The 288,358-nt window shown below is 37.2% G+C and overlaps 3 protein-coding genes and 1 long non-coding RNA gene across 5 annotated transcripts; 2 read left to right on the top strand and 2 right to left on the bottom strand.

Moving 5' to 3' along the window:
* Positions 1-14,252: 14,252 nt before the first annotated feature.
* Positions 14,253-37,189, bottom strand: LOC149816689 (uncharacterized). The gene is made up of 3 exons (XR_016427723.1): positions 37,072-37,189; positions 16,357-16,509; positions 14,253-15,192 (listed from the first exon to the last, which is right to left on the bottom strand). It is a non-coding gene; the product is annotated as an uncharacterized LOC149816689 (long non-coding RNA).
* Positions 37,190-57,004: 19,815 nt separating this feature from the next.
* On the top strand, positions 57,005-58,245 carry LOC149816688 (uncharacterized). The gene is made up of 2 exons (XM_089986784.1): positions 57,005-57,233; positions 58,056-58,245. The coding sequence occupies exons 1-2, from the start codon at positions 57,012-57,014 to the stop codon at positions 58,140-58,142; spliced, it is 309 nt and encodes a 102-aa protein (XP_089842910.1). The 5' UTR covers positions 57,005-57,011; the 3' UTR covers positions 58,143-58,245.
* Positions 58,246-79,499: 21,254 nt separating this feature from the next.
* Positions 79,500-218,078, top strand: LOC149816687 (uncharacterized). Of its 2 annotated transcripts, XM_089988139.1 has the most exons (25): positions 79,500-79,665; positions 79,948-80,711; positions 80,834-80,958; positions 81,053-81,147; positions 81,435-81,668; positions 87,196-87,286; positions 88,814-88,865; positions 101,554-101,619; positions 103,567-103,721; positions 108,781-108,851; positions 109,078-109,272; positions 109,421-109,459; positions 125,811-125,918; positions 126,917-127,006; positions 127,168-127,243; positions 150,233-150,329; positions 150,410-150,479; positions 150,556-150,732; positions 150,922-151,044; positions 158,315-158,398; positions 158,557-158,741; positions 158,834-158,972; positions 159,048-159,107; positions 203,175-203,246; positions 217,516-218,078. In XM_089988139.1, exons 2-25 carry the CDS (start codon positions 80,044-80,046, stop codon positions 217,633-217,635), a joined length of 3,192 nt encoding a protein of 1,063 aa, XP_089844265.1. In that variant the 5' UTR covers positions 79,500-79,665; positions 79,948-80,043; the 3' UTR covers positions 217,636-218,078. The 2 variants fall into 2 exon arrangements, with proteins under 2 accessions (XP_089844265.1, XP_089844266.1); XM_089988140.1 differs by lacking the exon at positions 101,554-101,619.
* A 12,527-nt stretch (positions 218,079-230,605) lies between these two features.
* On the bottom strand, positions 230,606-244,788 carry LOC149816686 (ABC transporter F family member 2-like). Its single transcript, XM_089988138.1, has 9 exons — positions 243,673-244,788; positions 242,022-242,363; positions 238,088-238,228; positions 237,817-237,996; positions 235,474-235,629; positions 231,913-232,014; positions 231,674-231,802; positions 230,894-230,998; positions 230,606-230,822 (listed from the first exon to the last, which is right to left on the bottom strand). Exons 1-9 carry the CDS (start codon positions 244,570-244,572, stop codon positions 230,727-230,729), a joined length of 2,151 nt encoding a protein of 716 aa, XP_089844264.1. The 5' UTR covers positions 244,573-244,788; the 3' UTR covers positions 230,606-230,726.
* Positions 244,789-288,358: the final 43,570 nt, after the last annotated feature.

Here is a 288,358-nt window from a genome sequence, read left to right as displayed (position 1 = left end):
TAAAAAAATATAGAATAAAAAATTAATGCAGAAATAAAGTAAATCTACATTACTACTTGTGAAATTAGAAAGAAATCGAAAGAAGAAGAAGAGAGGAGGGGAGCAATACTTATAGAAATTTTTAAAAAAATGGAAAAACTAATTGAAAGAAGGGAAGAGAGCTCACCTTGGCTGAGCTTCCTCCTTACACATTTCAGCCACCACCAGGAAATTGCAGTAAAGATGAGAAGGAAAGGAGAGAGAGAGGGGTGGATAGAAAGAAAGAGAATTACTTTCAAGAGTGTTCTCAATTTCTTTTTTGTTGTCTTCTAATAGACCCCCCTAAGGAGAATATTTATAGTTGAACTTAGGGGTAATTTGGGTATGCCCCAAAGTTCAAAGTTAGTTAAAATGGGGCTGAGGTGGCACAAAAGGGGGAGGGGGGGGGACCCCATGTGGGTTATTTTCAAAATTGGGTATTGGCTAAAATGGGTATTTTAAGAAAAATTGGACATGTGGCACCACTTTGCAAGTGGGTGCCCATGTAGGTTTTTAAAAGCAAAGGGGTTTAAAAAACAAGCTTTAAAATCATTGATTTTTTAGTTTAAAAAGAGGATTTTAAAAGGGGTTTTATTTAAATTTTGAAAAATACCGAGTGGTGCCCCCCTTAAAAACATATCTTTTCTTCTTCTTCTTCTTCTTCTTCTTCTTCTTTTTAAAGACTGAAGTGAAAAGTTTTGAAAATAAAAGATAAAAGCAAAGGGGAATTTAAAAATAATGGATCTCATTTGGATATGAGATCCATTTTTATTTTTTCCGAAATTCAAATTGAATTGAAACTGGATCCAGATTGAATTTTGAAAGATTTTGCCAAAAACATTGAATTTGGTTTAGAAATTCAAAGATTTTTTTGAAATAAAGATTGGATTTTGAATTTAAAATTTAAGAATTAATTTAGGATAAAATTTGAATTTTGAATTTGAATCTGGATCCATTTTGATATTTCAAAATCTAAATTAAATTATAAATTGAATCCAGGGTATTTTTCAAAAGATTTTTTTTATAAAATGATGGATTTGATTTTGAAATTCAAGATTTGATTTTGAAACTAGGATAAAAAATGAATTTTGAAAAAGATTTGGATCTCAATTGAGGAAAATTGGTCTAAAATGGCAATCGAACCCTGTATATGAATTTCTGAAAATCAAAATGAAAAACCCAAATTCATGATGAAAATTGGGATCTGGATTTGGTTAGGCTGAGTATGGAATTGAATTGAAAAACAAGAATGAAATTGGATCTCAGATATCATATGATGAAATGGATTCAAGGTCGAATTCAAAAATTATCAAAATTGATCCAATTGTTTTTCTGAATGACTGAGAAGGTGGGTCCTAGGGGCAAAAAAGGGGAAAATTTTAAAGCTTTGAAATTTTGGGGGTGTTTACATAATGTAAGTAGGAAACCCAACCTTCTCTATTTAAAAGAGGGTTGAGTCTTCTTCTTTTTTCTATACACCAGGTTGATGCTGATGAAAGACCTCAAGAAATGATGGTAGACCATCAGAGAGGTACGATTCATGGTTGTGCCAATCATACATTGGAAAGATTTTCAAAGAGTATTCTACGAGGCATATTTTTTCATGTATGCCTGCAAGAAGAAGATGCACAAGTTTCTGGATTTAAAGCAGGTTAGCAGAACAATGGTGGATTACACCACCCAATTTAGAAATTTGAAGTGTTATTTACCGAATACCTATCCTATGGAGCATGCTCAAGCCATGAAGTACACTCATAGGTTGAAGGATAGACTCAGAGGTCGAGTGCTTACCAAGGGTCCTCAAACCCTTATTGAGGTCATCGAGGTCACCACCACTCTCGAGGATGACTAGGAACTAACCAGGAGAGCCTAAAATCGTTCTGAGAAGTCAAGACTAAGGAAGGACGACAAAGGATCCTCCTTCTAGGGTAAGAGAAAGGCACTTCATCATAAGAGGCACCATACACAGTTCGAGGGGTACTGACAGAGTGAACTCGCTGCTAAGATGTACCCGAACTATAGAGGAAGTCACCTTATGCGTTCTTTCCCTTGTCACACTTGGGGATGTCTCCACTGTGGGGAGATGGGGCATTACATCAGGGATTGCCTGAAGATGAGGGCACAACCCCAACAATGACCCTAGTAGTCATACCAGTAGTGACCCCAACAACAATACCTATTGCAACCTCAACAATAGTATATGTTTCCGCCTCAACAACAACTGCCCAGCAAAACCAACATCAGAGGCAAAATGTCGATGAGTTTATGTGGGCACTGGAGTGGAAGTGTGCTCAATCAATAGAGTCATCGAAGTTATAATTTTTATTGTCGAGCACTTTCCATGTGTGTTGTTTGATTCAGGTGCTTTCCAATCCTTTATGTTGACAAGTTTTGTGAAACTCCTCAATATGCCGACAAGAAAGTTAGATATGAGTCTTGAGGTGGTCAGTCTTTTAAGAGTGGGCACGAATTGTGTGGAATGCATTCACAGTACATATGTGTCTATTGAAGGACAAAATTTACCAGTTGATCTCATCCTACTGGAGATGAGGTGTTATGATGTTATACTAAGGATGGATTGGTTGCACAGACACTTTGCTAGTTTGAAGTGCCTTGGAAGAAGGGTTATGTTAGAGTGACCCAACCACCCAGTGATAGAGTTCAGTGCAGTGAATCATTCCAACTGTGAAAAGATGATACATTCAGTAGGGATGCTAGGTTTTCCTTGCAAGTATAGTAGCCTTAAAAGGTGTGATACCCACGATAGAAGGTTTGGAAGTAGTTCAGGAGTTCGAATATGTATTCTTCGAAGACTTATTAGGTCCACCACTTATGCGAGAAATTGAGTTCTCCATCGTCTTGGTGCTCAAGACAACTCCAGTCTCAAAACTGCCTTATCACGTGCCTCCAACAGAATTGGTTGAGCTAAAGAAGCAATTGAAGGAGTTGATGGATAAAGGTTTCATTAGACTCAGTATGTCACCATCGGGTGCACCGGTCCTGTTCATGAAGAAGCTGGATGATTTGATGTGGTTGTGTGTGATTACCGCATGTTGAACCAAGTTACGATAAAGAACAAGTATTAGTTGCCCAAGATTGAGGACTTGTTTGATTACCTAAGGTCAGCCAATGTGTTCTCAAATATTGATTTGAGATCAGGATATCATCAGTTGTGAATCAAGACTGGTGATGTTCAGAAGATAACCTTCAGGACCAGATATGGCCATTACGGGTTATTGGTGATGTCATTGAGACTCACGAATGCGCCAGCAACTTTCATGGATCTAATGAACTATATTTTTTGAAGTTTTTTTCACCAGTTTGTCACAGTATTTATCGATGACACATTGGTATATTCAGAAAGTGAACAATACAGGATTCATCTCTGAATCATGCTTGAGACACTGAGACAAACCTGATTGAATGTCAAGTTCTCCAAGTGAGAGTTTTGGATGAATTGTGTCATGTTTTGGGTACACATCATTTTTGGTAATGGCATGGAAGTGGATCTGACTAAGCTAGAGGCGGTGTTATCATGGGAACAACCAAAGACTGCTCCAGAGATTCATAGTTTTTTAGGATTAGTCAAGTATTATCATCGGTTTATCCAAGATTTTACAAGGATTGTGACTCTAATTACTAAACTGTTGAAAGAGGGGAACAAGTTTATGTGACATCTGGTGTGTTTTTGCTTTGAAATATATTTTTGAAATAAAAATTTCAATAAAATACAAGTGTAAAACTTAAACCAAATTTCAATAACTGGTTCACACAAAAAGTAGTGAAGTCTGGGTCGAATCCATAGGGAACGAGCTAAGACCATGTGTTCCAAACAATTCGCTCTTCTTTATTGTTGTAAAATAAAAAAAAATATGAAAACAATCGAGCACCAAGCCTATTACAATTGTTCAAGCAAAAATAAAAATTATTACAACCCGGATTATAGTTGGCCTAAAGCCCTATTTAACTAAATAAAATAAATAAAAAGGAAAGCAAGGAAAATCAACAACTTGATGGTGACTTTGGCACAGTGATGTGCATGAGATGGCTGCCTTCACCTGCAAAACATAGAAAACACACAAAGAAACTTGCTTGTGCAAAAGTTAGAATAGACTTAACCTAACCTAGATCATAAACCGTGAATGCAGCAAGATGCCATAAATGCATACTTAAACACCCCTAAAAACAAACCTAGATGTAGTCTAAGATTGTCAGGTACGGCTATGCATACAGTCTAGTCCAACATGATGACTAAACCACACCACCAGCTCGGCTCCGGCCTAGCCGGCTGCACTAAGTTTGTAACTAGACTAAATCTGTTTTTTTGACAAAAAAACAAAATATAATCTGATGTAGTAGACTTGCTCAGGCCTCAAATATGCAGTTGGGCCCACTTTGAAGCTGCACACAAGTGAAACGATAGATACGTCCTTCACTAGATTCCTGCTCTAGCTGAGTGGGTTGGTGGACTCCACCGGCTAAGTGGATGCAAAAACTAAACCTAACCTAGTTAGAAGCTTGGTCAAAGTGAACCAAGGTTAGGGCAAACTCTAAACAACCTAAAAATAACTTAAAACAAAAAAAAATTAAAATAAAATAACAAAAATGGCCCTTGTTCTGCTGACACCCTAGACCACACACCGAACCAAGTTGGGCCTATTCTGTCCTGCGACAGAACCAGAAAAATTGGCCTGTTCAAAATTCTACCACCACCTACTTCGAGCAACAGCGGTTGTAAAATTTAATCTGGAGGTTCCTGAGTTTGTTAATGATCCACAACCCCAAATTTGGCTCAAAATGACCAAAAATTGAACATAAAATTATGTTAACGATGTCGGTCAGTTAGATTCTTGTCAGAATTCGAGTGATGTATTTGTGATGTTTAAAACTTTGTGTTTTGATATCGGAAAAATTCTCGAAAAATCAGGACACAAAGTAGACACACAGAGCTTCAATATAAAAAAAATGGGCTGCACAAGATAGGTTCTGACAAATCCTGCCCGCACCAATTGCTAAGGATGCTCCTCAACTTCTGATTTTTTAGAAAATCACCCCGTCGGTAAAATCATGCCAAATTTTAACCCGAGCTTACTGGACGTGTGCTCTACAACATACCCAAAATTCAGGTCAATCTGAGATCATAAATTGCCTAAATTTGGCCGTTTTCGACCGGATATGCTTATTGCAGGTCCAAAAACCCAGTTTGGGTGTTTGGGTGATTCCGATCTAATCCAAAATGATTTCCTTCAAAAAAAAACTGCAGAATGTTGAGGACGGTCTCATCAGATGAAAAATAATTTTTAGATCAATAGAAGGTTGTCAAATCTTTGCCAAAAGAGAGAAAGGGATACAAGGTGTCAATTCTACCTCAGTGGTGGATTCCCTGTTGCAATATTGGAGGATGTATGTTGGCCAACACCTTTGTCTTCACCTCGGATACAAAAGAAGGTTGAAGAAGAGGGCAGAAAGAGGTAAAAAATACAAGGATCTTCGAATGGTGTTGGAACTCAACTTGGAGGAGAGGAGGTGGGAGCGGGGGGGGCTAGAACTTGAAAAATCATGAAGGCTAGAGGAAGAATGAGGACTTCCTTCTTGTCTTAGAGTCTTTATCCAGGAGGGGCGACATTTGTGGATCTGGTCCATCAGTTGCCTCTTGTGTACTCAAATGTGAAATAAGTGAAAGAAAAAAAAACTGCAAGTTTGAATTCTTGCCCTCTTTCCTTTTTTTTAAGCATTTAAATGAGAGGGGCAGTTTTGAAATTATCACCCTCCTCCGTTCCTTCTTTGAGCATCAGATGAATAGAGATTCATAGTTTTTTAGGATTAGTCAAGTATTATCGTCGGTTTATCGAGGATTTTACAAGGAATGTGACTCTAATTACTAAACTGTTGAAAGAGGGGAACAAGTTTATGTGAAATCTGGTGTGTTTTTGCTTTGAAATATATTTTTGAAAAAAAAAAATCAATAAAATACAAGTGTAAAACTTAAACCAAATTTCAATAACTGGTTCACACAAAAAGTGGTGAAGTCTGGGTCGAATCCACAGGGAACGAGCTAAGACCATGTGTTCCAAACAATTTGCTTTCCTTTATTGTTGTAAAATAAAAAAAAATATGAAAACAATCGAGAACCAAGCCTATTACAATTGTTCAAGCAAAAATAAAAATTATTACAACCCGGATTATAGTTGGCCTAAAGCCCTATTTAACCTAATAAAATAAATAAAAAGGAAAGCAAGGAAAATCAACAACTTGATGGTGTCTTTGGCACAGTGATGTGCATGAGATGGCTGCCTTCACCTGCAAAACATAGAAAACACACAAAGAAACTTGCTTGCGCAAAAGTTAGAATAGACTTAACCTAACCTAGATCTTAAATAGTGAATGCAGCAAGACGCTATAAACGCAGACTTAAACACCCCTAAAAACAAATGTAGATGTAGTCTAAGATTGTCAGGTACGGCTATGCATACAGTCTAGTCCAACATGATGACTAAACCACTCCAGCAGCTCGGCTCCGGCCTAGCCGGCTGCACTAAGTTTGTAACTAGACTAAATTTGGTTTTTTGACAAAAAACAAAATATAATCTGATGTAGTAGATGTGCTTAGGCCTCAAATATGCAGTTGGGCCCACTGTGAAGTTGCACACAAGTGAAACGATAGATACGCCCTTCACTAGATTCCTGCTCTAGTTGAGTCGGTTGGTGGACTCCACCGGCTAAGTGAATGCAAAAACTAAACCTAACCTAGTTAGAAGTTTGATCAAAGTGAACCAAGGTTAGGGCAAACTCTAAACAACCTAAAAATAACTTAAAACAAAAAAAAATAACAAAAATGGCCCTGGGTCTGACGACACCTGAGACCACACACCGAACCTAGTTGGTTCTATTCTGTCCTGCGACAGAACTAGAAAAATTGGCCTGTTCAAAATTCTGCCACCACCTACTTTGAACAGTGGTGGTCATAAAATTTAATCTGGAGGTTCCTGAGTTTGTCAATGATCCACAACCCCAAATTTGGCTCAAAATGACCAAAAATTGAACATAAAATTATGTCGGTCAGTTAGATTCCTGTCAGAATTCGAGTGATATATTTGTGATGTTTAAAACTTTGTGTTTTGATATCGGAAAAAATCTTGAAAATTCAAGACACAAAGTAGACACACAGAGCTTCAATATAAAAAAAATGGGCTGCACAAGATCGGTTCTGACAAATCTTGCTTGTGCCAGTTGTTAAGGATGCCCCTCAACTTTCAATTTTTTTAGAAAATCACCTCATGGGTAAAATCATGCCAAATTTTAACTCGGGCTTACTGGACGTGTGCTCTACAACATATCCAAAATTCTGGTCAATCTGAGATCAGGGATTGCCTAAACTTGGTCATTTCCGGCCGGATATGCTTGTTGCAGGTCCAAAAATCCAGTTTGGGTGTTTGAGTGATTCCGACCTAATCCAGAATGATTTCCTTCAAAAAAAAGCTGCAGAATGTTGAGGACAGTCTCATCAAATGAAAAATCATTTTTAGATCTACAGAAGGTTGTCAAATCTTTGCCAAAAGAGATACAAGGTGTCAATTCTACGTCTGTGGTGGATTCCGTGCTGCAATATTGGAGGGTGTATGTCGGCCAACCCTTCGTCTTCACCTCGGATACTGGAGAAGTTTGAAGAAGAGGGCAGAACGAAGTAAAAAATACAAGGATCTTCGAATGGTGTTGGAACTCAACTTGGAGGAGAGGAGGCTACAACTTGAAAAATCATGAAGGCTAGAGGAAGAACGAGGGCTTCCTTCTTGTCTTAGAGTCTTTATCCAGGAGGGGCGACATTGGTGGATCTGGTCCATCAGTTGCCTCTTGTGTACTCAAATGTGAAATAAGTGATAGGGAAAAAAAAAAGAGGCAAGTTTGAATTCTTGCTCTCTTTCCTTTTTTTAAGCATTTAAATGAGAGGGGCAATTTTGAAATTATCACCCTCCTCCTTTCCTTCTTTGAGCATGAGATGAACAGAGATTCGTAGTTTTTTAGGATTAGTCAAGTATTATCGTCGGTTTATCTAGGATTTTGCAAGAATTGTGACTCTAATTACTAAACTCTTGAAAGAGGGGGCCAAGTTTATGTGAAATCTGGTGTGTTTTTGCTTTGAAATATATTTTTGAAATAAAAATTTAAATAAAACACAAGTGTAAAACGTAAACCAAATTTCAATAACCTGTTCACACAAAAAAGTGGTGAAGTTTAGGTTGAATCCATAAGGAACGAGCTAAGATCACGTGTTCCAAACAATTCACTCTTCTTTATTGTTGTAAAATAAAAAAAAATATGAAAACAATCAAGCACCAAGCCTATTACAATTGTTCAAGCAAAAATAAAAATTATTACAACCCGGATTATAGTTGGCCTAAAGCTTTATTTAACTAAATAAAATAAATAAAAAGGAAAGCAAGGAAAATCAACAACTTGATGGTGTCTTTGGCACAGTGATGTGCATGAGATGGCTGCCTTCACCTGCAAAACATAGAAAACACACAAAGAAACTTGCTTGCACAAAAGTTAAAATAGACTTAACCTAACCTAGATCTTAAACAATGAATGCAGCAAGATGCTATAAATGCATACTTAAACACCCCTAAAAACAAACCTAGATGTAGTCTAAGATTGTCAGGTACGGCTATGCATACAGTCTAGTCCAACATGATGACTAAACCACACCACTAGCTGGGCTCCGGCCTAGCCGGCTGCACTAAGTTTGTAACTAGACTAAATCTGGTTTTTTGACAAAAAACAAAATATAATCTGATGTAGTAGACGTGCTCAGGCCTCAAATATGCAGTTGGGCCCACTTTGAAGCTGCACACAAGTGAAACGATAGATACGCCCTTCACTAAATTCCTGCTCTAGCTGAGTGGGTTGGTGGACTCTATCGGCTAAGTGGATGCAAAAACTAAACCTAACCTAGTTAGAAGCTTGGTCAAAGTGAACCAAGATTAGGGCAAACTCTAAACAACCTAAAAATAACTTAAAACAAAAAAAAATTAAAATAAAATAACAAAAATGGCCCTTGGTCTGCTGACACCCGAGACCACACACCGAACCTAGTTGGGCCTATTCTGTCCTGCGACAAAACCAGAAAAACTGGCTTGTTCAAAATTCTACCACCACCTACTTCGAGCTACAGCGGTCATAAAATTTAATCTGGAGGTTCCTGAGTTTGTTAATGATCCACAACCCCAAATTTGGCTCAAAATGACAAAAAATTGAACATAAAATTATGTTAACGATGTCGGTCAGTTAGATTCCTGTCAGAATTTGAGTGATGTATTTGTGATGTTTAAAACTTTGTGTTTTGATATCGGAAAAAATCTCGAAAAATCAGGACACAAAGTAGACACACAGAGCTTCAATATAAAAAAAATGGGCTGCACAAGATAGTTTCTGACAAATCTTGCCCGTGCCAGTTGCAAAGGATGCTCCTCAACTTCTGATTTTTTAGAAAATCACCCCATGGGTAAAATCATGCCAAATTTTAACCCGGGCTTACTGAACGTGTGCTCTACAACATATCCAAAATTCAGGTCAATCTGAGATCAGGAATTGCCTAAACTTGGCCGTTTTCGATCGGATATGCTTATTGCAGGTTCAAAAACCCAGTTTGGGTGTTTGGGTGATTCTGATCTAATCCAGAATGATTTCCTTCAAAAAAAAGCTGCAGGATGTTGAGGACAGTCTCATCAGATGAAAAATAATTTTTAATTCTGCAAAAGGTTGTCAAATTTTTGGCAAAAGAGAGAAAGGGATACAAGGTGTCAATTCTACCTCAATGGTGGATTCCTTGCTGCAATATTGGAGTGTGTATGCCGGCCACCACCTTCGTCTTCACCTCGAATACATGAGAAGGTTCAAGAAAAGGGCAGAAAGTGGTAAAAAATGCAAGGATCTTCGAATGGTGTTGGAACTCAACTTGGGGGGGGGGGGGGGGGGGGGGGGGGGGGGCTACAACTTGAAAAATCATGAAGGCTAGAGGAAGAATGAGGGCTTCCTTCTTGTCTTAGAGTCTTTATCCAGGAGGGGCGACATTGGTGGATCTGGTCCATCAGTTGCCTCTTGTGTACTCAAATGTGAAATAAGTGAGGAAAAAATAAAGAGGCAAGTTTGAATTCTTGCTCACTTTCCTCTTTTTTTTAAGCATTTAAATGAGAGGGGAAATTTTGAAATTATCACCCTCTTCCTTTCCGTCTTTGAGCATGAGATGAACAGGGAAAGGGTAGCCTTGCAAATTTCTGCCCCCCCCGTCCTCATTTCCTTTTTATATGATATTTCATAAATGGCAAGTGGTGCTTGCCTCCAAGCCATATGCAAAGAGGTAAATTCAAAAATTTGCATTTATTGGGTAGGTGCTAGATATGAATTCCATATTTAGTTCAAAATGTTTTTTGGATCCGATCCATAATGATATGGATCTTGGGTTGTGGGTTGGATCAATTGGATCCCTTGATGGGATCCAAATCCAAAAATATGCTCCAAACCCGAAATTACCTTACTGATCTCAATTCTCTGTTATGCAAATTCTAGTATTAAGCATGGGCAATTATGTCAGAAAATTATAAAAAATACATGTATTTAAATGTTAATATGTAGCCCTTATCGTGCTCCATCAAAATCCACAGTGCGAGAAGGGCTTTTAGAAATTGAAGAATAAGTTGACCACAATGCCAGTATTGGCATTGTCGTGTGGATCCAAAGGCTTCATCATTTACAGTGATGCCTCAGTTATTGGGTTAGGTTGTGTGATGATGTAGCATGAAAAAGTGATCGCTTATGCCTACATACTGTTGAGAATCCATAAATGAAACTATCTCACCCACAACCTCGAGTTAGTGGTTGTAGTGTTCATTCTAAAGATCTAGAACTATTACCTCTATGGTGAGAAGTTTGAGGTCTTCTCTGATCATAAGAGCCTCAAGTATGTATTTTTTCCAAAGAAGTTGAATCTAAGACAAAGAAGGTGGTGGGAGTTTCTAAAGGATTATGATTTCTCCTTTATGTACTACCCAGAAAAGGTGAATGTAATCGGAGATGCCTTGAGCAAAAATGTTATGGCAACCTGTTTGATCATCTAGAGTTGGAAACTAGCGGAGGAACTCATAGCCTGACAACCATTTGTGGAAGAGTCAAGATTAATCCAATATTCAATCTTAGGTGCACGACCAGAGTTGTTTGATAGAATTGCCCAGTTGCAAAAGTCAAACCTGGAGTTTGAGAAGTTTAGGGTGGCCCCACAAAAATTTGAGTCTCAATACGTCTGTGATGAGGAATAAACCATTAAGTTTATGAGAAGGTTGTGGATCTCAAATAATCAGGTCATGCGAGAGGAGCTACTTGGAGAGGCACATAGATCTAAGTACTATGTTCTTCAAGTATAAAGATATTCAAGGATTGTGATCATCGCAAAAATTTTCCTCTCTTGTGGTTTCTCTCTCTTCCTTCTCTTTTCCTTTTTTTGACCTCTATTTTCCTCCTTTTTGAAGGGAGAAAAGTAAAAGAAAGAATAGAGAAAAAGAAAGAAAGAAAGAGAGAAGAGGAACTCTTTTGCGATGTTTCACTTGACCTTAATTTGAAAATATTTAGAAATTTAACTCACCTCCGTTTTAAAAATTTGCGGGAAAAATGGAGAGACGGGATTCGCTCGTCGGTACGATGTTCGACCATTCCTGGCGCATTTACCAGGGGTAATCAAACCAAGGATCGAATTTATGCCTTTTGCTTTGCCTAAATATCATCTAAGAATTTATTCTAAAGATCTAAATTCACAAAGAATCATGCTTGTGCAATGCAAGGATGTATGCTCTTTTGAAAGGTGTTTTGAAAAATCCCCAAATGCTTGATAATGGAGTGAAGAAATGGTTTTGAATGGTAGAATCTAACTTAGAACTTTGAGATAGATCAGAGAAGTTCTAAGTCTTTGAAGTGATCAGAGTTGGAAGAATAAATCTTGATTTTGGGAAAGAGAATGATTTGCAGATGATAACAAGAGGAAATGAGGCTTCAAAGTCAGAAATGGACTTTTGAAGTTGAACTTGGATTTTGAAATGAATACTTGAAATGGAATTGAACTTAAAGTTTGAACTTGGAATGGATCTGAGAAATCCAAATGGTATAGAAATGAATTTAAGAAATTCAGATATGATCTATAAGTGGATTTAGATTTGAAATCTGGAAATGAAATGGAATTGGTTTTGAAAGTTGGAATTGAAAATAGAACTTGATTTGAAATCTGGATTTTAAGATGGAATTCGAATCCAAAGTCTATATCTTTGAATCTGAAATCTGAATTGGATCCGAAATTTGAAATGGATTTTGGATCTGAGATCCAAGATGGAATTGAATTCTGGATCCTAAAATGGGTTTGGATCTGAAGTCTGAGATCCAAAGGTGGAACTGGGTTTTGGATCCTAACATGGATTTGGACCTGAAGTCTGAGATCTAATAGTAGAATGGGTTCTGGATCCTAAATGGATTTTGGATTTGGAGTCTGAGATCCAAGATGAAATCGGATTCTGGATCCCTAGATGGATTTGGATCTGAAGTTTGAGATCCAAGATAGAGTTGAATTCTGGATCCTAAAATGGAGTGGATCTGAAGTCTGAGATCCAAAGTGGAAATTAGATTCTGGATCCTAAGATGGACTTGGATCTGAAGTCTGAGATCCAAAAGTGGAATTTGATTATGAACTTGGAGCTTGAATTTGGAATTTAGAAAATGAATCAAGAATTTCAAAGTTAAATTGAACTTTGAATTTTGATTTTCGAATATAAAACAAATTTGGAATTTCAAAGTCAAATTTGAACTTTGAAATCTGATTTTGAATATAAAAATGAATTTGGAATTTCAAAGTCAAATTGAACTTTGAAATTTGATTTGAATTGAAGTTTTTGAACATAAAATGAATTTTAAATCTCAAAGTTAAATTGAACTTTGAGATTGGAAATGAAATTAAATTGAAAATGAAAAGATGAATTGGATTTACAAGAATTGGAGATTGATTGAAGAAGATATTTACATCACTTTTGAAAGAGGAATTTTGAAAACATGATGTAATTCTATCCTAAATGATAAATGAATTTAAAGAATTTAAAATTGGATTTTGAAAAGCATATCTCATTCTTTAAATGAATTAAAATAAGATTGAAAATATAATACATCCTTGACTATGGTCATTGAATGTATTATATAATAATCTATATTTAGATTCAAGAGAAATATAAAATACATTTGGTGCTTTTATAGAATTTAAAATGAAATTAACTCTCAATATACCCTGACTATGGCCATTGGTATATATTTTGAGTTAATTTTAAGTCCAATTCTGATAAAAGAAGAAAATATTTAAGGAAATATGATGAATTTTGAAAACGGATCTAGTGTGGATCCAGTGTTACTTCATAAAAGATAAAAATCCTAAGTTTTGTTCACATCTTGACTATAGCCATTGATGTAAATCATCAACTTAGGGTTAATTACCTCTTATGAAGTGGTGCACGTGCCATTCGTGTTTCATCATTGTGAGAATTTGAGAAATAAAGGCAAAATGCATGAAAACAAGCAATTCATGATATTTACAATGCTCATTCATTCTATCTAGAGAAGGAAATGTAAATTCTCATTAAAGCCTAACTTATTACATTGTATAAAATTGAAAATGCGGGTCCCCAATAAATGATATTTTCACATATTTCCTGCAAAACACCTCATTAGTATGAAAATGGAGAAAAAATTGCACACGTCACATGAATATCAATGGTAAAGATCCTCACATACCAAGGTTTTTAATATCCAAAGTGTGGAAAAGATGAAAATGATATATATCTATGTACATATATACATGCATACATATATATATATATATATATATGAACATATATATATATATGAACATATATATACGTACATATATATGTGTATATATATATATATGTGTGTGTGTGAAGGGACCGTGTAGATGGCTGAGATTAATGGCATATGTGAATGGAGGTGGATACAGCCAATGAAAGTATCATGTGATGCAGGGTGTGATGGGTAACAATAAAGACTCAGTCGACTAGATAAATTCTCATAGTGGACCTAAGTAACTGTTTTGGTTGTGTCACATCAATACGACCAATACAGAAAATTGCAGGAAGATACAAACCAGAGACAAGCATACACTTCACAGAATTTCCAAACCTTAGGTTTTTCCCCAGGGCTACATCGCACAGATTCTCCATGTTATCTCTCATTTCATATCCCTTTATACATTAGTCATGTTAGAAACTTGATAAAGATAGTTGCGTCTCTATATCTATATAACCTCAGAAAACATCCACATTACTTTGAGGTAAGAGAGGTTTTCCCTTTCCCAGTTAAGAGATAAAAAAAAACAAATCCCATGTTTTCATGGATGTCAAAAGCAAAAGAACATAGCCAAAATTCCAAGTCAAACTTGTGATAGCCATCTGTTAGCATACATTCAGAATTGACCTACAACTGTTTTATTTTCCAGAACCAGGACCAAGATAGTCAATTAATCAATGCCACGTAGATATATAGACATGATATAAATATTCTTATGAACCATCCTATAGGAGCAATGTAACAAAATTTATAAAGATCATTTTTCCTTCAACACAATATGCCAGCAGATGTCTAGCTTAGCCATGAGTATCTATTGTGTAAAGAAGATCCATGTTCCCAGCATATCCGTGTATAGCTATATATCTAAATCCCAAATGGATATCTACAATTACATGTGTGCCAGCAGTGTTTCAAACTGTCTCAACAATAAGTTCTACACTTCCTATTGCTGGAATTGAAAGTGGTAAAATTTTCTAATAGCTGTAGTACCACTCAAGTAAAAGTAAATAGATCCCTTTTTGTCAATTTTCAGAAAAAAATGAAACTAATAGAACAGTACAGATTTAATAAAACAAAAACACATTTTGTGAAAGGAAGAGGATGTCAAAAAGGGGTTCTTTTACCTGCAGTCCTGGCTGGATAGACATCTGATCGTCGAGCATGTCCCCCTCTATCCTTGGGGTTCGGTAGCACTATTGATGCACAGTGAGAGTCTGGTGAAGACCTTCACTATCAGTCACGAACTCTTCAGATTCGGTTCTTCTCAGAGAGAAAAAAAAAGAGAGAGACCTGTCATAAAACAGATGAATCAAATATTTTAGGCAAATCTTCAAAACATAATGATCTCAAATCTCCTAAATGAGTCGCCTAAATAAAACTCTTAGACTTCACCATCGGCAGGCTGAAATGTGGCATCTTCTTTAACCTTGTGTCGCAAGGAATGGAATTAAAACTGTTTAGAAGGCTCTTTTTTCAAAGATATGCATAAGAAGGCTAAACAGGTCAGAATTCTGATTGAGGACTCTTGCTTTATATACCTGGACCCATAACACTGATTATCCGAAAAGTCAAAACCCTAAATTTCAGAGGATGCAGTCCTCATATTTCATAGGAATCAAATGAATGAAATCTTAAAAGTGTACCTTTAACCACCATAGGATAAGGCAATGACTAAGCTAATCAAGTCCTTCATACATATATAGAATGTTGTAAGTAACAGAGACATTACTGTTTTTGAGAAATATTAACTGGAACAGTTGTAACACCTTCGGACTAAAAGATTATGTGAAATATAGGATAAAAAAAAAGATCATGTTAAAAGATATGAACAGGAGGCAAATTATGCTATGGATCTTCACATATTTGATCTGGTCAAGATGGCATCGATTACAGTTATGCTATTTGGGGGATATACACGTCTGTTTGTTACAGACAACAAAGCCAATTCCAATAAGCTGGTTCTGACCATGGTTTTTCTTGATAAATCCACCCTGGATCTATCAGTTTATTGGCAACATCTGACTGAGCCTTTATCTCGAGACATGTCTTTACAGTTCTATCAGACCCTTTGTTATATCTGATAGACCCAGCAATCCAAAACAAGTTGGGATGGCTGGGAGGCTATGTAAAATTGATACTGAAATATGAATGCATCGGGGAAACAAAAACCTGGCTAATTATAGAAATAAATCCAAATGCAAAGAGATACAAATGAAAAGGGCATGTAACATGATATCACAGGACCATATGAATGACAAAGCACCAGCAGAACGCAGGGATTGGCCTACATGAAATGAGATATTTCGTTCTTCTACTGCTATTTTAGTTGATTCAGGAATTCTAACCCAAACAGCCTGGGTTGTTACACTTTGACCATTCATTCCAATGCGAAAGCAAAAAAAATGGACACTCCAATAGGCTAGTATTATGCTAACATTTAAAACCAGAACATACCTTAGTACTTGCACCACGGCTTCTTACAGGAAAATATATTATGCTAAAGAATGACTGCCACTTTCGCTGTCTAGTTGGTGAGAATCCAACTGTTGATGAGGGCCTTGAGAAGCTAGCCACTGGAAAACAGCTACTGGGGTTTGGTCTCTGTAACTGAAATAATCCAAAAGGTTATTTTTGGTAACAATGAGATATGCATGTAACTCCTGTAATTGCGAGACCATTCTTGTCGAAGATGATGCTATCAAGAACAAGCAACTAATGAAGGATGTGAATCAGCCTCTTTTGACAATTCAGTATATGAACCACTAATAATGTATTCTTATCACAAAAAAGGAAATGCGTAAGCAGTGAAACTATGATACTAAACTCAAATGATATCGCCGAATCAAATCAGCGTGGCTGGACTTTTAGACTATTGTCACGTTCAGACCAAAAGGAGATTCGATGGCCGAGGTTCAAGTGCTTATCATTCTGGCATTTTGCAGGGGATCTGATACCAATTAGATAGGGGCCTTCTTTTCCGTCACTAATCAGGAACCCAAGGTTATAGGCACGAGCATTGGCAAGTCAAACAGGATCTATGTGCAACAGTTGACAAAAATCTTATATTTTGCTCAAATTATTAGAAAAGCACGTTGAGGCCAAGTCTTCTGATAGCTATTGAAGCATTCAGGAAGATCTTCCTAGATACTCTCCACACAATCATGATGTGTTTTAAGATGTACGACCCCCTTACACTCGGGTTGTTAGAAGTATGGTTAGATGACGAGTGTATCTTTATCTTGATCATGCGACATGCAGAACATCAAATAAAACGAAATAAAAACTTGCAATATACAGGAAGATAATGGATTACAACTTGATTGCAGGAAAGATGAACGAATATGACGAAGTTAGAACAAATAACAAAGTTGTGCAGATGCAATAAAGAACGATAAATAATATCAAAGCAAGTATTCTCGGTATATGGGATAGAACGAAATTCTAAAATCCAAAAAAAAAAATCAACAGAAGGCCGAAACTGAAATAGAATATGGTAAAAAAAAAACAACATCAGAAAATGAAATCAAACGTAGATTAGAGGGTAATATAAACAGCAAAACGAACACAAAGAAAGAAAAAAGCAAAACAATAAATAAATAAATAAAAAAGAAAATGTATCGGAATGAGATCATTCCTTTAATGTGGCAACGAACAGATCGATATTGTCACACACAGATCGACTCTACCCTTATGCTCAAAGAAGAATAAAACGACAAAAATTTGTGAAAGAAAACCGATGGAAAGAAAGGGGGTAATGAGAGAAAACTCTTACCGTAATTCTTTTGTTGGAATCATCGACTTTAATTGTTGAGGTGAGCTTTTGTAGCCTGGATTTTGTACTGCAATCGGAGCGGTCGATCTTTCTCTTCGTGAAAGAGGGGTGCGGTGGTGAAGCGCGGTTCAAGGTTGCAGAGATGTTTCTCCCGTGTATTGCTGCCGGGATTTTGAGATGGAGACGGCGCTCAGCTGTAGGGCTTCCTGTAGCTCTGCTGCCGGGATGATCAGCCAAAGTGGGGAAAAACCAAAAACCAAAAAAAAAGAAGAAGAAGAGGAGAAGGGGAAGAAAGAAGCAGAGGAAGAAGGAAAGGTCGGGTGGAGGGGTGAAGCGCGCTCCCTTTAGGGTTCCCTCGAGTGCCCTTTTAACAAGGAGGAAGAAGGTTCCCGAATGGAGGTCGAGCGGTTAGGGATCGAAGGCTGGGATGGCAGAGCCATTGATCGAAGGGCTATGGAGAGGAGCTCGTGCATGGGGGGTGGAAGCTTCGTGAAGGAGGAACGCACTTGGGGGCGTGCGATGTTGTTGGTAGCCATGGAAGCTTCCGAAGGGCGGAGGTTTAGCGATGGATGGCTCAGGTGAAACCTCTGGAGGATGGTCTGCGGCTGATGGAGAGGGTTTCGGTGAAAAGAGAAGGTTTTCGTAACCCTAAAAACCGATTTTCATTAAGAAGGTCTTTTATAAAAATTTCCAAAAAGCCGGTCCCTTTTTAAAGATTTTTGCAAAAACTGTTTTTGGTTAAAAGAATTTTTTTTCAAGAAGAGTTTTTTCAAAAGCCCGAATTTTGTTTCTTTTCTATATATATATATATATATATATATATATATATATTTGTTGTTTTCTTCACTTTATATATATATATATATATAAATTTTTTATTTTTTTATTTTTGATATTTTTGAAAACAAAACTCTAAAACTAAGAAATTTAAACTAATTTTACAAAATTTCAAATTATTTATAGAAGAAATGGTTTTTTCTGAAAAATCAATGTTATTTTGAGAAAATTCCTTTAGAAAATGGGTTTGGACTCAAGTTTTGAGAAAATGTTCGAGTTTTGAAACTCGAATCAAGAAATACAATTTGATGGATCCAAACGGATACCAAACGAACTGTCTGAGCTTTTCAAAAAGTTATTTTGGAAATTTCGAGAATTTGATTTTAAATATTGGACAACGAAGCTCAGATTTGGATCTTTTATCTGGATCTGAATCCGGATCCGAAATTGAGTCAAATCTATAAAATGAATTTAATTTCAATAAATCTCGAGAAATAAAATGAAATTTAGATTTTAAAACTGACTCAATTACCCAGAAAATGAAAATAAAGGGCAAAAGGAAAATATTTACAAACTTTTGAAAAATTTAGGGTGTTTACAGATGCCCCTTTTTGCTACTAAGCCGGTAAGAAGCCGGGCTTAGTGGCAAAGATAACACTCCAAATTTTGAAAATGCCCCAGACAGCAGATCTGAACTAGGTGTGGAAGAATTATGGCTTTTCAGGTTTAAAGCCTTGTCCTAAATGGCTCTGCGGAAGACAAAATCCTCGGCAATGATATGACCAAATAATAGAAATGAGGAAATCGTGATGGGACTTTAGGCGAAGATCCCGAAGTAGTGAAGGATTTTGATCAAGTCTCATGAGCGAGGCGAGATCAATCTTTATGGAATGAGTCAGGCTTAGCCCTTAACATGGATGGGACGAATATGTATCAAGATAATTTGGATGGGGAAAGGAATATAAACAGACCTCGATGGGACATTCTTGAGAGAAATGCCTCGTGAGATGAAATTCAAGCACGATCCTTTCCTGGATGGATGTATAGAGAGTATGGATTCCCTTGTGGGGAAAACCATGATGGGACGGGAGGATTACCTCGTCGAAACGAGGTTCAGGTTTCACCCAAACCTGAATGAAAGGTACCTCGTGGAACGAGGTTCAGACTTAACCCTTATTCTGAAAGGGACGCCCATACAGAATCCTCGGATGAAGAAACCATAATGGGACCTTCAGAATTTGGATGAACAAATCCAGAAGGGGTTTGCGAGAAGAGAAAAACAAGGGATTCCCTAAAGCTTGAAAAGAGGATGATCTGAGGCGTCTCATTGCTGAGACTAAATCAGCTTTCTAAAACAGACGACCTCTCGCAGAAGGTTTTTGGGTTATACCTCGAGGAGTGAGGTAACAGGTTTAATCCTTAGCCTGAATGGATATAGAATCCTCGAAGAGCGGGGAAACTGCGATGGGACCTCTAGACTTTGCACAACAAGTCCGAGAGGGTTTTGCAAAAGGATGAAAAAAATGGGGGTCCCTAAAGCTTGAAAAGGGGTTGTTCTTGGGCGCCTCATTGCTGAGACAGAAAATAGCTTTTGACAATAACAGACCTTTTGCAAAAAGTTCCGGTTTTACCCTTATTCTGAGCGGGAACTGTCTATGGTGGGACAGTGGGGAACACAGAGAAGTGTGTGAATCTGAGAGCGCTCAGATCAGACGGAAGGAAAGGACTTCTCAGTCCTAAGGAGGGACGACGTCAGGATACGTCAAAACGAATATCAAGTTCTTGCTTCATGTTGGGATAATGAGAAAATATTGCCAATAAGATACCAAAAATTGTAGTTGATTCAAAATGATTGAATTTGTGCATATGTGTGAGAATGTCACCTCTTTCTACCTAGAGTATTAACTCCAATTGGGCTAACTTTGCAGAATCAAGAATCAAATTCAAATTTGTTGCTGTTGAGTTTCTTCAAGGAAGATATCAATTTCTTTGATATGAAAAGAAAGGAAACATTCTTAGCTTCATAAAAGCAAATTGAGTGAAAAGATATTGATAAAGAATTTCACATAGATAAAGATGATTCCTGGCAACTTCAGGCAGTTTGATATCCTGGGCATTTCCCATGATGATCTTTTTGCACTCTTTTGAGTCATGGAGATTTCTTGGGCTTTTACATCATCCTTCACTTTGGAGATGTTCTGACTTTTTCTCTCTTTTTCACGGAAGGGTACGTCACAAACTTCTTCATCTTGGAGATGTTCTGATACTTCTTTTATCTCAGGGATTTAGGCTTGATGACATCGGTTCCAAAAGGTCTTTTAGATGATAGCAGAAATCAAATATCTTTTAGGGTTTGTCGGTAGGTTCATCGCATCCGCCTTCATTTCGATGGTGGTCTGAACTTTCCCTGGATGGATCTGTCACAAACTCCGTCATCTTGGAGATGTTCCAAATCTTCTTTGGCCCTGGAGATCTAGCTCGCATAATTCGCCTTCATCTTGACGACAATTGAGAGATCCCTTTTGCAGATATTTGATTGCAGCTTTAAAGGACTGGGGACATATGGATTGGGTAGGTTCTTTTTACTGCCCAGGATATTTCCACTGTCTTACTGCCAAAAGAATGATCTTTAAGAATGCGCCATAGCTATGATCAATATCGATTCACTTATGGGTTTTCAACATCATTGAATTTTTCCTTTGCTGGTCATATCACAGATTTTTTTTCATCCTCTTGGTTGACCAACAGAAAAAGCCTGAATTCAATTCTTATTTCCCAAAAGTCTTGCTCTTTTGGAAATAATACTAGAGGTAGTTTGAGATAATTCTTTTGTCCGATAAAAGCTTTGAGATCAACAATGACTTTTGATAGCAAATTAGCAAAATATTCTATAAATTCTTGATGAAATAATTTGCTTGATATCGAATTGATGCGTCCATGACAAAATTCTCGTCTCTTTTTCCCAAAAAAGAGAGACTCAGGCTTAAGCCCTTACCTGAATGGGAAGTTGGAAATACTCATCTCTTCCCTAAAAGAGGAGGTGTTTGCAAAACGGAACTTTCGAAGAGAAATTAAGTTTTCGTTAAAACTCCCTATCTCTAGGCTTCTCTTATGGAAAGGCGGCCGAAAAACAAAGTTGAGAAAGTATCACAGAGGAAACGAGTCCATCACACTCTCCCTAGAAGAGGGTCCTCCGTGAAGGGGTTCGCCTAAGATGAGAAAAATGGGGGCTACAAAAAGAAACGACCTTCTGTCGAAACTCTTCCTAGAAAAAGGGTTCTTTTGTGTAAAGTTGGTTGTTGTTTTGCAAACTGTTTGCGAAGAAAATGAGTCCCTTCAAACTCTCCCTGGAAAAGAGTTTTTGCGAACGAAAGATGGTTGCATGCGAAAGGAACGAGCTCCCTCGAACTCTCCCTGAAGAGGGTCCTTCGCAAGAGAAAAATGACTGATTTTTTTTATAAAATGATGACCCGAAGGTCGAAATTGAGAATTTAGAACTTGAGTAATGATGATTGGTTAGTGCAAAGACTGAACCTGGAAAGCCAACTGATCAGTCAGCCAGACACTAGCACGAGTGCTAGATGTACCAGCACGAGCACTGGACTTCAAAAAAAAATGCCCCAGTACGAGTGCTGGGTTTCGAAAATGCATAACAGTGCAAGCACTGTGTTTTCGAAAGTGCACACCAGTACGAGTGCTGGTTTTCAAAAAATGCACACCAGTACGAACACTGGGTTATCAAAAAATGCACACTAGCACGAGCGTTGGGTTTTCGAAATGCACACCAGCACGAACACTGGGTTTTCGAAGGTGCATACTAGTACGAGCACCCGTTTTTCGAAGGTGCATACCAGTACGAGCACCGGGTTTTTAAAAAATGCATACCAGTACGAGCACTGGTTTTCGAATGGAGAGTTAAAAACGAGACCGACATTCGAAGATACTTGAGAATTTGAACGAGAATGATTGTCGGTGTTTCAGGATTATCCCTTATCCTGAAGGGGAAGTTCAGGTTTGTCCCTTAACCTGAAAGGGAAATGTAAGAAAGACTTTGGTCAAATATTGGATCAAAAGAGAAATTTGAGTCGGAACTCGAGAAAATAAGAATGTACAAAAAAAGAGGAAATCCGAGTCGGAACCCGGTTTTTCAAAATGAGAGAACGAATGAGAATCGAGTTTTTGAGAACTCGAATTCTCGACGTAACAGTTGGTCCAATGCGAACATTGGAACAAAAGTAAGTTCGAATCGGAACTCGTGACTCCGGAAATATGAATATATATAAAAGGTGAAAACACGAGTCGGAACTCGATTTTTCAAAATAAAAGAACGAATGAGAATTGAGTTTTTGAAAACTCGAATTCTCGACGTAACAATTGATCCAATGCAAACATCGGGACCAAAAGGAAGTCCGAATCGGAACTCGTTACTCCAGAAATATGAATATACATATGAAAGGAGAAAACGCGAGTCGGAACCTGGTTTTTTAAAATAAAAGAACGAATGAGAATCGAGTTTTTTAGAACTCGAATTCTCGACGTAACAATTGGTCCAATGCGAACACCGGGACCAAAAGGAAGTCTGAATCGGAACTCGTGACTCCGGAAATATGAATATATATATGAAAGGAGAAAACGCGAGTCGGAACCCAGTTTTTCAAAATAAAAGAATGAATGAGAATCGAGTTTTTGAGAACTCGAATTTTCGACGTAACAATTGGTCCAATGCGAACATCGGGACCAAAAGAAAGTCTGAATCGGAACTCGTGACTCCGGAAATATGAATATATATATATGAAAGGAGAAAATGCGAGTCGGAACCCGGTTTTTCAAAATAAAAGAATGAATGAGAATCGAGTTTTTGAGAACTCGAATTCTCGACGTAACAATTGGTCCAATGCGAACATCGGGACCAAAAGGAAGTCCGAATCGGAACTCGTGACTCTAGAAATATGAATATATATATATATATATAAAGAGAGAACGCGAGTCGGAACCCGATTTTTCAAAATAAAGGTATGAATGAGAATCGAGTTTTTTAGAACTCGAATTCTCGACGTAACAATTGGTCCAATGCGAACATCGGGACCAAAAGGAAGTCCGAATCGGAACTCGTGACTCCAAAAATATGAACATATATAAGACCCGAGTCGGAACCTGGATCTTTTAAAAGAAAAAAAAATAATAAAAAAGAAAGCAAAAAGCCTGAGTCGCAACTCAGATGGGAAGGAAATAACTCTTATCCAAAGGTCGGCTTTTTAGAAGGATTGACAAAATGCATGAATAGATGCCGATGATGAAGAAGATGGGAGATTCATTCGAGATCCTTGACCCAAGGTGGCCTAAGATTTGAATCTATTTATGACAGCTTTAGGATTTTCCCTTATCCTGAAGGAGTATAGAATAAAATTTGATGTGAATTGAGGAATTTATGAAAAATAATTCAGTTTTATCCCTTAACCTGAGAGGGAAAAGAATAAAATTTATAAACATGGGGAAGAATTTAAAGAAATTTATTGAAAATTTACTTTGAAAAGAATTCTCATGGGTAGCATCGGTGCTCCTATGAGGGGTATCAGGATTATCCCTTGTCCTGAACGGGAAAAAGAATAGAATTTAAGAAAAATTAATGAAGAGAAATTGATATAAATCTAGAAAATCAATAAAGATTGATAAAACTTGTATTTACAAAAGAATCCTCATAGGTAGCATTATTGCTCCTACGAGGGGTTTCAGGATTATCCCTTATCCTGAATGGCAGCACCTCGGACAACGAGGGTCAGGTTTATCTCTTAACTTGAGAGGGTACAAAAAGAAATTTAGAAATACCTCACGGGAAAGAGGCATTAGGTTTATCCCTTAACCTGAAAGGGTTTTATGAAAGAATAGAATTTTGGGGGAAAATAAAGAGAAACTGATAGATATTTATAAAATCGAGAAAAATTGAAAAAATGTCTTTACAAAAGAATCCTCATAGGTAGCATTATTGCTCCTACGAGGGGTTTCAGGATTATCCCTTATCCTGAAGGGGAACACCTCAGACAACGAGGGTCAGGTTTATCCCTTAACCTGAGCGGGGACAAAAAGAAATTTAGAAATACCTCACGGGAAAGAGGCCTCAGGTTTATCCCTTAACCTGAAAGGGTTTTATGAAAGAATAGAATTTAATAAAATAAAATTGATGAAAAACTGATAAAACTTGACAAAAATTGATGAAAATAATAAATTGATGAATCTTTGATTTAATTGGAAAATGAAATGAATGCAACTATTAAGGATAACAAGATTAACTGAAAAATTGAGAAGATTTTTTGAAAAAGAGTTTGTCTGATCCTGCCTGCACATGGGATCTTTAAAGCAAAATGTTTATTTAAGTGAAAAAAATCATTTTTGGGAAGAAAATCCACCGCAAGAAGATCAGTGCGAGGACTAATCCTTCAAACCAAACATGAGAGATCATCATGAGGGTCGATTTTTTGAAGACAATATTTTGAAAACCTATTTTTGAAGAAGAAGATCAACAATAGATCTGATTTCTGAAAAAATGACAGTTTAAAACTGATAATAAGATTAACACAAGGGTTAATTTTTGAATATAATGTTTAAAAACCAATCTTGGAAGATAAGACCAACACAAGGTTTGGCCTTTGAATATAATGATTTTGAAGACAATTTATTGGAAGATAAGACCAACACAAGGGTTGATCTTTGAATATAATGTTAAAAAAAAAACAATCTTGGAAGATAAGACCAACACAAGGTTTGACCTTTGAATATAATGATTTTAAAGACTAATTTTTGGAAGATAAGACCAACACAAGGGTTGATCTTTGAATATAATGTTTTGAAATCAATTTTTAGAAAATAGGACCAACACAAGGTTTGATCTTTGAATATAATGTTTAAAAACCAATCTTTGGAAAACAAGACCAACACGAGGGTTGATAATGGTTTAAAACCTATTTTTTCGAAAACACAAGGGTTGATTTTGGTTTAAAACCTATTTTTTGGAAAATTTAATCAACACAAGGGTTGTTTTTTGAAGAAGGTTGGACCAAAGAATATCTGAACTCTTTGGTTATGAAGACTTTCAAAATTTTATTTTTTTCGAAAAACCCTCATAGGTAATATCATTTCTCTCATGAATGATATCAGGATTGTCCCGTATTTTGAAAAAAACAGGAATTTAAATGCCCCAGTATAGCAAAAGAAGGAAGTATTCGAATATCAAAGATATAAAGAAAACTTGACATTTCATTGATAAGCAAAGGTTTGATGACAAAAACTGAATATTTACAAGAACTTTAAAAGGAAAAAGATCCATAGAAGGCTGAGTTGACTTGCCCCTACAAGATGACTAACAAAAGGAAAATGTCGGTGCTGAAAAACTTGGGCATCCTCAATTCTTCGAGTGATCCGGGAGAGTTTTGGTCAGAGCCGCAGGTTGCTCCTCTCCTTCTTCTGGTACCAAAATTTTTTTGTCGATGTAATCCTGTATTATGTTTTTGAGGATGAAGCAGCGCTCTGTCTCATGTCCTCTTGCTCGATGGAATTTGCAAAAACACTCTGTCCATTTACCCATGGTGACAGAAGAGTCGACGATTCTTGGTAGTTCGATCATATTTTTCTCAAGCAGATATTCGAGAACTTCCTCGATTGGCTGACCTAGAGGGGTGAACTTGCGGTCATAACCCCAACCATCATGCTTTATTTTCTTTGGCTTGCTTGGCTTCTGTTGGGTGTTGACCCCTTTCTCGGAGCCGAACTGACCCTGCTCAGCTGAGACCGCCGGATGCTCTTCTTTTTCATTTTTGGCCAAGAGATTTTTGTCAACGCAATGTTGAACAATATTTTTGAGGACGAAACAATGATCAGTGTCATGCCCCACCGCCCGATGGAACTTGCAGACCTGGTCCTTGAACCTTCCTATGATATGAGGGAGGGCTTATGACTTTTGGGAGCCTGATTAATCTCTTGGTTAGCATATATTCAAGAACTTTGTCGAGCGGCTCATCTAAAGGAGTGAAGTCTCGATCTCTGCTCCAATCTTTACGCTTTGGCTTTTCCTTGCCCTTGTGCTGAGTGGATGGAAGTGGTTTGTCCTGGGTCATGCCGAACTTTCCCTTCTGATCTCTAGATTCCTCCGAATTGCTGCTTTGATTGCCCTGAGTGCCTTTGTTGTTGCCCCTGATGGCCTTAGCGCTTCTTGCACTGCTATCACTTTGTTTGCTCATTGGGGAAGTGATAGGTGCTTTTTCAGCGGTGGGAGCTTTTTCGAAACTGGCTTCCGCTTGTTTAGACAATATCTAAACCATCATCTTTTTTAACAATCGATATATGGTGGGATTGATCTCATTCTTGTTGTCTTGACCTCCTTCTCTAGCAAACCTCTGAGAGTCCATTTCTCAATTTCTGCTTCTAACTTGGTGCTAGAGTGATGCGGTCTTTGATCTCTGTCAGAACCACCCGATAATACTGAATGCTCTCTGTATGGACAGAATAGGGCCCTTTTAGAAAGATTTCGGAGGAAACTTTGATAAAGGAAGGAATCAAATTGACAAAGAGATATCCCACTACTAGGGATTGAGTCTGCACGAGAGACATGACAATCGTATCATCTTCTCGTGAGAAAAAATAAACAATTTAGAATATGATTAAAAGGACATCTCTTGGTGAAAGAGATTTTTGTTAAAAAGGTGAGAAATATATTTGGAAGATCTGTAGAGGAAAATTTTTGGAATAATAGATGGTAAATTTTGGAAAATTTGCAAGCAGGATCAGAAAAGATTTAAAGAAATCAGAAAAAAGAGAGGAAAATACACCTGGGTTTTTGAAAATAGAGGGAAACTTTGAATAGTACACCCAGGGTTTTGAAGAAGGTTTGATATATACAGGAGAATACAAGGAAATATTACACAATCATAGCTACTCAAACAAGGATGCACACACAGCACTCCCTAAAGGCTGACTCTAAATGCAATATTTGAGATAACTTGTAGGACCTTAATCCTAACTCTATGGTTCAGATCATCTGATTCCAATCAAGGTATGCCGATATACTCAAGCCGAAGCTCGAAGTACGTGGCATAGAAGTAATTCTCCGGTTCTAGGGTAAGGGCTTCCCAACATTCTTGAGCACCTACCGATATACCTCAGACTATGGCCCTTAGGTACGTGGTAGGGGGCGCGAACCCAAATAAGTGGTCCAGTTGTGAGGCTCTCTCCCGAACTATGGTTCAGTGAGACAGCCCAGCAACGTGAAGACCGGGACAATATTAGGTAGGGAGGTTTTTCAAAATATGCTCAACATGCAAGAAATCAGAAGGCTCTAATGCAAGTCCTAAAGAGATAGATTTAAAATGAAAAGAAGCATACACTTGCATACATTGTTTTACATTCAATCCCTAGAATTGAGGAGAGTTGTATTTTAGACCTAAGTCTAATGTGAGCATGGAATAATCTCCTCAGTAGTATCCTACCAAACCATACTTAAATCCTATATGCAATGATGTCAGCTTAGGATAGAGTCTTAGGCTCCTAAGGCTTGCATGGAAATGAAGCTGACATTTGAAGAATAAAGACTTAGATAATATCAAAGCAAAATGAAAAGGCATTAAAATTCGACCGGACGAAGACGAGTCTCATCTCGGTCGCCAAAACTATGATCATCGCAAAAAATTTCCTCTCTTGTGGTTTCTCTCTCTTCCTTCTCTTTTCCTTTTTTTGACCTCTATTTTCCTCCTTTTTGAAGGGAGAAAAGTAAAAGTAAGAAAAGAGAAACAAAAAAAAAGAAAGAGAGAAGAGGAACTCTTTTACGGGGTTTCACTTGACCTTAATTTGAAAATATTTACAAATTTAACTTGCCTCCGTTTTGAAAATTTGCAGGAAAAATGGAGAGATGGGATTCGCTCGTCGGTACGAGGTTCGACCGTTCCTGGCGCCTTTAACAGAGGTAATCTGTAAACACCCCAAATTTTCACTCAACTCCCCGACATCTTCACCAAACATCATCATTCAACCTTTGAAATCGTCGGAGGGCAAAATGGTCATTTTCTGAGCCCGAACTTTGCAAAAGTCTAAATTTCATCTGCAACTCTCAAAATTTCTTTATTTTTATCTCAGATGTTCAAAATTTTACTCCTGACAGGAGACCGGAATCTCCAATTCTTGGTTCAAGATTCTATTGCATAAGACATGACATTGCATGAGCATTTCATATCACTGCACTGCACAGCATGTCATTTCGAGGTCCAAAACTCTTGATTTCAAAATTTTCAATCCAGATACGAGTTTCAACTCTTTTCAAAATTGTTTTCAAAACCCTGGGTCTTCAAAATTATCAATTCTTCCCATTTTACCCCCAGGACTCTGAATTTCAAAATATTTCCTTAGGAAAACAATCTGGCTAATTTTCAATAAAGTTCAACTCAGATTTTGCCTTTTGTCAGCTATTTCAACTATCATTCTTTTACAAAATCGCCCTACAGGGGCCAACTCTTTCCAAAAATTCCTGTTTTACCAATTAGTCCAAATTTTATGAAAATTCCAAAAAGAAGTTGTTTTATCCTTATTTCAATAAAAAGGCAATGTAGGACCCACACTGAGGTGGTGTCACACAGGCTTTTCTTTTGAAAAAATTTGAATTTTGAAAAACCCAAAAATATAGGAGCCTTGTCCCCTGGATTGGCGCCACTTGTCTTTTCTCTCTCCTCCCATTTCCATGCCAAGTGTCAGTGTGGGGCTACCTTAAGAAGCCGCCACATGTCATCCCATTTATCTGACATGTGTCAATATCCACCATACCTATCATGCGCCATGTGTCATTCCAAAGATCACCAGAAGATGCCAAGTGTCATAGGTTGTCCTGTCTAGAAAAAATGGAGGCTTGTCTCCTCTGAGGTGGCGCCACTTGAAGTGTGTCTCCTGCAGAGGACACGTGTCAACCTCTCCCTCCTTCAGAAAAAGTAGCCTGACACATGTCTCTCCCTACTTTTCTCAGAAAAGTAGGAGACACGTGTCACTCCTAGCTTCCTCCAGAAAAGGTAGACTTGTCTCCTCTAAGGTGGCGCCATTTGGAGTGTGTCTCCTACAGAGGACACATGTCATTCTCTGCTCTTCTCAGAAAAAGTAAATGCCACGTGTCACTTCCTACTTTCTTCAGAGAAAACTGGAATTCAAATATTCAAACCTCTCCAGAAGTGGCGCAAATCCTTCTCTCCCCTCTGCCACGTGTCATTCTCTGCTTCTTTCAGAAAAAGCAGGTGACACATGTCTCCTTCTTCCTCCTTCAGAAAAAGTAGAGGACACATGTCACTCTTGGCTTCCATCAGAAAAGCAACCATTCAAAAATTTTAGGACAAGAGCTAGGTGGCGAAAATCCTGGAGTTCTACCTTTTTCTACTTGGCCAAGATGGCGCCACATGTTTCTTGCCTTTCCTAACTGCCACATGGCATCGTAGGAGCCATTCTGAGGAAATGCCACATGTTAGCCTCTTCTTTCCTGCAGAAAAGTAGAATTTGAATTCCTCTGAGGTGGCACAGCCTGCTTCCTCCACTCCTGTCCTTCTGACACATGTCAAGAGCCTCCAGAGATGGCGTCACATGTTATGCTCCTACTGTTTCCAGCTTTACACCTCAATTCACCTTTTGAGGTGGCGCCAATCCAGAGTCCCACTTGGCTTCAAATTTTATTTTTATTTTATTTTTAATAAAAGTAGCACACCATGAGGTGGCGCCACCTGTGGGCTCCCTGCAAAAGCCAAATTCGAATTTCAAACCCCCAGATCGCACCCCCTGAGATGGCGTCACATGGAGGGCTCTGATTGAGCCTGTTTGAAATTCAAATTTTTCAGAAAATCTATAAAAACAAGGCTCCACGCCCAGCATGAGGAGACCATCTTTGAGAACTTTTTTTTGGACTTGGAAATTCGACCTAGCCTTCTTGAGAATCCGATTTTTGCACTTTGGAATTCACGCCCCCTTTGGGTCAGTGAAGAAGGCACAGTGGGTCGATTTTGGTGAATCATCCGAAGCTCGAATCGAAGGACGAACGAAGCCCATGATAGCCGCCCCTTTCAAGAGCTTCAACGCTGCCTAACGAAGCAAGGTGCACCTCTTTTCCTCTTGATTTGATTTCATAATTCGATTCGAGAGTCGTTTGAAGAAAGAGCTCATCCGAGAGATGGATCGAGCTATTCTCATAAAACGACACATATAAAAATACATGATTATGATTCCTTGATGGTTTTTAGCATTCATGCATTTAGCTAGATTTAATTTGCATTTTATTTCGTTAATTTAGCATGTTTCATGAATTAATTAGGATTAATTTAGCATTTATTTCAATTCTGCTCATTTTCAGTAGTTCTCTGTTTTTGTCTGTCAGTCCACACGTCATTTCATGCATTTATTTTTTATTAAAAATCCCAAAAAAATCATGGAATGCGCCCTTAGGTGTCCCTAGAATTGTGCCAAAAATTCAGAAGCATTTGAATTTGTTTACTGCAGTAAACATTCAAAATGACAAGTCGGGTGTTGTTACCTGGGATGCGTTTTAAAAAGTATTTTCGGACTTATAAAATAGAGATCTCCATCATGGGAGATTCAATTTTCAATCCGAAAGATGTTATGAACTCGGGAGAATGTCTAGTTTTTAACCTAATTTTCTCAGATTTTTCTGATTTTTTTTTATGTCTTACAAAAATCCGAGAGTTCGGGACACGTGTTAGAGCCTGATTTGGGCCTCTGAGACTTTGGATCGACTTAGGTTGATGGGTTCTATTTGTGTGTTGCTCCAAATCCAAAACTGTAAAAAGTGAAAGTTATGTCTGAGGTGTCCTATGTTTGCATCTAAAAGCCTGTGATTTTTAGAACAGTGTTGATACCTGCTTCGGATTTTTCTTGTCAGTCCTCTGTTTTGTCACATTTGTTTATTCTGTCAATTTAGGATTAAAATTTTATATTTTTATCCATGTTTATGTTGATCAAATGCCAAAGTCATGAACATAAAAGTTGTCCATGTAGGTGTCGTGAGTAGCTCTGATTAATATCATAAATTTCCATGGATGTTTTCTATTTTTTTAGCATTTTACATCAGATTAGGGTGATTTTTACCCTTGTCAGAACTAAATCCCTGTTACTGAACTCACCATGGCTCACATCCCGAAGCTATAAAAACCAAAAATGTTAATTTTGGGTCCTTTAACAGTCTGCAAAAATATCAGAAGTTTTCATGGTGTAAATCTTGCATTATCATGTTAAGCATTGCATTTGGTTTGGATCCATAGGCAAAGTCCACCATTTTTAGGACTTTCTTTAAATTTTAGCATTTAAATCATATCATTTCGTGAATTTTAGCATTCTAGGTTGTTTATCAGAGTAGGAAGATGCTTCATACCGAATTTGGTGTAATTTGGAATCCATTTGAGGTTCGGTTTAGCCATATCATCAAAACAGGGCACCGCGGAACCCGGATCCAAGAAAAAAAAACAAGGGAAATTCGTTATCTTGGATAAATTGCAAAATGTCAAATTCTGATTTTACAGTCCTAATGTGTTTAGAAGCATGTCATTATGCCTCATACTGCATTTCATCATCATTTGATTCAATTTGAATTTCAAAAACTCAATTTTACAAAAATTTACTTCAAAAACCCTGATTTTAAAGGTATAACTTTAATTTTAGGGGTATTTTGGTCATTTTAACTCCAATTCTGAATTTCAAACTATTTTCTACTAAGTTTCTTGCATTTACATCATTTCAAATATCAAGTAAGCATGAGATTAGGGTTTATATCCAATTAAATCCAATAATTTCATAATATTATTGGAAAATCTTGGAAAAACCCACATATTTGAGCTAACCTTATTTCAAGTTTGGCAGGGACATTCAAAAGAAGGGGCTGAAGTCTGCAATTTCCATTTATTTCATTTATTTATTGATGTAATAATGTAAATTTTAAAATAAGAGATTTAATTTTCTGCTTAGACTAGGATGCATATCATATAGTTTGAATTCATGCAATATCCTGCTTATAGGATTCATGCATTTTTATTTCAAAAGCACTATGGATGTACACAAATGGCACGTGCACCAACTCTTAGGGAGTTGATGAACTCGGTGGAATCCATATTTACGGCCCTAGTCGGAATATGGACGAGACCCAGATCCATCATCTTTCTACCAGTCACATTGAGCCTACACTCTTAGGCTATCTTAAAATGCACATCATATTTCTAATATTTTCAAAGTATTGTGCATTAAATCAATTAAACTCTGAACATATTCATGGCCACAGTCAGAATATGTGAAGGATTTATTTTGACTTAATGCACATTTTCCAACAAATTTCTCAGAAAATCTTTTCAAAGTGCATTCATTCACTCATATCATTTGCATCATGAAATCATTGGTTTTCCCATGATTTTCTTAAGAAAACTTCATTCTCAAGAAACCGATTTCTCAAGAAACTCTTAGGAATTTCCAAAATCGGTTTTTCCAAGTCAAGTTTTTCCACAGTTTTCCCAGGAAAAAGTTATTTTCTTAAGACTTTCAAAAAGAGTTTTCCAATCTTTCTCCAAGATCAAAATCAATTTCCAAGGATTCCAAGGGTAAAATTCCCAGGATTTCAATTTCCCAAGTTTTGAATTTCCTTCTCCAATGAGTTTTCCTATAAATTTTCCATCATTTTCCTAAGAAAACTCTCAAAGTCAAAGTTTTCCTGAGAAATGTTTCCCCTTTTCAAATGTTCACCTTTTCTCAAGAATCACTTCTATTTCTCCAGGATTTTCAATCATTCATGATTTTCACAAGTCTTTATGAACTTTCTCATGATTTCAAAAACCCTTTTTCATCTGAGTTTCCTGAGAAATTGACCTTTTTTTTCTGAGAAATGTTTCTCAACTCCAAATGTTTTCCAAGCATACATCATGTTTTTCCTACTCCCATTTTCCAAAATCTCATAGCACATGCCTGAATTCTCTTTGCATTTAAGATAGAACATAATTTCGATGATTTAACTAAGTCAAGCACAATTTTGGTCCTTAGTTCGATTACCCCTGTTAAAGGCGGCATGAACGGTCGAACCTCGTACCGACAGGTCGAGCCCCATCCCATGGATTTTCCCGCAATTTTCAAAACGGAGGTGAGTATTTCAAAACAATTTCCAAAATCCGGTCAAGTTTGGATCGCGAAAGCGTTTCTCTCTTTCTCTTCCGCAAGGAAGGGAAGACGGGGAAAAATTTCGCGACGACAACAGTAATAGAACCAAGGATCGAATTTATGCCTTTTGCTTTGCCTAAATATCATCTAAGAATTTATCCTAAAGATCTAAATGCACAAAGAATCATGCTTGTGCAATGCAAGGATGTATGCTCTTTTGAAAGGTGTTTTGAAAAATCCCCAAATGCTTGATAATGGAGTGAAGAAATGGTTTTGAATGGTAGAATCTAACTTAGAACTTTGAGATAGATCAGAGAAGTTCTAAGTCTTTGAAGTGATCAGAGTTGGAAGAATAAATCTTGATTTTGGGAAAGAGAATGATTTGCAGATGATAACAAGAGGAAATGAGGCTTCAAAGTCAGAAATGGACTTTTGAAGTTGAACTTGGATTTTGAAATGAATACTTGAAATGGAATTGAACTTGAAGTTTGAACTTGGAATGGATCTGAGAAATCCAAATGGTATAGAAATGAATTTAAGAAATTCAGATATGATCTATAAGTGGATTTAGATTTGAAATCTGGAAATGAAATGGAATTGGTTTTGAAAGTTGGAGTTGAAAATAGAACTTGATTTGAAATCTGGATTTTAAGATGGAATTCGAATCCAAAGTTTGTATCTTTGAATCTAAAATCTGAATTGGATCTGAAATTTGAAATGGATTTTGGATCTGAGATCCAAGATGGAATTGAATTCTGGATCCTAAAATGGGTTTGGATCTGAAGTCTGAGATCCAAAGGTGGAACTGGGTTCTGGATCCTAACACGGATTTGGACCTGAAGTCTGAGATCCAATAGTAGAATGGGTTCTGGATCCTAAATAGATTTTGGATCTGGAGTCTGAGATCCAAGATGAAATCGGATTCTGGATCCCTAAATGGATTTGGATCTGAAGTTTGAGATCCAAGATAGAGTTGAATTCTGCATCCTAAAATGGAGTGGATCTGAAGTCTGAGATCCAAAGTGGAAATTAGATTCTGGATCCTAAGATGGACTTGGATCTGAAGTCTGAGATCCAAAAGTGGAATTTGATTCTGAACTTGGAGCTTGAATTTGGAATTTAGAAAATGAATCAAGAATTTCAAAGTTAAATTGAACTTTGAATTTTGATTTTCGAATATAAAACAAATTTGGAATTTCAAAGTCAAATTTGAACTTTGAAATCTGATTTTGAATATAAAAATGAATTTGGAATTTCAAAGTCAAATTGAACTTTGAAATTTGATTTGAATTGAAGTTTTTGAACATAAAATGAATTTGAAATCTCAAAGTTAAATTGAACTTTGAGATTGGAAATGAAATTAAATTGAAAATGAAAAGATGAATTGGATTTACAAGAATTGGAGATTGATCGAAGAAGATATTTACATCACTTGGAGTTTTGAAAGAGGAATTTTGAAAACATGATGTAATTCTATCCTAAATGATAAATGAATTTAAAGAATTTAAAATTGGATTTTGAAAAGCACATCTCATTCTTTAAATGAATTAAAATAAGATTGAAAATATAATACATCCTTGACTATGGTCATTGAATGTATTATATAATAATCTATATTTAGATTCAAGAGAAAAATAAAATACATTTGTTGCTTTTATAGAATTTAAAATGAAATTAACTCTCAATATACCCTGACTATGGCCATTGGTATATATTTTGAGTTAATTTTAAGTCCAATTCTGATAAAAGAAGAAAATATTTAAGGAAATATGATGAATTTTGAAAACGGATCTAGTGTGGATCCAGTGTTACTTCATAAAAGATAAAAATCCTAAGTTTTGTTCACATCCTGACTATGGCCATTGATGTAAATCATCAACTTAGGGTTAATTACCTCTTATGAAGTGGTGCACGTGCCATTCGTGTTTCATCATTGTGAAAAATTGAGAAATAAAGGCAAAATGCTTGAAAACACGCAATTCATGATATTTACAATGCTCATTCATTCTATCTAGAAAAGGAAATGTAAATTCTCATTAAAGCCTAACTTATTACAATGTATAAAATTGAAAATGCGGGTCCCCAATAAATGATATTTTCACATATTTCCTGCAAAACACCTGATTAGTATGAAAATGGAGAAAAAATTGCACACGTCACATGAATATCAATGGTAAAGATCCTCACATACCAAGGTTTTTAAGATCCAAAGTGTGGAAAAGATGAAAATGATATATATCTACGTACATATATACATGTGTGTATATATATATATATATATATATATATATATATATATATATATATATATATATATATATGTATATATATATATATATGTATATATATATATACATACAGGTATATATATATATATGAACATATATATACGTACATATATATGTATATATATATATATATATGTGTGTGTGTGTGAAGGGACCGTGTAGATGGCTGAGATTAATGGCATATGTGAATGGAGGTGGATACAGCCAATGAAAGTATCATGTGATGCAGGGTGTGATGGGTAACAATAAAGACTCAGTCGACTAGATGAATTCTCATAGTGGACCTAAGTAACTGTTTTGGTTGTGTCACATCAATACGACCAATACAGAAAATTGTAGGAAGATACAAACCAGAGACAAGCATACACTTCACAAAATTTCCAAAGCTTAGGTTTTTCCCCAGGGCTACATCGCACAGATTCTCCATGTTATCTCTCATTTCATATCCCTTTATACATTAGTCATGTTAGAAACTTGATAAAGATAGTTGCGTCTCTGTATCTATATAACCTCAGAAAACATCCACATTACTTTGAGGTAAGAGAGGTTTTCCCTTTCCCAGTTAAGAGATAAAAAAAAAATCCCATGTTTTCATGGATGTCAAAAGCAAAAGAACATAGCCAAAATTCCAAGTCAAACTTGTGATAGTCATCTATTAGCATACATTCAGAATTGACCTACAACTGTTTTATTTTCCAGAACCAGGACCAAGATAGTCATCTAATCAATGCCACATAGATATATAGACATGATATAAATATTCTTATGAACCATCCTATAGGAGCAATGTAACAAAATTTATAAAGATCATTTTTCCTTCAACACAATATGCCAGCAGATGTCTAGCTTAGCCATGAGTATCTATTGTGTAAAGAAGATCCATGTTCCCAGCATATCCGTGTATAGCTATATATCTGAATCCCAAATGGATATCTACAATTACATGTGTGCCAGCAGTGTTTCAAACTGTCTCAACAATAAGTTCTACACTTCCTATTGCTGGAATTGAAAGTGGTAAAATTTTCTAATAGTTGTAGTACCACTCAAGTAAAAGTAAATAGATCCCTTTTTGTCAATTTTCAGAAAAAAAATTGAAACTAATAGAACAGTACAGATTTAATAAAACAAAAACACATTTTGTGAAAGGAAGAGGTTATCAAAAAGGGGTTCTTCTACCTGCAGTCCTGGCTGGATAGACATCTGATCGTCGAGCATGTCCCCCTCTATCCTTGGGGTTCGGTAGCACTATTGACGCACAGTGAGTCTGGTGAAGACTATCAGTCACGAACTCTTCAGATTCGGTTCTTCTCAGAGAAAAAAAAAAGAGAGAGACCTGTCATAAAACAGATGAATCAAATATTTTAGGCAAATCTTCAAAACATAATGATCTCAAATCTCCTAAATGAGCCACCTAAATAAAACTCTTAGACTTCACCATCGGCAGGCTGAAATGTGGCATCTTCTTTAACCTTGTGTCGCAAGGAATGGAATTAAAACTGTTTAGAAGGCTCTTTTTTCAAAGATATGCATAAGAAGGCTAAACAGGTCAGAATTCTGATTGAGGACTCTTGCTTTATATACCAGGACCCATAACACTGATTATCCGAAAAGTCAAAACCCTAAATTTCAGAGGATGCAGTCCTCATATTTCATAGGAATCAAATGAATGAAATCTTAAAAGTGTACCTTTAACCACCATAGGATAAGGCAATGACTAAGCTAATCAAGTCCTTCAAACATATATAGAATGTTGTAAGTAACAGAGACATTACTGATTTTGAGAAATATTAACTGGAACAGTTGTAACACCTTCGGACTAAAAGATTATGTGAAATATAGGATAAAAAAAAGATCATGTTAAAAGATATGAACAGGAGGCAAATTATGCTATGGATCTTCACATATTTGATCTGGTCAAGATGGCAATGATTACAGTTATGCTATTTGGGGGATATACACGTCTGTTTGTTACAGACAACAAAGCCAATTCCAATAAGCTTGTTCTGACCATGGTTTTTCTTGATAAATCCACCCTGGATCTATCAGTTTATTGGCAACATCTGACTGAGCCTTTATCTCGAGACATGTCTTTACAGTTCTATCAGACCCTTTGTTATATCTGATAGACCCAGCAATCCAAAACAAGTTGGGTTGGCTGGGAGGCTATGTAAAATTGATATTGAAATATGAATGCATCGGGGGAACAAAAACCTGGCTAATTATAGAAATAAATCCAAATGCAAAGAGATACAAATGAAAAGGGCATGTAACATGATATCACAGGACCATATGAATGACAAAGCACCAGCAGAACGCAGGGATTGGCCTACATGAAATGAGATATTTCGTGCTTCTACTGCTATTTTAGTTGATTCAGGAATTCTAACCCAAACAGCCTGGGTTGTTACACTCCGACCGTTCATTCCAATGCGAAAGCAAAAAAAATGGACACTCCAATAGGCTAGTATTATGCTAACATTTAAAACCAGAACATACCTCAGTACTTGCACCAAGGCTTCTTACAGGAAAATATATTATGCTAAGGAATGACTGCCACTTTCGTTGTCTAGTTGGTGAGAATCCAACTGTTGATGAGGGCCTTGAGAAGCTAGCCACTGGAAAACAGCTACTGGGGTTTGGTCTCTGTAACTGAAATAATCCAACAGGTTATTTTTGGTAACAATGAGATATGCATGTAACTCCTGTAATTGCGAGACCATTCTTGTCAAAGACGATGCTATCAAGAACAAGCAACTAATGAAGGATCTGAATCAGCCTCTTTTGACAATTCAGTATATGAACCACTAATAATATATTCTTATCACAAAAAGGAAATGCGTAAGCAGTGAAACTATGATACTAAACTCAAATGATATCGCCGAATCAAATCAGCGTGGCTGGACTTTTAGACTATTGTCACGTTCAAACCAAAAGGAGATTTGATGGCCGAGGTTCAAGTGCTTATCATTCTGGCATTTTGCAGGGGATCTGATGCCAATTAGATAGGGGCCTTCTTTCCCGTCACTAATCAGGAACCCAAGGTTATAGGCATGAGCATTGGCAAGTCAAACAGGATCTCTGTGCAACAGTTGACAGAAATCTTATATTTTGCTCAAATTATTAGAAAAGCACGTTGAGGCCAAGTCTTCTGATAGCTATTGAAGCATTCAGGAAGATCTTCCTAGATACTCTCCACACAATCACAATGTGTTTTAAGATGTACGACTCCCTTACACTCGGGTTGTTAGAAGTATGGTTAGATGACGAGTGTATCTTTATCTTGATCATGCGACATGCAGAACATAAAATAAAACGAAATAAAAACTTGCAATATACACGAAGATGATGGATTACAACTTGATTGCAAGAAAGATGAACGAATATGACGAAGTTAAAACAAAGAACAAAGATGTGCAGATGCAATAAAGAATGATAAATAATATCAAAGCAAGTATTCTCGGTATATGGGATAGAACGAAATTCTAAAATCCAAAAAAAAAAAATCAACAGAAGGCCGAAAGTGAAATAGAATATGGTAAAAAAAAAAAAAACATCAGAAAATGAAATCAAACGTAGATTAGAGGGTAATATAAACAACAAAACGAACACAAGGAAAGAAAAAAGGAAAACAATAACTAAAATAAAAAAAAAAAGAAAATGTATCATAATGAGATCATTCCTTTAATGTGGCAACGAACAGATCGATACTGTCACACATAGATCGACTCTACCCTTATGCTCAAAGAAGAATAAAACGACAAAAAATTGTGAAAGAAAACCGATGGAAAGAAAGGGGGTAATGAGAGAAAACTCTTACCGTAATTCCTTTGTTGGAATCATCGACTTTAATTGATGAGGTGAGCTTTTGTAGCCGGGATTTTGTACTGCAATCGGAGCGGTCGATCTTTCTCTTCGTGAAAGAGGGGTGCGGTGGTGAAGCGCGGTTCAAGGTTGCAGAGATGTTTCTCCCGTGTATTGCTGCAGGGATTTTGAGATGGAGACGGCGCTCGGTTGTAGGGCTTCCTGTAGCTCTGCTGCCGGGATGATCAGCCAAAGTGGGGAAAAACCAAAAAACAAAAAAGAAGAAGAAGAAGAGGAGAAGGGGAGGAAAGAAGCAGAGGAAGAAGGAAAGGTCGGGTGGAGGGGTGAAGCGCGCTCCCTTTAGGGTTCCCTCAAGTGCCCTTTTAAGAAGGAGGAAGAAGGTTCCCGAATGGAGGCCGAGCGGTTAGGGATCGAAGGCTGGGATGGCAGAGCCATTGATCAAAGGGCTATGGAGAGGAGCTCGCGCATGGGGGGGTGGAAGCTTCGTGAAGGAGGAACGCACATGGAGGCGTGCGATGCTGTTGGTAGCCATGGAAGATTTCGGAGGGCGGAGGTTTAGCAATGGATGGCTCAGGTGAAACCTCTGGAGGGTGGTCTGTGGCCGATGGAGAGGGTTTCGGTGAAAAGAGAAGGTTTTCGTAACCCTAAAAACCAATTTTTGTTAACAAGGTCTTTTATAAAAATTTCCAAAAAGTCGATCCCTTTTTAAAGATTTTTGCAAAAACTGTTTTTGGTTAAAAGAATTTTTTTTCAAGACGAGTTTTTTCAAAAGCCCGAATTTTGTTTCTTTTCTATATATATATATATATATATATATATATATATATATATATATATATATATATATATATATATATATATATATATTATTTTTTTGTTCTTTTCTTCACTTTATATATATATATATATATATATATATATATTTTGATATTTTTGTAAACAAACTCTAAAACTAAGAAATTTAAACTAATTTTACAAAATTTCAAAATATTTATAGAAGAAAGGGTTTTTTCTGAAAAATCAATGTTATTTTGGAAAAATTTCTTCAGAAAATGGGTTTGGACCCAAGTTTTGAGAAAATGTTCGAGTTTTGAAACTCGAATCAAGAAATACAATTTAATGGATCCAAACAGATACCGAACGAACTGTCTGAGCTTTTCAAAAAGTTATTTTAGAAATTTCGAGAATTTGATTTTAAATATTGGACAACGAAGCTCAGATTTGGATCTTTTATCTGGATCCGGATCCAAAATTGAGTTAAATCTGTAAAATGAATTTAATTTCAATAAATCTTGAGAAATAAAATGAAATTTAGATTTTAAAACTGACTCAATTACCCAGAAAATGAAAATAAAGGGCAAAAGGGAAATATTTACAAACTTTTGAAAAAATTGGGGTGTTTACAAGGATCTACAATATACTTTTTGATAGAATGAAATATAGTGTGATGTCGCTAAATTCTTGTCCATAGGTGTCACCTATTAGAAGGTGACGATAGAACACCAGAACCCTAGTGGTTTGTTACGGACTCTAGAGATTCTAGTGTAGAAGTGAGACGACATCACCATGGACTTTAATATCAGGTTGCCTCAAAACCACAAACAACATGATTCTATATGGGTTGTTGTAGACCATCTTAGTAAGTATGCAGACTTCTTGCCTATCATATTTAATCAAACTCTGAAAAGCATAACAGATTTGTACGCCAAAGAGATAGTTCAACTTCATGGAGTGCCACTGTAATAACCACAAATTTTATGCAGCATAAAGAAATTATATATATATATATATATATATATATATATATATATATATATATATATATATATTTATTTATTTATTTAACGTGAATTGGGCCTGGGATTCGTTACCGGATCCAAAAGAAAAATATGTGCATACTAGAGTATTTTAGTAATACTATATAAATAAATAACTAATAATCAATTTTTTAAAATCCACTGTTGGACCCAAGTGGATCCAACCCCTGGATCCACTGCTATTCACGCGACCCGGATCCAAACCGCGATCGGATCCAGCATCGCGGGTCGAACCCGGACACCACCCACTCCCTGTAAAATTTTAATACAGTGAGGGATAAAAAGGGGGGGGGCAACCCGATAGGGGTTTCTCGATAAACATAACAAGGGGAAAAACCCCTCCCCCGATATATCGAGAGTTAGGGTTCGGTGGAACCCTAACGCGTCAAGAGATGGGGAGGTGGGGGAGCACACCGCAGTCGCCAGGACGATAGGATTTCCTCCCTTTTTGGGAGGCCACCCTCCTACAAAGGGGGACCCCCGAACCCCTCTTTCTCCCTCTCTCACTATCCCATTTTCTCTCTATATATATCTCTCTAACCCTCGGATCACCCTCCGAGCTTTGGCCTGCTGTTCGCAGCCTTGTCAGGAGACGCCAACCGACCTCCTCTCGTGGCTGCCGCAACACCTTCACTGGAAAATGGTAGGAGTTCAGTACTTTTATTGTTCGGTATTGAGTGCATCCGGGTATGTGGGTCGGTCAAGAAAGAAACCTTCTTATAGCATAGATTGGGGGGGTTACAATAGATACTACCATGATTAGGGATTTTCGTGTTTTACCCTATTCGAGGAGAGGATGGGGATTTATGACCACGGGGAGACCCTTTTAACCGATTGGGTGTTTGCTTGAAGATTCATTCTTCATTCTCGGATTAGTTATTTTGTCTAAAATTTAGATGGGAAATCTATGTCCCTTCCAATCGAAAACCCTAGTTTGAATTGGGTTTTTCTTGACCTTGGTATTGAAAGCCCTAACTAAGAGTCTGTGTTTCTCTTTCAATCTTTTCAAGTCTGATATTGTTTGAATCATCACTATAATTGGTTGGATACTTAAATGATGAATATCGTATGCCTTCAATTAATCGTCTCTTTATGTTTATCATTCCTGTCTTATTACCGTGTGTACCTGATATGTTTATGAGTTGTTGACCTTATGAATTGAACCTGTGGGAGAACTTAACAGGTAGTTGCTTTTGTTTTTTAGTCCAGTCGAGTTATCTTGATCACACCATCGGTTCTGAAGGAATGTCTAGTTGTTGTTTTTTTGGTTCTGCATAACACCACATGTTGTTTGATACTTAATAATCCTGTAAAATGCAGTAGAATGGCTGAAACCATTGTTTGATGTATAGGTTGTATGATGGCTGAACTGAAAAATAGGGGTGTTTAGTTCATGCGGTTGAATGAATTTTGGTTCTTTCTTTTATTTTCTATGTAACACACCGTATTGTACATCACTTAGTTAATCTGTGGGATATAGTAGAATGGTTGAGTGATTCATGTTGAATTTTTAGAATTTTAGTATGCTAGCTGAATAATACCTAGTTGTCACTTCTCTGGTACATTGAATTTCTTGTGTTGTATAACTGAAATAGGTAGAATAGGTTACAGTCTCTATTATTTTCGGCATGTATTGTGATACACATCAAAAGGTTATGTTTTTGGTATATTGGCTACAGACACTGCATATGTTAGTTTCGACAATTGTAAATATTTCAAGATCTTTAGCAGATGCCTACTTCCCCTTTAACATTTTGTAAACAGTATGCATAAAAATTTTAAGTTCCTATTAATGAACTATCAATAGTGGGTTTGTGAATGTGCCAATTATCATTTTAGTAAATTTTATCACCATTGATCCTTATAAAGGGCCGAGCTAAGTTAATGATGATTCAAGTCAAAGAAAGTTGTAACCACTCTTTTAGTTTAAGAAAAACCATGGTAGTGATAGATGAATAAGAGTAATTTTCCCTTATGTGTAATTGTCATGGTTTAAGGCTGGCATGTGAATCACCAAGCCTGGTACTTAAAGGTTTCACCTTGGCACTCAAGTTAAAAAGGTTAATACCCACATAAATTTTAACATTCGTGCTTGACTGTTTTAAAGGCACTTGAGCACTTCGGGTGGGTTATGCAATCAATATGACAAAGGATTGGGACGGTTTTATACCCTGGGTAAATTGATTAAGGTTGGGAATTCTACTGTTGTGGTAGTAGAAGGAAGTTGGGGAAATGCTTTGTACTTCGGGAAATAAATTAAATGAAAAGACCAACCCACTCAGATTCGGGCTTACCTTGGAGAGGGTAGGTGGTACAAAGCTCTGGGGGACGTGTTTATTTGTTCGAGCTAAAATGACTCATTGGTCCCCAGTCCTCGGAGTTGGGGGACCCGGACTACCAATATGTCCTAGGTGGTAGCTTTTTGTTCTTCTGCAAAAGTTAGGGATGCATCTTGTTTTGGTTTTGGCCTTTGGGAGTTTCTCTTGGTCACTGGCCGCTCCCTTGGGATTTCAGTCACAGTTAGAATGTTCGGGTTAATGAAACAACTTTGAATAATATACCCCCGAACGTTCTCTTATGTGATAGTTGCCTCGGTCCGTGTGTACCCGCGGGATAAGAAAAGATAAACATCAATTAGAACATTTTAGGTATCACAGTGAGTGGTGTTCTGGGGAGACGTGTTTATATTTTTTTTTTCAGCATGTTCTGGGTTTGTGTCATAAAATATGTAGATATCAGATAATCAAATTCATATTGTGATTGCTACATGAATGCTATGCACGATTGTTATTATCGTTGCAGAATATGCTCTAATTGCTTAATGCCTTACTTGCTTAATTGTTGTCTTTGCATAAAATGCTTTAATTGCTTAATCATAATTGCTGCATAATTTGTTTGTCTGCCTAGTCATGTGTCTATATGTCTGTTACTGCTGCTACATAATCTTAATTGTACGATTCTTAATAGGTTGAAAATTCACACACGACAACCACGTCACGTACTAGATTCATGATATACCTGCATTAAGAGTACAATTTTTTCTACTTAGACGTGGTAGTCTAATTCCTATAATTTTTACCATTTTCAAGCACATAGTAGTTCTATGAGCGACGCGGGATGAGGCATTGACCAAGACTTGATCTACTTGTTCTCTGGCGGTCCTACTTTCTTTCAGATTGAAATTTTTGTCTTGAGACGCATAATGTGATAAACTCTGATGTTGGATTCTATTATTATTGAAATAAAAATAAATGGTGTGGTTTGCTTTTACCTTCCTGTATCGTTCTGAAATGCTTAACTCTGGAATTATTAGTTGTTTCCGCTTTATAAAAAAAAATCCTCAAAAATCTGGGTTAAAATTTCGGGGCGTTACAGCCACTGTCCATCATATTTGATCATGATCTGCAGTTTACGTTGTTGTTTTTGCAATAATTGCAGAAAAATTTAAAAACAAAACTACATATTAGCATTGTATTCTACCCACAGACTGATGGACAATCAGAAATGACCATCTAAACATTGGAAGATATGTTAAATGTGTGTGCTTTAGATTGGTCAGGTGTATCGGATCTGATGAGATTTTGAAAACAACATTTTTTTTAACCAAGAATTGCGCAACAAATGATAATTTTAAAATCAGTTCTTGCACTTGTTGCAGAGTAGCAAGTCGGATTTCTCCTCAGGGAACAGAACCTAGGCAACACAATTCACAAAAGAACTTACTTTATAAATAACTAGAAAAGAAAAGAATAATTACACTATTCTTTAATTACAATGTTAACTAAAACAAAACGGACAAAAATAATAAAAATTCTAAACTAAGTTGGGGCCCTCTAACAAAATCCAGAGAGATTTATGATCATATTCTTTTGCATCCACCTCAGCCCACCCTCCTCCTTATTTGTGGCTCAATTAGGGACATGTAAAATAAAAATAAACAAAAACTACCACCCTATTCTAAACAATAAGCATGAAATATCAAATAAAGAATTAATCTAACTAATTGAAAGAACTAAGTTAAAAGATCAGTCAAGAAAATTTGCTTAACTAAACAATCAAGAAAACTAATTAACTGAAAATCAAGAATCAAGAATTAAACTAACAAGAACCTAACTAAAAAACAAGCCTAACTAATTAAAAAGTACTAACTTGTACAGATTCAAATGTAACTAATAACAGGTCTGAAACAATAACTAATCTAAATAACAATCTGAAAATAAAGAACTATACTAAATTATCTAATCTAAATAATTATCAATAAAAATTGAATGAAACAAGAATCAACTATTATCATTTAATAAACTAATTTAATTCTAACTGCAAGCTTGAAATCAAGAACTAACTAAGATTAACGTAAATCAATTAGACTAAACTAACTAATAAAATAAACTAAACTAATCGGTAGCTAATCATGATTGACAAAAAATATTAACTATTCTATTTAAACAAAAAGGATAATCACATAAAGGAATAATTCGGCTAAATTTAAACTAATCTATCAAAATCTGAATTAAACAATTAAATCTAAATCTAAATTAACATGAATTAACTAACTTTAAAACTAACTAATTAATTAGAAACAGAAAATAACTATAGAAAATATGATTAATCGAAAAATCAATGTTAACTATTCTAAAAACCGATAATTGCAATGAAAAGACAAACTCAGCTAATTTATTCTAAATGTACTAATTTATCTAATTTACTTTCTAATCACATTCGATACAATTAGTGTTAATCTAACTACTGTAGAAACAAGAATTGATGTGAATGAAAACTAACTAAGCACAAATCACAACTATCTAATTCGACTGAAATTAAATCTCTACATTAAACTAGATAATTAACAAATAAATGATTAAACATCTGACTAATTGCTAAAATTAAATTATGGAATTAACAATAACAGCTAGCTAACTAATAAAAACAAAAATCTAATCTATTCTAATCCACTGAATAATAAAACAACTAATTGACTATTTAATCTATCGATTTATCTAACTATTAACATAATGACTATTTAACGATAATGAAAATAAAACAAACTAATTTAATATGCTAGAAATAACAAGAAACCTGAATTAACAATGATTAATTAATCCACTGAACCAAAAAACATAAATAAAGATGAGATCTGTACTACGATATAAGAAAAAGAATTGAAAAGAAAATAAAAACCCTAATTGGCTAAGTATTAAAACTATTTAATTAATTTAATCTAAATAAAAATACCTAAAACATATCAAACTAATCTAAATCTATGCCTAAACTAAATGGAAAATCATGTAAATAATAAAAAGAACTAATCTATATTCAATGATTATGATAAAAACAGAACAAGATGCCTCAAAATCATGCAAAATGATAAAATCTAATTTAAACTATTTTAATTTTATAAAAGACATAAATCTGAAATAAAAGAAAATCAGATCTAATCTAAAACTAACCTAAAGCTAATCTAATCAATGTAAATATAAAAAAAACTAATTTACGGATCAGTACAGACAGTTTTTACAATTCCAAACTTACTCGACGAGCCTTTTAGGTTAAGTTTTTCGACTCGAATGACTCAAGACTCGATCGAAACTCCGACAAGAAAATAATCATACCTTTAAAACAGACTCTAGATGACAAATAACACATAATATAAAAAACCCAAAACTAAACTCAAAAGAAAAATGGCCAAGAATCGATTTTTTATTTCTTTTTCTAAAAAAAAGTAAAAATAAAAACTGAAAAGTAGAAAGGATGAGAAAGGCGCACCTCAAGGGCTACCCGATGAGTTTGGGGGTAGAAAAGAGCAGACTTTTTCCTCAGATCTCATGCCATGAACATCTTTAGGTTGCTAGAATTGTGTTTTTGGCTAGAGCACGCCCAAAACTTAAGTTAACGAAAGAGGAAGATCGGTGGAGGAAGAAAAAAGATCGGTCAGTTGCAGAGGAGCTTTTCCGGTCGCCGATCGTGAAGGTAGATGCATGGTGGTTCGCATCAAATTCGAAGTTGAGGGTTTAAACCGTGGGTATCTTGTGATCATCGCAAAATTTTTCCTCTCATATATTCTCTCTCTTCCTTCTCTTTTCCTTTCCAGCCTCTATTTCCTCCTTTTTGAATGGAGAAAATAAAAGACAGAAAAGTAGAGAGAATGAGAAAGAGAGAGGAACTCTTTTGCGAAGGTCTCACTTGACCTTAATTTGAAAATATTTAGAAAAATTACTCGCCTCCGTTTTGAAAATATTTGTGAGAAAATTGGGAGACGGGATTCGCTCATCGATACGAGGTTCAACCGTTCCTGGCGCCTTTACCAGGGGTAATTGAACCAAGCATCAAATTTATGCCTTTTTGTTTTGCCTAAATATTATATAAGAATTTATTCTAAGTCTAAATACACAAAGAGTCATGATTGTGCAATGCAAGGATGTATGCTTTTTTGAAAAGAATGATTTTGGAAATATGAGATTCTCCAAGTAAAAAAAAAATGAGATGATGAAATAAAGAAATAACTTCTGAATAGTTGGATCTAACTTAGAACTTGAGATAGATCAGGAAAAGATATTTTGAAGTTCTAAGCTTTTGAAATAATAAGAGTTATGAGAATGATTTTGAAGATGAGAGAAAAGAAATGAAGTTTCAAAGTCAAAAATGGACTTCGAATTTGAATTTTGAACCTGGATTTAGGAGAGGAGATGAAATTTGGAGTGGAATTGAATTCTAGATTTAAAGTTTGAAATCAGGATGGAATTTTGATTTGAGAAATCCAAATGGAATTTAAAAATAGAAATGGATTTAGATGGGATCTGAAAAATAAAATTGGATTTGAAATCTGGAAATCAAGATAGATTTGGATTTGAAATCTAGAATTGGGAATGGAATTGGATTTGAAATCTGAGATCCAGGATGGAATTTGAATCCAAAGTCTGAAAATGGAATTGGATCTGAAGTCTGGGATTCAAAATGGAATTTGAATCTCAAATCTAAGATCCAAGATGAATTTGGATCCGAAATTTGAAATGGAATTTGGATCTGAAGTCTGAGATCCAAGATGGAATTGAATTCTCGATCCTAAATGGAATTTGAATTTGAAGTCTGAGATCCAAAATGAAGTTGGATTCGAAATCTGGAATCCTTAAAGGGAGTTGGATCTGAAGTCTGAGATCCAAAGTGGAGGTTGCATTTTGGAAATCTGGATCTAAGTTGGGATTGGATCCTAATTTTGAATTTGGATTTTGAAAGTCCAAAATGGGACTTCTGAAGATGGGTTTGGGTTTTTGAAGACCCAGATTGAATTTAAAACTTTAGAAAATAATCGAATTTTGAGATTCAGAATCAATCTCAGAACTTTGATTTTGAGTTTGAGAATCAAGACTTAATGATGAAGCTTGAGTTTTGAAATCAGAAGATGAATCAAAAATTTCAAAGTTAAATTGAACTTTGAAATTGGACTTTGAGATGTTGATCTCAATTTTGAAATTGGTTTTGAATTTGGAAATTGAATTTTGAATATAGAAATAAATTTGAGATTCCAAAGTCAAATTGGACTTTGGATTTAAATTTAGAATCTGAAGATGGTATTTAAATTTATAGGAGTTGAAAGTTGATTTGAGAAGTGAAGAAGATTTTGAAGGAAATCACTTGGGTTTTGAAAAAGAATTTTTGAAAACATGATGTAGTTCTATCCTAAATGATGAATGAAGTTAAAGAATTTTAAAATTGGGTTTGAAAAGCATATTTCATTCTTTAAGTGAATTAAAATAAGATTGAAGATATAATACATCCCTGACTATGGTCATTGAATGTATTATATAATAATTATATTTAAATTCAGGTGAAGAATAAAATATATTTTGGTGTTTTTATAGAGTTTAAAACGAAACTAACTCTCAATATATCCTAACTATGGCCATTGATATATATTTTGAGTTAATCTTAATTTAAACCCTGATAAAAGAAGAAAATATTTTAAGAATATGATGATTTTTGAAGAGGGACCCAGTGTGGATCCAGTGTTATTCCATAAAAGATGAAAATCATAAGTCTTGTTCACACCCTGACTATGGCCATTGATGCAAATCATCAACTTAGGATTTAATCACCTCCCATTAGAATGGTGCACGTGCCATTCGTGTGCCCATTTGTGATTTCTTGAGAAATAAAAGAAAATAATGAAACAGAGGGTACACTACAAGAAAATTGTTAATTAGCGACGGAAATTAGCGACGGATTTTTCCCGTCGCTACTTAGCGACAGATTAGTTAGAGATAGAATCTGTCGCTAATTTGCGACAGATTAGCGAGGAAACGACTTTTATCGCTAATCTGTCGCTACTTAGCGACGGATTAGCGACTGCATGTTTTTGTCGCTACTTTTGATTACAAGAACACCATTTTAGCGACGGATTTAGAGAGGGAACTCTGTCGTCGCTACTCCGTCGCTAATTAGCGATGGAGTAGCGACAGAATATATTCTGTCGCTTTTTTGGTATTTGGGTTTCGCGACGGCTTCGCGACGGAATTTTTCCGTCGCTAAATGTCGCGTAAATCCCTAATCCCATCCCTCTTTCTCTTTTCCCTGTTTCGCTGTACTGCACCCTCCCGCCGCCCGTCGGCCCTCGCCACCGTCCGGCCACCGCCGCTCGCCAGCCGCCGCTCCCCGTCCACCGCTCGCCAGCCGGCGCTCGCCAGCTGCCGCTCCCCGTCAACCTCCCGCCACCGTCCGGCGAAGCGCAGGTTCTTCTTCTTCTTCTTCTTCTTCTTCTTCTAAACGCAGGGGGTACGCCCCTTCCCTGCCGGAAACGGAGGGGGTTTAACCCCCTGTCGTGCTTTCCGGCAGGGGGGGTCGACCCCCTGCGTTTCCGGCAAGGGGGGTCGACCCCCTGTCGGAAACGCATGGGGGGTCGACCCCCCTGCCGTAAAGGCACGGCAGGGGGTCAACCCCCCATGCCGGAACTGCCTTTCCGGCAGGGGGTTTAACCCCCTTCCCTGTTTTGAAAAGAATTTTTGTCGGCTGGGCCGGCTATGGCCCTGTCATAGGCTCGCCTAGCACCCAGCCGACTGGGTGCTGGGCCTGGCGCACCTGCCAGCATGCTGGCAGTCAGCCGAGTGCTACTCGGCTGGCTGCCAGCCAGCCAACAGCCACCAACGTGAATAAAAAGATTTTTTTTTTTGAAATAAAGGGATCATACCCAGCCGATCACTCGGCTGGGCCAACAACGAGGGTTCACGGCTTGACTTCGGCTGGTCTGTCAGCCGACACCCATACCACATCGATCGTGCCATGGATTTCTTTTTGAAAAAAAAAATGAAAAACAAGGAAAAATATCAATATAACATAGTGGATTCGTAGATCCACTGATTCGCCATGGATTTCCATCAAAACATGCATGGAAATCCTACCTCTACCCGATTTCTCAAACGTTTCACATAAGAAAATGCCCGTACCTTGAGAGAAATACCCGATTTTTTTAGTTAGTGTTTCATCTTGTTTCATGATTAGTTAGTTTGTTACTTAATTTGTTTTGTTTTTGTGCAGATTTTTCAACGGAACCAACTCGTGCTCGGCCACCTGTGGTAAGTAAATGACAAAAACAATGCAAATCGGGTAAATACCCGTGGTGAGTAAGTGATGCAAACGTATCACATGTTATTTAATTTATTGAATGCAGCACTTTATTGTTCACACACTCACTTAGTTGTTGATATCTAGGACTGCTTTGTTGGAGTTCGGAGATCATGCTAAGCATGATTTTAATGTAGAAATATGGAAGTGTTCTTATTTTTTGAGTACGGAGTCCATGCTAAGCATGGTAGTAGTTAGTGAGATATTGAAGTGTGTTTGCTGCAGGTACATGTTTGCCATTTATTTGATATGAATGATTATGATGTATTGCAATGTTTGATGTAATTGTATCCATGCTTGCATGTAGTTACTTTCAATTTGATTTTGACTTCCATGTGAAATTTTATAATAAAAGCATGCTTCAAATGATTGTATCATGTCATTAATAGTTTGCACATGAAAATATTAAGTTATCAATGCATGCATCAAAATTCTTGTTATTGTTTGACATAGTATATTGCATGATAAATTTGATATTTTCTTCATCGTCGCATTCTGATTGTTTTTTTCTTAATTCGTTAGGATACTATTCGTAACATCATACGACAGAATGACTGCAAACCGTGAATGGATGTACCGTAGGATAGTGGACAATGAGTTATCGCATGAATATATGGATGGTGTCGATAGTTTTATTGAATTTGCAACGGCGAGTGTCAGTACGGTAGATCCCACAGGTCGGATTAGGTGTCCCTGCAAGATTTGTAAGAATAATCGATTTGTAGAACCTCATGGCGTTAGACATCACCTATACAGGAAGGGTTTTGTGAGTGATTATCAGAACTGGGCGTTTCATGGAGAAGAATTTAGAAAGGATTTTGATGCACGGGTGAATGTGGTGCACGATAATCCATATACGAATTTGATATTTGATGCTGCAGGAACAGAACTGGGTTCTGCTATGAGTTCTAGTGATGTAAGAACTGTCGTAGATGAAGAATCACCAAACGATGCAGCTAGTAGATTTTATGATTTACTTAAAGATGCTGATGAGCCACTTTGGAACGGTTGTGAGAGTCACACTATCTTGTCTGCAGTTCTTCAACTAATGAATTTGAAGTCCGAGTATAATTTGAGTCAATCATGTTTTGACCGTTTGTGCATGATTGTGAAGAGTATGTTGCCTAAAGATGAGAAATTGCCACAAAATTTCTATCGTGCGAAAGTTATGGTCAACGCTCTAGGTATGGGTTACAAAAAGATTGATGCTTGTCCAAATCACTGCATGTTGTATTTCAAGGAGCAGGAAAACGACATATCATGCCCGTCATGTGGGCATCCTCGGTTCAAGCCAAAGACAAGAGGCAATGGTAGCACGAGATCAAAGGAAGTTTCATACAAGTCGCTCCGCTACTTTCCTATCACTCCTAGATTGCAGCGATTGTATATGTCTTCAAAGACAGCTAAACACATGAGATGGCATGCAAATAAAGTTCGACACGATGAAAACAAGATCACGCATCCTGTTGACGCTGAAGCTTGGAAGCACTTTGATCGTACTCATCAGAACTTCGCAATGGAAGTGCGAAATGTTAGACTCGGTCTATGTACAGATGGATTTAATCCATTTGGGGGTAGATCAACTCCATACTCATGCTGGCCAGTATTTGTAACTCCATACAACCTTCCACCAAGCTTGTGTATGAAACGTCCAAATCTTTTCTTGTCTCTGTTGATCCCTGGTCCGACCTCACCTGGCCAAAATCTTGATGTATATCTAAGGCCATTGATTGATGAATTAAAAGTACTGTGGGATGACGGTGTTACCACGTATGATGCCCACAAAAAACAAAATTTCAACATGAAGGCCGCTGTTCTATGGACAATCAGTGACTTCCCTGCATATGGTATGTTATCTGGTTGGAGCACACATGGGAGGTTGGCTTGTCCGTACTGCATGGAGGATTCAAAAGCTTTTAGATTGAGGCATGGAAGGAAGCCTTGCTGGTTTGATTGCCATCGTCGATTTCTACCCAGCGATCATCTGTTCCGACGTCAAAAGAATGCATTTACAGCAGGCACAACTGAAATGGAAGGTCCATCCTCAAGATTGTCTGGCATAGAGATTTTAAGAAGATTGCGATACTTTCCAAATGTATTAACAGATGCCCGCAGTCCTACACCCTTCTGTGGATTTGGGAAGGAACACAATTGGACGAAAAAATCTATTTTTTGGGAACTACCGTATTAGCCGACCCTATTGATACGACATAATTTGGATGTGATGCATGTAGAGAAAAATGTGTTTGATAATGTGTTCAATACAGTAATGAATATTAAAGGAAAAACGAAGGATAATCCGAAGGCCCGTATGGATTTAAAATTAATATGTAAAAGACCAGAATTGGAACTCAAAGAGTATAATGGCAAAGTACTGAAACCAAAGGCGAAGTACGTGCTCGGACCTGATCAAATAAAACATGTATGTCAATGGTTGAGACAACTGAGATTTCCAGATGGATATGTCTCTAACATTGCTCGGGCTGTGAAGATTGACGATGGACAGTTATATGGGTTGAAGAGCCATGATTGTCATATCTTTACGCAACGATTGATACCCCTAGCATTCCATGATATGTTAGACAAACCTATATGGGGGGTATTGTCTGAGTTGAGCGGATTTTTCAGAACATTGTGCGCATCGGAGGTCATTGTATCAGATGTAAAGAATCTCGAGGACTCTGTCATCACCACTGTTTGTCTGTTAGAAAAGATATTTACGCCAGCATTTTTCGATGTTATGGAACATTTGATCATACATCTGCCATATGAACTAAGGGTTGGTGGCCCTGTGCAATATCGATGGATGTACCCATTTGAAAGGTATATGTTTTTTTATATTTGTCTCTTTAATGACAGATATTTAAAATTTGAAATGTATATTCTTGTCAGATGCATGTTCGACCTAAAAAAAAAGGTTCGTAATAAAGCAAGAGTAGAAGGCTCTATTTGTGAGGCGTACACTTTAGAAGAGATTTCAAATTTCTCATCTATGTACTTCGAACCTCATATTTCAACACGTTACACATGCCCGCCCCGTAACGATGATGGAGAACAAGTAACTGTAGCTGACAAGCTGTCGATATTTCAACGACTTGGGCATGCATTTGGTAGTTGCCGATCAAGGCTATTGACAGATCGAGAGCAAGATGCAGCACACATCTATATTCTTTTTAATTGTTCAGCGATCGACCCATACATCGAGTAAGTATATGTATATGCAACTCAATTATAAATCCTTTTATGTTCTATATGTGGATACATGGCTCGGTAATATAAGTATTTGTGGTTTGCAGACGATTTGATCTGGAGTTGCAAAGCAAAGTTTCACATCTCACTAATGCAGAAGTACAAAAAGAACGTGAAACTAAGTTTGTGGAGTGGTTGAAACAGTTGGTAAAGAAGCTAACATAAATTTTGTACTTATAAACAACACTAAGTTACTTAATTGATCGTGATCACAATAATTGTTTATGTCTGTGCGTAGTTTCGCCATGGTGATGTTAAAGATCAAGGAATATGTGATTTAGAAAATGGTCCGACCAAAGTTGTGCAATGCTACAACGGGTATATCGTAAATGGTTATCGATTCCATACAAAAGACTACGGTATAAACAAATCAACGATAAATAGTGGCGTGTGTGTCAAGGGTAGCAGCTACGGTGAAAATGAACATGATTACTACGGTGTTATAGAGGAAATAATGGAGTTGACTTACTTAGGCATGAATAACAGGGTTACGGTATTCAAGTGTCATTGGTTTGATCCAACTGCAACAAGACTCGACAAAGCTTCAGGCATTGTGGAGGTGAATCATAAATCCAGGTTTGGAACATATGAACCATTCATATTAGCCTCGCAAGCTCAACAAGTTTATTATACTTCATATCCGAGTATAAAAAAGTCAGATAGAAATGAATGGTGGGCAGTTTGCAAGGTGAAATCCAAACTATACCCCGAGTATGATCAGTTACAAGAAGATGAGTTAGCTGAAGACAGTGATTACTATCAATCAGATGATGTCTGTGACTTCGCTTATGGTCACGATGTTGCGCATGATATGCATGTCATATCTCCATTGGCTGATGAAACATTCATAGAGGAATGTGATCCAAATGATGTACCAAGTGGATGGGCAAACAATGAAGAAGAAGAAGAAGAAGAAGAAGAAGAAGAAGAAAGTCAAACTAGTGACGAGGAAGAATTCTCAAGCTAGTGAAAAAAATCTTATAATACAAACCTCTTTTTAAATGCATTGTAATACTTGATGTGAGTTGTATTGCAATACTTGGTGTGAATGATTAAAAATTTTATTTCAATGTATTGTAATACTTGATACGAATGATTCGAATGCATTGTAATTTATCTGAATATATTATAATTTATGCAATTAACGAATGATTTGAATTAGTGCAATACTTGATGTCAATGATTTGAATTATTTGAATGCATTGCAATGCTTGATGTGAATGACTTGAATGCATTGTAATACTTGATGTGAATTATTTGAATGTATTGTATGACATATGTTATTTGTTAGAATATGGTTCGTGGAGGTTATAGTGGTCGCTCATCCAGTAGTAGCCAGGCTCAACCTTCATCTTCACGGGCTCCTGTGATAGGTATATCATATAACTAATTAGATGCTTGATTAGTTCAAATGCACATTCTGAGAACTTGGTGTGTATTTTTTTACAGATGATGTTGCGCCTGTATACGACCCACCTACACCAGTTGATCGCACAAGTCAACAGCCAACACAGGAAACAGGGTCTTCACAGGCTGGCACAAGAAGACTCATTCGAATAGTGTATATCGATAATCGACCGTAAGTATTTTGTTTTCAATTATTGCATATCTTTTAAATATTTTATATTGATATTTACTGTGTAACAATTCATGTGCAGCACGAGGTTTGAGCCACAAGAAGTAATACGGGAGATTAGGAATTCACTTCTTCAACATCTACCAGGACCAGTTGCTCAATAGAAAGAGTACCCAAAGGAGGTATTAGACAGATTGTGGTCCTCATTCATGGTATACAGTTGTTCCTCATAGTTAATGTGTTTCATATTTAATTTATTTAAGCAATGTCTACTAACTTTCTGAAAATATTTGTAGGCTTCGAATCGCTTTGCAACTACGGTGGAAGAAAATGATGCAAGGAAGGTGTGGCAGAAGGTGGCTGCCAATCGATTTGCAGACATGCTGCACACTATGAAGACTGCAGCAAAAAAAGCATCTGGCGTAGTAGATGATCCATTACTGTGGAAGGGCCATGGTCCTATTACTATCAGGAGAGATTACTGGGATGAAATGTGCGATATGTGGGCGGGAGATGCATTTAAAAATCGCTCTGCGAAGGCTTCACAAAATCGATCGAAGATGCCCGAAGCCCATCTACACACAGGTGGATCTAAGACATTTGGGAGCCACCTAAAGAAAATGGTAACTCATCAATATATAATATTAATTTTATAAGTATAGTTGCAAATTTGTGTACTAAATCTTTTGTCATTTAACTTCGCAGGAAGCAGAAAAAGGAGGCAGTGTACCATATAAGGATGTGTTTGTAGAAACACATAAACGGAAGACCACGGGAGTCTTCGTATCAGAGAAGGCGAGAACGACAACGGTATGTATTAATTCTATTAATAATCATTGCAATATATATGCAAGTCATCATAATGTTATCATTAATTATTAATGAATACTTTAAACATTATTTTGTAGGAGGCATATGAGCAACAAATGGTAGAGCGATATGGTGAAGACGCTACTCAGCATCCATCATTTGATCCTACAGCATGGGTGACTGCAGCAGGTGAACCCAAAAAAGGTCGCGTGTTCGGGTTTGGGAGTAATATGAACACTTCACCAGTTATTGGTTCTTCCAGTTACGGCTCACCAACTTCTTGCGCCGACATAAGCTCCAAGCAGCCGACTATTCTTTCCGGTGATGATGTACGCGAGATCATTAATGAATCACTGAATAACTACTTCCAATACACTGTCGCCCCCTTTCTCCGAAATGAGATCAAGGCCGCTGTTCAGGATAGGGGATCTTCGATTCCAGGTCCCTCTCAGGTATAATCACATATATAGTTTTTTTGACTATCTTAAAGCACATCTGAGCATGGTAGAATCACATATAGAGTTTTTCTAGATGCCTTAGAACACATATGAACATGCTATAATCACATATTCAATTTTTTTACTGCCTTAGCACACATATGAGCATGATAGAATCACATATATATATATTTAACTTTTTGTCTGTCTTAGAGCACATATGAGCATGATAGAATCACATATAAAGTTTTTTTGATTGCATTAGAACACATAAGCATGCTATAATCACATATTCAGTTTTTTTACTGCCTAAGAACACATATGAGCATATTATAATCACATATTCTGTTTTTTGACTGCCTTAGCACACATATGAACATGCTATAATAACATATAGAGTTTTTTAACTGCCTTAGAACACATATGAACATGTTATATATCATTTATGATAGAATCACATATAAAATTTTTGGCTTTGCCTGCCTTAGAGCACATATGAGCATGCTATATTCACATATTCAATTTTTTTACTGCCTTAGCACACATACGAGCATGATCGAATCACATATATAGTTTTTTGCTTGCCTTAAAGCACATCTGAGCATGGTAGAATCACATATAGAGTTTTTTTATATGCCTTAGAACACATATGAACATGCTATAATCACATATTCAATTTTTTGACTGCCTTAGCACACATATGAGCATGATAGAATCACATATAGAGTTTTTTTATTGCCTTAGATCACACATGAGCACATGATAGAATCACATATAGTGTGTAATTTATTTCATTATATTTTGTTTATCAATACTGACTGTTCTTTTCTTGTGTAGGCTGCTAGCGATAATCAGGGTAGTGGAGCTGAAGGGACAGATAAAGACAATGAACAAGAAGACGCACAAAATCTTGGCGATGATTAGAGGACTGTGTTGAAGAAGTTCTATTTTTTTTATTTTTCCTAATTGTAATTGTTGAATTGTAAATAATTAAACTTCTTAGTTTTAAGGTGGAACGATTAATTATTATAGATACTTGTTATATGAATTTTTTTGTGTGGTTTGTTTTTTATTTACAGGAAATATAAATTGTACAGGAAATATAAATTGTACAGTTCTCCGTAATTAATTTTTAAATAAATTTTTTTTGATTTTTTTTCGTTTTTGCGACGGATTAGCGACGGATGATTCCGTCGCTATTCATATTAATCTAGCGACGGCTTAGCGACGGAATTAAATCCGTCGCCACGCCGTGGTCGCCGTTTAGTACCGGCGGATTGGCGACGGAATATAGCGCTCGTTATTCCGTCGCAATTAGCGACGGACTTGGCGACGGAATAATTCCGTCGCCAGTTAGCGTCGAAATATTCGCGACGTAAGCATACTGTCGCCGCGTTGTCGCTAATCCGTCGCTAACATGGTTAGCGACGGATTAGCGACGAAAGGTGGTCGTCGCTAATCTACTGCTCTGTTGTAGTGGTATTTACATGCTCATTCATTCTATCTAAGACTGTAAATGTAGAGTTTCTCATTTATAATCTAGCTATTATACTGTTTAATGGAACTGGAATTACACTAATCTCAAAAGAAAGATAATACTCTTTATACATTTTCCGCAAAAATCGAATTTTAACACCAGTAGAATACGCATATGGAAAAGAAATTCACATTGTATACAAAATGATGGAATATCAACATGCTTATCTAATGCTAGAATGAAATTTTTAGTATACTAAAGATGCATATATGTATACATACATATATATATATATATATATATATATATATATATATATATATATATATATATATATATATATATATATATATATATTTACTTGTTTATATGCATATACATGTGGATTAAATGCTCAAGAATCAACAAGGAAGTGAGTGGTAAAATGAAGACATTGCTAAAAAGGGCCTAATGCTATATAGACATTTGAAAATAAGCAATCATTTACTGAGGTGCCACCTAATCAAATAAATACTCATGGAAAATGAGATATAACCCAATAGTAAAGCACAAGTATTGAGAAACAGTGAATTTGTACAATAAAGATATATGCATGCTATACAGAAAGTGTTCTGATATATAAACAAAGAAAATAGACACCCTGCTGAAAACGTGCATTATAACATACCAAAGCAAAATGAGACTTGAAGCCATGATGATGCTGGGAGACACCAAAGAAAATATGGGAAATGACATAGCTAAGTTTAGAGATGTATCTTGACGATACAGAAAATCATAACAGCCCATAGGGCTATTGTGTTGTAAGTGTATAGTGATGGAACAGTTGGTAGTGAGGATGATACAGCATGGTGGATACAATAATACATAAGTATAAGATACGAAATGAAAGTGCGAAGTGAAGATGTAAGAAAAAATGGCAGGGTTGTGCGTCTGCAAAAGTTCCAAAAACTGAACAGAATATATGTATAAAGGGATTCCTTGAGCTAGCATGTATGCAGGACATACTGAGACATAAAATCTGAAACAATCATTGAGCTGGGATGTCTCCCATTCAAAATGTTAGCATTATTAAGACTCACCTGATGCGTTGAACCTCAATTGGTGCTCCTTGGAGAAACCCGATACACACAGCAGAGGATTTGACCTCCCTGATCTTCTCTTTCCGCTGTCAAAAGGCTTGAATAAACTGTTATGGAGTTGTTGAATCCATCTAGCTTATAATCAGCAGAGGTGGAGACGATGCTGGGATGTGATGGCTGGAGCTATATTGTGGTGGTATGGCAAGGGGTGGATGTTATACAATAGCTGGTAGATATGACCGTGAGAAAATGGAAAGTAGCTGTTAATCCTGCCCTTTTAGGATCAAAGAACGCAGTTGTATCATCTGGTCTGAGGTACCATCTCTTCATTTTCCCATTTTTGATATCCTGACTGGTCCATATGCCAAAAAAAAGACAGATCAAATAGCAGAGATCACAACTAACATGGAAAAACAGAAAATAAATAATTTTATCCATTTTCCTTTCAATTTTACTCCTCTTGGAAGGTGGATCAATAAAGTTCTGAATAACCTTGGTGTCATGTCTAGTGAAGATAACAACACCATAGATGTAGTCAGTGTTACGGAGCTTTGAATCCCTAAGAAGAATTGCTGGGGTGAAAGAGGGTTCTGCTCATCCCCATAATGCATGCTCCCCACAAAAGAGTAGAGGTGTGCATTTGGGTCTTCACACTTGATCACTGCCCTAAACTACTGGAAGCTAGATTCACTATGCAATTTAGAAGTTACTTCTAGTGCCTGATTCAACTTCAAATTTGTCTTGCCATCAAGATTCATCGTCTCTATATTGCATCATCATAACTGGATGAAAGCAACAGGAGATCAGCTGGAAAGAAATTGTCCTTCTCCACCTTCACAACATCTCCAACCTTCGATTATTTTTTTTATCCAGCATACTCAAAACTTCCATTTCCTTGGTGCACTTTTACCTTCCGATTGTTGAATTCAACATCCAGTTTGAATCTCCTCCGATCTTCCACAGCTTCCTTAAGCATGGTGACCCCAATAACAAAAAAACAACAAAAAAAAACAGAGGCAACAGAGCATTGACAGCACTATAAGGTGCCAATGGAGTGATCGCCAAGCAGCCAGCGTTATTTACAAAGTCTGCAAACTTCTGAATATGTGATTTTAACATTTTGAGCACTTTTTTTAAAATGAATGGACAGGCCAGCAGATATCGGCTTCTCATCTATATTTCTACAGATTTCAAATGTTTTTACTTTTTAATCAAAACCACTGACTGTTGAAACATAAGCACAACATGGCACTTTATTCAATATTCAACACTCACAGACCTGATAAATTCTAAAAGGCAGAGATTAAGCAAAAGCTCAAATAAAAGGTGATGGAACTAACAACAAAAAAAAAATGGACTTACATAGATAAATCCCCACATATCTCTTATAAATTGGGTGAGTCTTATGCAAACCTAAATAGTAAAACTTTTGATGAGAAGGTGGATAACCACACGATGGTATTTACACCTCTATTCCCAAATCTAAAACTACTTCTTTGAATGATATCTGAATCATTCTTATAGGTTTATTTTCCATCTACGTTTTACCTGGGCTGAACATCTTGAGACCCACTAGAACCAAAAAAATGAAATCCCCAAACTGATCCCCAGTATTAGCCAGGGTATTGCTTATATTTTTGTTTTTGGGGATGATATCCATACTATTATGCCCTATCTGAAGCCAAACACAGGGAGTGAAGTGCATTAGCAGACGTAATGAATCAATAAGCTGAAGAAAATACAACATAAAGGAACACGCAGGAAACGTATGATGGATATTTAATGAATGGAATAAAAATTAAACAAGGATAGATAACGCGGCATATTATAACTAAGAGGTCATCAAAACAAGACACCAGGTGAATAATTAGAGTAAAAACAAGGAGAATACATCTTCAAATTACAGAATGGTAGAAATGCAGTATTAGGTAATGTCAATTGCTAAAACGAGCCAGCAGTTTCAATTTACCCCTCTCAAAAGGATAAAGAATATAACAGAGGATTAAGACACGAACAAATAAAGTAAAAAAAAAAAAGTGAAAATAAGGAATCAAACCTTACGAGAGAAAGATTCAAAATACAAACAGAAGATCAATACTAAGAAAAGAAATCAAGCTACAAACAGAGGAAGAGAAAGAAAAACAAAAAGGAAGTCAAAACTAATAACGACGATAATAAAAAGAATTCATAGAGGAACCACAAAAGGAGGAGAAAAGAAAAGAAAAAAAAAAAGGAAGAAGAAGAAATAAAGAAAAATGTAGGAATATATTTATCCTGTTGATGTCGCAATATACAGGTCGATCTTGCTATATGCAGATCGACCCTGTAAATCATGCATCTAATGAGTAAAAAAAAATGGAAATGAAAGGAATATAACAAATTGAAAAGAAAGCTTGGAATGGCGATTTTTTTTTAGAGAATCTGATGAGAAATGGTGGAATTCTTACCTTGAATTAATGGAGAAGAAGGACCCAGGGAATGAATCTTCTATATGTGTTGCTGGAGGATGATTCTGTGGTCTGGTTGTAGTTGATCATTCCGCAGGAGGAAGGTGGGGAGGTGAAAAGCGGTGGATTGCTGTGGGGTTTTCTAGAAGTGGGATAATGGTGGGGTGAAGACGGTTGAGGAGGAAGAGATCCATGTGTGCTCCTTTAAAGAGGGAGAAGGAAAGATCTGGAATGGGGGTCGTTGGAGATGAGCAGAGGAAGAAGGAAATAGGCGATGTTGTTGGCGATGGAGGGCGATGGAGAGAGTTCTCCCAGAGGGAGAGAGAGAGCTAGAAGAAAAGGGGAGATGGGTTTTGGGAAAGTTCGAGAAGGAGGGGAAGAAAACTATTCGCAGGATTTTCTTTTTTTTGAAATTCCAAAACCAGGCTCTTTCTTTTAACGTTTTTCTAAAAAGGGGGTTTAAGCTAATCCATAAATTTTTTTTTATTAAAACTTATTTAAGTTTGAGAGAATTTCCAAAGATATGAGAAAATACGAAAAAAAAACTGAGGATTTTCAAAGGATGGAATCCAGACGGGGTTTTAAAGTATTTTTACAAAATATTTTGTTTTGAAATTATAAGGTTTTTCTGAAATGAGGTTTCTGGGAAATATCGGGTTATTTTTGAAAATTTAGGATTCCAGAGTGGTTCTGGACCCGTTTTGGATCAGAAATTTGGATCAGGAACAAAAATTGAGTTTGGCTTCCAGCGTATTTGAGAAATGAATGGAATTTTGGTTAAAATTGACCCAATTACTCAGAAGACGGAGGTCAGGGGCAAAGAAGGAATGTTTGATTTTTTTTGGAAAATTTGGGGTGTTCACATATCTACAATAAATACACAAAACAAACAACGAAAAGAAGAAAAGAAACGATGGAAAACAGTGTGGTACAGGTAGAACTCGCAGGAAGGAAGAAGAGAGGAACTCAGCCAAGAGGCGAAGAATAAGAAGAACAAGGGGAAAGAGGGATGGAGGCTGGCATGAAACCCTAGGTAAAGACAATTTCCTCTATGATGGACGTCCCTTATTTATAAAAATATTATTATACAAATTCCAAAAATAAGCCTATTTAAAAATATTTATAAAATAGTACCTAAAACATTCTAAATTTCCTAAAAACAACCTGCGCCAATTCTGGGAGGTCTTTTTGAATATTTTCCACGTTGGATCTATGGAGCTAGATTTAATTGGAATATGGATCAGCTCTGAAGGTCCATTTGTATAATTTTGGATTGGATTTGGATCCAATTCGCATCGGTACGAATCTGATTTCTTAGAAAATGCTCTAATTTTCTCGTTTTAAAACAGATTCTGATGAACTTCAAATCAAAGCTACTTTGCACCTAAAACAATATAAACACGGGTGTTTAAGGTATAAAAGTTTATATAATTGAATGATTTTATGATAATATGATATGCATGTCATGCATTACCAGGATCAACACGTGACATTGACAAAATTCGCCTACAACTACAACTACCTTGCCAATATTAGGATAACACCTTTTAAGGCATTTTATGGTAGGTCTTGTCGATCACCGACTTATTGGAATGACATTGGGGATAGATCATTGGAATCATCGATCATTGTCCAATATTATTAAGATCAAGCACATAATAGAAAGAAGAGCTACACAAACTGAAGACACAAAGAGCTTGAATTTGAGGTAAGAGACCATGTGTTTGTGAAGGTATCGTCGACCCAAAGTATTTTCAGGTTTAGCAAAAAGAGAAAGCTTAGCTCTAGATATATTGCTATCTTTAAAGTTCTTGAGTGGGTAGGAGCAACAATGTATCTAGTAGCTCTATCATTGAATATGCACGGTTTTACAATGTATTTCGCATATTGATGCTCATAAAGTATATAAGAGATTCCTCTCATGTTATTCAACATGAGGATGTGGAGGTGTACGAGGACTTGACCATGGAGGAGGGACTATTGGAAATAGTGGATCGTAACCAGAAGGTATTGAGAAATAAAGCAGTCTTGCTAGTCAACGTTCAAAGGTAGCACTACGGCATCGAGGAGTATACCTGAGAACCATGAGTCGAGATGCAAAAATGATATTCTTAGCTTTTCGATATATTTTATAGTTAAATTTTGAGGATATTTTTTTAAGGGGGTAGAGATATAATAATTATAAATTTTTAATGTGAATAATCGAGAATATTTACGTAAATTTGGATCTGGGGATGACCCATACTTGAGAAATCTGGTCTAAATTAGAGGAGCAGTACTTACTCCAGAAAATAGATCTCAACAGGACTCAGATCGACCCAAACCCTAAAAACCTTATTTACCGATAAGCAGGTCAGATATGTAAGTGAGTTTGGATCTAAATCCAAAAGACTCAATCTCAAAATGGTATTTAGAAATAAAGACAAGAAGAAATGTGTATATTGGAAAGTGAAAAAAAAAGAAAAAAAAAAGAAAAAGATAAAGGGCAAATTGGGGTTTTCTCATGGAGGAGACCCCTCAACCCCTTGAGATCTTCCATGTGGCAGCCCTCCCCTTTTTTTCTTCTCTCTATCTTCTCTTTAAGTCAGCACCCCCTTGAGTTTCTTATTAGAAATGAACCCTCTCTCCCTTCTCTCTTTATACTCTCACTCTCATCTCTTCCACTCTCTCTCACCTCTCTCATTTTCCCTCTTTCACGAGACCCCCTTTCTCTCTCTCTCTCTCTCTTTCATTTTTCATACTCAGGTAACCCTCTTTCTGTCTCATTTTCCGCTCTTATGGTAATTCTTTCATATCTCCCAACACTATTGCCACCCTCTCCTCCTCTTGCTATTTTTTACGGCTGAGCAACCATTGCATGCTGCCATCATACCCGATTGCAACTGCCTCACCCCAACCCTCGTTGCAGCACCGCTGTCATGCACCACTACCCTTGTTGTCGCATCTCACTTATTGCAGCCCCCTTCCGCTGTCGAACCTCCTATGTTGTGTGCATACTGAGGATAGTGGAAGCTATATATACAGCAAGAAGTTCAAAATTTTTTTGCAGGACATGACTATAGTGGTACAATTCTCCATACCCATGTCAAGGTTCCAATTATATAAGGTTACGTAGACGAAAATAGGGCAAGCCCTGCCCTAATTTCAACAAGAATTTAGAACCCAATAAGGAGTTTTTTGTGTACGTAAGTGGCGTTATAAAGTCAACTTGAGCATGCTAGGTGTTTAATTAGGTTCATTGAATTTTAAGCATGATTTGTGATGTGTTTGTGTATTCTTTAAATTTTTTATAATTTTAACAAAACTGGTTTATTTGTTGTTTTTAATCTTTCAAAATCATAAAATGTTTTTTTTTACAAAAACCAAGTTCCAAAGGGACAAAGTCTGTTTCGTTGGAATCCGACTTGTCAAGAACGATTTACAAATGAGTCTTTGGCGAAAGTAGTGTTCTTGGGACACGAACAAGTCAAGACTCCTTAAACAAACCTGTTATGAATTTTAAAAGCATGCTTAGGCAATAAATTTGTGAAAAGCATGATCGAATGGTGTATTTTTACGGTTATGGGATGTGCATGAATGTTTATGATTATGATGTATGTCCACATGTGTGAATGAATGTTTTGTTATGCATGAATGTGATATGGCTTATGCCATAATATGTATGTATGCAATTGTGAAATATAAATTTCTAGTGGATGGTTATATTCATGATATATGCATGCAATTATGACATATAGATGAATGAGTGAATGTCGACATTCACAATATGCATGTGCAATGGTGGTGCACAAATGAATGGATGAATGGCGATAATTATATTGTGTGTATGCAATTGTGGCATATGAATGAATGAATGTGGATATGTGATGCATGTTTGCAGTTGGTGGAAGACATAAATGAATGAAAACCATTTAATGCAAATGCATTAATGATGAATGAAGATTGTTTGATCTATGTATGCAAGTCTGACATATACCTAAACGGTCATGATTATGCTATTGAGCAAACCTATAGTCCTGAAAATGTCGAGGGGCTTATATGAAAATGAACATAATGAATAGATGCGTGCATTAATCTTTAATTGCATAGGGCAAGTTACATGCATTACAAGGTAACTGTTTAGGACATGTCGTTCAGAGATGTGAGTGAATGTTGCCCATGTGAATGCATGTTTGAATGCGTTGATACTTTCCATATGAATACCTATTATGATGCATGGATACAACCCATATGACATTGAATTTCAAATGCATTCATTAGAATTTAACTGCTTAAGGCAGGTTGCATGCATTGGAAGGTACATGTTAGGACATTTCATGCAGATATGTGTGATGGATACTTTCGATGTGAATTTGATGGGTATTGACCCAAATGGTTGCTTCATATTTGAGATTCTGCTTTTTATGTTTTATCTTGCAAGTGTGACAAGTGTGCTTGATGCATGAGATGTATGAATGAATATCATGATATTTATGGGTATTGACCCAAGTGCAACTTATGATGATATGATGCCTACATGTGCATTTACTTTGTGAAATGACATGCATTGAGAAAAAATTCTTGAAAGCTAAGAAAAGTTGTACTAAATTATTATACTATAGAAAATGGGGTAATATTGACTTGTCTATTGAGGTCGAGCAAGTGGGTCAAATGTGAACATGTGATGCACCAACCTTGTGAGAATTAACGAACTGTAAAACCCATAATTTTTAAGGATTATTAATAAATAAAGATCTCATTTTTTATCTCTAAATTAGAAATGTGTTTCGAGCGTTTGAATTTTATTTATTGATATATTACATGTTCATTTGTTTACTCAATCCAATCAGGGCATAATTTGCATTTATAGAACTATTTTGGATTATAAATTGTTACGACAATGAAGCCGTACATGATATTTCAAGTACAAGGTTTTGATGATGAGCAAGTGAAATCAACTGCATTTCAGCTAAGGCAATGAAGACATTGAAGAATTCAATGAAGAATCTTTGAAGACTAGTGTGCAAATGTTAAATTTATTAAAAGTATTAGATTCTTGTAAGAGCCTTACTTAGAGTGCATATTTAGGTTGCATTTTACCTAAAAAGTCTTTAGAAAAACTTTTCTAAAAGAACCCCTCATGAAAATCTTTTTATAAAACTCTTTTCTTAAATTTTCATGTTTATTAGTCGACTAATCCTTTCGCGCAATATTTTTTAAAAAGTCATTTTTGTCAAATTAGTCGACCAAAAGTTTTATCAGTCGACTGGACAGAATGTCTGTTTTCTGGAAAATTAGCAGCAGTCGACTAATGCTTTTATCAGTCGACTGGACAGAACATGTGTTTTCTGAAAATTTAGCAGCAGTCGACTAATGCTTTTATCAGTCAACCGGATAGAATGTATGCTTTTCAGAAGATTTTAGCAGCAGTCGACTAAAAGGTTTTTCAGTCTACTGATGATATTATCAGTCGACTAATTTTATCACTAGTCGACTAAGTTTCAAAAGTTCAGAATTTCAAACAGCTCGATTAACAGATCAGTCGACCAACGATAACTGTCAGTCTACTAATAACTAACTATTAGTCGACTAACTACTATTCCAGTCGACTAATTTTATCGTTTTTCCTGAAACTTCAAAAAAGGCGTGTCTTTTCATTTTTCAAACATTTTGATCGTTTAAAATTGACTGTTTTGACACCCTTTTATACCCTCAACGTATGGAAACTTTCAATTATAAATATGAGTGCATTCTACACTCAAAAATATCAAATTCAATTAAATTACTTATTGCTTTTCACTCCTATTCGTTCAAGAATTTATTTTCTCACTCACTTGACATTTTCACTTCAGTTTTTCACTCAAATTCTTTTGAGAAATAGTGAATTCGTGAGTAGAGTATTTCAACAACCTCAAAAGCTAATTGCATCTCATTTGCATTCAAAAGAAAGGCTCATAGGTTGTATTGTAAGTTGTTACTTGTTTCAATTTTCTGTAAAAGGAAGGACTCCTTGGCTTAAAGGAGTTGTTTGCTTTCAGTAGGTGTGTTACTGAAAGTGGGACCGGATTTGGTCTGTATGATCTTGTAGTTACACAAGGTAGATAATGGAAATCTCAAGCGGGTTTTGCTTGGGGATTTGATGTAGGTCGGGAAAGACCGAACCAGGATAAATTTTGTGCTCTTTGTGTGTTTGCTTTTCAAATTGCAAAATCTTTAATATTCTGCAGACAATTTTTAAAAGCATTATTCACCCCCCCTCTAGTGCTCGTTGCCTCGATCCTACTGCACTTTCATTTGGTATCAGAGCAGGTTTGCTATTATTTTGATTTGATCATCATCTAGCATGACAACTACAATATCTCAGCACAAAGAAGAAAGCTCCTTTGTTCGTCCTCCTCTCTTCGACAAAACAAACTATGGATACTGGAAAGTGAGAATGACAATATTCTTGCAATCCATGGATCTCGATATTTGGAGAGTTGTTTCAGAAAAATACCAAACTCCATCAACTGATTTCAGCCAATGGACCGATGAAGAAAAGAAAACTGCTTCACTTAATGCCAAGGCAATGAATGCATTATATTGTGTCGTTGACAAGGTAGAGTTCAATCGCATCTCTCAATGCTCTACAACAAATGAAATCTGGCATACTCTTCTCGTGACTCATAAAGGTACGTCAAAGGTAAACAAATTCAAATTTGCTTCTTTGGTTCATAAATTTGAATTGTTTAAAATGAAGCAAAATGAATCTATATCGGACATGGTAACAAGAATGACTGATATAACTAACACTCTGAAATCCCTTGAAAAAGAATATTCACAAGTGAATTTAGTCAGAAAGATCTTAAGGTGTTTAACTCCTGAATGGGAGAGAAAAATCACTGTTATTGAAGACACAATTGATTTAAACACTCTCACTCTTGAAGATTTGGTTGGTAACCTAATGGCATATGAAGTCCAACTTCAAGACAGACAAGAAGAAGAATCCAAGAAGAAATCTCTTGCTTTTAAGGCTACTTTTGACTCAAAAAATTTAGAAGAAAATGAAGATGAAGATATTGCCCTCATTACAAGGCAATTCAGAAGATTCATCAAAAAGGGAAGATTTCAAAGAAAGGTAAAGAAAGCAGATTCTTTCAATCTCATTGAAGTCAAGTGTTTTAATTGCAAAAATGCTGGACATATCAAGAAAGATTGTCCTCTTCTCAAAATCAAGCCCAAGGACCAGTTCAAAAAGAAAAAGGCATTTCAAGCATGTTGGGATGATAGTGACTCTTCTTTCGATGAATAATCAAATGAAGAAGTTGCCAACATGTGTTTTGTAGCACAAGAAGATTCGGTAAGTCAATTTGACTATGATGAGTTATTAAAAGCATTTAATGATTTATATGCTAAATTTAAAAGTCTAAGTTCTAAAAACAAAGAGTTAAAAACTGGAAATTTAACTCTTGATTCTCAAAACAAAGTGTTACTTCAAGAGATAGAAGATCTCAAGAAGGAAAACTCTTGTCAAGCTTTTGAGATAAAGGAAATTGGAATTAGAACCAATCTCTTACAAAAAGAAATATCTAGTCTAAAAGAAAAATCAAATGATCTTCTTTCTATAGTGACCAAATTCACAAGTGGTCAAGAGAATCTAGAAAGACTTCTTGGTTCTCAAAGATGCTTGGTAAATAAAACCGAATTGGGATATAGCTTCTTTGATACTCAAAATAGACCAAACTATGTGGTGAAGAATCAAATACATTATTCTCAACCATTTGTTCATAGAACTAAACTTTCTAGTTCTAATAGAAATGCATATAATCATAAAACTTATAATGCTTATAAGCCTAGACATGATTATTCTAGAAATGTTAAATCTTTTTATAGAAAGAATATTTATTATCAAAGGAAACCAAAATCCAAATGGATTCCTAAGACTAACTCTCATGGACCCGAAAATAGAAAGGGGTCAAATGCTTTGTCTTCTAATTTTGATGTAGGTACACAAAATAAGGATCAAATGGATATTGGACAACGGTTGTTCCAAACATATGACTGGAAGGCCGGAGTCATTTTCCACCCTCTAAAATAAGGATGGAGGAACCGTCACCTTTGGTGACAATAACAAGGGAAAAGTAATAGGTATTGGTAATATTGGTAATCCAAAATTTTCCTTGATAGAAAATGTTCTTTTAGTAGATGGTTTAATGCATAATTTATTATCTATTAGTCAATTATGTGATAAAGGTTTTCAAGTTACTTTTGAAAATGATTTATGCTTAATTTTTTATTTCCAATCTAAAAAGATCAATTGTAAAGGTAAAAGAAGGAACAATGTGTATGAACTATATCTAGATGAGTTACCCACTTTTAATGAATAATGTCTTATTGTTTCAAATGAAATTCAATGGTTATGGCACAAGAGACTTGGACATGTTAACTTTAAAATTATTTCCAAGTTATCCAAGAATGATCTTGTAAGAGGCCTACCTAGAATACCATATAAGAAAGATCACTTATGTGATGCTTGCCAAAGGGGTAAACAAATCAAGAGTTCTTTTAAAGCAAAAGATATAGTTTCAACAAAATATCCTCTTAAACTTTTACATTTAGATCTATTTGGACCATCTAGAATTCAAAGTTTGAATGGTAGCAAGTATGCTTTTGTTATAGTAGATGATTATTCTCGGTTTACATGGGTGATTTTTCTAAAAAGCAAAAATGATGCTTTTTCTGAATTTTCCAAACTTTGTAGAAGAATTATAAATGAAAAATCTACATCTATAATTAAAATTCGTAGTGATCATGGTGGTGAATTTGAAAATAAATCTTTTCTAAAGTATTGTGATTTACATGGTATATCTCACAACTTTGTTTTTTTTAGAGCGGCTCCACAAAATGGAGTTGTTGAAAGAAAGAATAGAACTTTGCAAGAATGTGCTAGAACCATGCTTCAAGATAAAAATTTACCAAATTACTTTTGGGCTGAAGCAATAAATACAACATGTTATGTCTTAAACCGTGTTCTTATTCGACCAATCTTACATAAAACATGTTTTGAATTGTATTATGATCGTATACCAAAGATCTCATATTTCAAAATTTTTTGTAGTAAATGTTTCTTGTTAAATACCAAAGATAATCTTGATAAATTTGATTCAAAATCAGATGAATCAATATTTCTTGGATATTCTTCTAGAAGTAAAGCTTATCGTATTTTCAATAAAAGAACATCTTGCATTGAAAAATCTTTACATGTTGCATTTGATGAGAATTATGAGCAGGTTATACCTCTAAGCGAAGGAGAAGAAGTAATACTTCAAGAAGAACCCTTGATAGAGAATACTTCTCAAGAAAATGTTCCTCTTCAACCTATTTGGAAAGAAGTTCATAATCATCCACATGAACAAGTTATTGGAGAAATAAAAAGTGGTGTTCAAACTAGAAGGCTATTAGAAAAATATATTGCAAATGTTGCTTTCATATCTAAAATAGAACCAAAGAATATCAATGAGGCTTGTGATGATGAATTTTGACTTTTGACCATGTCTGAAAAACTTAACCAATTTACTAGGAATGATGTTTGAGATCTAGTTGATAGACCAAAGGATCATCCTGTAATTGGAACAAGATGGGTCTTCCGAAATAAGCTGGACGAAAATGGCGAAGTCATTCGAAAAAAATCAAGGCTAGTAGCACAAGACTATAATCAAGAAGAAGGCATAGATTTTGATGAAACCTATGCACCAGTGGCTCGATTGGAGTCAATTCGAATGATGCTTGCTTTTGCTAGTTACATGAACTTCAAGTTATATCAAATTAATGTTAAGAGTGCATTCTTAAATGGACACATCAATGAAGAAGTTTATGTAGAGCAACCTTCAGGCTTTGAAAATGAGAAATATCCAGAAAAAGTCTACAAATTAAAAAAAGCTTTGTATGGACTTAAACAAGCACCAAGAGCGTGGTATGAAAGACTACGAAATTTTCTAGAACAATCTGGTTTTTCCATTGATTGGGTAGACTCAACTTTATTTATTAAAAATCTTAATTTAGATATTCTTATTGTGCAAATTTATGTTGATGACATAATATTTGGTTCTACTAATGATTCTCTTTGTAAAGAATATGCTAAAACTATGCAGGAAGAGTTTGAAATGAGCTTGATGGGCGAATTAAACTACTTCCTTGGACTTCAAATAAAGCAAACTGAAGAAAGAATCTTCATCAATCAGGCTAAGTATACAAAAGAACTTCTCAAGAGATTTGGGATGGACTCATCGAAATCAAGAAGGAATCCTATGAGTACAACTACTTCTCTTGATAAAGATGAAAATGGTAAAAGTGTAGATACTAAGCTCTACAGAGGTATGATCGGATCTCTATTATACTTAACTGCTAGTCGACCTGATATTATGTTAAGTGTTTGTATGTGTGCAAGATTTCAAGCTAATCCAAAAGAATCTCATTTAACTGCAGTAAAACAAATTCTTTGTTATTTGAAAGATACTTCAGATTTCAGTTTGTTTTACCATAAATCATCTTCCTTTGATTTAGTTTCATAAAGTGATGCAGATTTTGCAGAAAGTAAATTTGATCGCAAGAGTACTAGTGGAACTTGTCATTTCTTAGGAAATTCCTTAGTCTCTTGGTTTAGTAAAAAGCAAAATTCAGTGTCACTCTCAACAACTAAAGCAGAATATATATCAGCTAGTTTAGCGTGTTCACAAGTACTATGGATGAAACAAACCTTAAAAGATTTTTGTTTGAATTACTCCACAACAACTATTTATTGTGATAACACTAGTGCTATAAATCTTTCTAAAAATCCTATTCAGCACTCAAGAACTAAGCATATTGAAGTTAGACATCATTTCTTAAGAGATCATGTATTAAAAGGAGATATTTCGTTAAATTTTATTTCCACTAAAGAACAACATGCCGATATCTTCACTAAACCTCTTAAAAATGAAGATTTTATAAGAATTAGGAGAGAACTAGGTATTTGCTCATTTTTTGATTTATAAAAATGCTGATTTTTTAACAAAATCTCAAAATCGCACTATATTAGTCGACGAATAAAATTTTAGTCAACTGATGCCTTAAAAAATTAGAATGAATCGCACTATATTAGTCGACCGATATATTTCTAGTCGACTGATGTTTTAAAATTTTTAGAATGAGTCGCATATTCTTAGTCGACCGATCAAGTTTTAGTCGACTATTTTATTTATTTTTTTTAACTGAAGGGACCCGATACCCCTTGGATTTTTTAACACCTATTTTTTTAAGGGTATCATTTCATTTTATTTTCACACCTTTTCGTTTTTCTTAAAAAACAAAACCCTTTGAAAAAACGAAACCCTCTCTCTCTCTCTCTTTCCTCTCTCTCTTCCGAAAAAACCCTCGGAGTGTTGTTCAATCCTATCCTTGTCGGGATTTTCTTGTCGTGACCGGGAAACGCCAGAATCCTCTTGCAGTAACTGGCGCATCTTCAAAACACGCCGGAACCCTCTTGCTGTGACGATGTATCTTCAGCCATTGACGAAATCCCCTTGTGGCCGCCTTCTCACCCGCCGTCAGCCATCGTATCCTCCTTTATTTATGTTTCACAACGCCGGACAACATCTTCCTTCTGCCGGACGTCGTTTGGAAGCCGACATTCTTTTTGGTAAATCTGTTTTTTAACCATGCCTCGTTTGAAGTCTCCATTTGCAAAAGGTTTAGGTTCTCCTCCTCCTGCACCTTCTTCGAGACATGGATTTTCTCTCATATTACTCCGAAATCCTCTTTTATATGATACTTTTGGATCGATTTCTGCACTACCTATTCTACCAAACCGAAATGTACTATTTCAATTGTTTTCTTGTTACAAAATAAGAGAATTATTTCTAGGAATTTCACATCTTTTTGATGCCTGTGCAGATACCCTTCATTATCCTTTTCTGATTCACTTGTTTTATATGAATTTACATTTTGATCATAAAACTGGAGTTCTGTCCTTTCTTATTCGTGATGTTGAAATCGAGTTTGATTCTAAACTACTTGGATAAATCCTAGAAATTCCATCTTCATACACTCTTTTCAATACTGTTGAACTGAATGATGAGAGAATTTTTGAACAAATTCTTCTTTCAGGTGCACCTCACTGCCCTCATTTCAAAAATACTAATCTTCAAACTCGTGCACGCATTGCTGGACGAATCCTTACCCACAATGTTCCACCTAAAATTGTTTCTTTTGATTACTATTCCACAGATCTATCTATTACTCTTTATGTTTTATTTGGAAATATTTCTGTAAATTGGGACAATGTGTATTTTACAAATTTGTGAAAACAAAAACCATTTATTCCTTATGGATGTCTTCTAACTCGTATTTTTAGACATTTCAAAGTTCCTTTAACAAATAAAAATATATTGAGCAAAAAGAGTTCTTTGATCAAACAATTTTTAAAAGAATGAAAATTAAATATCTGCCTCCTTTAAATGTTGATCAAACTGAACCATCTGATCCTACTGAACCATCAATTTCTGAACCTTCACTATCTTCTGCAACACCTTCATCTCATGTAAAAAGAAAGAAATTTTCTACAAGTCAAGACAATGATGAAGTTTTGCAGCAACTGGAAGCCTTGGAGCTGCATCAACGTACTTTTCGTGAAGATGTGACTCAATAACTTTCTTCGATTCAGAAAAATGTGACTGCAATTAAGGATTTGCTCAACCAACTTTTTTGATCTTTATGTTTTGTCTTTACTAAACTTTGATACTTTATGGGTTATAATATTTTAAACTTGTATCTCCATTTTGCTTATGCTATTTCTGCCCTTATTCTTTTTTATTATGACAAATGGGAAGAAAAAGTTAAAAGATAGCATTATATTGAAATTACATTGAAATTGCAGAAGATCTTGCATGAGAAATGTGAAATTAAGAGAAAAGAAAGCATGAAAATGCAAACCAATCAATATGTGATATATGTGCTTTAAATGTGCTAATGGAAATGCAAACCAATTAATATGTGATATATGTGCTTTAAATGTGCTAATGGAAATGCAAACCAATTAATATGTGATATATGTGCTTTAAATGTGCTAACTTTTAATGTTTTGCAGCATATTGATAGGGAGAGTAAAATCTCCATCTATGCATCTAAATGCTTCATCTTTGATTAAGTTTGTCATTATAAAAAATGGGGAGATTGTTACGACAATGAAGCCGTACATGATACTTCAAGTACATGGTTTTGATGATGAGCAAGTGAAATCAACTGCATTTCAGCTAAGGCAATGAAGACATTGAAGAATTCGATGAAGAATCTTTGAAGACTAGTGTGCAAATGTTAAATTTATTAAAAGTCTTAGATTCTTGTAAGAGCCTTACTTAGAGTGCATATTTAGGTTGCATTTTACCTAAAAAGTCTTTAGAAAAACTTTTCTAAAAGAACCCCTCATGAAAATCTTTTTATAAAACTCTTTTCTTAAATTTTCATGTTTATTAGTCGACTAATAGACTTACCAGTCGACTAATCCTTTCGCGCAATATTTTTTAAAAAGTCATTTTTGTCAAATTAGTCGACCGAAGGTTTTATCAGTCGACTGGACAAAATGTCTATTTTTAGGAAAATTAGCAGCAGTCGACTAATGGTTTTATTAGTCGATTGGACAGAACATGTGTTTTCTAAAAATTTAGCTGCAGTCGACTAATGCTTTTATCAGTCGACCGGACAGAATGTATGTTTTTAGAAGATTTTAGCAGCAGTCGACTAAAAGATTTTTCAGTCTACTGATGATATTATCAGTCGACTCATTTTATCTCTAGTCGACTAAGTTTCAAAAGTTCAGATTTTCAAACAGCTCGATTAACAGATCAGTCGACCAACGATAACTGTCAGTCTACTAATAACTAACTATTAGTCGACTAACTATTGTTCCAGTCGACTAATTTTGTCATTTTTCCTAAAACTTCAAAAAAGGCATGTCTTTTCATTTTTCAAACGTTTTGATTGTTCAAAATGGATTGTTTTGACACCCTTTCATACCCTCATCGTATGAAAACTTTCAATTATAAATATGAGTGCATTCTACACTCAAAAATATCAAATCCAATTGAATTACTTTTTGCTTTTCACTCATATTCATTCAAGAATTTATTTTCTCACTCACTTGATATTTTCACTTCAGTTTTTCACTTAAATTCTTTTGAGAGATAGTGAATTCGTGAGTAGAGTATTTCAACAACCTCAAAAGCCAATTACATCTCATTTGCATTCAAAAGAAAGGCTCATAGGTTGTATTGTAAGTTGTTACTTGTTTCAATTTTCTGTAAAAGGAAGGACTCCTTGGTTTAAAGGAGTTGCTTGTTTTAGTAGGTGTGTTACTGAAAGTGGGACCAGATTTGGTCTGTATGATCTTGTAGTTACACAAGGTTGATAGTGGAAATCTCAAGCGGGTTTTGCTTGGGGACTGGATGTAGGTCGGGAAAGACCGAACCAGGATAAATTTTGTGTTCTTTGTGTGTTTGTTTTTCAATTTGCAAAATTCGTTAATATTCCGCAGACAATTTTTAAAAGCACTATTCACCCCCCCTCTAGTGCTCATTGCCTCGATCCTACTGCACTTTCATAAATCACTATTTATATATATATATATATATATATATTTAAATATATTTTTGATGGAGTTTATAAATTATTGGAGTGTATTTGTGTGTTATGTAGTTCTTGGTAATGTAGGTAAAGTATAATGAGTAGCTGGAGCAAATTGCCGATCGAGTTGCATCCTCGAGGGTCCACTCTTACCTTGCGATCTTGGTATTCATGATATTTTCATTTTAAGTATTTGATAATGTAGAGACTGAACTGATGTTTTTATACTCTGATTTTAAATGAAATAAAATAAAACTCTTCATATTTCAGTATTATATTGTACGTGGTTTGAAATATGTATATCCTATATATTTTGATTTAATTGTTATCTTTAGTGTAACTTTTCTTAAAGTCTTAACCATTTTTTAAAATCGTTTCCGCATTATAAGATCTGATTTACTTATACTTATCCAAAAAAAAAACTGGCCTCAAAATTATAAAACTTGAACAATAATTAAGGCTAAAATTTTGAGAGCATTACACTAACATAGACGAAATACAACCTCGTTAAGGTCAAACGTGAACCCTTTCCCTACCATGGTGGTTTAAGGAGACTTTGTACTCCGATACACGTGGTGAAGGTAGAGTTACATTTGTAAGGCGTTAGTAGTGCACTACAATCATCCAATTTGAGGGACAAAGTGATGACATATCCAAGAATCAGGTATTTGTCACTTGTTCTTCGGAAGTTAAAATACGAAAAACACAACTTGTGTGAATAAACACCTCTTAAAATATCCGAGAACCCATAGTGTGCAGAGAGTGGTGCCCTCGACAAACATGATGAACTAAATGTGTGATGTTTGCATGTATTTTCGTAATACAAAATAAATTTATTGGAAAGAATGAAAAAATATTAATGCATAAGGTAAGTCATGAAATATGCATAATGGTATGCTTTGAACTACATGTATGCATAATTGTATGCTCAAGTTACATATATGCATAATTGTATGCTTAAGTTACATGTATGCATAATTGTATGTGATATCTATATCTATCTATCTATCTCTCTCTCTCTCTCTATACATATATATATATATATATATATATATATATATATATATATATATATATATATATATATATATAAGTGTATGTATAAATTACATATGAGCAAAATTGTAGGTTTGAATGACATTATGTATAACTGTATGCTTGAACTAACTGATAGCATGATTGTATGTTTGAAAGATATATGTGCATAATGATATGCTTAAGTTACATGTGTGTATAATTGTATATGTAGATTACATGTATGCATAGTTGTATGTTTACATTAAATGTGCACATAAATGTATGCATGATTTATTTGTAAGATATATGTATGATTGTATGCAAATTATAAAATGCATATTTGTATGCTTAGATCATCATAAGATAATGTAAGGTTATCCAAGATAAATCATAACCTATCGTTCTGTTTTACTTACATGGGTTACATATTATGCATTTTAGAGGCATATTAAGCATCCACGAAATTGTGCTTAGACATGATGTGACTTATGCTCCATATTTTATGTTTTTCAGATCTACGTGCATAGGTGGGCGGATGTCGCAACATACGAAGACTTTAGGGTTTTGGAACAGACTGGACTGGTTATGTTATTATCATTTTGATTGTAAACTCTAAAATTTTAATTATGAATCTATTTTGATATGTTGAATTATAAATGGTTTGAATGGTTTGATTCTAAATTTGTCACATGCCCAAATTTTGGAGTAATTTCAAAAATATTTGATAAGGCTTTCATTGTGTTTTAAAGGGCAAAAAAAATCTTCCTAGTTTTTTTGATTTGAAGTTTGGAGCGTGATAGAAACCTACTTCTATTGCTTTGTTAGTGAAAAACTTAAGTTCTAGACCGACTAGTTACCTTGGACAGAATCGTCCTATAATACATCCTTCCATTCCTCTAACCAAATGACCCTCGATAGCATGAACCATAACCAACTTGTTCTTGCTAAGACCTGAATATTTCAGTCACTTTAAAAATCTGTAACTCCTGATTCCCCCAGGTCCTTTGAACCTGAAAATTGGAAAGCGCCTACCTTAAGGTGTCACAAACCAACTGACAAATGTTCAATTTTTTTTTGCTGCACCATTAGGGATAACCAAAATTTCCCCCAAACCCTCTTTGAACCCAATTATCCTGTCTACTTCAGCTAACTAACTTTAGTCTTAACCCTTCTCTCATGTCTAAACTCTCGACCCACACTCACATCGCAAGCTTGAGGCGTGTAACAATTTTACAGTGCCTCATCCTACTCGCATACGAAATTCCTGCTATGAGATGTGAGTTAGACGTTAATTAGGAATTAGACCCACTCTTCAAAAAATTGGATCCAGTGTTTAGGTCAAGCTGGACCCGACCCATGCATGCTCTCAGCGTTTGTAGGGAATCAGCAATCCTTATCGACCAATCTTGGATCAAATTTGCTTCTTGAGTACTGAAGACCAATTCAGTGAGGACTAGATCCACAAGTAATTATAATTTTTCGGCTAGAGATGAGTCGTACATGTGGCCAAATTTTTCGGATCCAAGTCCATTAGTTATCCGTCGGATCCGTCACTAGGACCTTCATGTACACCCATTGATCGCTAGATGGGCGGTCAGTAGTTCACTACCACGCTGCTGTATACAAGAGCAACAACGCTGACCACCACGTTCGAGAGAGGAGAGAGACGGAGACTTACTTTGTTAAGGGCACATCTCCTCCCCTCCACAACCTTGAGAAGGCAGAGCGGACGGCTTGAGCAGAGGGCTGCAAGCAAACGGTTGAGGAGGCTACCGGTGCACAAGCTTCCATCTTAGCTTCAATACCCCAAATAGGTCGCCCTTCTAAATCCTAACAACCATCTTCTTTTCCTTCTTCCTCCTTCCCTTTTTATGCTCGTTGTTTCACTCCTCTTGCTTTTTGTTGTTTTACTTACTATTTTTATTTTCAGACGTAAGCTTCTTTCAATCTCTCAGTCTCATCGTTTATAAGATTTTGTGTTCTTAGTTTTTGTTTTTCTTCTAACAAATCTATGGAGGTTGCGTTTCTCCCCGAATTTCGTCTTTTTTTTCATTGTTTAAATACCGAGATTTATTGATTGTTTTCTTGAATATCAGGTTTTTTCGGATTTTATGGTACGATGAATTGATGGGTATTGGATCAGTTATGCATTATGAGTCCCTGTTAGGAGTTTGAAGGCAAAACCGTCGACAATGTACGCTAGGAGATTGAAGTGCCAATGTGGGGCTGGCAATTCGTTTCTTCGTCGCATCGATGATTCTTTTAGGTTTCATGAATGTGGGTTTAGAAAGTTGGGTCGATCCCAAAATCGCGACTTTTCTCATTCTCGATCTATTTCCGGTTTTGGGGACTTGAGGGATTTGGTTAGGCTTCGTGGTTACGAGTTTGGAAAATTCTATCAACGAAAATACCGTGAAATTTTGCGGTTCGGACTCCGTGGAACTGTTTGTTTGAGAGATTTTGATGGCGGGTTTTCTCGGACACGGTCGTTGCAATCAGTTAACGGTAGTAGGTGTGTCGGGGTTAGGCCGTACAGCTCGGAAGGTGATGGAAGGAACGCCAGTGAAGGCAAGCAGGTTCCTGTGAAGAAGGTGGACGACCAGGTGGATGAGAGTAGCTCGGTAGGGAAATCGTGTGCCGAGAAGAATAAGGCGGGTGCGATCCATTGGGATGAGCACGCCCGCCTGTCTGAGCAGGATCAGCAGGAGTGGCTTAAGAATGAGAGGCTGTCATTCGAGAGCAAGAAGAGAGAGTCGCTGTTTCTGTCAAGGCGTGAGAGGTTTAAGAACGAATTCTTGCGGAGATTGACCCCTTGGGAGAAGATCTCAGTTTCATGGGATAACTTCCCGTATTATATTCAGTACGAATTGGTTCCTCTGTACCCTTCCTCTTCTTTTTTTTTTCCCTTCTTATTGAAACATAAATAGAATCTCATCTATGGTGGTCTAATCACTAATGGTTTTTTTATGTTTGTTCACACAGCGAACCTACAAAAAACATTTTGATTGAATGCGCTTCAACTCATTTGAAACATCAGAAATTTGCTGCCCATTATGGATCTCGGTTGAGCTCCTCAAGTGGTAGAATATTGCTTGAAAGTGCACCAGGTATATGAAACTGTTGATCTTCATCTCTCCCCCTTTTTTTGTGTAGTTGGTCACATTTGCTGACTGCAAGCAACTATATAATTATTCTTTGCAGGAACTGAGCTCTACCGTGAGCGCATAGTGCGGGCACTTGCTCACGGTTTACAGGTCCCATTGCTAGTTCTGGATAGCAGCCTCCTTTCTCCCAAAGTAAGTCAGATAGCAGCCTTTTGGTTCTCTGAAAATATATGTTGATGTTTTCATCTAATATATATGCTTTCTACTTGCTTTCCTCTCAGTTGCCTAATTGTTTGTGATGAAGATTCTCATGCCACCAAGTTTACATTCCTCGGTTTATCAGTGAAAACTGTATTTTTCTTCTTTCAATTTCTGGCTTCAGTCTGGTTGATGTGGTTGAATTTTAGAGGTGGTATCTTGGATCTTTGAGTATAAAGTCTACCATGAATAATGAGTGGCCCCCTTTCCTTATTGTTCAGGATATTGGCAGAGAATGTGCCTCAGATGTTGATACAGATGATGAAAATGAAGAAACAGGAGAGGAAACTTCAGAATCTGAGGTTGATGATGAGAATGATGTCACTAACGAAGATGAGTGGGCCAGCAGCAGCGAAGTGAAATCAGAGGGCAGTGATGAAGATGAGATTTCCATTCAGGCATCTGCAGAAGTCCTCAAGAAGCTTGTGCCATACGGTATTGAAGAGTTTGAGAAGGTAACTTCCTTGTGTTGTGAATTTTTTCTAAACAGGAATTCTCTGATTTATTTAATAACTGAAGTGTAACCTTCTCCATTAACGTTACTTTCAGAAGAAAGGAACTGCTGATCTGATCAACTTTTTATATGCCATCTGACTTCTTAGATAATTGTTTGATGATTTTGTTGGACTTTTGGAATAACGTCAACAAGGTTGATTCTTATGAAGTTTTTTTTTTGTCTTTTAATTAACTAGCAGCAAACTCAATACAAACATTAGATAGAATATGCAGATAGGTACATCATTGTATAAATGAGTTGTTGGCTTACAAGGTGACATCTAAATTTATACAAGCGACCATGAGCTATGCATTCACAAAAACAACATTTTAATAATTCTTTAAAACCCTTTTCCAATTCAACTGGTTTGTGGTAATGTCAGGTTGGGTCTCTTCCTCTCTTCATTAATAAGTTTAACCCAAAAGCCCCAAAAAAGGATTGATAGAAGAAGAAAAAGAGTACGAAAAGGAAGTGAAAAACTTTTGAAATAGTGTAGTATAGGCTTCTTGCCTCAAGGTTTTGAGGTTTAGGGCCCTCCAACTTTAAAAACAAAGATCCTTACGACGAAACACTTTGTAGGAGAGGATGACTGTAATTTTTTCACAAAATCCATGTAAAGGATTCCGTTTTTAGGTATACTTGCATGAAAAAGGGAGCCTAAAGACAAATGAGGGTAGATTTGTCAAAAAACATCTATGGCTTGGTTGTGGGCAAATCCCCAATTTTCTAAAGTAATTTGATCTAAAACATAGAGGAAATGTGTTTTTTCTTGTTTGTATGTAATAATGGAGTCAAAATAACTCTTTTAAGACAACCTCCCCCCATCCAAAAAAAAAAACAAAGAAAAAGAAAAGCAGTGGCAAGACAAACCACTTCTCCCACAGCCTATAACTTAAATTCCCTTTGTTAGTTGACTCATACGATATGGCATATTCAGTACAGTCTGATAGCTTTAAATTCCTTGCAAGAGTAGATTTGTATAATGCAACATGTATCCTACAATATATAGTTTAATATAGGCCTGTATCATACGATACTATACGATACAAGTATTTAATCTTAATCTGCCAGTCCGCTGATACAAAATAGCATATAGTGTCCTTCCATGGACTGACATACCTTATTGTATGATATGATATGATACAAATTTTGCAACATTGATTGTCACAGGCATAGATGATATTATGAAAGAGTCATAATGTTTTTTATATTTCATTTCAATAATGATTTCTCAAAGGAAAAATGTTGTGATATGACCAGAATGTTGTAAACTTTGGAACATTAAAATGTATCTTGATATTCATGAAACTTTTTATTTGTATTGTGTTATACAATTTAAACCAATGTTCTAAGACCCAGTTACTCGAGATTTGACTCGACAAGCATGTTTTGTGACTCAGTCGGGTCTTGGTGACCTGGAGCGAATTCAAAAAAATTGCCTTAGTTCGGATTGTTCTTTGCAACTTGGGAACATGAAGTTGGAATCACTAGTGATTGCAGATCAACATGCCGGAGAAGCAGGAGGCATGAGCAACAAGCAAATGGAGATTATGATCCAATTTCAGAAGAGCACTAAGTTGCATGCAGATCTTCCCTTGTTCAGGCCCTGCCTTTGCATGACTAGGCTGGGTGGTCGAGGCTGGGGATTTCTTTTGGCTCTTGGAGTCAAGTTTGAAAGTTTCCACTTGATTGGCCTAATCCTAGGATGACGATTAGGCTCAATACTGTGCACCATTATATGAGTGTCCATACATATGTATTATGTAAATGTAACATTGTACATAAATATGCATATATATAAAATGATTTGACTAAATCATAGTGTGTGCATGTGTGTGTATAAACTTTATAATATATGTGTACATAATTTTTTTTATGTAAATGTTTTATTATATCACTTTTCAACAAGCACTCTATATAACACACATACATCGATACATGACCTTGGCTGAGTCTAAGTTGACTCAGTTGAGTCATGGCCTAGTCATATGAAAACTTGGCAAACTTGGAAGAGTCCACTTATGACTTGGCCAAGTCTCGTGCAAATACGGGTCATTCACATGGTTTACATAGTGAATGGTCAAGTTGATTGAGTCACATAGCCAACTCGACGATTTTTCCTACTATGATTTAAAGTTTAAACCATAGTCACAGATATAAGCAATATTTTGAAAATATAGTGATAATATCAATGTAAATTCATAAAATGATATAAAAGGCAACATATCATGATATTTTGAAAATATTAAAAATTTATATATATCACGATAATCTTTGTTGCGTTTTATGTTTTTTTGCTTCTTTTCTATATCTTAACTACATTTTTCTTCTTTCTTTTATATTTTTGGGAAATTTTCAAAACACGCTTAATGTTTTGGCAATGATGAAAAACACACCTATGCTTTGAATATTGTTAAACATGCTCCTAACAATTTTTATGGTTAATTTAAAAGTTTCATGGTTTCTTGCCATCAAGATTGCCGTTAAATGGTACATGTTAATTACCATTTTACCCTTAAACAACAAATCTCTCCCATGCATGTGGTTTCATTTATCGGAGCAACATAACAATGGCATTAGTGGTGGCAATCCAACTAGCATCTTCACACTTTCAATTTTTTTTTGAAGGGATCTTCACCCTTTGCCTTGGGAGCTAGTGGAACAATGTAGCTTGCTTGATTCAAATATCATATTTTCATCTATTTCTGCGCTATGGTAAACAATTCAACCATCATTATCACCATCACCCCTTGATATTCAAGCAAGCTTGGGCTCTTGAAGAAGGGAGGTCAAGAATTTCTATCTTTAGGGAGAATCCTATTCGTAAAAGACGTTTGAAGATGCATAATGGTAGGTCTCTAAGTGAAGATGATTTTGACTTCTACCGCATTGAGAGAGAGAGAGAGGTTGGTTAGGCGGGAAAGAATGAGTGGTGAGCAAAAGAGAATGGGTAGTGGAGGAAAGAAAGTGTCTTGAGGGTAATTCAGTAAATTAAACCCATTTACTCGACTTGGTTTTTATCATAACACAAGTTAAATTGATAGAAATTTGTGTTTAATTAACTGATCCTAACTTTAGGTGCATTTTTGGCAATATCTAAAACTTAGGCGTGTTTTTGATTTTTGCCAAAACTTTTGGTTTGTTTTTAAAAAAATTCCTTTATTTTTTACTTGTACCTTTTGTTTTATGTGTATTTTATTATTTAAACATGTCATTTTTTTACTTATGATATTTCTATATTTTAAAAAATTTTTAAGCTCTGAGTTTTTCCCAAAATTTATCAACTAAACCTATATTATCGTGAGAAATTGCCTTGCTGAGATTTAGCAGAGACCGATATTTGTGACTATGATTTAAACATGATCTTTTGCCAATTCGATTTTTTTCTACATCAATAACTTTTCACCGTTTTTGTAGATGCAGAAAAACCTTAAGAAACTCCACTTTTAAAATAAAATTTAGTTTTATTTATTTTTAAACCATGAGATAAGATTTGCTTGAATGGTGAGAGATATTGTTGAGACTGATATTCGAAGCACAGTGGGACATACAAGTTCAACTGCCTATTTGCAACATAAAAAAACAATCTGTCCAGTCAGTGGTGTGATGTTTCTGTAAATTTGTCTATGAAGAGACAATACGCATATAAGCATAAATACTTTATAAAAGAAGTGTACGAAAACACTCTCACAACACTTGAACAAAATACGCAAAAAGCGTAAAAGTAGCAAACATGCAATAATGCATGTATTTGATAAAAAGAACAAATGCTTGAGACTCTCAAGCTTGAGGATTACAAAGGGGGAACACCCCTATTTATACAAGTGCCAAAAGGTGCAAAGGGGGGGCTCCCAAAGGAGTCGTTGGGGAGCCCCCAACGGTCACAGACCGTTGGGGCCCCCCAACGACTCTATTGGGGGACCCCCAATGCACTTTAAATAAAATAAAAAAATAAAAGTTAAAAAAAAATTACAAAAAAACAAATAAGAAAATTACAACATATTCCAAATGGAATATGCGCAAGATAGGGAATTACAAGAATACCCTTTTCGGGTAAGAAAAAAATAAAAAAGGTATATAAATATATATATTTATATATATAGAGATATATGTACATATAATATATTATATGTATATGTATCTCTATGTATATAAATCTATATATTTATATTTACAATAATGATTTTAGGAGATACATTTTAACAGTTTCTTAGTCATCCTTATCAGGATTCTGCATTTTTTTTTTTTTTACCATTTTATGTAATAAGTTTGAAAAACAATGGAATCCTTCTATACTAATTATAGTCACCTATATCGTTTAAGGTAATTTTTCGGTGGAGGTTTTTCTTGGCGAGATTTTCAAAAGTTGCTAAATCTCAGGAGTTTAAAAAATTGAAAAAATATAAATAATAACAAAAAAGATAAGAGAATAATAATTTTTGCATTAATTTTCTTCCAAAAATATAAAGAAACAAGTTTTAAAAGGTTTAAAATATAAAACAAAAAAAAAATCTAAACTTTAACATATAAAAAGACAAAATTTTCCCAAAATTACTGTGATATTATCATGATATTATTGCGATAATATCACGATATTTTGACTTATGGTGATACTGTGAAAATATCGCGATATATTGCCGATAATAACAGCTGACATTAAATCGCTGATATTATCACGATATTTTCAAAATATCGGTGATATAGGTGACACTGATACTAATAGTAGTATTTCATCTTCCACCTTGTTACCACACCAAAAGAAGTTAGTCATATTTTCACTAATTCTTGGAACTCTTTATTAATTCCACTGCATGTTATGCTTTTAATATAGCTATGGAGTTTTACATTATCCAAGAAATAGTTTGAAATTTAATGAGCTTTTGTGATAATATCATTGCTGAATATCCTTTTTTTTTGCTATTTCTGGTAAAGCATCACTAGGGATGTAAAAGGGTTGGAATCGGTTTGGACCTAGGCATTACTGAATCAAACTTAATTGGACCTTGCCTAATCTGATTCAGAACCAAATGATAAAAGGTAATACCAATCCAGATACTGTTAAGTAATCAGATGTGTTTTATATGTACTCAGGTGGGTTTATCCATTGGATTCGGTCCAGATTCGGATGCACAGCTACAAACCCAATCCAAATCTTATTATTGATTTGATGTTACCTGCTTTACCAAATCAGACTAATCGTCTCTGGGTTTGGTCAAATGTTCAACCCAAAGCCGACCCTTTGACATCCCTAAGCACCATAGTATAGTTTGTTGGCCTCCTAAATGTCAGTTTCTGAAAATATATTTGGTGGTTCAATTTTCATTACTTATTACGCAGTTGGTGTTATTGCTCATCATAAAAAATTGTTGCTATTTGAAGAAAGTTATAATGTGGGCTTTAGTTGCTCCCAGTTTGTTCTATTGACTATTGACATTTGTTCTGCTATTCAGTTAACTGGAATGACTGCTGTTTTTTGAATGTTACAGAGGGTTTCAGGAGTTGAAGCTGCAAGCACATCCAATTCAGAAAAATCAGATGTTGAATCAACACAACAATCAAAGAGACCTTTTAAAAAGGGTGCAATTCTTTTGCCTTGAATTTTTGGTTCTTAAAATTTAAAACAGTGAACTGTTTTATGAAGTTTCAGTTATAGACCTTGTTGCAGATGATATAAATAGATTAATTGTTACCTGAATTCCTTGGGAGATGGAATTGTGACTGAAACATCACTGACATAATCATCTTCTCATTGAAAGATCTTGGAAATGCATGATTGTGCCGACTGTTTTTTTTTTTGAGTAAAAGATTGTGCTGACTGTTATGCTCATTTATTTTGTGTGAAATGTTGAAGGATCATGGAAGCAAGATATGCTTTATGTGTGGCTCAAGCATAGGGATGGCAGTAGACCGGGGCGGAGGACAAGGTCTCCACCCCCTCCCTGCACGGGTTTTGATTTTACCCTTCATCCCTGCCTCCATCCTCATTTCATGTCCTCCATCCCTGGTCCAAACAGGGCGAGGCGGGGCGGGTCCCCATTTCTCCCCGGTCCATTGCCATCCCTAAAGCTATGTCACATGGGTGCGGGTGCGGCACTTTCAAAAACCTTGGGTGCGGGGGTGCGGCAAAAAATAAATAACTAAATAAATATATATATATATATAAATATATATATATAAATATATATATATATATATATATATATATATATATATATATATATATATAGAAGGGGGGTCCGGGGGTTCCCCCCGGCGCGGGTTGCTGGTCTAGGGGGGCCGCTCCTGGCGGGGGGTTATAGGGGGGCAGCGCACCCCCCCCCCCCCCCCCCCCCCCAATATTTTTTTTTTAAATTCCGCAGCCCATTTCATAGGGCAAAATTTTAAAAAAAGTCCAAAAATGGACCAAAATGACCCTGGGTGCATTGACCACAGCCAGGGTCGGGTTGACCGCACTGGGTGCCGCACCCACGTCGCGTCGACGCAGGTGCGGCACCTGTCTGGCCGAATCCCTGTGACATAGCCCTAAAGCTATTTTAGTTATTTTACTAACGGGGATCGGGGGCGGGGCAGGTCCGGGGAAAGCGTAAGTCCATCCCCTCCTCCATCTTCGTATGGGTTTTGATTTTAACCTTCATCCCCATTTCATATCCTCCATCCCCGGTCCAAACCGGGCGAGGCAGGGCCCCGTATTCCCCTGGTCCACTGCCATCCCTATTCAAGCAGCGTGACAACTGCTTTTGGGTTTTGCAAATATATTATTTTCATATTATGACAATAAGTAAAAATATTAAATTGTTAAAAACAAAGGCAATCACAATAATATTGTAATGATTTGCAATATATCATTATATACCTGACTATATGTGTGTTTTTGAAAATCTCGTGATATTATCAGGATTTGCATGGCTTCTTAAAGTTCCTTGAACTTGATTGAAGTATGATAGTTACAAGATTTTTTTTTCTTTCATTTCATTTCCTTTTTCTTGAATCTTTTACATCCTTTCCAGTTAATGACTGTTAAAGGCTTTTTAGGCTCAGGAGCTTTTGTCAAATGGTTCCTCTTCTTCCTTTCTAATATACACCCTTTTGCCATTTTCTTTTCAGGAGACCGTGTTAAGTATGTCGGGGCATCCGTGCACGTTGATGTTGACAACAGGTACTTTTTTATTCTAAAATAGTTATATGGGTTCTATGTTGGCCATATCTATGCATGAAAAACTCGGTCATTACCTTTTTGCTGTATTCCTCCTTTCAATATGCAAACTGCAAAATCATGATGCTAGGTTGAATCAATCAAGGCCACCTAAACATTAACTGCTCCACTAAGGTGACATAACGTTTTAGTCTCAAACATCACTACTTATGGTTGAAATTTACTGAAAAGAATGAATCTTTGCTGTCCTTGCAACGGTATACCTATCAGATAAATAACTTGTTTTCCTGCACGGAATCGAGACAAAACAAACAAATGAGTACATATACTCTGCATTTAGACATCTAATACACAATCAAAGATTATTGGTCTTCTTGGTTTGACAAACCTTAGTAATATTGATATTGTAATGCTGTTGACAGGCTTATATGGGTTGACTCTGTTTTTTTCTTCTTCCAGGTCCTTATATTCTTGTTAGAATATGTGCTAAGCTAGTGATATATTTGGATGAATTGCTGCCCTCAATTTCTTCTCATTAGAGTAGATCCAGGCATGATTCCCATCTTTCATGCCAACGTCAATTTGTTTCACCCCTTGAACTGCATGCGACTAATGTTCTATTCTTCATTTTAAAGAAGGAAAGAATCATGATAATTGTGATTTTGAAAATCTGGTTTTCATAGAGAGATGCCTATGATTCTTAATGGAGTAGTTTCTTTCTCAGAAATATGAGTCAGTAGATGAACCATTATGGAAAAAATGAATGATGTGAACTGGTGTTGTTGTAAAATGTTCACAAACATAATTTGTAGAACAATAGAGCCAGGCTCAACTAAAAGTGTGAATGCTACTGTTGCATGAAATTACACTTGATCTGTGGCATTGCTAATTGATCCCCAAAATGTCAATACTTCATGTTCTTGAACTATTGGGAACCAAACAACTTGAGCAGCGTATGAGATGGGGCTCAAATTTGTGGGTAACAAATCATAGCTTATCTAATCTCTGTCAGGTTGGATGCAGCCTGAATTCTAAGCGTTGTCCTTACTGTTGTGGTGATATATACATCATATCTAGCCTATATTTGCTGTGTTTCTTGTCTTTGTGTAACTTTTTGAATTGTAGTGGGCGTTAGTGTGATATGGAGAAGAAAGAAACCATCCCAATTGATTTCGGTGAAGTTGGATGGAATTAATTATTTCTATTAAGCTGAGTTGTGGGGACAGTAATCAAGGGGTTTGGATGTGAAGGATTTCTAGATGGTACCAAAAGAAGCTAAAGAAGGGTGATGCAAACTATGATATGAATCTTGAAGAATGTGAGAGAGATAATGCAAAGGTTAAATCATGGCTCTTGTGTTTATGGAACAAAGCATAATTGGTTGCATACTGAAGTTTGAAGAAGCTAAGGATGTTTGAGGCTATTTGAAGCAAGTCTTTGAACAACTAAATTGGGGCTAATGACCTCATCTTAGTGAGCATTTCAGGGCCTTGACACAAACAGTTGGATGAACTGATGCACTCAGGGGGGTGATTCTGAAGGATTCTATAATAATATGAGCCTCATTCCTTCTATTTAAAAAGGTTTGGTCACATGAAGAAGTCATGCCTTGTGTTTGAGAAACAAAAGTACGGGGCTTTCATAGATTCTTTTGTTGAAGAGATTCGAAAGCCTAAGGATATTTTGTCACTTGTGATCAATGTGCATTGTATTCCTTATGTAGGAAGCTCTTTAGACCCTATGCCAACTGCTGAGTCTAATACTTTTGAGCAGATTCAACACCTTCTTGCTCAAATTGATGTTTCAGCTTCTTCCTCTCCTTCATCTATCTCTTTTGATACAACTTTTATTGTACTTCAAATATTTTCTTAGGATGGTTAATAAACTCAGTTGCATCATGTCATATGATTGCACCAGAGTCTATTCTAACTAGGGCTGGTAAATGAGCCGGACGAACCGAATAGGGCATGTTCGGGCTCGACTTGTTTACCAGTGGATTGAGCTCGTGGCTCGGCTCGTGTTTGTGTTTATCCGAGCCCGAGCTCGGGTCATCCCTGAATGAGATGAGCCAAACACGAGCTGGCTCGTGTAAAAATATTCTGTGTTATTTATACGTGGAATATATATAGATATATTTACTTATATTTATGTATCACACTTCAAATATATAATTTTTTTTATATATTATACTTTCATATATATATATTTCATCCATTCAACTCTTTTTATACATATTTTATGCATTCTTCTTTTTACATATTATATTTTAAATAAAATATATATGATTTATCTGTACGAGCTCTCCCAAGCTGGCTCACCAACTACACAAACTGATCAGGAACGAGTTCGTGACGAGCCAAACCAACCTGCTTGGTTTGTTTACCAGCCCTAATTCTAACCAACTGTCATCCTTGTAGTGACTTTTTCCACTGTAGATGGGTTCTTCCTGCAAGTTTCAAAGGTTGGATCTGTCACTCCCACATATTTTCTTGGGAACAACTTGAATATCTCTCCAGTTGTTCATGTCCCTTCTTTAGCTATGAACCATATTCTGTTGGCTAAATTACTATACATAATTGTAATTGAATCTTTTCTCCTGTGGATTGTGTTGTATAGGATCATCTTTTAGGAAGGAGGATAGGTTTGGTCATGAAGAGGAGACTTGTATTACTTGGACTCATTAGATCTGAGTACTTTAGAAGAAGTTTGTAGGTGGTTTAAGAGCAACTGTTTTGGATGAGTCTATGTTATGGAATCAACGACTTGATCGTATTTCTACTTTCAGACCATAGTAGCTTGTGTCTTTTGATAGTTTAGGGGAGTTTAAAGTTTCTGTATTACACCATGTGAAAGAGTGTAAGAGTTGCAGACTAGCAGAGAGTCATGCCTTACCTCTTGGAGAGGGATAGAGTCTGATAGATCATAGATCCTTTGATCTTGCTCGCTAGTTTTGTCTAAAGGGGGTTAACTTTTATTGATGATTATACAAGATTCACTTACAACTACTTTATGAAGGACAAAAGTGAGCTGTTTGAGATTGTTAAGGAGTTTTGTACTATGATTGAGACTTAATTTTTTGCGAAGGTGAGAACTCTTCACTTAGATTCAGGGGGAGAATATATTACTTGTATTTTACAGTTTCTTGCAAGAAAAAAAATTGTTCATAAAAAATTATGTCCACATTCACCTGAGTAGATTGAAGATGTAGAGAGGAAGAATAGACATATTTTGAAAACTGCCAAAACTCTCTTATTTTCTAGTGGTGTTTCTGAGATCTTCTAGGTTGATGTGTGTATGGAATTTATCAAATTAATCTTATGCCATCTATAGTTCTTAAAGGTATCTCTCGCTATCAAAAGTTGTATGGTGTCCTGCCCTATTATACAACAACAACAACTACGCCTTCATCCCAAAACAATTGGGGTCGGCGAGATGAACCAAAAAAGAAAATCATTCTGGGTCCTCCACATGAATCCTTCTCCTCCAATCATTTCTATCCAATGCCATGTCCTCGGTGAGGTTCAAAGCATTCATATCCTTTCCTATCATCTCCATCCAAGTCTTCTTAGGCCTACCCCGACCTCTTTTAACTAATATATTTTGCCATTTCTCCATCCTTCTAACTGGAGCATCATTAGGCCTTCGCCGAATATGCCCAAACCACCGTAAACGATCTTCTTTCATCTTATTTTCAATGGATGCAACGCCTACCTTCTTACGTATCTCCTCGTTTCGAATCTTATCTTTTATTGTATTTCCACACATCCATCAAAAGTTGTATGGTGTCCTGCCCTATTATAAATTGTTGAAAATATTTTGTTGCACTTGTTTTGTTATGTGAGCGCTCTAGAGATAAACTTTAACCTCGGTCTGTGAATTGTTGTTTGTTGGGTTTTCTTGATGGGCAGAAGGGTTGTAAATGTTATGATCCGGTTGGAAAAAAGATTTGGATCTCTAGACATGTAGTCTTTTATGAGCATATACCATAAACAAATTTTAAAAGGTTGGTTTTTCATTTTTGGTTCCATATCCAATAGAGGAAAGTGTTGATAGGAAAATTAATATTCAGCTTGTTTCGAACCCTTGTTAATAGGTTTGGCCAAACCTATGATAGGAGACAGGAGGGTTCTTTAGCATACCATTCATAGATCAGATTGAGTAGGAAGAGGTAAAAACTCAAGAGGCCAATTCTGATTCCCTTCCAGTTGATTTTGGGCATGTAGTTCAAGATCCTAAACCTTCGTCTGCTCCTCAGGTACGTCATAGTTCTCGAATTTCAGTTCCTCCTATTTGTTTTGTTTTTTATGATTTTTTTTTCTCCCAAGCGTCATGCATTTTTGACTTTAATTCATTCCTATGGTGAGGACAGTTCTTATGTAGGAAAAGCTTCTAAAGACGACTGACAACAAGCAATAGCTAAAGAGTTAAATGCACTGTAGAGAATGCATGCGTGTTGTGAATCTTTCACCTAAAACAAATGTAGTTGAGTGTCAATGGGTCTGCAAGATAAATACTAAGGCAGATGGGTTGATTGAAAGATACAAGGCAAAACTGGTAGCAAATGGCTATGGTTAGCAGTTTGAGATTGGCTTTGCTGAGACATTTACTCCTATTGCGCATATAGGGATATAACCGGGTCGGATTCTGGTTGGGTTTTATCAGGTTACAACTGAGGTTATTTAGATAAGGTGGCTATTAGGGGAGCTAAGAGTGCTTATGTGTGGAAGAACCTTGTATTTTGACAGCATGAGTGCTATCCATATTGCAAAGAATCTAAAATTTCATAAAAGGACAAAACATATTAAGATAGATTGTCGCATTACTAGGAGAGCATATGAAGATGAGATCATTTATCTGGAGCACATAAGCTCTAAAGATCAAATTGCAAATGTGTTCACTAAGAGTCTTGCTCTTTTGGAGTTATTTCTTTTCAAACTTGGGATGATTCTTCTTGTATCATCACAAGTTTGAGGGGAAGTGTTGAGGAATGTAATGTACTGTATTATATCTGTGTGTTCTACCTGTCTATGTATATTTTATTATTTACAGGGGTATTCTTGTACTTTTTAGCTTTTTGCTGTAAAGTCAAAGTTAGGTGTCTATTTTAGTCCTTTTTCAGATTGTTTGTTGGTACGGAGGGTCATCCACTTATATTGTTGTAACCTCTTCTTTTCATCTTCTTCTTTGCGCCCTCTCTTGTTCTTGCTTTGATATGAACCTCCACTAATACTGTTAGTACACATCCAGTATAGATTCAGGCCTGATGTTGAGCTGGATTCATGAGTCCTACCTTGGGTTATGATATTAATTGTTTTGGATATTTAGCTGGAGTCCCATTTGAATTTGGATTTTGGTTTTGGGTTCAATGTTGGGGATTTGGTATAGATAAAAATCCATTATGTTAATTAGGATTAAATAGTTTCATAATGGGTTTAGGTTTGGATGAGTCATGGCCATTATGGAGACAAGGGTTCAGAGTTTTTAATTTGGGTTTAGGTCTATAATTACTTCGTAATGATGTATTAGATCCATGCATGAGATTTCTATTGTGATTGGGAATTTCTAGAGTTTAGGAGTCCTTCTCCTTGAAGCAAAGGTGGGTGCATGTGACATATGGGGGTGCATATTCCCTTCTCTTCTCTCTGTCTCTCTCCTTCCACCATCTTCCTCTTCCCCCCTCTTTCACATCTTCTCCCCTCTACTTTAGCAACTCATACACACACTCTTCTTCCCAAATTATCTCTCTTTTTCTTTCTCTCTCTCTCCAGCTTGCTAGCCACCAAGATGCCCTTAGCTTACGTAGCACCTAGCTAGTTGGCTAGAGTCGTAGGCATGCTATGGCACCTAAGGCTTGGCAAAACCGACTTTTGAGGTGTTGTAGTCTTGTAGACGACTTTAAAGCTGGTCGGATATATTTAGTATGTAAACCACTCTCGGTTGGGTTTGGCATGAACAATTAAAATTGACTAAAAACACCCGATGCAGCTTGTGATCAGTTGGTTCCCCTTGTGGTATGATGATCTCAATATTGGTTAGATTGTAACAAATACCAAGCCAAGAAAGTCTGACCAAAGCCAGTTTATATTGGCCCAAATGAAAAACCTCACACTGTAGGACAAGATGAATCAAGATAACCAACGTAGATTTGTCCTTAAAATTCACCTGTCATATTGAAGCCAGATCTCCATAAAGTTTGGAGCAGCTACCATCTCCAAGCTGCATACCATTTCTTTCTTTTTCTTTAATGCCGTCATCTAGGATCAACAATCTCAAATCAGCTCATAACTTATATTCTGCTAAAACAAAACTAAAAGTTGCTGAAACAAGACATAACCACTGAAGCTGTCACACGGACTCTTCTAACAGGGTACCTCACCCGTGTCGCACCCGCACCCAGGCGGGTGCGACGCTTGGACACAGCTTCCTTTGTGTTAGGTGAAGTCAACCACACTGAAGTCCATTTCTATCTAAAAGTAGATACAGTTAACCCTAATCAAGTCCATTTTTATCTATATTATATATATAAATACATACACAAATACACAGTATTAACTTAAAACTGTTAATATATATATATATATATATATATATATATATATATATCCTCCCCACACCCAAGTTTTTTTAAAGTGCCGCATCGCCGTATCCGCACCCGCACCCGCACCCACACCCACACCCACACCTATGTGACATAGCACTGAAGAGATGCTGCATAGCCTCCTCATCCTTGTAACTAAAGGCACCATCGATTTGCAAGGTGGAACACCACCCGCTTCATGTTGTCTAACGTAAAGGCTCCATCCATTTAAACTTGCCACCAAAAAGCTGTGGCACTTGGAGATGGACCTGGTCTCCAAATCATGTTAGACAAAAAGCAAACCATCCCACAAGGCAAAGGAGAAAGATAACATGATTTTTATGGTGAAGAATTCATAAACAGTCAATGACTTTTTTCAAACATCCTCACCGGCCAAGGGCTTGATTACAGTTCCCCCATGTAATCACTATATAAGTTCCAACAGAAGGAACTTGTCGGCAACTCCTTTACGAGGGCAGACCATTTTCTCCTCTCTTACTTCATGCATGTCTTTTGCATATCACCTCTCATCCTCTCGAATCAAACTAGTTTTCAACCATTGAAGCTTTTTGAAATCTTGCCAATTTGAAGATGGCAAGGTAAGAATCTTTGAGGAATTGACTCTCAGCCAAGGAACATGTTAGAAAGAGATTGTGCCTGACCTGGGTTGCACCTTAGATTTGTCAATAAATGATTCAACATTTCTTGACCTCTTGGGCTGTTTAATTCTCCTTTTTTTATTTAACAAGTTACAAAAGTACTTCTAGGGTTAGTGTCATCACAAAATGCAATTTATCCTTATACCAATGACTGACCTTGTGTAGAAACCCCAATTTTTACTATAGGAGCCTTGGAAGTAGGATTTCTGGATCACTCTCCTTAAGCATGGTGTTCCAAGTCCTGAGTAGGACATTTTTAATCTAGGTGTGACTTTGACCACCAAACCAATGCTTTCAAGGTTTTCACCAAAAGGGAGAATTAAACTACAAGATGTTAGCTTTCCAATGCAACAAAGATCACTTGAACCAAACATGGAGATAAAACGACAAAACAGATTGTTGTCAAGAAACCAACTTTTCAATAAAAGTCCTGTTTTGTCGTTAATGTTTCTCATTTGTCGTTAATGGTTCTTGATTTGTCATGAAAGATTTTCGCTTTGTCATTAACAATTTATTGCCTTTTTGACTCATAACCGCACATGGGAAGCTGATTTGCACAAACAACGTTTCAAAACCTGTAGGGGATAAATTGTAACAACTTAGCATCCCTTTACCCCAGAATTAGTCAATCACATGCCTCTATTACATCAATATGGCCAAATTGTTTAAAAAAAAAATTCTAACCTCAATTATTTTTGAGTGAAACGGTGAAAAGATTTCATACAAATAGTTTTTGGCAATCATGGCAGGCCTTGAGATAAATTGAGGCTTCCATATTCTTAAAGCTTTGCGTTTACTCGTAAGCTTAAATATATGTTCTGATCAAGGTTGCCAAACTAGGAAGTGAATGAAAACTAAAATAAAAATGATTATTCTTAATTTCATGCTTTTTTAATGTAAGAATTAGATGTTTGCTATGTCCCACAGACTCTCCTAGGGGGTCGACGCACCCGCGTCGACACGCCCCGACACGGGTGCGGCTTCGGACATGGGGCGGACACGGTCAACGAAGAGTTGGACTCGGACAACACACCGGAGCTGAGTCCGTCCACGTTTTGGACTCGGTCAACATTGACCGAGTCAATATTTGTCCATTTTCAGGGTGAAAAACTAAAAAAAGCGATTATATATATATATATATAAAGAGACAATGCTGTGTGCACAGTCACACACTGTGCACTTTAAATATATATATATATATATATATATATATATATATATATATATATATATATATATATATACACTATGTCACATGGGTGTGGGTGCGACGCGATTTTAAAAATTTTGGACACGGGAACTCAGCTATATATATATATATTTAAAAAAAGTGCACAGTCTGTGACAATGCACAACACAGTCTCTTTATATATATATATTTAAAAAAATATAAAAAATCATTTTTTTAGTTTTTTCACCCTAAAAATGGATGAATATAGACTCGGTCAATGTTGACCGAGTCCAAAACGAGGACGGACTCTGGCCTCGATTCGTTGACCGAGTCCAGACCGTGTCCTAAGCCGCACCCGTGTCTGCACCTGTGTCAGGGCGTGTCGACTCGGGTACGGTGCCTCCCTAGCCGAGTCCGTGTGACTTAGTATATATATATATATATATATATATATATATATATATATATATATATATATATATATATATATATATATATATATATATATATATATATATATAGCCGAGTCCCCGTGTCCAAAATTTTTGAAATTGCGCCGCACCCGCACCCATGTGACATAGGATGTTTGTCAAAATATAAAAATGATAATTACCAATTTAGAGAAAGCACATGAGAAGTGAGTGTGAAACGTGAGAGGAAGCACATAAAAACATAAAGAAGCACAAGAGTACATATAAGAAGCATGAAAGAATATATGAGAACCATAGGAGTAGCGTGAGAGATTAAAGATTTCCATCAAGTTTCAGAAGCAGGGAATTTCACATTTCCGAAGCAAGTTTCCAGGAAGCATGCTTCCCATAAGATCTTGTTATGTTAGTTTATTAAAAACTAGATTAACAATAATTTGGATCTGTAGTATTTGCGTTGTGGTTAATTTGCAATTTTGCACCTGGTTGTCTTTGGGAGGCCATATCTTGACTTTCCTACATCTTTTTTTTTGTGTGATTTTTGTTTTGCTCAAAGCTCACACATTAAACCTCATCCTTTGTTTTAAGTGCAAGATCTGAAAGCACCTTATAGACCTCTGAGGTGAAATGGAAGAGACAAGTTCTTTTTTCTTTTCTCAGAAAGGTTCAAGGTAGTCTGGATTTCAAGGGCCATAACTCATCATCCCAACATCAGATTTCTGTGAAATGTTGCTTTTAGAAAGTTGGGGTCCTTTGCTTCATTCAGTTGATTTGACCTAGAACCCACAATATTATCTAGATATAAAGTTATGGATTGTCAACAAACTAAGTCTAAAGCATAACTGCAAATTCACTAATATATAGTCAATAGTAGGCGCTTTTGATGTCGAGTGCGTGCTACACCTTGGTTGGTCGAGTTAAGTTTGAAACATAGATGAACCACACCTTAGAGTATCCAATACTAGTACGGGTACGACACTGTTTAGGGGCTTGATATTAGTATCCCTGTTGCATAGCATGCATATGCGTGTTTATCATGAATTATTTCTGTAACCATAAACGCGGTTTGACCCTTGCATGCATCTCATAAATAACATTCTCTACAAAATTATGGAAAATTTTGAGTTTGCTTATATTTTGAACAGATTGGCTGTGAAGTTATTATACATGGCATCTAAAAGCTCTTACACTCATTTACACTGTGTGTGTGTGTCTGTGTGAATTGTGGCCTGTTAATTTTTTACTACCTTAAAAATGAGTTTAGTGAGGTAGTAGGGATGATTAATCCTATTAATATGGTAAACAATTGTGCTGAACACATCTATATGGTTAGGTCTGACATTTTGTGGCAAGATTGATACAAACAAGAGTGTGTACCGGTGGTATGATATCATGGTTGAGAACCACGATAAGGTTCCTCTCATATATATATATATATATGTGTGTGTGTGTGTGTGTGTGTGTGTGTGTGTGTATTTACATCTTTCCTAGTCCTCTGCATTGGGTTCATCTATCCAAGCATTGTTTCACCTTTGTTGGCGTATCTAGAACTAATCTTGAGTGGCTTCAGTCCACTCATCTTGAGCATTCTCACCAATAATGACCCAGCCATCGGCCTATGCATTATGAGGATGCCATTATTATTCAACTTACTTTCTGTCCAGCCATTGTGGCCATTGTCATTGGGCTCCAGCCAATCATCAGTCCATCTGTTCTGCGTACGTTAGGCATTCACCCGACCATCAGTCTAATTGTTTTGGCCATCTTGGCGATTTGTCAGTCCAACATTTTTAACATCTGGGGTATCCTATGCCTTACGGGTTTTATCATCATTACCCAAATTTCTTTGACATTTGCCTTTTGGTTTTCTGGCCTCGACAGATTTTTACCCTGTGGAGCGCGAAGATGAGGGTGAACACCCCATGCTGTTTGAGTCCTAATCTGTTTCCTCTACTCAGTGCTGCTCCATTATGGAGCCCTCAATTGTTTCCAGGTCTTATCTTCATTTTCATGATGTACCACCATGAAACAAGCATTCTCACATATTCCCTTCTTCTTTTTTCACTGGATTCCTTTCCTTCATACTGGATATTAATTTTCCCTTTAAGATCCAATGTATTAAATACTTTTTCCTCCTTGCTCTCCATGGGAGAGATGCTCCCCAGGTTCTTAGATCTAAATCTCACTAGTTTCCCAGGTTCTTAGATCTAAATCTCACTAGTTTTTTTGGATCCATTAGGCACCCCAGATTAGGATTGGTTGGTGGACTCTTCAGCATTCCTTGGATCTGGTTAAAAAGTTTGAGCCTAGTTTCTTATGAGTGGGGTTTTCCAGCTCATCGACTTGAAAGCTCTTCTTGCATGCCACAAATACACACAAAATTTCACCTTGGAGACGATCCAGATTTCTAAAAAAACAAGGTTTTCCTAGATCAATTCAAGTAGCTCCATACTCCTTGTGAGGTTTCTTCCATGTTCTATTGTGCTAAGGTTCCCTTCCAAGTCAACTACCCATATATCCAAGATAATACTCCTGGTACTTATGAGTGGATCCAGCGCCACAATAGCATTGTCAGTACACCCACGGTAATGCATCTGAATATCAAAAAGTTGGAAATGGAATTGGTTTTTGAAAATTCTCACAAGAAAAAAGTAGGCTTCGAACACAATCCTAAAGAATAAGAGATTTAAAACAAAGGGGAACACTCACTATGCAATCAAGGTTTTCACACGAAATGAGGCCTATGCTTATTGAGGTTAATATTTTTTCTAAGCTCTTGTTCACTTGCAATTCTCAAACATGTGTTCCCAAGCTCCAAAAATGCCCTAAACTAAAATCTTAAGCTGCGCAAGAAAACAATGCAAAATATAATATAATGTGCATTTTTGAATGAGCACTCATGCGTGTGCATGTGTGTATGCGTATATACCTACATGCCTATCTTTTTAAATTTTTTTGTCATACCCTTTATACTTGTGTAGTACCCCATGCCCACACCCTTACCTGTGCGACATAAGATGCAGGACATGCATGTCAAGGTTGTTGCCTGTACATGGACAAGGAACAAACATATGGAGTTAGGATGTGGAAGTCTATGAATGTTCAAGAAGATCCTTAGGAGTGGTCCATATAGATGCTAAGAGGGATTCTAGTTATGTTATTCTATGTAGGCCTTTGGCATCACATGGAATAGCTCTTAAATGCTTATCCTTGACTTTTGATGAGATAATCTACATTTGTGTTATGCATTTTCTAGTGGCATAATAGGATCAATATGTTGCTAACTGAAGGCTGGTATATGAAAAGATATCTAAGCTTCAGTTTCTTCCTTGTGCGAACTCTGCCATGCTGTCCAGCCATGTTCTCATCTGCTACTGATGTGCCTCTCAACTGCATGGTGCCTGTGTCTGTTTCTTCTACTGAGACCTGGTTTCACAGTCTTACTGATAAGATTTGATTTGGTTCAGTAACAGATGGATCACTGGGGAATGGAATAGTCCCTTGATCTTCTTTCGATTTATTCTGGTGAAAATCTAATCATTTCGGAGATGAAATATACTTTTCGCCTTCTTGAAACTTGCAAAATAATCTTTTTGAGAGGCATATGTAGGCTTCATAATTTTTTAGCATTGTTTCATTGTTAGTAGCATGCTATTCTCTGTTGAAAATCTTGCAAAAAGATTCAGGAGGGGAAGAATGCAATTTTTTTCACCAACATATATGTCAACATAGACTGTGATCAAGTTCTGAAAATTTTCCAATATATCTATTCAAATTTCAAACCTCCTATCTCAACCGGCATTCTGAGCTACTTGTTTATCAATACCTAATGGTTGGTACATATATTGCGTCACAGGATTATTCTGGGGAAAATACCAACATGTCATGGCCCAACTAATGCTTTTACGTTTATCAGTGGAAGGTGGGTTGGTAAGTCTGCCTTAAGTTTTGATACATCTGGATCTCGTTCAAACGAGACTCTTGAGGGTATGCTGTTTGAACGTAATTGAGTTGTATTTTCTTCTAATGTACCCATTTTCTTATATATGCTTTCTTGATAAGTATCAATCCTTGGGTTGTATATTTGTAAGCACGTCAATATATAACAGTCCTAATGTGCATATCCTTGAGATGAATTCCTTCAAACCTGAATGTGGGATAGTATCTAGTTAACATTATTGCAAAGCAGCTGACTTCTTGTTGTATTATATGTGGGAAAAGTTGGCGTACTTGTTTTATTTCATGCATAAAATTTTCGAAATTGAATTAGGCTCTCCATCCACTCAGTATAAAATTAAGCTTCATGAGAAGTATTGATCTGGACATATGGGCGACATTTTTTGAGGAGTTGAAATACATTATTTTTATGTGCTTTCTGTTTTAGGTCTTAGCTTACTTTTGCTGGGATATCTACATCGACTAGAAGCTCTCAGATAAATGTGCATGCACTGGAGATGTATTTCGACTGGGCCTTGTTATTTGTGTCTCTGTTTCCAAATTCATTGTCCTAGAAAGATTGTACATGGTTTACTAAGATTGTGGTGTATGAATGGTGATTTGTTGACTTGTGTCTTCGGTGACTATCCTACACAACCTTTTTATCCAGTAACCAGTACTAGAAGCTTCTGTTTGGCAAGCCAGCATGGATTTGCTCCAGGTCCCCAAGTGTTCGTCAAAGCTACAAAATCTACTTGCCAAGTTGAGCCAATTCAGTGTGTAGGGCTGTCAAACTTGTCAGGTCTTACCTGACTTGCCCCAATCTTATCTTGATTTTAATCAGACATAGACCCACACAAGTAGATCTGGTAGGTTTCTTATCAGATTTATCCTCAAGTGTCTGTGTGTCAGTTGGAGCTGGACCTGCTTTATGTGTTTCTGAACCAGACTTAAATCTGACTTGAAAGTATTCATGGTCTGCTCACATCTAAATTTTTTGAAACGAGAGGCTTCTGGCCCACAGTTTGTCCAATGCTGAGCTGTTCCCACTTAGGCAAGCTTGGGACCTGAACCTGGTAAGATGCCTTTAAGCTAGATCTTTGTCCAGACACAACTAGGTGCTAAGTTCCACTTCCACTCTGTCTCAAGAGTTGGTCAGGTTACTGTCACTAGCAATCTACTTGTTGAAGTTTGTGAAAGTCCACTCGATTCTGAGCCCCTCCTTAAACTTCATCCTTCTTCTTGTAACTCATCCCTCTTAGGAAGATTTATTTTTCCCATGTTAAAGTTTTCAACTGTGTACTGCTTAGGCATTCCAAGGCAGCAAACTTGGCATATGGTTTGTCATACCTTTGTATCTTTATCTTGTACTCGTACATTTATCTAAGAGTGTGCACATTCACACATGCATATAGATTTATTTATCTGCATTCTTAAGTTTATTAATTTTGCCTTTCTCTATGATTTTCATGCTGATACTTTCTGTTTTGCTAGTTAGAAAGATGCTTAGGCTTGATATATGGGGGTGACTGTTTCTTTGTGGTGCCATTTGATATGGACTGTCTACAAACAAGTGTGCGTTGTGTAGAATTTTTTTGAGAACAGTGCATGGTACTGAAATTGATCTAAAAATCATCTGCTCATCAGTTTATGTTGTTACAAATTCGGAGGTTGTTATGTGGGGACTCTTTAATAGCTGTTTTACTTGTCTCCTTATTGACAGTTTCTATTCAACAGCCACGTGAAATAATCATATTATTTCAATTGAATTCTAGTTCTTTCAATGTTTTGCATTTCCTTCTATCAAAAAAACATTTTGCATTTCCGTGGGATACAACATTTTTGTTCTTGTATGCTTAAATTTCCGCATCCTAGTCCATTTTCTGTGCTTGTATGCACCTTTTTAGATATAAAAGAATTGGTGGTGTCGCAGGCCATTATCCAGTGGTCAGCGTGGTGAAGTTTATGAGGTAAATGGAGATCAAGTTGCTGTTATCTTGGACGATAGCAGCAAGAAAACCAAGGAAGAACAAGATGCTGAGAAAGGCAATGTGAAAGCTGCAAAACCATCTGTCTATTGGATTGACAGTATGTTATAACTGTTTCTTCCTCTGTTAATCTAGTTTGTTTTGTTTATTCCTTTGTATCTTTTTTTTCTTCTTTCTTTCAGTCTCATGTTCTCTAGAAAGCTGTTTGTGCACAGAAACAAAGAGGTTGCTCCTGTCTTATCCCAATTGCAGAAGCAGTTGGCAACTTTGAATTTCATTGTATTGTGCCAACACTGTAGTCGTAGCACAAAGAAAGAAAGAAAACTTTCATTTGTTTTCTGGTATAATTGGTTGATATGTAAAGAAACAAATACATGCAACATGGGCAACAGTGAAAATTTTATGGAGTCATTTGTAGATTTTAAAATTTGGTGCATGGTGTTTGTCCATTCCAAATATGCCTGCTATGTTGAACTTGCCTAGGTTACAAACAACCTTTAGTTTCCTACATATACATACATACAAGTTTATTTGCAGTTTGCATGTGGATCCGTACAATGTTGGTACGCCATCCTTGTTCTCTTTCCTGAAAATCAAATTATGTTATTATTACATTGAAAACAGGAATATCAAATTGAAGAGCACAAAAAAGGAAAATAACAAAAATGGGAAACGAAAGTCTGCTTGTTTAGGTTGATAAAATTGTTTAATGAAAGAACACATCAGTTGTAATGATATCACATGTTAATTTTGAAATAATAGAGTTAATTGTGTCATCTGCTAGCAATTGACTTCTATACAGTCTTTTCTCATTGAAAAATTACTGGATATCTATGTCACAGGGATTCGGCTAGCAGGGTGCCGTACCCGCGTCGACGCGACGCGACGCTGGTGCCGCACCGGGTGCGGTCAACGCACCCAGGGTCATTTTCGTCCAATTTTTCGGACTTAAATTTTTTTTTGCCAAGATTTTTTTTTAATATATGTCACAGGGATTCTCCAACTAGGTGCCGCACCCGCACCCGATGCGGTCAACCTGATCCTGGGTGCAGTCAACGCACCCGGGTTTTTTGGAAGTGCCGCATCCCTGCACCCGCACCCACACGCATGTGACATAGCTGGATATGTGTCTTGACCAGTTGAATGAAATTACTGGATATGTGTTGACTGGTTGAATTATATGAATAATTTGTTAGACATGCCACTTTAGCAGGTTACCGTTGACACCATACCAGGGGATGAACCAAGGTTGCTGGACGAGAAAGCAGAAGCGGGAAACGATACACGAAGCGAAAGCGAGCAGCGATGCATTTTAAAATGTATAGGAAGTGGGAAACAAGGAATAAAAAAAAAGCAATATATGAATTGAATGAGAATTGAAATGGAACACAAATAAAAACTAAAATAAAATTGACTATTCTTAAATTTCATGATTTTTTAGTGTAAGAATTAAATTTTTAACAAAATCTATTAATGATGACTGCCAATTTAGAGAAAGCACATGGAAGTGAGTGAGAAGCGTGGGAGGAAACACATAAAAACATGAAAAGTAGATTGAAAGAACATATAAGAACAAATGAAGTGTGTGGAAAGCATAGGAGAAGTGTGGGGGATTCAAGATTCACATAAAGTTTCAGAAGCGACGAGTATTGCGCTTCCGAAGCGAGTATCCGGGAAGCGGGCTTCCTACCTATCTAAGAAGCTTCCGGTAACTCTGGGCTGAACTATAACTACTCTAGTTTAATGGAATATCCAATGCAAAATGTTCAATGGGCAAGGAAAAATGTAATGCTCTAGGGATTGCAACATATAGCTAATTTCATAATTTGAATACCAAGTCTCAAGGTTTTTCTGTGGTCTGTCATTACTAAGAATGTACTGTAAGAGATAAGAAAAGATTCTGTAGAAGTGAATGTGCATGAGATGGAAGAGAACATAGCAAACTTATGGGACGACGGTGGCTCCATCAAGGTACTTCTTGCATAGTGACAGTGAAGCATAATATGCTTTCTGTAAAGCTGTCCACATGCTTCTCATTGTTAGTGCAACTGCACAAAATGGGATTGTAGACATTAGAGAATGACATCTGCATCAGCAGCAGTCAAGGCCATGGTACCATGTTCTGCTTTAGTGATGGAAAGATAAATATATTCTTGTTTCTCTTATGCCATCAACATAAGAGGAATCCTGGACATGTGATGAACCCCTGATTTGGACTACTATTAGTAATCAGCTAAAAAAGATATTATAGAGGAGAACTCATGTATGTTCCGGATGTATGATTGCCAAGGGGATAACACTAACTGAGAGATTTAATGAGAATGTAACTGGAGTATTGTGACACAGGAACAACCATATCTTACAATTCGAAGAACTAGGGCATAACTATTGGAGCATGATTAAATTGGATCAGCTGTCATGCAGTGTCAGATTGAGCTATGCTGATGTTTCTAGGTGCATTAGTGAGCTATTTATCTGTTGTCAGTTCACCTAGAATGGAGTTATACTTTACATTAAGCTGCTGGATACTGTTAATGTCTATTGTTAAGATGTAAGATTGCAAAATAAAATTGGATGTTGCCTATGAAAAGTTTCAGATTTCCCAGATGGTGAATCTCAAACATCGGATGAAGCTACTTTGTAGTCATAGAAATAGCAAAGATATCATCAATTTTGTTGAGCATTTCATCGATAAAACTATATTTTCAATACCATCAGAGGAAGAACAAAATATGATTGATTCATTGCAGTTGGTATACATAACTGTAAAGCGTTGTTAAGCTAAATCTATAAAAAAGGCCTAACTACTATAGTTGAGATCAGAAAGAGACTTTGAGAGGATGAATTTGAAGACGAAAGTGTGATCATGGAAACAGGACTTCATCGTGACTCCACTAGCATAGAAGCAAAGGAAGCAGCTTAGGCCATTGTCGAAGGAGGGAAGATTTTTATGCCATTGTCATATAAGCTGGACAGAAACTTGATGTAGACATGTTCAATGTACATTTGTAGACCACATGAACTTCTTGTTTACATAAAGATTTGTCATTCACTTGCATATTTACTTTGCAATGTTTTTTTCTTTTTCTCTTGTTTCAAATTGATGAATGCTTATTTTGAGATAGGTGAGAGAGCATTTGACTGTATGTGTGGCTTATCAATGTCATCCCACATTACAGCCTTTTGTGTTATCATATAGGTTGTATTTAAAACAGTTTTATGTTGATCTATCTTGCTTGTTTTGACTATGTGGTAAACCTTGGATGCCGGTTAGTATTCTACAGAATATTGATAGCAGTAATTATGCTGCAACTGTCATTCACCTCATTGTTCTTATTTCCTGTTGATCTTCACTAAGTTTATTCTTTACTTTTGATTTTAAATGTTTACATAATTTAAATGTAACAGTTACATGTTACTGTTCTTGATACCTAAAGACTTATTCATTGTTGATTAGTTCCTTTTTGTTGCTTTCAATAAACATGATTTTAATTAACATCTTTTTCGTTATGTCAACACATTATTGCAAGGATCACTGTGTAATGTGGACAGAATGCCATTCAATGATTTTTTTAGCCTCATTCACTTCTTACATTATTTTGCATTTTTACAAATTTTCTATGTTTTCCCTGTTTTATGGTACTTATTTTTGTTTTGAAAGGAAGGATAAAGTGATGTGCAGTCAAAGAACACAAAAGACAAAAAGCAATAAAAAAGAGAATATATCATTTACGCTCCCATTAGAGATCCTAAGTGAGGGGAGCCTGTTGAACCAGATGTCCAAATCAACCATTTCTCCCCAACAAACAGCAAGAGTGATTGTTGGATTATGAGATGAATGAGGATTGTACCCCATTTCTTATCTTGAAGAAGTCCTTTTCATTTCTTCTATTTAGAATGCAATAATAAAGGGAGAACACCGCTTCCAAAGCAGCTTCCATTTTCCCCCTCTTTCAAATCCTTGGTGTAAGTGCTGTCTTGATATGTGCCTTTCTTCTAATAACCAATCTGGCAGCTGAGAGCAGCTTTTTGAAGGAGCAAGACCGACATGAGTGCCAGGAGTGCTCTTTGTGGAGCTGATGTAAAGGCCACTTGCTCTGAGGAAAACCCTCTCTCTTTCAAGTTAACTTGAATAGGGACTTGATCCATAGAAGTCAACCACATAAAGAGAAACGGTTTATTAATAGGACCTGGGCTCCATATCGGCTTCTTAGGGAAAAGAAGTTCAGGGGTCTGAACCAAGAGAAATTGGAGGATCTGAATAGGAAGTTTCCAGAGATTTTGGCACCTGCAAATCAGTTTGTCTGCCTCCCCAGAAGTTGTCTTCCTTTCAAAGTCAGATTTCTTCTCAGAATAATGTGCCAAACACCAGCTCTTATTCAGCTATCTGCAGCAGAAGTATTTTTTTAACTGCCAGGCTAAAAATACAGGGAGATCTCAAGTCAAGAGAATTTTGACCTGCCCATATTTCTTTCCAGAACTGAATCTGCCTACGATAGCCAGCTTGATCTCTGTCCTTTCTTTGATATCATCAAAGGCAGCGTTCCAGCATTTCCATATGCCTGAAGTGGATGTCTATCTCTGACATCCCTGTTTTTAGGAAGGCCTGCTAAACTGTATTTACCTCATAATTATGAATATTTTAAGTTATCTCTTTGTTTTTTAGTGGTTGAAAGCCATTTGTTGGACATGTCCTCTGCTGGTAGTTTTCCGTGTGCAGGAAGACATCCTTTTTTTTTATTGTAGGATTGCCCATCACCTATGTCACAGGGACTCTTCAACTAGGTGCCGCACCCGCGTCGCACCCGCACCCGCACCCACACCCGATGCTGTCAACCTGACCCTGGGTGCAGTTAACACACCCAGGGTCATTTATGTCCAACTTTGGGATCTATCTATCTATCTATCTCTCTCTCTCTCTCTATATATATATATATATATAATTTTTTATATTTTTGCCGCACCCCCGCACCCGCACCTGCACCCATGTGACACAGCCCATCACCTATTCCTTGGTTCATACCATTGATGCTTACTTTTGCAGGCCTTTTATATTTTTTTGAACATAAATGCAATATTCTGCAAATCTTATGTGATATTGTGCTGTACCTTAGTTGATCGAGGTACAAGGTCATTCATGTGTGCATTTATTTTTCCAGTTCAATACATTGAGCATGATCTTGATACTCAGGCAGAAGATTGGTACATTGCCATTGAAGCACTTTGTGAGGTATTCTCCCACTTAATTTAAAATGCAGTATTCTAATAATTTCTTGTACATTAATACAAAATTAAGGATACTCCACTAGTAGAGTTCTAGATCTTTGCTTGCATGTACTGTTTGTTATTGATGATTTTCATTTCTGTTACATGAATGTTGGGTACTTCTTTTTCACTTTTTTTTTCTCATTTGAAGTGACTTTGGATCATGGTGAGTTCACTTCTTTTTTTGGCAGCTGTTGCCATCATTGCAGCCAGTTATTGTGTACTTTCCAGACTCTCACCAGTGGTTGTCAAGGTCAGTACCCAAGTCAAATCGGAAAGATTTTCTACAAAAGGTAGAGGAAACGTTTGATAGCCTTTCAGGATCCATTATTTTGATATGTGGCCAGAATAAAGTGGAGAATGGTCCAAAGGGGAAAGGAAAACTGGTGAGTTTGTTACTTTCCAGTTTGTGTAGATGAGAACAAATTCAGTTGAAATTTAATGCAAAAGTTTAATTGTAAAAATTCATTGTTAAATAGATGCACACTATTCTTTTTTTCCCTGAATTAACCATATTTTTCTCATATCAAACAGACAATGGTATTGCCTCATTTCGGTCGCATTGGAAGGCTGGTAAGCATCTAAGCTTCCTATATATAGAACATTAAGGATGAAATTATGCCAACTCATACATGTGGTGGGCATGATGTCAAATGGAGAAATTTTAGACAGTTCAGACTCTCTGCTGCTTAATTTCTATGACCTTGGGAGTCTGAAGCAGTTCTATTTTCCTTTACGAAAAATCTTTCACATGATATAAATGACATGTCTTCAACATTGTTATTTACGTGACAAATGATGATCATTTATTGTTGTCATTTAACATCAAAATGTGGTACAGAGCATTTGTATTTGTCTATGGGTCTTAGAATACTAACAAATAGTTATAGGTACAACAAATTTTCTGTCGGTGTTAAAGTTGGAATAGTGACAAATCATTGCAGGTTTGCACAACCAATTGTAATTGATACATCAGTGGGCAATATTAGTTTCCTATATTGTTAGGGGTCATTTGTTTCACACCCACTTTCATGTGAAAGTTCCCTTTCACATGAAAGTAGCACTCTTTCCCGCCAGGGTTGAAACAAACACCAGGTGGGAAAGAGTGATTTGGGCCCACCTGTTTTCTCCCGCAACATCGGGTTTCAACTGAAACATGCATTGCACCTCCCCCAATCGGGAACCATTTTCCACACAAGAGGGAGCTTTTGGGCGATTTTGGTTTCTGATGATTGCCGATCCCTTACTATTCTACTTTCAAGCAAGGAAGTCCTTTCATCTTTGCAAAGTCAGCTTCATGTGTTCATTTTCATGCTAAGCTCAAGTATCCACAAAATGTTGATACAAATACACTGGATCGATTCTCAATTTGGCTTTGGCACATAAAGGATGCATCATGCATCAAATCTTCAATACTGCTGCATCTTGTTCACACTCAAGTAAAAATCTACTTTTAACATCAAGATGAAGGCTAAATATGAATTTCTTGGGCATGTTACTTATTACTTTATCATGGTTATAGCTCTTAGGAATTGCCTTGTAGTGATGTTATGTCTATGGGACATTTGTCATGTCCATTTTGATCATGTACATTTATGTAATCTTGTCATGTGCTATGTGTAATGCACACAGGCATATTCATGTTACTCCCTTAATTTCCTTTTGTTAGATAATAGCTTGAAGCCATGTTGGGCTTTCAAGGCCAATGTGGTGAGCTGATTTCTCTGTTGCATTCTCTTGCCAACTTGCGGTAATGGTGTAATTTTCTATTATAATAATAAAGCAAGCCACTCCAATTAAAGTCTTTCCTTTTGATAAGATAGAACAGAATCAACCAAAATGCAGAATATGAGTAGTACTATTGTTCGTCTTTAGTGTACAGTCGGTAATGCCATGGAAACTCCTTACCTCTGTCAGCTACTTGGGGGTTGGCCATTCCCGGCAGACTTTGTCTTCTCAGGATCTATCTTGACTCCTCCCTAGACAATGATGTGACCCCAGGCTACAAGCTCCCTCATCCCAAATAGGCTCTTCTTCGTATCGATGCTGGTGCTCGCACAGAGCAGAAGCTAAACGATAAAGTGGTTTCCTATCCTAAAGTTCTATAGAAAAGAAAAGGATCCAATGAGTTTATAACATGAAGCAAGTCAACTTGACCTTGCAGAACTAGCTTAATTAACTTGGTTTGCTGCCCAAACATTGTGGCCCAACTTGAGCGTGAATCAGATATCGACCAGAACTTGCCCTGGGAAACAGCCTCCGAACTGGTAAGTTTGTCACTACCAAGCTGAAGGAGATGGCAAGTTGGTGAATGATAAAAGAACCAAAAGATCTATGAGAATTGGGAGATTGGGCTTCTATGGTAGTAATAGCCAAATGACTCATTTGTTTTTATTGGATATTGCATAGCCAAATAAAACCATGCATAGGGAAGTTAACGAAATTGCTCCCTTCACCATTTAGTCTATAGAAGGAAAGCACATGATCGTGTGTAAATATAAAAGGATAAAAATCTGTATATCTTACTGTATTCTTGGTTACTCATTCTTGAATCTCTCTCCCATAGGGAAGTCAATATACTGTCCCCTTCTTTTCTAATTTAAAGTTTGATAGAAGGAAAGGGCATGGTATATCATTGGTTTTATTCTCAAGTCTCCCTTTTCCTTTTCCTTTTTTCCCGATGGTTTCATTCTTGAGTCTCTCTCTCTTGTTTTGTCTGATTTTGATCTTAGTATTCTTTTCCTTCTTCAGGACCTAAACTTCACTCTTGAATGTCTATGTTATCGGGACACAACAAAACAGGCCACATACCCGTGTTGACAAGACCCGACATGTGTACGGGTACCAGGTGCGGCACGGGTACATGGGCCTGTAGGTTGGGTCGGGTCCAACTAAGTCCCAAGACTCCCAACCCAAAACCCACACTTTCACTTTATATTTTGTTTCTTCCCCGTCAAACCTCCCCCTTCCCACCCTCGGCAGCAGGGGAGAGAGAGAGAGAGAGAGAGAGAGAGAGAGAGAGAGAGAGAGAGAGAGAGGTTACGAGATACCCCTTTCCCTTTATATAAAATTTCTCTATTCCCCCTCATTCTTTTCGAAAATTAAACAGACCTTTTTTTAAAATTTTCATTCCCCCTACCTTTTTTTTCGAAAATTACACATACAGACCTTTTTAAATTTTTTTTTAATATGGACCTTGTGATCATCGCAAAATTTTTCCTCTCTCCTTTGGTTTCTCTCTCTTCCTTCTCTTTTCCTTTTCTAACCTCTTATTTTCCTCCTTTTTGAAGGGAGAAGAATAAAAGAAAGAAAAGAAAGAGAGAAGAGAAAAGAAGGAAAGAAAGAGAGAAGAGGAACACTTTTGCGTGGTCTCACTTGACTTTGATTTGAAAATATTTAGAAATCTAACTCGCCTCCGTTTTGAAAATATTGCGGGAAAAATGGAGAGACGGGATTCGCTCGTCTGTACGAGGTTCGACCGTTCCTGGCGCCTTTACCAGGGGTAATCGAACCAAGGATCGAATCTATGCCTTTTGCTTTGCCTAAATGTAATCTAAGAATTTATCCTAAAAGATCTAAATGCACAAAGAATCATGCTTGTGCAATGCAATAATGTATGCTCTTTTTGAAAGATATTTTGAAAATCTCCAAGTTATTTTGAGATGAACTTGATAAGGGACTGAAGAAAATGTTTTGAAATCTGAATTAGAACTTGAGATAGATCAGAGAAGTTCTAAGTCTTTGAAGTAAATCAGAGTTTAGAAGAATAAATCTTGATTTTGAGAAGAGAATGATTTGAAGCTTTGAAATAAAAGGAAATGAAGTTTCAAAGTCAGAAATGGACTTTGAATTTAATCATGGAGTTATGAAAAGAAGGTGAAAATTTGAAGTGATATTTAATTCGAATCTTAGAATGGATTTGAGAAAATCAAGTGGTATTTAAGGATGAAAATGGATTTAAGAGATTCAGATTAGATCCAAAAATGGAATTGAAATCTGGAATTGGAATTGGAATCGGATTCCGGATCCTAAACAGAATGGGATCCGAGATTTTAGAATCCAAGATGGACTTGGGTTCTGGATCCTAAAATGGAGTGGATCTGAAGTCTGAGATCCAAATGTAGAGTTGGACTTTGAATCCTAAGATGGATTTGGATTTGAAGTCTGAGATCCAAGGTGAAATTGGTTCTGGATCCTATAAGAAAATTGGATCTGAAGTCTGAGATCCAAACAATGGAATTGGGTCCTGGATCCTAGAATGGAATTTGGATCTGAAGTCTAAGATCCAAAGTGAAATTGGAGTTTGGATCCGAAAGAGGAATTGGATCTGAAGTTTGAGATCCAATATGAGATTGGTTCTGGATCCTATAAGAAAATTGGATCTGAAGTCTGAGATCCAAAAGTGGAATTGGGTCCTGGATCCTAAAATGGATTTGGAGTTTAAATTCAGAAGATGAATCAAGAATTTCCAAGTGTTAAATTGAACTTGAAAAATGATTTTTAGAATTTGAATATACAAACGAATTTCAAAGTCAAATTAGACCTTGAATTTTTGAAGTTTGAGTTTGGAATTTAGAAGATGAATCAAGAGTCTCAAAGTTAAAATTGAACTTTGAGTTAGAGTTTTGAATATAAGATAAATTTGGAATTTTAAAGTTAAATTGAACTTTGAAATCTGATTTGAATTTGAATGTAAAAATGACTTCGAAATCTCAAAGTTAAATTGAACTTTGGGATTGAAAATGAAAGTGAATTTGAAAATGAAAGGATGAATCAGATTTTATAAGAATTAATGTAGATTGAGGAAGATATTCACATCACTTGGAGTTTTGAAAAAGGATTTTTTTTAAAAACATGATGCAGTTCTATCCTAAATGATGAATGAATTTAAAGAATTTGAAATTGGATTTTGAAAAGCTATTTCATTCTTTGGATGAATTAAAATAAGATTGAAGATATAATACATCCTTGACTATGGTCATTGAATGTAATATATAATAATCTATATTTAAATTCAGGTGAAGAATGAAACACATTTGGTGCTTTTATAGAATTTAAAATGAAATGAACTCTCAATATACCCTGACTATGGCCATTAGTATATATTTTGAGTTAATTTTAAGTTAAATTCTGATAAAAGAAAATTATTTAAAAATATGATGGATTTTGAAAAACTGATCCAGTGTGGATCCAGTGTTATTTCGTAAAAGATAAAAATACTAAGTTTTGTCCACACCCTGACTATGGCCATTGATATGGATCATCAACTTAGGATTTATTTACCTCTTACGAAATGGTGCACGTGCCATTCGTGTTTCACCAATGTGAGATTTTTGAAAAATAAAGGAGGAAAGCATGAAAACAAACAATTTATGGCATTTACAATGCTCATCCATTCTATCTAAGACAGGAAATGTAAATTTTCATTAAGCTCTAACTATTACAACACACCAAAATTGAATTTATAACTCCTAATGATGATATGTTCCACATATTTCCTGCAAAAAGGGCAGAGTTAGCCAAATACAACAAACAACTATAAAAAGATATTACAAACACCAAATGATAAAATATTCATGCATATGCCTTATGTTAAAGAAATATAATATATCATGCTGATGAGAGATCATATATCTGAGTACCTAAGGGATACTTTAAACTAAGAAGGAAAATGGATGCTAAAATGCATGCCTAATATCCTAATTTAATGAGAAAATAGATATGAGAAGATCTATACATGAACGTATATACACGCTAAAACTAAAGAAACCTAATTTGAGAAGGCATAGACAATGATATCATGTGAAATATTGGACCAAGATTACACCTTTTGCAGCAAATCAAATACTGATTTTGAATTAGCATACCAACTGCTTCCTGTTTTATCCAGAAACTAACATACAAACCGATGAATCCCAGTTTTATAGCAAAACTCCACTAACCTCATAGCTAGATGTGGATGAAGTGGTAATTCAGGTAAAAATGTAGAGGTGAACTGAGAGGCTATGCAGTTTGATATAGGAAGTCATAGCAGAAGTCGGGCTCTGTTACCACAGCAATGCTTATCACCGTTATAAGCACTATGAAGATGCAGTGCACTGTAAGGTGTTTAGGTGATGAAGTGAGGGGTGCAATATGCAGAGAAGCGACCAAGGTAAATGCATGGATGTAAGGTGATAAAAAATGAAGCACAATGTATAGTGTCATGGTGACTGGTGTTGGTGATGTACTGTGAAAGATGAAGGTGCTGGAATGGTATGTATCTTATTGCTGTGCAGCATGACAGTAATATAAAGAAAGAGAGAATCGTATGAGCATCAGATGATAGTAGGAAATGTCATAGATGACAGCAGGGGTACTACGGTGAGTCCACAAAAATAACTAATGGAAGACATATCGATTGTTTGGGCACATTTACTAGATGACTGATGTTAAGGTTATGATGAACCATGGTGAGTATCTGGCAGTATGCAACCAGAAAGGGTATGAATAATAACTAAAAGTGTAAGGTTTTAAACTGTAAGAAGAAAAGGACACATGCAGAGCACACATGAATCTTACTGCTGGGACTTAAGGGAGCAAATGTACAGGTGGTAAAAAAAATGGTATATATAGTTCTAACAAGTAACTATGTCAATGTTGGATGGATAAGGTGGAAGTGTAGCTGGGATCATCATGGAGATGGCTGTAGTGTAATGAAGGATGGGGTTATAACAGCAACAAGTGAAGATAGGGTTTTAGCATGAACTGCACATCAGTAAGGAAGGTTTATGAAAGATAAGAAGGTTGTGGCAACAGGTAAGTAGGGACGTTGATGAAAAGGATACATGGAGTGATGATGTCAATCGTGTATCCAAGGAATAAACATAAAGATTTAAATGGTATTGAGTCAACCTATGTCACAGGGATTCGGCTAGGAGGGTGCCGCACCCGCGTCGACGCGACTCGACGCGGGTGCGGGTGCGGGTGCCGCACCGGGTGCGGTCAACTCGATCCTGGGTGCGTTGACCGCACCCAGGATCATTAATGTCCATTTTTAAAAAAAAAAAAATTGCCCAAATGGGCTTCGAATTTTTTTTTAAAAAACTTTATGCTAGTCTGTCAGCTGCCTAGCATAAAGTAAGTTTTTCAGTTTTCACGCACAGCTGCTGACAGCAGCTGTCAGCACAGCTGCTGACAGCAGCTGTCAGCTGTGCTGTCAGCTGTGCTGTCAGCACAGCTGCAGCAGCTGTCTGTCAGCACAGCTGCAGCAGCTGTCTGTCAGCTGCTGTCAGCAGCTGCCTGTCAGCTGCTGACAGCAGCTGCCTGACAGCAGCTGCCTGACAGCTGCAAAGTTTAAAAAAAAACCCCGCCTATTCCCCAACCCCCTTTTTAAAAAAAAACCCCGCCTATTCCCCAACCCCCTTTATATATATATATATATATATATATATATATATATATATATATATATATATTACTTATTACATTTTTGCCCCTGCCGCACCCCCGCACCCGGGTTTTTTGGAAGTGCCGAATCCCCGCACCCGCACCCGCACCCGCACCCGCGCCCGCACCCGCACCCATGTGACATAGGAGTCAACAGATGACACTATCTAAATAATTTAACAATATGATGAACCCAAAAAATGAGATGGAAGATTGAGACAGAAAATGAACCGATTCCTGTCATGACCATGATGTAGACATTTACAAGGTGGCTGAAAACAGTGGATTTTAGGGGAATGGCTGGGACTGATGTTATGAAGTGGATTGAAGGGGAAGCTAGCCGCGAAGGGTGACCATAGTGGGCAGCACTTGGGTGGTTGAAAAGGTAAATTACAGCAGCTGTAAGCTTACTGTAAAACTCATAATTGAGAGAGGGCTGAAGTGGTGGTGTTGTAGTGCAGTGATAAGACGTGAGTGTGCAATGAAGGAGAATACATGCAATGGGAGGATATATGGAAGAGGTTGTAATAATATGTAATGTAAGGATGGAGCATAAGGTGTTGTGCTATTAAGGGCTGGGAGATGATTGGTCACAAAGTGGTCTTAATATGCTGATAGTGATGACAAGCAGTGAGGAGTGGGAATAAGACACAGTGGGCTGCCAACTGTGGTCTGCTTGAGGATTCATGAGATCAAGTGCCTCACCCTGTTTTGTCACTCACAGGCTGGAAATATCAAAGCTTACCATGATTGCTTCAATTAGTTGCAGTTTGACATAGCCTGTCCAGTTTTATTTTATTTTATTTTTATCAAACTTAACTCCATGTCTCGTGAGGTGGCCCAGCCAAATCCATATACTTACAAAAATCCGACCTTTGCCTTGTTGGGGAGGTCATGAGGATAGATAGACGGAGCACCTTGTGGTCAGCCAAGCTCAGCACATATGTTCATGCAAGGGTTGTCAGGAGCATTTACGCATCTCTTAAGGCTGCAGAACTGTAATTTGATGCCCTTCTCATCTGCAATGTCTTAAACACGTTCTTTGAAAACTCTCTGAGCTTCGAGTTGAAACCTCTTAGATGGGAGACAGTGGTTTGCTCATTACAGAGCTTTTCCTCTTCTTCAATGTAGCCTTTAATGATCCAGCACCACCAGATTGTAAGACTTCAATTGAAGAGGGGAAAAAGCAAAGCTTCCTGTGTATAATGGATATACTGGAGAGTGGTTGTGCCATGGTGGAAGCTTAGTGTAGGTTGTGGTGGGTAAATGATATAGGCATCATGGTTGTGAGTAAATGAAAGTGCAGAACATGGATGAAGTGAATGCGATGGAGTTTGAGCTAGGGATGAAGACAATAAACTGGGTATATACCGGGGATAAATGCCATGACAAGTCCTAATAGCAAGTTTTTACATAAATATGAAAACGAAATACACAGTTTAGACTGGAAAGAGAAAAGAAAAAAAAAAACGTACCTGTAGATGGAGGTGTAGAAACCAAATGTCCTAAGGTGTCATGTGTGACACTATGAGGGACGGATTCCTGTGAATTAGAGTTTACTAGCAGACAGTTTCTTTCCAGGAATTGACAATACCTCTGCAGAACATAAGTATTGGAATGTCACTCCTGCACCAATATCTTCCAAGACTCCCTCATAGATCATCACCAAGGTAAACCCTGCACTGAACTTAGTTCACCAGAACCACTATTCGGAAATGGATTCACTAAATGTTATTTTCAGGCAAGAGGTTTTGGAAGATATTGTATACCCAAATTGGATGCTAAGATGTCTTTTATACAAACTTGATGGCCTTGGATCCATTGGGACGCCCAATTACACTTGGGTGTGAGGTATGAACAGAGAGGAATGTAGCCCAATATGAAGGACAAAGGGTTGATGTCGTGAATCAAACTGTGGTACCGATGTGCAATACAAAGAAGGAGAAAAGGAAAGAAAAAATGCATACAGAGGATCGAAATGAGAACTGATGGTATTGTAGTTGCAGGATAAACAACGATCTAACAAACTGAAATAGAAACTTGAAATGCTATGAATTGAAAAAATTAGGAAATCAACGAGAGATTACCAGTAGGAATCAAGACTAATAGGAACAAAAATCAGAAGGCAAACAAAAGTCAAAACAGAAGTAAGAAAAATAACTAAGAAGCAAAATATGATTTGAAACAGAAAGCAAAAGCATAGATCAAAATAAGAATGGAACAAAAGCCTAAATGAATTTAAAATAGAGCATCAAGCAGAGATTGAAAATAAACTACAACAGGAAAGAAACAACTCAAAGAAAAGAAAATGAATGTAAATAGGAAATTAAGACGTGAATTAAAATCAGAATGGGCAGAAAATTGGAAAGTAAAATTGGCTACAGACTAAATCGTAAATGAAACAAAAAATGTAAAAGAAAGATATCGAAAAATATGTTGGAATCGAATGATTCCATCGATGTTGCATGGAGGTGGGTGGATATTGCAGGAGCAATTCAACACCACCACTAATGCGTGAAGGAGACTGAAAACAGATAAAAAGTAAAAAAAAATAAAATAAATAATAAAAAAAAAACAGAAGAAAGAAAGAGAAATTACAGAAGGAAGAAATAGCACTTGTAGTTTGCAGGGGTTCTAGGGAAGAAGCGCTGTGAGGGAGGAGTTGAAGGCAACTACCGAGGAATAAGTAGAAATTTGATGGTGTTGTAGAAGACGGACTGATGTTGGCTGAGCCAGGAGGGATGAAGACGGATGACAATGGCAGGAGACGAGTCCGTGAAGGAAAAGAAGGTGGAGGGATAGAAGACCACCCTTTTCTTCCCTTGCGTGAACTCCTCTTAAAGATGAAGAAGAGCCTTCGAGAGGGGATTTGTTGGAGATGGAGGGAGGAAAATCCAGGAGATGGTTGGAGATCGATGGTGGAAAATAGAGGGAGGAGTGCGCGGGAGATGATCCGTTGTGGATTTTCCCTTTTTCCAAAAAGAGGTTTCCTTTTTAGGAAATTTTTAAAAAAATGGTTAAGAAATGAGGTTTTTGGCAAAAAGGTTTCAAAAAAGCTTAAAATCCTTCATTTTTCTTTGTAGTCTTTCCGAATTTTTTGGTTTTTTTTGTGTTTTATTTTTAATTTTTTTGTATTTTTGGAGTAGAAATCTAAGATTTTACGAGAAAACTAAGACTAAACATTAATTTTTTTGTATTTTTGTGAGAAATATTTACAAAAGTATTTTTCTGAGAATTTCCGACCATTTCGGGGAAATTTCTTCAGAAGAGTGGGTTTGGACCCAGGTTTTGAGAAAATGTTCGAGTTTTGACACTCGAATCGAGGAATACAATGCAACGGATCAAAACAGATGTCGGAGGAACTGTCCAAGCTTATTTAAAAACTATTTTTGGTATTTTCTGTAATTTTAATTTAAAATTTGGACAACGAGGCTCAGATTTGGATGTGGACAATGGATCCAGATCCAAAATCAATTTAAACATATGAAATGAATTTAATTTCAATAAAACTAGAGAAATGGACTGGAATTTAGATTTGAAATGACCCATTTGCTCAGAAAATGATATTAGGGGCAAAAAGGGAATATTTAAAAGATTTTGAAAAATTTGGGGTGTTCACAGACCTTAATATGGATCCACATATGATCCAAACCCAAACTCTTTTTTTTCTCTCTCTCTCTCTCTCTATATATATATATATATATATATATATATAACTGTGTCCCCGTGCCCTCATTTTTTTAAATTGCCATGTTGTACCCTCCGTACCTGCACCCGTACCCGTACCCAGGTGACATAGCTCTTGATCTTTTATCCTTTCTTTCTTCTAGAACTGTGGATTTGTTTTCGTGAATTTATATTTTTCTATAGTTTTTTTCCATAATATTCTTCTTTGTATGTCCATGTTTGTTAACTATCTAATTACTTGTTTCGGAAAAGAAGTTACACTAATCTTTTGTCCCCAGACCCCCTTTGACAAAGAAAACAAAGAAACCTTTTTCTTTCATTTTAAATCCATTAATTCATCTGGATTATATCCTCCATTCTCATTTCTACTTCATAGCTAATCCATTAACCTCATCATAAACCATGTTTTGTCATGGCCGTTGTAAACATTCTCCATGTTTTAACCTTGAAATATCAAGCGGTTACTTTTATACATTTGCTAATGATATGAACCTAGATGGGGTGGGTATAGTTTTGGTGGAATCCTTATTAGATGAAGATGAAATCACGGGCAGTTGATTTAGAAGTGCTGAATGTATGATGTCACTAGGACATCTAGGATCAGATTTTAATTTCATATCACATCTGTGCTTCCTTATGGTATTCGAGTATTCCAGATAACTGACAGCCCTAAAATATTGATTTTGCTTCATACATGATAAATTAAGCTTCAGCAGCCTGCTGTTGCAATAAATCCAGAATCTCAACATAAAATAGTAAGCACAGAGCTCCTGCAGATAAATAGGCCATTTTTGAGTGTCTCTACAGCGACCTAGAGAATGAGATGTTTTGGGAATTAATAATTTTCATGAGGCTATCTTTATATTTGAATCCACATGTTTAGGTTGCAGTTCAACATGCATTCTTCTCAGTATCCAAAAGTTTTTTTTTTTAATATTATTAGCATGTATCACTGAGTTCATTCGGATGCTCTTCATTCCATTGAGGGTTATCCTATAAAGGGCCTAGTGCCTTTGTAGGGGAGAACAGATGGAGGCATAATGGAGATCGGATGTTGGAACATTAGCAAGTTTTACAGAAAGGAATGCCAGCATTGCTTAGCAGCTAGATGAAAGAACAAAGCTTCAATATAGCTGGAACATTTGAATTTAAACTAGATTCCATGACTGCAGCGACAATTATTAAAGACAGATATGCTTCAGTCCTCAGTAAATATGGGACCTTGGTAAATACAATGATCCGCAAGGAAAAAGAAAATGGACATCTAAATGGGGCTGCGGTCAGATGAGCGAAGGCTTTGAAGACAACAAGCAGATTCAAGTTTTCATGGCAGGAGGCAACCAAGAGTTACTTGAATCTTATCTGGCATTGAAGCAAATTTACTTTCAGGCAGGCTCTGTAAACTGCAAGCAGTATTCTGGTTTTGTGGAACCATAAATGGGAAAGAAGATATCTCTTTGCAGGAGATTCCTCTTCTGACCATAAATGGAAAGGAAGATGCCACTTTGTAATAGATCCTCTATATCTATCACCTTTTGTAAAAGCCTCCTAGATAACACTTTTGTACTTACTACCATATATGGTCCCATAACTAGTTCATGCAAAATATCATTCTGAGCAGAGTGGGTTTATGTTAGACGGCTATAGAAGCATCCTTAGTGTATTGCTAAAGGTTTCAACTTAACCCTCTTTTTGGAAGAAAAACAAAAGCTTTTGTCTTTTACCAGGAGTATGCGACTGTTGCAAGAGTTCCTTGATGGGTGGAGCCTCATAGGTATTCAGATTTGAGTTAACAACAATAACGGCATACATTGCCTAAAGTAGTCAATTAATTGTATCCCACTCCCAGGAGATTGTGGAGTGATGTTATGACTTGGCTGGTAGGATATGCGAGCTTTAGGATCTTTCCTGACCGCAGGGAACCATTTCGGATTAGGGTAATGGCTGGAAGATGCCCATAAAATTTAAATTTAAAATATGGTAGGCAAAGGCTTTAGAAATTTGGAGCTTAGTCTCTAAAGTGGAATTCCCAGGTGGAAGGCAAAGGGGTGGCATTCTGAATCTTTAGAAAAGTTGCAACATGGAGGAGTGTCATATTGAAATTATGAGGTAGAGGCAGGAGTCAATGTAGAGGGGTTGAATCTTGGGGAAAGGAGCTCTTGGATTGACAAAAGTCTTAGAATTAGGGTGTGGAGCTGTAGTATGAAGGCAACCTGCTAAGGATCAAAGAACAGATTGAGTTTATTTGTGAATGGAAGAACTCAAATAGAAGTAGAAGTCCTGTGTCTTTTGGTCAAGAAAGTGGAGACTAGAACATTAATTTTTTTTTGACTCAACGTCTAATGGAAGGATGAATAAAGTAGCTGTGTGAGAATTGGAGACAGTTTGGTAGATGAGAGTGATATGTTAAGGGAGATAATACAGTTTTTCAAAGCTAAGTTCACCACAAACTATAATATGACTAGGAGGCAGATTGTGTCTCAAAGATTAGGAGGCAGATTGACTGACCACTTACTAAAATCAACTATGAGATGGCACATAACTGGAACTAGACTTTGTGAGGAAGAAAAATAGGCAACATTGTGGTTGTTGGCCAAGGGAAAAACCTAAATTTGGATGGATTTTCACCTTTTTTCTTTTAAATGGCTTTGGAATGATTACCAAAAGGATATCCTAGCTTTCGTGAAAGAATGTCATGAAGAGGGGAACCTGCTCAAGATTCTCAATAAAACATCCGTAATCTTTAAGAACAATGACTTGGACGCAGAGGACATTTACCGTTTCCCCTCCATCTCGTTATTGTGCACTTTATACAAGCTGATGGTCAAGAGTTTGCCTGTAATGCTCAAGACAGTTATGGAGAAAGTTTATCTTGCTGATTAAATGTTCTTTTGTTGCAAGGAGAATCATGGAATTCAGATTGCTATTAACGAGGATATTCATGCTGTTAGAAACTTCCATAAGTTGGCTTTCCTCTTAAAGGTGGATTTGGCTAAGGCTTTTGATCTTGTTAAGTGGGATCATCTCTATACAAACTCATAACATTAGGGCAAGCACCATGAGAGAGAGGAGAAAATGAGGAAAGAACACAATAAGCTTCATTAAAAGAAGAATAGAGGCTACAACACTTCAGGGAGTTGACCTCCCTAGCCCACACTGTAAGACCAAAAGCTTTGAATTTCCACCTATGGCTATTTTACAAAAATACAACAAAACTCCACCAAAAACCCACACTGATATGATCCGAATCTCAAAAATACTCAAAACAAGGCACTATTTAACGCTATACAAAAAAATCAAAGAAAATTCACATTAAATCCAAATTGTATCTTATCAACGTGATTCTTGATTCATACAACTCCTAAAATCACCCTCTAGCAGTCTCTTACATCATCTAAATATATCCTCTTCAGCTGTGCTGACATCAGCAAGAAGGCATACAAACTGATACATAGCAGCATTGAATGAAGCAACTCCCCTTCTCTGAACTACTCATCTATGCCCTAATTTTGGTTTGAATATGACACCACATCTCAACTTGTGCACTAGAAAGGATGCATGCTAAAAATCAAAGTGCCCTCCATATAGCTAAAAATCCTGAGTTTCATGAAAGAACCAATCATATCGAGATAGACTGCCATTTAGTACTCTACGAGTATCTTGAGGGCATCATTTCAATGCCTTATATTCATTCTGTTAATCAGATTACCAATGTGTTTACCAAGACAACCTACAGTTCAATTTTGCAGTTGCATCTCCAAACTCATGATGATTCCAATTGCTTCATCATGAGTTTTGGGGGAGTGATATTATAGATTGGTTGTGTCTAGGAATACATTTGGTATTTTATTATTTGCTTTGTATCATAATGTAAATATGTAGTATGTTTTCAACATTCTTTTTGTTTAGTTAAGGGTATTTCAGTTTTTTTTTGTTTTGTCTCCCTAATGAAGAGGGTAGACTTGTTGTATTCATATGCTACTCAATAAGAAGTCATGAGTTTTGGCCCTCCACTCTGTTGTGCCCTATGTGTATGCTTCTCACATCGATCATCTGAAGAGCAAGAAGTTCAACATGAATACTATATGGAACACGATGGATACATAATCATACAGTGGAATTGCTAAGCCACGCAATGTGACATTTAAATCTATACAATTCATCGTTTATAAATAAAACCACAAAAGTCTTACATCATTATTCCTCTCAAACCCATTCCCAAGTTGATCGGTTTGTAGTATTTCTACAATGGATCACTTGGATGACATTCTTTACCCTCCATCGCCTTCTTAGGACACAATTTTGAGGTTCAAGAGCACAAATATAGGTGATTTAGGGTGGAAATGGATAAAAATAGGCTCAATAACACACATAGGGCTCGATTTTGAGTTATATAGGCATACAAAGGGACAAAAATGAAGAGATATCTGACAAAAACATCCGAAGGAGCTTGCCCTCAACTTTGTACTTTTAAAGTCCTCCAACTTCAATCTCACAAAACTCAAACTCCTAAGGCTCGATTTTGAGGTTTAAAGGCAAAAAATGGTGGTTTAGAATGCAAACAGGTAGATTTGGGCTCAAGAGCACCCATGGGGCTTGGATATGACAAAAATCCCAATTTTTGGTCTTGATTTGATCTCAAAAGGCAATGAGTTTAATTGGAAACAAGATTTAGACTTAGAGAGGAAAAAGGCCAAAAAATGGGGTCAAAATGACCCTTGGGGCCTTAAAGAGGGCTCTCATAAGTGGTTGATCGCCACTTTTCCGGCCTTGAAAAGTAAAAAAAAGGCATGGACTTGTACATTACGGGGTGTATCATATGATATAGTATGATGCACATCCTGTATCGTATGATCTGATCTGATACAGGTTGATAATCTTTTATCTACTGATACAGAAGATGTATTATATCGATTCATGCCCGATATGTGATACAACTTATCATAACATACAATATGACATGATACTGGCAATATTGCAAGAGAGTAGAGCTGAATTATCATTCCTGATGCTTTAGCAAGTCATTATCTCTCTTCTCTCTTGTATTTGGTTTTGCTTTTGTTCTAAGGTCCTGTTGAGTGGACATAACCTTATGATCTGCTGCATCTGCCCATGAAGATTTGTGTTGGCTCTGTTTTCCATGACTTCGTGGTATGAGTATTATAAGCAATTTGTCTACAAGTTTTAACTTGTTTCCGTTTAGTTGAATTTTTTCTTGTTGATATTATATTTCCTTTTATCGGATTTTCGACTGGTTTTCCTTCTTAGGGGGTGTTTGCTGGATCCTTAAAATGCATTTTGGATAGAACAGTTGTAGAACGTTCCATGTTTTACAAGTTAGTTTTTGCCACATCACGTGTGAGTTGATGAGCTTGGTGGTAAAGTGTGGGTGGGCAGGAAATTACAAGTTATCTATTTTCTATCCAAGATTCATTCATGTTCTATCCAAATGGTGTAACTAAATAGCCTCTAGTTTCACATGGTTGTGTCAAAATGTATAGTGTTTTTCCTATCATCTTAATTTGATCATTTGTGTCTAATCCATTTATTTGTTTTCGCTACTCTTTTCTTCCCCTCTTGTTCTCTGGTGACATAATTATCCTATAGTTCTGTCATGCAAAATAACCCTTCTTCTAGCTCCACACTCATGCTGCCTATTTAGACACCATTTTTCATTTGGGAAGAAAACTTTTCTCTTCAATTTGTGTGGTGCTTAAAGCAACTAGAGTGCCACTAATTTTACCTGATCTACAGACATATTAGCCTTTTGCTGTTACTTAAGCTGATTGTATCTAATTCACATTGACAGCCTGTGCCATTGAAGCGTCTTACAGAGGGACTAAGAGAAACAAAGGCAGCAAAAGATGGAGATGTGAACAGAATTTTTACAAATATTTTGACAATTCTTCCTCCAAAGGTATGGTTTAAATTTGCTGAAATTTTGTTCTGAGTGGAGCTATTTTTTAGTTTCGTTATTGGTAGACTTCCCTCCTCCAAAGGTATGGTTTAAGTTGGTGATATTTTGTTCTCAATGGAGCTAATTTTTAGTTTCCTTGTTTGTAGAATTGTCCATGTTAAATATGACCATTTTTTTGTGTGCATATTTTGTTCTCACTAGGTTGGGGTACCTTTTCATTTGTAGTTAAAGTTTTCATCTTTCAACCCCTTGGTTAAGCATTCCAAACAGTTTTTCTGCCTAGTCATTGTGTTTTTTGCCTTCTAGTAGCCCATGTTGCTTTGGCAAAAAAATTCTTTCCAAGTTATTGCTTGAACTTGATTCAATATAAATTAGTGTAATTGAAAGTGGGAGTAACTCCCTCATTAGCCTACATGGTTGTACTTGTTTAATGTTGCAAAAATTAACATTATACTATTCATATCATTATAAATGTAGATGTCATAACAATACTAGCATCATTATTAGTGTCTCCCAATAACACATCATTCTATTCATATTACTTTATTATTAGTAGAGCATATCATGCTATTGTATTGTCTTTTAAGGTTTCTTACTCAATTTGTGATATGAGACTCACATACTCCTATATCTTGGTTGTTTGATCTTGATGGGCTTAAATACTATTACTTGATTTGCCATGAACCATGATTTCATAATCTAATCCTTTGTTTGTTGTAGCAATTACTACTTAATGTTTGTAATCCTTTCTCAGTAAATGTATGTGAGAACCATGATTTCATAATCTAATCCTTTGTTTGTTGTAGCAATTACTACTTAATGTTTGCAATCCTTTCTCAGTAAATATATGTGATAGTAGTGTTTGTGTTGAAAAATAGATTCTTTAATGAGAAAGAGAGATGTTAATGATGAAGGCAGCTTGGGATTGATTTCGGATTGGATTCACTTACCAAGTTTGACTGGCTCCGTCATCGCTGATTGTTTTTTATACTTTGTAGGAGGAGGAGCTGCACAGAATATTTAACAAACAAGTTGAAGTAGACAGAAAAAATTCTATATCAAGGAGCAACTTTCGTGAACTACATAAAGTAAGAGACCGATGGCAAATGTTTTTATCATATTTCATACAAAACATTTCAAATCATTCATTATTTTATTCTTTTATTGTTCTAAGTTTTAAGTGAATCATTCTTCTTTAAATGCCTTTCTTGATCTCATGGGTAGTTTTCTCATGGTTTTGATATTTCAGGTGCTAGAGGAGCATGACCTATCTTGCCCGGAACTTTTGCATGTGAAAACTGATGGTGTGACACTTACAAAGCAAAGTAAGGGACAACAATGCCTTTAAATATTCCTTAAATTTTCTTCAAGCATCGGTCTTCATTACGTAAGAAGGTAGGTGTTGCACCCATTGAAAATAAGGTGCGAGAGAATCGTTTACGGTGGTTTGGACATATTCGGCGAAGGCCTAATGATGCTCCAGTTAGAAGGTTGGAGAAATGGGAAAATATATTAGTTAAAAGAGGTCGGGGTAGGCCTAGGAAGACTTGGATGGAGATGATAGGAAAGGATATGAATGCTTTGAACCTCACCGAGGACATGGCGTTGGATAGAAATGATTGGAGGAAAAGGATTCATGTGGAAGACCCAAAATGAATTTCTTTTTTGGTTCATATCGCTGACCCCAATTGTTTTGGGATGAAGGCGTAGTTGTTGTTGTTGTTTTGTTTTATCGGTCTTCATTATGTAAAGGATTTGAGTTGAATCTTGTACTGCTTGATGATTGACATGGTTTAATATTGAAATTTCTGTTTGTTTAAGTGATTGCACATTGTCTTGAATGGTATGCTAAGTATACTTCCATATAAGGCTTCCCTGATGGTCTCTAACTGTACATTTGAAAGGACACTTGCTATGACTTTTATGTGGTCTTGTAAATATGTGCTATTTGTGAGAGATAATCATATTTTCATTATGTAGTTTTTCCATAGATCTGTACATTTTTGTATTATTGTGATTGGATGTAATTTACCATTTGTTTCAAGGATACTATTGTGAAATACCCTACAAGCAGCTATGAGAAGGTATTATAATGAAGTTAGACATCCCAAAAAAATTCAGTTTTTTGGGATTTTCCTCATCTCTCTCTCTCTCTCCCACCTTCTCCTCTTCTCATCTCCTCTTATTTACTTCGATATTCTTGTGATTTCGCTGCATCTACAACATCAACAACTAAAACAGATTGAACATGTTCTCGTGTGGTATGAGAACCGAATGTTCTTTAGGACCAGATGCCATCAAACCCTTTTCTCTTTTGTCTCAAATCCTATCTATTCTCTCATCTCCTTCCTTTCTTGTTTTCTCTCCTTTCTTCTTTTCTTTACCTTCCTGCATCTCTCTCTCTCTCTCTTCAAATTACACTCTTATTTTCCCAAAACTTTCCAAGATTTTCTTCTTTCTACTTAATTTTTCATTTGTTACTTCTCCTCTACAATTTTTTTCTGTTCTCTCTTTCTAAACTTGTTTCCTTTTTTTTCTTATCCTATTGGTCAGATCTGATTATTCTTGCAAAGAAAATCATTATTTTGCTGGTGTTGATAGGTGTTGTCATCTGTACAATCTGTTAACATCAACATTGTTGTTTGACCTGATGTCTCAGAAATCTCTAGTTCTAAAACCTTTCAGATTATTCCTTTTAAAAAAAAGACAAAAATTTGTTTTAGAAAAAAAATGAAGAGGGTTGCAGCCGACTCTTTTAATTTCTGTTCATTATTGAAATCTCTACTTTTCTTAATAATCCCTGCTTCTCATGGCATTCATCATTCCATCCTTCTTATCTCACCTTGTTATCAAACGATAAATTCCACTAATTTCATCACTTGGAATGATTGACTCTCTCCTTTCATTCATAGCTTGGTTTTGATGGACCACTTAAAGGGTTCTATCCTAACTTCACCTATGATGTGAAGCGGATGAGAAGGGTACAAAGGTGCAGTCTTACGCCCCAATTCAACGATTTTTGATTTGGTCAAGGATGACCAAACATTGGTAGTCTCGATCCTTTCTTCCAAAGTACTTGTTCAAGTTCCTGATGGTTGGTGCTTATAAATTGTGAAGTCTTTTCCACAAGTGTCTCACACAAGTAAGGACTCCTAGAATACTCTGGAAGGATGAGTTTAGGAGCTTTTCACATCGGAGCATGTCTAAAGGCAAAACCCAATTGATTTCGTTCAAAAACTAAATCAAATGCTGATTGTTTGAAAAACTATCTTGGGGATTCTTTGATATTGGAAGTATTTAGAGATTAGGGTCTTAAATTTCAATAAAACACAGTATATTTAAATAATTGACAGACTCTAGATTTGTGGATGGTTTTAGAAAAACAAAAGAATGGGCTCTGTCATGCACCTAGAGTTCACGAGTTTATTTCTAGGGTGTCATAAGGAAGTGCTTGCTCTTATTTTTTTACCCCTTTAAGCTCTATCAAACTAGTGTTTGGTTCAATAAGAACCAGAAATGATTCTACCTTTGATGTATGTGCAATTCAATATGGATTGCTATATCCCACAGGTATTTGCCTATGCTCCTTCATAATATTTAAAAAGTATAAGAAAGAAAGTCTTTTGAAACTATTTAAGGCAGCAATTAGGTAAGTGAGGAAGAAAAAGTCTTTCAGAGGTCTATTATGGTTGTGCTCTGGTCATTTTTGAGCTTCTTTCCTTGACTTCTATTGTTCTTTATTTAAAAGTTTTCAAATTTTCTTCTCGTTTTTCCCAAAACCCAATTATATCTCAACGAGCAACAAGCATGACTCCACGAGTGAAGAAGTCATGAGGGAATGAGGTCATAGGATCTAATATTCCAAGACTCAATTACTTGGAAAAAACCTAAAATGATCATGCTCTCTCGCTCTTTTTTTTCCCTGATCATAGCGTAAGTTTTGCAAAATCATAATTTGCAAAGGAGTCATGGAAGCAAAAATTGTTTTGAAAAACAAAGGTCGGTCACATTTTGATTGCAACATGGAGCTGGTGTTGTTGAATTGGAAAGATGAGGAATTTGTCCTCAATGCAAAAAGCAACAGAATGATTTGAGTTTTCTTACAAACTAGTGCACCATAGGGGGGAAATGTAGGTGTTCATTCCTTCTCAATAATACACAAAATAGTGGTTGTGTAGGACATAAGAATTTGAAGTAGAAAATATTCCTGTCCTTGAAGTAAAGAAGAAAAGGCATCTGACCTAATAATTGGGAACACAAAAAGAGGTCAGTAATTAAAATAGACTTTTATGAGAATACAGGACTATAGCCATTTTTATACTTCCCCCTCAACTCGAGTTTTAGTGAAGACATTGACTATCTGTAAAATAGAAAACAAGTCAACTAAATTATAGAAAGATCTAATGTGTAGTGTAGACTCTTGTTGAACATGGTGACAATAATTTTGATGTGCTCAGTTCTCACTAAATTGCAAAATTTTAACCATGTGAATAGCACTGTTATTGTAATAGTATAATGAAATAGTCCTTTAGATGGTAAATCCCAAATGCTTTGATAGTCTACAAAGACAAACAACTTTGTAAATCCCGGATGCTTTGATAGGCAACAAACTGCTGTCCTTTGCGTCTGCTGTCGATTGGACTAATCTTTTTTATTTCTTTCTTCATCATGAAGTTGAGTCATCAGTGAACCTTTAAAGTGTGGATCATTTTATGCTCTGGCGTAAATGTGGTTTTGAAAAAAATGGTGGTCCGTGGTATCGTGGCATAATGAATAATCCTCAAGGCAGTGGTAAGATGTATTGATCTAGGTTTATTCATGAACTAACTAACTAAATGAATTGCAAATGATGTTTGGCCTAGAAACTGTAGAGTAGATCAAACTCCTCATTAGCTGCCTAGAGATCAAAGGCTCTTTAAGGAGCTGATGGTTGAAGGGTCTAAGTTTAACCATCAGCAAGTCTAGCTTGACAGAAAAGAATAACATTGTACTTGCTATTTAGATCTATGGTAACCACAAGGGGCATCAGCTATTTCGAGCCCAAAACTTTTGACTAATAACAAGATTTTTCACTTTTAAAAATCTAATCCAGCCAGCTTTTTGTACCTTTTAGTTTGAACGTCATTCACCTATAATAATCACAACATAGATTAACCTTGAATTTCCAATTATAGTCAAATTGAAATGGCTTTCTTGGAAACCAAGTGATGAAAAATTTGAGCTAAAATTATCTAGCCATGCTTGAATGGCTTGCTCAAGACCAAATAGAGTTTGCTGAAGTCTATACACCATGAAGATATATACTAGCAGAAGTTGCAGCTACACTTCCTCCAAATACCCATTCAAGAAAGCATTTTTAACATCTAGTTCATATAGTTTTCAACCTTTAATGTCAGCCATGATAATCAAAGATCTGATGCTTATCAATTGTACCACAGATACACAAGTTTCAACAAAGTTAATGTCAAATTGTTGAATGTCCCCTTGGCACCCAATATAGCTTTTTATCTCTTAAGAGTGTCATCAAGCTTGGTTTTGATTTTATGTGTATGCATTTTACACCCTACACGTGTTTCCAAAAGGTGGCACCCATCCTAGGCATGCATTTTTTTTCAAAGTTGCAAGCTCCTCTACCATAACTTTCTACTAAAACTTTCTTGCATCCTTAGAATTAATTTGAGGTTCAACATGTGGATGCTCAAGTGCAAGACAAGCTTTATTTTGTGGAGAAAATAATTCTTAGAAACAGAATGACTGGGTGGAACAAAAAGACAAGAAAAATGACCTACCTAAGATATATAAGAGCATTAGCTTGGGAGGAATTGGGATTTGGTGAAGTTGCATCTTGCACTTCTTGAGTTATCCATCATATAATGGAACAACTTCCACATTGGAATGTCGATGAGGGTAGACTTGGAGGTTGTCATTAAAATCACTAGGAAGGGGTACTATGGAGGAGATTGACATATACTTCTCTTTAGATGAAGATATATGATATAATGGTAGATGCTTAAAAAAATTCAACATGTTGTTATGTTATAGCACCTGTAACTGTTTTGATCTTCAAGGGGTCTTGAATAAACATTTGAATATTTCTGCCAAAAGCACCTCTTTTCATTCTTAAGCTACATGGCAAAGCTAGTACATCAAAAAACACAAAGCACAAAGCAAAAAAATGATTAGGGTAACTACCAAGCATTTTTGGACATGGGAAAATTCTACTAAAAGAATAGAGGGCATCAAGCTTATCAAATAAATAGAAGTTCTAACTGCTTCAGCAATAGGAGCATAGTTATACTAGTGTAGATCTCCAGCAGTTTGAGCTTTGAAGTATATGCCTGTTCTTACAATTAGAACCACCATTTCATTCAAGGGTGTAAGAACACGATGTCTTGTGATGGACACTGTTCCCCATCAAATAGTCTTGAAATTGATGGCTAATACATACTTCCTTAGAGTCTGAATAATTTAAGTTGAGTCTCAATTAGAACTTGAAAGCGACAAAAAAATATGAAACATTTTAGTTCTATTATGTGTAAAGTATGTGGTCATCGACAAAAATGACAAAATAACTACACTGTCCTTTAAAGAATAGGAGTTGGTCTCTGAATATCTAAATATACAAGGTTCAACATCCTATATGACGAAGATATGCTTTGATTAAATGGTAATGTCTGACTTCTTGCAAGTTCACAATTTTTGATCTTTGATACTAGGGTCATATCTATGAGCGGACATATCAAGGATGTTGAAGCCATAGTCACCTAATTGTTCAAGGTAATTTCTCAGCAAGAGTTTTTCTCTGAGAGATTTTCAAACGCCGATAAATCTTGAGAAAATCCCAGGAAAATCTTGGGAGTTTAAAAAATTTAAAAATATAAATAATAACAAAACATATAAGAAAATAATAAGTTTTGAGTTATTTTTCTTCCAAAAATATAAAGGAAGAGGTTTTAATTGGTTTTAAAATATAAAAGAAATAAAAAATAGAAAATGTAAACTTAAAATATAAAAAAATAAAATTTTCTAAAAAATCTCGTGATATTATCATGATAATATCGTGATATTTTGACTTCTAGCGATATTGTGAAAATATCGCTATATATTGTCGATAATATCAGCTGACATTAAATCACTGATAGTATCAACCATATTTCCAAAATATCGGCGATATTGGTGACACTGGTTGAAGCCAACACATTTGCAAATCAGAACTTGATGAGTAACCCAGGTCTCTTTGATGTCATAACATTGATGAACAAGATTGCATCATTGCACAAGGATGACTACAACTATGTCACATGGGTGGGGGTGCGGGTGCGACACAGGTGCGGCGCAATTTCAAAAAATTTGGACACGGGGACTCGGCTATATATATATTAAAAAAAAATATATTTTAAATATATATAATTATATATATATATATATAACAATAAATTAACACATAAAGATTGTACATTTTAAAGCAAAAATAAAAAAACAATTCTTAACAACACAAACTTACCAAAATATAACACATAAAGAAGCTTGTGAGTGTGATAAACAACAAAACTTATCATAAATCTGCCTCACCGTCTCAATTAGAGGGAAGAACATGATCGAGGTAGTCCATGTTGAGAGTATGCAAATTATGTTCTCCCTCCAAGTCAAAATCTTCTGGATTTACATCCTAATTCTTGGATGGTCCACAACTGCATCAAAAAATGACTATATTAGTATCTAACTTAAAACTTTGAATACAAATATTTAAATACAAACTTTGAATACAAAGAAAAAAAAGTACCTATACTCTTCTTTGGTGCGGCGAGAAATTAATCGTAGATTAGAGTGAACATAAACCAAATCCTCTGCTCTTTTACTAGTGAGTTTGTTTCTTTTAATGTTGTGAATTTGAGCATATATACTTCAATTTCTTTCACAACAAGATGATGTAGCAGGTTGGGACAACAACTTCATTGCAAGACGTTGCAGATTTGGTGTCTCTGATCCATATGTTGCCCACCAATTAAGGGGATCTTCATCGTCCCTTGCCACGAGTGCTGCTAAAGAATCAAATCTCCCCGTAGAAAACTTGCCAAAGTCACTATTTACAACCTTAAACATGTGAGGATCATTAAAAAGTCTTCCCAAACATATCATTCTTTTTCTTGATATCTCAGGATCTTCATTTGGAGACACACAACCAACACCTGCTGTCAAACATTTTTTTGCATAGTATTTTAGATTGAGAGAGTGTGCCATGAAATGCAAAGGTGTATTGCTTTTATCCCATCTTCTCAATAAAACTGAATGTACATGATTGTAAAATTCTGAATCATCAAGTGCAATATCTTTCTTCTCATGTTTAAAAATGATACTGTGAAAATTTTCAATCATATTGTCCCACATTTCATAAATTCTATGAAGCATGTGTACATCTCTATCAACTTCTCTCAACATTTCCCAAATAGGCTCTGTAAATTCAACAAAATATATAATTTTATCCCACCAAAAATCATCAAGATGCATTTTTTGATAGCTTGAGCCTTGACATCATCTTCAGTACGATAAAAATCCCAATCTTGACCAACCACCATCATCATCAATGTATTCTTGAGTTGCTTAATTCTTTTCGTCATAACAATGAGAGAAGCAAAACGAGTTTCAACAACTTTCAGTAACTTGAGATCAGAATGCCTATTAAATATAGAAATGGCATGATGATGGTTTACAACAAAATTTCTAATATTTCGAACATCATGCTTTATTTTCTCAATCCATAAACACATTTCACGTGCATGTGCATCATCTTTTGATGAATTGCATATACTCTTAAGTGCCAAATTTAAACTGTGTGCTGCACAAGGAGTCCAAAAAATATGTGAATATGTATCTTCACTTGCCAAATTCATTCCTGCACGACTGCAAACTGGAGCATTGTCAGTAATGATTTTCACCACACTTTCTTCACCCACTTCTTTTATCACTTCGACAAATAATCTCTTTAAATATTCAACATCTTTATACACTCCAGATGCATCAACAGTCTTCAAAAAGATTGCCCATTAAGTGAGTAAGCAATGGAGTTTATCAGTAGTCGCCTTTGTATATCAGTCCACCCATCAGAAACAATCGACACTCCATGTCGTTTCCATGCAAATTTTTGGGTCTCTAACAAGTCTTCAATTTTATTTTTTTCCTATGCAAGAATGACTGTTCTTAGTTTTTCTGAACTAGGAGGCACATAACCACTCAAATTATAATTAGCCAAAGATGTAATCATATCTTTTCAGTATGGATTTCTAGCTACATTAAAAGGAATTGAGCTTGAGTAAAAGAATCGACCAATCTTTTTATCAATTTCTGCTCTTGCCATGTTTTTGAATGACACTTGTATTGTTTTATTGCTTTCCATCTTTCTTTTCTTTAAAAGCTCTTCTTGTACATCACTAGCAATAGGAAAAGACAGATTAATCGAATCGCTTCTCATCTCTGCAATTTTCTTCTTTTCAGCTTCCTCTTGTTCTTTCTTTAATTGCTTTAACAAGTCTTTATCAACCTCAGAACATGCCCTAATTCCTTGACCACGAATATGCAAAAGATGTGCTTTCACACGCGTATAAGAACCCGTGAAAACAGTCTTACATAGATCACAATGAAATTGCACATTCCCACCACCACCACCACCACTAGCTTTTATCCCTTTTGTCACAAGCTTCCAAAGTGGTTGAGAATCTTCTAATTTAGGGTTAGAACTTGAACCAAATGTATTGACACTACTGCTAGAACTCGCCATTATATCTGAAAAGTGAAAAACTGAAAAGAAAATAAGTAAATAAAATAAAGTTAATAAACACTTCAAAATAATAGTAATAGGAGTTCCAGGTTCGTTCCCTCTGGGCAAATCAGGTTCAAACCAGGCCTTCCTCTACGAGGGGATGATGCAGAGAGGGGGTTCGTTCCCTCTCTGCAAACCAGGTTCGAGACAAGGGGTCTACCCCTGTTTGACGCAAAAAGGAGTGGCAGGGCAAGCCCCTGCTGAACCTTATCAGTGGCAGGGGCTTCGCTCTTGCCAAAAAGCCAAAGGCAGCAGGGGAGGGGCAGAACCCCTCTTCTGCGAGCAGAGGGTGCAGGGAGAGGGGGGGGGGGAGGGCTGCCAGAAAATGAGAATGAGGCAGGGGCCCTGCCTCGTTCTTTTTTTCCGGCAGGGGTGCCAAGCAGGGGTAAGAAGGAGGAGTGGGGGAAGGAGGGGGCTCGGTTGACAGGCCTAGCCTAGCCTTGCCCCACTCCTCCTTCTTATCCCTGCCGGACAAAAGGGAAATGAGGAGGGGCTGAGCCCCTCTTCTACGAGCAGAGGGTGCAGGGAGGGGGGGCTACCGGAAAATAAGAACGAGGCAGGGGTGGAGCACCCTACCTCGTTCTTTTTTTCCGGCAGGGGGCGGAGGCAAGGGGCTTAGCCACCTGCCGGAAAATAAGGAGGAAGGGGGAGCCCCCTGCCGGACGAAGAGGAGAGAGTGGGAATGGGGGGCATACCTGTTGACAGAGGAAAGGGGGAGACAGTGGCTGGCGTCGCCTGCGGCTACCGTCGTCGGAGGCTGGATCGCCGACGTGAGTGTAGGAGGAAGCTGCAGGGGATGAGGGGAGGCAAAATCGACAGGGTAAGCCCCTCCCCCTATCGTAAACCCCTTTTAGGTTCGGGATGAAGTTTGGATCTGGGTTGGGTTCGGATCCAGATCCAAAACATATTTCGAAATAGACATTTTTGAACTCGGTCAACGTTGACCGAGTCCAAAACGAGGACGGACTTGGCCTCGATTCGTTGACCGAGTTTGACTTGTCGTTGACCGAGTCCGGCCCGTGTCCGAAGCCGCACCCGTGTCGGGGCATGTCGATGCGGGTGCGTCGCCTCCCTAGCAGAGTCCGTGTGACTTAGGACTACAACCAATCCCAATCTTCTCATCAATTATTGATCCCACCAAGTAACTCAGGAGAAAATATATCGTGATCATGATTGGTCAACTTTCCAACATACAACGGTTCATAGATAGGGGTGAATGCCAGACTGCAATCACACTACCTTTAGTGAAACAAGGATTTAGAAGCCTTATCTTGGTCTCCTTTAAGGTCTTAGCTGATGTAGGTAGAGAAGTCATATGGCTGGATTTTTTTATTCTATCAAACTTTTCTTGATCGATCACCCTTCCTCCCTTGCATTATGTGCCTTAAAAGACTTACAAGTTACAAGTGGACAAGGGTTCCATAAGGTCTATATAGATGAGTCCATAATATGCATTGTCAAAGAATAGAAATCTTGGATTTGCTTATATTCGTCTTGAGGCTCTGATGTCTTATATCATTACAATATGTTACAATCGATTTTTATCAATTTTAAACTGATGCAATACGGTACAACCTTTAAACTCGTTTAAGGGATGTATTGGTCATGTACTGTACATATCTATGTAGTCAAAAGCCCCAACTAGGCACCGACTAGTCCGCCTAGTTGGTCAGACGTAAGTAAAAAGCCTAGGCTTTGCAATTCCTAGGTGGGTACCTTAAAATGTAACCATTAAGGCATTTAGTCGGCAACTATGCTGCCTCTGCCTAGGCATAAGGGCAGTTTAGCCATTTATTATTCTTATATATATTGTTATTTTTTGTATATATAATTATATATACGTGTGTGTTTGTGTGATTTGTTCTGTGAAATCATGAAAACATGCATAGTTATTATGTGTGTGTGTGTGTGCGCGCGCTATGCTTTTGGGATTTTTTTTTGTGAAACATTGAAAGCATGCACATTTAATTTTAATTGATTATGTTTTTTATGTGTATAATTGTTTAGTTATACAGTGCCGGTCCCAAGCCTGGATAAAGGAGGAGGGTTGCGGCAGGCCAGTGACAACCAACATAAAAACTTAGTTATACCTTATGAATATGAACCAATATGAGAATTTCGTTGGGGCGTTCCCTACTGAGCGATGCGCTGTACTCTATAGGCCTGGAGGCAGTGATAAATGGGCAAGGGTTGCTAGGTCGTCGCCCGGAAGCGACGCGTCACACCGACGCCCGGGTGTGGTGTCAAATAGGCAAGGGTTCCCTCATTTTGTTGGACGGGTGTGGTAGCATACTCTCATAGAGGGTATTTCTTAGCTCAAACTAAGCTTGCAGATCATTGACATGTCAGGTATTACAGATGAAAAGGTTTGCGAAACTCTTGCTATTGTCAAAACTAAAATGAAGATTGATGATGGTGTTCCTCTTTCCGATCCTACTCCCTATATACAGCCTGTAGGATCATTGATGTATCTGAGTATTACCAGATCAGATATCTCTTATGCAGTTTATACTGCAAGCCAGTTTCAGCATGCACCAACATCAGTACACATGAGTGCCATCTTGCGAGTCGTAAGATACATAAAGGGTACTCTAAATAAGGGAGTTTTTTGTCCTCTTCACCCGATTTAAAATTAATTGCTTATACTGACTCTGATTATGAGAATTTCGTTGGGGCGTTCCCTACTGAGCGACACACTGTACTCTATAGGCCCGGAGGCAGTGATAAATGGGCAAGGGTTGCTAGGTCGTCGTCCGGAAGCGACGCATCACACCGGCGCCCGGGTGTGGTGTCAAATAGGCAAGGGTTCCCTCACTTTGTTGGACGGGTGGGGGTAAAGAAGTTAGTCCAAGACCATAAAATTAGGTTAGCCACTTGGAACATAGGATCTTTAACTGGTAAGTTGGTAGAGTTAGTAGATGTTATGTGTAGGAGAAATATTGATATTTTATGTCTACAAGAGACCAAATGGGTAGGTGAGAAAGCAAAAGTGATAGAACCTTGGGGATATAAGATCTGGTATACAGGAATAAATAGGAATAAGAATGGAGTAGGGATTGTTATGAGTCGTGAGTTAATAGATAATGTAGTTGAGGTCCGTAGGAAGGGTGATATGATTTTACTTATTAAATTAGTATTAGGTTCGAATATTATTAATATTATTAGTGTTTATGCACCTCAAGTAGGTTTAGATGATTCCATTAAGCGTCAATTTTGGGAAGATTTAGATGGAGTAGTACAAGGGATATCTTATGGAGAAAGACTTTTCATCGACGGTGACCTTAATGGGCATGGGATGGATTTGAGAGTGTCCATGGAGGCTATGGTATAGGAGAAAGAAACGAAAGTGGAGAAAGGATTTTAGATTTTGGTTTGTCCTATGATATGATCTTAGCAAACACTTGGTTTAGGAAGAAGGAGTCTCACCTAGTAACATTTAAAAGTGGGGTTGAGAGATAGGGGTTGTTGCATCGATTGTAAGGTTATACCGGGAGAAAGTGTAGCTACACAACATAGAGTTTTAATTTTAGATCTTAGAATTAGACAATGCCGCTAAATGGATAGACATAGGATAGATCCTAGAATTAAGTGGTGGGCACTGCAAGGAGTTAAACAAAGAATGTTTGTAGAGCAGGTAGTTAAGGAAGCTGATTGGTATCTCGAGGAGGATTCAGACTCAATGTGCAATAAGATAGCGGGTGGCATGAGAAAGGTGGCTAAGGAGGTATTGGGTGAGTCTAAAGGCGGTGCACCGCTAGGTAAGGATACATCATGGTGGAACGAGGATGTCAAATTAGCTATTAAGGTTAAAAGAGAGTGTTATAAAAATCTAAGTAAGAGTCGTGATAATGAGAATTTGAAGAAGTATATGATAGCAAAGAAGGAGGCTGAAAAAGTAGTTCGAAACGCGAGGGATAAGGTATATAAGGAGGTTTATGACAAGTTGGATACCAAAGAGGTCGAGAAGGATATTTATAGGCTTGCAAAGATGAGAGACAGGAAATCGAGGGATCTGGGTATGATTAGATGTATCAAAGATAAAACACAAAGGGTTTTAGTCAAAGATGAGGAGATTAAGGAGAGATGGAAAGATTATTTTGATAAGCTATTTAATGGAAGTCATGCTCAGGATCTTGGAGACTTGTCCATTCCTTTTCATGAGATGAATCGTGACTTCATGCGCAAGATTCAAAAAAAAAGAAATTGCAGAGGCTTTGAAGAAAATGAAATCAAGAAGGGCAGTTGGCCCAGATGGTATACCTATCGAGGCTTGGAAATGTTTGGGAGAGAAAGGTTTAGAATGGTTGACAAATATTTTTAACAAGATTTGGCGGACAAATAAGATGCCTAATGAGTGGAGGAAGAGTACTTTGGTGCCTCTATATAAGAATAAGGGTGATATACAAGTTTGCACAAACTATCGTGGTATAAAACTCATGAGTCATACTATGAAACTTTGGAAGAGGGTGATTGAGTCTAGGTTGATGAAGATTGTCATGATATCGGCAAGGTTTTAAAACCCGTGACTCGGAACTCGACTCGTTCTTTATTGACTCGTGACTCGGCGGGTCAACTCGGTGACTCGGACCGGGTTTTGTTAACTTTTGATTTTAAAAGAAAAACAATATATAATTTGTCTGAAACCATGTTTTTGAGTAAACATAGTCTCCAAATGTCTGTAAGAATATAAAAACAACTGCAAAGAGCTATAGAGGTTTGCTTGAATAATTGAATTTGATATCTATACAAGCACTTTGACTAATTCATGACTTGAATTAGAGGATTTGGTCACCATGAGTTCAGTCTGCTACTACCTAAGGTTCCTAAAATGGCCAATCATATATGCTAGCTTGTTTTAAAAGTTTTAATTCCCTTTCTAACAAATCCATAAATGTAAAATAGGGATATACGTGCATATTGAAAGTTTACAGAATGCCCAATATCAACATAAATCAACAATTTTCTCATGTATAAAACTATGCAGGAAATATATTAATGGCACAACTATAAAAAGACTACTAATATTTGAATATGTACAATGCTTGTTCACATAACAAATGGATGATGAAACCTAAATGTGACTTCCCATAGGCACAGTTGACCCTCCATATATAGTGAGAATCATTTCTTTAAAATATTTTGCTAAAATAAGTTGATAACACAGGGTGAACAGTAGTTCGAACAACATGACAATTTTATTCTATGGATTTAAATGCTTTTTTATCTTTAAATGATTTTTATTTTCTTTTTTATACAAAATCTGGGGGTAACCCTTTTTAAAATATATGTACTTATATATTTCGAAATTGTAATTTGAAACTCAAAAAACAAATTTCAAACATCCCAAAACTCGCCCGAGTCAGGCCGAGTCAAGCCCGAGTTTTGGCAAACCGAGTTTGCCTTGCTGGGTTGACTCGCTGGAGGGCTGAGCCGAGCCGTGTCAGCCGAGTCAACGAGTTGACTCGGCGAGTTTTAAAACACTGGATATCAGAGAATCAATTTGGTTTTATGCCTGGAAGATCAACTATGGAAGCTATACATCTTCTTAGACAACTTATTGAGAGAAATAGAGAGAGGAACAAAGATTTGCATATGGTTTTTATTGATTTGGAGAAGGCATACGATAGAGTACCTAGGGACGTTCTCTGGTGGACAATGATGAAAAAAGGTGTTTCTCTCAAGTACATTAGTATAATTAAGGATATGTATGAAGGAGTAGTAACCAATGTCCACACTTGTGGAGGGGTGACAACCAATTTTCCTATAACGGTTGGGTTATATCAAGGATCTGCTTTAAGCCCTTTCCTATAGTGATGGATGAGCTTACGAGATCAATTCAAGAAAATGTGATGTGGTGTATGTTATTTGCTGATGATATTGTTTTGATTGATGAGTCTAGGGCTGGGGTTAATGCTAAGTTAGAATTATGGAGACAGACATTGGAAGCAAGAGGTTTTAAGTTGAGTAAGAGTATGACAAAATATATGGAATGTCAGTTTAGTAAGCAACGAAGTAGTGATGGGAGTGTAGTGAAGCTTGGAGAGCAAGAAATACCGGTGAATGATTGTTTCAAATATTTGGGATCTATCATTCAAAAGTATGGAGAAATTGATGGAGATGTAAATCATAGGATAAAGGTTGGGTGGATGAAATGAAAAAGTGCAACTGGAGTGTTGTGCGATCGTAGAATGCCATTGCAGTTGAAGGAAAATTTTTATAGGACGACTATTAGGCCCGCTTTATTATATGGTACGGAATGTTGGGCTGCCAAGAGATATCATATTCAAAAAATTAGTGTAGCTGAGATGCATATGCTTAGATGGATGTGTGGAAATACGATAAAAGATAAGATTCAGAACGAGGAGATACGTAAGAAGGTAGGCGTTGCACCCATTGAAAATAAGATGAGAGAGAATCGTTTACGGTGGTTTGGACATATTCGACGAAGGCCTAATGATGCTCCAGTTAGAAGGATGGAGAAATGGGAAAATATATTAGTTAAAAGAGGCTGAGGTAGGCCTAGGAAGACTTGGATGGAGATGATAGGAAAGGATATGAATGCTTTGAACCTCACCGAGGACATGGCATTGGATAGAAATGATTGGAGGAGAAGGATTCATGTGGAAGACCCAAAATCATTTTCTTTGTTGGTTCATATCCCCGACCCCAATTGTTTTGGGATGAAGGCGTAGTTGTTGTTGTTGTTTGTTGTTGTATGTTTTGTATGTATGTGTGTTTGTTTCTGATGAATTTTTCTATAAAATCCTGAAAGCATGTTTAATATTATGAATTATGTAATATGTTATTTATATATGTATGTGTTATTGTGTTTCTGTGGAAGATTGAAAGCATATTTTGTTGATTATACAGAATATGTTATGAATAATTAAAATATATATATTTGTGTGTGTACAATTATGTATATGTACATTAATATATTTTGTGAAAACATGTATAATTTTGCACGTGTAATGAAAACATCTTATTCATAAAAGAATTAAACATATTTTTATGTATATTTTGTGTATTTTTTTATATTTTAATTGTGGTACTGACTAGTCCGACTCGTCCCGCCTAGTCCTCGACTATGTCACATGGGTGCGGGTGTGCAGCACTTTCAAAAAACTTTGGTGCGGGGGTGTGGCAAAAATATAAAAAATTATATATATATATATATATATATATATATATATATATATATATATATATATATATATAAAGTCCAAAAGTTGAACATAAATGACCCTGGGTGCGTTGACTACACCCAGGGTCAGGTTGATCGCATCGGGTGTGGGTGCGACACCGGTGCGGCACCTAGTTGAAGAGTCCCTGTGACATAGGTCCTCGACTAGTCTTTTTAGCGGTCTGCCAACTAGGCACCACTTAGCGCTTTGACTACATAGGTACATATCGTATGACATGGGATTGTATCGTATGATACACCTCGATACAAGGTGTATTGAATGATACCAATACTATCGGAAATGCATTTTCTAATTTGACTTTGTTTTAAAATTTTTATAAGAGGTCCAACCACTTACCTTTATAGACATAAAGGGGTTATTTTTTACCACTAAAGGCAAACTAGTGCATTTGGGAGAGTTTGGATTTGGGATTTGAGGGTTTCAAGAGTAGAAGATTTGGGATGTTTTTGTGTTCTACATTTTGGAGGGCAATTTTATGCAAGAAGGGACTTCATTTCCAACCATTGAAGTGAGGTAAGATGACTTCAACAACTTTTGCCTTTTTTTAAGCATTTAAGGTAAAAAATCCCCCATCTTTCCTTATTTTTTAAGTTACAGGAAATGACTCAAATAATTTGACATGATGATGATGTTTGTTCTTTTTTTTTTTCTCTTTTTTGATCTAGATTTATCAATAGAGGAAAGACTTTGTGTTAAAACATTGTGAAGTTGTTGATTATGGAAGGTTTTTAAAGTGTTGGTTTTGTTTGCACAAGATTCCACTGGACTTGGTGGTGTCAATTATTTTAAATACCATATTACAAAACACAAGTTGTTCCTATGAATCTATGACCATGTCTATCTCCTTATCTTTTAGGCAGTGTTCATGCTGAAATAATTGCTTGTTTCAGAATAAATGAAAAAAGGGGTTGAGGCTACACCACCTTCGCTAGAGGTGCAGCCTGCACTATCTTTCCTTCTTAGGTATTATAAGCCTACAATCGTGCTAGTCCCAGTTTCAGGCACAAAAAGAAACAACTGTCCAACAACTACATTAGTGATAAAATATACAAATATAAATAAATAAATAATTAAATATATGTAATGTATGTGTATAATTAGCCAAACACCCTTTTTTCATGCTCGGCTCGTTATGCCAATATGGCACCCCGAGCCGAGTTTGCAAGCCTGAACAGTTCATGCAAGCTGAACCGACTCAAGGCACAATCAGCTAGATTCATTTGGCAGCCCTAGGAGTAGGATATCAACTGAGCTAGGCATAACTTATTTTTCTGTATACATCTCCCAAAGAGGTATGATATAGTATATGTTAAGTTTAATTCTTCCCTTTCTAGGTTTTGGTTCAGGAATGGACTGGAATCTGTTTTAACTCATGATTCTGTTAGGTCCCAGGTTATAGATAGTTATTGATCAATGAGATAAACCAATGAAATAAAGGTTGCTGTGTTGCATGTCATTAGGAGAATATTTCTATTCTCCATATTGCCTTTGAAATTCTTGGTTTAGTCTTCTCATGTGCGGGTACTCTGTGTGTGGCTTTACATGTTCAACAGTGTCAAATCATTACTCCTTTTTGTTTTGTTATCTGCAGTAGAACATTTCTAATAATAAAACCATAACTTTTTAATCATTATTGTTTTTCTTTGGGATCACATATCCAAAAAAACATCTTTTTTTCATCCCGGGAGAAACTTTGATATGTTTTCTTATGAATTTGCAACTGTGGGATGAGTGATGCATGTACGCATGATTGCATACCATTTTTAACAAGATATGCGTGTGTGTATGCTATGTAGTAAAAAACGCTAGTTGGTGTCTAGGCTGCACGTCTAAAAAGCCTAGTCGTGGCCTAGGGGGTACTAGTGGGCTTAGTCCGAATCCCCCAAAAAAGGTTAATATACATCTAAAAATAAAGTTTGTATATAAATAAATATATTTATATATAGAAACACACACACACACAAACACATATATAGAGGGATTGGTAGCTGCGAAATCCATAGGTACTAAATTCGTGGTCAAATGCACTGACTGTCCATCGTGCGCGTTGATGGACGACCAATGCAAAACAAAAAAAAACAGTGTTTTTGCCAAGTTATTCCACCAAAGAGGTAGTAGCGGTGACCTATGTCACATGGATGCGGGTGCGGGGGTGCGACACTTTCAAAGACCTTGTGTGCGGGGGTGCGACAGGGCAAAAATGTAAAATATGTATATATATATATATAATTTTGAAGTTTTAACAGTTAACATTGTCATAATTTAACAATTAACATTGTCATAATATCATTCATCATGCATGCAATATATCAACCTAAATATCAATCAAATAAGTAAAGCAATTACATAAATCAACCTAAATATCAATCAAATAAGTAAAGCAAAAAAGAACTAAATTACATACCAAAAGTATATCCTACAATGTATATGACGATGACGTAATGGATCTCAATAATTTTCTTCTTCATCATGAAATGCATCATTAGAAGGAATACTGGGCTCAACTAAATCCATGTTTGTCATGTTGAAATCATGCTCTCCCTCGAAGTCACAGTCTTCTGGGTTTATATCCCAAAATTTGGATGTTCCTTGTTTGCGCTACAAATCCAATTTGAAAATGTTAAATACAATATAAGTATATTTAAATAAAAAACTAAGAAATAATCAAATAACTAAGAGAGCAAATTAATACCTGTATTCATCATTGGTTCGCGAAAGTAATCGAATATTTGAATGAACATATACTAAATCCTCTGCACGCTGGCTGGTGAGTTTGTTTCTCTTCATGTTGTGGATTTGAGAATATGTGCTCTAATTTCTTTCACAACAAGATGAACTAGCAAACTGCGATAGCAATCTTAATGCAAGACGTTAGAGAAGAGGTGTTTATGATCCAAATGTTGACCACCATGTAATAAGATCTATATTATCCTCCTCTCTCGCGAATAATGCCGGTCCATATAATATCGAAGATGGAAATTTTTCAAACTCTTGTGTGACTTGATGTAGAAGATATGCTTTTGGAAAAAGTCTTGTCATACACATATTTCTATGTTTTAATAGCTCTGGGTCTAAATTTGGAGGGACACGACCAATACCACCCGCTCGCCACTTATTTGCATAATATTTTGGATTAAGAGAATGTGCCATGCAATGCAAAGGAGTGTTGCTCTTATCCCATCTTCTGAATAAAATTAAATGAATATGGTTAAAAAATTCTGAATCATCCAATGCAGGATTTTTTTCTTCATGCTTGAAAACTATAACTTGTATTTTTTCAATCATATTATCCCACATTTCATAAACTCTGTGAAGCATGGGCTCATCCTTATCAATTTCTCTTAACATTTCCCAAATAGGTTGCGTAAATTGAAGGAAGTATACCACTCTGTCCTAAAACTCATCATCAAGAATGAATTTCTTAATTTCTTGAGCCTTGATATCATCAACATGATAGAATGTCTAATTTTCATCAGTCACCATGTTAACCAAAGCATTCTTCACTTTTTTAATCCTCTTCACCATCACAATGATGGATGCAAAATGTGTTTCAGCAACCTTCAACAATTTCAGGTCAGAATGCCTATTAAATATAACATTAGCACGATAGTGGTTAACAACAAAATTCTTAATGATTTTGACATTTCTTTCTAAATCTTCAATCCATAAACATAAAACATATGCTTGCGAATTTTCTTCTTCTTTGGGGTTACAGATGCTCTTTAGGGTCAGATTTAAGTTGTGTGCTACACAGGGAGTCCAAAAAATATGAGGGTACTCACCCTCCAAACTCAACGCTGCACTTTTACAAACTGTAGCATTGTCTGTAATGATTTGTACCACTTTCTGATCACCCACTTCTTTTATGACTTCTATAAACAACCCCTTCAAATACTCTGCATTTTTATATTCCCCAGATGCATCAACTGCTTTCAAGAATATTGGGCCACTAAGCGAACAAGCAATGAAATTGATTAGTGGACGCCTTTGAATATCTGTCCATCCATCAGAAACAATAGAAACTCTATTTTGCTCTCATGAATATTTTTTAATCTCCAGCAACCTCTCCACATTTGCCCTCTCTTCTATAAGAAGTGTGGTTCGTATTTTTTCTGAGCTAGGAGGCACATAACCACTCAAATTACAATTTGCCAAAGATGTTACTAAATCCTTCCAATAAGGATTTCTAGCCGCATTAAATGAGAGTGAACTAGAATAAAAATACCTCCCTACTTTTCTATCCATATCCTTTCTTCCATATGTAGTGAATGATGCTTGTATCGTTCCTCTACCTCCTACATTAACTTTTCTTTTCTTTTTTTTCAGCATCTTCTTGGTGGCTTCAAAATGACACACCAATTGCACAAGAATCACTCATTGTCTTTCTCTTCTCATATTCTTCTTGTATTGTCTTCGCATTGCCTCATCAACTTTTCTGCATCCTGAAATGCCATGTACTGATATCCTCAACAAATGAGCCTTCACTCTTGTGTAAGACCCAACAAAATATCTTTCACAGAGCTTGCATCGAAATCTCTTGTTTCCACCACCTCTTTCTCCAGTTTTTGCAAGCTTATCTACATGTACCCATAGTGGCCCTACATCATCACTCCCACTACAACTATCAACAAAACTAGCAGCAGAACTCACATATGGGGATGAAGATGACACAAATCCTTTTCCTTTATCCGTCATTTTTGTCCTGAAAACACAAAAAAATTATATTAAAATCAATTATGCTGATAATCAAGATTTATAATATCGAGTCCAATGATGAGTTGTGGAGCCTGATTCAGAGTTTTTGCCCTTACTAGGGGGTTCGAAGGCCACCCCTACGCGACGCAGGTCCCGCTGCGCGTTCAGCGGGCGGGGGTTCAGGGGGAGCCGCTCCTGGCGGGAGGGTCGTAGGGGGGCAACGCTCCCTGGAAGAAAATTTTTCTTGGAAGGGGCTCGGCCCCTCCACTGCCGAAAACAGGGAGGGGCTCGGCCCCTCCCCTGAAGTCAGAGGGAGCAGGGAGGGGGGCTCGACCCCTCCCCTGCCGAAAATAGAGAGAGGCTCGGCCCCTCCCCTGTCGAAAATAGGTTGGGCCTCGACCCCTCCCTTGAAATCAGAGGGAGCAGGGAGGGGGCTCGCCCCTCCCCTGCCGACCCAACAAGAGAGTGAGAGGGAGCAGGGGGGCTCGACCCCTCCCCTGCCGACCCAACAAGAGAGTGAGGGGGAGCAGGGAGGGGGGCTCGACCCCTCCCTTGCCGACCCAACAAGAGAGTGAGGGGGAGCAGGGAGGGGGGCTCGACCCCTCCCTTGCCGACCCAACAAGAGAGCGAGAGGGAGCAAGGGGGGCTCGACCCCTTCCCTGCCGACCCAACAAGAGAGCGAGGGGGAGCAGGGAGGGGGGCTCGGCCCCTCCCCTGCCGACCCAACAAGAGAGCGAGAGGGAGTAGGGGGGTATTGACCCCTCCCCTGCCGACCCAACAAGAGAGCGAGAGGGAACAGGGGGGCTCGGCCCCTCCCCTGCCGACCCAACAAGAGAGCTAGAGAGAGCGAGAGGGTACCTGCGACAAGGGAGAGGAGGAGGTGGCGTCAGGCTCCCGTGCGAGACATCGGGAGGAGAGGAGGCGAGCGAGAGAGCGGAGCTGCGCGGGAGAGGAGAGGAGAGGAGAGGAGATGATTAGGGCAAATTTTTTTTGCCCTAATCCTCTTTCGCAGCCCCTTTTGATAGGGCATAAGAAATTTTGTTTAACGTTAAAAAATTGGACTAAAACGACCCTGGGTGTGTTGACCGCACCCAGGGTCGTGTTGACCGCACCGTGTGCCACACCCGCATGCGCACCCGCGTCGCGTCGCATCGCGTCGACGCGGGTGCAACACCTTCTTTGTCGAGTCCCTATGACTTAGGCAGTGACAAAATTGTCGCCGCTAATGCTCTGGGTGAAAAAATAAGCATTAGCAGGGTAAAAAATCACCGATAATGACCTTTTGCGGCGATTTTTGTTGCCGTTAATGCTTGTTTGAACATTAGCGGCGACAATTTTATCACTGCTAATTCCCCTTTGACGGAAAAACTCATCATTTTGACGCTATTTTTTTTGTGCTTGACTGTCCATCAACGCGCGCAATGGACGACCATCGCGATTGACCACCGATTTAGTACCTAAGCATTTTGCAGTTACCAATATATATATATATATATATATATAATGTGTGTGTGTGTGTGGTGGTTTTGTACCATGATACCATACGGTGGTAATCCCTCTTGTTTGAAACGATCTAGCCACCAAATGGTAAATTTAACCATACAGATGTATTTTACATGATTTATTTAGTATGACAGAAGGTTTTATGTTTAATATACCATAAGATTCCATTTTTGAGACGGTGAAAATCAATGGCTCACAATTCATGAAAATAAGGGTGGTTTGAAAATTGTATAAAACATCATATTTGAATTAACTTTAACACAAAAACAATAAATACGATATGCTAAACATGATCCTACAGTTAGATTTTGCTTTTGGAGCTTAGATCTATGTAAATCAAGTGCATACAGACATAAGCTATGGTGGTACAGTACCACCATAGAAGCACCCTATATATGTATAGATGGTAAAATAAGGAAGACAAGTTTGGGCCTAGGCGTGGACTAGTCGGCTTCTAGGCGGGGACTTATTGGAACAATCAGGACCTTTTAAGTCCAGGGCACCTAAGTGCCTTGGACTAGGTGGTGACCCGATGCCTAGGGTGACTAGGCAACTAATTGGCGCCCAGTTGCGATTTTGACTACATAGTGTGTGTGCTGTTAGAATATTAGAAAGATGTTGGGTTAATCAAATCTTTTTGTCCTTTTGTATTTATGTCTTTTGTTTTTTGTATGACTTTTTCTTTATAGGTTTTCTTCTTTTGTATATAGGTTTTATTTTTATTATTTTTTTCTTTTGTTGTTTTTCTGCCTACTAGAGGCACTTTTATTAGAGCTACCTAACGGCTAGTTATACTAGCTGTTAGAAAGATCTAATGGCTAGTTTTCTCCATTCTTTTGTATTTATATGGGACTTAGTCCCTCTTGTACATTATGCATATTTTTGTGCATTTTATGATTAATAAAAAAATTAATTATTTTAATTGTGAGCACGTAGTGGCTTTGTGAGTGCCCTTAGTGGCTTGTGGTATTGCTCTTAGTGGCCTTTGTATGTTTGCCGTTAGTGGCATTGTGATATTGCTCTCTTGAAGATTATTCCTTCATTGCATGATAGTTATTGTTTTAAGATGTAATGCTATTTCATTCTTCCTGCAGAAGCAGAAAAGGTTGTTGGCTGGGCTAGAAATCATTACTTGTCAGGCTGCTTGCTGCCTTCTATAAAGGGCGAAAGGCTGTCAATACCTTTTATAAGGTAGCAAACTACGTATTATGCTGTATCTTTTGCCTCTGTTCCAGTGACTAGAAATAATCACCTATTAATTTTTCTTGTAGCCTGGATATAGCAGTATCAAGACTCAGAGAGCAAGAGTCAGCATCTAGGAAGCCATCACAAAGTTTAAAGGTAAACTGGATGCTAATTTGTCAGTTGCTGTTGTAGTTTAGCAGAACTAATGTTAGAATGTGTGCATCAATGACAGAGCCTTGCCAAGGATGAGTATGAGAGCAATTTCATTTCCGCAGTGGTCCCTGCAGATGAGATTGGAGTGAAGTTTGATGATATTGGTGCACTTGAAGATGTAAAGAAGACATTAAATGAGCTTGTTATCCTTCCAATGCGTCGGCCTGAGCTATTTTCACATGGAAACCTCTTGCGAGTAATTTTTGTTGCTACTTTCTGGTGTTTTTCTGCTTTTGGTTTGTTGGCTAATGCCGTAGCACTACAAAGATTTCAAAGTTTCTTTCCATCATTTTATTAGGTTGTTGGTAGTCACTGTTGCACTATCTCACTGCTGCTCTTATTGTAATGACTTAATTGGTTTCAAATTGTTTGGAATGGTTGGCAGCCATGCAAAGGAATATTGCTTTTTGGTCCTCCTGGTACGGGGAAAACTCTTCTTGCAAAGGCACTTGCCACTGAAGCAGGAGCAAATTTCATCAGCATAACTGGTTCCACCCTTACATCAAAGGTTGGCCAACTTTAACTGGTTCTTCTTTGATAAATCAAGTTGATCTGGGTGTAACAGATCTCCTCACAGATCAAAAATGGTCAGCGTTTCTAGATTCCCTTATTTGAAGTATGCTCCTACTAACTAATATTGGTTGCGAGAGTGTTCCTGAAATGCGACATTATCTGGATAAGTTCGGTTTTCTCTTTTAAAGGAGCTCTTGTTTGCATGGTTTAAAATGCTCCATTTTGCTTAGGGAAAAGTTATTGCAAGTGTTGTGGGTTCTGACTATTGATTTTTCTTGTCTAGTTTCAAATTTGCTGCTATTCCGACAGTTGTCTTGATGCATCTCAGTTTCTTTTCTGAACTTTATTTGTTGTATTAGGACAAAAATATTCATAGATAGGAACAAAAAATCAATCTGATGTGACAAAAACATGGGGAAGGGGATTCTAGCTAGTTATGCTAGAAAATTGCTCCAGAGGAAAAGGTTACATAAAATGATGAGCTACCAACTATGCCACAGGGATTCAGCTAGCAGGGTGCCGCACCCGCGTCAACGCGACTCGACGCGGGTGCGGGTGCTGCACCGGGTGCGGTCAACCCGACCCTGGGTGCACGGTCAACGCACCCAGGGTCATTTTGGTCCAATTCTCGGACTTAAAAAAAAATTGCCAAGAAGTTTTTTTTGCCCTATATGTCACAGGGATTCTCCAACTAGGTGCCGCACCCGCACCCGCACCCGCACCCGATGCGGTCAACCTGACCCTGGGTGCAGTCAACGCACCCAGGGTCATTTATATATATATATATATATATATATATATATATATATATATATATATATATATATATATATATATAATTTTTTATATTTTTGCCGCACCCCCGCACCCAGGTTTTTGAAAGTGCTGCACCCGCACCCGCACCCATGTGACATAGGTTACCAACCTCTCTTGCTAAAACTTTATTTCTTATATATTTTGATTTTCTTCATGTTTCCTGTTGATTGCATTAATGTCTTCATGGTCATGCTATATTAAGTGAGCTTCTAGAAGTAAGGTTTGTGGTATTTATGTATCAATTGGATGACATGGTTGTGCAGTGAAAATAATTTTCATGATAGGTGTATTTCAGATAGCATTTTTACTGAGAAAAAGCATTTGCATTGCTGCTGTGTCTCAGAAGTTGTTTTGTAGATTCTTGAAATCCTTTCTATCTTCAAAGGAAAAGCATGATCTCTCTCTCTTTGTGTGTGTGTGTGTGTGATTGATTGATTGATTGATGTAGCCTTGACTATTACCTACCCGGATCACTTTATAAAGTGCTCCTTCTATTCATACTTATTTTCAATAGCAAGTTTTGGTGTTTGAATCTTTTGCTTTTACTTTTTTTAATGACTTTTTATGAATTTCACCCCTTTTTCCAAAAAATAAGGGGTATTTTCTTTAATTCTTCCCCATCACCATCATCACCATCATTACCACCACTTTTCCACCATTACCACCACCACCATCACCATTACCATCATCACTCTTACAACCTATTGGTTCTCTCATGTCACCATTCTGGTCCCCTTTGAGCTTATTTGAGGTGCTGATGTTGTAAAATATAGAGAAGGGTAGAGATGAAGAGGTGGAAATAAGAAGAGTCTATGAAGGAAGAGAGAGAACACTAGGGTGCAACGTAAAATCTCCTTTTCATTCCTTTAATTTTGCAACTTATACACATCATTTACAAAGTATAAAGTGTGACCAAAATTCCCTTATAAACAAAAGTAAAGACCACATTACACAAATTTAGAAAAAAGACAACTATGCCCTTTACCAAAAATATAACTCCTTAAACACTCCCCCTCAAGTTGGGGAAAATATATCAAGCATCCCCAACTCGTTGCTAATATTTTGAAATCTTGATTTGTTTACACCCTTGGTTAAAATGTCTTATAATTGAAATTGAGTGCGAATGTGGCAAGGGGAGAACAACTTTGCTTCAACTTTCTCTCTTATAAAATGACAATCCATCTCAATATGTTTAGTTTTTTCATGATAAACCAGATTAGATGCTATTTGGATGGCCGCTTTATTGTCACAAAATAAAGAGATAGGTGAATTAAGCTCAATCTTCAACTCTAAAAATAGTATCTTAAGTTCTTAACCACAAACTTTCACATATACCTTGTGCAATAACCTTATATTCAGCTTCTACACTTGACCTGACTACAACAAATTGCTTCTTACTTTTCCATGAAATTAGATTTCCTCTTACCACAGCACAATAGCCTGAAGTAGATCTTCTATGTTCAACAACTCCTACCCAGTCAACATCTACATAACTTGAATATCAAAGTGACCATGACTAGCATACAAAATTCCTTAGAAGTCAACCCATTAGTGGCTGACCATGACTAGCATACAAAAATGAGTGTAGCTGAGATGCGTATGCTGAGATGGATGTGTGGAAATACAATAAAAGATAAGATTCAGAACGAGGAGATACATAAGAAGGTAGGCATTGCACCCATTGAAAATAAGATGAGAGAGAATCGTTTACGGTGGTTTGGACATATTCGGCGAAGGCCTAATGATGCTCAAATTAGAAGGATGGAGAAATGGGAAAATATATTAGTTAAAAGAGGTCGGGGTAGGCCTAGGAAGACATGGATGGAGATGATAGGAAAGGATATGAATGTTTTGAACCTCACCGAGGACATGACATTGGATAGAAATGATTGGAGGAGAAGGATTCATGTGGAAGACCCAGAATGATTTTCTTTTTTGGTTCATATCGCCGACCCCAATTGTTTTGGGATGAAGGCGTAGTTGTTGTTGTTGTTTGTATCTTTTTCTTTTGGTGTCATCGATTAGGACAACTCGAACTAGCTGTTGGAGCTGCTCCCTATCTCATTCTGTTGTTATAAATAGGGTTCTCCTCTTGTATCTTTTTCATGCTTTATCAAGCATTGTGGAATACAAAAGCTTTATTTTTATTCTCTTGGCCCTTGTGTGGGTGGTGTAGATTGATCTATAAGTGGTTCTTTTGTGGATCAATTGTGTTCTTGTGAGCTCATAAGAGGCTCTTGTTTTTATTTCATTACATGGTATCAGAGCCTTGGTGCTCTTGGGCTGTGATTCATTTGGAAAGGCCAGGAAGAGGATCGTGAGATTGGGGGAGCATCGATTTGTGGGATCGTTGCATTGGAAAGTGCACCATCAAAGTTTTCTTCAAAATTCTTTCTCTCTTATTATTATAAAAATAAATGATGAAAGAGAAGTGGTCATCTCCATTTCTGTAAGACTTAATGATACTAACTATGTCACATGGATGCGAGTGCGGGTGCGGGGGTGCCACACTTTAAAAAAACCTGGGTGTGGTGGTGCGACAAAAATATAAAAAATTATATATATATATATAAAGTCCAAAAGTTGGACATAAATGATCCTGGGTGCGTTGACTGCACCCAAGGTCAGGTTGACTGCATCGGGTGCGGGTGTGACACGAGTGCGGCACCTAGTTGGAGAATCCCTGTGACATATAGGGCAAAAAAAATTTTCTTGGCATTTTTTTTAAGTTCGAGAATTGGCCCAAAATGATCCTGAGTGCGTTGACCACACCCAAGGTCGGGTTGACCGCATCCGGTGCCGCACCCTGCTAGCTTAATCCCTGTGACATAGGACACTAACTATGCGATGTGGGCATCTATAGTAAAACATAATATGGAAAAAAGGGTTTATAGGGTCTGGTTGATGGCACTGAAAGAGAGCCTAAATTTATACTTACCAAGATGGAAAATAGAAAGGAAGTGACTTTTCAAGGAGAAGAGATGTCTAAGGCCATCACTGAATATGAGAAAAAATGGAAAGAATGGAGGATGTGTCATTTCAAGATAATAGGATGGCTCATCAATAGTGTTGATATAAAAAATGCTTTATCTTAGCAAAATTTAATTTTGCCAGTGATGCATAGAAGTATCTTAAAGATATGTATAGCCTCAAGGATGCAGTTCACATATGCAATGTGCAAAATAAAGTAAGAACTATGACCCAAGGAGAGATGGACATTAAGGAATATTACAATGCTCTCTCATTTCTTTGGGATGATTCGACTCTTCTAGAGCTAAAGTGACATTGCCCACAAGATGTAGAACTCCGTGAAAAACAAATTAGAATAGAGCACTTCTACCAATTTGTTAATGGGCTTAAACCCGAATTTGAAGGAATCAAATCGGCCTTTCTTCATAGAGGTGTACCTATCATAGTAAAGACTTTTGAAGAATTAACTATGGAGGAAAATAGGTTAAGAAAATCATCATCTTCAAAAGAAGAAGAATTTGTGCTTGTTATGTCAAGGCCCAGAAATCACGCAAGGGCTTATAACCCCCCTCACTTTGAAAAATGTAATGAGAATGAAAGAAATTCCAATGATTATGTAAGGAGCCAAAACAACAAAGAGGCGATTATGAATACAAGAAGAGTGACAAATTAATATGCTATCATTGCTTGAGAATATCCCTTGGCAAATAATTTGGCTTTAATCTTTCAAGAGTTTCATCTCTCTTTGTTTTAATTTTGTATACCCACCTACAACTTATAGGTTTCTTTACTTTTGGAACATCTGGAATGGTCTAAGTATTAGCCTTTTCTAAAGCTTCTAAATCTATTCTCGTTGCTTCTACCCATTCAGAATGTTCTTTAGCTTGAGTATAGGTTGAAGGTTCTACATAATGGATTAATGCACTAAATGCCTTGTATTTTGGAGAAAAAGAATCATAAGATATAAACTTTCCACGTGGTTTGAAAATCCTAGATGACCTTCTAGTATGAACTTCAGATTATTCAACATATTTCTCCAGTGCACATGGTTGGTTAAGGTCCCTACGCCTAGAATATTGTAAATAGTTTCTGTTTCTATGAGGTTGCTCTTCAATAATTATATCATCATGACCATTATCAAGATCATATTCATCTATTATATCAAGACCACTATCTAGATCACATTCATAATCACATTTTTCATGACTTGAACTTAAATCAAATAAAAAGGAATACTCATTTACCTCATTTGCCTTTTCAAAGTAAATAAACCTTTCTTTTTCTAAGAAGGTCACATCACATGAGACATAATTTTTTACTTTTAGGATCAAAGCACATGTAGCTTAAAAGTAAAGGCAACATTCTTCTTTATAAAATGTGCTTAAATTTATAGATGTAAACAATCAATAAAAATAAATCCAAACATGGCCCTAGTTTTCTAAGTCTTAATGCACTCAACATTCTTTACTTGTTTCCGATGCTGACATTTGTGTCCACATCAAGGTAACCTAAGATGTTTGTGTATTTTAAACTTGGCAGTGTGCACTAAGAATGTGGGTAAGAAAAATATCAAGTGTTTGGAATAAAAAAGGAAGATATCTTAGTTATGCATTAGGTTCTCAACCAATGCACTACTTTATAATAATTAATATGTTGATGTTATTGCGTAACTTAGAAAGTCATGGAGATGACGTTACTAATGTGGAATGGATCTGAAGAAATATTATTTGAATATGATGACTAGGTCATTTTTGGGATCATACTCTATGTAAGTATCTATGAATGTGAATAAGGGGAGTGAGATGAGTTATTATGGCTTGAACATGGGAAGGCTTCATTTAGATGGAAATGGAGCTAAGAAGATATGATTTATATGTGATGACTAGGTCATTTGGGAATCAAAAGCAAGAATCAATATAAGAATTATAATTGGTTATTGATTATTGGGAGATTTGTGGGAAGTGACATGTTGCCATCATTTGCAAAGCATATAAGATTTCTGTAAATTGATGGAGGTAAGAACAGAAGTTATAAAAAATGGAGTTCACAATTAATAACTATGTTAGCCTATAAGAAGATCTCTAGATGACTTAATTTAGAAGAATAACATGTAATTATGCATTTGTCATAACATTTCAGACAACAATTTTATATGAATTACTTCAAGTAACAGTGACATTTAGGAATAGTGTGCTTTTAGACACTGGAAATTTAAATGATAAGTAAAGTTTGTGCAACAATTAATACATACAGTCAATTAGTACATACATTATACAATATTTCTAGTAACACAAGTTATCTACTATATGACACTTTTGAACAATCAAAAAAAGATCTTGAAAGCTGGACAGAGTTCTGTAGTTCCACACTTGCACCTAAAAGGCAAGTTTATGAAGCAGTATTCGAATAGATTCATATTATGATGGTATATGTATATATATGTATATAGGGAAGGAGGAATACACAACCAGCTCTACATGCAACATCTTTCACATCAGCTTAGACCATTGGATCAGATTCAATGCGATGGTGTAGTCTTGATTTGGAACGTCAAATTCACATAAATGATGCCTCATAAATGATTGTTATAAATGAGTTGTCATGCATGGGGTTGTATCCAATGATATTTGATAAGTAGATGATCATTTACAGAGCTTTCAATTTTTATACTTAAAAATTATTCAATTGAACCTAATCAAACTGTTCAGACAATGTTACAGATGCTTCAATGTTTTATGTAGTTGATTGCATCTTCTCTATCATTTTACAAAGTACAAACTATACCATAATCTCATTTAAGTATTGTTATTGGAAAAATATGAACTTATACATTCCCCCGAACATGATATCAGGGTATTAGGATTCTTGTGCCTCGAGATTTAACATTCATGTACATAGCAATCAAGATCCTTGTGTCCTAGTAATTGCATTTCCTATGTAGGAATCAGGATTCCTGTGTTTACTTTGTTATGCATGTCCGTCAGGAATGATAAATGTTTCAAAATGGTGATCTATTTTTCTCCTATTATTATATGAACTAAAATGAGAACTCCTAAAAATAAAATCGCTGTGTTGTTGCATATTTGGAGGCATGAAAATTAGCACAATTTTCTGTTGAAGAACCACGTTCAGTGCCTATCCCTAACTAAATTTCCTTTTGTATACATAAAGTTTTCTTCAAACCATGATATCTACGCCATTGTGTCAATCATATGTTGTTCTTGTTGATTGTTTTGCAAGATCTGTTTTCATGAAATAATTTACGCTTTGACAATTTTGAGATGTTTTCTCAAAATTTCCATTCTTTTAGTGTAATTTGGTCACGTCTGTATCTCTGGAACTTCCCTATATTTCTAAACAGATTTTATCCCATGGATTCTCTGTTCGGCGATTGAGTGTGTGCAGTGCATGCAAACTCTTGTATCTGCCTGTTAGTTTGTGGGTATGAATGCATGCATGATAATTAATCCTTTCTACAGTGGTTTGGAGATGCTGAAAAGCTCACAAAGGCTCTTTTCTCATTTGCAAGTAGGCTTGCACCAGTCATCATTTTTGTGGATGAGGTAAAATGAGTCACAATTTTTTTGGTAAACTTGATGGTTTATTTGCTAATTTTTCTGTATCTAGCATGTTTTCCATCATCGGTGCAGAGATTTACATGGTTCTTTGTTATTGTAGTCTTTATTAGTTCCTTTGACATTTGTCTTCTTTGTTTTTGTAGGTTGATAGTCTGCTTGGAGCCCGTGGTGGTGCTTTTGAGCATGAAGCAACAAGAAGAATGCGTAATGAGTTTATGGCTGCTTGGGATGGGCTAAGATCCAAAGATACCCAGAGAATCCTAATTCTAGGTGCTACAAATCGGCCATTTGACCTTGATGATGCAGTAATACGCCGCTTGCCAAGAAGGTAAAGTTCGAGTCAAAGATTCTTTCCTTGATTGTTTACTTTGTTTTTAGGTATTTTTCTCATCGAAGGCATGTGCTTATTTCTACATGTAGGATATATGTGGATCTACCAGATGCTGAAAACCGGATGAAAATTCTAAGAATATTTCTTTCTCAAGAAAATTTAGACAGCAACTTCAAATTTGATGAACTTGCCAATGCCACTGAAGGTTATTCTGGAAGTGATTTGAAGGTAAGGAGCAATGGTTTAAGGTATTTGATGTGTTGGCGCGGGGGCGTAACATTATCCCTATCATTTTTTTGGCAGAACCTTTGCATTGCTGCAGCATATAGGCCTGTTCAAGAACTTTTAGAAGAAGAAAAGAAGGTAAGGCACCAATTACATTTTTGAGGAATTGCTTCTGAAGCCAATAAAGTTTTAGTGTCTATTGAAACCTGGTGGCATGGAAAAGAATGTTGTGATTGAGCAGCTTGACATGGTCCTGGTTGATGTCCAGGTCTGAAATTTACATCAAACTGATCATTTGGTTCACTAAAACCAAGTATCCATGTACTCCCCGAAGGATGTCGACTCCCAATTTTACCCTGTTTATGGTGGTTCAATTTAATTCTGTTCATATCAAAGTAGATAATTCTTAGATTTTAGTATTAACCAATGTATTCCCAAAGCTCAGCCACACAAGATAGAGAACGATGAAAGAGAGTTGGTGCAGAAAAAGGACAATTTCCCAATGTGGGACGCCCCTTAGATTTCCTCTATTTATATTATGATTATATGAGAAATTACAACATTACCCCCAATAACCATAAGGGGTTGAAACCAGTCACAAATATCGGTATCGGCTATATCTCGCGATATTATAGTTTTGGTGATAAATCTCGTGGCTTAAACAATAAAAAAATAACAAAAATAAGTAAGAAAATATCATGTTTAGACAAAAAATACATAAATAATAAAATAAATAAGTAAAAAATGTAAAAGAAAGAAGAAAAACATATTTAAAATACAAAAATTAAATAAAAACAGTGAAACTAATTGATAATATCACGATATTATCAAATTGGTGATATTATCAAAATATTATGGTATTTTACCTATATTATCGTTTGCTGATTTTAAAGTTCGTGACTATGGTTGAAACAATATAAAGAATTACAAGGAAGCACTTATGTTACACTGCTCACTATGAAATAAAAATAACACACACATGCAACAACATTTATCAACAATATACATCCAATCTAACAGCCTCCCTCGATGGTTTATAACCATGGACAACTTGGATTTCAATAACTAGAATCTTTGCTTGGTCAGCTCTTTTGTAAAGATGTCTGCAATTTGATCTTCCATCCCAATAAATATCATCTCCAATTCAAGATCGTCTATCTTTTGTCTGATGAAGTGTTGGTCTATTTCAATGTGTTTCGTCCTTCCATGCTGAACTAGATTCAATGAAATTTTGATTACAGTTTGATTATCACAATATGGTATAGATCTTGATATTCTTTCTCCAATCTCACTCAACAAATGAATGATTCATGCCACTTCTGATGTGGCTCAGCTATAGATCTATATTCAACCTCTTTGCTAGATCTAGCTATAACCTTTTACTTTTTATTGCACTAGGTAGGGATGCACACGAGCCGAGTTCGAGCCGAACCTGGGCTGTTCGAACTCGGCTCAGTTCAAAATCACCTTGTCCAAGCTCGGCTCGATTTCGAGCTCGAGCTTAAACAAGCTTTATTAATTTTTTTTTTGCGGAGGAGGGATTTGATCCCTCGACCTGCTTAACATTAACCAAGGGACCTACCAGTGTTGTGAAAAGCGTTGAGGCGTAGCGAGGTGCTCCACCAAAATCTGAGGCGAGGCGTAAGCCTCAAATTTTTTTTTTTAAAACTTAAAAAAACTATAAAAATTATCTAAAATTATAAATAAATAAGAAATGCTTTATTGATGAAGCACCAACCAACACGAAATAAAAAATCTCAAATAAATACGGGAAAAATATGAGATAATTAGTATAAAGAAAAATAATGTCTATATTTTTTTTATACAAAGAAAAATTTAGACAAAACCTTAGCGTATATTAGTATCTTTTCTGGGGTACATTAATTCACGGGAAACAGAACCCTTATGGTAGTCTTTTCATGATGCACGTCAACAAGAATGCTAATTTTTTCATGATCTTGTAAACTAGGAATGAAGTTTTTTTTCAAGAAGAAAAGAAAAAGAAAAAACGAATATAGAGATCAGGATCACAAACTGACCTGAAGGTAGACTTGGTATATGAGATCATCGTAGCTCCCAACCATCCTTTCTTCAACATTCTCAAAGGGGAAGAAGTCGTAGGGAAGTGAGTAATTCAGGAACTTCAATACTGCCTTGAACACATCTATGGAGTATCCTTCTACCTTGATCTCATTAGTTACTTTATCCCTTATTACTCCCACAAACTGTCTGTTACCATCTTTGACTGGAACTCCAATTCTCAACCTCTTCCCCTTTGTTGGAATCATCCAACCTCTTGGAACATCAGTGGTGCCGCCGGGCCAGACGACGGATTTAATAACACTGGCTGGACATGAATAGTTTGTGGTCGTATTCATGTTCTTCCTGTTCAAACTTTGCGAGAGTCCGAGATCCAGACTCCAAAATCCAATCTCTCTTGCTCCCTTCTCCATGACATTGATAATTTGGAAAATTCTAGTCTGTAGCTGACCATCTACAAGCCGGAATTCACCACTCAATCCTCTGAATCTAGTCCCCAGCACTGCTTCCAGCAGTTTCGGACCCGAAGGGGAGATCCCCAACATCGAAAGGTCGGTCGAATCCCCAGTCATGTTTGGATTGATGAACTTGGAATTGCCAGCACCATTGGCTTTCTCTACTGCAAAAGCCAGTGCATATGCTGTATCATAGGCCCATACCCCGAACACGTTGAGTTCTAGTGGAGCTTCTATTGCAGGATTGTTCGGTCGGAATCTACGCCTCCATCTCTCTGTGAAATCTCTCAAGGCTTTTGATGGGGGCACATATGTTTTCACTCCAATGACACCTCTCATGGATGCTATCACCGAAGCATTCATGGAGCCCAACAGATTCCCTAGTGAGTTTGTGATGATCCAGACGTAGTCTTCACTCATCATGCCATTGTTATTAACTAAAGTGAAGAACTTGGCACCAAGAGACGAAGGCAAGTGCACAACAAAGACCCGGGTCTGCATTGAAGCAAGCTGGTTGAGTTCCTCCTTGATGAAGTCATTGGTGGCTGAAGGTGGAAGAAGAGACCTGTAAGGAACTGCAACACCAATCTGCTCAAGCGCATAGGTTAAGAACGGGATCATCCCCATCCCGAAATTCGAGTCTTCGTAGACGGGTACCACTTGTCGCCATCCATACGCTTTAATCGTTGCGACGATTGCATCTACTTGGGACGAATCGATCTCCACAGTCCCTACGAAGTAAGGAGTCTTAGTTGTTGACAACGAAGGGCTTGTAGCAGAGAAAGAAATGATGGGAACTTGAGTGCTATCTCCCAATCGAGCGACGAACTCTGCATCTCCCGATCTCTGTGGTCCTATGATGGCTTCCACCTCCACATTCTTCAATAGATCGATAGCTAACATAGAGTAAAAAAAGAGGATTAAAGAGGGAGAGGGGTTGCGAGAGAGAGGGAGAGAGAGAGACTGTGAGAAATGGGAAATGGGCTGCGAGAGAGGGAGAGAGGCTGTGGGAGAGAGGGAGAGATTGTGAGAGACGAGAGAGAGAGAGGGGCTGCGAGAGACTATTTAGGGCCCCCGACCCTCGTTAGGGTCGGGGGCAAGATTTTAATTATGGTCAAATGAGGGCTTTGACCCTCATTTGACCATAATCATAAGGCGTGCACGCCTCACCCTGAGGCGCGTCTCGCCTCGAGGCGCGTCTCGCCTCGAGGCGTACGCCTCAAGGCCTCTGAGGCGTACACCTCTGTGCATTTGCGCCTCAAGCCTGCGCCTCAAGGCACAAAGGCCCTCGCCTTGAGGCGAGGCGCGCTTTTTGCGCCTTGAGGCGCATTTTTAATAACACTAGGACCTACCATTAAGCCAAAACATGTTTTTTGATTATTATTATTGAAAAAATTCTATACATACTAAATATTCTCAGCAAAAAAAGGTGCAAAAGGTGGGATTCGAACCCAACACGTTCTTAATAAAGACTAACGCCCTACCCATTATAGTAACAATGCAATTCTAATTTTTTTTTGCAAAGGTATTAAATATATGGGGTTTGCAATGAACTGAGACTTGTTGAGCCTTAACGAACTCGACAGGTAGTTCAAGCTCGGCTCGATAGCTCATCCGAGCTTCATACAACGATTCAAGCTTGGCTCATTTATGAAGCGAACGAGACTGAGCCTTGCTTTAACCGAGTCGAGCTCAAGCCAGCTCGGTTCGGTGTGCATCCCTAGCTCCAGGATACAATATTTCTACCAACATACACACAATAACCTAAAACTGATTTTCTTTCATCTGGATCTCCTGCCCAATTTGCATAAGAGAATGCCATAGCAGAAAGCATATCTCCGTTTTGAGATCTTATGTAAACCAACTCATCTCTTAATGTCCCTTTCAAATACTTAAATATCCTCTTAACCATGTCTATGTGTTTCGTCTAAGGTTGTAAGTAGCGTATCATAACCCGTATCGGTCAGGCCTAAAGTAAGATACATATCATATCGTAAAAAATCATAAATTTCACTAAACAAAATATAAAAAAAATAAAAAACTCATAGAATACAAGAACAAATATATTTATGTAATAAGATTAACTAAACATAGATATGTTATTAAACATTTAACAACCACACATTTGGTTGTGTAGCCACACATTTAATCATCACAAATACAATCAGTTAAGACAAAATAATAATACATTTAAAAGCCAAAAAGTTTTCATAACTCATTTTAAAAGTTAAAGTTACATGTTTTAGTAACAGAATGCTACACTAAAGGGAAAGGCATACAAGGGAGTGTTCAGAAACATGTCTATATATAAAAGCGCAATGATTTCTTTCGTTTATTGCATCATTCAGTGGCTTGAGATGATGATGAGTCATCTTCATCTTCTGAATCAGGGACTACCTCTGGTAATTTTCCTCCCACAAATGCTGCACTTTCTCGTACCTTTCTTTTATCTTCTATAAGACTAGTAAGAAGTTCAACATGAATATTAGTAGGAATATGATGTATACATAATTTCACAGTGGAGTTTCTATGCCCCCACAACATGACATTTAAATTAATACAATCCTCCATGCATTACAAAACCACAAAAGTTACATTTCACTATTTCTTTCAAGCACATCTTCAAGTCAACTGGTGTACAATATTTCAATGCAGGATCCTTTGAGAGGCATCCTTCAAGACCTCCACCCTCCATCAACCTCCTAGAGCACGAATTACTAAATCTAATCACTAAAAAAATGTAAAACAATTCTCAATAACACACTTAGGGATGAATTTTGAGTTATTAGGGTACAAAAAATGAGATCAAGAGTAAAAAAATTAAAAGTAAAGTAATATCTTCTAAAAGCATAAAAAAAGAAAGGAGCTTACCTTCCTTCAACTTCAATCATACACAAATAAAGCAAAGAACAATGATTTTTTACCTTATCTCACTTTCTTGAGTGAAAATTGGGTGAAAATGCACTCTTATGCGAGAAAACCATAAATGCCTATTCCTTGCTCAAGAATCGAACCTCAAAATGCTCTCAAGTGTCCTATGAGTGCGTAGGTTTTCTTCTAATGGTCTCTACATAAATGGAGAAATCGACCTTAGGAAGGCCTTTAAAACCTAAAAAAAAAGTTTCGGCCCATTTAAAGTATGCTTTAAGTGTATCGTATGATACACACGATACAGATACAATACACACTCTTATCGCGATACGTGTGTATCGTATTGTTAGAATACATAGTAACGATACATATCGTACAATATTGTATGATACTTACAACATTGGTTTCGTCTACGATTCATGCATAAATTGGGAGACTTGATTTAAGGCATAAACTATATTAGGACCGATAAAAGTAAGGGATTGAAGCATTCCTACTACCTGAACCTGGTGGGATCCTCATAAATTTCTCCATCATATGTGGTTAGTTTATAATACTTGTATTTCTCACAAGAACAATGCAAAATATGAAATATCATGCAATTAAGAACGTCACAAGACTCGACTTCATAATACATAAAAAAAATAAAATAACCAAGTTTGTGAATACTTAAGATTTACATAACCAAGTTTTTCCGAAATATAAACAAAAGCAAATGTATATGATTTCAATCATCATCTTCTTCTTCTTCTTCTTCTCCTCCTCCTCCTCCTCCTCCTCTTCCTTGTTCATCATCCACATTCACATCCTTTCAAATATATGTAGGCTTTTCATCCTCTACCTCTTGTGATCCTTTCATGTTGATCCAGTGAATGCCCTCTTCATTTAAAAAACTTGGTCCTTATCTTTCTGTCAATTCACCTATCTGTCATGTTGCTACACCTAGTTTCCTTCCATGACTACTCTGTTAATATATATATATATATATATATATAAATATAAATATAAATTCTGTATTGTTTGATAGGGGCATTTTAGTCCTTTTACTTTTCTTAAAGTTGTTTTTTAGAAACAACTTTTTTCCTCTTTCTTTTTTTCTTTTTCTTCTTTTTTATTTTCTTTTCTTTATTAGACTTGGGGCCCCACTCTTACCGTCGTTGGGGCCCCAACGATCATATTTATGACCATTGGGAACTCCCCAACGACTCCTAAGGGTGGAACTCCCAAGGCTCTCCCTATCTCATTTGTTATGTGTAAAATTATAAATAGGGGTGTTCCCCCTCCATATTGTAATACTCTTTCTCACTTATTCTCAATAATATTCATCTTTTATTTGCCTTTTTGGCATTATTTCTTTGTGGATTTGTGTATGCACTTAAAGTGCTTGTTTGTTCTCTTTATTTTTGTCCATTATTGGACTTGTACGTGTTCTACACTTTGTTATTAGTGATTTCGCTTATTTCATTACATGGTATTAGAGCCATTTTGGTTCTCTTGATCTTGGAAGCATTTGTGGTGATGCTTATAGTTCGTGACAAAGGTGCTATCTTCCTTTTACTATCATGGAACACGAATCAAGAGTGAAGCTCTCCCTCAAACTCAATGGATCACACTACTTAATGTGGTCATCCTCTATGGAAAATCATCTTAGAGAAAAGAAACTTTGGGGTTTTGTGATGGAGACCTCTCTTGAACCATCACTAAAGCTCACCAAAGTTGAAAGAGGTGTCAAAAAATCTCTTATTGGGATGATCGTATTAAAGCCATCAATGATTGTCAAATAAAGGTAGAAGATTGGGAAAGTAACCATGCCAAAATTTTGGCATGGTTTATGAACAAGATTACCATAAAGATTTGTGCCAACATTGCTAAATTTAGAAGTGCCAATGAAACTTGGTTCTTTCTTAAGGGTATGTATACCCAAAAAGATCTTGCTAGGCAATATTTTTGTCAAGATAAGATTAGATCCACCAAGCAAGATGATATGTGTTCGTGATTATTTTAGTATTTTGTCCCCTCTTTGGGATGAATTAGCTCTTCTTGAGCCTAAATTGTCTCTCGAAGATATCAAATTGAGACGTGAGCAAATTGAGAGAGAACACTTTTTTCAATTCCTTCATGGTCTAAGACCGGAATTTGAACAAGAGCTTCTCTTTTTCATAGGACCAAAGCTATGCCTATTGAAGATGTTCTTGCCGAGGTATGTCACGAAGAAATCCGTCTTGGCATGACTCTTAAAAATGATGATGTTTTAGCCGTTTCTAAGCCAGGTTCTAACGTTAAAACTTATAAGCTACCCCAATTTCAAAAACCGAATAGCTATGGTAGTGGGCCCAACTATAATAGTGGTTATAGGAAGGGTGTCACTTGCCATCACTGTAATGAACCGGGTCACATTAGACCGGTATGTTCCAAAGCTTAAAGGTAAAGTTGCGTCCGTTGGAGAAATTACTCTTATGAAAGAAGAAGCAAGCAAAAATGGAGGTGATATTAAAGATACCCTAAGTCAAATGTCAGAGTCACTTCAACTTCTTCTTAAATCATCCTCCACTATGGGTGCCGCCCAAGGTTGCCAAACTAGGAAGCAGAAGCATGAAACGATACGAGAAGCGGAAGCGAGAAGCGATGCATTTTAAAATTTATAGGAAGCGGGAAGCGAAGTATCAATTTAAAAACGAAATATAAAAAAATGAAGCAATATGGTAATTGAATAGGAATCAAACAAGAAACAAATCAAAACTAAAATAAAATTGATCATTCTTATATTTTGTGATTTTTTCAATAAAAGAGTTAAATTTTTGTTAAAATCTAACAATGGTGGTTACTAATTTAAAGAAAGTACATGGAAAGTGAGTGAAAGCATGATAGAAAATACATGAAAAACATGAAAAGAAACATGAGAAATGTATATAGGAAACATAGACCATGTGTGTGGGAAGCATAGAAGAAGCGTGGGGGAATCGAGATTCCCATGAAGTTTCCGAAGTGAGGAGTATCGCGCTTCTGAAGCGAGTTTCTGGGAAGTGAGCTTCCCACCAACCTAAGAAGCTTCCGGTAACTCTGGTGTCGCCACTGCATTGTCCTCATCACCTCTAGGTATGCAAATTCTTGATTCAGGTACTTCCTTTCATATTACACCGCATAAAAATATTCTTTCCAAAATTTGTTCTAATCATTCTTCATCTTAGGTTTCAACAGCCGTTGGGATTTCTTTAAAAATAGAAAGTATTGGAACTTTTGATTCAAAACATTCTAAAAATTTTTTGGTTAAAAAAATAAGGGTCGTTCCAAAATTAAGTTTAAACCTTTTTTCGGTTTCTCAAATTTTCGATCATGGTTGCAAATTTTTTTTTCACCTAAAGATTGGATCGTGCATGATCTCCTGTCAAAGAATGTAACGCTCCAAAATCTTGGACTTGAAACCTTTTATGAAAAAGGTTGAAAGCTTTAAAATCGATTATTTATCAGAGTTTCAAACAGGAGTTCAACGAAAAATCATGTTTGAAATAGCAAATCCTTAGACCTTGGGCGCATTACAGCGCAAACTTTCCTTTACAAACCGATTTGCAACTCAAATATATTTATTAAAATAAACGGAGTTTTAGTAACGCAGTTTTGATAATTCAGAGTTTAATTTAAAAGAAAGGCTTTCAAAGAAGCTTTATACCATATTTACCAAAATATCCTCAGGAGCGTAACGTCAGGGAAAGGGTCTCGTCTTGAATTCATCATGTCATCGTGCCATCACAAGCTGTCTCAACCTGTCCACCACCTGCTCATGAAATATGTCAGTTTTGCGAAAAACCAGTAGGGGTGCAAAAGACAAGGAGGAACAAAGACTGCAATAAGCAAGATAATTGTTCAACTAAACAAGAGAAACAAAATAGAGCTAACCATATATGCTATCGAGTATGGCAAGCAAAACTCCAATAAAACAGATAGTTACATACGAGAACAGTAAGGAGTAAAGTGGTTGAACAAACAAAATAAGCATCTATAGCAATCCAACTGATTTTATAGACAGAGAGTAACTAACTCCACCAAGCAGTTCAAGCACAGTAAGTCGAGTAACAGAATAAGCATTGGTAATCATAATCAAGCTTACCGTGCATGCAATAACCATTGAATTCTTTAGTCTACTGATAAGTAACTACATAAATCATGAAGTGCAAGATATTGCACAAGAAACATGTTATAAGCTACATGTGATAAGCAATCACACAACAACAATTATATATATAACCACAAGGTGTAGGCAACTTGTAAGACAAACAACTACATTAGTTCTAGTTGTAGACAGTTCGTAGATTACGAGCCGTGGGTAGTTACATTCGTCATAAGAGACGCAAGCCAATAAATGCTATATTTCAAGAAGCACGAATAGTTTCACCAAGTAGTAAAGCAAGTCACATGCTAATATACTGCAGCTAGCGTAATGCTATTATCATAAGCATTGAACTAGTACAAGCAGCTAGTTATTACTAGCAAGGAACTGCGTAAGTAATTCAACCAACAAGAGCAGTGCCACAACAAGCGTGCATAGATTAACGAGTAGTACACTGAACTGCAGGACAATCAAGCAAGTCATGTTACAACACACACATCTCTACAATGTGAATAATTTACATTTTATTCTGATTATTAACTCGCCGTTGTGGGTACGCACAAGGCACTAAACGTAGAAACAGTCGAGATTGATTCGGGGGTCTATTATGCCATGTATTTTATGATACCCCGAATGACTGACTGAGTCCGCTCCTAAAGGGACGACCAGTGACCAAGAGAGTAAATCCCCAAAGGCATACATGGCCCGTGGATGCATCCAAACTTTTGCAGAAGTGGCCTGAAGGCTATCTTAGTAGCATTTTCCCTAACTCTGATGACTGGAGAAGCTGAGTCATTTGCCCGAATTAGCCATTAATGGCTTGTATATCAGAGTTTTGTACCATCCATCATCTCTCTTGATGAACTATTTCGAATGAGCATGACAGAGGTTTCTTAACTATCGCCTCATTCTACATGCTCGGGACCATTATGCCCGCTCGAGCATCTTGCCTGTGAAGGCGCATAGTCACCATTATATAATTTACACGCGCCATTGTGCATTCGAGGCAACCACACACCTTTCATCCTACTCACCGAAGTACGTAACATACCTGTTCAAAAGTACAACCGTGATGAGAGGGGTCAACTCATAGTGAGGGTGAAGACGTCATCATTTTGATGATCTCAAAACACGTGCCATTGACGTTCGATGTAAACACAGACCTCTCATCCTACTCATCATAATACATAATGTACCTGTTTAAAAGTACAACTACGATGAGAGGGGCGTGGATTTCTCAAAAGGAAATCCCCACAACAATGCTTTACCGATAAGATATGGTGTAACCAGTCCAGTTGAAACTTGTCATGCTCAGGTGCTTTTAGACCGTCACAAGCCTCTTGCCTGTTAGGAGAACATCGATATTACATGATTAACAAAAAGTGTCAAAACACGCTTCGAGGTTACTATAGACCTCTCATCCTACTCCTCATAGTCCAAAAATATCGTACATGACTAAGAGTACTACTACGAGGAGAGGGGCATGGATTTCTCAAGAGAAATCCATCAACAATAATCTCGTGAAGGTAAAGCGCCAACTATTTTAGTTTGGCCAGAAAACCCAATAACTAGGTCTCGCATCAACGGTGATGCAACACTGGTCTAGCGATGGTGCAGGTTCCTTAGTAGAACCTTTGCCCATCTCATGCTCATGCTCTTTAACAGGGTTATTCGAGTTATATCGGATACGCGAACTAAAGTTGTAAACACTTCTCTCAAATGCATTGATTTGGGAGATCGAGCCACTATCTCGCAAAAGGCTTTCGAAATTTGCTTTACAAAACTATACGTTTTGAAAATAGGTTGGTGTTTAAAAGTTATCCTTTGGAGAACCAAAGTGCATAAGTGTGCATCGTGTCTTTTAAGACAAATGAACCAGTTGAAATACGCTTGAAGCTGCACTCAGTGAGTGCAATCCAACAAAGAACAAGCCCATGCATGTTACAGTGCAGTGATAAAGTACGATCGATCTGTAAAGTGCGAAACTGCATGTCGAGCGCAAACCTCGTAAGTAGTGCACAAAGTGCAAAACCGTACCTCAGCTAATCAATCAAGTAGATACTTGATACTCAAAGGAATGCACGAGATACTCAAATCAAACATGCAAGCAGATGAGTACACAAGACAATGCATGAAGTACGAAACCGTACCTCGGCTAAACAGACATGCAAGCAAGCAATATGTAAGGTAGAAGAGCATACTGAAAGGAAAGCCTTGACACATAAAGTGCATGGCAACAAAAAGGAAAGTGTAGACATTAAAAGAGACAAAATGTAAAGGCCATGGCACATAAAGCGCGGGTCAACAAAAAAAGAAAGTACAGAAAGTAAATGCACAACAAAAGGCCGGGCATATAAAGCGCGACGACAAAGTAAAGACAAGTAAAAGCCATGGTGCATAAAGCGCGGGGCAGCAGGAAAGTAAAGTGCAGAAAAATAGAGAGGACAAGGATTGCGAAGCCGCGTCCTTGAATTAAAATACATGAAATGTAAAGACATGAATTAAAAGCCTAGGCACATATAGCGCATCGGCAACATAAAAGGAAAATGCAAGGAAAGTAAAGAGAACAAGGATCACGAAACTGCATCCTTGAGTTAAAAAACATACATATATATTTTATATGTATACATATATCATCGTCCTCTTTCATTTTTATTATCTTTTCTTATTTTAGCATTTATCCATTCATTTTCCTTTTACGCAAGAATCCCCTACCTTGAGGGGTTGCGGTGCAGCATATGCTTGCGAGCGTAGGTAAGTACGGGCTCGAGCCACGATAAGGGCGAACTGGATCTATCGTTCAACCTGCGAGCGTAAAAGCGTTAGCATGCCAAAATTCAATAATAAGCGGGTTTGGTAAGACCTGCAGCAGTATCGGACCCCGATCAGAGAGCTCAGCTCCCTGCAGAAGGACAACAAAGGCAACAAGACAGGGTGTCCTGGGTTCCCTGCTTGCTCGAACAGCAAAAGCCCCTTGACACGACCTTGCTGACCGCCAACTTGATTAATAGAACTCCTTCGTTCTCATTAAATAATGTTACTCCATTTGAAAGGCTTTTTAAAATGACTCGATTTTAAAAGACTAAGAATCTTTGGTTGTAAGTGTTATGTTCTTACTCACAAAAATGATAAATTATCTCTAAAATCTATTGAGTGTGTTTTCTTAGGCTATGGAGAAAATAAAAAAGGATACTGATGTTTTGATTCAATAAATAACAAGCTTTATATTTCAAAATATATTACTTTTCTTGAAAATAAAAAATGGGTTTGTTACTAAAAAACCTAGAGAAAACATCGATTATTCTTTTATGTTTGATTTATTACCACGAAATGATGAGTCTAGCTCTAAAGAGGCATTTGACTCTCTTGATAATGGCTCCAATAGTGAGCATTCTCTCAATGATAAGGATGTTGCTCAACATGAAACTTTGAATGAACATATACCAACTAGTACACGTGTACAGTAGATGAAGTGAGGGTCATCATCCATGTGCTTTTCACAAATTCTCTCAGAATATACCTTTAGAAGAATCCCAACATAGAAAATCCAATTGTATTTCAAATGCACCAAGCAGATTTGTCTTATGACTCATTCTCTCTAAACTTTAAAACAAGTTTAATTGCTCTTCACTCTTATTATGAACCATCCCATTATAATGACGCCAAACAATATCCTCATTGGAATGAAGCTATGGAACTTGAAGTTAATGCTCTTAGGAAAGCCAACGCATGAGAAATAGTTGATCCTTCTCTAGGCAAGAAACCTATTGGTTGATGATGGGTGTTTAAAGTAAAAACCAAAAGTGATGGATCATTAGAGAGATATAAAGCTAGGTTAGTTGCCAAAGGGTATGCTCAATAATATAGAATAGATTATGAGGAAACCTTTGCCCTTTAGCACGGATGACAAGTATTCGTGCTCTCATTGCCATTGTGTCTATTAAAAAATGGCCTATTTTCTAATTAGATGTCAAAAATGCCTTTTTGAATGAAAAACTTTGTGAGGGAGTTTACATGGAACCTCTTTCAGGAGTAAATTTAAATGAAAAAGTTTTAAAACTGAAAAAGGCCTTGTGATTTTTCTTCTATATGTTGATGATATGATCATCACAGGAAATGATAAAAAAGGAATTATTGAAATTAAATCAATCTTAAAGAAATTTTTGATATGTTTGACTTGGGTTTCTTGAGATATTTTTTAGGCATTGAAGTAACCTACTCCCTTAGAGGATATCTTCTCTCCCAAATAAAATTAGCTGCTGACATATGTGCTAAGTCGGGAGTTTCAGATGAAAAGAAGGTGGAGACCTCAGAAGTCATAAATGTCAAATTAAGATTCGAAGATGGTGCTCTGCTTGATGATCCTACTCCATATCGTCAATTAATTGGATCTCTCACTTGTTTGTCCATAACTCGACCTGATATTGCTCATGCTGTTCATATGGCTGTGAAAGAAACAACAAAAAATATCACTATCCTTGAATGAAGCTGAATATCGAACAATAGCTACCACAACAGTGAATATTGTGTGACTTAAGTCTTCTCAATGATATGGGTATTATCATCACAACACCATCATAAATGTGCTGCAACAACAAAAGTGCTATTTATATTACAAGCAATCATACATTCTATGAGGGCACCAAGCATATTGAGATAGATGGACTGCCATTATGTTCGTGATGAATATTTAAGAGGAACTATTACCTTGCCTTATGTCACCTCAGAGTATCAGTTGGTTGACTTCTTCACCAAAGCTCTTCCTACTCTTCGTTTTCTCTTCCTACTTAGCAAACTTTCAGTTTTTTTCCCGTAAAGTTTGAAGGAGAGTATTAAATATATATATATATATATATATGTATATATGTATGTATGTATATAAATTTTGTATTGCTCGATAGGGGCATTTTAGTCTATTTACTTTTCTTAAAGTTGTTTTTTAGAAACAACTTTTTCCATTTTCTTTTTCTTTTTTCTTTTCTTTTCTTTGTTGGACTTGGGGCCCCACTCTTAGAGTCATTGGGGCCCCAACAATCATATTTATGACCATTGGGAGCTCCCCAACGACTCCTAAAGGTGGATCTCCCAAGGCTCTCCCTCTCTCATTTGTTATGTATAAATAGGGGTGTTCCCCCTCCATATTGTAATACTCTTTCTCACTTATTGTCAATAATATTAATCTTTTATTTGCCTTTTTGGTATTGTTCCTTTGTGGATTTGTGTATGCACTTAAAGTGCTTGTTTATTCTCTTTGTTTTTGTCCATTATTGGACTTGTAAGTGTTCTATACTTTGTTATTAGTGATTCAGCTTATTTCATTACATGCTCATCTCATCACAATATGCTTTTACTTCATTCACATTAACATCTAGATTTTTTTTCTCTCAAATCATAATATGAAGGCATTTTATATTCAAGCCTGATATTGGTTATGGCATCTGTTATAACCTGAAAATGAAATGAATTTGCTGCATTGAAAAGAATATAAACATCCTAAAACCATCTCCCAACCGCGACATTCTTTTGTTCGACTAAATGTTTTGGGGTCATAGTAGTGCGAATATCGGGCTGCGACCCAAGGGAAATCTTAAGAAGGAAAAAACTCTTAATATTTCTACCTCTAGAGGAACTCCCTCATTTTTTCTTTCTACTCGCACCATTGCGGCTAACATTAGCCAAACCTTTCCCCATTACTGCAGAGCTTTCTATTTCTGATGCTGTGGTAGGAGCTGTAGGATCATAAGTAGGAAGCTCATCATCTACATTATAAACATCATCCCATGGTTGCACATACCTATTTACGCTTCTTTCTCTTGCTTTTTTTCTCTTAAAGTGGTAAGCAATTGGTGGCATTGCCATTTCACGGCCTCCGGCAAAATTCTTAACGTGCATGGGGCAACATTGTGATGTGTCCTGGCCAAATAATGCTTCAATCAGGACATCCCACCAGAGAAAGTATTATGGAAAAACTTACACTCGATTTTCAATCGGTTCTCACTCGTTACTTGAGTGTCCCATTGCCATACAAGATCATTTGATGCCTTCTTCCTCTAAACAAACTCAATAAGAAGCAAAAAAATATGGATTTTTTATTTTAATCCACTTCCTCAGTTCCTTGAGTGGAAAAGGGTGGAAATGCACTCTTACTTGAGCAAGCCGTAAAGGCTCTCTCCCTTGCGCACATATCGACTCTCAAATCGCTCTCACGACTTCTAGGGTGTGTGGGTTCTCCTCCAATAACTTCTACACAAATGAGAAAGTTGACTAAAAAATACGTTTCGGCCTTTTTTAAGTGCACCAAAGGTGTATTGAACGATACAGGGCCTATTGTACAATACATTCAATACGAATACGATACACTCATTTTGCGATACGAGTATGTATCGTATCGAAAAACATAATAGTAACAATACGTATTGTATCATATCGTATGATATAATATGATACTTACGACATTGACTAAGAGTTACTCAGAGTCGGTGAAGGCTTAAAATCCATCGTTCCTGTCTTCTTTATTTCCTGAATATGGGCTTCACAACTCTCCATGACAATCATGCCATCCACATAGATAAGTAGCAAATTTTTTTTATCCATGTCCCTGAATGTAAATCATGAGTAATTTGACACTAACCTTTTGAAGCCATGCCTTTGAATTTCATAAGAGAAACTTTTAAACCATGATCTTGAGGCTTGTTTCAACCTATATATGGATCTTTTCAATATGAAAACATGTGACATGGGATCATTTTTACTAAAACCCGGCGGTTGCTCCATGTATACTTCTTCTTTAGGGCTCCCTTGAAGAAAGACATTCACGTCAAGTTGATTCAAAGCCCAGCCATAGTCTAAAACAAGAGACAATATAATTCTTATGGTTCACATCTTTATTACGGGACTAAAGGTTTCTTCGAAATCCAATCCATACTCTTGAGCAAAACCTTTTGCCATGAGAGATGTTTTGTATCTCTCAATGCTTCCATCTGGTTTGTATTTTATTTTGAATACCATTTTGAACCAACAACATTTCGTCCTTTGGCCTTTCTCACATTTTCCCATTTACTCTTACATGCTTCCACAAAAGACCTTTGGTTCTTGATGTTTTTTAAATTCTGCAATAAACACTTGATTATCAAGTCTGAAACTTTCATAACAAACCCATATGTCAATTTGATGACGAAATCTTGAAGACCTTCTCAAACTTGGTTCCTCATTAACAGCACTTGATTGATGATTTAAATGTCCATCTTGTTGCTGTCCATCACGAACATTACTGCCACACCTTACATAAACTTGACTATACCTGGAGCCTCCCTGCAGTGGTACATCTCTGTGGTCGATAGCCAAGGTTGTAACTTCATCTTCACCTTGTTGTCCCTCTGAGGAGCCATGCTGATTGTCGGTGACATCTTGATCATCAAGAGATGAAGGAATGTTAGAAAACAATTCTGCACTCGGTCATGGTTGGTAAACTTCAACCCTGCTATTGGCTTTCTCTTGCATTACATCTAAGGAAACATCCTAAAAAGAATTCTTGTCAAACACCACATTACTAGAAATACAAATGCATTTCTTTAAAGGATCATAATTGTTAAATTATACATCAAATCTTGTAATCTTATGTATATTATATATATATATATATATATATATATATATATATATATAAAAGGTGATACATATACATATACTATATATATGTATATGTATCTACCTAATTATATATATAAAACATATATTTCTTTATTATTAGCCATAGGGGTAGTTTAGTCATTTCACTGTTTTTGCGCATATTCATTTTACGAATATGCTTGTAATTTTTTTTCTTTTTTTTCTTTTTTTTTTATTTGACTAAGTCAAACTACCTTGGGGGGCCCACTCTTATAGACGTTGGGCCCCTCCAACGGTCACAATTGTGACCGTTGGAGGGGCTCCAACGTCTATAAGTTGGACCCCTCCAAGGTCCTCCTTAAATGTGTATAAATAGGGGCTTTTCCCCTTGTAAATGCTAGGGCTTTGAGTCAAAGCCCAAGTGTTCTTCAATAAAGTTTTTTATTCTTTTATGCCTTTGTGCATTTGTGAGATTTAGTGAGTTGTGCTTTTGTGCGCAAGTGTTCTAAGAGTGCTTATTGTGCATGTGTGCACATGTTTATCATCAAGAATATTAAGGTCTTGATCATAGTATCTTGTTAAAGATAATTTTACATGGTATCAAAGCAAGGTTTGAAGAAGGAAGATCGTGCGTTTCTCCACATTCTTGGGTGTCTCGAAAAACATGCCTTCAAGCTATTGGAGATTGGAGTGGATCATTTCTTTCGGCCAATATTTTAGATGTCTTCTTTGTCAAGAAAGACTTAAAAATCTATTGAGGTGCGTGTTCTTTTATTACTTCTCCCTCGGGTTTAAACTATCATGTTTGGGCCGGCAATATGGAAGCCCATACTAAAGGAAAGGTGTTTTGGGGGTATGTTCAAGGTTCGATACCCGAACTTGAACCCGAACCCGAACAAAAAGTTACCATTATAAAAAAAGGAGATATAAAGATTCTTGAAGGAGAGGGAAGGCAAAGTTCTTTTGAAAATTATTCAAAGAAACATGACGAATGAAAAATGAAAAACTTCAAGATCTTATCTTGGTTTTTTTCATTCGTTGAAACCATGATCAATGCCAACATCATCAAATTCAAAAAAGCTTTTGAAGCTTGCTATATCTTGAAAAAATGTATTGTTCAAGAGATTTGTCACACAAATACTACCTTCAAAAGATGACTTTGACCTTACAACAAAATGAGATGACTATTCGGGAATACTTTGCCGAATTGTCTTCCATTTGGGACAAGCTTGCTATGCTTGAACCCAAATGGAGTGGTGAAGCTATCGAGCTTAGTCACAAACAACTAGAGGAAGATCGCTTTTTTAACTTCTTAAATGGTCTTAGACCCGAATTTGTTCAAATTCGGTCTTCTCTTCTTTCTTCTTTCACATCTCCCGCCATTGAAGATGTTATTACTAAATTGAGTGGGGAAGAAACCCGTATGGGCATTAGTAAAAGTAATCTAGCATCCTTGCAACCTCCTTTATTCAAGAAGAAAGTGAAGGAGTGAATGCCTTTTCAAGATCGGGTAACAATATGAGGACTTACAAACCTCCTCATTTTAAGACTCAAAATCAAGGAGGAAATTGGCAAAATGGAAAAAGAGACTATAGCAAATTAAATTGTTATTTTTGTAAAGAACCGGGGCATATCAAACCAATTTGCCCAAAATGGAAGAAATTGCTTGCAATGGCCACCACCACTCAACCAGAAGAACGACCATCCTCTTCCAATGGGTCTCTCTCTACAACAAATTATGAAAGCTCTTCAAGCTCTTCTTAAGGGGGGAATTTTCGGAGCCGCCATGTCAACCTCTTCCCCTCTCGGTAAGACATCTTGGCTCTTAGATTCCGGTGCATCATTTCATGACCCCAAGTGCTTGTTCTCTTTCTGAATACTCTGAAAATTCTTTTTCATCTTTTGTCTCAACGACAAATGGAACATCCCTTGAAATTAAAGGAATAGGCAATTTCGAAAAACAAGATTTTTTTATTCCAAAAGTCAGATTCATACCAAGACTAAATTTGAATTTGCTTTTGGTTTCTCAACTCTCGGACCATGGTTGCGATATAAAATTCTTTTCTAATAAATGTTGGATACATGATCGCCGGTCAAGGAGGTTGATTTGGGAAGGCTATAGGAAATTAGATTTCTACCGACTTTCTCCAAGTTTCCAAGAATCAATTTTGTAATGTTGTCCAAAATAAAGATATTCATGTATGGCATAAGAGACTTGGTGATTCTGAGCATCCAGAGATTCAGAATTCAGAAGCAGAGTTGGATCCCAATCCAACTCTCCATACCCGATCCGGGCATCGCTACCCAAGGCGATCCACACGCTTGCAGGACATTCCTTATCCTAGTGGATCTACCATTTAACTAATGCTCGTCGTGCCCCTTCTTTTATTGTTTCGATTCCATTGTGGAATCATATTTCAGACTTTGTTTCAGCAATAGTTATATCATGTGATCTTTTTTTTTTGTTTTTTTTTTTTAAATTTTTTAGGAGCCGGATTCTACGGATCCGGATAGTTCTGGTACCCTGTAGGATCTTTTTGTGGTACTAGAGGATGTATGGGGTACATGGGTAGATTTTTATTTTTTTGCAATATTGCTTCATTAATGTATTTTGGTGCAGGATCCATTTCACTGCACGATCCGGATCTGGATCGAGATCCATTTTCAAGGAGGGGTCCTAGTTGGCGCCATATTGGTGTGGTTCATCTTGGACCTCATTTAAATCAATTTGACCAACCCAAAGTCAAAAATTGGGCTGTTGGAGATTTATTATCTCTTGGCAAAAACGAGGCCCATGCACACTCGTTTTTGGCGCAAGGCTTGCGAAGGCCCATGGCCTCTTTAATGTGGCCCTTCCCAAGCAAACAATGCCTTTAATTGGGGAGGTCGACCAAGGGGAGGGGGGTCTTTCTTCTCTTTTGAAAAAAAAAAATTCTTGAGTTTTCGGTGGTGGCTGGCTGGTGCTTGAGAGAGGCTTTTAAGTGTGGTGCCTTGGTGAGAAAGGTAGAAACGTGTGTTACCTTGCGAGTATAAAAGTTGAACTTGTGAGAGGTTCCATTTGTTGCTGCTGTGCCGATCTTGTTCGTGGTGGCTGTTAGTCCATCCCTATTGTTCGTGTTTCACTTGTGGTGTCGGTTGCTTCCCAACGACGACCATTATCAACTCCAATCCAGATATTACCATTGGTTTTTCGTTCTTGTTCTTGCTATTGTATTTCGCATGTGTTTTGGCAATTTTCTTTGTTTGTCGTTGTTAAGCTGTATTGAATCATTAGAGAGTTACGAATACATGCTTAGAAGTGTTTTATGTTATAATTTGTCTCATTTGGTCTTAAGTTCTTTCAGATTATTGTTGTGTGAATGAACTCGGACCCTGTCAAAAAGACCAAAACTCTATTACGAGATAACAGAGGCATTCCTGATAAAACATCTGTGTCAGACTCAATACTGAACGAATTTTCGCGTTCTTTAGCTTCCAGAAAAGCTAAAACGATTTCCTATAACTTTGTAGTTGAAAGTTTTTCGTGATTTGTTCATTTGAACCTCTGAAAGTGACTGTCAAGACGTCAGACTGACAGAAGTCCACTGTCTCTGTTCTGTTCCAGAACCTTCGTAGTTGAGTTCGGTATTTTTTAGATATTTGGAGATTCCCTGCATGAAATTGCAGTTTTTTTTATTCTGTGAAAAGATAAGATCTAGACCTACAACTTTCATGTTTTGAGTTTTCAATGAATCATTATCTTTATTCATCGAAAATATCAATTTTTGCTGCTGACGATTATTTGAAGTTTTAATTCCTTTGACAATATTTTATATCATTCTGAAAATTCAAAAATTCATAGAGAATTATAGAAAACTCAAAAAATTCCGATTCTTAGTGTTTTGGAAAGTTTTGGACCTGACCTTCGTCTTGTTAGTTGTGAGTTTTCGCAAACTCTATCGTTTGAGGGGTCGAAAATCCCTTCGAACAGTCTCTTCAGAAAAAGCGACAGTCTGTTTTGGACTTGTTTAGCAATCCAGGTTTCGAGTCCGTGGAACGGACATTCCTGCTCCAAATCTGGTGTTTTCGGATTCGTAGGAAAGTTGTGAGAGTCGCGCACAACTTTCATGTGGACCGCTTCTGTCGAAGTACAGTGATCGGGTCTCGAAAACCCACTTCTCAGAGTTCTGTTTAGACTCTCTATCGTTTAAGCTTCCGCGTGCGTTTGGATCCGTTTGGATCCCGGATCGTGGCTCGGTGTGTACCGAGTCCACACCGTACCATTGCATCACTTGGACATCCTAATATTGTTAAAATTTCATATTTACCTTTTGTTAAACATCTTTGTAAAAGAGATTTTACATGTAATGAATGTATTCTTGGGAAAATGAAAAGGTTACCCTTTTATCAAAGATCCATGTTTATAACAAAACCTTTTGAAATTGTTCATTCCGATGTATGGGGACCTACTCCTGTGATATCTAAAGGAGGATTCTCACATTATGTGATTTTTGTTGATGATTACAGTAGGTATTGTTGGATATACTTTCTCAAACATAAGCATGAAGTTTTTTCGAATTTCAAAGCTTTTCATATGATTATCTTAAATCAATTCAATGGGAACTTAAAGATCCTTAGATCCGACTCTGGAGGAGAATACCTATGAAATGAATTCAGGAGTTATTTTGAAAGTTATGGTATTCTCCATAAAAAATCTTGTCCCAAAACCCCTCAACAAAATGGGTTAGCGGAACGAAAGCATATGCATATTATTGAAACAACTCGAACTTTGCTTATTTTACAAAACATTTCAAAAAAACTTTGGGTTGAGGCAACCCTTACGTCGGTCTATCTCACAAACAGACTTTCATCAAAAAATTTAAACAAAATTTCGCCTTTTGAAAAATTATACGAGAAGGAACCTGACTACAACATGTTAAGGGTGTTTGAATGTAAATGTTTTGTCCTTACAGATAAAAATGATAAGCTTTCCCCAAAGGCCATTCCTTGCGCCTTTCTTGGTTATTCGGAAACCCAAAAGGTTTTCGGTGTTATGATGTTAAAAATGACAAATTGTATGCCTTCAAAAATGTGAGATTTTTAGAAAATCTTAGTGGTTTCGAAAGGCTTGTATCTCGTGATGAGAATGTGGATTATTCCTTTCTATTTGAAATGTTAGCTAAAGATGATGATACAAGTGATGATGAGTCAACTCAGAATAACTCAAGCGATAATGAAACCGAGGAAACTATCACCTCTGCCCTCTCCTCCTCATCAACATATCGATGAGGAATCATCTAAAGATCCCATCACCTATGTCCATAGAGATAAAAACACCTTCAGAAGTGCTCTTGAAAGATATGATGACACCAGTAGGACTGTATCTTCAAGAGAAGAGAACCTACAAAAGACATAGGAAAGCTCCCTCTAGGTTTATTTCATATGATTCTTTTTCACCTAAATATAGGGTCTCTCTTAGTGCCTTTCATTCTTACACAGAACCTAGAAAAGCACGAAAATGTTCTGAACGAGTAGAAGCTATAGAGAATGAACTCGGTGCTCTGAGAAGAGCCAAGACTTGGGAATTTCAAGATCTTCCTAAGGGTAAGAAAACAATAAGATGTAGATGGGTATTTAAAGTAAAAACTAAAAGCGATGGATCTCTTGAGAGATATAAGGCGAGACTAGTTGCAAAGGGATATAGTCAAGAATATGGATTCACTATAAAGAAACTTTTGCCCCTGTGGCTCGAATGGTCACTGTCCAGTGTCTCATCACCGTTGCCTCAATCAACAAATGGAACATCTATCAAATGGATGTTAAAAACGCCTTCCTAAATGGTGATTTGAATGAAGAGGTATATGTGGATGCTCCACCAGGAATGAAGACTCTCAACGGGAAAGTGCTTCGCCTTCGCAAAACACTTTGTAGTTTAAAACAATCCCTCAAGGCTTGGTATGATAGGTTTAACTCCGTAATGTTAGAAAATAGTTTTTCCTCCTATTTCACTGACATTGCCTTGTTTGTAAGAAAAACTAATGCAAAGATTGTCATTTTACTTTTATACGTGGATGATATGCTTATAACCGAAAGTGATTCTAAAGAGGTTAAAAGTATAAAATCAATGTTGAAAGATAGATTTGAAATGTCTGATTTACGTTTTCTAACCTATTTTTTGGGTATTGAAGTAGCATACTCTCATAGAGTTTATTTTTTATCTCAAACTAAACTTGCCTATGAGATTATTGACAGGTCAGGTATTACGGATGATAAGGTTTGTGAAACTCCTGCTATAGCGGGAGCCAAAATGAAGATGATGATGGTATTCCTCTCTTTGATCTTACCCCCTACAGACAGCTTGTGTGATCATTGATGTATCTGAGTATTACTAGACTAGATATTTCTCATGCAGTTCATACTGCAAGTCAGTTTCAACATGCACAAACATCGGTTCATATGCATGCAATCCTGCGGGTCGTAAGATACATAAAGGGTACACTAAATAAGGGAGTATTCTTATCCTCTTCTTCTGAATTAAAATTAATTGCTTATACTGACTCTGACCGGGGAGGTGACCCAAATAACTGTCACTCCACCACCGGTTTTTGTGTATTTTTAGGAGATTCACTGATCTCGTGGAGATGTAAAAAGCAACAAAAAGTGTCTTTATCCTCAACTGAAGTTGAATATCGTGCCATGACAACTACTACCATGAAAATCGTATGGATTCATCAACTGCTAGAAGACATGGGGATCATATTAGAAGGACTCACCAAGCTATGTTGTGATAACAAGAGTGCAATTTATATTGTTAAAAATCACACTTTCCACGAGCGGACTAAGCACATTGAAATAAAATGTTACTATGTTCGTGAAACCTATCTGAAAGGAGTCATCGATCTTCCATATGTTACTTCAGAATATCAGTTGACAGACTTTTTCACCAAAGCTTTGTTTGCTCTGTGATTCAACTTTCTCCTTGGCAAACTTTCGGTCATCTTACCCTAAGTTTGAGGGGGGGTTTAAATTATACGTCAAATATTGTAATCTTATGTATATTATATATATATATATATAAAAGTGATACATATACATATACTATATATATATATACCTAATTATATATATAAAATATATATTTCTTTATTATTAGTTGTAGGGGTAGTTTAGTCATTTCACTGTTCTTGTGCATATTCATTTTATGAATATGCTTGTAATTTTATTTTTTATTTTTTATTTTTTATTTTCTTTCTTTCTTTTCTTTCTTTTTTATTTGACTAAGTCAAACTACCTTGGGGGGCCACTCTTATAGACATTGGGCCCCTCCAACGTCTATAAGTTGGACCCCTCCGAGGTCCTCCTTAAGTGTGTGTAAATAAGGGCTTTTCCCCTTGTAAATGCAAGGGCTTTGAGTCAAAGCCCAAGTGCTCTTCAATAAAGTTTTTTATTCTTTTATGCCTTTGTGCATTTGTCAGATTTAGTGAGTTGTGCTTTTGTGCATAAGTATTCTAAGAGTGCTTATTGTGCATGTGTGCACGTGTTTATCATCAAGAATATTAAGGTCTTGATCATAGTATCTTGTTAAAGGATACTTTTACAATAATATCTATAACCATCATAAACATTGGCAGAGCTAATAAATCTGCATAATATGGCCTTATCATCAAACTTATAAGACTTTTATGATTTTATCTACATGGACATAATATGTGCAGCCATATGCCTTTAAAAAATCATAATCAGGATGTTTTCGAAATAACACAATAGGGAAACTTATTCTTAAGAATATGTATGGGAAGCCTATTGATCACGCATACAACATTATGAAAAGTCTCCGTCCATAAGAAAATAATGAATCCACTATATTGATCATGGACAATGCCGTCTCAACATGTTGATGTTTTCTTTCAGCCATACCATTTTGTGTTGAGGTGTTTGTGAGCAAGATATTCAGTGATTAATCCCATTTTCTTGTAGGAATTTAGTGAAGACCACCACCATCAGTTTCAAAATAAACAATAGACATGGAGAATTGAACTTTAATGGAGGCACAACATTTACGAAAGATATTAAACACATCAGATTTATTTTTCATGAAATAAATTCAGGAGTAACGAGCATGACTTACAAATATGACAACTAGGACATAAAGACTGTTTATTACATAAACTGAATTTGGGAATTAGCCCATTAGACACATCTCTCAACAAAACCACAATTATAATGGGCAAGATAATAATGCCATATTGTAGCTTTATTGGACTCTACAACATCGGAAACAAAAACATCAAGGCAAACTAGCTTTGAAGCTAAAACATAAACGGATGACTCTGAAGGATGAATATCTTCCTTGATGACGTACATATTCCTACACCGTTCTCCTTCAGCGAATGCCTTCTTCGTAAGAAGATCCTTCACATACACAAAAGATGGAGTAAATACAACGTAGGAATTTGTATCATCAACAAGTTTAGAAACAAAAATTAAAATTTTCGTAATATTAGAGACACAAAACATTGGACAATGATAATGATCTAGAATTTAACAAAGGAATTTGGACACTATCAACATGAGGAATTGGTTGGTGAGCCCCATCTCCAATGAAAACAATATTCCAACCAAAATATGGAATTAATTTCAAACACCTACCTACGGCACTTGTAGTATGAGTGGCTGCTCTAGAATCGATGTGCCAATAACCTTCACTCTTTTTGAAATTATGACTAACAAGTGCAGCAATAGGAGAATCCTTCTCGCTTCTCAATTGATTGTTACTATGCTGCCCTTGATTGAAAATTTGACCTTGAGCCACTGCCTGGTTTTTGTTTTGAACAATATTTACTTCAAGGTTGTAATTTGGATAATCTTTAAACCATTGTAATTTGGATAATCTTTAAACCAACAGTTAGCCTTCACATGAACCTTTTACTTGCAGATATAGCATGTCAGTACACCTCCAGCCCGATTATGATTGGTTCCTCCAAAAGGCTGCATAGTGGGCAATGTCAAAATGCCTTTCTTTGATTGTTTCCACAACAATGACCACGAGGCCCTCCTCGAAAACCTTCCCTACCTCGGCCTCTTCCAACACCAGTATAAGAACATTATTAGAAGTCCTAGTATCTTTATTTTTCTCCTTTAGACTGTTCAACGATTGCTCATAATCCAACAATTTTGATCTTAATTCATTAAAAATAGGTAGGGCAGGGAGAAGAGACAACATAGTATATAAGACATGGAACATCAGTCCAAGTCCACTTAAGGCCTGCCTAACTTTCTCTTTGTCTTGTATCTCACATCCTACCATGCCAAGTTGATCCATGGGCCCTTTGTTCAGATAGTCAAACATTCATGGGCCCTTTGTTCAAATCTTGAAATTCCCTTACTAAATACATAATTTTAGCTTCAGAAATCTGAGAGTAGGTCTGAACCAATCTTCCCCAAAGCTGCATGGCATTACAGTCATCTGGTATGCCTAAAAGAACCTCCTGTGAGAGAGTGGAGATAAGATAATATATGCGTCCAGAGCTGGATCTCGCTTCATCCAACTAATGTACTCTAGATTTTAGATAATAGAAGACAATAGGACTTCCCTTTATCATCTTTTTCTTCTTGTAGGATGAACTCTGGTAAGATCTTGGCTGATCCATCCAGGTGCCTTGCAAGATCCCGACTTCTAATAAAACGTGAAATCTGTCTCTTCTAAGTCAGGAAATTGGAATGTTTTAACTTTTCAGACACCGAGGCAGAAAGGTGGAGGACAAGCCTATATGAGGGTTCGGATCCATTGATATTGTGGTTCTTGTGTAATAGAAAAAGTAAATTACACAAGAAGGGATGAGAAGTGCCCAACAACGAAAGTCATGGGTACTTTCGGATTCCACGTGCATGAACGGATTCCACGGGCACAATAAAGAAGGTAGAATTTCAATATTTTCACGTTACAACTATAATAGAAATAAGTTAACCCAAAAAACTTCCAAAGAGCAATAAATGAGATCTGCGTTTTTTTTTTCCACAGATCTGATCAATAGACAACAACCTCAACCTCAATGTAACATGAAGACCTCAATATGAGGTGAAACTCGAGCTTTTAAAACCGTGGAAAGAAATAAAATATTTTCAAAACTATGAAACGGGAGAACCAAAGAACTCGTCAGTGAGAAGAAAACCTATAGATCGATCTATATGTTATGATTAATAGAAGAAAAGATTGTTTTGGGCAAGGGAATAAGAAGTTTGATTGGGAAATATAAGATCAAGAAATATATCAAGGAAACAAAGAAGAATAGGTAGATGATGGATGACTTGGAAGAGAAGAAAACTTAGATAACAGGATCTTTCACGTACTTGAAGGAGTCAGTCTTCAATCCTTTGCTCTGATACCATCATAAAATTTGATACCAACCGATGTATTCCCAAAGCTTTGCCACACAAGATATGTAAAAACCTAAAAAAAAGTGTCTTGGATTCGGGTCAGATCCGGACCCAACCCAGACCCAACCCGAGGCCACCGCCTCTCTTTCTGCGTTTTAAAGATAGCGAGGCAAAGGGGGGAGGTTTCTCGAAACCTCCTTCACCTCTGCTCTTCCGTTCTCGCTTTCTCGTCTCTCTCTCTCTCTCTCTACCCGACCCCCCCTCTCCTCGCGTCTGCCGAGTAGCGGCCACCTGCGACCCCCCTTCCTCCGGCAAGCTCCTTTCCGGTGAGCTTCTTCTGGCAACCCCCATGTACGTTCCCCTCGTTCCCCTCGTTCTTCTTCTCTTTTTTCTTCCGTCTCTCTCTCCCTCACTTCTCCGTTCGCGCAGGGAGGGACTGAGCTACCTCCTTGCCTCCCTCAATCACAAGGGAGGGGCAAAGCCCCCTCCTTGCTGCCTTAAATCGCAGGGGAGGGGCAGAGCCCCCTCCCTGCGATGTGTTTTGCGAGGGAGGGGCCCAACCCCCTCCCGATGCATCTGTTTTACAGGGGAGGGGTCGAGCCCCTCTCTGCGTGTCGTATTTGGTGGGGGAGGGATCAAGCCCCCTCCCTGCATCTCCTTTCGGCAGGGGAGGGGCTGAGCCCCTCCCTGCTCCTTTTTTTCGACAGGGGAGTGGTCGAGCCCCCTCCCTGCACCCTCGTTGTTCAGGGGAGGGGCTGCGACCCTCCCTGCACCTTCCAGCGACAGGAGCCCCCTCCCTATACCCCCTGTATGCAAGGGAGGGGCTGAGCCCCTTCCCTGCGTACCCTTTGGAAGGGATGGGGCCAAGCCCCTCCCTGTGCACTCGTTTTGCAGTGGAGGGGCCGAGCCCCTCCCTGCACCCTCAGTTTGGCAGGAGAGGGGCCGAGCCCCCTCCGTGCGCCTTCTCCTTCTAGTAGGCAGGGGCGTTGCCCCTGCCTTTGCTAATTTTGGCAGGCAGGGGTGAAGCCCCCTACCTCCCCTTTTTTTGATTGACAGGTAGGGGCCTCGCCCCTGCCTCCTTGCTCCTTCGGCAGGCAGGGGTGAAGCCCCCTGCCTACTCTCATTTTCAGAAGGCAGGGGCGCAACTCCTGCCTCTGTCCGATTTTTCGGAAGGCAAGGGCGCAACCCCTGCCTCTGCTTGAACCGTCGACAGGCAGGGGTGCAACCCCGTGCCTCCCAGTTGTTTGCTGACAGCAGATCAGCAGGGGCTCGCTGCCCTTGCTTCTTTCGCGTTCAGCAGGTTCGCAGGGGCACAATGCCCCTGCCTTTGCTTCTTTCACGTCAGGACAGCGGCAAAGCCCATGTCGTCTCTACTTTTCTGATTGAGATAGCATCTTGACGTCTTGCTTTTGCAGCTCGTACAACGGATCCCGCTCGCGCCCCGCGACCTGAACCGTCAATTGGTTACACCCGCAGACGCCAACAAGCTCGCAACTCCTCAAGGTAGGAAAAGATTGCACAAAGGACTTGGACAATTGAATTGAGTTCAATTAAGTAAAAAGGACAATTATATATATATATATATATATATATATATATATATATATACGAGTACGCATTTAACTCAAGGACAAGGTTTCACGATCCTTGTCCTTTACTTTCTGTCATGTATTTTCTTTGCCGTCGCGCTTTGCGCCCAGGCTTTGCGTTTGCATTTCTGCTTACCGTCTTTCCTTTGCTGTCGCGCTTTGCGCCCAGGCTCTTGCTTTTGCAAATGTTTCGTTACTGTTTTGCCATTGCAGATGACACTCAGGTTTTCACTCATTGCATGTTCTATAAAAAGCATCCTCGTGGAGGATGCGAGAGGCATTTACCACTCTCCCTCTTGCGACAAGAGTTGAGTCGGGAGCTTAACGATACATCCTCGTCTAAGGAGAGGGATCCCTAGCAGGGATCCTAGCTTTTCGAGTGAGTAGTCCTGCAAAGCAGACTTGAGAATTTAGGGAGCTGCGCAAAAGCATCAAGACTGCCCAAATCGAAGTATTTGAAAGGATGTGATTGGCTGGTTCTGTTCGTTTATTCGACATATCTCGGGTAACTCTGAATTGAGGCTTAAGCGAACTTCTTAGCGGGGGTTCTGTTAAGAAACCCGTATCCCGTCTATCGAGGCTGATATCGAGTCATGCAAGACATGTAGATACCACGATAGCAGATGTGATTATTGAAAATCGCATGCCAAATGTTGGTACAAGCTGTTGGCTGTTTCAAAAGATAAAGAATGTCAAAAGTAAAGTTTGAAAAACATTACATCTTTGTGAAACACTTTTGTTGGGGCTCCTATTGAAGAACTATACCCCTTTCATTCTAGAGTACTTGTAGTCATGCACTACACGCTAGTACTGCGATGATCGGATGAGACGGTCGTGCGACCTCGAACAATGCTAAATGAATAATGTTGTAAACTTATAAAAATGGGACCGCCTTCACAGGTAAGATGCTCATTTGGTCAAAAGACCAGAGCATATAGAATGAGTCGTTAGTTAATTTACCCTTGACGCACTCATTCACTTCTTGTAGTCTGTCAAGTGAGAGGATGAATCAGTATAAACTCCAATGGACAGGTTGTTAACAGCCACCTTATGAGCAAAGATCCGGCCTCCCCAGTCATTGGAGTTAGGGGAAGGGACTACCAGACATTATTCTAGGTGGTAGATCCCATGGACTTTTGCAGAAGTTAAATGCATCTGTTGCCAAGTACCTGCCTTTGGGGAATCCTCTGTCGGCTAAAGCCGTCCCCTTAGGAGCGGACTCAACTAGCTATTCGGGTTATTGAAAATACATAGAATAACAGACGCCAAACTAGTCTTAGTTGTTTCTACAATTTGTCTGCGCGTTCCCGCATGCCAGTAATATCGAAACATAAAGTCTGTTCATACTGGCTGATAGGTCATGAGACTTGCTTATTGCGTGGTAGTTCACAGTTTACGATCAAATGAATCATCATGCTACATTTTGACTGTTGCACTACTTACCTACTTTGAACTGCTTACTTGTTTTGAACTGCATATCTGAATTAAATGTACTTAATTTAGTTTCCTTTAGTCTCTCTTGTGCACCTACTAGTTTTTCGCGAAATTAACCCATTCTATGGGTACATGTGATGATTAGGTACACCACGAGCGATGTCGTGATTGCAAGATGACTTCAAGACTTCATTTTCTTGCTCTTAGCTCGCGTCCTGGATGTTTTTGGGTTTTGTAATGGATTTTCCTTGGGATATCCGAATTTTGTACTATTTGGGAGCTTCTTTTAATGAAAGTGGCTTTTCTAAGTGTTTTGCAAGTAACATGGATTGTGAGTTTTGGTTCTTTTAGCTAATGGGCCCAAGGTTGTCAGCTTGCCTTTCTGAATTTAACAAAAGAATAGTCTTCCGCTGATTTTATAAACAAACTATGAAAGAAAAGAGATTTTTTCTACTCTCTTGCCTATTTTCTAAAAGGTTCGCAAGTTTGAAATTTTGGGGCGTTACAGATTGGTATCAAAGCTAAGAGAAGAAAGGATTCTTGGCCATTGAGCATCCGCATCGCGCTGTGAGTATACAAATTTTTCTTGCTTTGTAGCTGTATTTTGCATTGTTAAGCAAAGTGGCCTGACATGTTCTGCTTATGTACCAACATTGTTGGGTTTTTGTAAACTATTCATGTTACGCATGAATAATACAGATTTTTTTGGCTTCTATCTATAGCTTCCTGAAATTTCTGATATTTGGTATCCCTTGTTTACTTCAAGGATGATAAGGAACTCGAACGAAGATTCTGCTGACGAATTGTTAGAACAACGGGATTTCGTGATGGATTCCCTAAGTACTCTGGCAGAGGCTATGCGAAACCAGATTCGTTCCTAAAGGGATCAAGCGCTCTTTCCTGAACCGAGCCAGCATACCGCAGTGACGTATGAGAAATTTTTGAAGCTTGACCCCCCGACCTTCGCCGGTAGGCTCGACCCAGATATGGTGAAGCAGGTGGAACGAGTGTTTGAGGTCTTGTTAGTCCCCGACGACAAGAAGACATTATATGAGATCTTCAGGTTGAAGGACAATGCCCGCAATTGGTGGGACATAGCCCGTGGTGTGCAGTTTTCGAGAATTTCACCAATTCCTTGGAAAGCTTTCAGATAGGCTTTCTTAGAGAACTACTTCCCACCTCATGCGAGGAAGAAGAAGAAGGTGGAGTTTTTGGAGCTCAGCAAGGCAATTCAAGATTGACGGATTACATCGCAAAATTCCAGAGTTTAGAACCCTACTACCCCAACTTGTTCGCTGATGATCACGAGCGGGCAGAAAAGTTTATTCGGGGGGTTGAAGGAGGAGCTCATGTATCGGGTCCTAACTAGTATGCCCTCGACCTTCTCTACGGCAGTTGCTGCCGCCACCCTCCTGAGTGAAGTCTGGGAGCACTCTAAGAGTGCACAGAGCAGGAAGCCACCCGCTGCGGGTGGTGAGCCGAAGACACCATCCGGCAGCCCAGGCAAACAGTCGTTCTTTCCCATAAAGATCGAAGGAGGAAAGAAACAGTTTCCTCCTTCGAAGCGTTAGCGGCCTTAGGGCAACCCCCCAGCCAGGCAGCAGGTTGGCAATGTATGCCCCAGATGCCGACGATCTCACATTGGGCAGGCATGCCCGCTCGAGACAGGAGGATGCCTGCATTGTGGCAAGATGGGCCACTACATCCGCGAATGTCGCAAAAAGGCAGTTGATGACCTCAGGCAGAACAACGGAGCACCTCTGCTCTCTCGGCCACCGCAGCAGCAGTTGTCGCAACCGCAATCGAGCGGTCATAAGGCATCGGGACGCGTCTACACCACCACGGTCGAGCAGTTGACCAAGGGCGACCTAGTGCAAGGTACCCTTTTTGTCGCTAACCAAGCGGCCTTTGTGTTTTTTGATTACGGTGCCACACACTCTTTTATTTCGGTAAATTTTGTCGAGTTTTTGCACATACCTGTAAAACCCTTGCATAATACCCTTGAGGTGTATAATTCAATTGGGAAAAACACAATTTGTGCGGCCTACGTACCAGAGTTGGACGTAGTCTTGGCAGATCGACATTTACTGGCTTGTGCTATCCTGCTAGATATGACAGAATTTGATGTCATCCTCGGCATGGATTGGCTGCATAAGTATCTTGCCAAGATCTTCTGCCAAGATAGTAGGATTGTCTTATCTCTACTAGGAATGCCCAAGGTGAAATTCAAGATTGTGAAAGCTGTTCGGGCGAGCAAGTTGATTTCGTTGCTAAAGGCGCAAAACTACCTGAGGAAGGGATGCACTGCTTTCTTGGTCAGTGTCATCCAGTTCGAACCGATGCGAGTCCCGATCGGGGACTTGGAGGTGGTTCGGGATTTTTTAAACGTCTTCCCAGAGGAGCTACCAGGACTTCCTCTGCTTCGTGAGGTGCATTTTAGCATCAAGTTGCTGTCGGGTAATGCCCCAATTTTAAAGGCTCCATATCGGATGGCGCCAACAGAGCTCGAAGAGCTCAAGAAGCAGTTGCAGGAGTTGATGGTTCAGGGATTCATTTGTCCCAGCGTCTCGCCCTGGGGAGCTCCTTTCTTGTTCGTGAAAAAAGGACGGATCATTGCGGTTGTGCATCGACTATCAGATGCTCAACCAGGCAACAATAAAGAATAAGTACCCGTTGCCACACATCGAGGATCTGCTCGACCAGTTACAGAGGACCAAGATCTTTTTAAAGATCGACCTTAGATCTGGGTACCATCAACTCAGAATTAAGGGAGATAATATCTCCAAGACGGCCTTTCCGACCAGATACATGCATTACGAATTCACGGTCATGCCTTTCGGACTTACTAACGCTCCTGCAGCCTTCATGGACCTCATGAATAGGGTGTTCAAACTCTTCTTGGACACCTTCGTGATTGTGTTCATCGACGACATCCTGGTGTATTCAGACAACTGGGAGCAACATCGTGAGTACTTGAGAGTTATTCTCGAAACCTTGCGAAATGAGCGTCTGTTCGCTAAGTACTCCAAGTGCGAGTTTTGGCTCGAGGAGATCATGTCTTTAGGGCATGTCATCTCCAAGGAAGGTGTGTCCGTGGATCTAGCGAAGGTGGAGGCTATACTCAGTTGGCAGCAACCGAAGAATGTTCGTGACATCAGGAGTTTTCTTGGATTAGCTGGGTATTACCGAAGATTTATCCGGGACTTTTCTAAGATCTCTCTACCCATGACGAAGCTCCTAAAGAAAGAAGCTAAGTTTGTGTGGGACGACAAGTGCGAAAGCAGTTTTCAGATGTTGAAGGAATGTCTTACGACTGCTTCTATGTTGGCCTTACCTTCGGGTTAAGGTGGCTTCATGATCTACACTGACGCTTCCGGGACAAACTTGGGTTGTGTCCTAATACAGAATAATAGAGTGATCGCCTATGCATCGCGCCAACTTAAAATTCATGAGAAGAATTTTCTGACTCATGATTTGGTGTTAGCAGCGGTGGTCTTCGCATTGAAGATATGGCACTACTATTTGTACGGGGAGCGGTTTGAGGCTTTTACCGATCACAAAAGCCTAAAATATTTGTTCTTACAGAAGGAGCTAAATATGGGGCAGCGACGTTGACTGGAATTCTTCAAGGATTACGACTTCACCCTGTCCTACCACACTGGAAAGGCGAACGTCGTGGCCGATGCTCTGAGCCGCAAGTCTCCCAACGTTTCTATTAGCATGCTATTCATTGGGTAGAAGCTGATCGACGATTTGGTATCGTAGAAACCGTTTGCGGTCACTCAAAATTCGATCAGTCTATCCAGCATGGTAGCTCAACCTAAGCTATTGGCCAAGATCTTTGTCAAACAGAAGATCGATGCGCAGTACGAAAAGCTGAAGACTTTAGCGCAGCGGGCCGATACCCCCTTCTGTCTGAGTGAGGAAGGAAGTGTATGGCATAAGGATCGTCTTTGGGTGCCAGAAGATCCTATTTTAAGAGATGAGATTCTCACAGAAGCCCACAAGTCTAAGTACACGATTCACCTTAGCGGCACGAAGATGTTCAAAGATTTGCAGCGCAGATATTGGTGGAGCGGAATGAAGCGTGACGTAGCCGAGTACGTCTTAAAGTGCTTGACTTGCCAACAGATTAAGATCGAGCACCAACGACCAGGTAGAGTGATGCAACAGATGGAGATTCCACAATGGAAGTGGGGGGGCATCACAATATACTTCATCGTCGATTTGCCGAGGACGTGGAGGAAACATGATGCGATTTGGGTGATCATGGATCGACTCACTAAATCAGTGCATTTCCTCCCTATTCGCCTCGGTCAGTCTCTGGACAGCTTGGCAGACCTCTATGTCTGGGAGATTGTAAGATTGCACGGTGTTCCTGTGTCAATCATCTCCGATCGTGACCCGAGGTTCACTTCAAGGTTTTGGGGACAGTTGCAGTTGGCCTTAGGCACGAAACTGAATTTCAACACTGCCTTCCACCCTCAGACTGACGAACAATCTGAACGCACGATTCAGACTTTGGAGGATATGTTGCGAGCTTGCATGATGGACTGGAAGAGAGAATGAGACTCTCATACCGGATTGGCAGAATTCACGTACAATAACAGTTATCATGCGAGCATCGGAATGGCCCCGTACGAGAAACCTTGCAGATCACCTGTTTGTTTACTGGGACAAGGTTGGTGAACAGACGCAAGATTCACCAATAGTGCTACAACACTATACTCAGCAAGTGCATATGATCAGGGAACGTCTGTGTTCTGCGCAAAGTCGGCAGAAGTGTTACGCCGATCGTCGGCGTCGAGAGCTCGTTTTCTCAATGGGAGATATGGTTTTTGTTAAAGTATCTCCTACAAAGAGCGTTTTCCGGTTCGGGAAGAAAGAAAAACTGAGTCTCCGATTTGTCGGACCATTTGAGATCTTGGATCGGATCAGTGAGGCGGCTTACCGTATTGCGCTGCCTCCTCAGTATGCTCTGATCCACAACATCTTCCACGTATCTATGTTGAGCAGATACGTTCACGACCCATCACACATTATTCATTACGATGATGTGGACATCCAAAAAGACATGACGTTCAAGAAAAAACTGTTAAAATATATTCTTTAACCAGTGTAATCATATATTATATTATATATATATATATATATATATAAAGGTTGATACATATACATATATGGTATATATGTATATGTATCTACCCAATTATATATATATATATATATATATATATATATATATATATATATATATATATATATATATATATATATATATATATAATATTTCTCTATTATTAGCCGTAGGGGTAGTTTAGTCATTTCATGTATTTTACGCATATTCCATTTGGAATATGATTGTAATTTCTTTTTATTTTTTATTTTTCTTTTCTTATTCTTTTTTGTGGTTTGCGCCACCTAGGGAGGCTCCCCAAAAGAGTCGTTGGGGGCTCCCAACGACTCCTTTGGGAGCCCCCTATGTGGCTCCTCAAAGGCTTATAAATAGGGGCTTTTCCCCCTTGTATTTTTTACTTCTTGGAGGAGCTTTTGCTCCATTGTAATGGGTGTTACACCCTTCTTCTCTTCAATAATATTAACTTATGCCTTATAGGCATTTTTGCCCCTTTTGTGGGTTTATGTGTTAGCACATTATGTGCTTGTGTTTTCCCCTTTAGTGGGTATATCCGCACTTCATGTGCATGTGTATTGGTTTATTTTTTTTATATTCAAAGCCGTTTCTTATCATGGTATCAGAGCAAGGTTGGGATCGAGTTGCTCTTTGTTGCATTGAGAAACGTGCTATTCAAGAAAGTTTAAAGAAAAATGGTGAAGTCCTCATTTCGCTCTTTTGTTTCTTAAAATTATTCGGTATGCATTATATTTCTTTAAATATTGTGCATTATGTTTTTTGGGTTCTTAACATTTCATTGAACTTTCTTAAAGATATGTTTTGCATGTGTTCTCTTTGTCATTATGATTTTGGGTTCTTAACATTTCATTGAACCTTTTTTCGTAAATTATTCTTTTTCGTATGTCTTTTCTTGAAAGTCTTTTATTGATAAATTCTAAAACCGGTGAACTTGTTTTTCGAATAATTAAATGTGTGATTGCTCAAAACATGATCTAATGGGTCGATAATCTTTTGAATTTTTGACCATTGGATATGACCATTGGATTTTTTGAATTTATACCTAATTTTGGTTGTAAGAATACTGTTTATATGAAAAATAAGTCTTTTAAAAGAAAAATGTTTTTGAGATATGTAACATTGTTCACATACTCTCATCATAATTGTTGGTTCATATTAAAAGTATGTGTTTATCTTCTAAAAATGTTCTATATGAGGCTTTTCATAATATCGTGTGATTGACATATATTAACTATGAAAAATTCCTTATTAATGTTTTATTTGCTTACCTAATGAGTTTTTTTCATATAAGCAATATTTGATTAAGAAGGCATTTTATAATACCGGTTGAATTAAGTTTTAAAATGATCTCATGAAATATGGTTATTTTCTTTACATTCTTCAATTCAATTTCAAAAATGTGTTTTATTGTAAAATTTATGGTCTTCATCAATGTTTGTTGCATACTTATTACATTAGAAGCTGATTATAATCTATTAAGTCATATGTTTTTAATAATATTATGAATTTTTGCCATAACGCAATCCTATTATTCCTTTTTTTATTTGAAATTTTCTCCACTTTAATGAAATTTTCCCTCTTCCTTTTATATGTACCCTCTTTTGGGGATTTGTTTTTGTTGGATCTCTCTTTGAGAGACCTTTTTATCCTTGTGAATCTTCTTATGGGTATATGCTCTTTGAGAAGATTTCATGATTCTTATAAGCTTCTTTTTAAAATAACAATATTGGTTTTTATGAGACTTTTTAAATATCATCATCTTTATGAATGCTTGAGAGCTTTCTTTCTCTCTTTTCAATAAGAGTTGTTTATATTGCCTTCTTTAGGGCTTGTGTTTGTCCCTTAGTGGACTTGTAAGATTGTTTCTTTTATCATTGTAAGTGCTTCCGCAATATCTTGTTACATGTCGTCCTAAATTTGCTCATTTAAGATTATTGCCATTTTACATCTTGGTATGCATATAATTGCAAATTATAAAGGCTTGATTTGATCCTTGGATTATTCCAAATCCATTCTCACACATGACATTGCTTAAATATTTCATGTTGTGTTTATTAAGTCTTTTGATAATGACTTCCTTTTAAGAAATTAATCATGATTGAACATAATTTCGTGTTTATGCAAAGTTATTGTTATAAGGCATATTGTTGTGATTAATTATGTTGGACCTTTGAATCGGCCCTCTTTGTAAAATCACATATTTGGAAAATGATTTCCCTAAGTGTTCATTGCCTTTTTATGACATTTATTTTTATCCATCACAAGTTATATGATGCATCAATCCTTTTTTGTTTGGCCTTATTGTTATATTAGAGATGGTTGTTGAGGTAAGTTATGGGCACCTTGTGTTATGTCATTTTAGATTGTTCACTTACCATATTAAAGATGGTTGTTGAGGTGAGTTATGGGCACCTTGGGACTCTAAAATGATTTGTTATATGATCTCTAATTATGAGTGTGTCACTCGTTTCCTCCTTTTTTGGCCATTGATCTTATGGATGCTCTTATTTATATATAAATGTGATGGATATATGGTGTTTGAAACCTTAAATGTTTTAAGGTATATTAAAATCAAGGTTTTTGGGATTATTGCCCAACCTTTTATTGTTTATGAATCTTATGAGTGCATTTGCACATTTGTGATTTCATGTTTTGTGCTTTCTGTGCATAAGTGTTCCAAGTGTTCTTGGTGTGCGTATGTTCACACATTTATTCTCATGAATATTGCTCTATTAGTTCTATTCAAGGTTTTATTTATATGTTTATCATTACAAGTTTTATTGCCTCAAAAGTCTTCTCCTTTTATAAACTCTTATTTAAGTGTCATCATATGTAGACAAAAATTTTATTACACCTTTGTGTGTTGGTAGCCCTTTGTTGGCTTTGTTCTCTTGGTCTAGTAGCTGAACACACTTGTCTTGAGTGTTATTATATGTAGACAAGGCACGTTGATTCACACCATGGTGTGCGATCTTTAGTCCATGTTGGCATTTGTGTCCTTGTTCTAGTCGCTGAGATGTATGCCCGTGGTTGACTTCTTTCACTCATTTCAAGTGCCATTTTATATATACAAGAGATGTATTGTTTTTTAGCCCATGGTTGACTTGATACTCTTGTTCTAGTAGCTGAACATACTTGATATTGAGTGTATTTTTATGTAGACAAGAGATGCTTTTGGTCCATGTTGGCGTGTATTCTTTTGTTCTTGTCGTTGATGCATTCATTTCAAGTATTATTACAGGTAGACAAGAGGTTTCTTTGCACACCTTTGTGCGTGTCTTTGGCCTTTAATGACATTATATTTATGATTCTTGATCTAGTAGCTTATACACTTGATTTATGGGCTTTGGAGGACTAATGAGGTAGTTGCTTGTGGTGGATGAATTATTGTTGAAATTTGTGAAATTTCATTCATATTTTGTTTTTTAAAGATACAAGTGAATCATATCATTAATACGCATATTTTAAAATCAATTTGATTTTTTGGTCACTTTTTATATTTGATATGCAAAATGCGTTTTTGTAATTGCAATCATTTGAGTGAGATGTTCCTAAATGTGTAAGGTTCTCTACTCAAATAACACTCATTATTTTGCCTCTTAAGTAGACTTAAAACCTTTTGAACTCTTGTGTTTTATACACTCCTTTTATGCTCTTGAGCATTTCCTTCTTGAAATCGCTTTCAAAAGAATTGATAAAATCAATAACACTTGCCTTTCTATCTTGTAAGCTCAAGTAATATTACTTGACTAAAGTATGATTGGAGCATGTTCATTAATGACTCTTTTAAGTGTTGATTCATTTCATGATATTATATATGCTCATTATGGCCTTTAGACCCTCATTCAAATAAATTATGTGCAACTTATGCCTCTTCATAGGCTTTTTGTGGTGTCCCTTAGTGGACCTTTTTGTTATTCCTCATTATGAGGTTAGGTTTGTCCAATGTTGGACCTCGTGAATGCATTATGCACTCTTTAACATGGTATATGATTATGAAAATTGGTTTTCTAAAATCGTTTTGCATACATAAGTAATTATCTTGTTCTATCAAAATCCTGTATGCATAGAATATCTTTTGATGAATCATATGATATGATTTTTTGATTGATTCATCTTGTGTGAAATATTCCACTTGATTAAAGTGCAAAGATATCTTTTACTTGAACCTTTTCTTGGTTTGTTCCACATGATCTTGAAGATGAGATAGAAAGGAGTACCTTGGATTGATCATGGAAGGTGCTCACCAAAAAAGACTTTTGGAGGAAGACATTTGCTATTTCCATGGCATTCTTACTGAAGACTCTTGAAGCCTTGAAATTCTTCCTCTTGTATTTTTCAATCTTTTCGTTCCCCACGCAAAGTTTGAGGGGGGGTGTTAAAATATATTCCTTAACCAGTGTAATCATATATATTATATATATATAAAGGTTGATACATATACATATATGGTATATATGTATATGTATCTACCCAATTATATATATATATATATATATATATATATATATATATATATATATATATAATATTTCTCTATTATTAGCCGTAGGGGTAGTTTAGTCATTTCATGTATTTTACGCATATTCCATTTGGAATATGATTGTAATTTCTTTTTATTTTTCTTTTCTTATTCTTTTTTGTGGTTTGCGCCACCTAGGGAGGCTCCCCAAAAGAGTCGTTGGGGAGCCCCCAACGGTCACAAATGTGACCGTTGGGGGCTCCCAACGACTCCTTTGGGAGCCCCCTATGTGGCTCCTCAAAGGCTTATAAATAGGGGCTTTTCCCCCTTGTATTTTTTACTTCTTGGAGGAGCTTTTGCTCCATTGTAATGGGTGTTACACCCTTCTTCTCTTCAATAATATTAACTTATGCCTTATAGGCATTTTTGCCCCTTTTGTGGGTTTATGTGTTAGCACATTATGTGCTTGTGTTTTCCCCTTTAGTGGGTATATCCGCACTTCATGTGCATGTATATTGGTTCATTATTGAACCTAATGTATTCAAAGCCGTTTCTTAACAAAAACTTGTGGCAATCGTTGATTGTCGAGACCAAGTGCTCAGATAAAAAACAATTTCTATTGTAAAAGTACGTTGACAACACCATGGAATAAATGAATGTACATGAGAGCCTTAGTCAGATATCAGGAAAAAATACCCTGACTTAATTTTGACCAATGAATGCAATAGAAATTTCGTGGACGAAATTATTTTAAGGAGGGTAGGATATAAAAACCTAAAAAAAAAGAGGCTTCGATTCGGGTCGGATTTAGACCCGATCCCGACCCAGACCCAACCTGAGGCCACCGCCTCTCTTTTTGCCTTTTAAAGACATCAAGGCAAAGGGGGGAGGTTCTTCGAAACCTCCTTCACCTCTGCTCTTCCGTTCTCGCTCTCTCGTTTCTCTCTCTACCCGAACCCCCCTCTCCTCGCGTCTGCAGAGTAGCAGCCACCGGCGACCCCCCTTCCTTCGGCAGGCTCCTTTCTGGCGAGCTTCTCCCGGCAACCCCCAGGTACGCTCCCCTTGTTCTTCTTCTCCTTTTTCTTTCGTCTCTCTCTCTCTCTCCCTCACTTCTCTGTTTGCGTAGGGAGGGGTTGAGCCACCTCCCTCAATCGCAAGGGTGGGGCAAAGCCTCCTCCTTGCTGCCTTAAATCGCAGGGGAGGGGCAGAGCCCCCTCCCTGCGATGTGTTTTGCGAGGGAGGGGCCCAACCCCCTCTCGATGCCTCTGCTTTGCAGGGGAGGGGTCGAGCCCCTCCCTCGTGCCGTATTTGGCAGGGGAGGGGTCGATCCCCCTCCTTGCGTCTCCTTTTGGCAAGGGAGGGGCCGAGCCCCTCCCTGCTCTCTTTTTCCGGCACGGGAGGGGTCAAGCCTCCTCCCTGCACCCTCGTTGTTCAGGGGAGGGGCTGCGACCCTCCCTGCACCTTCCAGCGACAGGAACCCCCTCCCTGTGCCACCTGTATGCAAGGGAGGGGTTGAGCCCCTTCCTTGCGTACCCTTTGGTAGGGATGGGGCCAAGACCCTCCCTGTGCACTCGTTTTGCAGGGGAGGGGCTTAGCCCCTCCCTGCACCCTCAGTTTGGCGGGGGAGGGGCCGAGCCCCCTCCCTGCGCCTTCTCCTTCTAGTAGGCAGGGGCGTCGCCCCTGCCTATGCTAATTTTGGCAGTCAGGGGTGAAGCCCTCTACCTCCCCCTTTTTTTATCGATGGGCAGGGGCCTCGCCCCTGCCTCTTTGCTCCTCCGGCAGGCAGGGGTGAAGCCCCTTGCCTCCCTTGTTTTTGTTAGGCAGGAGATTTACCCCTGCCTCTCTTCCACCTTGTCAAACAGGGGCACAACCCCTGCCTACTCTCATTTTCGGAAGGTAGGGGCGTAGCTCCTTCCTCTATCCGATTTTTCGGAAGGCAGGGGCGCAATCTCTGCCTCTGCCTGAACCGTCGACAGGCAGGGGTGCAACCCCCTGCCTCCCCGTTGTTTGTTGATAGCAGGTCAGCAGGGGCTCGATGCCCCTGCCCCTGCCCCTATTCTTTCGCGTTCAACAGGTTTGCAGGGGCACAATGCCTCTGCCTCTGCTTCTTTCACGTCAGGACAACGACAAAGCCCCTGTCGTCTCTACCTTTCTGATTGAGATAGCATGTTGACATCTTGCTTTTGCAACTCGTACGACGGATCTCGCTCGTGCCCTGCGACCCGAGCTATCAATCGCTTACACCCGCAGACGCCAACAAGCTCGTAACTCCCCAAGGTAGGAAAATATTGCACGAAGGACTTGGACAATTGAATTGAGTTTAATTAATTAAAAATGATAATTAAATAAATATATATGCATATATATATTTATACGAGTACGCATTTAACTCAAGGATGCAGTTTCACGATCCTTGTTCTTTACTTTCTGTTGTGTCTTTCCTTTGCCGTCGCGCTTTGCGCCCATGCTTTGCGTTTGCACTCCTGCTTACGGTCTTTCCTTTGCCGTCGCGCTTTGCGCCCAGGCTCTTGCTTTTGCAAATGTTTCGTTAATGCCTTGCCATTGCAGATGACGCTCAGGTTTTCACTCATTGCATGTTCTATAAAAAGCATCCTCGTGGAGGATGCGAGAGGCATTTACCACTCTCTCTCTTGCGACAAGAGTTGAGTCAGGGGCTTAACGATACATCCTCGTCTAAGGAGAGAGATCCCTAGCAAGGATCCTAGCTTTTCGAGTGAGTAGTCCTGCAAAGTAGACTTGAGATTTTTGGGAGCTGCGCAAAAGCATCAAAACTGCCCAAATTGAAGTATTTGGAAGGATGTGATTGGCTGGTTTTGTTTGTTTATTCAACATATCTCGGGTAACTCCGAAGCGGGGCTTGAGCGAACTTCTTAGGGGGGGGGGGGTTCTGTTAAGAAACCCATATCCCGTCTATCGAGGTTGATATCGAGTCATGCGAGGCATGTAGATACCACGATAGCGGATGAGATTCTTGAAAATCGCATGCCAAATGTTGGTACAAGCTGTTGGCTGTTTCAAAAGATAAAGAATGTCAAAAGTAAAGTTTGAGAAACATTACATCTTTGTGAAACACTTTTGTTGGGGCTTCTATTGAGGAACTATACCCCTTTCATTTTAGAGTACTTGTAGTCATGCACTACACGCTAGTACTGCGATGATCGGATGAGACAGTCGTGCGACCTCAAACAATGCTAAATGAATAATGCTGTAAACTTATAAAAATGGGATCGCCTTCACAGGTAAGATGCTTATTTGGTCGAAAGACCAGAGCATATAGAATGAGTCGTCAGTTAATTTACCCTTGACGCACTCATTCGCTTCTTGTAGTCTGTCAAGTGAGAGGATGGATCGGTGCAAAACTCCAATGGACAGGTTGTTAACAGCCACCCCACGAGCAAAGATCCAACCTCTCAAGTCATTGGAGTTAGGGGAAGGGATTACCAGACATTAACTGGTAAATTCGTTTCCAATTTGTCTCTTAGGATTAATAAGATTGTTTGTTTCCACTGGTTTTCCCTATCATGCACAGTGTGTATCTTCATTTGGTGTACCTTACCTAGAACTTTGTCATTCAGGATGCAAATTTCAGCAAATTTATACTATGGCTTTTGATATTGTCAAAATGTTTCTCACCAAGTATGGGCTTCCACAGTTGTGCATAGATGTACATGTCAACTCGGGTATTTTTATTCATCTATAACTTTGTATCACAATTGGTGTAAGTTATCTGAAGAGAAGTAGTATTTAGAGCTTTTATCTAGTACGAGCTATTAATGTGGAGTGTTGCATGAAGTCTTAATCAATATTATCTTATGGAATCCTGAAATTTCTTTTTTCTATCCATCTAATGTTTTTCTAGTTTTTGTAACTCAGTGCAAATCTTTTAGGTAAGTCAGATTTTGTGATAAACATATTATACTTTGTGCTTTGTAGTGACTATAATACGGAGCTCTAGAAGGGACTGCATGTAAAATGCACCCTGTGGATGTATCTGAAATTCATCATGGTTTGATACTTATGTTCATTAGATATACCAATTAGCTATTCTGATATAGTAATGTGCTTTTGTTAACATTTCTCTAGAATGATACATTTGAATGGTTCATTTGCAGTGCGGTAAAAACAGCATACCACAAGTTTTAAGGCCACTCAACTTGGATGACTTCATTCAAGCAAAATCAAAGGTAACAAATCAAATCAAACCTCTCTCTCTCTCTCTTGTGCATTTATGTGTGCATGTGTGAAAGAGCATGCTTGTGCTCTGCAATAATTGGCTACTATATGGCAAAATAAATTCCATCAGCAAGAAAACATGTGGTTTGCAACTGATACAGTTTGGCAGGACTCTGAACACGACCCGTTTTACCCAGTATGACCTAATTCTGGCTGAATGTCAATCAGTTTTAGATTTATCCAAGAAAATTTGATATACTTGCATGGTCAAACATGCCAGGTAAGGCTGCTCATTGGACCTGGGCCTTGTTTTGGGTGTTTCTAGATAAGATCCAAATATAGAAATTTATATACATTTGTAAAGAAACAAAAGTAGTTACCTAATTTAACTGCGCATGGTTTTATCTGTGTCACATAGGTAGGGTGTAGGGGGGTACAACATGGCTGCGAAAGGTATGACACAAAAATTTCTAAAACAATGGTACAAGGGAACACACACACACACACATATATATATATATATATATATATATATATATATATATATATATATATAGAGAGAGAGAGAGAGAGAGAGAGAGAGAGAGAGAGAGAGAGAGAGAGAGAGAGAGAGAGAGAGAGAGAGATGCACAACCCTTAGGTGTGCAGCTACCGATGGAATGCCTGTGGCCGTCCATTACAGGGTGTGATGGACAGCCACAAAAAAAGCATGAAAAGGGGCAAAAATGCTCTATTTGCACGTTTTGGCACACACACACACACACATACACACACACATATATATATATATATATATATATATATATATATATATATATATATATATATATATATATATATATATATATATATAAAGTGGTAGCTGCCTTCTACTTTTCTGGCGTATCACCAGCCTACTGTGAGAAAACGGGTGTTTTCGGATTGTTTTTTGCAAATCTGACCCTGCAGATGTATTTGGCATGGTCGATTTGCTAGGAGATGACACTTGGATCATGTTTTTTGTATAAAAAACATGATCTTTTAAACTTTGAATATTTATGAATATTTTAGTCTTTCGATTTAAAAATCTTATAAAAACCTACCTGCATGTCGGAATCAGACGATCCAAGAGTCGGTTTCTTTAAATTAAGCATGTAGAACACATTTGTATCATTAGATTTAAGAAAAACATGAAAAAACCCTTCAAATGCCCAGTAGGATGGCGGTAGGCTAGAAAAGTGGTAGGCAGCTACCACCTACTCTCTCTATGTATAGGGTTTATATTTTGTACTAGTGAAGGTATGGAACTGCACATCCATACAGTATCAGTGAGTTGAAACTCAGATGCAACTTGTTTCGAATCAATCTAACACCGTAGACGTGATTTACATGTTTTATTTAGTGAGTATTGGCCCATAGATCACTAGATTCTGATGTATGAAGAGGTTTTTCCATCAAATCAAATATTCAAAGGCTGTAATTTTTTCGGCTGTATATATATATATATACATAGTTTTTTGTCGAATAAACATGATCCAAGGGCCAATCCTTAATATGTAAAACATGTAGATCATATCTATGGTGACCGATGATCTGATGACTGTATATGATCTACATGTTTTACTTATTAAGGGTGTGTGTAAGGTGTCAATGAGTTGAATTGATCTATATCTTATTGCTCATGTTTTGTTAAGTGAATTTAATTTTATAGATATGATATATATGGTCTAATTGAACCTCATAGATGAATTTAGCATTTCCAAAATAGCTTTTGAATCATACCTTTTTTGACAGAAAAGCATAATATTATGATCCTGGAAAGTATCACACATTGTGGGCCATTGGTTTTTGGAGCCTTATAAAAACCTGCCTGCTTGTCGTAATTGGACAATTTAAGAGCTGATTATCTCTAAGAAAAACATGTAAATCAAATATGTAAGGTTAGTTTCATGAAAACAACCAAAAGAATGAAAAGAAGAGGCATTTGTCTCTCTCTCTCTCTCTCTCTCTATATATATATATATATATATATATATATATATAGAGAGAGAGAGAGAGAGAGAGAGAGAGAGAGAGAGAGAGAGAGAGAGAGCTGCTAACCACTTTTCTATATATATATATATATATATATATTGAGAACTACTGTGTGAACCGCGATTTTCATGGATTTTTTATTCTTTTCTCTTGAATCCAACTTGTACGGATGTGATATACATGCTTGGTTTTATAACGACCAACTCTTGAATCACCCGATTATGATGCATAAACAAGATTTTTTAAGGCTTTAATATCAAAGGCACATAATCTTCATAAATATTCAAGCATCCAAAAATAATATTTTTTGATAAAAAATACACCATCCAACAGCTAATTCCTAGCAAATTCACCATGCCAAACACATCTATGTGGGTGGATTTGCAAAAAAGCATTGAAAATGCTTGGAAATGTCTGGTTCACCAGATAGTTCTCATATTCTAGTGACTCTCTAACAATTGAGTTTTTCATCTATCACACTTTATGTATTGGAGTTTTATCATTCATTTAGTGAGCAACATGTTTTGGATTATGACTTTTTGATGTTTAGATGCGTTTTTGAAGGCGCTAAAAATCAATGGCCCATAATACTTTGTATTGTAAGGTTTTAAATGCAATGTGAGCAGTCTATTTTTCACGTTTCGAAAAACATGCCTATATGTTGTAAAGTCTTTGTGTAAAGCATATTTCTTACTAAATAAATTATAAAAAAACAAATTTATGAGGTAGGATCGATGAGATGCTCAAGCAATGGAGTAGGGGGGCGCCCGATTGTCGTTGGTTGTAGATTTTGGACCTTCCTTTGGTTGGGGGCGCCCCTTATATATATAGTCGTTTATACATACAAATGCCTCTTCGATGTTTAGATGCGTTTTTGAAGGCACTTAACTGGTATCAGAACATAGCAAACTAGTACCATAGCCTACCATACTGGTATAAGAGTGCATCAAATTGGTCTTAGAGTTGCCCCAAGCTGTTATCGGTATTTGTTTGTCAGTTTTGATTGTCGTCAGATTCACTTATACTTCTATCAGAATAGAAACTGCCTTGTTTCGCATCTTATCTGTTGGCTATTTGGCTTCTGCTGGTATCATTTGTGCGGATTCTTCAAGTTCTCTGCATCGTCTCTTACTAGTCAGTTTGTGACAGACTGATTGAGACACAACACACCGAAAGTGTGAGTTGTGGTGATGTTTATATACTCGAATATCTATCATCTTCGTCGAGGGTACTTGTAACATTGTTGGAGGCAGATCGTTGTATGATCGAGTTTTCAAATACATAAGTGACTCCAACACTTTCTGCATTCCCTACTACCTGGAGTCGCATGGGAGTGACCCTTGTTTGATACTTTTCCCCTTCTTCTACCGACGGATGTTGCTACCTAGTGTAGCGAGGCGGTTATGAGATGCTTCGTAAGACTTTGTGGTGATGTTCGTCTCTATAGTTGCTCACTTTTGCATGGGATATTGCTCATCGGTTGGGTACTTTGTTGTGGTGACCCTTCATTTTTCAAGCGCATTAAGGGGATGCGTTCTACTTCAGTCCAATCTCTAAGGAGTAAGTCTCGCAGGTGGAGCTTGCTTGCTTTCAGTGCTCACACGACAATGCGGTCAAGGAGCCGCGTAGCGCAATCGACTGATTCTATACACCTCAGTGGGGGAGACTCGTCAGAATGCCTCTCTTCTCTTCATGCACTTGGTCCATTCACTTGGCACCTTGCCTTAGTGCCGCTTGTGCTCGTTGACAGTTGGGTTTTGCAGGCTTCTCATCATCAACACCACCTGCTTGGTTTGTCTTCACTCGGCCAATCGCTTCATCTACCTTGTGCCTGATCACAAATGACATTGTTAGGATTGCTAGCTCTTGGCGCTTCATCCTTGCAGCGGGACTTGGTGACACACTTCAACGGCTGTCTCAGGGATGTTCACCTTTACTAGGATGATGCAGGGACCTTCACACTCCATCACTTTTTTCGTGTTCATGAAGTAAACACTTCAGACACTCCGTGCTACACCCTTCGGAGGCCAAACCTCTACTTTTTGGCGCATGAGAGCAAACTGTGAAGACACTCCATGCCCCACTTGTTAGTTGTGCTTTACTGAGAGAAGTTGACGCTCTGCAGCCCCTCCTCGAAGGACCATCAGCTGCCGAAGGACCAACTCATCTCTATTAAAAATTGTATTGCTTCTTTAGCTCACGTTGCTACGATCTTTGGTCGATGAGTTTCTCGTGGTCATGTTGCTCTACCCAACAGTCCACTTGCGGGTGCCAAACACTCGCCCTGTTAGGAGGATCAGACTACCTCCAACTTTAGAACTTCATGGCGCTTGTCCACGCCGCATATCTGAAAAATGTGTATAGGCATTGGATTTGACCCGATCCATGTACCCGATATGTAACATGTAACTATTTTTACATTTATCGGGTCTGGATACACCAGACCCAGACCCATACTGTAATGTATCTTAAATACACAAGTTAGGTCATGATTTCTTTTTACAGAAATCATCACAGCCGTAATTGTTTTCTCTCTCCCTCTCTCTCTCTCTCTTCTCTTTCTCAACGCAGGTGCAGAGGAAAATTTTCATGGTATCAGAGCGAAGATCCATCTAGGGGTTGCGGAGGATTCCAAAGGTGCGACGGATCAAAGGTTTGAGGTTTCTTTCTTCTCCCATCTTTTCTTCAGTTTTCTTCTCTCTACCTCCATTCCCAATCTCCATCTCTCGTTTTTCCCCTCTTCAGTCTTTTCTTTTCCTTTAGTGGATTCACGCCTCACGTGAATTCCTAATCTGTTCACGAAGAGCTCACGTGAACCCTGGTTCACGGTGATCCTGTACATCAAGAAAGGGAAAAGCCTGTTTCGCGTGAATTCCTTTTCTGCGTATCCCTTCAATTTTTTTTTCTTCTCTTTTCTGCGTATCCCTTCTTATACTGGGCTGGATATCGGGCAGGTCTGCGACATCAAATTTCTTGGAATACAGCCTGCGTATCCCTCTTCTTATATTGGGCTTGGATATCGGGCAGAGCTGGATATCGACTCTCAGAACCCCTTTCTCGTATCATATTTCTTCTGACTGTTACGAGTGGGATCCACATTGAAAATACAATTTTTTTCTTCCTTTCCTCATTGCTTTCACATTGAAAATACAATTTGATTTTCTTTCCATTGCTTAAATATCCGACCTTTCAAAAGTAGAAAAGAAAACTCAGTCTTGGAATACAGCCTGAATTTCTTCTGACAGCCTCTGGTCGCAGATTTTTGAATTTCTCAGCCGTAAAAAAAAAAGGGACGATCAGCAAACATCTCTGGCTGCAGACTGAGCACTCTGTGGATACTCTGGTAACACAAAAAGGGTTCCTTTTTCTTGTTAAAACTCTTCCTCATGGATATTCATTCATCTTCATCCAATCTTTCTTCAAGTTTTCTCACTCAACTCGTTTATGAAAAGTTAACTACCTCAAACTTCTTGATCTGGAAGAGACAAATCATTCCTTTTATAAGGAGTCAAGGTCTCTTGGGTCACCTTGATGGAACCACTCCCGCTCCACTCGAATTTGTTACGAGAGAGGAAAAAGATGACAAAGGAGTAAGTTCAATTGTGTATGTCAAGAACGTAAAGTACCTCAACTGGGAAAGGAAAGATCAGTCGGTGGTTGCATATATCACTTCCACCCTGTCCCAAGAGGTCCTTGTTGTAATTCCTGACAATTGTACTGCTCTCTAACTTTGGGAAAAATTGGTTCAAACATATTCACAAGTTTCGCAGGCACGAATGGTTTTTCTCAAGAGGGAATTTCAAATGCTGAGAAAAGATTCCATGACCATCATGGAATATCTGAACAAGATGAAGACTATCACAGAAGTTATAGGGTGCGCGGTGAGTGACAGTGATATGGTACAATAGACTCTGAGTGGATTGGGATCCGACTACAATATGATCGTCACTTCACTATTGTGTCTCCCTGCTCTTCCTACCTTTGATGAGTTGCGAACAAAATTGATTCAGTATGAGATGACTCTGAAAGGGTTCTCTGAGGAATCTCACATTCACACAAATTCTCAGGAAGTTTTTGCCACAGGAGTAACTTATGGTAGAGGACGAGGACGAGGAGGACAAGAGCGAAGTGGACACGGAGGGCATGGTCTGCTTCCCACTCCAAATACGTTCGCTCATGCGCAGGGATGAAGATCCATTCCTACTTGCTTCCTTTGTAACAAAAAGGGGCATATCAAAGCGAATTGTTGGCATAATCCAGAGAATAAAGGAAAGGGTCCACAGACAGAAAACAAAAGGAAGTTCTCAAATAATGGAGAGATTAAAGATATGCTCATATCTGCGTTGTCAGAGTTGAAATTGAAGCAGAGTGATGAAGGCACTTGGTTTGTCGACTCAGGGGCAGCCACTCATGTGACAGGTGATGCAGGTAAGATTTCTAATCCCATTTCTTATTTTGGAAAAAGTAAGATTGTCACTGGAGATGGATCCCACCATCCTGTTTCTTATGTTGGAAAAACTGTCATTCCCATGTCATATTCCACTCTTACTCTTTCATACGTTCTTCATGCCCCTGACATTAAGAAAAATATTGTCTCTGTTTCCAAACTTATTGATGATAATAATGCTTCAGTTGAATTCACTCCCTTCTCTGTGCAGGTCAAGGACCTACGCACGAGGGAAACATTCGCTGAAGGAAAGAGACAAGGCAATATGTATGTCTTTGAAGAAGCTCCTTGTCATGCTGTTCGCTCTGTTCACTTGAATTCAAAGCCCTCATTAGAGTCGTGTTCATCCTCTTCTGCTAATGTTTTTAGTATTTCTGAATGTAATAAGCCATTCTTATGGCATAGTCGGTTAGCCCATTGTGGGAGTCATTTTATTGAGAAACTTGTATCTAATAATCTCATTCCAAAAGAAAATCTCAATAGGGATGAGAACAGTCACAAATGTTCCCGTTGTCTTTCCTGCAAGAGTCATGTATTGCCTTTTCATTCCATTAATAAGAGAGCTTCAAAACCTTTTGAGATAATCTGTTCTGATGTATGGGGACCCGCCCCAATTGCTTATAGATCTGGAAGTAAATACTATCTAATATTTGTTGATAACTATTCTCGATACACTTGGATATATTTCATAAAAAATAAGTCGGAAGTCTTCTCTTTGTTTCAAAATTTTCTTTCCCTTGTCAAAAATCAATTTTCTGAGTCCATTCAATTTTTCCAATGTGATGGAGGTGGGGAATTCTCATCCCGTGATTTTATTTCTTTTCTTCAAAATAACGGAATAGGAAGAAGGGTGTCATGTCCTCACACCCCTCAACAAAATGGAATTGCTGAGCGAAAACACATGCATATCGTTGAAAGTGCCATGAGTATGCTCCATGACAGCAATCTTCCCATCAACCTATGGACATAAGCTTTCCATTCAGCCGTGCATGTGATAAATAGATTGCCTATGGTTGTTCTGGAAAATAAGTCTCCTTATCACTGTCTTTTTGGAACTCATCCTAGTTATTATGATCTGCGTGTTTTTGGATGTGTCTGCTATGTGCATATCGATCAGTCTCTGAGAAACAAGTTTCAAGACAAGGCTCAAAAGTGCAGTTTTGTGGGATATGCAGATGATTACAAAGGATATAGGTGTTATGATCCCACCAACAAACGCATCAGAACCTCAAGAAATGTTGTCTTTGATGAACAAAATTTTGATCACGGAAATGACACAACGAATATGCCAACTGAAATTTACTATCCTTGGCTGAGCTCAGAACTTTTTGCTGGCTCCAATGAAGCATGTTCCTCAGATTGTGTGCAACAAGAAGGAGAGGTGTTTGAGAACACTGGGACGTCGGGGTCACAGAATGCAGAGGAAGTGCCTGGCAGATACGAAGGCATTGTCTATTCTAGACAGAGACCGACAACATCAAGTCATCCAGATCATGTCTCAGTCGCCAATCCTGCGTCTTCTCATACTCTTGCAGCCAGAAAATCAAACCGCATACGACATCCTATTGATAGATGGGTTAGTTATAACAGCTTCTCCTTGGATCTTCAACTATTTTTAACTGCCATCAATAAGGACGAGAAGAGCCCATCATGTATTATCAGGCAGCCGCTTCTATGAAATGGGTAGAAGCCATGAATGATGAAATGCAAGCCTTGCATGAATGTGGAACATGGAAAGTTGTTCCCAGACCACCTGATAAAAATGTTGTCGGATGCAAATGGGTCTACAAATTCAAGTACAAACCAGATGGAACAATTGAACGATATAAGGCCAGGCTTGTAGCAAAAGGATTCACCCAAGAAGCAGGGCAAGACTATGATGAGACTTTTAGTCTGGTTGTAAGAATGGGAACGATTCAAATCATCATCTCCCTGGCTGTTGAACATGGATGGAAGTTGAGTCAGCTTGATGTAAAAAATGCATTTTTACATGGAAATTTGAAGGAGGAAGTATACATGGAACAATCCCCTGGATATCAAGAACAAAATTGTAAAACCCATGTATGCAAGCTAAAAAGAGCCATCTACGGCCTGAAGCAAGCATCTCGCTCTTGGTTTGATAGCTTCTCGCTAGAGATTCAGAAGCATGGATTTTCACGTTCCATGCTGGACCACTCATTATTTATTTTTAAAAGCCCGTCTGTGACCACTCTACTATTAATTTATGTCGATGATATCATCATCACATGAAACTCTGCGGACCATATCCAAGAAATAAAAGACTTATTAGGTCAAAGGTTCAAAATGAAAGATCTTGGAGTTCTACGCTATTTCCTTGGTGTAGAAGTTGATAACCAGGCTCATGGCTTGACATTCACTCAACACAAGTACACCGTAGACGTTCTCAGCAAGGCAGGCATGAAAGACTGCAAACCGCTGGGAACACCGAGTGTACTTCATCAAAAACTTAGCGCTCATGATGGAGATCTGTGTGATGACCCCACCAGGTATCGTAGCATAATAGGAATGTTACAATACCTCACATTTACTAGACCTGATATTGTTTATTCAGTCAATCAAGTGTCTCAATTTATGCATGCGCCACGTACTGGACATATGGAAGCAGTCAAGAGGATCCTTCGATATCTGAAAGGGACTATTGGAGATGGATTGCTATATTTACCACAATCATATGGCCAAGACGAGCACGAAATTACTGTATATTGTGATACAAACTGGGCAGGAGATCCTGACGAACAAAGATCTACATCAGGATATTGTGCCTTCATTGGAAGAAATTTAGTCTCTTGGAGCAGTAGAAAACAAAAAGCTATCGCTAGATCAAGCACTGAGGCTGAATATAGATCCATGGCTGCTGCCACTGCCGAAGTCACATGGATCAAGCATCTTCTAATTGAAGTAGGAGAAAAGATCTCCCACACTACCTTGCTCTGTGACAATCAAAGTGCCATCAACATGTCTTTCAATCCGGTACATCACAGTCGTGCCAAGCACATTGAGATCGACCAACACTTTGTGAGACAGAAGGTTGAAGAAAAAGAGATTGAGCCTGAGTTTGTCAGCACTGAAAGACAGGTTGCAGACATATTTACCAAAGGGTTAACCAAGGACCGCTTTTGGATGCTTAAAAGCAAGTTGTTCATGGTTCAAAACCATAATCAACTTGAGGGGGGGTGAAAAAGGTGTATAGGCATTGGATCTGACCCGATCCATGTACCCGATATGTAACATGTAACTATTTTTACATTTATCGGGTCTGGATACACCAGACCCGGACCCATACTGTAATGTATCTTAAATACACAAGTTAGGTCACGATTTCTTTTTACAGAAATCGTGACAGCCGTAATTGTTTTCTCTCTCCCTCTCCCTCTCCCTCTCTCTCTCTCTCTCTTCTCTTTCTCAACGCAGGTGTAGAGGAAAACTTTCAATATCTTCGTGGGTGATGATTCCCACACTACAGAGTGACCTTGTCTTATCTGAAACTTCATGGCAGCTTCAGTCTCCTCTCAATTCGGGAAGTATCGACAATGACGTCGATTTGTTCTAGTGGGGGAGAATATGCCATACTGTTGCATTGCTGGGTCACGTCTGCTCGTGATCACATTGTTATGCTCAATGGATCACCTCGGGTGCCAAACACCCGTTCTGCTAGGAGGACTGAACCAGAGTTACCAGTCGAGGAAGCGGGAGCGAGAAGCGATACGGGAAGCGGGAGCGGGAAGCGAGGCACTTTAAAAAATTTAGGAAGCGGGGAAGCGTGGGACCACTTAGAAGAAAATTCCGAACCGTCTCGGAAACGACCTAGGAAGCGAACCGGAAGCGACCTAGGAAGCGAACCAGAAGCGAGGGGAAGCGAAAAAAATGAAAAAATGGGGAAGCGAGGGGGAAGCGTGGGGGAAGCGTGGGGGAAACGTGGGGGAAGCGTGGGGGAAGCGCGCTTCCCATTTATGGGAAGCGCGTTTCCCATAAAAGGGGGACGCGCTTCCCATAAAAGGGAAGCGCGCTTCCCAAAAAAGGGGGACGCTTCCCCTCACGCTTCGGAAGCGCGACGTTTCGCGCTTCCCCTTTTGCCTAGGCGCTTCCGGTAACTCTGGACTGAACCACCTTCAACTCAAGAGTTTCATGGCGGCTTCTCCATGCCTTGTATATTCGTGGATGGCGATTCTCACACTCTACAGAATGACCTATCTTGATTATTATCAGAAACTCCATGGCATCTTCAGAATATGCTATGTCGCTCCACTGTTGGGTCACGTTTGCTCGTGGTCACGTTGCGCTGCTGAACGAACCACCTTGGGTGCCAAACACCCGCTCAGCTCAGGAAGATTGGACAACCTCCAACTTTGGAACTCTCTAGGCTGCTTCTCTACGCCGCATATCTTAGCCGGTGATGATTCCCATATTGCGCATCATTGGTGGCTTCCAGACGCTACATTCAAAGGGACTAACACTGAGCTCCATCTCAAAACTTGACTCTGCTCTACAGCCTTACACATGGACTCCTGAAGGATGCTTGCACTACACCATCTCCTGCGGTTCGGATTTAGTCACCTCCCAATTGAAGAAGTATCGACGAGGACGTCGATTTGTTCTAGTGGAGGAGAATGTGCCGAACTTTATTCATCACCAGCCAAAAGTGGCACACATGCGTGTGCGGTGCGGTGGGGCTTATGGTGACGTGCGCGTTGCTAAGTGGAAAGCCCATGCCTTGGCTATGTCATGCAGCGATGTCACGAGACAATGCTATACTGCTCGTAAGCAGCTCAGCAAGAAAGTTTAAAGTATACTTGCTACTTTTCAAGTGCATCTGATTGGCTCTATGCTCTATGCTCCATGCCACAGGGGTCTCTCCGGCCATGTACCATGCTTCGTGGGTGCTACGCCACCCGCAGCCCGTCTCAACTTCAAGCCTGCAAACGGAACACTTCCATGCAAAATTCATATGCCACAATCGAGTATTCATCCGGAATGCCACACCAGTGCCCACGCGGTCCCGCAAGAATGTCGGGGCCACGCATCTCCTTGCACGTTGAGAATTATCGAGCTAAGATTGAAATCTTGCTGACACATTCATATGTGACGAAGACCCCTGTGCGGTCGTTTCGGCGAAATACGAAGTTTATATTCGGGAATTCCATTGGGAACAAAAGCGGTGCATTTTCAAGGGATATTAGGGTTCCTCTTATTGGCGAGTGGTCAGCTTCCATAATGCCTATATAGGGAACCTTCCTCTTGACTTGCATCGGTGCACCACCGTGCAGTACAGAGTGGGCAACTGCTATATCTCGTGAGTAGCACATCAGAGTGCACGGGGGTGCTTACAAGCATACAAATTTTTCATGGGCATCAACAGGCATGCACGGGGCCCACTCTAGCTGCCCGCCTTGCCGCCCAACCTCGCACCCTTACGAGGGGCTCGATGAGTGCATGTCGAGTGACGATAATTCCTCTTGTCTAGGGAGCTTCACTACGTCAAACTAGTAACTGACTTAGGCTGGAGGCCGAAGTGTCTTCTCCATCGTAGCAGGGGGTTTCTCGTAGGGCGCACGTTGGCTCCACGGGGCCTGCAGGTGCCGAAATGCAATATACTCCTCGCTCGGTGTGTCTTTGGAACTCAATGTTTACTCTAAGGTCCGTGATGCTTATTCAGACGCGTAGCTGGCTATATCGACCCTCTACTGCTTGTGCGCTCGTCACAGGAAGGCGACGCACCCGTCCCTTGTAGGCTTGAAGGCTCTTCGCACTGACAATTGACATTGTCCCTCTCTATTGACCCGTTCGACTTTGTCGCTTCCGATATTTCATTGTGCTAAGCATGCATGGGATATGCACGACTCTAATCTCGCTTCCGCTAGGCTTATGTAGCTTCTCGCTTAAGGCAAGCTGTGTGCCACACGACCTAGACAATCCATTAATCTCCCTCTTCACGTGAGTCAGGAAGATGCGGACAAAAAAGTCCGTGACAATAGATTATGAATTTTTGATGTTTAGATGCATTTTTGAAGGCGCTAAAAATCAATGTCCCACAATACTTTGTATTGTAAAGTTTTAAATGCATTGTGAGCCATTGATTTTTCGTGTTTCGAAAAACATGCCTATATGTTGTAAAGTCTTTGTGTAAATCATATTTCTTACTAAATAAATAAAAAAAAAACAAATTTATGTGGTACGATCGATGAGATGCTCAAACAATGGAGCAGAGGGGCGGGGGGTGTCCGATCGTCGTTGGTTGTAGATTTTGGACCTTCCTTTGGTGGGGGGTCCCCCTTATATATATAGTTGCTTATAGCTACAAATGCCTCTTATTTTCATTCTTTTGTTTGTTTTCATGAAAACTAATCTTACATATGTGATTTACATGTTTTTCTTAGAGATAATCTGCTTTTAAATTTTCCAATTACGTCAACATGCAGGTTTTTATAAGGCTTCAAAAACCAATGGGCCACGTGTGATACTTTCCCGGATCATAATATTATGCTTTTCTGTCGAAAAGCACGATTCAATAGCCTATATATACACATTGAAATGACATGATCCAAGCATCGATTTCTACTGACCCAAACGTGTAGGTCATATATAGAAGATTAGATATGCAAAAAACATTCAAAAATTTAAAATATTACATTTTTTCCACTAAGGGTTCCTTACCCAATACATATATATATATATATATATATATATATATATATATATATATATATATATATATATATATATATATATATTGGGAAGGGGGGACCGTCCAACCAAAGGAAGGTCCAAAATTACAATCAACGATGATCTAATGACTTCCCTTTTCAAATGCTTGAGCATCTCATTGATCGGACCTTATATATATGTTCTTTATAATTTATTTAGTAAGAAATATGCTTTACATGAAGATTTTACGACATATAGGCATGCTTTTCAAAACGTGAAAAATCGATGGCTCACAATGCACATTTAAAACGTTACAATACAAAGTATTGTGAGCTGTTAACATCTAAAATTCATACTCCAAAACATGTCGCTCACAAATGAATGCTAAAAATCCAATATGTAAAGCCGGATCGATGAAAAACCTGATTGTTAGAGAAGGAATGCCGTCAATTATCATCGATTGTAGATTTTGGACCTTCCTTTAGTTGGACGGCCCCCTTTCATATATATATATATATATATATATATATATATATATATATATATATATATATATATATATATATATATAGAGAGAGAGAGAGAGAGAGAGAGAGAGAGAGAGAGAGAGAGAGTAAATCACTACTGGAATTGGGGTTTTGGGCATAAAGATTCCACTGGCTTGTCAAAAGTGGCTTCAGTCCTTGGGGATATGGTAATATGTCTAAAAGATTCTTCCATCTGACTCACGCCTTGATCCGGGATAGCGACATGAACGACATGTCTTGCCAAGGAGCTTACTCTGAAGAGCCTTGACAAATGATGATTGAGACGAGATTTAGCATTTTTGAACCATGAATCGCTTGGCTTCCATTTGGGTTGTAGATGTAACCAACCCGCTACGACAGATATGGCAGAAAGAAATAATAGAAAAAGAGCTCCAGTAGATATATCTTCATTATATATGTCACAGACATGTCAGAATATCTAGTTTTTCAAAGTTCAGTGTCTGACACTTTGTACCTGTTTCTGCCTCCGACACTCATACTCAGTATCCAGGTTTCATAGATTCGACCCAATTTGTCGGAGGATGCAAATGGTTTTCAGTTGCAGAGTGATGCTAGGTTTTTTGAGAAGAAACCCTTGAAATTTACTGGTACAATCTGTTGGTTTTGTAGGTTGGTGCTTCAGTGGCATATGATGCTACGAGCATGAATGAATTGCGCAAGTGGAATGAGCAATATGGAGAAGGTGGCAGCAGGAGAAGATCACCATTTGGCTTTGGTGACAGCAACTAACCTGGAGAGTTAAATGCCCATTCCTGCCTGGGTCGCCTGAGTTGCAGCTGGCCTGAGGAGAAAGGTGCTGACCACTTTGTCCCAGGTTCGACTCCCACCAGGTGTGGGGTTTCCTTTAGCTGGTGGGCTCCATAAGAGATTGGGTGTCACTGATCCCACCCGGGGTTTACCTCACAGGGAGGTGGGTCCATTCACCCAGTTCTCGGCAAGGGTTCCTCATCATCATAAAAAAAAGACTTTTTAAGGTCTTTATAACTGATAGTTCAGATGGTGGCCTGTAATCTAATTTATAGAAAGTAAGGCCAACTTTTTGTGATATTTTTTGGTCTGATGTAGCATGTGTATATTTTGTTAATGGTCGTTCCCAAGAGGAAAAATTTGTATAATGATTTCATTATTTTTTCTGAAGTTATCAATGCGATCTCTGTCTCTCACGTTTGATATTACTATGCCTTTTGTTTGTTTCTATTATCCTTTGTTTGCAAAGCTACGATAGTTCCTGAAAATTTGGGCATTTTAGAATATTGATATAAATTGTATGATAATTGTTTGAATAACTACAGTTGCTATAATCACTACACAAATGAAACCTCGTTTTCTGCAGGACCAATATATTTCCCTAGGGGACAGGTAAGTACTATCAGGAATGGTTGTGGCAAAGAACGGTTAATTTTCTTCTGCTCTTATGGTTAAACGCTCTCTCTCTCTCTCTGTCAAAAAAAAAACTTTCTTTGGATAACTTTTCCAATACAGTGGTTCAACTGTCTTTGGATAATACGTCCAGCCCAAGGATGGGATAGTTCTTTTCAACGTTGCAAGTTTGCTTAGCTCTAAAGTTCATAGTTCATTTTCTATTGATATTTTTATTACTTTTGAATCATGTTCATTTGGGTTAACTAAGGATGAATTAATACGTAGAAATCCTGTAGTATTGGGAAAAATTGAGTCAAGCTTGGTTGTTGACTTTTTGGGTGTCTGACTCAAGATCACTCGGCTGAGTCACGGTTGACCCACTGAGTTTGCCAACTGTCCATTTTTATTTTGCCTTGATCACCATTCTCTAGATACCTCATCTTTCCTTCTTGCAATGTGAACTCCCTGGTGGTCTCTAATTGAAATCCCAACTTAGACTTCAAAAATATTTAATTTTTTCTTGATTTCAAATATAGCTGTTGGGAACCTCTAAAGCCTATTGGGTCCTCAACTAGCTGTTAGAACTGGAGTCTCTCCCTATTTGAACCCCCAACACTCAAAGAACTGCATTTTTTTTTGAAGAAGAATCCCTCCGTGAGGAGCGAGTTCTCTCTCCCACCTAGTGTTTTATAGTGGCCGTCCTGGGTGTGTGCTACTAAGAAGCTGTTCAGCCGCATCGACCTTCTTTAGGTCTGTCCGAGTTCTGAGAAACCAGGAAGCGATCAAACCCTGTGTTGGCCGGACCTTTCTCACTTTTGCTTTCTTAAGTGTTATTTGGTAGTTCTTGGACTAGCTGTGATTCAAAAGGCTTGTACCGTGAATCTGTTCAATGTGATTGCTGGGAATGGTTTGAGAGAGTTTTATTTATTTATTTATTTTTAATTGAATATCTGTGTCAAAAATTGGGTTCGAACAGGTTCTCATTCGCTCATGCTGAAATTGACATCAAACTGTCCATACGTGGAACCAGTTTTGACATCCATGTCTGTTCGTTTTGAGGCTGATTGTGTTTTAATCTCCATTATTGCTGAATCTAATTTTCTTGCATTTTTGTTCTCTCTCTCTCTCTCTCTCTCTCTCTATATATATATATATATATATATATATATATATATATATATATATATATATATATATATATATATATATATATATATATATATATATATATATATATATATATATATAGAGAGAGAGAGAGAGAGAGAGAGAGAGAGAGAGAGAGAACTAATGTGCCAACCACAATTTTCATGTTTTTTTTGTTCTTTTCTTTTGAATCTAACCATACGGATCTGATCTATATGCTTGGTTTTATAGGAGCTCTCTCTTGAATTATCCGATTTTGATGAATAAACGAGATTTTTTAAGGCTTTAAAATCACACTACAAGGATTAGGATCAATAGCGGTGACTTTCCTAGCGAGACAAAATCTCGCCGCTATTGATAACATAACGAGATTTTTATCCTTGCTTATTGATAGGTAATAGTAGAGGCATAAATATCTCACCATTATTATTCTAGTACGGTCATGAATCTTGCCGCTATTAGCTTATCAATAACGACGAGCTGAATATCCTTTGGAATGCCTTGCCCTTACACACATCTCGCCGTTAAAGATATCTATAACAACGAGATTATCAAGCTGTTAGATGTTGCCATTAAAACACTTTACAGTTATATTTAACGGTCAGGAGATCTCGCTATTATAAATTAATAATGGCGGGATATGAATCTTACCTTTTATGGTTTTACTCTATTACAACGACAATTATATCGCCGTTATAGAGTGATGTTTATAAAAAAGGTTTGATGAGCCCTTTTTATATTTCTCTCATACTCTCTCTCTCCCTCTGTGATATCTCTCTCTCTGATCCCTCCACATGCTGGACCACTGTTGGACCGTCGACTACCTATTGGCCTCCTCCACCATTGATGTCGGCTCTGCTCGTGATCCCACAAGCTCTCTCTCTCTGTTTCCTGTGTGACCTATCCATGACTCGGCACCACCACCACCGTCGGGCTGGGTTGACCTTCGACAACCTCTTCTTCCTTTTTTAAATAGATCTGCATGCTAGGTCTTCTTCTTTATTTATTTTCATTTTTTTTCAAATCATAAATGGGTGCTTATTTTGATTTTAGGGGTTATATATTTTTTTTCAATTGGCATAGTGCATAGTATTTTTTTAGGATTGAGGTTCTTGATTTAGTTTATTTTTTAAATAGCATGAATGTTTAATTAGGTTTTCATAGTTTATCATGCTTTTTTTTATTATCATTAGGCATATAATGAATGTTTGATTTTTACTAAAATATTATTAATTTTTAATTAGCATAAATTTTTTTATGATTTAGGGTATTGATTTAAATTCTTGCAAATAACATAAGTATTTAATTAGTGTTTTAAGATTTTTAATTTTTCAAATCACATTGTCATGCCTATCCATCTACACCAAGGACATGTGATGCCCAAAGCAAATGGGAAATCATTGCCCATCTCTTTTAAATGATAGGCACTTAGGTACTTGATTTTATAGGTGGGCTTTAATGTATATTCATGCTAGACTTGACCAACTCATACAATGCTTATATGGAGGTCTAAGAGAGTAATTGGATAAGCATAAATGGACATCCATTATTTGGTATGGCAAGCCTTTGAATGGCATAAGCATAACATGTATTACAAACAAGCACATGCTTATATAGAAACATGTCTGCTAGCACGATCTACATGTTGCTCTCATTCACTCTCTTACAATGCAACTTATGTTCTACATAATGTTAGTGGGTATTAAGATTTGAATCATAATCATCTTCATTTATCATTTCTTTTTCATCATTAGAGTTATGGCTCTTCCATTGCCGCAATTGGTTATTGCTAGAAAGGCTCTTCAATATGCACTTGGCATTAATAAATCAACTTTAGTGATTGATATACTTAAGGGTCACTTTGTAGTCTATGTTGGAGAAGATAAGAAGCTGTTTATGATTCCAACATCCTATTTGAAGAGTTCTATGTTTCAAGAACTCCTCAAGAAGGCTGAAGACGTGTATGGTTTTCACACATGAGACACAATTCCGTGTAATGAGGATGTTTCCAGAGCTCTTACATTGCAATCAGCATAATGAGCCACCAAGTCCACTTTGAATAAAAAAGAGTCCATACACATGCACACTTGTAAAAAGCCCGGATTTAAATCTCTTAGTACATACAAAATCATAAAATGCTTGTTTATATTAATACTTTTTCAAATTTTTGATTAAATTTCCTCTCTCTCTCTCTCTCTCTCTCTTTACTAATGACAAGCAAGTTGAAAAAGCATGTATTGGTTGTTTAGCGAAACACCTTTCAATAAAATTGAAGGATGTCATATTCTATAAGATGAACATTTAATTTATTGGTTATTTGATGTTTGTAAATTGAGTTTAGAAGTCAATCATTAAACATTTGATTTAATATTTTATTTTGATTAGAATATTAATGTTTTTTTTGTTTAATTAGCTAGCATAAATGATCTTGCTATTTGTTCTGCCTCAACTCGCTTGATCAGGCGGACGATGGATCCTTTAGAGTGTATCTATGGCCACCTTAATATATATATATATATATATCTTACTGATCAAAGATTCTCTTATTGAATATAGTTGAGTTATCGTCTATAAATATGGATCAATTATAGATATACATTTATGATATAAGTTCTAAATCTTATATATATATAATTGATTGATTCCTTAAAGTGTCACGTGCTCTTGTTGATTTTGCTGGTAGGATGCTATACTCGTGTCCGGACTGTAATAATAAAAAATTTAAAGTTTTATGACTGATCAAACTACACTTGATTGTACGTGGTTTCAGTCTGAAATATATTCAGTCCAATATGAGTGTGACCTAAACCCATATAAATGGAGTACATGCACATCATGATGAGAGCGAGGATACGATAGAGGTTTATGATTGGGTCGAAGAAATGTTGAATGACGTTATTATGTGGATAACATTGGTTCCAACTCTAGATGATGGTGGCAAATACAAGCTCCTTTAAGACTTAACGAGTGTTCCCGGAAGCGATCTATATCCAAAATGTACAAAGTAAACAAACTAGCTTTCGTTCTCAAGTTGTTACATATTAAAATAATGAATAATATCATGCTGCATTCTCAAGTTGTTAATAGAATTAAGTGTCGCATGTCTGCATTTGTATCTTAAACAAATGTTTTCAAATTTCCTAAATAATTTAATTTTTAGTTATTTCAAGATATGTCAACTTTGTAGTTTGGTTTTAGTATTGAATCTGTGTTTTAGGAATTATATTTTTGCAGCCCTGCATCACCATGCTTCTATCATTTTAGAATAATAATTAGTAATTTTGAGATGCAGGGCTGGAATATTTGCATTCAAGTTGCAAGAATCATCCATAGAGGTGTCAAGACATCATTCCAACATCATTTTAAGCAAAAATATGGAAGTAAAACTCTCCGACTTTGGGTTGTCCAAGACTGGTCAAGTAGATGACACAACATGTATCTCAACTAAACTTGTAGGCACACCAGGGTATATAGATCCAGAGTATGTCAAATTTCTAAATACTTTGTCTTGCATGAATGTTAAGCCACAGTGTAAATTTCCTTTGTTGCTCTCTTCTTTGCAGGCATTTCAATACAAATAAGTTGACCAAGAAGAGTGATGTTTACAACTTTGGTGTATTTCTTTTGGAGCTCATTTCAGGGAGGCCGACTATTTTAAATACAGATGAACGAATTCTGAGTGTGGTCGATCCAAGATTTCAATGAGTAACAGAGTTATAAATAAATTTCCTCACTGGTAATCCGTTTGTGTTGATTAGTTACATATGCATGCAAAAGGCATTTTGGTTGATATATTCAAATATTGCTGATGTGCATGCTTTCTTTGATTAATTTGTTAATTGGTGCTTCTTGTGATGTGCCGATAGATGAACAAATGGGTAGATTATTGTCCCTTAGTGTGCGGGTCTTGCTGCTTTGCATGAGTGTCCATTCTAGTAAAATTTGATTTTACTTTTGGTTGAATCACAAAAAAGATGAGTCATTGTATTTGTGATGACTAATATTTTTGTTATTATATACACAGTTTTCTTTGTGCTTTTGCTTTTTATAGGTATGGGATCTCTCTTTATTGAGTATGATATTTCTGTTATTGCACATGATCCAATGTGTAACAGAGTTAATAAACAAATTTTCTCACAGTTAGTCCATGTGGGAGGTTGACCAACATGGAAGCATTGACCAGCATGGGAGAGCTAGACAACTCAGGGTAGATTTGACGATGAAAATTTTACCCTCGACACCTGCCACAGGAGCTTTAGAGTCAGCCAATGTGAAATTGAAGGACACACAATTAGGTTAGTGCACAAATTCTCCTGTTCTGCATTCGTCTGAACCCACGAACTTCTGCTTCAAGGCAGGAGATTTGTTAGACAAGAATAATGTTCCTGAGAACCAGTCAAACAAGAGTGACCAGCCGTTGATAGCACGTCCTCGCCGGTGATACAAGACAAGATGGGTGCTTTCAAGCCCTCTAAGGCGCCTCTTCAGGAGCAGGGGACCTCTGGCCAACTGTGACGGTCTGGATGCCTCCAACAACGTTGATCGGCGGGTGCAGTAACACCGTGAAGATCACACAAAGGGATACAAGGCAATCTTGACCAAAATACAGTTTCTCAAAGGCAGCGTCGTAGGTCTGTTAGAATCGCCAATGGGCAGACGTGAGTCAAGATTGTACTCCCCCTTTATAAATTTTATGTTTTCCCTTGTGTTTTGTTTCCCTCTGAATTTTCATAGATAAACACCTAAGCCCAACTTTCTATGTGAAAAAGTCACTAATTGCAACATGCATCTTGACCAACGATTCCCAAAAAAGTTTTATAAATAATGCTGAAAATCGAATTAGGCCAGGGGCACCATCATTTTTTATTTAAAAAACTGCACGTTTAATCTCTACATGGGAAACTTGGCCAATGAGAATCATATTTTTACCATAAAAAAATCAAGGCTCTATTACACCTTCAAAGTCATCTCTTTCAATCTAAGTTTTGGTAAAAGTCTTAAAAAGAAAGATCTAGCTTCTTGCACCATGTCTCTCTAGGAGTCTACCCTATCACCATTGCTCTTCTTAATATATCTTATTCGGCTCTTCTAAAGATTCTGCTTCGCCTTAGCAAGAAAAAAAAGATGAATTTAGGTCACCCTTCAAAAGTCATTGAATTTTAGACTTTTGTCTCCAAAAGAATTCCTCAATCTGAGGACACTGTTGCATCCTCTCTAAGGTACTGAGCATGATTAATAGCACCTATCTTGTCTACCTCATTTTTCATTTTAGATATATCCACAAGACTATGAGGGTTTCAATTATTAAGCCATTTTTGTTTTATTTTGTTTTACTTTATCAAGTTTTTTCACTGCTTTGAATATCACACCTTTGATATGAAACTTTGAATCTCTCAACTCACACATTTATACAACCAGAGACTTTTTTTTATCTATAACCAATATGAAAAATAATTAAGATGGGACAAGGACAGGCATTTTCACCTTCTATGGTAAGTGATAATCTTGGGGATTACAACTGTCCTCCAAGATGAGCAATTATCTTGAAAACTTATATCAATAATAGGTGATGTCCTTTCGTATCGTTATAAATTCCAACACTACTTCATTAGGAGTGCCATAATATTGTGTCAATTGAATGAATTAAAAAGGTAAAAAGAGAAAGAGAGAGGATGTGAGTTTTTTCTCGTGGATGTAGGCTTTTGGCCGAACCACGCATATCTATGTTATTTTTATACTTTTCTCACTAATTGCTTATTTAATTTTTATTCAATCAATTATTTATTTTTTAACATGGTATCAGAGTGAGACTAGATCCGTTTTCACCAACTTGAAGTTTGCAATCTTATTTTCATTCACAAGTTCGTACTACAATCTTCACATTGTGCATCTTTCATCGATCTTAGTTTAAATTGTAGCTTGTCTGATACTAAATTGTAGCTTTAAACATGATACTTTTTTTACTACCGGCTTATGTACATTTTACTAGCTCTACTTGTATTCATACGTGATTAATTCTACTTGTATTCATAAGCACAAAACCGGACATGTGTGATAACGTGCAAAATTACCATCATATTTGAAATAAGAGAAGTCAACCATTATTTTTTTTATAGGCAAGCTGGTGTTGGGCAGTCCAGTCCCCCAATAGTTATACAACGTACCCAATTTCTTTTGGTCACGTACTTTTGGTTTTCAAAAGTGAAACAACATCCACATTAAACTTATGAATCTGATGCACAATTTCTTTCTTAACCTACAACCTTCCTAGACCATTAATATTTCACGTTATAATTTTCATTTCAATAAGACTTTAGGAAAGACACCATCTAGTTTTCAGAACTCTCCAAAATCCCATATGTAGCAATAGCATGATGATTAACTTCATTAGGATCCCCTTGAATAATATCAATCAATTTTCTATCCTTCATAATAAGATGACGTTGAGCACAATCAGCCTATTGACCAGTCAAAGGATCTATATACCTTCCCCCAAATAAATCATGTTTCCCCTAAGCCTTCCCTTCAATTGCATGACCAGATGATTGACTTTGATTTGGGAGAAACCTCCATGTTCTGGTGGTTAGAAGTATGCTCAGATTCAATGTTTATCATATTCTCTTCTTATTGTGACCAACATCACTTGAAGACAAGTTATCGTTCTTCCTCCAGACATTTTTCTCTTTGTCCTCCTGCCAATCACTTGAATCACATGGTTTAACGTGGTGGTAACACTCCAAAAATTTAGAGTTTTAAAATTTTTACTTCAATTTTTTTTAAACACAACGAAAGTTATTTTTAAAATAAAAATCTGCTATGATTTTATGGACCATCACAGGTTAAAAAGTAACAAAGAATCATACAACAATTATTTCAAAAATATTTTATTTCATTGAATGAATATCAAAGTTTATACAAGCCCTAAAAAAAAGACTCAGTGAGGGTTCAAATCATATCATTTATACAAAAAATTCAGTTAAGTTCTTGTGTTCTGTAGCATTTGAACGCTTATTTTTATGAACCTACATTTTTTTAAATAAAACAAATGAGACAACTTAATGTCAAAATATGTACTAGTAAACCTCTGTAGGGTCTCTAGTATGTACAAAATCACGTACACAAAAATATGTCAGATCTCCCATATGTGATATTACCCGATATTTATAGCTAAAACACATTTTTTTATGTGTTTTTTTGTAATCAATAAATATTCTTATTTCATTTTACATGACAATCTCTTTAACTGAACTAAATCTAATTACTTGCAATTAATTGAATGATCATAAGCAATTGCTTGCATCTCACAATCCCTTACGATTTATATATATAACCAAAATAATTTAATCTAAATAATCATAAAGAATTGTTTACAATTATAATAATCAATTTAAATAATTAATTAAACAGATAATTATGTATCTACATGCTTATCCAATATGCATGAACCATATTACTCTTTTAAATTAAATTATTTTTGCATTAAATGTCATGCTAACAAACATTTCACATAATTAAGTGGCAATCCCGATTCAATAACCCGAGGCACTACTAACTCGATCAAAACTGCAAGCATTCAAACTTTCAAGGAATGTTTATTCAAATGTTTCATTTTTCATATTTTACCTTTGTGCCTGCACTAAGTGTTCGCGATTTCTTTATTAAAGAATCACTCCACTAGTAAATCATAGTGTCACTGTTAACTAGCATGTACATAGTTAGATTGTCCAGCCCTATCTGCCGAGTCTGTCCTTCTAATCAGCCGTGATGGTACGCTAATAAACATCTCACAATTGATGCACTTTCTAGAGGGCTGAACCACTCAAGATGGTACGCTTTGAATAGTGGGATTCTTTTTGCTTATGGAAGTAAAGTTTATTTCTTTAATTGGCTCATCTTAGGATTATGTTGCACTGAATAGGAATTTACTGAAGAATCTCTCTTATTATAAGTTTAATAAGGAACAGGTTCAAATAGTATTATGTCATATGTGAAAGGGCTTTTTTCGCAAAATGTGCAATGTCATTCCTTGTAGAATGTTCAATTAATTGGAAGAAAAGGAGATTTTAATCAATTTATCCATTTTCCCCTTGTGATGAAAAGATTGAAGTTCATCACTGCTTTTCTGTTGATTATTCTTTATTTTAAATACAGCTAAATCAAATAGGAAATCTTGTACTTATCTTTAGAGAGTTTGGAAAAAGGAAGAAGAATTGAAAGTGAAGAACCTGTTTTTAGGCCTTTTAGCCTTTATAGGACGTTGGAGTTTAACATGATTTCAAGGGAATTAAGAAAGAATTTCCCTTTTATTTGATAGATAAAATGAGGGAGCTAGTAATCGAGCAAAACTAGAGACTAGTTTACATGGTTGCCCAGTTTTGACTCGAATACGAATGTGAAACTAAACTGGCTCACTGTGAGTTTATAAATAACGAGAATAATGAATCCTGCCATTTATGTACAGTCTGCATAGAAACTTACGATGCCATTTTTCTACAGAGAATAGTGAATGGCTTGCTCATGAATGCTGCATGCTTATCTCTCATGAGATTCAGAATCTAATGGCAATGGGATAATGAATCTCATTTGCACAACTAGCCAAACATCAAGAAATGAAAATGAGAAACTGAATGTGGATGGAGTGAATCTCATGTGAGTCTGTATCACAAGGTAGAATATATGATTTGGAATCACATACCTCCAAATCACACGAGAGGCAACAAAAAAAATGATACTAACAGAAGGAAATGATTTCTTAGGAAGTTTTTACTTAAAAGGCTAAGCAAGGAGGTTAAAATCACGGTGGTGCCATTCATAGGGACATTGATTTTTTAGAAAATGATTGTTCTGTACAACTAATTTGATGCGGTTCCTTAAAAATCCTACAATTTTTTACATTTTCTCCATGTCCAAAATAGCAAATATCTAGATTTAAAAAGATTTTTTTACTCTTCACACATGCCAACATCCTCCTACATATGCAAACTTTCACCCAAATATGTCATTGTTTTTTTGCATAATAGTCTCTGTTGTCATATCTATATCTATTCGATTTGACGTCAAAAACTTTTGTTTTTACCGTCGTTGGAAAGCTAAGACACAACCCTATAACTTTCGTACCCTTCTAAGGTTTTCATTTCTGAGTTTCAAAATAGGAATAAAAATATACTCTGCAAACTGAAACAACTGAATAATGAGTAATTTCAGAAGACGTTTAGACCCAAAAAATGAAGGACTCTAGAAAACACAAAAAAAAAATACTAGACAAAAATACATTTTCAACGATACCTGATTGACTGAAAAACAACAAAGAAACACTAAGATACAGCCTCAACAACGTTCTTAAAACTTAAGAAAGTCCATATAAAATATATGAGAGTTTCCTCAAGTATTTAAACTTGAAGTTCACATAAAATATGTGCAAACTTCCTCAAGTTTGCATAAAATATATGCCGACTTGAGGAAATCTGCATATACTTTATGCAAACTTGAGAAAGTTAAAATATATGCAAACTTAAGTCTGCATAAAGATACTTCCTCAAGTCCATATATATTTTCATGCGGACTTTCGCAAGTTTGCATATATTTTAAGCGGACTTGAGGAAGTCCGCATAAAATATGTGTGAAGTTCCTCAAGTTTTAGGAACGTTGTAAGGGTTGTATCTCAACGCTCCTTCATCATTTTTTAGTAAATCAGGTGTCATCAAAAATGTATTTTTGTCTAGTTTTTTTTTTAATGTTTTTCTAAAATCCTTCATTTTTTGAGTCAAAATGACCTCTAAAACTACCCATTATTTTTTTGTTCGAGTTTGCAGAGCATATTTCTATTTCGGTTTTGGAACTCAGAAATGAGAACCCTAAAAGGGTTTTCAGTTCTGACTCAAAACACGAAAGTTATAGGATTGTGTCTTAATTTTATAACAACTGTAAAAACACAAGTTTTCGACATTGGATCGAAAACATACATATATGAGAACAAAAACTATTTTGCAAAAAATAATCACATTTGAGAAAAAGTTTCATATATAAGAGGATGTCCTCATGTGTGAAGGGTAAAAAGGTTTTTTTAAATTCAGATATTTATAATTTTAGACATGGAGAAAATATCTAGTATTATAGGGCTTTTAAAGAAACATGTCAAATTAACCGTATAGTAGTCATTTTTTGTTTTTTTGAGGTTACAAGAGAAAGAAAACGAGGCACCTAAAATTATTATAAGCCAGTTCTTCAAGCCAACTTGAAGGGTTTTCAGTTCCGACTCAAAACACGAAAGTTATAAGGTTGTGTATTAGATTTTCAATGAATGTAAAAACACGTTTTTGATGCCGAATAAAAAAGATACAGATACGAGAATAGAAACTGTTATGCAAAAAACAATCATATATTTAAGAAAAAGTTCGCATATATAAAAGATGTTTGCATGTGCAAAAGGTAAAAAAGTCTTTTTAAATTTAGATATTTGCAATTTTGAACATGAGGAGAATATAAAAAATTATATGATTTTTGTAGAAACCCGTCAAATTAACCATTCAGTATAGCCATTTTTCATTTTTTTTTAAGTTACAGGGGAAAGAAAACAATGAGGCACTTAAAACCATTATATAAGGCTGACTCATACTCTTCAAGTCAACTAGATTCAGTTTTGAATTGAACCATAAAAATGAGCCTTTTTCTTCATTTTAAAACTGAATTAACGTCAGACCTATAGTTTAGTTCTGACCCTTAAATGATTATATGTTTTTCTCCAACAACTGGTCCCCAACTAAAGTATGATACGCCACTGGCGTGCATCATCAAGTAAAACAACTAAGGTATCAGGTGATGGTATGCTTCTTTGAAATATTGCACAGAGGAACCAACCCTTAGGCCAAAGAGATCTAATTGGTCCAGATTCAGTTCATACCATATCCAGCAAATCAGAGTCAAGAATCAGATTTGAATTGAGATGGAAAATGGTTCACACCATATCCACATTTTTACACTTAATCAGAGATGGATATGTCAAATCCAGATATCTGTTAGATTCAGTAGCAAAATTCAAAACGATATCCGAATCCAACTAAACAGAGTTGGATTCAGTCGGATATCTGATAAAATCCGATGTGGACAAAGGTGACCATTTTAAAACTAAACACTTGTAGGAACAACTCCCCCAACACAACCCTCCCCAACTCTGCTCCCACATGAAACCAGGTTTCTTTGCCTTCTAATTTTTATATTCATGCAACTTTACAACATGTACATACAGGGACACACAATTGTAAATGGTAAATAATTACATTGACAATTGAATATTGGAGACATCATATTATATGTTAGTTCCACCGTTTTGCATTCTTAAGTCCTTTAGATTTGGCTTTTGCCTGCTGGAATGCCATCATTCTTTGTTTCTTCCTTGCTTCTTTTTCAGCCTGCATATATTTCATATTTCATCAAATTGCATATTTTTTACTTATCAGAGAGTATCCGAGAGCAAATGTACCTTGGACATCTTAGATTTTGCCTTCACTTTAGGAGCCTTCTCCTCAAGCTCGGCTTCCCGCTCAAGTTCCTTTTGTTGAGCCTCGAGGTTTTTCTCAAGGTAATACTGTAACAACAAAAGTAGGTACTAGATCACCTTAGCAAACACATTAAATTAGGTGCAAATATGTATTATGTTGCATGTCGCAGCAATCATATATATATATATATATATATTGAACCAGGCAACTACAGTATTTCCAATTTCCATATCCAGATCTATGCTACAACCCTCGTGCACTTCTGTTCAGAAAACCAAGGCATGAAGAAGGTTGTGCAAAAGAACATCCTAATTCAAATCTGATTGACAATTCCAAGAGTTTCCTCCACCACTGCCAGGATAAAGTGATTTATTATCAACATTTTAGTTGCAAAAACCTGTGTGCAACTGATGATTCAGATTCTTCCAGCATAACAGTTTGTGTAGGGAAGTCAAACTCATATGTATTCATTTGAGGGGAAGGGTTTTCTCATGCATGAAATATAGCACGTGTTAGCTTCAGTTTGTCTAGAAGCCAATGCATGTTAGTACCAGTTTGTCATGTAAACTAATAGCAAGAAAGGAATTAACAATGATCACATCTATAGTCCGATTGTGGTGTTATTATTGCTAAATAAAAATACATAAATCACCAAATGTGAGTACATTGAATATTCCATGCAATGACATCAAATTAACAGACACAATCTTGGATGATAAGTTGGAATTATGAAAAGCTGAAAATGGTCAAGGTGCACTTACATTATAATCCCCTGCATAGTCTTCAAGTTTTTCATCCTTGACCTCTATTACTCTATTAACTATCTGCTTTATAAAATACCGATCATGGGAAACTGTAATCACAGTGCCCTTGTACTCCGTTATTGCCTCCTATAGAAACCATGGAAACATTACAAATATATTCAAAGTGGAGCTGATTTATGCCCAAAACTCAAACGAGCAAGGAAAACAAAATGATGTAAAAAGTGTGATAAGTCTACCTCAAGCATCTCCTTTGATGGTATGTCAAGATGGTTGGTTGGTTCATCCAAAACAAGCAAAGTTGATGGCTTTACCATAAACTTACAAAAAGCAAGTCGTGCCTAAAAAAAGGGCAAGATTCAGATGAAGTAGAATATACAAAACAGAGGAAAAAATCTAAAATACACAACCAAAAGGTAAACCACAGATAAGCCGTCATTTGAACAGATAGATAATGATACAATGATTGGATATTTCTGGATACAGACCTAAAAGTAAGTGGCTCCCTTTTTGTATTTGAACTCAGGTTTTCCTACAACCCAGTTTGACTATTAAAAACTGCTGATACCTTCAAGTCCTTGCCCATACCAGACAGTAAACATTTCCATGTTATGGTAACAATCCCAGAAAGTAAACAGAAAATATAGTAAAAGTTCTTCCAAAAGAATTAATATTTCCTTCCTAATTTTTCTTATAAGCAATCCTTTCACTACACATAAAGGTGACGAAAAAGCTCTGTGCAACTCAGTATAAAAGCTATTTAATCTGCAGCAGAAACAATGATTGCTAACTGTAATGCACCCAACTATAGAATTTGTGTTTTTTCACTCAACAAAGGAAAAAGAAATAGCAAACAAAGAGTAGAAGAAAAATAGAGACAGAAGTAGTTATGACTTCCTGACAGTATTCTCATTTCAGGAAGAAGTAGAGAAGCAAGAGGATTCCAGCAGCTGAGCTGCCATATTTGTAACCTAGCAGTAAAACAAACAGGCTTCCACTTCTGCCCTGCCTATGCCTAGAAGCACCTGTGATTCACATTTTTTAAAAATCAGGCAGTCCATAAACGATATAAACATGGCCTCCTAGATGCTTTCTTTTTACTTTTTATTTTTCTGGACAAAATTTTCAGCATATTCCATCTCAAATAAGTAGGAAATGACTAGTCCTGGTATCAACTATATGCACATGCTTGAGATACCCTACAATGCACAAGTTAAATAAGAATATGTGGTCATACAATGCCAACATTGTAGACCCAAGAACATGCAGTACCTGATCCAACCTTAAGGATCCCTAACCAGGCCTTTGTTGGAACATATTTTAGGTAATGGTCAGTAGCGATCATTTATGAAGCAAATTCAATCTCATTGTGCCATCCCTTCTTTTCCCTTTTGTTTTCCAATCTCACATTTACATATCATACATGCTAGTCAAATCTCACGTCCAGAAATTGCATAACCAGGTTCAACTCTGGTGCCCTTGACTGTACCAAGCTGACCAGATAGAGTTAGGTGGCACATCTGAATTGATCCAACCCTGGTTAACACCAAGTAAGAATAAACCCAGATGTCTTGAAATGTGCTGCTCTAGTGATAATCTGATAGTCCTCAATGCTGTTTTCACTTTTCACTTGACCTATGTCACATAAATGCAGGTGTGGGTGTGGGTGCAAAGGGTGCCACACAGCAATTTCAAAAAACTAGGTTGCAGGGTTGTGGATCTGCATATATACATTTATTTATATATTTCATAAAATGCATATACAATTATACAATTATTATTTTTTTCAGTTTTAAGTTTTTTAACTTGGGCGATCTAGGAATTTGTCAGAGTTGACCAAATCCGAAACTGAATCAAAATGGTTGGTCGACCGCAGAACATTTGTTGACTTGCACTCAGCTGTATCAGGTGCCATGCCCACACCCTGGTTGCATCATGTAGACATGGGTGTTTTGGGGGTACAGAAGCACCCATGTCACATAGAAGTTAACAAATTTCACATCATACAAATGTAGAATTTGAGTGTGAAAGAAAATGAGAACCTCCAACAATGTTCTCCAATTCACCAAAGTTGATACACAAAAGAGACACAATAAGATCCACCGAAAACACCACAAAGAACCACAAAATAGGCTTACACACAAAACCCACTCAATGGGCACATAAGGAATACACACAAATATAAAAATATTATTTTATTCAAGGGGTTTCCCCCATGGTTTTAAAACCCGGTGACTCATCACTCGGCTCGTCCTTGAGTGACTCGTGACTTGGCCGAGTCAACTCAATGACTCAGCCAGGTCATGTTAACTTTATATTTTATATAAAATATATAAATATATGTATATATTATCTATACTTTATAGTATTTTACCAATATATTATATATAATATACATTATATGATATTTTTATAATATATTATATATGTATATATATGCATGACTCACCCATGACTTGGCCTAGTTTTGTAAAAGCCGAGTTACACCTGTTTTTCACCCGATGAGTGGGCGATCTAGGCCGAGTCAACCCGACGAGTTTTTAAACTATGGTTTCACCCCTTATATATACACAAGAGTAGGATGCACCAAATAATTGTTGGGGAGGTCCAACGGATTTAAATAGAGCCGTTGGACCTCTCCCAACGACTCTTTGGGCTGACTAGTCAACAAATGTTGACTAGTTCAAACCATGGTTGCCAATTGAGGAAGTGAGACACTTTCAAAATTTTAGGAAGCGGGAAGCATGGGATGACTTAGGAACAAATCAGGAATAATCTCGGAAGCGAACCGGAAGCGACCTAGGAAGCGAGGGGAAAGCGAAAAAAGAGAAAAAAATTTAAAAAAATACAAAAAAAAAATTGAAAAAATGGAGGAAGTGAGGAAGAAGCACGGGGGAAGCGAGGGAAAAGCATGCTTCCCAAAAAAATGGCCCTTCCCCGCGTGTTTCGAAAGCGCGACGTTTCGTGCATCTGAAGCGCACTTCGGGGAAGCATACTTCCCCACTTACCTAGGCGTTTCCGGTAACTGTGGTTCAAACTCAAACAAAAGTTAGAAATAAACTAACTAACCTAGTCCTAGTTACACACACACACACACACACACACACACACACACACACACACACACACACACATATATATATATATATATATATATATATATATATTTACACTATGTATATTTACATTTTTAATAGAGTGCTCCATGCATTTAATTTCATCTTTCATTTTTAATAGTGTTTTTTTTATGACGAGGAACCCTCATCGAGAACCAGGTTACCTAAAGGGCCCACCCTGCTGCGAGGTAAACCCCAGGTGGGGCCCATGACCACCATGCCTTATGTGGCCAACTTTCAAAAGCTACAGACACACCCATACACCAGTGGGATTTGATCCAGTGCCTTCATCTCAACGCCTTCACAACCACCCTGTTGGCCATGCAGGCAACCCTTGTGGTGGTGTTATGTTGCATATTTTCAGCTACCCATTTTTGTGAGGACTGCTGCTTTAATCAGCTTCTTTATTTATGTCTTCCAGTCTCAATGCAACTGAAATGGAAGTCTCATTGTTTTCACAAATAGTTCTCATAGACATGAGGACTGTATTGGTGATACCAGGAATTTAGCAACTTAGACTCAATGTACATCCTAAAATTAGACAACTTAACAACTTAGCTTCACGTATAGCCCAAAACTAGATATAGCAAAAGACCACCATCCTCAATCAAGTGATATATTTTGCTAAAAGAATATGCAAATCACATTCAAAGACATGAAATCTCATGCTGAAACTATGTTTACCTTCTCACCGCCACTCAAAAATGAGACTTTTCTATCAAGCATATCTGATTTGAAATTGCAACGACCAAGGAGCCCCTTTATGTCATCAATTCTCCAGTCCTCAGCAACTTCTTCTACAGTCTCAAGCACTGTCTTTTCCAAGTCTAGAGCTTCTGCCTGATGAAAATGTGTAAAAAGATTCAGGATTTAGATGTTCTATACATAATATACATAAACCAAAATACGAGTTTGCCAAAAACTACTAAGAAGGTTTCTATGCTTCATTTATGATGACAGTGACATTTTAATCTCCATATAGTAAACTACGTACCTAACCAGTTTAAAAGTGTGAATATAATCATCATGTTCAAGTAAATTAATGATGACATGAAAATTAAATTTCAACTGGTATGTAACCTAAGATCAGACAATGCATGCGATTAGATGCATCATAGGAAGAACCAATTATGAATCAGTGTTGTTAAAAACTCGCTTTGAAGTGCAAAAAGCATGCCTTGAAGCAAGGCGTAGGAAATTTTGCCTTGGGGCGGACCTAAAAAGCGCAATGAGGCATGAAGCATTAACCTCATGTGCTTCGAGGCATGCCTCAAACATGAGGCGCATGCCTCACATCCATGTGGTCAAAGTCCCCATTTGACTATTTTTTAAGTCATGAAAAGAAAAGAAAAAGTAAAAAGGGGGGGTCCCGATCATTTAGGGATCCACCCCTTTTTCCCTTAGTCATCATCCACCTTCTTTCCACTGGTGGTGATATTTCCGGCAATTGGCGACAAAAGCTCCAGCACCTTCAGAAATGGTACACATTCACTCTCTCACCTTCTTTTCTTTTCGTTCCTTCTTCTTCTTCTTTTTCCTTTTCCAGTTTCTCTTCTTCTTCTTCTTTTCTTTATTTCTTTTTCTTTTTTCATCTTTTCCTTCTTTATTTGTTTCTTTCTTCTTTCTCTTTTCTTTTCTTCCTTTCTTTCCTTCTTCTTCTCTGATCTTTTTCTTTGTCTCTGTTCTTCATCTTTTTTCTTTTCTGCCGCTGTGTGTGTGATGAATCATATGCTTGTGTGTGCATATGATGCGTGTGTAGGTGAGCATGTGGTGTGTATGTGTGCTCTGTCTGTGCATTGCGTATGCTTGTATGTGGATTGTGTGACTGTGTGCATTACTGTAGTGAATAGTGACTGTATGTGTATTACTATGGTGTATATGAAAATGTAGCTATGGTATGTGTGTGTATGTGGTCACATATATATGTGTGTAGGTGAACATACAATGTTTATGCCTTTGAATGGTGTGCTGTTTGTATTGTGTAAATTTCTTTTTGTGTTTTTTATATGTAAATATGTGTGGTGTGTAGTGTCTACATGTGTTTGTGTGTGTGTGATTTCTGTCTCTATTTTCATACCATGTCGTCCTTTACTGAAATATGTAATTCTATTTTTTATATCTATGATATATATAGCACTATATTGTCCTTAATGTCCAATTATCCATTTAGTACATAAATGATGCATCCTTATTTTTATTTGATCAATTTTTTTAATATTTTCTGTGTGCCCCACTTCATGAGCAGGCCTTACACCTCACCACACCTCAATGCTATTCACAACATTGACATGAAACAAATACAAACATCAAAGTACTGGAAGATAATATCTTGGAATGCTGATAAGAAATGTATAGGAGTTCCCATTAGATGTTATTTCTCCCTTCCTGCTCTATTACAGTCCTCATGCATCTATATACATTCTGAAACATTTATGATTATGAAAGAAAGATGCTTTTTTAAATTAGAATATTTTTTTAATTAGAATAATCAAGATATGATATTTCTTATGTAAGCTAAACTATGACATGTAAATAAATCCAAAATTGTGAAAGCAGTCATGAACTGAACAAACAGCTTTTAGGTAAAGTAATAAATTAGAATTTAAAACTTGAATAAATGCTAAATCCCCACAAATGGAAAACATTTGACCTATACGCACATATTTCATATCATCATTTGTATTATAGCTTGAATTTTGCTGGGAGACAATCCGAGTAGCTATAAGTTTATTGCAATAATACAAGTCAGGAATAATTTTGATTCATCCAACATAGGCCAGATGCACATGAACTGAAGATGTATAATTGTTGTAGGTACATAAGGCTCATTGAAATATTGCTGATTGTAGTCCTATGGAGAATGTAATTCCATCAAATATTAGATAACATCAACTTGGTAGACAGTAATAAGTCCATTCACAATATGAACAGCAATAGAAATCTTAGCCCAGAGAGAAGCTGACAACTTCAGGAATGTCAAAACACATGGTACAATCAAAGTTTTGAACAGTTTAAAATGCTATATACCTGGTTCTGCTCAAAATAATTTGGTAGAACATTATGCTCCCCATTCAAAATTTCACCACCATTTGTCTTCTCATAACCCATAATAAGTTTGAGTAGTGTACTCTTCCCACATCCATTTGGACCAATTATGGCAATTTTCTCGCCCCTCTCAATAGAAAGACTTGCTTTATTAAAAAGCAGCTAAACAATGAGAAGACCGTTGATCAGCAGCAATAAGATAAATGAAGTTTAGACACTATTTCAAGATGCACATTTGCATTGCAATATAGACCTTATCACCATAGCCAAATTCCAGGCCTTTTATTGTTATGACAGATCTCCCACTTCTCCCGCGTTCAGGAAACCTGATCCTCATTTGCTTGTGCTGGAATGGCTTCTCAATCTGTTCTTCTTCTTGTAACTTCTCCAGTTTCTGTCACAAAAAAAATATATAGGAAAAACAACAGCAATGAGGCTTACAGTAGCAGCAGTTAACAGTTTAGTACTAAAAGTGTGCTCCACAGAGATTAGCAGTAAAAAATATGCAAGCAGGAAATGACACAGCAAATCACCGTTATCAGAAAATTCCATGGAAGCATATGAGAAGAGAATAAGAAACTCAGAATAAGTTTATAGCTTTGAAGTCGGATTTCTAACAGCTTTGAGGTTATATTCCTCTTCACTTCGGGTAGTGATTATATCTTACACAATTATGGAAACGGTTATTTCATCAGATCCAAACTTACATTGGACAGCTTATGTAAATGCTCGGGCTTGTATTATAGTTTTTTTTTTTCTTCTTTTTGCTTTTCCTTTTTCCCAAAGGAGATTTTACATATCATGGACATGCAGAAAGCAGGTAATTCCAGTCAACTTATCAAGTCCTAAAGATGACACATACTATCCTTCATTTCTCTAAAAAAAAAACACATACTATCCTTCATGCTGCAACCAAGATTACTTAACAGTGGAGATATTTAATATAGCCTCTGATTTCTTTGTCAATTTCTACTAACTTTAGAATGCCTAAAGTGCCACTTAGATTGCTGAAAAGAGAAACAAGGACTAATGAATGGCATGTTTCTCATTACCACCATCAAACTGGAGCCACAACCTTTTATATTTTGAAATAGGCAGCACAAATTTCTTCAGCCAGTCAGAAAGGCCTCCTGGATCAATTATTCCTCCCCAAACCATCTATTGTTCGCTCATTTCTGGCCTGAGTTTGAGAACACATTACTTTTATGCATCAGATTGTATTTTAGACCTGTTTTATGGAGGTTCTTTTCTCTGTAATTACTTATGATCGATAGAGCATTTGATTGTATAATACACATGTGCATAAGCTTTACCTTTTTCCTTTTTTGGGTTCATCCCTTTGTTTTCACCTGTGCTTGAACATATTAAAGCTTCTTTTGCATCTGATTTCTTGTTAAGGAACTGATTCTAAACTGAAGCTATAGGTATCTATAGGTATAGGTTTGGTTTATAGAATTAGAATCAATCATCCAATATCAATAACACACGAATAGACCAGAAATAAATATCTTATGGGATCACTTATGATCATATGATTTAAACTAAAAGATTCCACTATTGGGCTATGCTCCACTGTGTAGGGATGCTTCAAAACAAACCCCCTTTTTTATTGTCCTGAAATCTAACATCTTGGTCTCACTAGGGATTATTCCATTAACAAAACAAGGATTTTGAATCAATCCAAATCACCTAGCACTAGGATTCTAACTTTAACTAAATAACTCGATCAGGTCAGAATTGTTAGATATTATTCTCTGTTTTCTGATTTTTGTGAGATCCATTTATTCTGAACCTATATTTCTCAAATATATTTTGTATTTACCTTTTTAATTGTCTAATTTTTTTTTCACAACAGTTCTTGCAGTTGAAAGATATCCAAGTTTTTTGGTGGTTCTCAACAAACTTGTTGGAAATTATGCTTCCTGAATCTTCTTAATGTGAAGTGTGATAACTGTTTCTGGAGTTTATCCATCAACATATTTCAAAGCTCTTAACTGGTTTCGAGATTCCTTAACTATTGGTGAATCTACTTTGACCTAAGTTCAGATTAGCAGCTACATTTTTGCTGAATACCGCTTTACCATCAAGTCCTATTACCACTATGCAGCAGAGATACTAGATATGATGCCTAAAGCACCTACTTATGCATGCCAGTTCAGGTTAATCCAGCTTCCACTGTTCTCCATGCTTCCAAGACTAATGACCATGCTGGCATGGTCAAATAGTAGCCTTCTGCTGCCTCTACACACCCCCACCCCAAAAAGACAAGAAGTTAGGTGTAACCAACCTTCCTTTCAAGCTGGTGTATCTCTTTTAGTCTCAAGTGTTTTTAAGCCTCAGAATTGCAAGCAAGCTGGGTGTACACCAGAGTGTGAAGGAGACATGCTTGATAAACCATGTACTTTAAAGAGCACGTGGCTGGGATGTAGTCCCTCTTCCTGCAGTGCAAAGGTCACTTGGGAGCAGATAGGCCTACAAAAACTTGTCTTGATGGAACTTTATAGGAGAAGTGCAATGTTTACATGCATAAGTATTGAACTGATCTAATGAGACATTTTCCCTAAACTCCCATTTCTGTCACAGTTAAGATGTTCATTGCTGCAGGAGCTATTTAGGATTTGCCTTATTTGGATATAAGGAACCCACCAAGAGCGATCTTCATGACAACTTTAAATAGATCCACCCTCCAGAACGGTTCCTCCCCTTGCCCACGTTCTTAATGAAGAAAGGATTTTTCATATCCATAAACAGGGTCATTGAGTATTGTTTGAGGTAAATAGCATTGCACTTGGTTAAGTTGGATACTTCTATATGTAGGTCATGTTACCATTACAAGAAAGTATAGCAGCATTTGCAAGACCCAAGAATAACTGCAAGGAGAATCTTATATGAATTCTATGTCATACGGACACTTCAGTTAGCATGCATATCTTGTGTTGACATGACATGACACTTGGACACTTATGGACACAGTCAATCCAGTACTGTACAGTCAACTTGATTATTTATTTTGCATTCACTTGAATTCTTTTGCCTTAAAATTTGACATCAATAAAATAACATTTCAATCACATCATAGTTTTATTATTTAAAATTTTAAATTATAGAGACTTGGATTGCTATTCAAGAGTTTAAACTGGAAATGATATTCATATTTTATTGCTTTAGGTTAAGAAATAAATGCACACACATACATTTACGCGTGTGTATGACTATATCACTGTGTCCTAAATTTTCAAAACTGTCATATTGTGACAAGCATTTTCGTGCTGTGTCCCATTCCTGCACCTGCATCCATGTGACATACGATATTATTGACCTGGAATTCCTGAAGTACCCTGGGATAAAGGCTCTTTGATGGTGATTATTTGCCATGACAGCATTAGGTTGTTTAATCTCATATTTTCAATGATTTTATTGTTGATATACTAGTCCACATCAAATTTGTAGGCACAGCAAATGGAAGATTATCCATTTCTAATATTCTATTATATTCTTGGCATATTGGATCTAGACTTTTCTCACTAAAAAACCTCTCAGCATATCACATGCTGTTTATGCTATTGACAAGTTATGACATGCACTGATTATGTTTCATATGCCTACTTATTGCATGACATGAAACATTTTCAGTGAGCTATGGCTTAGGCCCTACATATGTCTAGCATCTTATTATAGCTCACCACCTATTTTGACGTCAGCCAGGGAGGTGACACTTCAGACATTTGAACTTAACATGTTTTGTGCATATTATTTGGTATACCCTTCTCATTGAGGGTTTTGAGGAACAAACCATATTCTCTCTTTTCAACTAAGATCTGAGTGTCACCACCACTACAGCCCTTATTGCTAGTGAAAGTTACATGCATGTATCATATAATGAGAATAATGCATCATTCATACATATCTTGAAAGCTTTAGTCATCAAACTTCTTAATTTCAAGCTTGTTGCTTCACCTTGCCACTGTGTTGTCCTTAATAAACTCCAATTGATCTCATCATGAATTCAATAAGTGTGTGGTACAAATGCAGGCATTATGTGGACTATATATAGGCACGGTTTGTACTATATGTACATTATTTATTTCTTTTTATTTATTGTCCCAACCAATGGCAAGTTTTTCTACTACCCACATAAACCTTTAAAATATAAACAGAACTTTAAGATGTCAAACAAATGGAAGTACCTTCTCTGCAGTTGATGCACGACCAGAATTAGCTCCAGCACTCAATCGATTAATAATATCTTTTGTGTGTTCAATTTGCTTCTGCTGCTTCTCCCATGCTGTGTATTGAGCCTCTATCCATGTATTTTTTGCTACAATATACTGAGAATAATTGCCTTCGTATGTCTTAGAAACACCCATATCTGTCTCCACAATTTTTGTGCATAGCTGATCAAGAAAAGCTCTATCATGTGATATGATAACCATTGGTACATCTTGCTTATTAAGGTAACCTTCCAGCCATTCAATTGTGTCAAGATCAAGGTGATTTGTGGGCTCATCCAGAAGAAGCAAATCTGGTTCCTGAAATGTAAAAAGGTTAAACCATGATGTCATTTCAAAGTAAGATAAACTGTATACAAGAACTAACGTGTCGTAAGTGCCTCCTGTTTATTTCTAACAGTCCTCGTTGGACAAATGCAGTTCAACACTTTTCATTTATGACTCGATGCATGAAAAAAGGAAAAATCGTAATAAAAACTAATGTCCAAATTAGAATCAATTATTAACAAATTTCAATATGGAACTATTCAACTATACATTTTTGCAAAAACAGTCCAAAACAACACAGAAATTTAGCAGCTGATAACAATAAAAAGGAGGCAGCACAAAATCAAACTACATGTAAAACTTAAAATACACAGTCCAAGTGTAATAAATCAACTTTTCTTAATAACAATAAGCTTATCTTTTGTATTTTCTTCTATATAGAATGGTATAAGTAGATGCAAGCAAATTATACAAGCAAAAATGAAAATTCACAGCCAAGGGTTGATTCATATGGTAAAACCCTCCGCACCACTGAATGCTGCTAGGGATCAATTACCTACCCTTGAATACTTTCTGCAGCATATGAATAAAGCGAAACTACAGAAGTGCTCTGGTAATCAAAGGTTCTAGTCCTTTTGCACCAGCTAACCTATGATGACATTGCAATTTCCACTTGACAAATTAAAACCATGCCTTAGGATTGGCTATCAACTAAGAATCTTAGCTTCAGGTCAAGCTTCCTACGGTTCATGCTCATTTCAATGGGAAACATAAAAACCTGGGTCAAATAACATCCTTCAATAGGAGCTACTTAACTTGAACCTATCCCCCTGACAGCCAATCTAGATCAATTTAAAGAAAGCACTGCAACTCTCAACTAATGCAGGCAACTTCGAGTATTCTATATTATTCCCCAGTACCACATCTAAAGCTTGCAGGCGGCAAGTTCCAAAATCCAGGTATATCAAACAGATGCAGAAAGATGGATTGCAAAGAATCAACGTTGAACAAAAGATCCTGTATAGAACTCCTCAAAGCTACATACCCCCCCAAGTTCACTGCCATTAGTAGTGCTAACAAAACATCTTAAATGTCACAACACTGAGCAGAATACATCGCCATCAATCCTTTTCCCAAGTACACAGTTACGAAAAAGCTATCACACAACCAGAACACAATTTCAGCTAATCACGTGCATTCATTGATTGCTTTAAAGATAAAAGTAACATGAAATTTTACATGAACATTGTAGCAATCTTAAAAAATAGGAAACTTTGTTTTCAAGAGCGGTAACATCACAAAATTAAACTTAGACAATAAAAAACAAACAGAAGCAAAGTACCTGGAGAAGAATTTTCCCAAGAGACATCCTCATCTGCCAACCACTACTAAATGATGCAACTAATCGATCAGCATCTTCGGACGAGAACCCGAGCTCCGGCATGATCTTATTAATCTTCACTTCGACCAAATCGAGATCAACGGCCTGTGCCCGTCTCTGAAGCAAGTCCAATTCATCCAAAAGCCTACCCATCAACACTAAATCATCCACCGCCTTCTCCAACGCACTCTGCACCTTCTCAATCCTCGCAGCAATCTCCATTTCTTCCTTGAACGCACTCATAAACTCCTCCTTCACCGTCCTGCCGGGTGAGACATCGAATTCCTGAGTTAAAAACGCAATCTTCATATTAGGCTTCGCCTTGATTAGATTCCCCGAATCAGGTTCCTCTTCTCCGGCGATAATCTTCAGTTGGGTCGTCTTCCCAGCACCATTAACACCCACCAACCCGACTTTCTCGCCCTTCTTCACCTCCCAACTCACATCTTTCAACACTGTAACACCCTTAAAACTCTTGCTGATATTCTCTAACCTAACCCCAGAAGAAACACTAGACGCCCCACTACCCACCTGCTTATCTCTCTTCTTTCCTGGTGTGTCGCTCTTCGAATTCTCTGAAAACAACGATTCAATATCGGCAACCTCTTCGGCCTCGGCGATTGTTGCAGTCTCCACCGCAACAGCCGAAAATCTAGGGCTTATCGATCTAACGGCGAACTTGGAGATCCTAAAAGCACCACCATCGTGGAAGTTTAACCTAGTTTGAGCTAAAACAAGCCGACGATTGTTAGCAAAGCTACGATTAAGAACTGTTTTGCGGCATTCTAGCAACTTGGGGTTAGGACAAAACGTCGACTTGAGATCAACGCATGCTATTTTGGAGGAAGAGACGATGTCCATCTTCGTCTTCCCTCCGATTTCGACGGGAGTTAACGATGAAAAAACGCTTCAGGGAAAGGTAGAAACGTGGATTACTGATGAAAATGGGGAAAACCAATTGAGAATTAGGATTTTTGGGAAGAAATATAGGGTTTTGGAGGGGAGTTAGAGCAGGAGACAACGTTTAACCGGGAGACATGAGTTGCAGAGAAACTCGGCCACCCGCTCTTTCACCCTCTGCTATATATGCAACTTATCGAGGTTCCAAAAGAGAAGGCGTTGGTGTTTGCAACTAAATACCCCCTCATCTAATGAAAGTTACAAAGGTACCACATTTGTGGCATGGTGTCACTTTTTTTGCTTGCATCCACAGTAATGAAATTGCCAAAAATTAATGAAATCATTAGTGAAAAAAGGTTTCGCATTAAAAAAAAATGGACGATAAAAAATGACAAATTGAGTTGCAAGAAAATAGTATATATATTTCATTTTTAATAATTTCATAAGGGAAGCAAAGGAAAGCACATGCATACGAGTTTTTTTTTTTTTTTAAATCATGTTCGAGTATAGGAATTGGAGGATTCAAATTCTAGGACAACAACCCTAAGTATGTAAGGCAAAGCCAGTGCAGCTAGGTCTGTTATCCTGAGGCTGGTTTCTCCGTGTAAATACAAAGTAATTCAAACTCAAGGTCTTTTTTTTTTAATTTTCTATATAAATATAACTTTGTGTTCTAAACTCTTTGCTCTAAGGGCTGAGGTTTTTGCTGAAATTTTGAAAAAGATATTTTGTTTTTCAAGGACGAAATTTTTGTGTTCTAAACATCTAAGAGTGTTAATCTCCTTGATCAAAACTTTGATCAGGTACAAATTGCATCCAATTTTAGCCAATTTCTTGGGCTGCATACTGCTGCTTTTAAAACTGCATGTTTGTCAATTATGCTAAGTCGAGCTGATTTTTTCGAGGACTAAAATGTTGTGTGATCTAAACATTTAATATAGCCTACGATCTCTTTGATCGGGTACAAATTCCATCAAATTTTAGAGGTTTCTTGATGTTCATATTGTTGTTTAAAGCTGCCTGATTGTCAGTCATACTAAATCAAGGTGTTCAGTGAATGCCCATAATCTACTTAGTGAGATATTTGACAGAAAACATAAGTACATGGAATAATATGACTAATGGTTCACCGAACTTTTCTTCATGGTGGATTAAGAGAACTTCATTTACATGCAAAGATAATGGATTATTAGACCATAGTCACGTTAAGCAAACAAATAGAGGTGAGACAGAAGAAAAAAATTGGGTCTAAAAAGTGAAACTGAGATGAGCTTGGTCAAGAGAACAGATCAACAAAGGAAAGTGAAAGAAGATTGAAACGAATTTCTCATTGTTATTCTCTTTACAAGAGGTTAAAATGCATAACATCAAATGTCGACTAATCTTGTTCATTCTTTTTCTTTAAGATGTGGGTAACTAACTAGAGGATAGTTGATCATCAAATGTGATCTATCTTGGTCGATCTTTATCTTAAAGTGTAGGTAACTAATCAGTAGATAATGATAAGGATAAGCACACAATATTTTTACAGTATTACAGCAGCTATTATCGTTTCAAAACATAGTCATGGCAAACGAGCTGAACAGGGGCTGTTCGGGCTGGGCTCATTTACAGTGATATAGTGTTTGGACTCAGCTCTTATGGCTCGTGCGAGCTCAGTTCAGCTCGTATAGGCCTGAGCGAAACGAGCCAAGCCCGAGTTGCCTCGCCTAAATAAAAATAATAATTTTCTTGAAAAGGTTAATAGTAGGAATGAAAGCCATGACCTGCCATAAAAACGTATGCCTCAATCCTAAATGGCATGTTTCTGTGATGGTGAAAGAAAGGATGATTAAGTTGATCAGGCTCAACTGTTACGCTACAAGGACATGGAGGTCATACTGGAAAACTCTGTAAGGACTCGTAATCTGTCAAGCAGCAATCAAAACCAAGGAGATACTAAAATCTACTTCACAAGATGGCATTCCTGTAGTTTCACTTAGAAGGGCATCCCTACAACTACAACCATGCATATTTCGTCTCAGCCTTTGGGAAAATATTGGAGATAAATAAATTGTGGTGTTGAAATAGGAAGAGAGATTGTGTCGAACACTTGGAGCCCAGTGTGTGGTCCCAAAAATATGAGGCTATAAGCAATTTACCACGTTGCTATTTCTCCACCAATCTCAGAGAGTTGTTAGATTGGCAATGCCCAGATGAACTCGTTTGACGTTTCAGCAAGAGAATATATCATTGGTCCACATTAAACTTCTTAAGATAATAGACCTAAATTTTTTGCAGTAATGTTTTTGCTATATATGTGGTCACTGCTTGTCCAAGTATGTTCCTTTGGGGGCCTTCTTACTTATGTAGGCGCCCCTAGGAAGTGGGGAACATGGATTCAAGGCAATCCACTGGACCTGGACATGGATATGGAGAGACATTCTTTCTCTGATCCGTATCAAATTACACCCCAACACTTAACTGATCTGAAAATTTATAGCATAAGTTTTGTCTTTTTGAATTCAGGCCTCTGTTCAAGTTAAATCTACTTTGATTTTTCGTGAGCAGATGCAGACCTGGGATAAATAAGTTCCCAAGTTGGATTTTGGACCACACTTGTATCCCTACTAACATGAGGTCAAAAAACAAGTAAAGTTCTATGTGGTTAAAAATCAACATAATTTGCCACCACATTTAGTTTAATGGTAGAAGTTGGTATTTTAGGCCCTGCTTGGGAGCTCTGAATTAGAGGTGTGTTGCAGTTCCCACAAAAACATCTTCTACTGCCTAGGAGCACTTGTGGTTTTGCCAACACTTTCTATTGTTTGGGAGTTTTGGTGTTACCAAAACTGCATTGAGGATGAAGTTGGCAACCCCAACTATAGTTACCAAGAAACCAAATGGATATGCGAAAGCAAATAAAAAAATAATGTGAACAAAAATACAAAACAATTGAAAACCAACATGCAAGTTTGTTATAAAAAAAATTATAATTTTCTAATATGAAAAACATAGGAAGTGAATGGAAAGTAACAAGAAGTGAGAGGGATGCTTTAAGAGAGTGAAAGAGAAACGATTTGAAAAACAAAGAGGAAGCGAGCTTCCCATTAAAGGGAATCAAGTTTCTCATATTTTGGAAGCAGGTTTTCCAAAGCTTTTCTTCCTTTTGGAGAAGCTAGAAGTTTTCTGCTTCCGAAGCGAGCTTCTAGAAAAACGAATTTCTTCATGTAGTAACAAGCTTTAACATTACATTTCAACCCCATCGAGAATAAGATGTTTTGGCAACTCCATCCACACCACAACATTTTGGCAATACGTGGAAACAGTGCTTAATTTCATCTCAATGGAAGGCCCCCAAACAAAACCTTAAAAGCAGTGCCTAACATGTAGAACAATGCACTCACTGTGATTTGCTTTAATTAAATTGAGGTGATACTCAAACTCAAGACCCATTGGCAAAGATAGTCCACCTTATGAGTGCAAATAACTTGGTTTTATCTCTGATCTGAGTCAGACATTTCATTTCTAGATAAGGATCCTTGGAATAAGATCCGAATTTGGTTTCATGTTGGATTCAAATTAATCAGATTATTTTGGAATCTTGGTTTTGACTCTGATCAAGTTTTTATGTTAACAATTTTGAACAAGAAAGTTAGAACGAGTACCCAAAACTGCCACTCCAATATATTTTCATTTTATTCTTTAAAAGAGAGGAGGAATGACAAGACTTCAAGGCTACGCTGAACATTGGATATTAGACATGCAACTTCAATTGACAATTTTAAAAGTTTGATTGTTCTGGATTTTCATCCTAGCTTGGGAAACAACTCAGATTGTTGTATAATCTAAGTAGGTATGGATCTGTGGATTAGCGATGACCTGAATCTGTCGCTAATTCATCACCAATTCGTTGCTAAACTGTTTAAACGGATTAGCGCCGGCTTAGCGACGGATAGCTTTCATCACAAAAATATACTCACTAATTAGCGACGAAAACTATTTGTCGCACATTTCGTCGCTAATTTACGATGAATTAATGAATGTCATGATTCATCGCAAGGCCATCGTTAATATACAAAGATTTTGGTTTTGCGACAGATTAAAATCCATCGCTATTGTAGCGACGAACTTAGTGATGAATTAAAATCTGTCGGAAAAACATTGGCTGGTTCACATTTGCGACGAATTAATATTTGTCCCTAATCCGTCGCTAAATTGGACGCCGATAGTAAATAGTGACGGAAAATATTCGTCGCTAATCCGTCACAAACAAGAAAAAAAATTAAAAAATTATTTAAAACATAAATATCGAGAAAAAATTCTCGTGATACAATTTATATTTCCTGTACAATTTATATTTCCTGTATATAAAAAATAAAGTACACATAAAAAATACATATAAAAAGCAACTAAAATAATTTATCGATCCACTATAATTTTCGCCAAGTTCTAATTATTTACAAGTGAACATTTATATTTTTGAAACAACAAGAAGGTACAATAAATTCAACACATGAATCTAATTATCGCCAAGATTATGTGCATCATTTTCTTCATTGTCTCGATCTGCCCCTTCAGCTCCTCTACGCTGATTATCTCCAGCAACCTACAAGAGAAAAAAAAAGGTTAGTATTGATAAACAAAATATAATGAAATAAATTATATGCAATGCACCTAAGTTAAGGCAATTAAAGTAACATGAAATCTAACGACATGCAATACATCACATGAAACTTTCATACCTGAGAGACACCTGCAGACGAAGTTCCCCTGTCCCAAAAAAAATTGCATAACTCATTACGGACAACGTCGAAAATTGCTTCATGTAAATAGTCACGCATTGTGTCCTTAACGAGCTGGCGTACACCATCCCAAGAATTAGGCGGGTCAGTCGGATACTTGGAGTTGATGCTGATGGGAGAACTCTGTGAGCCGTGACTAGAGGAAGCAACGACTGGTAAGGTGTTCATATTACTCTCAAACCCGACACACGACCCTTTTTGGGTTCACCAGTTGCAGTCACCCATGCTGCAGGATCAAAATGTGGATGCTGAGTGGAGTCATCACCACATCGCTCTACCATCTGTTGCTCATATGACTCCTACAAAGTAATGATTACAGTATGAATTAATAATTAAGAATTACAATGTTTATGATAACTTGTATATTATAATATTTATTAATACAATAAATATATACCATTGTTGTTCTCGCCTTCTATGATACAAACTCTCCCGTGGTCTTATGTTTATGTGTTTCAACAAACACATCCTTGTATGGCACAATGCATCTTTTTTCTGCTTCCTGCAAAGTTAAATGATAAAAGAATTATTTAACAGGTTTGCAACAATACTTATAAAATTAACAAGATATAGATTGATGAGTTACCATTTTCTTCAGATGGCTCCCAAAAGTCCTAGATCCACCTGTGAGTAGATGGGCATCGGGCATTTTCTCTCGATTTTGTGTAACCTTCGCTGAGCGGTTTTAAAATTCATGCTCCGCCCACTTGTCGCACATTGCATCCCAAACATCTGACCTGACAGTAGGAGGTTCATGGCCTTTCCACTACAGTAGATCATCTATCCCGTCAGATGCTTTTCTTGCTGCAGTCTTTATATTGTGCAGCATGTCTACAAATCGATTGACAGTCACCTTCTGCCACACCTTTCTCGCATCCTGCTCCTTCATCGTAGTCGCGAAGCGATTCGAAGCCTACAAATATTTTCAGAAAGTTAGTAGACATGACTATAGCAAAAAATTAAATATGAAACACATTAACTATGAGAAACGATTATATACCATGAATGATGACCACAATCTGTCCAACACCTCATTCGAGTACTCTTTCCATTGAGTGACCGGTCCTGGTAGATGTTGAACTAGTGAATTTCTAATCTCTCGTATTACTTCTTGTGGCTTGAACCTCGCATTGCATATGAATTGGTACACATTAACTATCAATATATAATATTTATAAGATAAGTATAGGATAAGTGAAAATGAAATTCTTACAGTCAATTATCGATATACACTATTTGAATGAGTCTTCTTGTGTCAAACTGAGAAGACCCTGCATCTAGTGTTGTCTCGTGACTTATATGAACAGCTGGTGTAGGTGGGTCATGTGTAGGTGAAACATCATCTGTAGAAAAATGAGTTAAAAATTCACACAATGCGCATTTAAACTAATCAAGTATACAATTAGTTAAATGATATACCTATTGAAGCAGCCCGTGAAGATGAAGGTTGAGACTGGTTATCACTGGGTGATCAACCACTATAACCTCCACAAACCATATTTTAACAAATAAAAAATGTCATGCAATACATTCAAACATTGTAATACCTTCAAATCATTCAAGTCATTGCAATACATTTCAATACATTCAAATAATTCAAATCATTCACATCAAATATTGCAATACATTCAAACACGTTATAATACATTCAAATCATAACTCTATACATATCAAAGATACATTCTAACAAATAAAAAATGTCATGCAATACATTCAAACATTAGAATACCTTCAAAGCATTCAAATCATTGCAATACATTTCAATGCATTTAAATAATTCACATCAAATATTGCAATACATTCAAAACATTTAAACATGTTACAATACATTCAAATCATACCTCTATACGTATCAAAGATACATAATCAAAGAATAAAAAATGTCATGCAATACATTCAAACATTGCAATACCTTCAAATCATTGCAATACATTTCAATACATTCAAATCATTCACATCAAATAGAGGTTTGCATTACAAGATTTATTTCACTAGCTCAGAAATTCTTCCTTATCACTTATTTGACTTTAATATTCTTCTTCTTCCTCCTCCTCTTCTTCATCTTCTTCTTTATTTGCCCATCTACTTGGTATATCATTTGGATCACATTCTTTCATGAATGTTCCATCGACTAATGGAGATATGACATGCATACCATGCGCGACATCGTGATCATAAGAAAAGTCATACATATCATCTGATTGATAGTAATTACTATCTTCAGTTAACTTGTCTTCCTGTAACTGATCATACTAGGGTATAGTTTGGACTTCACCTTGCAAATTGTCCACCATTCATTTCTATCTGACTTCTTTGTACTCGGATATGAAGTATAATAAATTTGTTGAGCTTGCGAGACTAATATGAATGGTTCATATGTTTCAAACATTGATTTATGATTCACCTCCACAATGCTTGAGGCTTTGTCGATTCTTGTTGCAATGGGATCAAACCAATGACACTTGAATAAAGTTACCCTATTATTTATGCCTAAGTAAGTCAACTTCATTATTTCTTCTATAACACCGGAGTAATCATGTTCATTTTTACCGTAGCTGCTACCCTTGACACACATGTCACTATTCATCATTGATTTGTTTACATTGTAGTCTTTTGTATGTAATCGATAACCATTTACGATGTACCCATTATAACATTGCACAACTTAGGTCGGACTATTTTGTAAATCACATATTCTTTGATCTTTAACATCACCATGGCGGACCTACAAACATAAACAATGATTGTGATCATGACCAATTAAGTAAGTTATTGTTGTTTCACAGAGACAATTTATGTCATCGTCCTTACCAACTCTTTCAACCATGCCACAAACTTAGTTTTACGTTCTTTTTGTACTTTTGCATCAGTGAGACGTAAAAGTTCTCTTCGCAACTCTAGATCAAATCGTCTGCACTTATCAAATACTTATATTACTGAACCATGTATGCACGTATAGAATATAAAAGGATATAGATTTGTGTTGCATCTACATATACTTACTCGATGTATGGGTCAATCACTGAGCAATTAAAAATGATATAGTTTTTTGTTGCGTCTTGTGCTCGATCTTCCAAGAGTCTTGACCGGCAACTACCAAAGGCATGCCCAAGTGGTTGAAATGTCGACAGTTTGTCAGCTACAGTAAATTGTTCTCTATCATCGTTATGAGGTGGTGTGATCATCGCAAAATTTTTCCTCTCGTAATGTTGTCTCTCTTCCTTCTCTTTTTCTTTCCAACCTCTATTTCCTCCTTTTTGAAGGGAGAAAATAAAAGACGAAAAGAAGGAGAGAAGAGAAAAGAAAAGAAAAAGAAGAGAAGAGGAACTCTTTTTGCAGGGTCTCACTTGACCTTAATTTTGAAAATATTTGAGAAAATGACTCGCCTCTGTTTTTGAAATATTTGCGGGAAAACTGGGAGACGAGATTCGCTCGTCGGTACGAGGTTCGACTGTTCTTGACGCCTTTACCAGGGGTAATCGAACCAAGGGTCGAATTTATGTCTTTTGCTTTGCTAAGAAATTATCTAAGAATTTATCCTAAAGATCTAAATGCACAAAAAATCATGCTTGTGCAAATGCAAAGATGTATGCTCTTTTTGAAAAATTTTGAAATTTTCCCAAGTGTCTCTGAAATGAATCTGATAATGGAGCGAAGAAATGATTTCTAACTTAGAAATTTAAGATTTAAAATTCTAAGTTTTTGGAAATAGTCAGAGTTTGGGAAGAATGAATCTGGATATTGAAAAAGAGATGATTTTTGAATTTTGAGATAAAAGGAGAAGCAAGGAAATTTCAAAGTCATAAATGGACTTTGAATTAGAATAGAAATGAAATGGAATTGAATTCTAACTTTGAAGTTTGAAATCAGAATGAAATGTGGGAAATCTAAAGGGAATTGAGAAATAGAATTGATTTGAAAGTTGGAATTCAAGATGGAATCTGAATCCAAAGTCTGGATTCTAAATAGAGTTGAAATTCAGAAGGAGAATGAATTCTGGATTTAGAATCCTAAATGGGAATTGGATTTGAATTTTGGGATGAAATGGAATTGGTTTTAAGAATTGAAATTGAGAATAGAAGTTGATTTGAAATCTAGAATTCAAGATGGAATCTGAATCCAAAGTTTGGATTCTAAAAAGAGTTGAGATTTAAAATCGAATTATGGATTTAGAATCCGAAGTGGGAATTGGATCTGAACTCTGGGATCCAAGATGAAATTGGATTTTGATTTTTAAATGGAATTGGATCTAAGATCTGAGATCCGAAGGAGAATTAGGTTCTTGATCCTAGAATGGAATTGGATCTGAAGTCTGAGATCCAAAGTAGAATTAGGTTCTGGATCCTAGAATGGATTTGGATCTGAAGTCTGAGATCCAAGACGAGATTGGATTCTGGATCCTAAAATAGAATTGGATCTGAAGTCTGAGATCCACAGTGAAATTGGATTCTAGATCCTAAAAATAGAATTGGATCTGAAGTCTGAGATCCATAGTGAAGTTGGATTCTGGATCCTAAAAATAGAATTGGATCTGAAGTCTGAGATCCAAAAGTAGAGATTACACTTGGAAATCTGGATCCAAGTTGGGATTAGGTTTTAACTTTGGATTCAGATTCTGAAAAGTCCAAATAGGACCTTTAAAGATGGATCTGGGTTTTGAAAACCCAGATTGAATTTTAAAACTTTAGGAAGATTTAGATTTTGAGATTCATAATCAATCTCAAACTGTGATTGAAGATAAGAAGATAAACTTGATTTTGATTTTGAGAATGAATCAGAAACTTCAAAGTTAAATTTGAACTTTGAAATTTTGAATTTTGAATTGAATTGGAATTTTGAACATAAAATGATTTTGAAATTCCAAAGTCAAATTGGACTTTGAAATTGAGATAGAATTGGAATTTGAAATAAAAGTTTGAAGAAAGATGTTCAAAATCACTTGGGTTTTTTAAAGGAAATTTTGAAAATATGATGCAATTCTATCCTAAATGATGAATGAATTTAAAGAATTTAAAATTGGATTTTGAAAAAGCTATTTCATTCTTTACATGAATTGAAATAAGATGGAAAATATAATACATCCTTGACTATGGTCATTGAATGTATTATATAATAATCTATATTTAAATTCAGGTGAAGAATAAAACATATTTTTGTGCTTTTATAGAGTTTAAAATGAAATTAACTCTCAATATACCCTGACTATGGCCATTGGTATATGTTTTGAGCCAATTTTAAGTTAAACTCTAATAAAAGAAATAAATATTTGAAAATATGATGATTTTTGAAAAGGATCCAGTGTGGATCCAGTGTCATTTTATAAAAGATAAAAATACTAAGTTTTGTTTACATCCCGACTATGGCTGTTGATGTAAATCATCAACTTAGGATTAATTACCTCTTACAAAATGGTGCACGTGCCATTCGTGTTGCCATTTGTGAGAATTTGAGAAATAAAGGCAAAAATGCATGAAAACAAGCAATTCATGATATTTATAATGCTCATTCATTCTAGTCTATGCTTTGAGAAGATAAAATCTTAATATCTAACTATTACAACTCTGAGATTGAAATTGAAAATATCAAACGCCTCTAATCTAAGAAAGAGATTTGATATTTTTACATATTTCCTGCAAAACAGGGTCAGCACCAAGCAAAAAAGCAAAATATAGAAGAATTGAAAACGTTGTATTAAAACAAAAGACATACCTGAAAGTGTTTATTCTAATGAAGAAATGAATATGCCAAACGTAATGCTTAAAAAAAATGCATATGGCATGCCCTATTGTTATCGTCGCGAAATTTTTCCCGTCTTTCCTTCCTTGCGGAAGAGAGAGGGAAAACGCTTTCGCGCTTCAAACTTGACCGGATTTTGAAAATGGTTTTGAAATACTCGCCTCCGTTTTGAAAATTGCGGGAAAATCCATGGGATGGGGCTCGACCTGTCGGTACGAGGTTCGACCGTTCCTGCCGCCTTTAACGGGGGTAATCAAACCAAGGACCAAAATTGTGCTTGACTTAGTTAAATCATCAAAATCGTGTTCTACCCTATATGCACAAAGAATTCAGGCATGTGCTATGAGATTTTGGAAAATGCACCTTGAGAAAACATGATGTATGCTTGGAAAATATTTGGAGTTGAAAAGAATTTCTCAGGAAAAAGATGAAAGTCAATTTCTTAGGAAAACTCATGTGAAAGAGGTTTTGAAATCACGAGAAAGTTCATAAAGATGTGGGAAAATCACGAATGGTTGAAAATCCTGGGAAAATGGAAGTGATTCTTGAGAAAAAGGTGAACATTTGAAAAGGGAAACACCTCTTAGGAAAACTTGAACTTTGAGAATTTTCTTAAGAAAATGATGGAAAGTTTATAGTAAAACTCTTTGGAGAAGGAAATTCAAAACTTGGGAAATCGAAATCCTGGGAATTTTACCTTTGAAATACTTGGAAATCGATTTTTGATCTTGGAGAAAGATTAGAAAACTCTTTTGAAGCTCTTAAGAGAATAACATTTTCCAAGGAAAACTGTAAAAAAACTTGACTTGGGAAAACCGATTTTGAAAGATCCTCAGAGTTTTCTTGAGAAATCGATTTCTTGAGAATGAAGTATTCTTAAGAAAATCACGGGAAAATCAATGATTTCATGATGCAAATGATATGAGTGAATGAATGCACTTTGAAAGATTTTCTAAGAAATTTGTTGGAAAATGTGTATTAAATCAAAATAAATCCTTCACATATCCTGACTGTGGCCATGAATATGTTCAGAATTTAATTGATTTAATGCACAATGCTTTGAAAATATTAGAAATATGATGTGCATTTTAAGATAGCCTAAGAGTGTAGGCTCAATGTGACTAGTAGAAAGATGATGGATCTGGGTCTCGTTCATATTCCGATTAGGGCCGTAAATATGAATTACACCGAGTTCATCAACTCCCTAAGAGTTGGTGCACGTGTCATTCGTGAACATTCATAGTGCTTTTGAAATAAAATGCATGAATCATATAAGCAGGATATTGCATAAATTCAAACTATATGATATGCATCCTAGTCTAAGCAGAAAATTAAAATCTTATTCCAAAATTTACATTATTACATCACTAAATAAATGAAATAAATAGAAATTGCAGACTTCGGCTCCTTCTTTTGAATGTCCCTGCCAAACTTGAAATGGGGTTACCTCAAATATGTGGGTTTTTCCAAGATTTTCCAATAATATTATGAAATTATTGGATTTAATTGGATATAAACCCTATTCTCATGCTTCCTTGATATTTGAAATGATGAAAATGCAAGAAATTCAGTAGAAAATAGTTTGAAATTCGGAATTGGGGTCAAAATAACCAAAATACCCCTAATATTAAAGTTATACCTTTAAAATCAGGGTTTTTGAAGGAAAACTTGGTAAAATTGAGATATTGAAATTCAAATTGAATCAAATGATGATGAAATGCATAATGAGAAATGATGACATGCTGCTAAACACATTAGGACTGTAAAATCAGAATTTGACATTTTGCAATTTATCCAAAATAACGAATTTCGCTTGTTTTTCGCTTAAAACCGGGTCCCGCGGGGCTTTTTTTGAGGATATGGCTAAAACAAACCTCAAATGAATTCCAAATTACACCAAATTCGGTATGAAGCATCTACCTACTCTGATAAACAGCCTAGAATGCTAAAAATCACGAAATGATATGATTTAAATGCTAAAATTTAAAGAAAACCCTAAAAATGGTGGATTTTTCCTATGGATCCGAACCAAATGCAATGTTTAATATGATAATGAAAGATTTACAATATAAAAACTTCTGATATTTTGCAGACTGCTAAAGAACCCGAAATGGAACATTTTTGATTTTTACAGCTTCGGGATTTGAGCCATGGTGAGTTCGGTAACATGGCTTTGGTTCTGACAGAGGTAAAAATCAACTTGATCTAACATGAAATGCTAAATAAATAGAAAACAGCCATGGAAATTTTTAATATTTAACAGAGATGCTCACGACACTTATATGGACAACTTTCATGTTCATGACTTCGTCATTTGATCAACAGAAACACAGATAAAAATATAACTTTTGCTGCCTAAATCAACAGCACAGACAAATGTGACAAAACAGAAGACTGACAAAAAAAATCCGAAACAGGTATTACAGCTGTTCTAAAAATCACAAGCTTCCAGACGAAAACAGAAGACACCTCAGACATAACTTTCACTTTTTACAGTTTTGAATTTGAAGCAACACACAAAGAGAACCCGTAGCCCTAAGTCGATCCAACATCTCAGAGGCCCAAATCAGGTTCTGACACGTGTCCCGAGCTCTCGGATTTTTGTCAGGTATAAAAAACAATCAGAAACATCTGAGAAAATCATGTTAAAAACTAGACATTCTCTCGAGTTCAGAACATCTTTCGGATTGAAAATCGGATCTTCCATGAGGGAGATCTCTATTTTACAAGTCGGAAAAAAGTTTTTAAAATGCATCCTGGGTAACAAAACCCGACTTTCTATTTTGAATGTTTACCACAGTAAACAAATTTAAATGCTTCCAAATTTTTGGCACATTTCTAGGGACACCTACGGGCGCATTTCGTGATTTTTTTGGATTTGTTAACAAAAATTACATGCATGAAATGACGTGTGGACTGACTGACAAAAACAGAGAACTACTGAAACTGAGCAGAATTGAAATAAATGCTAAATTAATCCTAATTAATTCATGAAATGTGCTAAATTAACGAAATAAAATGCAAATTAAATCTAGCTAAATGCATGAATGTTAAAAATCATCAGGGAAGCATAATTGAATATTTTTATATATGTCGTTTTATGAGAATAGCTCAATCCATCTCTCAGATGAGCTCTTTCTTCAAACGACTCCCGAATCGAATTATGAAATCAAATCAAGAGGAAAAGAGGTGCACCTTGCTTCGTTAGGCAGCGTTGAAGCTCTTGAAAGGGACGGCTATCACTGGCTTCGTTTGTCCTTCGCTTCGGGCTTCGGATGGTTCACCAAAATCGACCCACTGCACCTTCTTCACTGAGCAAAAGGGGGGGGGCATGAATTCCAAAGTGCAAAATCGGATTCTCAAGAAGGCTAGGTCGAATTTCCAAGTTCACAAGAGCTAAAAAAAATGGTCTCCTTTAGGCTGGGCGTGGAGCCTTGTTTTTATAGATTTTCTGAAAAAAAATTGAATTTCAAACAGGCTCAATCTGAGCCCTCCATGTGGCACCATCTCAGGGGGTGCTATTTTGATTTTTTTTTAGAAAATAAAATAGGAAATTTGTGGGTGAGACACCTCAGCAGAGGAATTTGGAATTTTTCAAAAAGCTTGCTTGATTTTCTCTGCAGGAAGCTCCCAGATGGCGCCACCTCAGAGGGTGCTCTCTTGGAGTTTGAAATTCAAAATCGCCTTTTGTAAGGAGTCCTCAGGTGGCGCCACCTCATGGTGGGCTACTTTTATTAAAAATAAATAAAAAATAAAATTTGAAGCCAAGTGGGACTCTGGATTGGCACCACCTCAAAAGGTGATTTGAGGTGTAAAGCTGAAAACAATAGGAGCATGCCATGTGGTGCCATCTCTGGAGGTGTTTGACATGTGTCAGAAGGACAGGAGTGGAGGAAGCTGACTGTGCCACCTCAGAGGATTTCAAATTCTACTTTTCTGCAGAAAAGGAGAGGCTGCCATGTGGCGCCACCTCAGAAGGAGATTTGAATTTCAAATGGAGGTTGGCCCTGGAGGAATGGAGGGTGGACATGTGGAGCCACCTCAGAATGGCTCCTACAATGCCATGTGGCAGTTGGGAAAGGCAAGGAACATGTGGCGCCATCTTAGGCCAAGTAGAAAAAGGTAGAACTCCAGGATTTTCGCCACCTAGCTCTTGTCTGAAAATTTTTGAATGGTTGCTTTTTCTGAAGAAAGCCAAGAGTGACACATGTCCTCTACTTTTTCTGAAGGAAGCTAGACATGACATGTGTCATCTACTTTTCTGAGAAATGGTAGGGGGAAGACATGTGTCATCCTGTTTTTCTAAAAGAAGCAGAGAATGACACGTGGCAGAGGGAAGAGAAGGAGGTCCAAGCCATGTGGCGCCATCTTAGACAAAATGAAAAAGGTAGAAGTTCAGGATTTTTGCCACCTCTGGAGAGATTTGAATATTTGAATTCTAGCTTTTTCTGAAGAGAGCAGGAAATGACACATGGCATCTACTTTTTCTGAGGAGATGAGAGATTGACATGTGTCCTCTGCAGGAGACACTCTTCAAATGGCGCCACCTCAGAGGAGACAAGCCTACTTTTCTGGAGGAAGCTAGGAGTGACATGTGTCTCCTACTTTTCTGAGAAAAGTTGGAAGAGACATGTGTCAGACTACTTTTTCTGAAGGAGGGAGAGGTTGACACGTGTCCTCTGCAGGAGACACTCTTCAAATGGCGCCACCTCAGAGGAGACAAGCCTACTTTTCTGGAGGAAGCTAGGAGTGACATGTGTCTCCTACTTTTCTGAGAAAAGTTGGAAGAGACATGTGTCAGTCTACTTTTTCTGAAGGAGGGAGAGGTTGACATGTGTCCTCTGCAGGAGACAAGTTTTGCTTTTTCTGGACAAGACAACACATGACACTTGGCATCCCCTGGTGATCTGTGGAATGACATATGGCACAGGGTAAAGACGGTGGACACTGAAATGTGGCGGCTTCTCAAGTTAGCCCCACACTGACACTTGGCAAATAAATGGGAGGAGAGAGAAAAGACAAGTGGCACCAATCCAAGGGACAAGGCTCCTATATTTTTGGGTTTTTTTCAAAATTCAAAATTTTCAAAAGAAAGCTTATGTGACACCACCTCAGTGTGGGTCCCACATTACTTCTTTATTGAAATAAGGACAAGACAACAACCTCTTTTTGGAATTTTCATAAAATCTGGACTAATTGGTAAAATATAAATTTTTGAAAAGAGTTGGCCCCTGTAGGGCGATTTTGTAAAAGACTGATAGTTGAAATAGCTGACAAAAGGCAAAATCTGAGTTGAAATTTATTGAAAATTATCCAGATTGTTTTCCTGAGGAAATATTTTGAAATTCAGAGCCCTAGGGGTAAAATGGGAAGAATTGATAACTTTGAAGACCCAGGGTTTTGAAATCAATTTTGAAAAGAGTTAAAATTCTAATCTGGATTGAAAATTTTGAAATCAAGAGTTTTGGACCTCGAAATGACATGCTGTGCAGTACAGTGATATGAGATGCTCATGCCTTATGAAATGCAATCATGAACCAAGACTTGGAGCTGTCTGTCTCCTGTCAGGAATAAATTTTTGAACATCTAAATTAAAAATAGAGAAATTTTGAGAGTTCCAGATGAAATTTGGACTTTTGCAAGGTCTGGGCTCAGAAAATAACCATTTTGCCCTCCAGCAATTTCAGAGGCTGGATGATGATGTTTGGTGAAAATGTCGGGGAGGTGAGTGAAAACTTGGGGTGTTTACACCTATGCTTAATGAGGAAATTCATATGAAGTGATAAAATGGAAATAGGAAATGTATATGGGATGCTGGACTGGAAATATCTGCATGTATACAATATAGGAAGATGAGGGTGTGGTGCATTATGAGAGGTGAATGTAATATATGGCAGCACAAGTGAAGATATTGTGGAAATAGCAAAAGGCAATTGTGAGGGTGAGTGATGTGCATAGTGGTGAGAGGGCTACGATTAGCAGGTTGCAGGGTGCTAATGTCTAGTATGATGAAGGATGTTGTATACAAGGCATGTTCAAGTGTATAGGTGCAACCAAATGTGGAAGTGTTGTGGTGCAGCAAAACACATGAATTTGTTGGATATGCTGTAAAGGGGTTGTGTACAGGAGGAGTGCAGGAGGTGAATGTCAACAGGGTGTTGAGTGAAGGGATGAAGTGGCTGTGTGGGAGGTATGTTGTTGCAACATAAAGGTAGCAAAGGGGACTGATAAGCATAATAGTGGGTATTGGATGATGGGCTGCTTCAGCAGAAGATAATCTCCTGCAAGATGGTGACAATGGCTAATAATGGTGGTGAAGATAGTGGAATGGGTGGTTGTAAAAGATATGAAGGCAATAGGATGGTGGAGTGTAGTCAACAGATGATGAGTGTAAAAGCGTGTTTGTAGGGAGTGTATGCACATGATACTGGGATATGAATAATGGGGGTGCAATAATACTAAAAGAAATTGTGTACTGTATACAGGTGGTATACAATGGAGATTGAAGAAGTGAATAGTGCAATTATCATGTGGTATACACTGTGAGGAAGTGTTATGAAACCGATATGACTGATGTAACTGATGCAGCGGCTGGAGACGCAAACATGGGTAGTTGCGTGTGGAGTCTGGCAGCAGGTGGAAAGTAGGGCTGGAAGTAACAGGAAAGTGGAAATGCCAAGTGTGGCTGGAAGGGGTGATAACGTATCTAGGTGGACAATGTTGTGTTGCTGTGAAATGAAGGTTGTTGTTGATGAACAGTATAAATTGCAGGAAGCACAGGTATATACAGGGAAAAAGGAAAAAAAAAAGTGTTGAAGGTGAAATAGTAAAGGAATGAAATACTGTGAAACTTAAGTGAAGTGAAATGATAAAATAAAGTATCAAGAAGATGAAATAGTGAGAAAGAAATGAAATGAAATGTTGCGAGGATGCAGAGGAATAGACTAGAACATACTGTACAAGAACAACTAAACGTGATATGTTATAAAAGAAAAGTCACAAGGCTAGATATAATAAAAGAGGAAGTAAATGATCTATCGTGCAAGCATCAAATGATGTCATATGTTTACTTAAGTCCATAGACATGCTCCTTATCTCAGGTGGCAATGACTCTGAAACATTGTTTGAAAGAAGATCAAATACCCCTGAATTTGAAGAGGTAATGCCATCAACATAACCCTGAAAGTGATCTCAGAGATGGTCAATCCCTCATGTTCTTTCGGTCCTCAATGGTGGCCTTTCAATTTACGGTCAGCATAGGACCTCCACCCAGTGGAGCTTTATGTGAAATTCTTTGTCTGTTTCTCCCAGAAACTTTTAACAGGGGCCCTTGACAGTACATCAATGAAAATTAACAGGTTGTCTTGGGTTGGGGAAAGATAACACGCCCCTAGCAATCCAGTCATCAACAATAATTTCATGGTGATGTGACACAAAAAGGAAAGAAGCCCCATGGATCCGGATTTGCTAAAATACTTTCTGCTCTTTTTTTTAACACATTTATCAACATAAATTGTATTGTTCTACACAAATGACGTTGAGACTAAACAGGTAGATGATAAAGCAACCCAGAAATTAGTGCTGAAGAGATAAAAAAAATGAGGAAACCTCAAAGAGAACATCTAGTGAACCATGACAGAGTAACCACTTTAGTCCAAGGAGTGTTCACGACAGTCCAAATGACCATTATAAATGTCTGGAACGAGTTCTCGGTTGTGCATTTCCACTTTAAAGAATCTGAATCTCCATACCCAAATACACCAGTCAGACAATCAGGCGATCATTTAACTTAGTGGGAAACAAGTTCAATCGATCTTCAGTTTATGGTGAACATTTTCCTCAGCTTCATTACATATTGATGCATGCAAACGAGTTTCAATGTATGATTCTTCAAACCAGATTGATAAGAAGACTTATTCAAATCGGTGGTAATCATGGACAGTTGATCTCTTTCACAGTATCACCCAAACTATTTCATAATCAATTCAAAACGAGTATAAATCAAAACTAACCCTAACTGCTATATACTAAAACTGGAAGGGATACAACATAGATGGATATACCCATTTTCATGATTTTCTCACTTCTTTGATGTATCAACGAGAACAGAGTACAAATGTTAATCGGGGAAATAGGTCCCAGCCCTATTGGATGCAGATAACCGAGACAGGACTTTAATTGGTGTAGATGCCTACGGCGGTAATGGTGAAATGACAATCAAAATGCAGAATAGATTGTATTGAGAAAGTTTGAAAACATGAAAAGTTAGCAGGCGATTGACAATGAAGTTGAATGAAAAATTGGAATTAGATCGTGCATAAACAGCAATAGATTAGGCTAAAGTCATGCCAGAAACCGAAACGAATCCTGAAATAAATTATGAAAAGGGGAGAAACAAATGTTGGAATAAGCATATTTCGTTGATATTGCACATGGATAGATCGATGTTGCTATAAGCAAATCGATGCTACCGAGAGTGCTTCAGTGGGGCATCAAACGGGAAAAATCAAAGAAAAACAGAAATCACAGAGAGAAGAGAGAGTACTCACCGTGAGTTTTGATGATATGAGAGAGAAAGAAGTGGTGACTACTGTATGTCGCTGCAAGGTGAGATTGGCTCCTGCGATTTTGCTGAAGTTTTTTTTTTGGGGGGGATGAGAATGGATTCTTCACAAGCCCAGTCAACTATCGGTGATGGGAAATTGGATGGGGATCATGAGCAAAAAATGGATGCTTCGCAAAAGAAGTCCTGCCTCATCCTAGATGGAGGCCTTCCCTTTAAAGAAACCGTGGAGGTTTCGAGAATGGGAGGGCAGTTGAAGATGGGAGGTGGAGAAGAGAAGGGGTGGTTTTAAAATCAACGATGGAGGGAGGCCTTCCTGTGATGGAGGTTTCCAGAAGATAATACGCGGGAGGATTCCGTTGTAAAGTTTTCTTCTTTTCAAGAAGGAGGTCCTCTTTTTAAGAATTTTTTGTAAAAATGTTTTAAAAATGAGGCTTTCAGGAAAATTAACTTCAAAAGGCTCAAAACCATTTGTTTTTCTCGTAGTTTTCCAATTTTTTTTTGTTTTTGTGTTAATTTTTTCTTTTTTTTTTGCATTTTAGACTGAAATCCTAACATTTTACGAGAAAACAAAGATTAATAACCATTTTTTTTGTATTTTTGCAAGATATTTACAAAAGAGAGTTTTTCTGAGAATTCGAGGCTATTTTGGGAAAATTTCTTCAGAAAATGAGTTTACATCTGGATTTTTAGAAAATATTCAAGGTTTTAAAACCTCGAATTGAGAAATACAAGGCTGCGGATCCAACAGGATATCAGATGGACAGTCTGAGCTTTTCAAAATTTATTTTTGATATTTTAAAATTTTAATTTGAAACTTTGGACAACGAGACTCAGATTTAGGTTTAAAACACTGGGTTCGGATTCGGAATTGAATTTTGAGTAAATCAATATGGAATTTATTCCGAAAATCTGAAGAATGGCTGAAATTTAGCTTTAAAATCGCTTTGATTTTCTCAGAAGATAGAGTCAGGGGCAAAAGGGTCATTTTGCAAATCTTTGAAAAATTTGGGGTGTTCACAGGTGGGCATGCGTAACGTATTGGAATGTGAGGTTCAAAGTACATAGATAAGAAATTTGAAATCTCTTCTAAAGTGTACGCCTCACAAATAGAGCCCTCTACTCTTGCTTTATTTTGAACCTTTTTTTTGAGGTCAAACATGCATCTGTCAAAAATATACATCTCAAATTACAATAAATTTCTCAATAACATTGAAGAGAAAACTATAAGAAAACATATACCTTTCAAATTGGTACATCCACTGATATTGCACAGGACCACCAACCCTTAGTTTATATTGCAAATGTATGATCAAATACTTCATAACATCAAAAAATGTTGGCAAAAATATCTTTTCTAGCTGACAAATAGTAGTGACGATAGAATCCTTGAGATTCTTTACCTCAGACACTATGAATTTCGATGTGCACAATGTTCTAAAAAAACTACTGAACTCAGATAATACCCCCCATATAGGTTTGTTTAACATATCATGGAATCCTAGGGGTATCAATCATTGCATAAAGACATGACAATCATGGCTCTTCAACTCATATAATTTTTCATCGTCTATCTTCACAGCCCGAGCAATGTTAGAGATGTATCCATCTGAAAATCTCAATTGTCTCAACCATTGACATATCTGCTTTATTTGATCTGGTCCAAGCATGTACCTTGCATTTGGTTTCAATACTTTGCCATTGTACTCTTTGAGTTCCAATTCTAATATTTTACATATTACTTTTAAATCCATACGGGCATTCGGATTATCCTTCATTTTTCCTTTCACATTTATTATTGTATTAAACACATTGTCAAACACATTTTTCTTCACATGCATCACATCCAAATTATGTCATATCAATAATGTCGGCCAATATGGTAGTTCCCAAAATATAGATTTCTTTATCCAATTGTGATCCTTCCCAAATCCAAGGAAGGGCGTCGGGCTACGGGCATCTGTCAGTCCATATGGAAAGTATTACAATCTTCTTAAAATCTTTATGTCAGACAATCTCGTGGGTGAACCTTCCATTTCAGTTGTGCCTGCTTGAAACACATTTCTTTATCGTTAGAACGGATGGTCGTTGGGTAGAAATCGACGATGACACTCAAACCAACATAATTTTTTTTCATGCATCAATCTAAATGATTTTGTATCCTCCATGCAGTACAGACATGCCAACCTCCCATGTGTGCTCTAACCAGATAACATACCATATGCAGGGAAGTCACTGATTATCCATAGAACAACAACCTTCATATTAAAATTTTGTTTTTTGTGGGAATCGTATGTGAGAACACTGTCATCCCACAGTACTTTCAGTTCATCAATCAATGGACTGAAATATGCATCAAGATTTTGGCCCAGAGAGGTCAGACCATAGATCAATAGAGATAAAAAAAGATTTTGACGCTTCATACACAAGCTTGAAGGAAGGTTGTATGGAATTACAAATATTGGCCAACACGAGTATGGAGTTGATCTACCCCAAATGGATTAAATCCATATGTACATAGACCGAGCCTAGTATTTCTCACTTCCATTGCAAAGTTCTGATGAGTATGATCAAAGTGCTTCTAAGCTTCCGCGTCAACCGGATGCATGATCTTGTCTTCATCATGTTGAACTTTATTTGTATGTCATCTCATGTGTTCAGTTGTCCTCGAAGACATATACAATCGTTGCAATCTAGGGGTGAGAGGGAAGTAGCAAAGCAACTTGTATGACACTTCTTTTGACCTTGTGCTACCATTGTCTCTTGTCTTTGACTTGAATCGAGGATGCCCACATGACGGGCATGATCTGCTATTTTTCTGATCTTTCAAATACAACATGTAGTGATTTGGATAAGCACCTATCTTTTGATACCTCATACCTAAAACGTTGACCATAACTTTCGCACGATAGAAATTTTATAACAATTTCTTATCTTTGGGCAACATACTCTTCACAATAGAGCACAAATGATCAAAACATGATTGACTCAAATTAAACTCAGACTTCAAATTCAGTAGTTGAAGAACTGCAGACAAGATAGTGTGACTCTCGCAACCATTCCAAAGTGGTTTATCAGCATCTCTAAGTAAATTATAAAATCTGCTAGTTGCACGTTTGGTGCTTCTTCCTCTACCCCAGTTGTTACATCACTAGGACCCATAGCAGAACCCAATTCTGGTCCTACGACATCAAATATCAAATCCATATAAGGATTATCGTGCACCACATCCACTCGTGCGTCAAAGTTGTTCCTAAATTCTTCACCATGAAACGTCCAATTCTGATAATCACTCATAAAACCCTTCCTATATAGGTGATGTCTAATGCTAGGAGGTTCTACAAATCGATTCTTCTTACAAATCTTGCAGAGACACCTAATCTGACCTGTGGGATCCACTGTACTGACACTTGTCGTTGCAAATTTAATAAAACTTTTAACACCATCCATATATTCAAGTGATACCTTATTGTCAACTATCCTACAGTACATTCATTCACTGTTTACAGTCATTTTGTCGTATGATGTTACCAATAGTATCCTAACCAGTTAAAAGAGAATCATCAAAATGCTATGATGAAGAAAATATCAAATTTATCATGCATTCGTGATAGATATAATGATTTGATATGTATCACACACACACACATATATATATATATATATACATATATAATGTCATACAATCACAAGAACTATGATGCATGCATTGATAACTTAATATTTTCATGTGCAAACTATTCATATCATGATACATTCATTTGAAACATGTTTTCATGATACAATTTTACATGGAAGTCATAATCAAAATGAAAGTAACTTCATGCAAGCATGAATTCAATCAAGTCAAATATTGCAATACATTCATATCAAAATAATGTCAAACATGTACTTGCAGCAAACACACTTCAATATCCCGCTAACTACTACCATGACTAGCATGGAATCCAAACTCCAAAAATAAGAACACTTCTATTCTCATACATTAAAATCATGCTCTACATGATCTCCGAACTCTATCAAAGCAGTCTTAGATATCCACAACTAGGTGAGTGTGTGAACAAAAAAATGTTGCATCCAAGAAATTAAATAACCTATGATGCACATGCATCACTTACTCACCACGGGTATTTACTCGATTTACATTGCTTTTGTCACTTACTTATCACGGGTGGCAAGGCACAAGCGAGATCCATTAAGAAATTTGAAAGAGACACTATGTTAAAATAAAGTTTATTACCTGATAACAAGGAGGGTGACGCTCCTTGTCGGAAACGAGCCCGGATAGGGAGACAACCCTCTGGTGAAAGCAAGACAGACAGGGGCGTTGCCCCTACCAGCAGTAAGGTCAAGGCAGAGAGGTCTCGCCTCCTCCCATATCAATCATGAGGCAGAGGGATCTCGCTCCCTGCAGAGGCTAAATTTCCCAACAGGGGGATCCGCCCCCTACTGGGCAAAATGGCAGGAGGATTTTCCCCCTGCTAGGCAAAACAGACAAGGGGTAGGGGGGCTCCCCTCTCCCCCCCCCCCCCCCCCACTGAAATTATCAAGGAGAGGGAGGCGAACCACCCCCTGCGAGGGAAAACAAAAGGGAAGAGGGTTTCTCCCCCTGCCAATCATTCTCTGACAGCGGACAAAGGGGGGGAAGGGGGGGGGGGGGGTTGGCAAAGTCAAGAGGACAGGGAGCTCCCTGTCAGCAAAGTCAAGACAACAGAGGGGCCCTTGTCGGCATTCAAAAAGACAAGGGCGAAGCCCCTTGTCATGCTGGAGAAAAAGAGGCGATCGAGGCCTCTGCCAGCCCCCTACCGACTACACAGGGGTGGGGAGGGGCCGACAGAGGCTGTCAGGCCTCTGCTGACCCTCCGACAACCATAGGAGGAAGGGGGCGGCTACACCATACGGGAAAGGAGAATGTTTACCTACGTTCAGGTCTTACTGGAAAATCCAGAGGGGGAGCAACGAGAGAGAGAGAATGGGAAGGGGCAAGAGAGGTCGACGGGTGTCGGGCGGGCAAACAAAGGTCGACAGCACCGGTCAGGTGGGCGATGGGAGGTCAGCGGTCGGGCGGGCGACGACAGGACGACGGGCAGGTGACGGGAAGCAGATGGGCGGGCAGGCCAACGGAAGTCACCAGACACCGGTCGAGCAGGTGATGGGAGGTTGTCGGGCGGGCGATGGGAGGTCATCTGGCGGCGCGCGGGCGAAGGGAGGCAGATAAGCAGAGGTCGGGCGATTAACAAAATAAAAAGGGAAAAGGGGCTCACATTAGGGATTTATGGGAAATTTAGCGACGGATTAGCAACAACAAAATTTCATTGCAAATGTCATCGCAAATGTGCGACGGAGTAGCGATAGAAAATTTTTTATGTTGAGCCATCGCGAAGTTGCGATAAAATTTGAGATGAAATTTTGTTGTCGCTAATTCACGACGAATTCTCAATAGAATTTTTTTCAATCTCTAAGACCACAAATAAATCGAATGTTAGCGACAGATAGTTTTCTCTAGCTAATCTGTCATAAATTGGCGACGAAAAAAATCTGTCACCAATTTTTGTCGCTAATTACATTTTTTCTTGTAGTGAGATATTGGGACGACAATCTGGTTGTTTGGGTGACAACTAGGCTTGGATCTAATTTAGATCCAAACAACAAGGATGGTGACTTGGGTTGGACTAGATTTGGATCCAATTAGTAAGGGAGTCTAGTAAGTTTGGGTGGCAACCTGGCTTGGATTTGATCCAGATCAAACTATCAAAGATGGCAACTGAACTAGATCTTATTCAAATCTATTCAATTCTGGTAGCAACCTGGATCCATATCCAAATTTAAGATGACAACTAGGGTCCAGATCCATATACTTGAGATAGAAAGTAGGCCTGGGCAACAATTCAAGGGCAGAAATTGACTTTAAATGAGTGGATATGGATTCAAAATTGGATCCAAATATGCTAGAAATCTTGTTTTGGCCATAACTTTTGATCATGATGTTCATTTGAGGTAAATTTTTTTAGTTAGAAAGATTATGATGTCCTCTTTAATTCTTTGATGAAAGCTTGAAAACATCATTTTCTAGGCAAAAAATGCATTTAAAGTTGATTTAATGGTTTTAGAAAAGCAACAATGATGTTTTGAGAAAATTGGCATTTGGATAAAATCCATAAGAATGATTAGTCAAAATTGGGGTGTCTACAGTTCTCAATGAAATTCTTAGTGGGTGAAGCACACACACACAAATGAGAGCAACAAACAATTGGTGCACTGAGGTAACCGTGCAACAACAACAGTTGTGCCAAGTACACACGAGTGTGATGTGGTGTGTATGCAACAACAACAATGGTGAAGGGTCGTGTAAATGTGTGTGCATTGTTGAGTGCATGCATGTAGTGTGTGCGTGGCATGTGTGGGGGTGTCGTGATGAGTGCACACAAGCACATGCAACACAGGATAGCAAGCAAATAGGCATGCAAAAGTGCACAAGTGGGCATAATGCACATGGCATTGTCCATTTGGACACAAGCGTCATTGAGCTGGTATTCACTCCGGAGAGTACGTCAGTGTAGCCCACAACAAGCAACACAAGGTAGGGTGTGAGCAGCGCAACACAGGCATGCAAACAAAATAGAGCAGGAACAACAAGGGCTCTAGCACATGGCAAGATGCCAACATTCTACTAGCCAAACTACAAATAAACCTTCACGCATAAGGGGGGTTCAGATTGATGAGTCTGCAATGAGTGAGATCGATAGAAAATGACGACTAAGATGGCTTGAAACATAGAACTGGGAGTCACCAACAAAAAGTTAATGCGAGTGCTAAGATGCTCAACTTGAAAATCCTCTCTGCACAAGGCCTTGGGATGATTCTAAAGGATGTCAAAGACTCGCTGAAGTTGATAACATTAGTCAGATCACTGATGATCAACTGTAATTGGTATAGAGATGCAATCTATATTCAAATCGACCTAAATGACCAAGAATGAATAGAGAATGCATAAAAGGCACTTGATTTCATATTCTCATGGGTGAATTATGTTGTTTTGTGGCTTGAGGTCCACACAGGACACACATGCCACATCATGTGAAGAGTCCTCATAGGACTATTTTATTTTTTTGTTGATTTTCCTTGTACATTAAGGACAATACATGAGAGAGAGGGAGCCCCTCACGTTTTATATGATGGCGGTCTTGTGAGGGTTGTTTTTGGGTGAGAAAAAAAATAAGAGACAAGAGAGAAAAAAACCATTGGGTGCAAAGGTTGTTCCTCCATTAAAGACCAACATAGAGGTGCTTCCTTGGATGCACATATTGGTGATTGAAAGAGAGATTTTTGGCTGCACACATTGTTCTTTTTGATAGATCAGACGATAAGTGTTATTGTTTCTCTTTTATAGTTTTGCATATTTATCTTTTATAGTGATTGTTTTTTCATTAGAAAGATCACCTCAAACTCTCCCTGTGGATGTAGGTACATCGCTGAACTACATAAATATTTTTGTCTTGTGGTTGATTGTTTCTTTGGTTATCTTTAGGTAATTTGTTTTCCCTCTTTGAGGCCTTATCGAATCTGAACCCCTTTTTGATTTTGTGTTTAGGCCTTAAAACTACAACAAATTGGTATCAGAGCCGTGGTTTTTTTTAGAAGGATTCGATATGGCCCTAAAAATATCGAGTGTGTAGTTTGAGGTAGACAAATTTGATGGCAAATGTGACTTTGGCCTATGACAAAGAAGGGTGAATGATATTTTGATTCAATAGGGATTATACAAAGTCCTATCAGATAAATTGATGAAACCAGTGGTGGCAACTGATGGGCAACAAACCACCACTTTAACACTCACAATAAGTGATAAAGATTGGGAGGAGTTTAATTTTAGTGTTGCAAGCACAATCAGACTATGTCTTAACAATGATATCGGTTAAGGAGTTATGAGAAAAATTAAAGAGTTTGCATATGAACAAGTCTTTACCTAATAAGTTGTATTGGAAACAACAACTTTATTAGTTTCAGATAAAGGAAGGCACTAGTGCTCTGGATCACTTGAATGCCTTTAATAAGATTTTAAGTAATCTTATGAGTATGAATGTAAGGTTTGATGAAGATGACAAGTCCCTAATTCTTTTGAAGTCTTTATCTCCTAAATCTGTGAGCTTGAAAACCATACTTTTGTATGAAAAACAAAGTATCAATTTTGATGATGTTACTGTTGCATTGCTTTTAATCAAGATGCTTGATAAGGATTTTTTGAATGATCGAAAAAGTGAAGGCTTGATTGCAAAGACAATGAATAAAAGTAGGAATCGACTTAAGAAGCGTGCATAGTCACCATATCATAGTAGGTCCAAATCGAGGGAAAAATCTAAATTGAGATGCCATTATTGCAAAAAGTTGAGACACTTTATGAAAGAGTATCACAAGCTCCGAGAGAAGTCCAAGAAAGTAAAGGCAAAAGATTATGATAAAGCAAGAGTTGCGTCAGATGATGAAGATTTGGAAAATAGTCTCTATATTTCTTTAGGTATAAATTATTTTCTTGATTCATAGATTTTAGACTCTGAATTTTCTTTTCATATGTGCCCCAATAAATGTGTATTTGATTCATACACTCCATATAATTGTGGTACCATTCTCATAGGCAACGATGTTGTATGTAGGACTGTAAAAAATGGTAGTGTAAAGATAAAGATATTTGATGGAGCTATTCATATTCTTTTTTTATATGAGGCATCTGCCAGAGTTAGGAAAGAATCTCATATATTTGGGTGCATTAGATTCCAAAGGTTGCATATTTAATGCAACCAATGGGTTTTGAAAGTTACAAGAGGTGCTCTTGTATTGATAAAGGGAAAAAAGTCAGGTAATCTATACCAACTTCTTGTCAAAACCATAGTTGGGGATGTTGCTATGTCATCTTCCATAAAAAAAAGACAACATTAATCTTTGACATATGAGACTCGATCACATGATTGATAAAGGCATGCTTGAATTGCATAAAAAGAATTTGTTGCATAATATAAAATCATGTAAGTTAGATTTTTTCAAATATTATGTTATTGGCAAGCAATGCAGGGTCAAGTTTCAGACATGTGTGTATAAGAGCATGTATCATCTTAAGTACATACATTCAGATGTATGGAGACCAACCCTAGTAAAGTCCAAATATGGTGCAGAGTACTTTGTGTTATTCATAGATGACTACTCTTATAAGGTCTGGGTGTACTTCTTAAAGCATAAATCAAAGGTATTTTTGAAGTTTAAAAAATGTAAGGCTAAGGTAGAAAAGCATATTAGAAAATACACAAGTACCTGAGGATAGATAATGAGGGTGAGTTTACTTCTGGTGTGTTCAAGAGATTCTCTAGGAAAAAAGGGAACACACATCACTTTACTACACCTAGGACTCCTTAACAGAATGGAGTGGTAGAAAGGATGAACATGACACTGCTAGAGAGGTAATAGATTGTGTGCAAATCTTGGCAAAAAGCTTTGAGCTGATGTACTTAATACAATAACATACTTTATTAATAGATCACCTACTACACTACATGAAAAATTGAAAACTCCATAAGAGGTATAGAGAGGCAAGCCTGCAAATTACGTGAATTTGAAGATTTTTTTGATGTCCTACATATGTTCATATGCAGAATGGACAACAAACCAAGTTAGATCCTAAGTTTCATCAGTGTACTTTTATGAATATGAGAAAGGTGTTTAGGGCTACAAACTTTAGGATCCTATTGCCAAAAGGATCATTCTTAATCATGATGCGGTCTTCAATGAAAACTCCATGTTGATGTCAAATAGAAATGAAGTAAAAAATAAGAAAAAATGTGATAAAGCTTCGGTGTAGGTGGAGCCAAAGGGACAAAACAAAGAGAATAAAGATATATCTAGAGCAGAGCCTTTCCAAGCATATTCACAGAATGATGTTTCACATCAAGAGCTGCCTCCATATTCGATTGCAAAGGATAGGCCGAGAAAAAAAAATTTATTCACCTATTCGCTATAAAGAAGATGATGTAGTTGCTTATGCACTTTCAGTTGGATCTGAGGATCTATACACTTATCAAGAGACCAATGAAACTGAAGACATTGTAAAGCAGTTGGATGCTACGAAGAATGAGATGCATTCTTTACATAAGAATCATACATGGGACCTGATAAAACTTCTATAGAATAAATGAGTCATTGGGTTCAAATGAGTATTCTAAAATAAAGAAGCACCTTATAAAAGAGAACATCCTAAATATAAATCCAGGTTGGTTGCAAAAGAATTTTTCTAGAATGAATGTATTGATTATAATAAGGTATTCTTTTTAGTTGTAAAACATATCTCTATTCATTTATTGTTAGCTTTGGTGGTTATATTTGATTTAAAATTATAACAAATAGATGTCAAAACTACTTTTCTCCATGGTAATTTAAAAGATGACATTTACATGAACCAACCAGAAGGATTTGAGAAGGACCATGAGAACCATGCTTGCAAGTTAAAGAAGTCACTTTATGGGCTTAAGCAGTCTCCTAGACAATGATATAAAAGGTTTAATACTTGCATAAATAAACATTGTTATGTTCGTAATAAGTATAATTCTTGTATTTATTATCATAAGTTAGTTGATGATTCTTTTATAGTGTTGGCTTTATATATTGATGATATATTGATTGCAACAAAGAATATTTTTGATATTGATGCTTTAAAGAATATGTTAAGTTTTGAATTTGAAATGAATGATCTAGGTGTTGCAAAAAGGATCCTTAGTATGGAGATCATAAGAGATAGAAGGTAGTTATGGCTTCTGCAAGGTAGATATGTTGAAAAGGTATTAGAGATGTTTAATATGAATGATGCCAAACCTCATAGCACACTTCTTGGGCAGCAGTTGAAGTTAAGTAAGGACCAATGTCCTATGGATGATGAAAAAAGAGAATACATGAAGAAGATTCTCTATGCTAGTGGAGTTGGGTGCTTGATGTATGTTATTGTATACACCCGTCTAGATATTGCACATGTGATAAGTGTTGTTGGTAGGTATATGGTTTATCCAGGTAAGGCCTATTGACATACAATTAAATAGATTATGTATTCTTTGAAAGGTACTACAAACATTGAGTTACTGTTTTAGAATAATAAAGGTGGAGGTGCATTTGTTAGATATATGAACCCTGACTATGCATGTGACCTTGATAGAAGACGTTCATTGGCAGGCTATCTGTTCACATTCAGTGGTTGACCTATTAATTGGAGATGCATTCTGCAAGACACCGTTGCTTTATCTATAACTGAAGCAAAGTATATAACAACAATTGAGGCAACAAAATAAGCTATTTGGTTGAAGAGTTTGGTTAGTGAACTTGGCATCTCATAATAGAAGGTATCTGTGCATTGTGATAACAAGAGTGCGATCGACTTAGCTCATAATCTAGTGTATCATCTAAGGTCGAAGCTTATTAAGATCAGGTACTATAAAATTTGTGGGTTCATTGAAGATGAGAATATTTAGTTAGAGAAGATTCCTACCAAAGAGAACCCTATATATATATGTTGACGAAGCAAGTTATTGTTGAAAAGTTTAGGCATTGTTTGAACTTGATAAACGTCTTGGGTTAGACATTGTTGGCCCTAGGAAGAGGGAGCAGAGTTATGAAAGAGATGATCGATGAGTGTGGACATTCAAGCAAAGGTGGAGATTGTCGTTTTATGACTTGAAGTCCACATGAGACCCACATGCCACATTATGTGAAGAGTCCTCAAAGGACTCTATTTTGTTTTATTTTTGTTGACTTTCTTTGTATATTAAGGACAATATATAAGAGAGAGGGAGCTCCTCACATTTTATGTGATGGTGGTCTTGTGAGGGTTGTTTTTGGGTGAGAAAAAAAAAACAAGAGACAAGAGAGGGGGAAACCATTAGGTGCAAAGGTTGTTCCTCTATTGAAGACCAACATAGAGGTGCTTCCTTGATTGCACATATTGGTGATTGAAAGAGGGAGTTTCAGTTGCACAAATCATTATTTTTTTGCGGATCGAACGATAAGTGTTATTGTTTCTCTTTTATGGTTTTGCATATTTCTCTTGTACGTTGATTGTTTTCTCATTATTAAGATCATCTTAAACTCTCTTCATGGACTTAGGCACATTATCAAACCACGTAAATCTTTTTGTTTGTTGTTTATCTTTGGGTAATTTGTGTTCCCTCTTTGAGGCTCTATCGAATCTGAACCTCTTTTCAATTTTGTGTTTGGGCTGTAAAACCATAACAAATTATCAAGAATGAAACTCAAATAAAAGAGATCAGAGATAGATCTGATCGTGAACTCATGGACCTAACTCAGGAGACCAGCGAAATGGTCACAAATGGATTAGAGAGGATGATCAAGTAGTAGATCGCCTAATCATCAAGTAGAGTAGTTCAATCAACTGACTGATGGTGATGATGGAGTGACCTAATTGTGTGTTGAGAGATCTACAATGAATTCTTGATCTAACATGGCTGCTTGGATGCGCGAGGCTTCGATGAAACTCGAGAAGTGCAATCTTCACTAGAATTATAGAGAATTGTCATAATTTTATAGGAACAGTATCAAAGAGCTATGCCAACACCTTGGATGCTCCCATTGACTAGCCAGTAGCTTGAGTGTGCTCTAGGATGATTAATCGACCTAGTGAATTGCAAAGTAACCACGTCTACAAGTCCTCAAATTTCATGATTGAAATTTGTTTACATTAGAAGTCAATGAAAAAGTCCAGTCCAAAGTCATCACCACTCCCCATGTAAGAAGTAGTAACCAACTGAAAGATGTGTTCACCAAGGCCCTAAGTAAGGAAAGGTTTCGGGATATCATCACCAAGTTGGAGCTGATAGACTTTTAGTACACAAACTTGATGGGGTGTGATGGATTTCCCATTGAGGTGAGATCTCCCCGTTGGCATCCTTATCAACTTCGTCACCCGAACACCATTCATAGGACACCTTGCCCATTTGGACGTTCTGTTTTTTATTTGTTTTTTTTTTACCTTGTATGTAAAAATATCTATATAAAATGACCATATTGTACGACAAATATGACATATTTCTCGAAATGCCCTATAATTTTTGTTATTCTCTTCATATCTAAAATCACAAACATCTAGTTTAAAAAAAAAACTTTTACTCTTCACACACGCGATTGCTTAAATATATGCAAATTTTCTCTAAAATATGTGACATTTTTTTTGTAGAAGAGTCCTTGTTCTCATATTTGTATCTCTTTGATCCGACATCAAAAACTTGCATTTTGAAATATGAGACATAGGCTTGTAACTTTCCTGTTTTGAGTCAAAACCAAAACCTCTCTAAGGTTCTCATTTCTATATTTCAGAACGAGAGTAGAAGCATGTTTCACAGACTAGAACAAGTGCGGTTATACTTTTTCTGTCTATTCTATACTATTTTCAATCATATATGCTAAAAATCAAGAAAAATAGAAAAAATAAACTAATAGATAAGGAACATTAGCTTTCCAATGCCACCAAGATCACCTTGATATGATGAATGTTTGAGGAGAAACATCCTTTGAAAGATAGACTGTTCGGTTGTTCTAGTCTATAGAGTATGATTCTATTTTGATTTTGGAGCTAAAAACAGGATTCCTAGAGGGATTCTAATCTCTTACTCAAAACAAAAAAGTTATAGGCCTATCTTTCAACTTTTCAATGGCTATAAAAATGCAGGTTTTTGACTTTGGAGCAGACCTAAGAATAGAGATTGTTCTGCAAAAAATATATATAAGATTTTTGCATATATTTTATGCAATTTTCTATTAAATATATGCAGAGTTCCTCCTGTATATGCAATTTTCTCCTAAATATATATGAATTTTCTCTTAAACATGTGATTTTCTCCTAAATTTATGTGATTTTATCTTATATATGCAATTTTTCTCTTAAATATATGTGATTTTTCTCTTTTATATGCGATTTTATTCTAAATATGTAATTTTTGCATATATTTTTTGTGATTTTCTCTTAAATATATGCAGATTTTCTCCTATATATGCACTTTTTTTCTAAAACATGCGATTTTCACATATATTCTATGTAATTTTCTCTTAAATATATGCAAAGTTCTTCTTATATATGTGATTTTTTTCTTAAATATATGTGAAGTTTCTCTTGTATATGCAGTTTTTCGTTGATGAAAATCATATATATTTAGAAAAAAAGTTACATATTTGAAAGAAAATCACATATAAAGGACAAAAATCACATATATTGAAGAGAAATCACATATATTTTGGAGAATATCACATGTTTAGGAGAAAAATAACATATATAGGAGGAACTCCACATACATTTAAGAGAAAATCACATAAAATATATGTGAAAATTATACATATATTTTCTGTAGAATAATGTATGTTCTCAGGTCTGTATCTCTCCGCTTCGACATTGAAAACCTGCGTTTTTATAGTCGTTGGAAAGCTAAAATATAGGCTTATAACTTTTTTATTTTGAGTCAGAGTAGAAAACCACTTTGGGGTTTCCATTTTTTGGCCTCAAAACTAAAATAGAAGCATACTTTATATACTGGAATAATCGAACAATCTATCTTTCAGAGAAGTTTCTTCCTAACTGCTAATTAGATGAAGGTGATCTTGGTGGTGTTGGAAAGCTAATGCCTTAATCTATCTCTGTTTTTTTTATTTTTCTCAATTTTTAGTGTATATGACTGAAAATTGTATAGAACAGCCATGCCTATTTCAGTATGCAGAGCATGCTTATACTTCAGTTTTGGAATGCAGAAACAAGAACCCTAAACGTATTTTTGGTTCTGATTCAAAATAGAAAAGTTATAAGCCTATGTCTCAGCTTTTCAACGACTGTAAAAATGCATATTTTTTACGTCAGATTGTAGAAATACATATATGATAATAGAAACGGTTCTGTAGTCACATGGTTGAGAAAAAAATCACATATATTTAAGAAATGACGTGTGAAGGGTAAAAGTTTTTTTCAAAATCTCATATTTGCGATTTTGGACATGAGGAGAATAGCAGAAATTATGAAGCATTTCAGAAAATGTGTCACATTTACCATACTGTACGGTCATTTTCTAAAATATCTATCCCCCCTGTGTTGCTCTATGCATCATCTGAGAATAAAGATCAGTGTCTTCTCCCTTTGTCGTGCATATAATCCAAGGCCGAATCACTCGTTTCCCCTATTTTTTTTCATTCTATCCTGCACTCATACCAGTTAGCAGGCTTCAACCGGTCTGCCTTACGCCTGGTCTCAGGCACTCTACGTGCACTCACTATGTTAAACTATTCGCGCTTTTAATCTCAGTAACAAACCATTCGATTAAGTAATGCTAGTACACTTCAGCTACAAGACTGACACTTGGGGTGCATTGAGAGCCTCAGGATTCGAGATCCGTGGATCTCTAATTCAAAGTTTTCTGGTCTGATCTCATCGTGCATTTGGGACCTGTTTGCACAGATGTGGTAGGGGCCTCACAACCCCTTTGCATGAAGGCCGGATCTTGAAGCGAATCTGTGGATCTTTGGGGGCATTCACACACCCTTCTATACATGGTCTTAAAAAAAGATGAACGCCTGGCCAAGTGACAGACTTTTTTTCTTTAATAAAGACGTTTGGGGGTTGCTCCAAATTGCTACTACATATGATAAATCCAATTACAAACGATCTCCCATCGATGGAAGCCAATCTGGTGGTTTGTCTTTCCATGATAGATTATTACTTGGACACAGTATTAGCAGAACATAACACATGGGCAGCAGTTAGCTGAAGTTTTGGATCAAACTAGATATACCCGAGATCCAACATGATAGATTTTCAATAGACTCGATGGTGAACCCAACCATATCCATTTTAGATCCGAATTACAGATGTACACTTAATGCTTGGAATTGCTGTAATCAGGACCATGCTTAATTCAACTACCCTGATCCAAATGCATCAATAGGCATGTTAAACATTGGCTTGAGATATACAACCATCATTGAAACATGTAATGGAATAGCTGTAGCCTGATCCTCTCCTTTAAAGAAGGAAGACCCACATATGCAAAAGTTTACAATTCAAGCAAATTATGCAATTTCCATAATGTCCAAGTCATGCTGAGTGGGTTATTGGAAAAAAGGGCATTTTGCCTGAGACACTTATTTACTGATAGCAACATAAAGGTGATACTTGTGACCCAGAAAAGAATTGCATCTCCAATTGTCATTGTCAGGCCATATCTAGTAGGCCAGATTAATTAGCAAGAGTCAAATACAGAGATGTGCCGGATCCAGAAAGTCCCTCCTGCATCCAATTTGAAAAAAAATGGGTCTAGTATAATCCAGTTCAGATAAAATCCAGATAATATCGAAATCAGATAAAGATACAAATAAGGCTTGGTAATTTTACATGTATATTTTGATCCAGCAGCTAATCGGATTTGGATCTAGTAAAGAAATCTCCCACTAGACTCTCAGTCTCATATAGCTATGGTGTTTTATCCGGTTAATTATACACTAAACATGAACCATTCATAATCTCAATTTACCTGTCAAGGATTATTAGGTTCCTTTGTGTGTTATGGAAGAGAGCTCTCAGCGGCACAAGTGTGCCGCGGAACACGAGTTGAAAACAAGGGTGGTGAAAACAGGCTCCTCTTTCGGCAAAAATGCATGGGTTTGCATGCATTTCCGCGGTAACCCAAAACTTTTCCATGACACACAAACTGGCCCTTAGTGTTGCTGCCCTCATAGGTCTTTCTCTTCAGTGAAAGATGGTCTTCAAGTTTAGATTCCCATCACCAAATTTAAGCCTAACTTAAATGCCTTTGGATTTACTCCAACAAGGGCTGTCACTTATGTTGAATATTGGAAAAAAGTGAAGTACAATGTGTGCCGCATGGACACCAGGACATGGCATCCTTGTACAAGTACTCATTTAAAACAGTATTCAAGGCTACGCAACAGAGGGGTAAGTTGGAGTGTCTCTGTAACGTATAATGTAATAATGCATACCAAAGTTTTACATGCAAGTTATATGAGAACTTAGAGCTCGTACCAAAATAAGATCATCCAAATATATTTGCTCCTAGGCCTAGGGTGAGATTTTCAGGAATGTTCTTTGATGGCAAAAGTGTATATATATAGGGTAATAATCCATGCTAAATGGGGCACGGTGCTAAGTGAAATATGCTATTAGATTTTTCTGTTTTTTTTTTTTTGTAATTTCTTCTCTATAGATGTCCTCAGCATGATTGATTTACTAAAAATTGATACTTGGATCATGCATTTTGGATGAAAAATGGTATTTAGAGTCTCAAAAAATTTATGAAAATTATCAGTTGTTGATTTTTGAAACCTTATAAAAACCTATGTATGCATCAAATCAAATGCTCCAAGAACTGATTCTTATAAAAATAAGTATATAGATCACATTGTACTGTCAGAATATAGAAAAAACCCGAAAAATCTAATAGCATGTTCATTTAGCAATGTATTACTTGATATCCATAAGGGAACGTGAACTCAAAAGAAGGTGCAACATCTATAACCAACGGTGATGGAACGGCTCGCCTCTGTTATTTGAGCATTTCTTCTTTATAATATAATTAATAAGAAATATGCTTTACATGAAGATTTTACAACAACTGGGCATGTTTTTAGAAACATGAAAATGGACTGCTCACAATTTTACCATACAAAGTATTGTCAACCATTGATTTTTTACACTTTAAAAACTACATTTAAATATAAAAAATTCATAATCTAAAATATGTTGAATGATAAAAATGCAATATTTTGAGTTTGATCAATAAAAACTCAATTCTTAGAGGAAAAAACACCGGCCGATTATCCTCAGTTATAAATGTTGTACCTTCCTTTGGTTACACTATATATATATATATATGTGTGTGTGTGTGTGTGTGTGTGGCAATATTACCTACCCTCGTAGCTAAAGAACTCGCTATAGCCAGTGTAAAATTCTATTATTTTTAATTTTTTGAGTTTGTTTTGCACATTTGACCCTTCAAATGCCATTTATATATTAAGTTCAATATAAATTACTTTTGAATCATGTTTTTTTAATGTATATGTTAGATTCTATGGAGTGCGGATCCTGTAAAACGCTGGGTGGGTTTTGTGGTTGTAAAACGCTGGGTGAGATGATCAACTCTCGATTCTACGATGGTCTAAAATGTACTAATTTTATAACCTCAAAAAACATATTTTTACAACAAAAAAATTATGATCCAAAGGTTCATAGAACATGTCTATGAGTTCAGATTTGCTCAGAACAGCTTCTAAAAACAGCCTCCCCTATGAGTTCCAATTAGGGGTTTTTTACCAACCAAGGTAGCAAATGCTCTCTCTCTCTCTCTCTCTCTCTCTATATATATATATATATATATATATATATATATATATATATATATATATATATATATATATATATATACACGATGGTCTAAAATGTACTAATTTTATAACCTCAAAAAACATATTTTTACAACAAAAAAATTATGATCCAAATGTCGATAGAACATGTCTATGAGGTCAGATTTGCTCAGAACAGCTTCTAAAAACAGCCTCCCCTATGAGTTCCAATTAGGGGTTTTTTTACCAACCAAGGTAGCAAATGCTCTCTCTCTCTCTCTCTCTCTCTCTCTCTCTCTATATATATATATATATATATATATATATATATATATGTGTGTGTGTGTGTGTGTGTGTGTGTGTGTGTTTTTGCTGATTTGAACCGATCAGACAGCTCCTGTGTTGGCCCTTCTTTCACCTTTACCCTCACCACCTCCACCACTTGCCGTCCCTTCCCTGTCTCCCCTCCTTCCTCTCCCTCTGCCCCAACCTTCCCCTCCCCGCCACCAGCATCAGTGGCATCCTTTCCCGTGCCCTCCCAATATGTTGTAGGTGGGTGTGGAGGAGGCGGGCCGTGGACGATAATGGCCGGTGTGGGTGTTTGATGGTTGCTCACCAGAAAAAGGAACATGTGGGTGGCGATGATGGCTAATGTCAGCCCAGCAGCAGAGCACACACACAGATGGTGACCATCAAGCAGGTCGTGGGTGGTGTAGGTGGGCCATGGGTGATGATGGTTGTGGGTGGTTGATCGCCGGAAAAAGGAACATGGGGTGGCGTGGAGGAGGGTGGGGCAGCATCCGGGTCAAGGTGGTGGTGGGTGTTGAGCCAGAGAGAAAAGAGAGAATAAAAAGAAAACATGAGTTGTATCAAACGACTCTTATTGGTTCAAATCAAGGTTATATATATATATATATATATATATATATATATATATATATATATATATATATATATATATATATATATATAGAGAGAGAGAGAGAGAGAGATATATGCGTTGGTGTTGCCAAAATAGCACGTTTTTGATATTTTTTCTCACATCTAACACCATACATGTGACCTATAGGTTTTGTTTAGTGAGAATAAACTTTTGGATCACCCAAATCTGACCTTTATAAAAGTTTTTTTGATGACCTAAAATCTATGGCTAAAGGTATTAGTTTTTTTGGCTCATAAAAATAGGTTTTTTCATAAAAAAAAAAAGCATGATCTAAGAGTCGACTCCTACTAAATCGAACATGCTAAACACATCTAACAGTTGAAATCTATAGTAAAACACTTCAACACTATGAAGCAGAATTGGGAAGAACAAAAAATGGGGCCTAATATATTGGATTCTCATATATATATATATATATATATATATATATATATATATATATATATATATATATATATATATAGTAATGGGCCAATGCTAAAATCAGAGCTAAAGTGTGTTGACCGTCCATTGCACGGTAATGGACGGTCAGTGCGTAACAAATGTGATCTTCATACTAAAAAGATTTTTAATAACGCACTAAAAACGTCAGGTTTGTGACCTTTAATGGTGCTTTTAGTGTGCCATTAAAAGCAAAGCACATTTTTTGAAAAAGGTCTTTATTAGCACACTAAAAGCATCAGGGTCTCAGACCTTTAGGGGGACCTTTGCTGGCGCTTTAGTGCACCAATAAAAGGTTTTCAACATGATTTTTTTTTTGGGTGCTGACCGTCTTGATAAACATTTAGTGCATTGTAGCTTCCCTTTTTAGCACCAAATGAGTTTAGCACGGACCCATTTCACTATGTATATATAACCTATGCAACATTCACATGTTTACCTCTCGAACAACTGTAACAAACATACTTCAAAACAAAGCTGCCAAAACTCCATATAGAAAGCTTTCCAATCATATGCATATGCAGATATCATTACTAAACCATTTGGTTATTAGAAAGACCAGAAATGAGTCCAAAGACTCCAATGGTCTATTCATATTCCTTTTTTTTATATATAAAATTAGTTGTCCAACACATTCCAACTTTATTTATTCCTCAGAGCAAAAAAGGCAGCTAAAGCTAGCTGTCCAAGGGGAAACCCAAGCATGTTTCTTTTCAAGTGGGTCCAAACTCTGCTTGTGGTTTTGTGGCAGTGGACCAGGGCCGTGTGGGTCCCTTGCTGCTTTGTTCGGACTTTAAGGATTTGTCAAAATCTAATTAAATTGTATACTGTCCTGCTATCATTCGCCTGTTTTACATTTTCACTCATGGCTTTGTAAATAACAACAAAATATTACATTTTTTGTGAAATCTTTTTTGCAAGAAGTTGTCTTATATGGGTTTATCTTACCTAGGGATGGCAGTGAAACGGGGGAAAGCGGAGCCCCTCCTCACCTCACCCCGTTTGGACCGGGAATGGAGGGCATGAAACGGGGATGGAGGTGGGGATGAAGGTTAAAATTCATCCCCGTGCGGGGATGGACCGATAGTTTCCCCCGCCCGCCCCATCCCTGCCCCCGCCCCGCCCCATATTACTAAAAGACCTTGAATTAAAAAAAAACCTAACCCTATGTTTTATCCATCCGAGCCATCGCATCTTTCCCTTCCCCATTTGCATTCTCGTCGCAGCCTCTTTCCCTGAATTTCTCGCCGGACCCATAAAGGGGTCATCAATGGGCACTTCCCCGTCAGCCCACAAACTTCCGACCACCAACGGTGAAGAGGACCGGCAGAACCACCAGATACTGCTACCGGCTGATGCCACCACCTACTCCCGCAAGAAGCTCACCCTCATCCCCCTCGTCTTCCTCATCTACTTCGAGGTCATCAACGACCCCTTCGCCGAGGAGTTCGCCATCCAGGCCGCAGGTCCTCTGTTCGCCATCGTGGGCTTCTTCGTGTTTCCCTTGATATGGAGCATCCCGGAGGCACTCATCACGTTGAAGCTCTCCATAGCCTACCCGGACAACGATGACTAGGTGATTTGAGCCACCTAGGCCTTCGACCCCTTCTGGGGCTTCATGATGGGCTGGTGTAAGTGGATGAGCGGCGCCATCAACAACGCTGCCTACCCACCCTCTGCAACGACTACCTCAAGCTCGTCTTCTCCGGCTTTCCCTACCGCTACCTCGCCATCTCCCTCTTCAACCTCTCCCTTGCCTTCCTCAACTACACCGGCCTCACCATCGTCGGCTGGATGGCCGTCGCCCTCGCCGCCATCTCCCTTGCCCCCTTCATCTCTATCCCCAAGATGAGGTCCTCCCGTCTTCCTCATCTACTTCGAGGTCTCCGGGGGGATGGGGATGGGGACAGGGACGGGGATGGGGGCGGGGCGGGGATGGGGGTGGGGACGGGGATTAGTATTTTGAGACAGGGCGGGGGTGGAGGTCCAAAGTCCCCCCCCCCCCCCGCCACGGGAATGGATGTTAAATTTTTGAGACGGGGCGGGGGTGGAGACCCTGTCCCCCGCCCCTGCCCCGATCCACTGCCATCCCTATTCTTACCCAGGTCGGGGGGCTTAAATTAATTATAACCAAGTAGACCCATCTGGATCTGCTTCTGGATCTAAAAAATGGTTTCTGTTGGTATCCATCATATAACAATATTAAAAAATAAATCTTTCCCTTTTTACATATGTCAATGGGTCAGACCTTCACCAAAATTAGGTGAGCCCAAATCTGGTTCCAACTTTGAGGTGCTAGATACCAGGTCCAGATCAAGGTCTGATTGGATGCCATAATCCAGATCCGATTCATACATGATAAAATAATGATTTTTTTTATATCTTTTTATATTAAGAAATTGCAAATCTTAATCAAAACTTGAGTGGGATTTGTGTTTTGTATGATATTTCATAATCCATACTCAGCTCCATATACTAATGTGACATTATCTTACCTACCCGAATTCTAAATTGGACTACTTTATTATGGAACTTGGATTCCACAGGATTGAATATAGGTGGGGATTGGGTCATACCTGACCAATTGACACTGGTTCAAACTTGATCCAAATCCAAATGAACAGTATGACTTATCAAGAATGAATAAGATACAAATACATATTAGGATCTTATCGTCTCGATCCCAACCTACAAAAAATATAGCTAATTATATAACGAACACATATGGACCATTTGTCCATTACCCATAGAGATGGCAGTGGACTGCCACGGAGGCGGTGAACAAGGTCTCCAGCCCTGCCCCGTCTCAAAATTGTACCCTCCATCCCCCGCTTCCATTCTTGCACAGGTTTTGATTTTAACCTCTATCCCCGTTTCATGTCCTCTATCCTTGGTTCAAATCCGGCGAGGCGGGGCAAGGCTTCGTTTCCCCTCGGTCTACCGTCAGGGCAAGGTGGAGATCGAGGACAGGGATAGGGGTAAAACGTAAGTTCATCCCCGCTTCCATTCTCACACGGGTTTTGATTTTAACCTCCATCCCAGAGCGAGGCGGGGAGGAGAATCGTTTTTCCCCGATCCATTGCCATCCCTAATTACACATGCCCAAGGCTGAGCACTCTTCACTAGTTTCAGCCTGCCCAATCCACAAGAGCCCACGTAACGAAGTCACAATAAAAAACTAATTATTGAAGAAAAGCATCTCCATAAATGCTCCTCAGGTGAATGGCTGCCTTAACAGGAACCATGATAAATCAAGTTATGAGATAAAGGTTGAAATATATATATATATATATATATATAAAGCTAAGTGAACTTAAGGTAGGTAAGTTAAGTAAAGTTGAATTTTGTTTGGTTTCCACCAAACCTAAAAAAAAAAAAAATGGTTCTCTCAAACAGTTTTTTTTTTTAAATATAAACTTTTAAAGAAAGGTTCTAGAAGGGTAGAACTCAACCCTAACCAAAATTCAGGTCTAAACTCCAAAGAGTTTGAGAGATACAAGCTTTGGAAGTGATGTCAGGTTTTTATAGATTTCTAATTCTGGTTTGTGTTTTAGCTCAGACAGGGTTTAATAAAAAATTAATTTATCTTTACTAGGTTATCATGAAATTATAAAATTTTAGAGGCAAAGCAAAAGACACGTGAAAGAGTTTAGAGTTTAAATTTCAGCCTAGATTCCAGAGACTGTTTGGGAAGTATGCTTAGGGATGGATCTTTAGACTGCTTGGGTTCAGTTGGTGAAGCCGGGCATTGTTGGAGGTGCACGGACGATATGGTAGAATGCAGATAACTTGTTGGAAGACCGATTGCAATAGCTTGCAAAGTATGTGAAAGTGCTGTATGACTATAAAGATTGGAGTGAGAGAACATACAAGGAGGAAGAGAGAGAAACTTGATTCTATTTACCAACGTACCCCAAAAAAAAAAAATGAAGATTGCACTACTTTTGAAAATTTTAACATGACTCTTAATGACTCCTCATGTTTCCAATACCTTGAATAGTTCACCAAAAAAGTAAACTCTGCTTATTTTTAGCATTTTTTACTTTTAATCCTTCAGCTCATTTTCTACTTTTAAGTTTTCTAGAATCCTTCAACTCTTTCACGTTGGACAAAAAAAAAAGAAGAAAGAGAATAGGTTGAGAATGATGTCAGCACGGTGTCCTATTTAATTGAAAGGTGCATACTCGGTCCGTATCAGTTTCTTTCTTAATCACGTGGAGTGTTATGAGATTTTACTTGAAAATGAAATTGTTGAGGAATTGTGATGTACCTAAAGAGAGATTTGGGAATGCCTTTCTTCTTGGATGTAGTAGGCCTGAATATTAACATTTTGTTGTAGAGCTCACGTACAGCATGTGTGATTATTTAATCTCTTGTTGTAAAATAAGATGTGTTTTTTTTTTAATGTAAAACAAACGTTGTTTTTGTTTCATCTAAACAAGTAGATGGACTCAATCGAGTCACTCGGTCTCAAACTAGACAAGCCAAACTGGAGCTCGGCTCATTATGCTCTAAACAGCCAAGTCGGGCCAAGCTCAATACCCGACATGAGTCGGGTTTGAGAAGGGTTGGCTCTGGCTCTGGTCAAGCTCGAGCCAAGTCTGAGCACTGCATTTTTTCGATGAGCCAAACTGGTAGATAGCAAGCTCGGCTTGTGAGCATTACCTTACCTTCTTCGTATATATAGCGTCCAACCAAGAAGGGTTCAAAACCTACAAGGCTACAACGGTTTAAGACAGAGAACCGCACACACACCATGGGACACTGTCGGAAAAGGAGAGCAGATCCAGTGATTTGCCAAATCACTTTTAGAAAAGTGATTTGGCATCCTCACCGTCCACAATGTACATAAGCACTTCGTCCTTGTGAGATGAAGCAATGGACGGTGAAGATGTCAACAGATCA

Source organism: Nuphar pumila, chromosome 14 (genome assembly GCF_984573655.1).
Source record: "Nuphar pumila chromosome 14, dmNupPumi1.hap1.1, whole genome shotgun sequence".
NCBI classification, from domain to species: Eukaryota; Viridiplantae; Streptophyta; class Magnoliopsida; order Nymphaeales; family Nymphaeaceae; genus Nuphar; species Nuphar pumila.
Note: the sequence above shows the minus strand (reverse complement) of the source record. Positions and strands in the feature narration are given on the sequence as shown.

Excerpts from the sequence above, each read along its gene's own strand:
- LOC149816688 (XM_089986784.1), top strand. The coding sequence starts at position 57,012 with ATGAACACTTCACCAGTTATTGGTTCTTCCAGTTACGGCTCACCAACT. Across the intron at positions 57,234-58,055 it reads CGATTCCAGGTCCCTCTCAG|GCTGCTAGCGATAATCAGGG; the intron begins GTATAATCACAT and ends TTTCTTGTGTAG.
- LOC149816687 (XM_089988139.1), top strand. The coding sequence starts at position 80,044 with ATGTACGCTAGGAGATTGAAGTGCCAATGTGGGGCTGGCAATTCGTTT. Across the intron at positions 158,742-158,833 it reads ATACGCCGCTTGCCAAGAAG|GATATATGTGGATCTACCAG; the intron begins GTAAAGTTCGAG and ends TTCTACATGTAG. Across the intron at positions 158,973-159,047 it reads ATTCTGGAAGTGATTTGAAG|AACCTTTGCATTGCTGCAGC; the intron begins GTAAGGAGCAAT and ends TTTTTTTGGCAG.
- LOC149816686 (XM_089988138.1), bottom strand. The coding sequence starts at position 244,572 with ATGGACATCGTCTCTTCCTCCAAAATAGCATGCGTTGATCTCAAGTCG. Across the intron at positions 232,015-235,473 it reads TTTTGAGTGGCGGTGAGAAG|GCACGACTTGCTTTTTGTAA; the intron begins GTAAACATAGTT and ends CCCTTTTTTTAG. Across the intron at positions 230,823-230,893 it reads CAAAATCTAAGATGTCCAAG|GCTGAAAAAGAAGCAAGGAA; the intron begins GTACATTTGCTC and ends AAATATATGCAG.